Source organism: Mya arenaria, chromosome 13, assembly GCF_026914265.1.
Source record: "Mya arenaria isolate MELC-2E11 chromosome 13, ASM2691426v1".
NCBI classification, from domain to species: domain Eukaryota; kingdom Metazoa; phylum Mollusca; class Bivalvia; order Myida; family Myidae; genus Mya; species Mya arenaria.
The window spans coordinates 34,674,854-34,907,918 of record NC_069134.1 but is presented as its reverse complement, the minus strand read 5'-3'; the positions used below and the strand labels follow the sequence as shown (position 1 = coordinate 34,907,918).

At 33.7% G+C, this 233,065-nt stretch overlaps 4 protein-coding genes across 4 annotated transcripts; 3 read left to right on the top strand and 1 right to left on the bottom strand.

The window, feature by feature from the left end:
• The first annotated feature begins 4,325 nt into the window (after positions 1–4,325).
• LOC128215215 (complement C3-like) lies at positions 4,326–39,060 on the top strand. The gene is made up of 35 exons (XM_052921922.1): positions 4,326–4,351; positions 4,861–4,963; positions 6,012–6,245; positions 6,605–6,778; positions 7,209–7,301; positions 8,805–8,876; positions 9,383–9,580; positions 10,737–10,886; positions 11,081–11,155; positions 11,713–11,827; positions 12,044–12,274; positions 12,516–12,660; positions 13,491–13,558; positions 14,232–14,389; positions 15,368–15,451; positions 15,541–15,678; positions 16,854–16,950; positions 17,366–17,467; positions 18,549–18,737; positions 20,279–20,357; positions 20,996–21,158; positions 22,168–22,257; positions 22,994–23,168; positions 23,436–23,599; positions 27,791–27,943; positions 28,070–28,269; positions 30,141–30,296; positions 30,674–30,761; positions 31,479–31,556; positions 32,034–32,142; positions 33,137–33,235; positions 33,837–33,980; positions 36,915–37,004; positions 37,811–37,952; positions 38,493–39,060. Exons 1-35 carry the CDS (start codon positions 4,326–4,328, stop codon positions 38,611–38,613), a joined length of 4,503 nt encoding a protein of 1,500 aa, XP_052777882.1. The 3' UTR covers positions 38,614–39,060.
• Positions 39,061–44,073: 5,013 nt separating this feature from the next.
• Positions 44,074–89,244, bottom strand: LOC128213155 (complement C3-like). Its single transcript, XM_052918706.1, has 43 exons — positions 89,146–89,244; positions 88,768–89,030; positions 86,837–86,933; positions 86,107–86,167; positions 85,725–85,940; positions 85,332–85,405; positions 84,701–84,856; positions 82,716–82,758; positions 79,760–79,847; positions 77,756–77,858; positions 75,418–75,651; positions 73,878–74,048; positions 73,380–73,472; positions 73,017–73,088; positions 72,668–72,865; positions 71,985–72,134; positions 71,732–71,806; positions 69,827–69,935; positions 69,331–69,561; positions 68,945–69,086; positions 68,237–68,304; positions 67,565–67,722; positions 66,262–66,345; positions 65,011–65,148; positions 63,605–63,701; positions 63,047–63,148; positions 62,666–62,854; positions 61,448–61,526; positions 60,599–60,761; positions 59,498–59,587; positions 58,804–58,975; positions 58,297–58,469; positions 53,120–53,272; positions 52,809–53,008; positions 50,990–51,118; positions 50,524–50,611; positions 49,610–49,684; positions 49,118–49,226; positions 48,750–48,851; positions 48,303–48,446; positions 47,026–47,115; positions 46,422–46,569; positions 44,074–45,907 (listed from the first exon to the last, which is right to left on the bottom strand). The coding sequence occupies exons 2-43, from the start codon at positions 88,845–88,847 to the stop codon at positions 45,787–45,789; spliced, it is 5,265 nt and encodes a 1,754-aa protein (XP_052774666.1). The 5' UTR covers positions 88,848–89,030; positions 89,146–89,244; the 3' UTR covers positions 44,074–45,786.
• Positions 89,245–90,446: 1,202 nt separating this feature from the next.
• LOC128215214 (complement C3-like) lies at positions 90,447–136,173 on the top strand. The gene is made up of 42 exons (XM_052921921.1): positions 90,447–90,514; positions 93,012–93,108; positions 93,560–93,620; positions 93,785–94,003; positions 94,313–94,386; positions 94,768–94,923; positions 95,817–95,859; positions 97,758–97,845; positions 99,300–99,402; positions 101,064–101,297; positions 101,705–101,878; positions 102,227–102,319; positions 103,513–103,584; positions 104,008–104,205; positions 105,886–106,035; positions 106,227–106,301; positions 107,054–107,168; positions 107,468–107,698; positions 107,943–108,084; positions 108,528–108,595; positions 109,141–109,298; positions 113,296–113,406; positions 114,738–114,875; positions 116,412–116,508; positions 116,880–116,984; positions 117,182–117,370; positions 118,672–118,750; positions 119,444–119,606; positions 123,350–123,447; positions 124,449–124,546; positions 124,861–125,033; positions 126,110–126,262; positions 126,391–126,590; positions 128,693–128,830; positions 129,248–129,338; positions 130,751–130,828; positions 131,328–131,436; positions 131,874–131,972; positions 132,343–132,486; positions 133,655–133,744; positions 134,122–134,263; positions 135,008–136,173. Exons 1-42 carry the CDS (start codon positions 90,453–90,455, stop codon positions 135,126–135,128), a joined length of 5,229 nt encoding a protein of 1,742 aa, XP_052777881.1. The 5' UTR covers positions 90,447–90,452; the 3' UTR covers positions 135,129–136,173.
• A 29,447-nt stretch (positions 136,174–165,620) lies between these two features.
• Positions 165,621–212,401, top strand: LOC128213154 (complement C5-like). The gene is made up of 42 exons (XM_052918705.1): positions 165,621–165,752; positions 169,506–169,605; positions 170,242–170,302; positions 170,550–170,768; positions 170,926–170,999; positions 171,723–171,878; positions 172,245–172,287; positions 174,181–174,268; positions 175,609–175,711; positions 176,228–176,461; positions 176,879–177,052; positions 177,268–177,360; positions 178,690–178,761; positions 179,198–179,395; positions 181,258–181,407; positions 181,663–181,737; positions 182,943–183,057; positions 183,298–183,528; positions 183,760–183,904; positions 184,739–184,806; positions 185,126–185,283; positions 186,648–186,731; positions 187,178–187,315; positions 188,895–188,991; positions 189,469–189,570; positions 189,736–189,924; positions 190,633–190,711; positions 190,861–191,023; positions 191,991–192,080; positions 192,566–192,737; positions 192,942–193,114; positions 202,272–202,424; positions 202,553–202,752; positions 206,512–206,667; positions 207,110–207,197; positions 207,968–208,045; positions 208,590–208,698; positions 209,205–209,303; positions 209,565–209,708; positions 210,740–210,829; positions 211,206–211,347; positions 211,809–212,401. Exons 1-42 carry the CDS (start codon positions 165,691–165,693, stop codon positions 211,927–211,929), a joined length of 5,286 nt encoding a protein of 1,761 aa, XP_052774665.1. The 5' UTR covers positions 165,621–165,690; the 3' UTR covers positions 211,930–212,401.
• Positions 212,402–233,065: the final 20,664 nt, after the last annotated feature.

Below are 233,065 nucleotides of genomic sequence, written 5' to 3'. Positions count from 1 at the left end.
ACAATAATTCCTGTAAAATCGTTTTGCTTCAATATCTTGAATTTGAGTTATCGTTTATGTATTTTCTCCGAATGCATTTTTAACAAAATTGATTGACAAAGGAAGCATTCTTTAAATGGGGCAACCTATTCTAAACGGAACGGAAATATATAAGGATCCTTATAAAAATATTATATATATAATATAATAATATCTTGTGCGTGAAAAGATAAATTGTGACGTAGCATCTTCATCTCGTTTTTTTCTTTACTTTTACTTCAATTCAATTCAATTTAATATTCTTTATTTCCACCAAATGTTGATTATGAAACACAGTAGGAGTACCACAATATTACAAAAAAAAACAACATATATACAAAATATTTTTATGCGGTCAAACAATTGAGATCAAAGTAAAGATATGAAGAGTTTTTCTGATATTTGGGCTTAATTTGCTGCACGTGAGCGTTTTACTATATCAACACGTTTTCTAAGTTTAACTTGAACGATCTTGAACGCGGTTTTAGTTATGACCGATGTGTGAGCTTTTTGCAATTCGATAATACCAATGAAATTAGATCAAAATGAATATATATTACATGATAAGACGGTCAGATACTTTTGTCTTTGCTTATACACGTAAATGTCAGGCGCTAATATCACAAAAATATTTTTTTTTTAATCTCAGTATAATAATAAAATGCTTTTTCACTTATCGTATTAAAGTGCTATTAAAATATGTTGCCATGGTTAAAATTTTCGCTAAGATTCATGAAAAACATTATTCGTTACCCTAAAATAATTTTTCTTTGAAATCATGTTAAAGTGTATTATAAACATTCCATCTCGTACACTGTTATATAGACAATCAGCACATACCCATTTGTTATTTACAACATATATATGTGTTCTTTCTTAACTAATATTTACACATACAACACAAACCAACGACATAAGTTAATGATATTAATCTTTTTCAAACTTGCGGATTGTAACTTATTGTTCTTTATGTGATTATACATCTTTGTAGCCCATACATTTCATTGCAAACCGTTATGATATGTTCAAATTGGCTGAATGCATGTCTTTCAAATAACTCCTTGGAGAACCAAGTACAGTTAGGTAGAAGGTTTCGGCCTCTGCGTGCAATAAGTTTTCGGTTATGTAGATGTCCAGCTCGGTGACTTCACAAAGGAATTTCCATCTTAGTCGTTCTGTACTCGTGCAAAGATGAACTTATTCGCCTAATAAACACATTTGCGAGCAGGCAGAACATTCGATCACAGTGTCTGTTTTATACGAACGAGTCCACAGTTTAGATGTGAATAGTTTTATCTCCTTTTCAGCACTTTTTGAATACCTGTTTATAATAGCAGGTATCTGGGGTGTAGTATCCGGAAAAATAAAAGTCCTCATCCGACAAAGTTCTGTATGACCACAGCTCTGTTTCTCTTGTGATGACAAGTTGTTTTACTCGTTTTTTTTCCATTCGTAACTACTAGGGATCGACCTTGGATTAACAAGTAATAAAGCTATGGAGACCGAATGTACATAGTATGTTGCATATATCGGGAACAAAGCCAAGAGTTACCTTAGTGCTTCCTGTTATAAAATCAAAATAGCGTTTAATAAATATATTTCTGCTGGTACTTTTACTATCTAGTGACAAGAGCTTATACAGGAATAGCAGTTTTCTAATTATGACGTAAGAAAATAGGGTTGCATACACCCAGCATCGACTCGCACATATCCGATCTTGTTCTGAAATGGAAACCTTGTATCTTTTTAACAATAAAATGTTGTTGTTTGTTGATAGTTATAATGTCGTATTTAGTGATATTGTTCCACAGATAACTACCATATAAGACTATTATAAAGTTTAAGGATGTAAACCTTGTGCGGATATAGAGAAAAACACATTTTTTGCTTTTTGGCAGCGTTCCTCAATGCGAATTTTGCACTTTGCAAGTTTGAGTCTTGAGTGTTATTCCCAGATGGTTTGCGCTGTTTGCATGTTCAAGGAACTTATCCCCGTATAACATGCCAACGGGCGGTACATTTGCTTCTTGGTAAACACTAAGACAAGAGATTTCATGACATTTATAGCTATCTTCCATTCGGTGCAGTAGTGATATACTATGTCCAGCATACGTTGAAGACTGAAGGGAGATAACGCAATTAAGGATATGTCGTCAGCAAATGTCGGATTACTGCTCTTGGTAGAAACACTGGGCATCCATTGTTGCTTTTTTCAAGTATACTGAACTACTAAGCGAGGTAGGAAAACGTTAATAAGACACATTGCCTTACAGATTTCATAATGTTGATCTCTTCAGACATGTAACCGTTTAGTCTTATAACACACTTCAGGTCTTTATACGAAGATAATAGTATACGCAGAAGTTTGCCTCTAATACTGGCCTCGACCAAGTATCAGGAAGATTCCTTGGTGTCATACCGAGTCGAAGTTTGCTTTCTGGTCCAGCATGCCGACGTATACGTTGCTATTCCTTTCAACTTGGTGATATACGTCTCTTGTAGGTTGAAGGCTGCTGTGATGCAGCTTAGTTTCTTCTAGAAGCCCTGTTGTTAAAGCGATGGGAACTTTGTCTGCGTGAGTTGAAGTAATTGTCTAGTCTACTTAGCACATTTTTTTTCGAAGAGTTTGTTGACGCACGGCATAAGGGATACAGGTGTGTAGCTATTAGGATCTGTTTTCAATTTTCCTTTGCCCTTATATAGTGAAATCAGTATGCTCGTTTTCCAGCGTGCTGTGCATACTTCGCTGAAGAGTATGTTGTTAATTAGGGTCGTTGGTATATATTGTAGGGCGTCGCCTCCGTGTATCACGTTCTCGTTTAGTACATGATCTATACCCGGGCTTTTTCTTGTTTTCAATAGTTTTATCGCTCTTTTGACATCTTCTTGGGTAAATCTTTCTGGTAAATTGTTTGGGAGTTCTGTTGGACCTGCAGAATTTAGGTGATTTTCTAACTCGTCGAGTTTACTCGAATCTCTGCATGACTGATTTTCAACGGCTTTGAAGATATTTTGAAAGTAGCCTAGAAACCCTTAAATTACATTTTCATTTGAATATAATGTATTATCAACGACGAGTTCACTTCATACTTCCGGTGACTTCCTATTTCCTTTGCAAAGCAGCTTCCAGAAGAGTCTTTAATCAAGTTTCAGCCGCTGTATTAAGATCGTCGATCACTTAATGTTCGTATTCCATTTGCTTGGTGCGTTGTAACCTTCTTAACTCTTGTTTTGCTGCTTTATAGTCACGGAAGGGCACATTATGGCTTCCTCTAGGGCGTCCTCTGCCATCCACTGTATGCGCGTTTTCGCGCTTTAGTATGAGCGGCTTTCACGTCCTGGTTCCAGTATGGTTTGGTATATCTGTTGAATTTGCTATGTGGAAGGTGTTTTCAGCAGCTTTTATAACTCCTGTGATAATATCATTTAGAGTGTCTGGTGTCATCTCATGAAAGTTATTATTTCTTGATATATGTGCTAGCCGCCCCTATATTTCTTCTGAGTAACGTTGAATGTCTTCCTTGTTACACTTAAACCATGCTTCATTGTTCCGTGGGTGCGGAGCTGGCCTGCAAATGACTGTCGCCAAGATAAAATATTGCAAAGTCACGTGATCAGATGTTATTACACCGGCTGATGCCCCAAATCGAAAGTTAGTCACATTGCTGATAAACGATTTTCAACGACATGGTCGATTATTTTGCCCGTCGGTATGAATGTGTCTCCCCGAACCTTCACTTTATGTTGAACAAAGATCAAGTTGTTTTTGTTGATAAATGTCGTAAATATAGCTGACTGCAGACGGACATTTGATGGTGTTGTCGATATATTGGATATTAAAGTCTCCTGATGCAATTACGCTCCCCATCCGAGAATAGACAGGGATCAAAGATTGTAGGTCACTTAAAACATATTTAAAGTATTCTACATCATGGTTAGCAGGCATATTTACGCAGAAAATTTACAATGGTGCTCTATTTATGCATTACACCTCAATGCCAAATATACGATAAAAATCATTATTTTCGATACAGTAATACATGTAATGTTTTTTATACAGAATTCCTGTGCCCGTTTTACCACAGCGTAAAGGGCCGTATTGGTCAATATTAAAATCAACGTTAACAAAGCTGCCATAATTTTCATAAATTGAATTACAGAAACCTATTGATCATTGTAACAGGTTATGTTCACTGATATATGCGATATCATCTCGTTCACTATCGAGTAATTGAGCTAACGGGTATGCTGACGACATTATTCCCTGGCAGTTCCAGCTAAAAAAGTTTAAAGTCATAATTACTGAGATGAAGAGTAGCGTACTGGTTCGATGGTAGCTATTCATAAATTGTTTCGTTTTAGAACCGTTAGACGTAATGATCAGACTATGTTTTAAAGTTAACAACACAAGTACTCGTGATCAATCCCCAATGATCAAAACACAAGCCCGTCACAAGTTTTAGCTATCATTTAGTTATCCTTTACCAGATCATTAAATTGAATTCATTTATAAAGGAATAATGAATGACAACTATCTCAATAATTGGTGCGAATTTCTCGATACTAGTTAACAAGCATGCGCAAATCGCTAAATGAACCCATAATAAATACCACATGGATAATCGGCGGTCGTTTTCGTTTAAGATTTTCTAAACGATGTAATCATTATCCGATCCCATAGGTGTAGATGTTAGCTTTTACCTCTAGCCATTCTTACGTTACTGAAAGGGATTTAGGTCACGATCATTAAGAAAGTCAAACGTGATTGATCTTGTTACAAAATACTTCTTTGTCGTTAATCAATTTAACATATTTATTTCAAAGATATAGTTATTGTTCCAGGTATGTGTACGGGGAGAAGGTGCAAGGGTCTGCGGGATTACAATTCAGAATTGTAGAATATAACGGAATCGAAAATGAAGTGTTCACTACAAGTCGAAAAGATGTAAGTTCCCACTTATCTTTGAATACTCAAACTATGGAGGAGTTTATTTTTGCTTGTATTTAATATTCAACCTTTTCGAGTTTAAAACATGTTTACTATGGAGAAACAATGTTGCATGCCATTTTTGCGTCTTGAAACCAGGAACAAAAAAGAACCAGTTGTCTTTAGTTCTTCAGTATTAAGGTCCGAACGATAAAAAATGTTTCCATTAGCCGCATCTGTCTTAATGTTCGTTATCCCTTGGCACTTATATTCAGTAATCATTTTTTCTGAATTTTACTATCTTTTGACTTCAACATATTAGACACTGGCAGAAAGCCACTAATACAACCCTTTTTTAATACACATCATTATACAAATAAGCAAGAACAACTAATGAATCCAAGTCACAAACAAATGAAGTCCTACTTGAGTGTTGTCAGCTTTATAAAAACAATATACTGTTTGATTCCAAGTGATGAAATTTGTTGAGTGTTCTTTACTTCATTTAATAATGTATGACTCTCCGTTACACAATTTAATATCACTACGTATTATTTAAAACATAAAAATGATTTGCCTAACAATCGCCATGAAATATATGTTATTGGTTAATCACTTTATCTGCCATTTATAATAATATGAGTAAAAAAACGGAGTTTGAGTTTGACTAATTACGTGTTATTGTTGGTACAAACATATAAATATAGTGAATACATTTTGATATATTGTATTTAAATAATTGTAAAGAGTAATAACCGTCTTCGGCAGATAACATCCATTATAAACTCATGATATAACATGATTCAAAATTAAACATGTTCGGTTATGATTAAATCAATGCACTTAAATCACAATCGCGACAGGTTTTAATACAAGAGAACTGTATACAACTAATTCGTCAGCAATATACTTTTTTCTTAAAATAAGATACTTCCAGCTTTAAAAACTGCATTTTATCAATATGTGATGTTTATTAATAATATACATGAATGTTTGAACAGATGAGTAAACATTCCTTCTGCTAACAATATACTTCTTACTTTAGTTCTTTATATATTTTTTATAGCTTATCAATGGCTTGACAGAGTTTACTATCAACGTCCGTGACTTACAAAATGCACGTGGAAGGGGTTTTCCCGAAAATGCACGTTTGCTTCTTGAGGCTGACGTCATTGAGGATGCCACTGGGAAAGAAGAGAAATCGTCAGAGGACTTCCTTGTATTCACAAAGAGTCCCTTCCGCATTGATCTTTCAAGGTCAAAGAACACGTATAGACCTGGCATGAGTTATTATTTAAAGGTATTGTGTTTGCCATATCGCATGCATGTGGTCGAGACATTTTGAAATATATAACTTTTTAATAATTTTATCTTAATATATCTTATTTGTTCTCAAACAAAATAGTTGGTATAAATATCTTATATCTTCATTTTAGAAATAATTATTTGAGGCAGTGTGTTTATCGAATATAAACAGCGCATTCTTTTGGGCATGATGCAAATTAAAAAGAAACACCTTCACCTGTGGAACAAGGAACAATTACAATCATAACTTTAATAAGCATACTTTATCTTTATCAAGCATTGGAGTATCATATGTGGTGTTTTTGGAATGAAAAGATGACTTTGTATTGTATTGTAGATTTATATCTTTTTCAGATTGACATGTCCTACGTAAATGGGCGAAAAGCAGCCTATCAGAAAATAAAGATTCTTTGTTCGGATGGAAACGATGAACGGAAAATGGCTAAAGATGAGTTTACCACAAATGACAGAGGACAGCTTATGGAACCTTTTACAACAGGAATTACACACCAACATTTGAAATTTAAGGTAAAATACGACTTCCTTGAGCCTAATTCAATACACATTCGAGCGGACTAAACTGACTTATCTTAGGTCACACATCAGTGTTTTAATTTAATTATCAAATCACTTGACCAATACGGATGCACTATCTATACAAAATTTAGATACAAAGGAATGAATTATTTTAACTATTGTTCTTGCCAAAGAACTTAGTTTACATTTCATAAATTATTTTTGTAAATTTATCTTAAAACGTTGCAGTAAGAGAAAGCCCGGAAGCATTATTTTCTTTCTTTATACCTTAAATATGAACACGGATCTTTTCAAATTGACGATATAAGGTTATAAGATGTGTTTTGATGGTCAGTTTTAAGGTTGTCACTAGCTTTATTTCACATTTAACTGAGTAGTGCTAAATTGGTTATTTTAAATATTTTATGTTCTTCACTCGCAGGTATTCCACATAGATTACTCTGGAGAAAAAGCCATTCATATAGTCAAACCATACATCGGCAACAATCAAATGATCGTGGAAAAAGTGGAGATGGTAATGAATTGATATATTTATGCGTCAGTGTGGACATACCACGTGGTTTGTGATGTCAAATTTGGTTAATACAGTTAGCAAAACACATCTTTGCTGTTCGCTATAACCAGATAGTGTTTGCTTTTCGAAATATCAAAGTACAAACATTAATATGAACATGCATTCCGAGACTTCTGTTTAAAGGCACACATGATAAATATATGTACAAACATACTTTTTGGACAGGAAACGTAATTTGCTTTTCAAAATAACAAACAATATTTCATACATTCTGAGCATTCGTTCACGATTTTTGAAAAAAAACACAAAAACAATTGATCAACATATCGCTCAGTAACCGAGTATGGTGTATACTTTTCCCCTTAGCCTCGACTAAGAAGTAAGAATTGATATAAATGTTTTCCATGCAACATTCATCACGCTGGAGCGATTGTTTTTAGGTAGCTAGACGCTGAGGCAGCTAGACCGTTAGGCCTCTAACTATACGCCGCTAGGCCCTAGCCTTATGTACACGGTTTTATGTTTATGTTTATCTCAAAGAAATGATATGTATTTTCAAGCCTAATTTCAGTTGCATCATCATCATCATCATCATCATCATCATCATCATCATCATCTCCACCACTACCATCATCACCAACAATAACATTATTATTATTATTATTATTATTATTATTATTATTATTATTATTATTATTATTATTATTATTATCATCGTCATCTTCATCCATTTTCCCTACATTTCTCAAGTTGTTTTTTCACTCCGAGGTGTAATTTCCCCATAAGATGTAGATTCATTCGTAATTGTATGCATGTGCTATTTTTAATAAAGTGTTTTCAACTTTCATTTTTTTTTCAAAAATCAAAGACCGCTTTATGCAGTGTACAAGGGCGAGCTTGTATGCCAATACATATTTAAATCATGTGATACAATGGAACGGCTACATATTTAAAACAACACCAAAAATACATGCTTTTAAACGTATTTTGCAACAGTTGTTTGCTATTTAAAACGTTTATTTTAATTAACCAAATATTTTAAAATGTTAAATTTACTTATAACAATTATTGTCATTTGTTTGTCGCCATATCTCCCGATAAGGTACTCAAAACGCAAATAAAGATATGTTTACTGTAAACATCATCATAGTCAAACAGATTATCCGCTATGATCATGAAAACATACATGTATGTGTACTGTATTGGTCACTTGATGTAGTGGAGTTAGCGAGGCGTGTGAATACGAACAGATCACTTGAGTGTCACTCCCCTTATTTCACTCAAGTGATCACTTGAGTGTCCCTTACGGGAATATGGTTGGAGTGTGAGTGAGAGTGGATGTTCTGATTTCGGCCCAATGTGCAAATTGTCAAGTGAAAGCAAAGCGCATTACACTAGCAATAATATGTGTTAAGCTATGGCCCAATTTCGACTAAGTACTGAATATTGTAAGCGTTCACGCCACGGTACCCATGTTATATCATAATAATATTTTTGTTTCAGGAAAATGAACAGTTTATTCGAGCATCCACAAACATGAATGCTTTCAGTCGATTTTCTGGAATTATAATGATGGTAGGTGAAGACATTCTCGTAATTATTTGGTAGTGTTGGAATCCGGGTCGATTTTCGTTGTTGTTATTAGACTTTTACCATTAATAATATTGAACATTAACCTATAAAAAGTCCACACTTGCAATAATCAGTTTGACAAACATTATTATTACATAATTGGGTTGGGGCACAAGTTATCACAATGTTAGAATATAGTCATACCAGCAATGTGTCAGCCTATCATTAAGATAATTAAAAGTAATTACAGGCATCGTTCCTGAACTTCTATTGCATTAAAATTAAAAGTATATATAATCTACTGGGGTCACTTTCAACAAATGGCGTGTTGTTAGTGTGGTTCTCTCGAAAGTACATATCTCAATAAAATCGATATGTTAAATCATTTAACACTTCAACAGATTTTTTTCTCGTAGGCAATGTTTTCAAACAGTTTTAAATTATGATACAGAATCATTTAACTTAACCTCTAAGTCATACACATTGGTTATTGTATAGTATTTTTTAAGATAACGTCACGTGGAGAAATTGTAGACACCTCATTCAATAAACCAACGAATGAAATCAACATGCGACTGGAAAATAGTATTTATAAGAAGGTTTCTCCTGGGGCCCGATTGCTCGCCTTTTATGTTGACAAAGATGACAATAGAATTGTGGCTGACTCGACAAAGTTTGCTGTCGACCCTGTGTGCAGAGGTACACCGGTATGTATGTAGAACAAGACAATAACATATGTAAAATATATTGTTGTTTTAAATTCCCCAAACCTTTAGGAGTGTTAAAAAAGTACATGTTTTTAAACGACTACCCTAGTTTTAAGGTAACCAGCGAGTGCAATACAATTATATAACCTTAAAAGACAGTATAAATAGAAGTGTCTATACTTCTGAATGGTGATATTCTCCTCTGTCTAGGAGAACGGTTATTAGGTAGGAACTGAGACCCAAACCTACAGTTAACATTATGAGATAGAGAGGAGTTTCTACGTTCAAGAGTAGAATAGTAGAGCTGTATCAATTTGATATGTTTTACTATTCTAAACCTTTAGCCCATTCAGCTATTCACATCAAACATCAGCGTGTATAGTGACACAATATCAACGACGTCATTTCCGAATTGCAATTTAGTTTTGTTATTACAACCTTATATATATATATTCATCCTCTATGTTATATTAAACACCGAACGTCTAGACCATTCCTTATCAACACTCTTGGTCAAAGTGAAAGTTTAAACGTTAATTCAATCCATATATGTTTAAAGTGTAATACATGTGCATAAAGGCCCTTAAGCATACTTCTATGAGTGTCCTATATCATTATATAATGTATATTTACATTAATATATAAACACATACCTATATATATATATGTCTTATTCAAAACCATTATAACCTTACATCGGTAGTTTTAAGAAGTGGCTTTAAGGTACATGCACAAAGTGCTACAAACTTAGGCGCATTTGTTCTATTCCAAAAATATTATCTTATGCATTATATGTATAACAATTGTTATATATGCACACAAGTTGTTTAAAACAGAAATAACATCAAATGTTTTAAAAAGATATGCCTTTTGTTAAATGCACCACGAACACGAGCATGTGTGTTTTCTCCAGGTTCTCCGGTTTACCCCATTAAAACAAGACCACACGCTCACTCAACATCGTGCAAACAAGAGTTGAAAAGTATAGTTTTAAAACCTACAATCGTAGCTATATAAATGTAATTTAGTTTGTATTATTAAAAACTTAATATTATGAGGTAAGTGCGCAAATACCTAAAACCGATACGAGTCAACGTTACTTAGTACGTTGTTGTAGTTCCTGCACGATAAGTATGCTGTTTTTTATTTGTTCTAGCTTGAGTTGAAAACAAAGAAAAGCGAAATATATCCCGGCGACAGAACTGAACTGACGGTGACTGGACCGAATGGAATGTGGGTCGGATTTAACATCATGGACAAAGCGTTGCTTTTGCTCAACAGTGACAACGTCCTCAAGCACGATACGGTACTATTGTTAGAGAACAAGTCCTCACAATACGCTTCCCTTACTTAATACTGAAAGTTAATAGTCGTAATTAAGAAAAAGGTAATTTGATTGATAAGGATTCGCTCATTGCTCCGAAAATAACCAATGACTAAACTTATTATTGTACTTAATTGTTCCAAATAAATGATTTATTGTTGTCCTTGTTTCTGTAGATATTCCAAGCAATGGACTCTCATGACCTTGGTTGTGGAGCTGGGAGTGGAGAGACTAGCGAAGAAATTTTTAAGGTCCTTTAAATATAAATAACGTTTTATTTCATTTCATTACTAAATGAACGGGTGATTTTAATTTTTCACTGCAGTTAATGTATTAAAATGGACATTTGATCGTCTTCCCATCCCCTTTTCATATGAATTAATAGTTTTTCGCTGATTGAACTGTATGACAAATTGTTAAACGTATTGCACAAATATTTCTAAACTAAACGGATGGCAAAACTTAAGATTTTCACTTAAAAGTTTTGTTTTTTTTTATAAATGGTGCAAAAGGATATTTTAAGTGAAAAGTATTTGTCTTTTACTTAAAGGAAACCGTGATGTTATTGCAATGATTTTTTTTTTTCAAATATGCACACGTTCTTATGAAACTTTTGCGTTGAATACAACTAAAATGATAATTTGCCTGATTTTATTTATTATAGTATAAATATTATACTTTGTCATTTTAAAATTCGGGCGTACCGATAATAACCAATTATTTAGCCCTGATCATATCTTATATTTATAATACAGACTAGCCTTTATTGACCATTGATTTTGCCCTAACCTATACATTTTCATTATAGAATGCAGGATTAACGATATTGACAAATGCTAGAGTCACCCAGACAGATTTGACACGAACCAGTGAACACTGTAATAAAATGAACAGAAGACGTCGAAGGAGCGCTTCTTCACTAGGTCAGCAATTGTTTAAATATTGTTTTGTTTGGAAACCTCAAATTTATAAAATTAATTATATATAGAACAATTGTGATTGTATTGATTACTTATTTTGAAATATTAAGTTAAATACTTATAAAAATGATGAATTCCTCTAAATATGTTTAATAATTGATAATTTCTCGAAGTTTAAAATACCATGACTTAGATTTTCATGGCTCTTTATTGTTTCAGAATGCCATCCCGAGATGCATAACTGCTGTGAGATCGGCGAGTTGCTTGCTGATGGTCTGCTTGAGTTGAAGGATAATCAACTTGATCATAGGAATATCGAGGTCGATCTTAACCCTCGGAACGATTGTATGGCCAATGCATTGGATATCCGCAGAAAAAAACATATCACACATGCTTGCATCATCTCTATATACAAGTTTTGTTTTGAAAAACTCTCTTCAGAGCTTAAAGGTATGCTTGACGTTTCAGTTTCAACTATTTTGTTAATAACATGCCATTGTAAGTCGACGAATGAAACATATAACTTGTCATAATAGACATATAGATGCAAATTTACTCAAACAAAACAAAATATTATAGTTGTATTGGATTCATCAGAGATTGAATTGAAAAGGAAATATTGTATGTCAATTTATACAATCAGTGATATGATATATGAACATAAGCTCATATCACATTCAAATACTTCTAGACCAAGGCTTGGAGGCAAGATCCATTTTTGCTGATGATGAGCAGTACAAAAAGGACCTGAACACAATTATTGAGTTATTCAACCACGTGCCAGCAATAAGATCACGTTTTGAGACTTCGTTTTTCTTTGAAGAACACGAACTAAAGTAAGTTTCAGCTACTTGTCATCCTAACCAAAGTTTGTGATCCTTTGTAAAAGAATCAGGTCAATTACTACTCTTATACTTGTATTAAATCACAAATACAACCTGTAAAAATAACGTCATTGGAACATACCTCTTTGAAATGAATGATCCTATAGGTGGATTTTAAATAGTTATCGCGAGTCATTGAATACTTTTGTATTTTTTTATGTAAGACCATTATCGATATTTGAAATGAAAAAAGTAAACAATGCAACATTGATTATAAATATTGCTTCAATTACTCTCCTAGAACCATGTATTAACTTTTGTAATAGTTATTTTGCTTTTCAGAAAGAAGGCAAGATGTTGTTTTTTTGTTTTATTGAACATTCAAGGGTTATTTTCTACGGATAACTTCTATGTTTCAAACAATCGGAGTATAGTTTTACTGTTTCCTCGTATGAGCCAATATCTTATGTAAATAATAGCGAAAACGCAAACGTAGCTGGGAAGATAAAAAAAATATGACTCCTTTATCGGTATGATGTCATTTTAGTGTAAATCTGAAGCGATGGTCTATTTAAAGTAATTATTGATTGGGATGAATAATTATAATAAATAAATTATATTGTTACTGTATTATATTGCAATATATATCACCCCGTGAACACCACAATAAAATATTTCTATCGTAGTAGAACTTCTATATTATGTTTAGTGATCACTCTTAAACATATTGCTATCTTAGTATAAAAACATTGATCCCCAATATGTAAATCAAATTAAAAAATAAACACAACAATACAAGTTTAATATTGATTTAAAATTAATTTTGGAGCATTGTATTCCAGGAATGGACTTTTTAAAAATGATGTCAAATACAGAGATTCCATAACGGAATGGAGTGTTCAAGCCATCGGTAAATTTAAATACTTCGGTTTATCGGTTTTAAGTGTATGAAACTTAGTGTAAGCAATACATATAGAATGTACAATTCCCTTGCGGACAAAAGATTTGATACTGAGCAAACTGGGATGACATTGGTTTGGAGTCAGTTGTTTGTTCATGTACAACATTTCTGGTAAATATAGAGGTACCAGGGAAATGTAGATTCCATAACGGAATGGAGTGTTCAAGCCATCGGTAAATTTTAATACTTCGGTTTATCGGTTTTAAGTGTATGCAACTTAGTGTAAGCAATACATATAGAGTGTACAATTCCTTTGCGGACAAAAGATTTGATACTGAGCAAACTGGGATGACATTGGTTTGGAGTCAGTTGTTTGTTCATGTACAACATTTCTGGTAAATATAGAGGTACCAGGGAAAATGTAGGCTACGAATAATGATTATTAAATTAAAAACGTAATTAAACAAAACACATATTCAAGACCAAATTGCAAAAAAAAAAAATAATCAGCTCGACAAATGTTATTTAATTGGATTTCATAACATATAATTTAGATTATCAGGTTTTTGAATGCAACTTTTGTTTAAGTTGAAGGTACACCCAAAAGTGTGATATTTCTCGTGTAAATTGAAAAGGCTTTAGAATATCATGGTTTGGTAGCAACCTTATCTTTCAATTCTAGGTATATCCGAATCTGAAGGGGCTTGTATCGCAGAATCAATCGACGTGAAGACTTTCAAGCCGTTCTTTATCCAACTTGATCTACCTTACAAAGCTACTCGATTTGAAAGTTTCAATATTAAAGCGACCATATTCAACTATGAAAACAAAAAGCAAAGTGTAAGTTTATTGTCATAGTTTCCTTTTTTCTTTATTCAGGATTGTTGGGATAAGAGTGAGGTTTGTGCACGTAAATTGGTTTAAACCCCCAGTAAATTTACAATTTCCAGTGCGGTACCTAACATTCCTTGATAAACATAACTAGTTCTTTCATAAAGTATATATGCACTGGAGTTTTGTGCTGTTGTTCCATGTTTCTTGTTTGTGATTTTGTTTTTGTTCTATGTCTACCCTTTACCATTAAATGGGGTTTATGTTTAAATATTTGGCTACTGAGCTTCTTTCTGTAGTTTTTCACTTAAGTATTTTAATGGCAGATATGTCCCAGATATGCACCTACGTACGCAGTTAATCACTGCTTTATCGATGAAAGTAAGTTAGTTTCGGGTTCCGTTCAGGAACAATTAAAACAACAACATACCAATAATAATTTATTTAATGACTGATGACAGATTTGGTTTCCGTGTACAATGTCCAAACTTATAAATATAATCAAAATACATGTTTATTATATTGTTTCTTCCAAAAGAAAGATTTATTAAAAATTGACAACGATAAACATATTCACAATTCACAACACACTGTCCTACATAAAAGAAAAAATATAATCAATAGATGCTTATGAAATACCATAAATATATGTTCAACAGCAGACAATATGCATAGCTAGAGACAATTTGGAGGTTAAAGAACACTTATACTTTTACATATATATATTACTTTTAATAATAACGACTTTTCATCACTTACTTATTACTGACATGCGTTTTTGCTGGAAATGATATTCGACTTTGATATATAATCTCCCTTTGACTGGCGGCGTTTCTCTTGTGGCGGTTTTGGCCGCCAGATGAATCATTGTTTTTGAGAAAAAGCGTCCTCTACATTCGGGATTTTATCTTTCAAACATAGGTATGTTTAACTTCTATTGATCAATGGGAGAACTGTATTTTATTCATGCCAATTTTCTCTTTTCAGGCCAGTGTGTATCTAAAAGGAGCTACCGGACTTTGCTATGGCACTTCTCCTGGAAAGAACTCACCACGAAGACGGATTGAACTGGTATTTAGATTAAACACTTATGCCATTTCCAATATCAATTACATTGATAGGTACATTTTTCATAAAAAATATACATTCTTGCCTAACAGGAGCCCAACAGCGCCCACACCGTGTCATTCTCGGTCATACCTTTGGTAGCTGGGGAAATTCCTGTTACGGTTTCAGCGTTTGTTAGCTCCAACATATCAGGAAAGGCCGATGTCATCGAAAAGAAGCTTCATGTTGTTGTGAGTGTTATTATTTATTATGCAGTGGAAAACACAGATCCAAGCCTGAAAACCAATTATTTAATTACAACCCTGTTTAAAGACACTTGTAATTCAACAAAGACTGGTAGCATATTCATCAAATTATCTTTGTTCATGAATGACATTTTAAGGAATACATCACATGTAACGCCGTCCACAATCCGTAATCCCAAAAATCAATTCTAACACATTTTGAATATTTGCGTGCGTCTGAGGATTTAAACATGTATGTAAAACTGCATTTAATTTCATATTTGATAAATGCAAATTGAACGTTATATACATCTATATGTGATGGCCATACTTATGTTAACGGTTGCATATATATATGTACATGTATTTGGTCGGGCTTAACCCTTATTGCATTTATCTTTAGTTACAATGTTCATTGACTCAATAAGCAGATATCTTTTTTATATAATTATTTGCAATTTTATTTTATGGGCCGTTGCAATTCTTGTTTATCAACAGTGCTTTGATAAGGATGGACTATCTTATACTTTATGTCAATCAGTATATGAAATCTTATGATCAATACCCGATTGGTAAAATCCGGAAAACTTAAACAGTTTAAATGTGTTGATCAAATGATTCAATACTGTAACAGCAACATCAATTCTAATATTCGGTAAGTTTTTTCGAAAGTTCAACGCTCCAAATAATAGTTTAATCCTTTCAATTAGGTCGTGTGAAAATGCAATAGCGTTATTGTTCCATCGACAACATCCCTTTCATTTCAACTCACTAACAGACTATTTAATCTATCAATTGTATTCCGAAGATGTCGTAATTGAAATAATAATGCGTTCATCTACATGTACGAGTACGAACGCGTGTAACCATCTTGTTTTAACAATAAATAAGCAATGGGATCAGCCGAAAAATGCAATGTATGCTAAATTCACCATCCTTAAATGTAACAATTCAACTGTTCTTCAAATATCCCTGTTAGTATAATTATGACACCATAAATCATACGATTTCATTCCAGCATTTGTTAGAATAACATGTTTCAACTAAATCTATTAAGACATTTAAATACATTATATTTAAGAATATACCATAGTGTGCAAGTTCAACTTGAATATATGTATTAATATTATGGATTATGTATGGATTACCATATTAACATTTGACATGAACTTCTTAAATAGAATGAGGGTATCATGGAAACGACACAAATCCACGCTTGTTTGGACCCTAACAATCAAATGGAGGATTGTAGGAACTCGCCACAAGTGACTTCAAATGGTAAGGAAAAATTCTTAGTTATCACAAAATTTACATACAATATAACATTTTCATTTAGAATACTTATAGAATGCTAATATTCAGCTGAAATATTACAATAATAACTTTTAGACTATATCTTTTCATAAAGTCTGTGCACTTTGTGCTTCCAAATGCTTGCGTTAACGGACCAACTTCAATGAAGCAGTAATTTACAATAGAGGCCTTTTTACTTTAAAATGGCTGGAGAGCGCCCTTCCGCAGCATTTTGTCGCAAAAATGAACTGCAAAACCATGTTTTCTTGCTGCGAATGGGGCTTAATCTTTCCCAAACCTGAACTTTTGATCAACTAGTTCTGACCTTGTCAAAACACATAATGTCCTGCCTACGCATCTCTCATATGGAAACAACACATGTTTTTAATAATAATTTCAGATCCGCTGTACGAAGACCAACCATTTCGAATTTACGAATTTGATCTGACGTTACCAGCACAAGCTTTGACTGGAACAGGCTCGGCAACAGCCTATATTGAAAGTACATACATTATAAATTATTTTGTTACGGGCCGATTTAAGGTAAAATTCATTATAATCATTTAAAGAAAAGAAATTTAAAGAATAAAAAAAATTATAATGTGTGTTTTGTGAATATGGGGCTTCTAAGTGAAATAACAGTAGTGAAAATAGAAAAAAGTGAAAATATAAACTTTGTAAACTACTTTTAAAATTAAGAATAGTTACTTCCCTTTGATCAAAACCGGGTACATCACTTTTAAACAGGTAAATTATGTCAAAGAATGATAATTTGAAACTGCCAAAAGGTTGCATAGTTCAAATAAGCCTTTTCATGGCAATAAACATAACTTTCCGTTTATTACGGAAATGGTTATTTCATTCTTAAACACTTTATTTTAAGGGTTAATCTTTGATGTCTACAAAACATAAGATGAAAGCAAATGCTTGAAACTGGTTGTGATGTTAAAACATTAATTTAATGTCACTAAACTGTCTGATTTTGTTATAAAAATTGTGAATCCCTGGAAATCCACATAACAATTCGTTTATAAAATTAAAAACCCTTCATTACGTCAACTGTCAACGACAAAGGTAGGTCTTCACTCTTCATCTTGGAAACGACTCTACAGGCGAACCAGACTTATCTCTGTCAGCGGGTTGAATGAATATTCATATAAACTTCTCATGAAACAAATATAAATCTTGTAATAATGTTTTAATACAATGATATTCGTTGACACTTTCGACCTTGAAAGCTTTCGATCAGTAATCGGCGACCATAAAATAGAAAAATCTTGTTAAAAAAACTAGAGGCTACTTTTTCAGTCCAAATATTCTGGAAATTTGTCAGACAGGTCATTTCGTTGATTTCTAGATCAAATTTAATATGGGTCATCTGGGGTCAAAAACTAGGTCACAGATCCCAAATATGGAAAAACGTTGATAACACACTAGAGTTAACATTTTCAGTCCAAATATCCCGGTATTTTGTCAGAAAGGTTGTTTTGATGATATCTACCTCGTTACCTGGCAACGCAGGTGCCCTCGGGTCGGATTTTTTTATCCGGAACGAAAACACATGACAGATATTATTATTCTAGGTAATATTATGGACGCCGTAGTCGCAGCTTTACTTGACGGGGTTGATACGATTTTCAAAGAGCCAAGCGGATGTGGCGAACAAAATATGATTAAAACAGCACCAATCGTTTACGGGATGAATTACCTCAAACAGACAGGACAAGAAACCGCTAAAAATGAAGAAACCGGAACAAATTGGATTAAAAAGGGTAACATAAGTGATTGGAATCTTGTTGATCAAAATATGATGTATTGTTCTGAATGTCGTCATGGTCGTGTGTTTTTGTGTGTATATATATTAAAGTATTGTTTAATTAAATTAACAAATAAATTGATGACAGCGAATGCAACCAAGAAACCCAAGATTGAAGATCGCATAAATTTCCACTAACTGACTACGAGCTTTCATATTCAATGACGACATTTGTGTCTGTCGAATTTACACTTATAGATACTTGTTATCAAGTAATTAAAAATAAATAAGGCAAGAAGTTTGTTTTCGTTGTTTTACATCCGTGATAAATATTGACGGATATTTAAAATTGTTTTATTATTGGGTAAATGATGCCAAGCCTTTAAAGCGACTCAGTTCCAATGAATTAAACAATGTCAGCTGGTGATTATAAACATCCAAAATAATTTCCTAACATCTGTCGATTTCTTGATTTGAAAGGAATGATAAAGAAAATAAACGATTGTTTCAGTGTAAGATCGATATATATATATATATATATATATATATATATATATATATATATATATATATATATATATATATATATATATATATTTTCACGAATTACCATCAAAAGATCTTGTAACGATTGGTGTAGCGATGAGTGAAATATTACTTTTGACGTTCACGAGTAGGAATTTATAAACATTAATGAAAGGCTTTCAGAAACCGCTTGAAAACGTCATTCCAATAATGTGCGTGTTGCGCGTCTGTGTGTGTGTCGTTGTTTGTGTGTGTGTGTGGGTGCCGTTGTGTGTGCGTGCGTGCGAAATTTTCGTTGCGTTAACTTCAAACTTAATTTACAGGTAGATCTTATTCAGGAGAAGTGTAATGCACAAAAACATTAAGTTTGGTTGCTGTTTTTCCTTGGGCATTGCCATTTGTTTATTTTTGTATTTATTTTTGTGCGGATTTTAATCTACCAAATTGTTATGGTATTGACCTTAAATACTGATAGTTCATATTGAAAAACGTGAAGTGTACAGGAACCATAGCTTATGTGCATGTTTTAGTTAAAGCCCGTTTCTAAATATGTTTTTTTGTAATTTGTATGGAGCATGACTTAAAAAGCCTTTAAGGTATTGACCTCAAACTTTAAATACAGATGAATATCATTAAAGAGAAGTGCAATGCATAAAAACCATACAGCTTGGTTCAGTATCAGTTTAACTTATTGCCCTGTTATTGTTCACTAATTTTGTGCAGTAATAAGATATCTATAAGAGCTTGGTTCCTCCCGAAACCATCCATATCCGCCCAAGTAGGACTTGATTTTGGCCCTTAAAAAGCAAAATATTGTACTAAGGGAGAAAACTCTCACCCTTTAAAACAAATGCTTACATGCTCTGAATTGAAAGTGGCCAAAAGCCATAGGAAACAACTTTGTTCTGAAAGTTTTGTATAATTGTAGTGTTTTCTCCTTTTGAAAAATATGGCTACAAGTTTTAAATAGAGAAATGTCAGTTGAGTATATACCCTCATTAACCTCTTGTATTAATGATTCTTTTCGTGTAGGTATTTTTTTAGAAATTTCGGGTTACCAGAAAGCCGACGGATCTTACGCAATATGGAAAAGAAGTCCAGCGAGTTTGTGGTATGTTTATATTGGTGTTTATTTATTTTCCTCCAACACTAACAGATGTACCTTATATATTGTAATAAGTAGGTTAGGTATCCTATCGCTTTCATTTAACATGTTTTATTACAAGCGTTTTACACAATTTAACACAATATGTATACATTTTTCATATTGTTCGTGGAATCAAGTAATGGTTATTTCTACTTTTCTTTATTTCGATTGAATTGATTGTATAAAGTTTACAAAATAAAGAAAAAAACACATTGGGATTTTCTAAAAAATAAAACATTTTTGAACATAATACATATATGTCTATGCGTTGTTACACAAAAAGAGGATTGTTTGAAAAGACAGATAATATGATATGAACTATAGAAACTGATTCTGTAATGATAACTTTGTAAAGTTCAAACTACATTTTCGTAAGAAAATAGCAGTTTGACAAAGAATATTCATTAACAGTAGTGCAATGAGGAAAACTTGTTAACATCTCCTTGTGTCAGTGCTTATGTGCCGTTAAGCTGTTGCCCATTATATTGATTGTATTGGACTGTCTCAATTGATTCAAGACAACGATGTTTATATTGTGTTTGAACCAAGTGTTGACAAAAAAATCAAGTATCTTTACATTTGAACAATTTTAATTGTTAAAGGTTGACGGCATTTGTTGCAAAAGTATTCTGCCAAGCCGAGAAGGTAGTAGATGGAATTACAATCAAGGATAGCTTATTAGAGACTCTGGAATATATCGCTAAAAACCAAAAAGGTGCAGGACACTTTGTGGATAACAACCCTGTTTCGGATAATAAAATGCAGGTGTGTTTGAATGTAAATGTCTGTCCCATATAAATTCATTTTCGCTGTGGATTGTAAATTGTAGATAAATGATAAATAAATATATTCCTAAATCAGCAAAACAAGTACGAAGTATAACAATATATTGATTGTATAGTCTAGCAAACAATTATATTACACATGCTGGATGGAACGGTAAGAAATTGAAAAATACGTACGTATTGGAATTTTGAAATTAAATTTAGTTTTAACTTTATTTTTACATCGACTGTGAAACAAGTTATAACAACATTTTTTTTAACACTCTCGTTGACAAGATGCTATGCGAGAGTGTGGTCTTGTGTTGTGTTATCTGGTAAAAAGGAGAGCTTAAAGGAAACCCACTTGTCCGGCTTACTGACAACAAACTAAAGTCCAAACAAAATAAATGCATGTGAAAAATAAGGCTCCTCAATTAACACCGGACATGAAAAATGAGACGATGCCTTTTTAAACACCAATGCCTTTACATACGAGATATTACTCGTCGTCTTTGAATTTACAACACGAACAGACAGGCAGATCTTATTGCTTCCTTTAATTGTTTTAAAATTGTTCGAATAAATGAACGCGGGTCACTATATTTATATATTTATCAATAGTCAATATTCAAACTGAACATTCTTCAACTTGTATATCTTATATATCATGTTGCAAGGTACTGTGAAAAAAGCAGTACAACATATCATTTTGAAATAAGTTTAACTATGTACTTTCAAGAATGATACAAATTATCGTAAATCAGCGCAATCATATGATCGTTATACGTGTAAACGTTGCGTCAATGCAAGATGATTTAAGAAGAGCGTATAATTGAACTTATAATGCGATGTCGTTGCTAAATGTTCATGAAGTTTGATCTAATACGTTATTCAAGATTGATCAATTTTATAGTATATCGTCCATTAGTAATTCATTTTATATAATTTATAAGTACATTGCGGCTTTTGAGCTGCATACCATTGAACTTTGAAGGATATTTTTGTTTTAGGGCGTCCTTGGCAAAGGTGATAGAAAGGTAGATCCCTCTTTGACATCATTTGTGTTGATAGCATTACAAGAGTGCTCGGGAAGGACAAAGGTAGACATTTGCTATTTGATCGGAAATGTTTTTGAGAATGTATTGTTGTAATGTTAGGTGTTGTTCGAAAATCGTGTTGCCATTCTAAAGTAAGCAATGTCAGGAAATATAAATATATTTATACACAAAGACATGATTATACCCCCTCAAACTTCGTTTCGATATTGGGGCTGGTGGGGCCAAGGTCAAGGTCACTGTTACTAAAAATAGAAAAACGGTTTCCGGACAATAACTCATGAAAGACTAGACGGTTTTGAACAATTTTGGTACACAGGTGTAACATCAGAAGATATAGATCAAGTTCGAAATTTGGGCTGGTGGGGTCAAGGTCACTTTTACTAAAAATAGAAAAATGGTTTCCGGACGATAACTCATGAAAGGCTTGACAGATTTGAACATTTGTGGCAGTAACCTTGAAGTTATGGCCTCTTTTCAAAGGAATGATTTGCAATTCCTGTATCCAGGCGGCATTTGGGGGTATTCGTCACTCCTGCGACAGCTCTAGTTTTTTTGTTTATGGCTTGCAATAAACATTTTACCCTACGTTCAAATCATTTGGCAATAGATAGGTTAAACAATTTCGGATTCAGCACTCTTATTTAAATGAGTGACAAAATAATATCATTTTCGAAAACATTTATTGATTTTTTTTTTCCATTCCCGATTCCAACCACTAAATAATGGGATGGTTTTCAACAGTGCGCTGAGAGTTTTTATGTTGATCAATCTGTTGTAGGACGTTGAAGGGGTTGTTGCAAAAGCCATTAATTATCTGGAGAATTTGCCACTAGATATTCAGCAACATAATAAATACTTGCTTGCCATCACAACTTATGCTCTTGCCCTGAGTAACAGTAAAAAGAGAGGAGAACTGATGAACCGTTTGTTAAATGCCGCAACAAACAGTGACGGTAAGAGCAAACTTTTCGCTGGCTTTCATTAGACAATATCTACATGGCCCAGGAAATGTATCACAAGTGATACAAGATTATAAATATTTCAGATAACATTAACTCTCGACTTTGTTTTCAAGAAATTTCTGATTTTCATCGACATTGTGTGGGCATTGTCTGCTTGTTTGTGATCTACATATTAGTTTTCTTGAAAAACAAATGCGAGGTATAATTAAAACAGTTGGGCCCAAATAAATACAAATACATATTATCTATATAATGCAGGTATGATATATTGGTCCGACCATAATGGAAATGCAGCTGATGTTGAAACTACTGCTTATGCTTTGCTAGCTTTTCTTAAGTTTGATGATATTCGAACAAGTGGGAAAATTGTGACATGGTTAACGAGTCAAAGGAAAGCCATTGGTAGTTTTTCCTCGACACAGGTAAGGAAACTAATTATAAACTTTTACCCATCCATTTCATTTTGTGCATTGCATGTTGATTGTATTGATGGAACAATTTTATTGAACACGTAAAAAAATAATAAAAAAAAATAATGAGGACGTATCTTTTTGAAGTTTTCAAAATGCTTCAGCTTGTTTGAATGACATTTCATTTTATTAATGTGATGAAAAAAAGAATTATGCCATTAAGAAACTTATGAAAATGGCATATATTTGTATTGATATATAATACAATGCTTCAAATTCATTCTAGGACTCATCTTATTTTTACCATTCGTTCCCTTGCTTTAAAATGTATTATGATTGTTTACTATTTTCTTTGTTCCTTTCTAGAAAAATCTTATGTAGTGCTTTATCTTTTAGAAATTTGAAAGTCAGTTACTTTATTCGTATATAGGGCTTAATTTGTGTTTGAATGATATATTCTTATCGTAAGTAGTGCTTAGTTTCATGGACATATGTTAGTCAAATGAAGTATGTAGTTTATCCTTGTTTAAGGGCATTAGATATAGTGCTTTATCTTGGTTTAAAGGTCTTATGCTAATCTTATGCATTGGATTATGTTATTACTTAAAATGTATCCAAGTAAGTAGAACAAGGCACGAAATGTCGAGGCTGTTTTTTTCTTAGAAATAGTGGACACTCGAAAACCTGTAATTACAGCGTTAAGAGTAATATTTTTTATAGAAATGAACAATTTTAAATGATTCTCATTTTTAAAGGGTCAGCTTTAAAACATCGAGTATTCGAAACAGCTGTTAATAGTTTTATTGTATGAATAAATGATAACAATAACTCAATTTGATAATTTATTTCATTATTGGACAGAAACATGTAAGAATGTCAATTCATGTATATTTTGTACATATTTTTTTTTATATCTACTTGCTTTCAATATGTGTTGTGTTTTTTTTTTTCTCTTTTTTCATACCGATTTCACTCGTAAACTCGAAAAATTACATTTATGTAAATTTAAACATACTTGTAAGGTAGTTTAACATTGAATTGTTTTACAAATAAACTTACTTCCTCTTATTTTTACTTACAATGCTAATGGATTATTGGGACATTGCATTAAATTAACTTTGACTTTTGATTTGCATAGATTTGTAAAGCCATTTCGTCACTAGATAAAGTGAATGAGTATCCAGCCAAGTAAATATGCTCAAGCTCTATGGCCCATATGATTGCTAGAGATTCCATTCTTTTTGCAAATACCGTGCTGTATAAATAAGTTAATGATTTGCTTGCACAATATACAACTATCGTTGAGCTCCAACGAGCTTTGTGAACGTTACGTTGCGCGATTACACGGACAATTCCTGCTGATGGTATGTATACCTGATTAAAATCCATCAATTGTCGGTAGGATATGCTGTGTTTTCTTTATGACTTGACTTGGCTGGCGCATATCAACGCAAAATCTTATGTTATTTGCCTTGGTATTGGAGAAGGTGTGACCACTATCGGCGGCACCAAATCCGTAAGGCCGTCTACTCGTTCTGTGAGTAACTCATTGTGCAACTGGATGACAATAGGATGTACATTGGAAGGATCAAGGTACAAGTCTATCTGCTTATCCTTCAATCGCCAGTACAGTAACAATTGGTTTGTATATCGGCCTTGCTTGTAACATGTATGTAACCTGTGGGTATTGCTTGTATTACTTGTAAATTGACAGATGTAGCATATTACAGCAAATTGTTACTATTGCTTGCAATTAAAAGTATTTGGGCTGGAGTATATTTCTCTTTTATTACAATGACAATTTCAAGCTTCACCAAAAGTTTCACTTGTGATTAAGTACCATAAGCGTTTACATTCCAGCTTGACTAATGCATTTTTGGTTTTGGTTTCGAAATGTTGTAAGTTTATTCGTCTAAACATTCACTGATGATCCAGAGTCTATCAAACGTTTGATCAGACGTCCATTGATTGTCATATTAGTGTGCGGTCTTGGTTTTTTTAAGGTAATGTTAGGTCCAAATGCATAATTTGTGTCACTTTGGTCACTGTCATCACGTTCAAAAAAGTCATTTTAAAGTGTGTGTTTTTTTAGGGGTTATCAGTTTTGAGCGACAAAACTTCTCCAAAAGATTGTTCGTGTGATAATGATTACAATCATTTTCAAACGCTGAATACTTGAATGTGTGGGGTAGTTAAATCAACGATTTCGCCATTTATTCGTTTTCTGAATGTCCGGTTTTTCCACACGTATTATCTTTGATTTTAATTTAAGTTTTGTTATTTCATTGGCTATCTCACCTGCACCAAGTTTGAGTTTGTAAGCATCTTTGTCTGAAAGATCAATTGCTCGTACGTATTTGATAAGTTATTCGACATCTAAATTACCTGTTTAAGCGACAAAATATTGTAGAAGAGAAAGAATTCGTGACTTTAATGCATTGTCTTTGTCCGCAAATTTACAATTTTCATACAGTTTTAAGAGTCGAGTGTGATGTATATCAATCAGTTCATTGGCATCTTGTTTTGCCTGTTGAAATTGTTAGACTTTAAATTCCGTGCACTTTTTTGGTGCAAAGTAATCGTTCACTTTTGTTAGCCTTGTCTTGTAGTCTTTACATGTGTCCGGCAGAATATCAACAAAAATGTGTTGACGGCAAAGTAAAGGAGTATTGCTCTCTTCCGTTTTTATCCTTAAAATCCTTACCCAATAGCAGGTTTCAAGTCTACTTCACCATTTTTTACACCTGGTGTCTCCCACCAGTTTATTCACAACAAAGATCGAAAACACTTGACTAAATGTTCCATTCTAACAAACGCCCGCTTAAACGTATCATTTTCAATAAGATAAAGTAAGCAAGAATCATCAAAACTCACTTAGCGACGCCATTGGAACACATTCGTATCGTTTAATGCCTTTTGAAACATGTATGTTACGCCAACTATTGTTCTTTTTGTACTTAAAGTATTATGTAGCATTTATTCAGCTGACTGTCCATTAGCTAAACAAAAACTGTCTATTCTTAGAGTATTTGACGATCCATCCTTTAAATAATTGATAGTTTGTAGAATAAAATAATTTTCCAAATTCCGATATTCTATATAGAGTTAAAAAGGAACAATTGGTAACGTCACAAATATGTTTTAAATTTTCTAACTATGTCTCATTTATATAATATGGATTCAAACGAATGTTTGAATTTTCGATCAAACCTTTGGTATTTGAATTATCAAAATCGATAATTTCAATTATTTAAATGACCATGCCAATTGAGGGTTTAAGGACCAAAGTCTTGACTGCCTAGTTGTGTAATATTGCTTAAATTGCCTTGATGATATGAATGGCATATGCTAGTGATGTGCTTTAAACTGTTTTCCATGTTTCGACATAACGTTCGTGCTTTGAAATGTAACTGTGTGAATATATGTATACTAAAGGTGAGTAAATCCACGTTTGTGTTTGTTTCCCATAGTTATATTTAGTAAAGGTTAATCCCAGAACGTTGCTGCAAGTCCGACTGAACGAACCTCCGTTTGCGCATAACGTCATTTAACTAGGAATTTACGTACTTCGCCGAAAATTTATGCAGTGTTTACAAATATGAAAGCAGTGGAAATAAAATAATTCAGTTTTGTGTTTTGTTTTTCAAAATGTATTGCATTTTGTATGGATATATTCTTAAAATGGAGAATTTCAGAGACTAATTTTGGGAAAAATTAAGGTCCGTAGCGGGTACCGGCTACGGCATAGAAGGGGAGAAAGGTCTCTGCTGTTATTATAACCAATACTTATAGTTAACTACAACTTCTACAATATGCGATTATTATTTTGGTAATTTAATATTCGTATATTCAATCGAAAGATTAACAAATTATTCGAATACGACGTTTTCCATTTGTTTGACTCCCTAGAAGACAAAATATACCATTCTTTGAGTGTTGAGTGAATGGGATACCGTTTTCTAAAATAGTGTGTCTTCTTTTTTATAAGGACATACCATTACTATATTGCTTTAATAGTATTTAGATTTTGCTATGGGTTTATCCTATTCATATCTAGTTTTTGGTATTTGTTTAAAGGACATATTCTTATCGTATGTTGTGCTTGATCGTTGTTTAAGGGATATATATGTATATGTTATAGTGTTCGACCTTTTTTTAAAAGTCATTTCTTAATCTTACATGACTCTTTGCTATTGCTTAAAGGACACCGTAGTTGCCCTACAAGCACTAGCTGAGTACAGCGTACGAACCTACAAACCAGAAGTGGACTTGAACATTGTAATCCGAAATGGACCAACATCAACGATGGTTTCCATAACAAATGACAATGCTTTGCTTCAAAAAGTCATACCTGAGGTAAATTCACTTAGGGTGTTGTAATTTAACAACTTTGAAATCGGAGATATATCAACGATAGTGTTACTTGGTTTGTTTTCCTGGTTAATTATTTATATTATAATTTAAGATTGATATTTCTTCCAGCTCCTGGTTAAGGGTCAAAACAATAAATTCACGGTCACTGTTAGTGGCAGTGGGACGGCTAGAATGAACATTGAGCTTCGCTGGAACAGGAAAGCGCTGTTAAATGAGAAATGTTATTTTAACGTCTCGTCAATTAAAATCAACGCGGTGAATCCGACATTTTCTGGATCTTCTCAAGACAGGTTCCGAATTATTAATGAGTAAGTACATGTTTAGCTAATTTCTTTTTATCATATGAAAAACTTGTCAAAACTATTTCAAGGTATTCAAAGTAAACTGGGTATACATGATGTTTGTTTAAGATACAACTAGCAAGGTCCATAACTCTGGCTTGAACAATTGTTGAAATATGCCACTCTTTTGACTTACAAAAATCACGTTTTAGTTTTTCTTATAAATCGGTGTTATTATATTACTTGTGCCATTTTAACTCGACATATTACAGCTGGCCACCACGTATTGTTTTATTAAGTTCTCTGAATGGGGAACATATTGTCGCCGCCTCGTCTATCATTTCTTCCGTCCAATACATATTGATGCGGAGAATAACTAATTTAAAACAACTGAATAGATATCAATGAATACTAGACAGATAACAATAGAAACTAGAACAGTGACTGAAGACCCTAATCCTACCGTTATCCATTGCTCATCATCTCCCCATTTGACATTTACTGGATGCATTAATGAAAGCAGTAACTTGTTCAGACTTTAATCTCAAACAGTACTGAGGGTTTTAAATAAACCTGGAATATATAAAACAATGAGAAGGAGAGAAGTGTGCAAAAGCATTAATCCATAAGTCTAGCCTCAGCCATTACTGATTGAACGCCGCTTTACCATAAGTTTGGCTTTTTTGTGAGGAATTCACCTCAAAATGAATTTCAGGCATTTAGTTCAAACGTTTTCAACAGATAGAGCCAGTTGAGGTATACAATGCATATTCAACACGACTACAACTTTGGTTAACTATTTACAAGAAGTTGCTCTTTTCTCATTTAATATATATATATTTGCCTGTAGCACAACTTGAAAAGTCTTTGACTTTAAACTTCTCATCCGGAATATCTTAAAGATAAATGCAATGCAAAAGAACCATAACTCTGTTTTTAGTATCATGTGTCTACATATTTTTGTCCGAAGCATAGCTAGGGGAAGGTATGTCAAACCCCATACATAGAAATATCTTAATAATGATGAGGTAAGTGACCAAAAAACATAACTCTGTTTTCTTAACAGTTGTAGCCCTTTGTTCATTTTTTCAAAAGTTATATTTTCTCATTTGCACTTTTTTTCCGAAAGAGTATCCTTTTGATTACCAAACATTGTTTCAAACAAAAACCATGCAAAATGTAGTTAAAAACCCTTGTTAAACAGTTTGAACTAACCTCAAAGTGCATGTCCAATTTATTGTCGAACATATAACGAGCATGCAATAATGTATTATACTGCAGATTTTATTATGAATAGTACATATGCACCAATACAGAAACTTGCTTTGTGTAAATGGAGTACATGTCATGCTTACACCGATGTTGCTCGTATATATTTAGACAATGTGAAGTTGTTTTTTTCTATTATACATTGTAACTAGACTATGTCATGTATGATATCATATTTGACTTTATGTTCTTTGACTGTTTCCTATCCGTGCAACGCATTTGTTTTATAATATTTTGAACAAATTACGTATGCTTTTTGATGATTATATCTTATCAAATCGATTAACGCATTTTTACTTTCTATATGTCATGGTCACGTTATTTAGGTTATTTTACCTTTATTACGTGTGACTCGTGTTCTTAGAATTTTAGGTAAATGAAAATCACAGGAACAAGCCCAGTAGTAAATACAACCCTTTTAATATTTAAGGAGTTATGGACCTTAAGACATTGAATGAGATAACCAAGCACTAGAAACACAACAATACCTCAAACAGACCATACATGCTTATTTAATAAATAAAAGGACATGTCACGTATGTTATTTAAACATTTTAGTCATGCTACCATTTGTATGTATTAAGACTGTGAAACAACTGCTCTAAAAGCAGCCATTTTAATATTTCTAGGTCGTGCGATGTGTGTGGACGATGCCCTGGTGACGACAGAGAAAATGAAAACGACAGGATAGACTATGAGGACGTCGATGAAGCAGTGCACAATGAGCGCAGTAAACGAGAGGCAGGCAAAGAAACACCTCAAAAATGTGTTACATTTGATGTCAAGTATGTATGATATTCTGCCAAAACAATTTGTAAAAAGAAATATGTTTATTTGAGACGTGTATCCTTATATACAGGTTGAATAACCTACCAGTACAAGATGTGAATACGTTTTAAAAAAAACAACTATGTACACAGTTTTTTCTAAGTGCATGAGGTGTTCTTAAAGTTTCGTAGACATATCCTTTATGACAACTATTTAGATTTTCCTTTATGACTATCGTTCCGTTTTCTTGGAAATTAAAAACGAATCAATAGTTTGAATATTTTATGTGCCCGCATTTGTGCTAATATGCAATGACCTACATATATTTCGCACTTTCTTCTATACGTTATTTGTACTAGTATGTAGTGAATCAACTATTGCTAATTGTCTACAGGACCATCAATGGTGTTATGTCGCTAATGTCGATCGTGAGAGTAAACCTTGAAACTGGTGTGAAAGCAATAGAAGACGACTTTAAAGAGGTGGGTTAGAGCTATCCGAGCGAACTCAATGGAAAGGTGTACTTTGCGTCCATGATCAACAAAATATATATAACAAACATGTCCCTAAGGGAATAATTCATGTTAATACGGTAAACATGTATGCGAAAATTTAACCGAAATACTCCACTTACGACTAAAATAAGGCTAACGTTTTATTGGGGAGGATCATGTTTAGAGCCTATCTTACGGTTCACTGGGAAGGGGTTGCAAAACCTTAATTGCGCCCTCTAACGTCAAATTGTGTATCCATCACTCTTACTTATATTTAAACTTTTACGGGGTCATTACAGTATTGTGTACAGGAGTTGTACCGAGTATAAGCAGGATCGTGAACCTGGTAACCGATCCAAGAAGTCACTTCTCATGCATATTTTTTTAAGAATTTAGTACGGTATAGTTATATGGCCATTCATTTTCTTAAACATTAATGTTATATATAACAGCAGAACAAGTTGGTGTTTATACGTACATCTACTTCTCTTATTCAATGCCATTAATATATAGTAATTCTTTGCAATTATGACTGCATTGGCATCTTTGGTACAGACACAAATTTCAAGTTTTAGAACGTAAACTTTGTAGAGCATGGAACCTATTGAATGATGAGAGCTTGACTTCGTATGTTAAATTTATCACCTTTTTTCATCTTGAAAAAATGGCTACACAATAAAAAGGGTGTTTCTACTTTTATTGCAGCTAATATCGAATGGAGTCATCGACAGATATGAGATGCCGGAAAACGGCAAGAGTTTCGTGATTTTCTACGTTGATAAGGTAAAGAAACGTAAACCTGGTACCAAGGATTCTTTCTGAAAATAGGGTTTTATGAGCTTGACTGTGTTTTCGAAAATGTTATCTCTTTGGCATCGTTGTCGTTCGTTCACAGAAACTATAATTTGTCCACAAGTAAAAAACATTTCTAGATACGCTATTGAAACTTGGTAAATATGTGGCCAGAAACGATACTAACATGTAAATAAACCAAGGTCACTTAATTCTGGCTTTAAAAGTTGTGTAGTTACGTATCTGTTTGACAGAAAAAAAACAAGAGAAAAGCATTAGCGTGCTCTCTGCGGCGCTCTCGTCTAATAACTGTTTTGAACGTTAAATATTGGATCAAAAATGTATATCTAAACATATATTTTACAGAATGGTGTTATAACTACATGCTACAAGCCGGAGTATTTACTATATAACTTATAAACCGTATGAACAGTCATTTCTATTATGAAAGCATAAATTTACATTTAGATCAGTCTAGACCCGAAAAAGTTCATATTTAGACTGGAAGATCATTTCAATGGTAGTACAGCGTCCCGACAGCCTGCGACAATCGTTGTCTACGATTATTACCAACCAGGTAAAGTCTTTTCGACTATAACAAAGAACGTGAAAGCCATTTTTACGACTTTATTACAAACCAGATAAAACTATTTAACCACTCTCACAAACCTAGTGGAATACTTTTTACGATTTTTACAAATCATGTAAATGCCGTTCTTGTTTATAACAATTCAGTTCTAAACAAAGCAAACTATTTTTATATTTATTTTATATTAAATGAAATAGGACTGACAAGTCTTCAATCTAGCTGAAACAAGTAATAAATGCTCTCAGAAAACGTGACCTTTTTAAAAAATATAGAAACATTTCAGCTGGGTTAGAATTTGATATCCGTTTTATGTTTGACGAATAGTTAATTTTATTCAAACAAAAAGTAATATCATTATAAGCTTTTTAGCACAACTGCAAGTCATTTCAGATCAGTGTGTTTCTGAAATAGCAAACATCTGGGCTGGTATTCAATATTGTTCTAATTGGATTTAAGAACGATGTAGCTAATCGGATTACTTTTATATATAACTACCCAATACAGTGAAGGAATTAAATACTGAAAGACCCTATGATTAACTGAAGTTGCATATTGAATACTACCCCAGATTTTAAATTGAGTATCATTCACAAAATAGAAAGTAGTTTTAAACGTTATCATTGTGTTCGGCTATTTGTGGTAATATTTTATTTTTCAGATCTGCAAGATGTCATCACATATTCATAATCATAAGAACATTTCAGCCTTTCAGTCAACGATTGTTTCAATATCACTGTCAAAACTAATAATATATATCATTTGTTTAGAAATGTGTTCACACGCAGATATAAATAAATATGACTTATCACTGCTGATTCGACGTTCGTATTTATATCCTGAAAACAATATAATTAGTACATGAACAATCGTTGCTGCTTATCTTTATTCACAATAAATTGCATTGTTATTATTGAATAAAAACAGACACCATTTTGGCTAAAAACTGAATAGTTATTGATATGTATGTGTTTCTCTACTTTAGAAAAGAAATGCATAAAACCCTATGGCATCGGTTATATTTATGGACAGGAGGTTGCCTTCAGGTGTAACGAAAATAATGAACAGTGCGAATGTCTGCAAAGTAAGTCTGTACTAGTATCAAATTTAGATTGCATATATTAATACAAATGCCCACTCTATGCGCTTGTCCTGACATACTTTGTTAACATGTAAGTTAACGAATTTTTGAGTTCATCGCTTTAAACAGGGTGTATCAGAGCCAATTAGATTCAGATATTTCATGCACGATTTTACAGTAATTGATGTACGTCACTGAGTCGATTATTCTTCCGTCGTGACATCATACGTAATGATCTACTTACCCGAGTTTCAACGATAAAAATCAATGTCGGTTAAAGTTCATGTATAACAAATTAAATAACTTCACACCCTCTGCACTCACCCACCCGAATGCACTCAGCCATTGAAATGTCTACAAGGTGTGTAAAGTGCTTTCAAAGTAACAAGAGGCATTAAGTTAATGATGTACAATAAGGGGCCATTATTCTTTTTGATAAAAGATATTAGCACACTTGTTAGATTTAGATAAGAAACATTATATGAGAGAATTTTGCTCCATTTTCTGTAGAACGCCACTATAAAAAGCAACCATATACTTAGAAATCAGTAAAGACACACGGGCATTCTACGACTATTTTGTATATATGTAATCTCTCTTTCAGGTCTGTGTTCATCTCCTGTTGAGAAGGAACTGTTCGATTACACTGTCGAGTTTAGCAAACTTTCTAAAGATAAAAAGGCGCAAAAGACGAAACCAATTGACATGATCAAAAATTATGCATGCAACATGGAAAAGGCGAATTTCGGTATATGTCTTTCATTAAATATTATGTATTAAATGTTTAGTTTAAATATATCGTAATTCCAGATGTCCAACTCAAAATTGAAACAGTTGTTCCATGAGCTATAACCGAAATGGTCGCAATTGGAATTATCTAAATTAATGAAATCAAATATGAAATGGGACATACCGTTAAACCGTCCCAAAAAAAGCTTTTAAAATGCCATGCTTTCCTTAACTATGCATATCAACCAAAAACCGGCTCTTCTGCAGTCCAGGAAAAAAAATAAAAAAATGGGAGAACAAAACAAAAAAAGAAATTGAGTACGCATACGATTTTTGATAAGACGTTATTTAGTGGTCGGTAAAAGGGAATTGACACCAATGACAGGCTTCTAGCATACATAATGCTTTCCGACAAGGTCACTTCCGGTTTATTTCCGCAGTTTATTTCCTATCTATCGTAACTTGTTAAAAGCACTGGATTACAGGCAAAATATATTAATTGGTGAGTAAAACTTGTATGGAACATATTTTATCCATTCTTATATATATTTACCACTTTTTGTGAATGTCAATAAAGTTTTCCACGTTCATATTAGACTTCAGTACACATACAAGTGGGTTGGTAAAATAGCAAAACAAATTGTTAAACATAAATTCTTAGTCGGATTTAAAGACTTCAAATACATTTTATTTTTATAAATTACGTATTAGATTATACTTTGTTGAGTTTGTTTTTTGATTTGATAAATGATATGTTGCTATTTGTGTGTGATAAAACTTTTAAACAGTGATGTAAACGAAAATTGAAGTATAATGTGATTAAGAATGGTATTTAAATACTGACTGGTGTACTGTATATAACAAACCTGCAAGTCTGCAGGAAATGAGTTGTTAGAACAATATTTAAACTTTAATATTGTTAGTTAGAGATTTCGTTTTTTGTTTCCAATAAAACACTTATTACACTTAAGATCCATCTCACATGCCATTACTGTAGCAGCTTAAATCCTCGTCATTTTCACAAAAGTTTATTATATTATTCTCTTTCCATGTACTTTCAATGTGCAATTACAATTAAAAACTGACTCGCTGACCTCTGAATATGTTGATATTATGTTGACATATGTTGTTAACATGTATGTAGAGTATATAAACAGCCGCTTTAGATCTTTGACATTTTTTTTGTTTCTTCAACCCTACATTATTGGGGACAAAATTAATGTCCAAATGTTATAAAAAGTTGTCTGAACTCGCATAATTCTGTTGTAACATCCATGATGAAACATGTATTTGATTAATTTCAGACATGACCATCACCATTCTGGATGTTTGAGTCCTCTGAGTCGAAGCTCAACAGGAGAAGGCAGTTGATACAAATGATCTGGTTACAAACTATACTATATCAGTGGTTTTACAAGAGGCCTTTGTTGTGAAAAACACGAGAGACAGATTTCATTCAAGAACAGACATAAAATAAATGAAGTGTCAATATGAATAAATAATATTTCTGACTGCAAGGACAAAAGAAATACACACAAGTGCCATACAAACATTCATTTGGAACAAAGGTCAAATGTCGAGATACACCTGAAACTTGATCTGATTTAATGTCATGTAAAACTTCTGTATGATATTAAAAAGAGTCACATATTTGCTGATCTTATGTTTTATTACTCAATTTCGAAGAGCTTATTGTATCACCTGTCATCCATAATTCTTAAATATCCAATTTATGTGTTTATATAATATTTTTATTATGTCGAAGTCATAGGTATTGCTGTTTAACGACGTACCTTCATTAAACATGGTACGACGTTGACGTCACTTCCTTTCTATGAATGTTTATTTATCTACTGATTAAGGCATTCGGTTAAAACAACATAACGTGTTAATGTTGTGATTTATATTTTATTTGAGTTTTGGCAAATTCCAGAAATATCGGCTTTTGTTTATATTTTCTAATATATATATGTTACCCTTAAATCATCAATATTTCTTTACTTAAGAAATTTCATATTGCAATATACATTTGATATCAGTGCATTAAACTATAAGATACAGTTATTCTGATATCTTAATACTGAACTTAATAATAGTGTTTGGCGAAATCAAGAAATTCTCACTTTCATTTAGAGTTTAACACTTTTAAACAATTATTCCCTTGTCATTGTAAGACATTCTGAATATGTGGTTTTTGGTAACTCAAGAAATACCGACATTAATTTGTTCATTTTTTCTTTCAACATTTTACCCGTAATCCCATTTTACAAAAGATAATGTGCCGATATATAAGGTATATCATAGTGCTGTAAAATGTTTATCAAATACAGTTATTCTTTTTATTCTAATTGCTTAAGCAAATTTTGATACAGAGACATTCCGGAAATTCATACTTTTGTTTCCAATTTTCAACATAGTACCCCAAAATTTTGCACCGTTGGATGTTTGTATACACACACATATGCAAAAATATTTAATGTGCATTTTTCTCCTTTATTAGCAATTTAAACCACAGGGGCTTCTGTGTTTAAGCACATGTTTCAAGTGCAACAGACATACTTGCTTATTGTTGATACCCAGAGTTAATCAATATGCATTATGTGCACGTTGTGTAGGGTAATTGCGTATCTGACAGATTTAATCTGGGTCGATTAGCTCAATGAAGTTGCTTTGAGGGCTGTCAATCGCGAGCCATGCAAGGTAAAAAAGTCGACTACGCCCATCACTGCACCGAACATGAGGATGTAAAAATGCGGCAAACGTATGACTTTGCTATGACTACAGCTATAATCGTTGATGAATTGGTTGATACAAATGCCAGTGATATTCTAGTATCATGAATACCAATACCTTAATCAGGCTGATCACCTAAGTATGTCAATGGATGAAGTAAGTTACTGAAGAAGAGTTATCTTTCAAACTAAATACAATACTGTTTCTGTTCACGCTTCAGTATACAAAGTCACGATTAGCGCAGCACATTTCGAATCAGAAATAGGGATAAAGTATGCGACGGCAGTGATCGACAAGGTCATTTCTCCAGGTAAGTGAGAGAGAGAGAGAGAGAGAGAGAGAGAGAGAGAGAGAGAGAGAGAGAGAGAGGCGTGAGAGAGGTAGAGAAAGAGAGAGAGAGAGAGAGAGAGAGAGAGAGAGAGAGAGAGGGAGAGCGGGAGAGAGAGAGAGAGGGGGAGGGAGGGAGGGAGAGGGAGAGAGAGAGAGAGAGATTGATGTGCATTCAAATAATTTAAACATTGACAATGCTAGTCGTTCTACATTGAAATCTTACGGGCAGTATATGCTTTACATAATTATATAACAACTGTTTCGCGTCAAATTATGAAAATAGGGCCACTTTTACATACAGCAATAAATCCTTTTATGATAAAATAAAATGAAATAGTATATATCAGACCGTCGGTAATGAATTAAAATGAAATGTAATGTTCACCTGTTTGTTTCCTGACTGTATCCTTTTTTAAGCATTTTTAGTAAATTGGCTACAACTATTCATCGTCGAATAAAACAAGCTTTGCATAGTTCTTCTAATTTCAGTCGTTATAAAAGTATTTTGTAATGGTTAAATTTCCTATTTTGCTATAATCCTAGTTTTATAGGCTGCACTCTAACAGTTTGACAGTTTGATCTCAATTGTTTAGAAAACAGCTGAAATAAAATGGGCCCATTCCAAGACAAAAAAGTGTCAACACAATCTTTCTGTGAGAGTGCATCTTTAAATCTTTAGTTCTTGATGTCATTGTCAACGAACTAGTATAGGGTTTGTTCTCATGTCACTAATAGTTATTGTATAAAAAGTAGGAAAACAGACAAAAGAGTCACGTTCCATTACAGGAAAAGTGGCCCAAGTGCCAGGTGACGAAATTACACTCGAGTGGAAATTCATGTGCAGACACCCAGCGCTGAAGGAAGGTAAAACGTATTATGTCATCGGAAAGGATCCTACAATCTTCAACGGGGACGGTGACAATACAGAGTAAGTGACAATACAGAGTAAGCGTATTAAAGCAATCAGTAGTACGTCTTATAGTCAATATGATGTAAGCAGAGTAAATCACGTCACAATTTCCTGGGACGAAAAAATCATTTTGATGCCATTAATGTTATATGTTTGAAGCTAATTTGTACTTTAAACATAATTCTTTTTTCTACAAGACGTATGCAAAAGATATTTTATCAGATGCCAAAACACCTGAAGTTAAAAAGAACTAACTATTGAACATAGTGTTGGTGTCTTTTTTACACTGTCGCTTATTTTAACTGATACATTTCTTCATTGTAATCTCATGGTCTTTTGTTAAATTTCAGTTTATTTTCCACAAATTATAAATTTCAAATTGTGTGAAAAGTGAGATCAATATATTAATAACGGCCAGAAATCCATAACCTAGTTTCCATTTCTTAACACGAATAAGTAGAAAACGAAGTTTTTTTTATTAGTATTAAGCTGTCTTCAAATACATACACATATACTCAACATTGACAGCACATGTCAGTTATTGCCATAACATTTCAGGGCTCGCTATGAACTGATGGGCACGACGTTGGTAATTGATCCAAATTACAAGCCGTTTGTGAAAATGGTGATGGACAGATTTGAAGAACAAATGCAGGAAAACAACGGATGTTCCCATTAGTGAATAGAACCGTGTTGCTTTTCTGTAATTGCAATCATCCAAAGTTATTCTTCATATGTTTTATAGCAACTGCAAAAAACCTTTAGTTATGTGACATTGAAATACGGCATTTAAAAAGTTAAACTGGTATAGAAGTGACATTGTGTCATGTTTTGTCAAACAACCGGGCAATGGGCTGTCATGCAACATCGATAACCTTATTGTTATGAATTATCATACAACTTGAAGCAGCGGCACGTGCCCTTATTATGCAATATGTTAAATAGAATTGTTAAACGCCTTTGACACTTTTGTGACTTTTACTGAAAATAGCTATATATGTTTAGTTAAAAGCCGTTTAGAACGCCATTGAAGAACTGTACATATTTTTTATGCATGTTTATTGATTTGTAAAGTAGCATTAGTTTAGACAGGAAACCTTATCTGCAATAAACTATACTCATTTTTCGTTCGTACTCGATGGAAGTTCGCAAGACAGTGAACTTTGTTTCTGTGTGGTATTTGTAGGAATAAAAATACTAAAAAAATGTAATGGACGATCATGACGATTTTTGAGTTTTTATTGAATTTTAAGTTTTGCAAAAATTCAGAAAGACACAATCTGTAATTACGTCGTCGATGAGTTAGCGTGCTCTGGCGCAAACAATTGAATATAGTACACACAACTCTCATTGATTAATGAACAGTTGCATCATTTGCTAACGTTGTAAAGTTACAATGCCTTGCTCAGGCTGCACTCTCACTTTTTGCACTATGCAAACACCATGATATATTTATATGGGTAGGTAGTCATATTACATCATAATGTCCTTACAAATAATGCTCTTATTGAAAACAATCGTTTCAGTACGGCATGCCTTTCGCGGGCTTTTAAAACATTCTGACAGGCGCAAACTTAGATATATTTAAATGGCATGATAGACAACGGCACAGATACACTATCAACAATTTTCATTCCGGTCAGGAAAAAACTTTAAACGTGCAAACGAAAGTGATATTTTAAACACATTTTTGTCACGATTACAGATCAACGGCGTCTTTCCTTATAACTATTCTGTTAAATTCAGTGACAGGTTCACCTCTAACTCGATTGACATAACAAAATCAGTGACACAGTTTCAACGAGTTGATTTGATTTTCATTTTATATGTTTGTGTAAAATAGAAACTCCATGAAGATTTGGTCCAGGGGTGATATTCAATATGCGATTAAAGTCAATCTTATGGTCATACATTTTTGATTGTATTCACTCTACAAGTCAGTTATTAATAAGAATCAATCCGATTAGCCATATCGTTCTTAGGTCAAATTAAAACCGATATTGAGTATCAGCCCTGATGTTATTCATCACAGGCATTTTTAAGATTTATTTTCGGTGTAACACAAAGCTTGTGTTCTATTTATCCCAAAATGATCCGTTTTTTAGCTTATGTGTGTGTGTGTGTGTGTTTCAATAAAGGGAATATCTTGAAAGACAACACCTGTTTGTCTTCTTTTACTTCCAATTACAAAATAATACTATAAATATTAATAATCGTTTGAATAGCCTTTATTTAGATGAATGGTAACTTTTGAAATAAAGTTGAATGCGTTTGTGTTCTGCATAAAATATTTTACAAAATATGAAATTAAACAAAATTGTAAGCAAGCTAGCGTTTTATGGAATATAAACAGGCACAAATTCGAATACTATTTACCAAGCATAGGTCCAAGAAAAATTAAATGTTTACCCAAAGCATCAACTTCAAAAACTATTCAATAATCATTGGTCTACAAATAATTGTATGCATACACAAGGTATATTTATAGAAAATATTTGTATCTTAACGATAGGAGTACAAGTGGAAATTTCGTTTCTATTTAATTTAAACATATGCAATATATAATGTTAATCTACTGTCATCAATTAGAGAAGAAAAAAATAGCTCATAGTTTTTAATCAGATTTATTTATTATTCACTTTTGCCTCAGATATAATGAATGTTGTAATGTGTCCGTGAATATGGCAGCCTGGCGGCATTAATAAGCAGCATGACATCCTAGCAGCAAAGGTTGGCAGCATGTCAGCCAGTAAAATTGGCATTGGACGAATTATATTGACGGCGTGGCAGTCTGGCAGTGCGATGCTTACATCTTGAAAGCCTAGTAACCTGAAGCGTAAACTGAGCAGGAGGACAGTCCGGCAGCCTGGCAGCTTGAATATAGCAGCATGGTTGCCTGGCAGCGTATCATCGTGGAAGCATTTTGAACTAAGAACACTCAAAGCGTGGCTGTCCTGCAGCGTGAAGTTAGCAGCATGGCAGCATGGCAGAGTGAACTAAGCAGCCCGACAGCTTGACAGTCAGGCAGCGTTAAATTGAAGGTCTTACAGCATGACAGCCATTCATCACGAACTAAGCAGCTTAGAAGCCAGGCAGTATTAAGTTGGCAGTCTTACAGCATGAAAGCTTAACAGCGTGTAGACAGCAGCCTAAAATCGTGGCTGTCTGGCCTCTTAAACAAAGCACCATGAACGTTCATGGGTCTGAAATCGTGAAATTAGTACTCTTGCAATCTGGCCGACTTAGGTTGGTAGCGTAACAGTCTCACATACAGGCACAGTGAAGTCAGCAACATACCACTAATCGAGATATTCAAGTTTTTTTAAACCAAAAATGTTTCTTTCATTAAATTGGAAATAATCATGTTGACGATTTTAGGGAATGGAAAGACCATTTGTTATCACGGCAAATAGTGCTAAATATTGTCCTAACATGCATCCAAGCGTGTACATATACAATGAGATAAATCTTTAAAACAATGATTCTAGACGTAAACTGTTTGGCAAACCTTCCCATTTTATCAGCATATTAATACTCACAGTGCCGAAAATATTGGAAGTACCATTTATGACTTTTCATGTCGTATTAAGGACGTTGCCGATCAGTTCTGCAATAAAAAATATATGGGATTGTAAGGACAAGCGGTCGTCAGTAAGTCATTTTAAAAATGGATGGTTTGATTGATTTTTTTTATATTTTTAACCACGCTAGCAGTTGTAGCAGCCTCAAAGACTCCAAATTTAGGCGGTTGGATAAGGAGAAAGTGCAGGTTTGTCTCATTCTTCGGAGCCGCAGCCCTCAAGTCAACATTCCATTATGCAAAAGAAAAAACATTCTGTGTTTCTTTCCATAGATCGCATGCAAGATTGTTTTGAACAATCACGTTATAACAATTTTTTATAATATGCATACCTTGTGCTATAATTGACATTCAACTTTTTCAACGCAAACTAGAGTATTTTCCTGTAGCCGAAAGATCTTCCTTTTTCTTACTTATGTTCTTGACTTTCCATGTGTAGTTTCGAATCAGACTTGCAACCGATCTCATTTATTTAGGTTTCCCTATTTTTCTACAAATATTGATATCAAACATTAAATTATTTGTGTGTGCCGGTAACTGTTAACATATTCATTTCCAATTTTATGAAAATTAATTTTTGGTATCAAATCATGAAATAGTCCCTTTAAAAGCAGTTTGGTTATTGCAAAGAAATGGGGATGAAAGTGTTATTTCGGTAGCTATGCATCAACCAACCATTCAAACAGAAAATCGCACTTTTAACTTTTAACAGTGATGGGCCTTTTTGTAGAGAAATTCAAAAATTGCATTTGAAACAAATAGTATTATCATTGGAATCCGAAAGTCATCCATATTAATGGGCTTGTTCCTTCAATCGTACCTTAACTTCAAAAACGTGAGTCCCTGTGTGAGAAATCCTATGGAAGAAACAATACTGATAAGTTGAGAAACATCGACTGGAAAAGGGATAATGATTTAAACAACAGTATTTGGCTGTTTGATAAAACAGCAGAAGCTGTATATATGGTTTATATACACCTCCATTTTTAAAAAACACTATTAGGCGTTAAACTTTCAACGCAAAACAACATTATATATGGAGAATTAGGTAGAACTCCATTGTATGTCCATATATTGACATCAATCATCCGCTTTTGGTTGAAAATAACAATGACGGATGAAAGAAAATTGATCAGACTTACATATAACTCGATGATAACTGACATACAATACAACGCAATGGAAATAAAACTGGCAATTAAAGTTAAAAATGTGTTTGAATCTATGGGATTCGCAGAAGTTTGGCTTTACCAAGGGGTTGTAAATACAAAATATTTTATACACATCTTTAAGGTGAGAGCTAGAGATTGTTTCATGCAAAAATGGAATGAAAAATTACGAGAATCATCAAAGGAGTCAACATACATACTATATACAAATTTTAAGTATCAGTCATATTTAGACACGATACATAACAATAAATTCAGAACAGCTTAAAAAAGCTAAGTCTATGAGTAGCTTCACATAGATTAGAAATAGAAATGGGCAGATGACACAAGCCCAAAATAATACCAAGAAATGAACGAAAATGCCAACTTTGTAATACACTTGAAGATGATTTCCATTTTCTCTTAGAATGTCCATTATACCATGAATTAAGACTCTTATACATTAAGCGATATTATTGGCGCAATCCAAATATTCCTAAATTCATCGAACTGATTTCGAGCGAAAATGTAACTACTATCAGAAAACTATGTTGTTTTGTCTATAAGGGCTTTAAAATGCGTCAGTATAGACAGTAGACACTTTTATCCACTAATTCTATTTTTCAGTGTTTAAAGCAAATGTGTTATAACTTTACTTTGTTTATACATTATGATTGATTTTGAAAGTTGTTCTATCGGAAATGTTTATATACTGAACATGTTTATATTATATGTAACTCATGGGCTGAGAGTTAATAGTTCATTAAATCTTCTTCTTCTATAACTAAATATCATATTTTATATTTTCTTCATCAAAAAGAAGTATTCGCAGTAGTGAAGGTGCAGCCTGAATGAGGCCATCTATTGTATGTAGAATGTTATAAGATGATGTAACTATTCATAGATCAATTAGAATTGAAAAGTAAAAGATGTTCTGTGACAGAGCTCGCTTACAGATCGATGATGTCATTTTCTTTCATGGAACTTCACTCTTGAAATCAGTGGCAGTTACTCTTAGCTCGTATTGGGCATCAGTAAGGTCATAATAGCATATCCAATACATCGATGTATATTGTAAATTTCATCCTAAAATAATTAATAAAAACCGATTGTAAATTATCGTATCGTTCAAATCTTATTCTGAATCTTTATTGCTTAAGATGTCATTTTTTTGGTAATGTCTAAATTACTAATCATGTTGTCAACATTAATTACAGATGTTTTCTATGTGTTTCAGTTAAAGACGATATATTTTGTTCTCTAAGTCTTTGTTATAATCGAAAGATAATAAATATAAATTGTGAACGAACGTTTAATGCGCTTGTTCTACCGCAGTTCAGATATACAAAATATAGAATTATTCAAATTAGTTAGCAAGCGATCCTTCTATGGGATATAAAGAGTCAAAGTCTCAAAGAATATTAAATTCTCATTGTTACATTAATAAGTGCATGCAAATACAAAAGTTAGTTACATCTTCTAGATTTAAATGATAGTGTAAGAATCGTATGTTTCAATGACATATCACTGTGTTACACAAAGCAGTACGAATCAACAATCATAACTAGTTCAACGAAAAAAAAATGTTGTTGTTTTTTACTAACTCACTACAAACCCAGCATGCTTAAACGCATGAAATTACAGAGATAAATGAAGGTGTGCAGTCGGTGACCACATCTACTTCGATATGGTAGACGATACTTTCCGACTTTTGAATAAGTCAAGATTGAATCGAAAGTTGTCAACATTTGAATAATGTCTATTGCTGCTGCTGTACTGGCTTATACCCTATACAGAATTGATTCACGGTTTAAATAGTACGGCTATCAGAGACCATAGTGACTGATTCTCCCTATTTTATCTGATCCTTAACGTATTACTGTATGTGTTTTATTCATGGCTTTACTTCTTTGACTATCAGAGGACGTACTAGCTGATCCTTTATACACAATCCGATTATGAAGATATGGCTAACTATAACCTATTCATTGTATAACTATTTCGAGCATCAGAGACCGTTCTAGCTGAGTCGTCTCTACATTTATTGTGTTCATGATGGTATGACCGAATGTAAATGATTGATTGTTTAAGTGGTTTTGCTATCAGAGACCGTACTAGCTGATTCTGTATATTTTTGTAATGTAAGGTATGGCTTAATGTTATTGCTTAAGGTTAAACTACATTGGCTATCAGATAATGTATTGAAAGAATCGCTATATATGTTCTGAGACTTGGCTGTATGTAGCTGGTTCATGGTTTAATTACATTTGGCAATCAATCAGAAACCGTCCTGACTGATATTTTAGATAAGTTCTGGTCATTAAACCATGGCTGCATGCTTGGTTTATGGTTTGACTAATTAGCTTGTAGAGAATATGATAACGGATTCGCTATACAAATTCTGATTATTTTGAGGTATACAGTACAAAAGAAGGCAATCACATTCATGAAACCTGAACAGTCGTTTGAAATCAATGATAACTTGCCTTTTTATAACATAAGTTTCTGAACTTATGCAATCATGTTAAATTCAACAAAATCTCTATGTAACGAAAATAACACAAGTTTTTCTTGAAGTATAATCATTCATACCAATAAATCAACGAGTCCGATACAGAAAAAAGTACGCTTTCTTGTCAATTGTCATTGATACGAATGATTTATATGTTATAGACAAAGTATCATGCCTTTAACAAATGTACATATCAATGAATATGCATAACCAATCTTAGCAGTTCTTTCAAATGTTTAAGGTATTCAAAGGCGTTCCAAATGGCATACAACCAAGCAATATGTAATTGGTTCAAAGTGGTCGATGCCGATCGTCTCCAATGCTACATAATACCATACAAAACGAAGTCACATACAGCTGCTTTAAGCAATATATAGCCAAGAACGTGACAATAGGGTTTTCGGTGTTACCTAAACTATTGTTAAATATAGTATGACAAAAACGATGTAAAAACATTTTGCAATGTCACATTCAAACCAATAATACGTGTTTCATGTTTCGTCTTTTTCGTCTTATGGCGTCTTGCAATGGCTTATTACTATGTGTTATTGCAGTTTTCACAAGTCATAATGATGTTTAACTGTTAAAGAAAAAACAGCACGCTTCTACCCATTAATATAAACAGCCATTGTCTTTCTTCATTTTTCTTTCAAATGCGTTCATCAACCTCTTCAGGACTTGCGTGTAGCTTGGATCAATAACTAACGTCGTGCCCATAAGTTCATAGAGAGCCCTGAAATAGTTTTCATATTATTGCGTGTAACAGTTGAATAATGAAAATATCGTAGCTGGGTATGTATTTAATGGCATTTCCAAACTAAAATCAATCCTTTAACTCCTAATATATTCGTTTTAATAAATGGAAAAGAGGTAATGAATCTATTTTTGTTGTAAATGAATAAGTCTCACGTTTCTGACTGATTAAAATCATAGATATATATTGTAAACAATGACAATTTTGACAAATGAACACGGTTCAAACGAAGAGACGTGTTGTTAATAACTAAAGTGACATAAAAAAATATGTCATTTAGCTTTTTTATGAGCTGTTATTTTTGAAATCTTATAAAATATGTCTTGTTCACTTTTTAAGAGTCGTTAATTACATTCCAAAGAGCATAAACCGAGTCACACTATTGGCGCCGAAGTTTATTTTTGCCTTAGAGAATAATGTGACGCCATTTATCCTACTTGCATCATATTGACTATAAGACATAGTTTTATGTCTTCTGAACAGAAAAGCTTACTCTCTATTGCCTCCGTAGTCATAATCATTGTAGATTGTAGGATCTTTTCCGATGATATAATAAGTTTTCCCCCTCTTCAGGTCTGGGTGTCTGCACATCAGCTTCCACTTGAATTTAATTTCATCACCTGGAAATTGGGTCTCTTTTCCTGTAATAAAATGTAATTGTTATGCCTGGTTTTCTGCTTACGATACCATAATACATATACGTGACAGGAGAAGGGAATTCAGACTAGTTTTCTTGAACTATACGTTTACAGTCACGGCCTTACCGATAAAGGCAGGGTAACATGACGTATTGTGACGAATGGTACCGAACTTTGCAGAGCAATATCAAACTTATTTCGATGATGAATATAAATAATATTTGTAGCAAATTTCTTAAGAGATTCTTTAAAAACGCTACAGAGTTAGCATTCACATTCGCGTCGGTTTGATACCAATTTTATTTTTTACCGATGTAATTTTATCTTATATACAAAAACATAAATTAACTTGGATATCAAATGCAGATACGTAAGGGTTCTTGTTTTCCCTCTCTCTCTCTCTCCCTCCCTCCCTTCCAACCCTCCCTCCCTCCCTCTTTCTCTCTCTCTCTCTCTCACCTGCAAGGATGACACTGTCTATGACTGCTGTAGCATATCTCATCTGTGCAATTGCATCCAAAGAAGTCTCTTCAATCGTGACCTTGTATACTGAAGCGAGAGCACAAACGATATTATTGTCATTTAGTTTGAAAGAACTTCCTCAGAACTTCCTTTTCATTTGCTTATTGCACCTATGGATATAATATGGTGGACAACCGTATGAAGGAATTTCAATTATAGCGCAATACTAGTACTACAATATGACTTGTATTTATATCAACAAAATTTACAACGTTTATATCTTTAACCAAATCCAACGCCTGTCGCATTTTGCAGTAAAAGTGCCCTTGTCATTCGATGATCGACACTTTTACCTTAAATGGTATATTTTGGTTCACGATTAACTATCTTCAAACCAACTGCATTTCCACTTAAACGATCAGATACGCAATTTACTATAAACAGCGTGCACGTTATTCAAATTTAATTACTTTTAAATTTTATATTCACCCTTCCCCTAAGCATTTTTTTATATAAATATAAACATTAAAATTGAGCTCAGCAATTCAATATCTTACATGGTAAGGCCTGACAAGAAATACGCTTATTTAACATAGATGAAACATTAAGTCATATGAACGCCGTCGCATATCTCATCATCTCCTCAAAACCCGTTTCTTCAATCGTGACTTTGTATACTAAAGAGAGAACAGAAGCAGTATTATTGTCATTATCTATACACCTACAGATAGGTAGATAACATGCTTATGGAAATAGAACTCTAGCATGATACTAGAATAACTTGCATTTGGCATTTGTAGTTACAAAAATTCCACGATAATAGCTGTAACCACTGCAACATTTACCGCATTTTGCTTTAAATTAAGCCTCGTTATTCAGTGTGTAATCGACACCTTCACCTTGCATGGTTTGCGATTTACATAACCCAATGCAACTTCTTGCAACCTCATTGACAAGAGTGAATTTGTCCGAGACGCAGTAACCATAAAAAAATCTGTACGCAATGTCCATTTATAACCATCTGTCTAGATACATGTTTCAGTCAGTTTGTGGACACATAGCATGTGTTCAAACACAAAAGAACTCTGTTTAGACAGATTTATACAGAGCATAAACAGTTTTTTTTAAAGAAAGTCAACAGTTTAAGGTTGAATTTGTGACAATGGAAGTTATATTTCATATGACAACTGGTTTAATGTTGAATTTGGTATTTTGTTATACTTACTTATTTAAACAAAACATTTCATAGATAATTTTAAAGCAAGTACATGTACCGAAATTCGCCTTTTCCATATTGCAAGCATAATTTAAGATCTTATCAGTTGGGTTCGTCATGTGCACCCTGTTAGCCCTATAACGATTTCTAAACTTGACCATGTAATCGACCAGTTCCTCTTCAACAGGGGATACACACTGAGCTGAAAGAAAGTGCATTTTAGTTTAGTTTAAAACATGAACTTTAACCGACTTTGTTTTGAATCGTTTATACAAGGCGAGTTGTTTATTAAGTGAATATCACGACCCAATTGAGATATCGATTCAGTTACGTACTACACCGATTACTAAAATTGTGTGCATGAAATACTTGGAAAAGGGGTAGGCTCTGCTGTTTAAGGCGAGGAAGTATAAGTTAATGTGCACCAAAAACTTAATTTAGAACAAGCACATAGAGTGGGATTATGCATTGTAGCAACATTCATTTAATTAAAGTATTGACGTACTCTGCAGACATTCACACTGGTCATTATTTCTGTCACATCTGAAGGCCACTGACTCATGTCCATGATTATCGCCAATGCTATAGGATTTTATACATTTCTTTTCTAAAATAAAAACAATACAACTATATAAACACTTAATCAGAAAAAGATCTCGTTTTTGCCTCTTATGTTCTGACGCTTGATGCAAAAAAATGTGTTTTTGATTTGCTGTCTATGTAAAGCAATGTCTTATTAATTGTCAATAAATTAAGCTGCAACGGCTGTATATGTATTACAACAACGACTAATAATTATCGTTAACAACGTCATTTACCTGGCTTGTGGTAATGGTAAAAAAACACCTTTTTCATGGTAAAAACGACTTTTACCTTGTTTGTGATAGTCGTAAACAACAATAGTCGCAAGCTGTTGTGAATCGGTTTTACCATGGAAAGTATCTTCCAGTCTGAATATTAACTTCTTAGGTACCAGACTAATCTAAATGTAAAATATACTTGTTCTTTGAGTTAAACAAACGAATATGAATACATTTTATAAGCAGTACTAGTTTCTGATTTCTTTGCCTTTCTAAAACGAGTACAATATTAGTTTCCCCAAAACAGTAAGCTGTACATGTATACATTATGTTTATTATACATTGTTTAGCCTATTGATAACGTTTTAAATAATATTAAACAAGCCGTGAAGCGCACGCCAACTTTTGTCTGCAGTTTAAAGTCGAAAAAGAGTCATAATAAAACAATTGCGCGAAAGAAACAAGGCAGAGGTGTTGCCATACCTCGAATATTTCATCGAAAAAAAGTCGAGCTTTAAAAGAACATTCTTAAGAAATCGTTGGTACAAGGTTTACGTTATCATACCGAAACATAGAAATTTACAAAACTCTTGCCATCTTCCGGCATCTCATATCTGTCGATGACTCCATTTGTCACCATCTTAAAAAGAAAATAAGAACAACATCTCAATGACATAACTGTTTTCACAGACCACACTTGACAAAGGTGATAAGTTAATAACTATACTTGGTCGCTCGATTAAAATGGAGTTTGCAATGTATTTTTCAGCATAATTACTACCTGAAACGATGCCTTTGATAGGTTTCGGGAAACGGGAATGTTACGAAGCATGATTTAAATTAGATAAGAAGTCCAGCGCCCATCGATTAATATACTTAAGGAGTATAATGCACAGTATTTAGATTTCGTGCTCTACGTTCCTAAGCTAAAACTCAGTATTCGTGCCCAAACTATCACTGCTTTATTAATTGAATAAAAGTACTAAAAAAATATATATGCAAAAGATAAACGAAATCCCCTTTGCCCCCCCCCCCCACCAACAATGGTTTGTTCCTATTTGTATAACCTAATGACGTAAAAGAAAATCTTTGATGATAATTATATATGACTTGTCAATTATTTAGTTAATATTCGTTGATAGTGACACAAAATTCACAAACTCAAAGCTCATACGTGACAGAACCAGGATTTATTGTAAGTGTGGCGTACTAAAGGCGAGCAACTTGGGGTGTGCGTCCCCTTCCCCAGGAATCCTCTATAAAGGGCTCTAAACAGGGTCCTTTCCCATGCTAATGTTAGTCTTAAAATATTGTTTTTTTTTGGTGTTTTCCCTGCCATATTAAAATGAATTGTTCACGTTGACAGACTTGTATTTAATTCTGTTTATTTATTTTATTTCATTTTTGTTATGGGGGACGCAATGTACCCTTCCCCATTTTAAATCCGCTTATTATAAATATTGGATAATTGTAACCCACCTCTTTAAAGTCTTCTTCTATTGCTTTCACACCAGTTTCAAGGTTTACATGCACGACGGAGAGACGTGCCTTATCACCATCGAATGTCCTGAAAAGAATCAGGCAAATGCAGGCAAATCTATATTATTAAAGCTATTGTTCGGTTATAAATTGCAATAAAAAAACGAAATGATCCTTTAATTGCTCAATATATTCAGTAGCGACCACAAAAATGCAAAAGGAAACATAAAAGAACTACAAAAATAAATCTTAATAATATGTTCATGAATCGTACAGACAACATTATAGGTGAACACAAAACAAACATAACATATAACATACTGTAATCATTTTAAACATTTCCATATTTTTATACTAGTAGGTTTAACATATTTTTTTTGTATTATGGATTAACATCTCATTAAAACGCATGTTTATTTTACACAGCCGCTTAATATTTTTACAATCATTATGAAAAACCACATACTTGACATCAAAGGCAACACATTTTTGAGGTGTATTGTTATCTGCCTCTCGTTTTCCTATGTCATTAAAGTCGATCCCGTATTCATATTCTACGTCGTCACCAGGGCATCGTCCACACACATCGCATGGCCTAGAAATATTCAAAATGGTCTAGAAATATTCATAGAACAAAGTGACATAGCCTAAATATATTCAAAAGAAAAATGTGACATGACTAGAAACACTGTAACAGAACAAACGTGGCATGGCCTATCAGTGTATTTGGGCAATTACCTCGTGTCGTTTAACAAGGTATATACTAGAATGTATTACTTCTTGGCTAGTTCCTTTCTGAATATATTCGAAGAACGTAGGAGTCTTGACCCAAATTTGGTCAAAGAATGTCAATGAATTGATCTATCAATGCTAAAGAACGTACATTACCTATTTTTAATAAATTGGAATACTGCATAGAAATAACCGAGATCATACGTCACGTGACATTATTTGTTTACAGGCATGGAGTAGAAATAGACGAATAATATATTAAGCTGAACAGCATACTAACTTTTCATACGTGACATTTGTTCTAAAATGTCCTAAATATATTTGGAGAAGATACGTTGTATGGCCTTAATGTATCCAATGAACTCATAAATCACGGCATGAACATATTCAAAAATAAACGTGACATGTACTTGATCAATACAAAGCAATAACAGTTTTCGCTATGCATATTCACTATTTAATATTGATGTCCGCAGTTTAAAAAAAATACTGATAGATCGTATTAATTGTTTATTTTGAACTAGACCTGTACTTTGAAGCTAGATCGAAACATACAGTACGAGTCTTGAAAACATGCAATTCAAAAGGCTATCATAGAAAATGATGTATGCTCCGCGACAGGGTACAGATTCAAAAAAAAGCATATATTGGAAACTGTAAGGTTTTAAATTTTATTTTTAACAACCAGTTATTAAAATGACAAGGAATTGAATGTGGACACGTCAGTTCAATACTGAGATAATTTGTGCAAAATGAGTTTGAAATCATTCATATTATTTACGGAATGAAAGAGCAAACAAAAACAATTTGAAAGAGAAGTGCAAACTCGACAAAAAGCAGTCATCAACTGCCCTACCCCCATAGAAATAAGTACAAAAGAAAATGAAGTGTTTGTTACAATAGTAGAGTAAGTCACGTATCACCTCATACCAATGGACAAGGGCTTAAATTGATAAAAGGCTTCAAACAGAATTATGGCTCGTGTGACTGCACTCTTAACCAGTAAGATATATCGATGTATATGGCTTGAAAACCTTCAATCCCTTCAGATATTCTTGAGATTTGGGTACCATTCTTATCTATGCATCGTTTAAAAGTAAAATCGGAAGACAATTCAGAAATTACTTTAGAAATGATTAATATTTTTGCGCACTGTACTTATGCAAAAAGCTATTTGTGTAATTTCAATCATGACATATGTAAATGACAGAAGAAGGACAGACGGACGGACAGCGCATGACTTTATTCTTTCCCTTACGGGAGCCAAACAATATGTAATAGCCAACTGTTACAATCAGGTTAAGCTTTAATGGCACCACCCATAGTATCATACCGATGAAATATATTAATAATATTTTGTTTTCATTTAAAAAAGAGGCATAATTGTACAATATATAAGGCCAGAGTTATGGACCATGCTTTCGGTCTGATAGACTTCAAACACGAGGACTAAGTTTATAATTAATATCTTGAAAGAAGTTATTGTACATAGGTATTCTCAAAGTTTACGTGTGTCTTTGTTTAAGAATGAGCTAAGAAGGTTAATTACTTACTCATCTGTAACTCGGAACGTCCCTCTGGAGGATTCAGAAAATTCCCGATTCACCTCGGTGATTTCTATCGGCGATACGTCAAAATAACATGTCTCATTTAACAGTGCTCTCCTGTTCCAGCGAAGCTCAATGTTCATTTTAGCCGTCCCGCTGCCACTAACAAGGACCAAGATCCTGTTGTTTTCACCCTTAACTAGAAGCTGGAATGAATATTAATGTTTAATTATTATGTACATATGTATCAATGAAGACAAGCCAACTAACATTCGATTTAAGGTCGTTTATCATCTCATCTTCCTAAGTGAATTTACCTCAGGGATGACTTTTTGAATCAAAGCATTGTCACTTGTTACAGAAACCTTCTGTAAAGATTGTCCAATCCGGATTTCAATGTCCAAGTTCACTTTTCGGTTGAAGGTTCGTGCGCTGTACTCAGCAAGTGCTTGCATGGCAACTACGGTGTCCTTTAAGAAAAAAATATAGCACCATGTTAGCAAAGGAGATATCCTTTAAATAAAGATCATCACTATACTATAGGTAACATAATGTAATCAACGAATAATCCCTTTTTTAGAGAAAGATATGCCTTTTAAACAAAGATCAAACACTTCATGAGATAAGGATTTGGCCATTAATTAAATTTCAAACGTTTGATAAGAAAATAATGTGTCCCTAACAAAGAAGACACGCTATAAATAATATGGGAATAGTCCATTCAAACAAAGAGGAGTGTTATTCATCCTTCAAACAAAAATTAAACACTAAATAAGATTAGGATGTGTTAGTAAAACAAAGTTTAAGCACATCTTTAAAAAATATTAAATATGTCTGTGACGTCACCAATTGATCTTTATTTACTCTAGGATATTTGACAATATTACGTTCTTTAATTCTACTAGCTTCCATAAGTGGAGTGAACTGTCCAATATTTAAGAATGGACAGCTTTTGTTGATGAACAGTCCGTTTAAATGAGGTTACACAATACTATAACTATATATAGAGTACAGCAAGTACAATGGATAGCCATATCAACTATCGTGATTCGAAGACAAATGAGTTGCAAGGACGAAGCGCAGCAAGTTTTGATGACACATGCTTTATCAATTTATCTATTTAAATCGATGTATTCCAAACGCAGCCTTTCGAGAGTTTTAGATTTGGAAGAAATGTTAAACATTTAGTTTACATAACAATGCGTAAGATTTCATTTACAGTTTAATATTCAAAGAAAAGTGTTATATTGATTGTATTTTCAAAGTAGTAGCTATAGTTTTAGCTAATGTAAGTGCATCCATAGCCGTGTTGTTAAAATAAATAAGGTTAAAGCAGACCTACATTGACATGAAACTGTATGAATTACTACAAATATAGCACATATTATACAGGAATAGCTATTAATTGACAACTGTAACTTTATTAAGCCTGATTTTTTTCAAGTGGATCTATTTGGAGTTATACTGTTCGTACATGGTGACCGGTAGCATCAATCTAAGTTCCGCATACATAAAAAGTGAAACGAAAATGGACGATAGCGGCCACGGTAGTTTTAGGAACCTTTCTAAAGCGCAAATGTAAGATTTAACATTAGAAGTAAAATAGTTAAACGTAAGACGATGAATATCAACTAACCAGCTATTTACATTGTATTCCAGTTTAAAATACTAGGTAAACGGTGATTTCTGACAAAGCGCGAAATAAACCAGGCGCTGGGTTGAATTTTCTTTGACATAGTTGGCGCCGAAAGGGTATATGTTGGTATTGATGTTAAAAATACAATTTTAAATTTGTACTCTTATTCAAAATCAATACATACACATGTATTACAAACATAAATTTTGTCTGATTGACCTTAAACTACTTACTGAATAAAGCATTTATGGCAAATATCAATATATGATAACAAGACTGTTACCTTGAATTTTATAGCAGAAAGCGCAAACATATTAAATGATTGATGAATGCTAAAATATTTACTGTGATCTTCTTGGGTCTAATAAGGTATAAATACCGTGTTTTACGCTTATTTCTTTCAAATTAAACTCAGAAACCTTCATAAGAACCATTGTTTGGTTCGACTATGAAAAGAAAGGAAAACACAATATCATTAAAGGGTATTTACACCGAAAAATAACAATCTTAAATAAACAGAAAATACATATTCAAAACATATATTAAGGGCTCTGTTACATATTTAATGCCGACTACAGACGTTTATACACATTCAAGTTTTCAAAGTGTTATTGTTATCATTTATTTGTACAAACAACACTCAGCAAATGTTATGCGTACATACTGAAATAGACGACGTTCTAAATGTTGACCCTTTAAAAAAATAGAATCCCATAAATGGCTGATTTCGCTACCAAATATTGCTGACATCTGTAAAAAGTAATAATTTCTTAACATGCCTCTTAAAAATAAATGATTTTTGCTTTTTTCTTTCGGTCAGTGTCAAAAACGTCAACAATGGAACCGTGACATTCATAACCTAAACGATGTCTTTACCGGTCAAAGTAAGCTAAATGTCTCAAACGTTTCTCTATGTCTGATCAAAAACATCCTAAATATCATTTGCCTCATTTTCTGACATAATGGAATAACAGTTTGAGTCAGTCAGACGCAATATAAGACACTATTGTATTCGGATATGTCCTTTTAACGAGATGAAACACTATATACGATTAGAATGTGTCCTTAAACAAATGAACATAAGATAATGAAGTGCCCGCTAAAAAGAATAAACCACTACATACGATTAGAATATTTCCTTTAATAAAGACAAAGCACAGCAAACGATTAGAACAAATATTTGTATTGTGCGGGTATCTATGAAAGGGATTATCCGCCAGTTAATTCATGCTGCATTATGACATTTCTCATAACTTGGCCGATTTATAGGTGGAAGGGGGAGGGGCGTACATATTTTCTTGCGATTGATAGCACTATGCTCATACTTGGATTTTGTTTGATTGCCTCAGAAATTTCAAAACATGTTATCCATCGAAAATTGGTCAAAATCTCACCGCTCACAGACAACACATTTCAATTACAGGCCGAAAAGCAGATTATAATTTGAATATGTGTCTAACTCAGTACCGAATAAAACATCCAGGAAAAAAAAATAATCAGCAGAAAATAGCATCTAGCAGTGTTACATTTTTAGGTCCATATAATGTCAGACATGACCTCTTCTAGATATAATTCTGACAGCTCCTGCACGAAAACTGTTGACTGCTACCATCGCAAAAGTCGCGAGAGTGCTCTCCCGTGGATAAGAAGGGTACCAGTCTTTGGTTTCCATTCCCTTTTAATATTGCTGTCGCAGGATACCAAAATTTACTGGTTCCCTTCTAATTCCATTCGTTTAGTTGCATTCGTCTAAATGCATTCGTCTATCGTCTATATGCTTATTGGTAAATGCATACTGCTATGTTTTATTGGTGTGTAATTAAGTTAGCTTTTAATGGTCTTTTTACATTACATAAATATTATTAGTAATACTATTAGTTTAATTGTACTCTTGTATTTTAATTAGTACACAATAGTCAATTAAAAGTAAAAACTTGACATCTGTCATTTATCGTTTAGACGTAGACACTAAGCAATAACATGAAGGAAACTAAAAGTTGTAAACATAGACACATGCGGTAGTCCATTACAAACACGAACGAAGCAATTGCATGAAGGCACTTACGATTAAAAAGAATGCACTAGCAATTTAAAAAGAGAAATGTCATAATGCAGCATTCATTAACTGGCGGATAATTCCTTCCATAGGTATCTGCTGTACTTATTTAGGCGGCCATTAAAACGTTATAAAAATCTGAAGCGAACGCGCATATTCCCAGCGCATGTGATATTATTTTGTCAGTCAACATTACAGGGCAGTACCAAAACATATTGACCACTCGATTATAGGGAAATTAACACAGAGTATATTAACGAAGTATTATTAATACGATAAAGATATAGAGGTTTTTGGTTTATTTCAGTGTAAGATTATATTTTATTTCACGAGTTGAAATAAATATGTTCTTTCACTGAAATAAACCAATTTTCTGTTTCTTTTATGCCTTTTTCCGAGCTTTATAGTATTTCAATTTATTTTCTTAATAAGCCCCTTTTTGAAAAGGGTGTTATTTACGCCGCTACCTGTGGGACGCCCCTCACACAAAATTATACTATTATTAGCTGGTGACCTGGCTGTCAATTTTCTATATTCGGTATTCGGTGAAACAAAATATTGGGTTGAATATAGCACCCTTTCATAACTAAACTTTCAGTGCTTTGCTTTTTTAAGAAGAATTTGCTATTTCGTGTTATCTTTAAAACCGTTTTTGGCGGACACGTGTTGACTGACTCCGAGTGTTTTGGCTGTGACTTAAATTTCTTCAAATATTTTACGTTTTCAAATCATTTGGAAGGAGAGAATAGCATATACTAGTCGACTTTATTTTTAATAATGTTTTTCTTTATTTGTTCACACTTTTAGTACAATGCTTTTAGTGATGCTTTTTATTATGAAACTCCATGATCACACAGTTTTAAACCTTTTAAGGCAGACTGTGTGTGATGATTTTGGTTTCTAACGATGACTGCATCGTATCTTTGAAAAGTACTTGCATTAGGTGCTCTGAATTGTTTCCCTCCGTCTGCAGATAGGGTTTGGATCTCTAATCATTGAAGAACTTAGGGTTTACCTTTTAGTTTATTATTATTATTTGTTTTATTGATAGATAAGTTTCCTCAAGTTAATGCATACTTTGATAAGATTTATCTATTGCGTTTTATCTTTATTAAGTATTGTTGGGATAAGAGTGAGGTTTGTACATATAAACTGGTTTAAACCCCCAGTAAATTTACATTTTACTGACCGTTCCAAGGCGGTACCTAACAATTCTTGATAAACATAACAATTATATATATATATATATATATATATATATATATATATATATATATATATATATATATATATATATATATATATGCACTGTGCTATTTGTAGAGTTGTGTGCTGTTCTATGTTTCTTGTCTGTGACTTTGTGTTCTATGTCTTTGGCGTTGCCTGTTGCCACTAAACCGGGTTTATGTTTAAACTGTTTGCTACTGAGCATGTTTCTGTAGCTTTTTGCATATATATAGCTTTTTGCATATATATTGTTGAGAACAAATTCTCTGATAGTATTTCTTATAGGTTATTATTCGCTCGATTTTTTAGTGCAAATATTTTATGAACAGTTATCAATGAAGTTTTATTAGTGCATCTATGTTTCAAAAAATAACAAAAATGTTTTTAATGTTAAGCGGGGCATGAATTCATAACCAACTTTCTACGCCGCAGCGTGGGTGGGGAAAATGTCAGTTAATCTGTAAATTGTTGTGCGAATTTTCCAGAAAGATCATAGTTCGTATTACAACGCCAAACAGTTCAAATCACGTTTGTAAACAGTAAAAATTGTCGGAAGAATTTGATATATTCCTTACCTGAGTCGTGTACCAAACACCAATGATTTTCCTCTGACCCGTTAACCATGTCACAATTTTCTCACTTGTTCTAATGTCACTAAACTTGAGGAAAGCTAACAAAGCATATGCAGTAGTTTCAACATCAGCGGCCGTAGCTTCGTTACGATTATGGTCGGACCAATACATCATATCTGCATCAGATATATATAATTTAATAAAACAACAACAACTACATTATCCTCAATCAAACTGTTAGGCAAGAACAAGCGTTAAGTTTACAGTTTTAATAAGCTGATTATTTTTTGATAGTGATGCACTTAACTATTTTGAAAATATCATCAAACTTTAAACGTTTATACGGAACAAATATAAGAAATGGAAACATTCAGACAATGCCCTCACAAACCCGATGAATATTAGTCTTGTTTGAAACATCTTTTAACAAGCGTTTCAATCGTGATACAATCCTAACGTTTTGCCTTAAGACACCGTCTGCTGCAAACAACCGACAACTCGTGTAATTACCGTCTGTTTCTGTTGCAGATTTCAACAAAAGATTCTTCAGTTTCCATTTGTGTTCACTGTTACTAAGAGAAAGGGCATACGCAGTGATGGCTAACAAGTATTTGTTCTGAAGGTTTCTCTCTGGCAAACCTTCCAAATAGCCAATGGCCTTTGAAACAGCATCCTCCACCACCTACACAAAAATATATTAAAGTAAATCTTGCACAGCGCTTGGTTAAAACCCTTCAACAATAAAGATATCGAAAAATGGTATATTGTCATTCTTGAATAAGAGGCGGAAACAAAACGAAGAAATCAGAGCATGGGTAAACCTACTGATTGCCATTTGATAATAATGTGAGGTAAAAAGTAAAAATTACATTAAGTCGCAAAATTGCAATGGTATAATGTATATATATAAAAACGAAGTCTAGTAAGACATAGAGTATGTAATATCAATTTGAGTCCAACATATTGCAATCCAAATTCAGCGTCAAAGGATGAATCGTGTTACTTGACAGTCAATTGACTTTTATTTTTTACATACGAGATCATGAGAAAACAAATTTTAGCTAAGTTCTGTTGTTTGTCATAAAAAATTAAATACCAATCATTTCCTTTTTAAGCTGGTTTTAGAAACGAAACTAAAACTACAAAACAACACAATATATCCTTAAAGCACGTTAAAGACTGTTCGAACAATTTATATATCTACCTCTGTGCTTTCTCTGCACTCTTGTAATGCGATCAATACAAATGATGTCAAAGAGGGATCTTCCTTTGAGTCACCACGACCAAGGACGCCCTGGAACAAAAATAACATTCAAATGCAACTGCTACGCCGCTGAGGGAAGATTTTCTTATTACATCAATTAAATGAATTGTTGATAAAAGATTTAGAAAATACATAGTCAAGCTGGAATAATGAATAAGGTAAACTTCCATGAACACATTAAAACGACACTGCATCAATGGTTCATTGATACGTTTTTCTTTATCAGTGTTAACTAAGATGCCACGTTTACAGATCTTATAATTCCGTATTCGACACGCTGATTTACGATAATTTGTATCGTTCCATTGGTTACATTTTTAAAATTATCTCATAATAAACATTTTGTACTGCTTTATTTTTAATTAATAAAAACTCCTGACGTAACAACAAAATGTGTACTAGAGGTTAACACGAATGACCGATTTTGTATTTTTTCAAAATCGTTATTGCATTTAAATGTATACTATACGGGTAATAGAATGTTCAAATTGAATACTGACTATCGTGATATACCAAATGTTATGCAAACCGACAAATGAAGGAAACATAGAGATCTGCCTGTCTATACGTGTAGTAAATGATTCATGACTCGAATGTACAGGCTATGGTGTATAGAAAGTCATAATTCCGTTTTGCATGTCCCGTATAAATTTGGGAGCCTTAGTTTTCCTACGCATATTCACGTTTCGATCTTAAAGAATCGAATAAAAACATGAACCTAAATTTCAAACCATTTCTAATATGTAACCCTTCCATCACTCATAATGAGTGTAATATTTTTGCTAGCCTAAACCATGTGGATCATGGTTCCTGGTTATTAATATGTTTGCTGATTAAAGAATCATTAAATACATGTGATATGTACGTTCGAAATTAATAAGGTTAAATCCATGCTAATGACCGTTTAACATTTCTTGGAAAGCATTATCGAATAGACAAACTCTTATTACCAGCCTTATCATTTGTTCTAATTACAATGATATTCAAATCCACGGCGACGATAAATTACTCCAGGTCAAACATAAATATAGTCAAATTTACCTGCATTGCTGTATGGATCACTGGGTTTTCATCCACCATTTTTCCTGTTTGTTTTTGCTTGTTAGCAATATATTTCAGAGTCATTTGCAAACTTTCCTTCTCCACAATTCCATCTAATACCTTTTCGGCTTGGCAGAAAACCTTTGAAACAAATGCCGTCAACCTTTCAAATAGAGATCGTGCAATTTGATTTGATTGTATACACAGAATTTAAGAACATTTTACAAGTGAGATTCTTTAGAACCACACATCACAAATATGGAAACACAGAATGAAAATCGAACACTCAAATTGCTTAAGACTCTAGAATGAGAGCCGTTTATCCCACACACGCACTGGCGCTTGGAGTTGTTAAGTTCGTCTTATTATTTATGTCAATGAACATTTTTTGTCATTTTCAGTGATACTGCTTTTCCAAATGTACTTCCGAAGAATCGATCATTAAGAATGTTTTGCCTATATGAAGTTTCATCTACTATCTCGTCTTTCCACTTTTTGTGAAAAAAGAAACGATATATTTCCGTTTTTGTGTTTGCATATACAGTTTCCAGACAACAAGCCAACATGATTCAACCTCTTACGTCGTGTATACTAATATTTTAAAGAAGGTATCATCAAATATATACGATCAAAGACAATATCATTATCAAAATATAGAACAGACGAAACCCATTACTTCATTCTATCATCGGTATGTACATTATATACTGTAAAACGTTGTGCACAACTCATAAAATTAGAATATCAATTCAAACACATAATAATTCACTACTTCTTTCTTTCATTATATTTAGATGGTAACGTATGTTAGTGTTTGAGAAAAATGATTAAAGCCCAATAACAACATACCACAGACTCGTTGGGCGACTTTTCCATGCTGCATAAGACTTATCGGCCTTCTGGTATTTCGAAACTTCTCTCAATACTCCTACAAGCGGTAGTCTCAATGTAACAATGAATGACTGTTGACATTACACTATAAATTAATTAAGAAAGCTAATCGAGCTTAGAGAGCTTGGTGTATTAAAAATTTGAATATATCCTTACGTTATTAGGTAACGAAGCGAACATAGGGATAGGTCACAGTTTAAACTACGCTATTTTTTTAAATGACGCCTTCGAATACAATTCAGGCTTTTTTCTGAAAACATTTTTTTTATTATTTGTCATAGATTTAACCTCGTGAAAATTAAAAGTAAAACATTACTCTTGGCTACCAACACTCGTGAAACATTGCGATCTTATACCAAAAAAGTCAATTAATGTCTATATCATTTTAAGACATTACTTAAGATTTTTAAAAGCTCTGGTATTCTGTTCTATAGAGCAAAAGAAACATTCATATTGCATAGCAGGGCTTGGTTAGTGACGTTTTGAATATTACGTATATTTCGACCCACATGTTAAATGACGAAACAAATTATTCCCTTAATATTACCTGAATTCTTGCTGACAAGAATAATGAAAAATGTCTAGGATTGAACAGGTAGATTGAAATTTATTTCAGGGATAAACATTCGAACTTTAATGTGCTTCTTGGCAATTGCAGTTTGACAAGGGCAATCAGATCGATTACCTTTTTTTAAAAGGGTAGTCTAGACCTAGATTGAAATATAATGAGTTCACTATCATACAACGGGGCTCTGTGGATTGTTTGACATTCGAGACGAGACGTTGTGAGTCTGAATATATTACTTGGGGCTTGAGACCAACGGAATACTATTGGTCAGTTAAATTTGGCGATGGTGTAATAGTCGCCGATGTTTTGATGAATCAATCAGGCTGCGAGTCAAAAACCTAGATTTTTAGCGTCATGAATTAGCTCAAAAGGAACGCGCGTAAATAAAACAATAAACAGTACATATGCTGTGGTCTTGTCATTTTGTTTGTGCTAAGATAGGGTTTGTGCTGCTTGTAGTTCTAATAGTTCTTTTAATCTTATTTAACAACACTTCACGTTTTTAGAAAAATCAATCAATATGTAAACAACATAACACACAGCCTTGACGTCATATTCAAAACAATACATGATGTTTTGATCCTTAGGATTTAAGTCTATTATAATACCTTGTTTTATCCAGTTTGTTCCCTGTTCTACATTTGCAGTGGTTTCCAGTCCTGTTGTTCTGAGATACCTCATCCCGTAAACGATTGGTGCTGTTTGCATCATAGTAACTTCTCCATCTCCGGTTGGCTCCGTAAACATATTATCCACGCCGTCAAGTAAAGGTGCTACTGATGCGCCCATAATATCAGCTAGAAATAGCAAAGTAACATGCATATCCAAGTCACTCATAAAAACAATGATGGTGTCAACAAACAAGACTTTGTGAAACCCAATCGTCGTTATTCTTGTAATTCTTTTATTTAAAAAAGCAATAACATATAATGGGTTACACTTTAAAACGACCCATCCGTCATATAACTAAATGATTAAGGATAACCTACTTTCAATATAGGCTGAAGCCGAGCCAGTTCCAGGCAAAGCTGTTGCAGGTAACGTCAGATCTAATTCATATGTTCGAACTGCTCTGTCCCCATGCAGCTGATCTGAAAATATGATAAAACAACAATCTGGCCGAATTTCTCAGACAGGGCGCTATATGATATGACTACGGAAGAACACGTTTATGAACAGAAAAAGGAACAGTCAAGGCATGCGGTTTTTTATGCAGACTTGCTATGCAACGAAATACTGCCGAAGAGCGCTCTTTATCGTGATGTACGACAGCCTCTCTCGTAAGGTATCGTTTTATGACAATTGTGCATATAGCGCTATAAGTGCAATGCACCAATGCGGAAACTTTAAGTATAGACATGTATGTAAACAAATGGAATTCCATTGCATATTTCAATAAAGAAGCATCTAATAACTACCTTTTGTGTTTCTTCCGCTAGATTGTATACTGAGGATTTCATTAACGTTGTACAAATAACAAATTGTGAAAAGTTATGTTGTTGCTGTTTTAGTATTATTTGAACAAAATATGTCATTATAATCCATACCGTTTGCAGTCACTTGTGGCGAGTTCCTGCAAGCCTCCATTTGATTGTGAGGATCCAAACAAACGTGGATTTGAGTCGTTTCCATGATGCCCTCATTCTATTTAAGAAGACCAATAAAGCGTTTATGGAAATCCTTGCAGTAATTTGTAAATAGTATTAGAATACAACCTACATTTTCAGCCAAATGCGATTGCAGACAGGGGACAATAAAGAAGAAGACTCAATCATTAAGAAGTTCAACTTTTGGCGTGTTTAAAGGTGCGCATGCTGTCAATCATCCGATACACATTACCTGTTTCTGATTTTGACTCGATAATGTATCAGTAAATGAGGTTGTATTTTAAGTCAGTCAGATGACATGAAGTGAATTCTTAATGATAAAGAAGGACTTGTTCGCTACGCTCACTCCGCCCATTTTTAATCATTAATAATTCACTTCATGTCATCTGACTATTCCATTAAACTTCTTTGCTATATGTTGTGTTAATTTCTTAAATTATGCATACTTTATTCCTTATAATGCATAATATTATGCGAATGATACTACCAAACTACACCTGTGATTAGTCAAATAACCGTGTATTGAGGCGCAATGATTGTGTTAAGGTCGATGAAACTAGTGACGCCATTGCCGGCGACCGAAATTATTCTTTAAGAAGTATTTTCAGAGTTGTTGCAGTATTGCTTCGGAGAAAACTTGCGGATTATGAGTGTTCATAAATAATTGAATAGTTTGAAATTGATGTTGTTTGAGATGAAATTATTTGACCAATGCATTCAACTAGTTATATGAAGTACTTCGTATTTCACCAATCGTGTATTGACCTAATGTGCTCATACAACAATTGGCTTAAGTAATAGAATATTGCTGATGATCAAAAATTGCAACGTTAACACTTAAGCGAACCTGTCCTGCGTGGTGTCAATGTAAAATTATCCTATATGGTAAATAATCATTGATTACTCATAAAATACTTTTATTTTGACATGTAACATACTTTAAATGGTCACACGGTAGGCTGCATCATCAAGATGAAAAAAGTATTAAGAAAAACCATTGGTGACTATCCAAAATAAGTGCATTATATTTTGACACCCTTCGTATTTGTTGCAATTCGTCTTGATCAACAAATGATATAATGTATAATTTTGTCTTTGCACGACATTATTCAAAACGTGAAACACATATTTTTCGATAATAGATTAAGGACGGGGCGACATTTGACGTCACTCTTAAAATATCGTTTATTAATAAATATATTTTGATGTGTATGCTATCTGTCTTAGTTGAATGTTATGTGTCGTTCGTTATGGCATTGCAATTTTGCCAATAAACAGGGTTATCGTTAAATATTTTATATTAATATATTATAGTAACTGGTAATACCTGAGTTTCAGTTACTCACCTCAACATGAAGCTTCTTACTGACGATATCGGCCTTCCCAGGTGCGTTGGAATCTACAAACGACGAAACTGTGATAGGAATGTCCCCAGCTACCAACGGTATGGCCGAGAATGACACGGTCTTGGCGTTGTTGGGCTCCTGTATGGTAAGGATTTATTAATATTCAAAATGAACCTTCTGGGTGGCAGGCGTTGGGGGGATACAGACACAGGGAATTTAAACAAACTGCACATGCTCTTTTCTAAATCAATCACTTGGATGTTGACAATTTGAAACAATGCATTGGTTCGGAGAGGCTCGATGAATCATTATTTATTTGGGTACAAATTCAGCCGAATCCGTTTTACGGGTTACAAGACATTCATCATACTATCAAAGCAATAGTTACATGTAGATTATCAATACCAATGCCACTATTGTTTATTCGACACGCACATTACAAACTGCCGTAGAATGATGTTTGTTTGTCTATTATGATTAAATTTGCAAAACATGTTATTCATATTATTGGACTTCGATGATATTTAGACCATGCTGTCTTACGCATAAATAATATAAGACAATTGTTGCTGAAGAAGGATCCTTTTCCATTGCGTTAAAGAATTATATTATCTTTTCTGTTATTATTTTAGGTACAAATATAATAAATTCTGAAGTAATAAGAGTACAAATCTGATTTAAGTCAGAACAAATTAACTCCCCTTGTCATGATAATTCCGTTGCTCTGATTAACACGTTTTTGATCGTTTTTGAGAATGATGTTATGCTTTTAAAATATAGGCTCTAAGAGCTATGTTTTACGAACAGTTTATGGTTTTATGCAACCCATATGTTCTGAATCTATATGTTGTAATATAAAGTATTCAACAGAGTAAACAATAATCGCAGATATTTATTATAAACCTGGCAAGTCAGATTTTGTAAAGAAGTTTGATTACTTGTTATGCCAATGAATAGGTTTAGTTTGTAACTAATGATACATTTGCAACTTAATATTGTCTTTTTCATTCTAAACGTACATTATAAAACGAAGGTTTTGCGAAATACATGTGCATTATAAACCGCGAGCGTCCTCTGATTGGATAATCTGCGCCTTTATGTATCTGCGCTTTCATAGTAATAACTAAAACTGATGAATTTTCATACCTATCTTTTCAAAAATAAGAATAAACTAAATTAAGATAAGGACGATACAGCTCAAAGAAAACTTTTCGAAAATAATATTTAAGTTCTTGCTAGATCCAAAGGTACCAGTTCAACAAGTGTCCGCGGTAAATTTTGTCCAGGTGAAGTGCCATAGCAAAGTCCGTCAACTCCTTTTAGAAACACACTAACCTGAAAAGAGAAAAAAAATGCTTGACTATAAAAAATGCAGGCAAAGCAGCCTGTAATTAATGTAAATACCAGAATTTGCCTTTATCTCATTAAAAAAAATATTTGGTTTCTTTTGATGTAAGGATTTCAATGCTGTACTTGAATAATCAACTGAAGCTCCGGGAAAATTATTTTTATTTAAAGCAGTGTGATCATGTGTATTTTTTATGCTGAACGTCTCTATAGAAACGCTTTTTTACTTTAAAAATTGAGTAAAAAATGGGGGTTTTGCTAAATAAATCATCCTGATAATGGCCAAACAAAATTGATCTATCAAGTGTAAAAAGGGGTGGCAGGCTGCCATATGATATTCTCAACTGACAAAAATGTTACAAGAAAAAAGAAGTTGTGAAAGAAATAGAGGAATACTAATATTACCCTTATTAGAGGATTGATGATAGGTACCTCACCTTACAACAGATCAGAATAAAATAAAGCATATTTGTTTATGTCTAAATTAAGTACAATATGTACATTCGAAATCGATTATATTTAAGGATTTATTGTTATCATTCGTGATTTTATGAAATCTGATCGCACGGCCGCGATTTATCTGGGATATGCATATGTAAAACACCAATTAAAAAATATCATGAATTTTCTTGATAAAAGCGAACACAATTACAACCCAACTCAATATTACGACAAAACAAAATGAAAAAAACAAACACGAAAAACGTATATTAAGAATCACTTCTTAAAAACACACATTTGGGTTCATGCAAATGCCGGTATTCTGACTCCCTCAAAACCCTCATTGAAATGTATTTCTTGATATACTTTGTTTATGAAAAACTTAAAACCTTCCTACAATTCGCTTTGAAATATATCTCATTAGGAGACTATATAATTCGAATAAAGGAACATCCCTTGCAATGTTCACTCCAGAAGCAAAACATTAATACAACATAAAATCAAAAGTTTGCCTTTTTTATTGAGCTTTACTAAAATAATGTATTTGTGTTAAATAAAGTACGTATAAGCCAATTAGTATTTATAGCAATCTTTATAGTCAGTTAACACAATTCTTGGGCTAAATACAGGATGGCTGTAATTCAATGTAAAAAAAGAAAGTGATATTTCAGTAATGCGCTAAATTAACGAATTTCGTTATATTTCAAAATAATAGAAAGTTTGCAAATAAATTTCGCATTTTCCAAATGTTCTATTTTTTACATACATTTTGCGTCTGGTCGTAATTGTTGAAAACAGTCACTTTAATGATGAAACGTTCAAATCGAGTAGCTTTGTAAGGTAGATCCAATTGGATAAAGAACGGCCTGTAGGTCTTCACGTCGACTGATTCAGCAATGCAGGCCCCTTCAGTTGCCGATATACCTGTGTGTAAATCAAAGAGTTGTTACCCAACCAAGGTATAATAAATTCAAATAGATATAACCCGGGTTTCGGACATATTGTAAATATTAGACATAAAAGGTATATACCAGAATTCAGATATTCTGAATTAATTAAATGTCACACCAAACTCGGACATACCTATATTTTTTACAAAAGGTTGCTTCCAAACCCCTAATATTATAAATTCTGTTTTAAGTTATAAAGTTTTAACGCAGGCCAATCAAATTTAAAAAAAAAAATGAAATGATTGAACGTTTATCTTATATCACAGTTTGATTAATATCTTGATACATGACCAACTTTCGGCTACATGGTGAAGGTCTTTTTCCTGGATATTCTTTGTCGTTATGCAATGTTAAACACGCAGTAACAACTAACTTCCATCGCCATCCCAGTTTGGTCAGTTTCAAGCTTTTGTCCACTAGTATATTACACATTCTTTATGTATTGTTTACTCTAATTTGAATATTTTAAAAAATATGATAAAATTTACCGACGGCTTGAACACTCCACTCCGTTATGGAATCTCTGAATTTAACTCCTTTTTCCAAAAATCCATTCCTGAAAAACAGTGCTCTAAAAATAATTCCAGTAGAAAAATTCATCTGTTCTTCTATTTCTTTTCATGTTTAGGGTAATTGTACGTTTCAGAGTAAGATGAGAGAAATATTGATTTGTTGTGTTTACGATGTGAAATATATTGCAAAATTATACAGAAACATCATTTTAATATTTTTGCTTATGGTGGTTCATCACAATCAATACGATTGCGCCAAATTTAAGCCAAATAATAATAATAATAATAATAATAATAATAATAATACCAAAAAAGACATCATTGATTTTTCTCCTAGCACAGTAAGCGTTCGCATTCTTTTTTATAGAGAAAACGGGCTAAATAAGTAAAACAGTGCAATAATACTTCGATAAACTCACTAATACGATGAAGTTATCAGGATATTGACCACTGTTTTTATTTCAATACATCATCGAAAATATGAACTAATATATAAATGTTGGTTTATACTATTTAAATGCCACAAAGGATGATGCATAAAGAAGGTGTATGTTACAATGATGACACATAAATTAGTATATATTGTGTTTTTATTATTGATAACAATGTGGCCACTAACTGACCGAATTATTTTACGATATATTTCAAATACCCTTTTTAAAAATACTAGTATCTTTAACTTACCGTAGTTGGTATTCTTCAAAGAAAAACGAAGTCTCGAAGTTCGATCTTCTCGTTAAGGAGTTGGCTAGCTGAAGTAGTGTATAACAATCTTTTCTGTACTGATCATCATCAGCGAAAATGGATCTTCTCTCCCGGCCTTGGTCTATAATATATATATTTGTATGCGCTTATTTTCTATTAATCTTTTTAGCATTACGGGATTATTTTGCATACACTATTTTCTTTGCAGTTTCATCTTTGAGCATTAAAATATTGTTTATTGTTAACTGTATAAAATTAATTTGGATATATTTATGTCTTTTGAGACATGCTACATATTTCATTCGTCGCCTTGCAATTATATGTTATAAACCACTTATTTGTAAACATCAAAACGTCAATCATACCTTTAAGCTCTGAACTGAGTCGTTCCAGACAATATTGATATACAGAGATGATGCATGAATGTGATATATATTTTTCTCTGCGTATAGCCATTGCCTTGGCCATACAATCGTCGCGAGGTTTAAGATCGACCACAATTTTGTTATACTCAAGTTGATTATCCTTCCACTCAAGCAGACGATCAGCAATCACTTCCCCGAGATGACAACAGTTTTGCATCCCGGGATGGCATTCTGAAACAAGAATTACAACACCCTCTGAAACAAGAATTACAACACCCAGCAAAAAAACACTCTCTAAAATGGATTAGGTCTTGGTTTTCTCAACTGCGAGTAGTTATCAAAACTTAAACCTGCAAATGTATATAACATGACAATGAAGTCCGCATTCTGTTTCGCGAAAAAATATATTACATTACAAAAATAAGTGTTTAAAATCAACTTCGTTAATAAGGGGATATAATATAATATATAAAACAATACTATAAAAAGTGCTTACTAAGTTTCGACCTTCGACCTCTCTGTTTCGCTATGTCACAGTATTTACTAGTTCGTGTAAGAGCGGCGTGATCGGCGTTTGCATTTGTCAATATTGTTAATCCTGCATTCTACAATATAAATGTTTGTTTAAGTTCTAATCACTGCAAAGCATTTGGTCAATATCGCTAATGCTGCATTCTAAAATTGCAATGTGTGTTAGTTGTAATCAAAGCAAATGAATTGATCAACATAGTTAATCATGCAATTTGAAATGTCAGTGTGTTAGTCTCAATGAAGGAGAGTTAATTGGTCAATATCGGTCAGCCTGCATTTTAAAATGACCAAGTGTGTTATTTGTATGTAGGGCTAATTGATTGCTTGATATCCTTTATCCAGCATTCTATAACAAAGTGTGCATTATCAGGGCATGCGTTTTAAACTTAACGTTTGTCTTTTCAGGGCAATTTAATTGGTCAATATTGTTAATAATGCCTTCAAAATTGACAATGAAATTAAGAAAATCTACTTTGGAACTATAACAAGTTCTTAAATTTACTGAAATAATTAAGTATAAATGGTTTATAACATGACTGGCTCATTAATATGTGTGTGTGTTTTTGTTTGTGTCTTTTTTGTCTTTTTTTGTATTATGCTATCTTCTGTACTACTTAATCTTTGTGTATTTAAATTTGTTTATATTATCACCATGACCATGTTTAATGGCCATAGGCATTTGTATGACGATTTCTACTAATAAACTTTGGACTTTGACAATGTGTGTGTAAGTTGTCATCAAGGCAAGTTAATTGGTCGATACGGTTAAACTGTAATCTTAAATGACAAAGTGTGTTTGTTGTAATCATTGCAAATCGATAGACCATATCCTTTCATCTGTACTCTAAATAGAAAAGTCCTATTTTAGTTGAACTAAGGGCAATGCTAGTATAGTTGACACACTCATTTTGATAATACAAATGAATTGCGTTTCCCTTCATTTTAGTACAGAAACTTTCACTTTAAAACAGTTACTTTTGCATTCATTTACAAATAACTTGTCAAAATATTGTTCCTTACCATCCGTTCATTGTAGAAAAACACTGTAATATAAGCTAAACATTCTGTCATACACTTATTTAAACGGAACTATCGATGAAAATAACAGTTAATGACACACTCCATGGTGTAGTAATAAGTGCTACCAGGATCCGTTTTTTACACATTCACACAAAGTTTACATCCAATGAAGGTTACAATTGATGACAAGAAAGTGTTTTGTCGAAACAATTGTGTTTATCTTATTGCGTTGGGAAATGTTAACTATTCCAGCGAAATGGATTGAGACATTTAAGCATAGTATCTTAAAAAACTGTTTATAGGGTTTATCGACCTAAACTGAGATCACATATTGAATTGAAGGTCAAAATCATCTGAGGTAAATAAGAAATATTAGTGGAATGGAAAGTATTGGTGTTAAAATACGAATAAATGCGAAAGGACGAACAACGTTTTGAAATTTATTTCTTATTAGTCAGTAATTTAATGGAATTTCAGCTTATAATATTTGCAACCAATTAAATGTTACACAAATTATCACTTTCTAGACTTTCTACGCGTTTTCTAAAGCCGGTTCAAATGGCAAAACATATGTATCATACAGGGTAATATGTGGTTCAGCACGGCTTTAACCTTCGGGCAATTATTCTTCTCACTGGGGCAATTATCAACCAAAAGCCATGGTGAACAAAATATTATTTTATATTTATTAAAACGGTTAAGGCAGCGATAAACCGTTCATATTCAGGTGTGAAATGAGGTCTTAAGACGAGGCAAATGTGCTTGTTGATACGATGATATCGAAAGTTACGCGGTTTATTTCAAAAATGCCAAATAAATAAAACATGAATTTTAAAATCAATTCAGTGACCTTGAACATTTCTTCGCTAGTATTCCCACTCCCAGCTCCACAGCCGAGGTCATGTGAGTCCAAGGCTTGGAATATCTACAAAAGCAATAAAGAAAGATATTTATCCAGAAGATTCTAATAGTTTAACGGCTAAAGTAAAATAAATGCGTTTTGAGGAATTGTTCGTGATCAGTTTTAGAAGTTTGATGTCAGAATATCAAAAGTTATAACACTTTGAATATGTAAGGAACACGTAAACTATATTTAGAAATACCGTGTCCTGCTTGAGAATGTTGCCGCTTTTAATCAAAAGCAAGGCTTTGTCTATGACGTTGAACCCGACCCACATATCACTCGGTCCGGTCACCGTTAGATTACAACTTGCACCGGGGTCTAACGTTGCAGTATCGGTTTTCACCTTAAGCTAGAACACATGAAAAACAGCGTACATATCTTGGAGATATCTTGGAGGTTTAGGCACCTTCCAGCATTAACCCAAAAATAGTTGATTAAGCTTTCATAAACGAAAACTACACGGGCAATCCTAGTGGTATTTTTTTAACAATAAACGAGCCAAGCAAACGTTTAGTCTGAACTTTATTCTTTAACAGTTTAAAACTTTGAAGCAGTGACGCAGTGAAAAGCATTTCTGTACCACTGATAAATCTCCTTTTATCACTAGAAAAGTATAACAAGACTATTTAGTAGCTTGGATACAGTATAACAAGTCTACAATGAAAAGAAGATTCTTCGCTCTTTACGGATATAATATAACAACCTTTGTCCTTTCACACGGGTGTATAGCCGTTCATAAAAAGGTACTAAATGTTTCTTTAAACTAAACCCTTTTGATTATTTAAATACCCGTTGCTCTAATTCCAAACAACATACCTTAAGGTTATTACGACTTTTTGCACAAATAACTGGGTTAAAGTCTAATCTGCCCAACATACATACCGGTTCACCTCTGCACATAGGGTCTACTGCAAACTTTGTCGAGTCAGCCACTATTCCATCTCCTTGTTTGTCAACATAAAAGGCGAGCAATCGGGCCCCAGGAGAAACCTTCTTAAGAATGTGGTTCTCCATTCGAATGTTGATTTCATTCGTCGGTTGATGGAATGAGGTGTACACAATTTCTCCACGTGAAACAATCTTAAAGACTACTATAGAATAAGCAATCTAAATAAATACTATGTAATAAACATTGTGTTTGTTCATTCTTAGATGTCAAAATCATGTCAGATACCCGGCTCATGTTTTTATTTTTAACATCACCAAATTACAACGAGAATTCTTTACATACCATCATCATAATTCCAGTAAATCGACTGACAGGATTCATGTTTGTGTAAGCTTGAATAAACTGTTCATTGTCCTAGAAAGAAAATTCTATAATGACATAACAGGAGTGCCGAGGTGTGAACGCAAACGCTCGTCTTAAATCGAAAAATGGACATACCATAACAAGTTTTTAAGCTCGTGAAATGAGCGTTGCTAAACATTTGCAAATTGTTCTTTGCAATATGTGTATCACGGTCTATTAAAATATCTTAAACTGTTTCGTGTTATGTAAAGAAATAACGATGAGGCTTAGTTAAATCAGAATCAGACTTCTAAATATAGGTTCAATTCTACTTTCTACGAAATGAATGCGTGTATTAATTACCCTTTCAACTTTTTCCACGACCATTTGATTGTTGCCGATGTAAGGTTTGACGTAAAAATTGGCGATCTCCCCAGGGTAATCTATGGGATGTACCTGCGAATGAAGAAAAAAGAATGTGAAAAAGAAACAATTCAACACTAATTTCTCTAGTGAAATGAAACTAGTGAATGGCTTAAAAGTGACTATGAAAAACATTTAAAATAGGTAGAAATAAATTGATAATAATATTGATTTCTGTGACTGCTTAGTCATAAGATAATTAAAAAAAACTAAATATTTAAAAATGCAAATATTAAAGCTATGAATAAACAATTGTAAAAAAAAACACCTTTAAACTTAATCAGTTATTTTCGATAATTTATTTCTAAAGACAGTGACTGCATTCAGTGTATTGGTCGAGTGATTTATTGGTATAATTAGAACAATCATATGTTTGCTCTAAGACTAGTAGCACTCTAAGAGGTGCATTTAATAAAATTAAAGACTATCATTATTTACCTGGAAAAGCAACTGTTGTTGCTCAACTGCTAACACAGGTGCCACTAGCTGTCCTCTATCATTTGTGGTATATTCATATTTAGGCATATTTCTTTGTTCCGTTCCCTCGTAATAACGAATGTTTATTCGCTGATTGGCTGCGTTTCGCCCATTTACGTAGGTCATGTCAATCTGAACGAAAAGGGTATAAAGATATAGGATAAAAAGTATGTAATTTGTTCTTTTTTAAAAACCACAATGTATACTACCGCATTGATGAAAGACCAGTACGATGAGTTTTTAGGTGTTAATAGTAACTGCTCTTAACATACCAAATTTATAATTTCTAATTTGAATCATGACGAAACAAATGCGCTGTTTAAATTTCTAACTTAATCGCACCAAGATTTGTTCCATCTGAAATGAGGATATGGAGAAAACACCCAGTTAATTGCCTAGACGAGCCTGATAACCTATCTCCATCAATGGCACTAACCTAGAATTCTATTTCTGAACTTTTTTATTAAAACACAACAGACTACCTTTAAATTGGCATTATTTTTTTTCAAACAAAGGGGGAAAACTGTTTTTTCTTCAATTGACATCTGCAGACTACCCATGTAGTGCTTAAATGTGTCAAATGAATGTTCCTAAAACTGTTCAAATTTACTCAATACGTGTACTAGAGTAAAAATGCATTTTAACAGATCAATATCAATTCAAACCATAAAAGATTTCAAAAGTTCATCAACGTGAAAGAGTCACCAAACAATTATCCAGTCATGTAACAATCATTCCGCAAGTCATGATCATGGTTCAACTTAAAGATCACGAGTGTGATAACAAACACTCGCCACATGTTCAATGGATTAAAGTCATATTGATATTAAAGAATCAAGTGCTCGATGTTTAGAACTGCACCGGCAAAGATATTGCTCATTTCTGTTGTAATTGCGATGATGCCAATAACTACAGAAATGGAATTAACTGTTTTTGAATACCGCACATTATTCAGCATTTGCGTGTGGGGTAAGTTTACATTATATTGTTCTGGCCGATTTTCTCTGCCAGTGTCATAATTAGCCTTTCTGGGCAAGTGACTGTCAAGGTCGGTTAGTACGATCCTTGATTTTTTGGGGGATAAACTTTTACTTCGGTATCATGCATAACATACATTTTACAGTATCATATATTTGATAAGATATCAATAAAAATAATTTTAGAGGTGCCCTTGATTTCATGCTTTACCCCTGACATACCAGAATAGAAAAGAAGTCCGTTTTCGCGGCCACATAAACAATTGACTGTAGATAAACATCACGTGGTCAACTATCCTAATAAAATAACACTTACAGGGCACCTTGCTATTGAATCGATCTGTATGCAAGTGATTTGATAAACCATGTTAACACCGACAACTTGGATTATCCTCTCAATTTAGGAGACAAACAAATATATTGAAATCATCTGGATAAGAGAAGTTATACGTGTTCACATTTTTTTAAACTGAATTAGTCACATGGAAGCAAAACCATTTTTACTTGATTGCAAACACATTTACCTTTAAATGATAAATCATGCCTGTCCTAAACGTCTTCTTCGACCTTGAGAAATCAAAGCGGAAAGGAGTTTTTGTGAATACAAGGAAATCCTCTGATGCTATTTCTTCTTTGCCAGTAGCGTCCTCGATGACGTCAGCCTCAAGAAGCAAGCGAGCATTTTCAGGAAAATACATTCCTCGTGCATTTTTTAGAGCCCGTACGTTGATAGTAAACTCAGTCAAGCCGTTGATGAGCTATATAAAATGGAAACATTCCTCAAGTCAGTCGCAAGCAATCAGATTTTAAGCAAAATGTAGAAAGCCTATCTATAAATCGTATATCAACATAACATATTAATCACATGCAATGATTAAAACTGTCAGTATCTTATTTCAGTAAGTAGGATATTACTGAAGGACTATTAGAGTGTAGACTGCACTTTTTATTCAACCGGTTGCGTTTGTGCCTTTGTGTGCTTTGATTTTATCAAAGTACGAAATATACTTTATGTTCTAAGAACCGTATTGCTTTACGATACTGATAATATAATTAAAGTAATTTTACTTTTCTTGGTTAAACGAAACAGTCATAAAAATATTACTTCACCAAACAACCTCTTTTGATAATATAAATAATGATGACGTTATGTGGAAAAGTTTTTATTTGCCAAGTTTTGAAATCTGTCGAATTTATTGACCGTAATATGTCCATCAGTAGGACCATTTCTCTTTAACCAGGGAAATATTATGATTTATAAATTCAACAGAAATGGCACCAACTGCTGAGTGAACTCTTCTAAATCCCAATAGTGCATCACTCATTTTCAGCCCTGTCAGTGATGTGTTTCTCAAAGGATACCTGTAAAGGCGAAAGAGGCACAACAAAAAAGCGGTATTCCTGGTTTTACGAGAAGAGGTCGCTCAGCAATTGGTGCCATTTTTTTACTAAACGCTGAATGTTTTTGAATGAAAATGAACGATAAGTTTATGTATGAATATATTTAAGAAAGCCTTTGATAATATCTAGTCACGGTTTGTTCGTAAAGTTTAAACAATGTCGTGGTAAAACATTTAGAATTGTACGTGCTATGTATTACAAAGGTAAAGCACTTGTTAGAAATTGTAATTCATTTTCTGATTTCTTTGAATATTCTTTAGCCTTGAAGCAAGGGGTAGTAAAGTTCTAATCTTTTTTCGTCATTGTAAGAAGATCTCGAGTTGAATTTGATGGAAAGTGTTAATTCGGGCATCACTGAGTCTCTTAAATAAAGTATACTTATGTTATTTGATGATACTATGGTAATAATGTGTCATTCATCCGAAGGCTTAAAATTAATTTAATTTGTTCGATTCGTACTGCAAAATTTAGGGATAACAAGTGAGCTCTAAACAATTAAAATTTTCGCGTTTAGCAAACAAGGTCCTGTAAAAGTGTAGAAAATCTGATTTACGCTTGATGTTATCTAGAAGCTGTTGATAATTTCAATTACATTCCTGCTGTGCAAAAATGTACTGATAGCTTTATATTAAAGGGACTGTACACCAGATTGGCACCATTTTTTTCTGTAACGAATCTCAGGACAATTATTTAAAATGTTTTACTCTTTGATATCATAATTGTTAAAAAAAAATACCAAAATGTAAATAAATGGAGTCGGAGACCGGGTTCGAACCGGTGTCGCCAAAATTGCAGTCCATTGTCGTATCCACTGTGCTACGAAGGATTACCCTTAAAAGGTTAGAATATTTAAGCTATATACCTAACTTTGTAATATCACATGATAACACCGACTAGCCAATCACGCATAAGGAATTAATTATACTAGGTTGACATACCTAGTAATCTTTTTTTCATGGAAAAATACGAAAAAACTGCGAAAATCAAATTAATTGTAAATTATGTGGTACTTCAGTTATTAAGTTTCAATGCATTGTACACACCAATACCAAGTTTATGTCAGTTTTCGACAATTTTCTTTTTTTTTTCGCTTTTTCATCATACGGAGTACAGCCCCTTAAATCAGTCAACGCTAGCTGGTAAAGGCTTAACGGCTCTAATTTTGTTACTTGCAATTATTGCGTGAGGGGCGTCCCACGGGTAGCGGCGTAGATAATACCCTTCAAAAAAGGGGGTTATTAAGAAAATAAATAAAAAATACTATAAAACTCCAAAAATAAGCATAAAAGAAACAGAAAATACGTTTATTTCAGTGTAAGATCGTATTTTCTCGTGATCAGTCGTGATCATAGAAAAACTATATTGTGAAAATTTGGTTTTTCTATATCACTTGTGAAATGAAATACGATCTTACACTGAAATGAACAAATATCATCTATTTAACAGTAAATTAGAACTGACATTTTTTCGACTTTTGGAGAACATGTCATTCTGGGCTCCATTATCTTCCACGATTCTGAACTGCAGTCCCGCAGACCCCTGTACCATCTTTCCGTGTACATACCTGCAAAAAAATAATAAAATAATTGAAATATGTCAGATTATATATAGATTAAATGCAACAAATTGTATACCATTTGAATTATGTTTGACTTGATTAATGATCATGACTGAGGTAACAATGGCTAGTGTTTACGCTTTTATCTGCTCCAATAGGTTTGTCGTACGCATTCTGATAAAATAGTGAGGTGCCATCTCACTCCCAAATAAGATCTACCACAATAAATACTATTGTTTTGATTTACCGAAAAGTATGGACAAATATCGAAAACAATGGATTTTATGAAGGATATCGTGTTGAAAAAGATGTGTAGAAAACACGGTTTTTCTTACCTTATGAGACGATAGTTGATCAATGTTACAGTAAATCTTTTTATTCTTAATGTCTGGTTAAACGTTACCATTACACATTATATGTCATTTATATTTCGGCTAGGAATTTATCTCTCTTGGCAAGTAGGGACATAGAAAGTTTTGAAAAACTAACATCTTATCAATGATCGTATCGATTGATCGCTTTTATCAATCGTTTTGTTGTTGTTGTTTTTGTTGTTGTTGTTTTATTTGGAGGGGGGGTATGTGATACACTTTGGAACAAAAGGTTTGACTGGAAATATTTTTTAGGCCTGTTTGGATTTAAAAGTTGAAACTTTAATTTCATTTCTCACACTCGCTTTGATTAAATTGAAATCTGAAATCGTACGACATTTTGTCGTACGCTAGCTGATTAGATGAACCTTTTATGCCTAATTGTTCGTTTTACAATGTTATTCATAGAATAAATTCAAGCTGTTTCATAATGAAGTATACTCGTTTTATTTCATTCCTTTTATTGTTAACAAAACAAACAAGACAGGTAAAAGATCCAAAACACATGTTAAAACACATCTATTTACGGTGATCAATAATTTGATGAGTTAGAGCAATAAAGACTCTTGCCTTAGCAACACTTGTGGAAGTTTCATATTCTTGCAATGATTATTTTACTAAAATATTAATAGAGATAAAGTTAGCATAACCATATTTAGACTTTAATTTTCATAAAATATTTCAATTGGAAGCTAAATTTAATCGAATTGAAGCAAAGAGAGGTAAAAGTCATTACAGTATTATCAACAAATAACATTACATATTTACTCTACCTCGATGGTACACTTAATGGTCTTCTTAGTAAACAACTTTTTCCAATTCATGTTCATAAATTGAAATGATTGTGGCTGTGCAAGCAACATACTGGATTCTGTACAATTATGTACACTGGGCTAGTCCAATGGAAATTTTAAATCATACATTGAGTATAACAATGCAATTCTACGAACTTCGGAAATATACAAATTAATTTATAGGTCGAGTCGCCTTGTTGTATTTTTGTAGATGATCACCGAACAAGGATTCTAGTAAAGTTTCAATAAAACTTGACTCATAATAGTTTCAGAGAAGATGGGGGGGGGGGGGGGGTTAATTGCAAAACAGAAAGTCGGCTATTTTGATGTTAATGCTAAAACGTTTTGTTGTATTTTTGTAGAAGGAAGCTCCCTGCGACCGGACGAAGATCGATCTAAGTGTTAACCTTGTGCACGTCATGCTTAGGTGAGCGAAAACATGCAATTTAGTTCTATCAAATGGCCAGACTAAGATATTCCGGATGTTCTAAAACATATTGTTAGTCCGGTTTCATGATGTCTCGTTATCATTAATGGAGTCTGGATCAACATTGGGGATTCGATATATTTTAGTATAGTTAAGTTTTCTTGTGTTTTTTTTGTTTACAATCTACTTAAAATCTGTATATATATGAATCTCGAGAAGGTTTAACACAATTTATTCATTTTTGATATCTTGTTTCCGTTCCAATAGTGGAGTTCATGTACAGACGAAACTCAAACATGGTACAAGTGTGCTTACCTAGCGGCAACCGTCACTTTAATATCCTCTTTGTTCTCCAAGATGTATGCTTCTTTACTCGTTATTTTCACTTCAAACGTCGGCAGAACTGGAATATATATATAAATGATATTTTACGATTTCAGTTTATGATCTTATTTCGTTGCACGAGTGATCATAGAATTATATTTTATGACACGAGTTAAAACTATCAAGGGTAATATATCATCAGTTGTGAAAGCCAGGCCCCAATATCACAAACTACTAGGGTCAAGTCTCAATCAAAATCATAAAACACAGAGCAGAACATTCATTTCAAAAAATGGTAATAGACCCATTTTGCAAAACAAGTACATATACACTTGCGACAAAAAGCAGCAATAACACAATAAACACAATTCATTTAAAAACATATTATATAATTTGCGACAAATCAGAAACACAAAATTCGCTGTGCTGAAAAAGCAGTATCCTTTAACTACACGATTGTAATGTATCTAGTGTTTCTAGGTGCGATACGTTTTGCATAAATGCATATTTTTATCATAATCCAAGAGTGAAATAGCTTTGTTGAATAACAAAGAAAATAAAAGAGCACCGTGATAAGAGTGTATATTTGGTGAATCAATTAAAAAAACTAGATACATGCTTTTATTAATGTTGTGTTGTCAAATAATAGCCACTAACACTTGACACGCCACTTCCAACGTGAGTAAAATTTCTCTCCTTTTCTCTATCAATGCGACCATTTGAAATACGTAATCCGGTTTCTTTACATAAAGCTAGTATCATTAATACGTAATGAATTAGCCTTCTTTATTTTTTTACTTCGTGCTACATAATTCTTGGATAGCAACTCATGCGTATAACTAACGTCTGTGACGAAATTTGGCTTATCTGAAGTATGAGCATTTAAATCATCACAAAGCACAAAATAAAAACAGTTGATATTTTTTGGATTCAAGATCAGTTGTATGTGAAAGTAATCTGTCGAATGTGTATTTCCCTGCATAACACTCAAATATGTCAATATGTAAATCAAAAACAGATCACATAGGTCACTTATAATAAAATAATCAGATTGAAAAAATATTCATGAACTCAGGAGAGGCTGATCACGTTCTGGTGGGAGATCTACGATGTCAAAACCAGGTGTTTTCGTAGCAGTGGGTTTAACCTTGCTCATGTCATTATCTGGAGTTGTAATAATTTATATGGTTTTATGACTGTTTCTCGGACCTATCTACATCGCGAGGGGTTCAAAATCTGCTTGTATAGGGATGTTTTAATCACTCATCAATTAATGATTTCCTTCGTCACTATATACAGTATTCAATTAAGTTTCTCTCGTGGACTTCCAAACCGATATTGAAACCTTTGGTGCGACCAGGCCCTGAATGACGGGCTGTGGGACAACGAACTTGGCAGGTTTGATGAAGGTCTCATTTGGCGAACAAAGCGACGAAATGTTTTTCCTAGACATTGTTTCTAGGTCGATGGGTTTGTAGGCTAACGTTTTTAGAACCGTTTGTGAATTTGTAACACGAATTACTTGATTAGGTTAACCATTTACACAAATAACGTATTTGGAAGAAATGAAGTGTTAAACAATACAAGTATTAACTTGCTGTTTTATTGGCCCATGAACACAATCTTCACTTGAAGTGCTTTAACAAAGTTATGCCTCTTTGTTAGAAAATTTCCGCGAATCCATTTATATTTCAAACCGTTTCTGAGGTACACCACTTAATAATCCAAAAGAAATAAAGGTATTTCAAAGCTGCAGTAACTTATGTGAAAAACTACAGAAACAAGCTCAGTAGCAAACAGTTTAAACATAAACCCGGTTTAATGGCACAGGGTAAACGCCAAAGACATAGAACACAAAAACAAAATATCACAAACAAGAAACATGGAACAACAGCACAAAACTCCACACACAACACAGTGCAAATATACTATATAAAAGATGTGTTTATCAAGGATTGTTAGGTATCGCCTTGGAACGGTCAGTAAAATGTAAAACTCCCTTTTCTCAACTAATAATGAGCAAAATGTTAAAAATATCGCAAGAAATTACAGTCCTTCAGAGCAGGTAAAAGCATTCTGACCACCTGCCACCATTTTTAATCCGATCATATCAATGTTGCTACACTTATTGTATAAAAGCACATTTTTCTCATAACATATGAAGATTAAACACTTTGTCAAGATTCTATGTGAGTAATGTTGACAGTACAAATATGTACTGAAATAACTTGTTTTTCAAAGATGATTGTAAGATTGGAGCCATGAGCGTTTTGGCTCAGGCCACATGTTCACTCGATAACACTTGAATATCTAAATCGGGGTTTGAGTTATAGCCGATGTTTGAATTTTTTATAATACTATACCAACAACAACAAAAAAGACGCCATGGCTATTATTATACCCCGTCTTATTCTTCAAAAAATAGTCTAAATAGAAAAAAGGGCTTCTAGAAGTTAAGGCGATGAATTTGGTTTTCTATTTCCATATCAAACAGCAGCCTAGTGCGAATGCGCAAAACACAACTCTGTGTGAGTCGGTTGGGATTGTATATTTTTTTGTTACGTTCGCAAAGATACATCGCAGTCGAATATATTCCATACTTATCTTATGACCACGACTTACTAACTGATTCCCATGATGTTATCGTGGCTACGAATCAATGCCTCGTTTCTACGACTAAGTTCTCTTTTAGTCATGGGAACGAGTGAGTAAGGCGTGGTTACTCGATTAAACATCGCACGTGTCGCCCCCTTGTCACCGTAAACTTGTAGCGGCTATAAGAAGCTATGCAGACTATTTCACGCAATCTATTTATACGCAACTTATTGGTTAAATATTAATATCATACATATATGCTTCAATTTAGTTTAGACCCTAAAATTGGCCTTGTTCTTGATTATAACTACTCAAGCATCATTAATTGAAACGAGCACAGACTATTCCTTACCGAATTCTTTCACCTCGAATGGAACAATTGTTTCGGTATCGTACTGAAAATAATAAAACAAAAAACAGCATGAAAATCACAAAAATGAAATAGTTTCGATTTTTCGAATTGTTCTAGATAAACTATTAAACTGAGGAAGATTACTTAAATTTGTGTTTTGGGACATAAGCTTTCTTTTAAAAGGAACAGCCAGTTTTGTTTGCAAATTCTAGAACTAATCAAAACGATATTTTACTTCACTTTGTTCAAATCAGAGAGGCATGAACGAACCAAATTAATTTACAGCTGAGGGTTACTGGTTTAAATAAAAATACTCAAGTTGCTATGTAAACTTGTGATATACTAGAAACTGCTGAATTGTTACCTTAAATTCTACAACTATTCATAACAAATACGCTTTCGTTTTCTCCACTAACGTAAGCTGTATAATATACAGCTCATATGCAATATAATGCAAGTTTGTATACTTTACAGCTTATATTATATATATATAAAACCTTTATACTAAACAGCGATAATGCTGATATGTATACATCATATAATATATTTTTGCAAAGATTGTATACTCTACAGGTCGTATACTATATACTTATATAAATCTTGTAAAACTTATTTTCTGTATAGCTCATACAATATATCTATCACTCTAACCGAATGTATCGTATTGGTAACGTGTAACCAACATTGTAATCTTTTCGACTAAGTATTTCACGTCATCTTTAATTCGTGAACGCTGTCATTTTCTGAAAATTGTTAATTCGAAATATCGCTAAACAATATTTTGGTCCCGATTTTGGATTAACTGTGTTCAACGTTTTTATACTATACGACTCAAATAATCAAGATTATGGTTTTTTGTAACCTCTGTAGCATGTCACATGACAACTTGTTGGTTGAGACCTACGCATGATATCCCAAAAGAAATGACCACGTCACTTAGTTTAATGTGAAATTATTTCAAAGGGTTAAACATTTTTCCTCCTCACACAAATCAACCACAAATCAACCAATCCGTCAAATGCCCATACCGTTAGTCTTTTATACCCACCAAATATATGCAGTTTTATACCCAAGCTTGCAAGCAATGTATTATTATACTTGGTCATGGGTTGCTATAATCAATATCATAAGAAAATTCTTACTTATCGGATGGTTAAGTGTATTGGAAGAAACTGATTGACTCATTATTTGTTGGTTTGAAATCAGCGCTGGCTGTTATGGTGTTCATTTCCAGTGTGACTATGGGCACGAAACATTGCCAGTCGTGTCGTACTGCTTTCATCTACTTGTGTCAGGGAAAAATCAGGACAGCGCCAATCCGCCCTACATTGGTCAGACCGCTGAGGAATTCGGGGACGGAGCTCATATGACACAATTAGAAGAAAACGCTTAACCTATTTCCGTAACCCCGTTTGGCTGCAGAAGGTGCCTTTGTGAACGGTGTGTGTACTTTGTGACCATTTGTGACTTAGTGAACATTTGTGATTGGGATGACATGTATGGTCACGTTACAACCCTGTCACCCGCTGTCATTAAAACACGGGCATTCTTCTGCATAACTAAACTAATTAAATAACGATAATATATTCATTGACAATTTGTGAAGAGAATAATTACCTGTGGCCTTTTAGTACTAAACCGGTAAAATATTGTGATTTGTGACATTGTGGTACGTGAACAGTTCTGATTACTACAGTGTTCATATTAAGCTTCTATAAACCTTATTTGAAGCCATTAGTCTAGCCATATAACCATGACTATTAACAAAAGATTCAAGATTTCCGTAGTTTACTAGTCGGAACAGGGTTAAATATCTGAACTTCCATACTATACATCTTATAAACTAATTATATATATCATGCTTGTAAAACTTTCAGCACCAATCTGTATACGTTTTATTCGTCTCCTTGACAAAAGTTCTGATTGTTTAACACATAGAAATGTAATATGCATCACTACATTATGTGTTCTTAGAACGTAAATACCATTCCTGCCAAATACGCTTTCACGGTCCATTCACCGATATGTGGGTACGGGGGGAGTGGGAACTTGTGACGATAAAAGCCGTTCATGCTGCCAGAAAACGTCTTCCGATCCAAGGCAATTACCTCTTCATAACTGGCGATATCAGACGATGGTGTCTTGAAAAGAGGTAAAATATTTACATAACGTGATTGCATTCTCTGTATATAAACGTTGAGTTTCAACTTTCTGGGTCATGGATTTCCGACGATCTGATACATTTTATACATTTGAACATTAAATAAAGGCGAGGACACGTGAACATTGAGCAGGCTTCAAGTAAGTGAAAATTATGTTTATTTAATCCTATTTCAATATTTTGGATAAGATATTGTGGTTAATAAATCTAATTCGAACTTCTGCCAAGTAAATTCTATCGATTTAAATATCTGTTCCAGATTTATTTCGAGAAATACCTTGTTTCTTGGAATGTACAAATAATAAACTGACTTTCTCGCGTAACTGCACTTCGTCAATATATGTGTTAATTAATTTTCTTTCATTTCATAAACATTTCAGAGGTATTGGAAAATGTACCAGGCCGCCTTATTATATACTATTTTAGCACTTTGATCTACTTCATATTTTACTTACTCGAATATCTATGTATAAATTTTGATCTCGTATTGGCTTCAAAGATTCATCCATTGCAAGAACACGAACATTCACTGCAAACAAATTAATACAGTCATATAATTTATATATTTTGTTTGACGACCTTTTCATGGTCTTTTCTTGATATACAACGTGATGTTAGCTAGTTTTCTGTCATTTACAAAAATGGTTTAATGATATGTGTAGACTTTCGTTTCCTCTGCTTGTTACAAAAAAGAAGATTACCTGGAATGATTGAAAATTAAAATTATTGAGAACATATCAAAGAGGTGTTGTGTCATTTGTTTAATATAATATATGGTATAACAGGTAGTAGACTTCACAACTGTTTGTCAAAATGAGCCCTTTCATTTATCAATGATAACAACATACCATCTTCCTTGGGAGTATACAGTGGTTTGTCTGTCTGTACGATTAGGTAACCAGACTTGTAACCAATGAAAATCTCTCTTGTAGAATGGCTTCCATCCGGGAAATACGCCAACATTTTAACATGGGTCGGTTTCTGCTCTTTTTTCTTTGATCCGGCGTCAAGATACTGATTAATGTGTTCTGCCGTCACCTTCATTTTAAACATATCGCTGTTATCTGTGGAATAATGTATTGATGTTAAATTTAAGAGACGAATAAATTTCATGAAAAGAATCTTTGAATTTGCTTAAATTCAATATTCATATTATATTAGTATTACGCGCATAGATTAAAAAGACGAATGGACAGAAAAAATCACCTTTTCAATGTTACTATTAATTACCTTGACTCATAACTACTGCTTGCTGCTGAGATATTTCAACGTTATCCAGAAGTAGCTTTATCTGCAATGGATAAAAGGCTCATGTTACAAAAGATCATTCAATATAAGATTATATGGGTTTAGAAGTGATGAGCCAAACCTGGCTTGTATTTAGTATTTGTCTCGGTTGAGACTAGGAGCAATCATGCTAGTCCGGCTATATAGCATCGTTTTATGTCCGAAGACAGATTATGGTGAACACTTAATATATAATTCTGTGATCAAAGATGTTTAATTATCTGTAGCTTTTAAAACGTCTTCACTATGGCAAATAAGTCCTTATGATTAGGATCCTACATATAGCGTCGTCCGAGATACATTATATGCTTATGTTATATAACATTTTATATTTTAGCTGCAAATCTAGGGCTATCACTAAGCAGAGACGAACTGAATGGACTATGAAAATATACTTGACATCAGAGTGATATTGAATACCACGCTAGTTCTTGATATATGAAGCATGTTATCGCAGATATACAACCTACCCCTGGCGCTAAACATGACTTTTCAAGATTGGTAAGGGATAATCGGATCAACCAAGCAGTGATTTATCTAATGTGTTTTGTCATGAATCTCACAATGTTCCAACTAACTCTCAGATTATATGCGCAGTTTATGCAACATCAATATCATTGCTATGTTTGCCTGATGAATTCATTAAAACATCGTTAAATACTAAACCTCTCACCTGAACACTACCGTTGCCTGTTCCTAGGACTCCCGCCACGAGCGTTTCCTCGTGATTGAGGCGGAACATATTGGGAGCCACCACATACCAGTAATTCCTGCAAGGAGTATCTAGGTTAATTAAGTGAAGTGTAAACATTGGGTTCTACTACCACTAGTCTATAAAGTGTTTGGTACTCAACGTATTGTAAACATTGGGTTCTACCACTAGTCAAATAGTGTTTGGCGTTAAACTTATTGTAAACATTTGGTTCAACTACATACCAGTAGTTTTACTTAATGTTCAGTAAAAACAATTAGTTCTACCACATAGAGAAATCTATTAAAGTGTGAGAAGTCTTGTATTATAGGAATATAGGATTTGTATCCAACCATATCAAATAGTTAAAACAGTTGTGTGGGCCTGATGTGATTTAATTTAGTCTAATAACGCACCAGTTGCTTTATAGCGCTCGTTTAAAAGCCGTGCTATTTTTAAAGTGCACACTTATTTGCATAAAGTTCCTATATTAACGCAAAAAGTCTGTAAGCGCGAAACTGGTTCCGGCATAAAATGGCAGGTCAATCGCAAAAATATAAAAAAGTGTGGAGGTAAAAATAGATCTGACAAAATATCATTGCGCCTTATCATTTGGATTCCATATCCTTCTTTGTAATTGTTTCTTGATACTATGCAGTAATAACAGGAATTAAAGCAAGGTTCGAAGGAAAACATTTAAAAGTCATGCTAATGTTATTATTATCAGAAAAGAAAACCTATATTAATGACTTGGCACCATGAAGGTACATGAACGCTGTACGGTGGGCTAGGTCGTTTATAACTTGATTACCGTTCAGAAAGTAAATATCAAAAACTTCCTGTTGTGTCAATTCGAACGTGGTCGTTTACTTTTGTAATCACATGATTGTTTGGAACCCTTGGAAGTGTAAGTGTCGGGTAGAGTGACATTATACAGAGCTTCGTGTATGTAACGTCGAACGAGATTGGACTTTTTGGTAAATTCGTTTTCATAAAAGGGATTTTATTTAAATCGCACTTGTAACACTAAAACTTTACAAACAATTTTCATTTTTAAGTTATCATAAACCAACATATTTACAAGGAATGTATATAATTCAGATGCATGTTAAGACAATCTCCTGAGCAACGACCACTGCAATCAAGTCTGCAGAAGGGGTTATTTGAAACATTAACTGGAAAATCACTGTAACAATACCTAATTTCTTATAGTATTTGGATTGTCGGCCGATTTTAGTGAAATTAGCCTGTGCATTTTTATGTTAAATAAATTACTTTGTATAACGATATTGCAATTTAAACATTACAAAACACAGGTGACATTTTAAAATAAAGTTTAATTTTTCCCAATAATCATTGTATGTCTTACAATGTATTTCACGACATGTGTGAAATAGAAAAATATCATCATAAACATAAAATCAGTTTCCAGTATGACAATTATCTCGCTCCTCTTTTGACATGAAATTGCCAATTTCTAAAAGGTTATGTTATTACCTAGTAAAGATAATTCAATTTGAAATGTAAGGTTAATTGTTTTACAATAAATTTAAAATATTCTATTGCAACCATAAAAAAAACTTGAACCTATTTGAGAAATATTGAGATATAAACAAGAGATATAAATGAGCTGTTTAAAAAAATATGCAGTTTTTTTTATTCGGGACATTGAGCATTTTACATTTCAATTTAGTATTAACTATGTTGGTTTAAATACGAAAATGTCATCCGTTTTTCATTCCATGTGTCGTAGCCAAATATTAAACACTTCATGTTGAAATCAAAGCTTTTCTTAATTACTTTCTGTGCCTATTTCGTGCTAACACATAACTAAATAGAAAATCAAATATCACTTCACTAAAACAATTGCAGTGCAAATGAATTGGATAATGATTGATAAAACATGGTCTTACTTTGCAAAGCAGGCTGGAATCAGGAATCCACACAAAATAATAATAAGAAGTTGAACAACAACCATCTTCACTCTTGGCATGTTAAATTTTAAGTGTGGTAAAATCGCTTGAGAAACTGCTTTTTTGTCTCCGAATTTCCAAGAATCAGTGCTAGTTCAGCTGATAAGCCATCACAGTTTGTAAACATTTCTAGGAAAGTAAAGTGTTTTTCGCATTTAATGATTTGTAAACAACGCAAAACCTTCAGGAACAAACTGGCCTATCTGCAATAGAAATAAATGCGTAAATAAAGTATAGTGATTTATAATACCGGTCGCTTTGCAAATTCAATACTTATGTGAAAAGCTCATTAAATGCATGTTAATGAAGTCATGATACTTCAAATTCATGTTATTTTTCAATAATTCCATAAGCTTGTCAGATCTCTTTTTGCATAATTAGAACTACTAGTAGTGTTTAAGCTTTTGTATTAAGGCTTGTAATACGGATGTTGATAACAGAGCCGCTAACCTCCTTATTGCGATAATTCTCGGCATCTATAAAAATATGCGCATGCGCGAGCCGCTGAATTACTTATTCAATATCCGCAATATATGACGCTGAGTGGAATTTTGGCAGTCGTTTTTGACCTTCCAACCTGATTAGATGAATATCCCATTTACTGCATGGTTATTATAATTATTCGGAATGCAAGGGGTGTATTTAGGAAATCATTCTTAAAATAAAATTGTTTAGGTTGGTTTTTAATAAACATGAAGCCGATATCAGACTACTTATGAGGCCTTTTGTACGGTTACTCAATGAAAAAAGGACGTTTCATAGACGAGTTATTATCTATAGCTGTCATGTACATGATAATATAATCCGAGCCCAATTACGGAGATGGTTCGTTACACATACATTTGTCTAAATTGTCAGTACCTTATTTGATTTTTTAAATGGTTACTTTGCAATAATTGTTCTGATTATTAACGTTTATAATTTATTATAAAGATGATAAAAATAACTTTTGATCTTACTGAAATAAGTATATTGAAACATCTCTCCTATCTATTTTGATAAATTACAGCATGTGGTTTTGATCCATGTCGAAATTTCTGAAGATACATGCACCTGCTGGTGCTATATAGGCACAACAAGACTGATACGGCAAAAGTCGAAAAAAAATAACTAAAAATCATAATGCCCATAAATATTTTGGTCGGCGTATACAACAGCGATATGACGTTCTTTATGTTTCAAATTTCAAGGATACATATCCTCAAATCTGACAAGCTCATGGAATTATTGAAAAAAATGTATCCGCAATTCAAATATCATGAAACTAGTTCTGAGTTGTACAGATCATGTAGATGATCACTTTTCTTTTTGGTGTCGTCAGATTAACTTTGTAGTTTATATTGTGACCATGAGGGTGAATCAGCTCACGATTTATTTCAACAGAATTTGAAACGTTTAGAATTCAGTATCTGAGAACTGATACGGTTTTGGCACCTGGAATTTGAAATGCGCCTGGTATTATAAATTAAAATACTTTATGTATGCAATACCTTCGCTTGATGATAAGCCAGTTCGGTCCATGAAAAACTGACGTGTCTTATCAGTTGAACAAGGTCGATTCATGGAAAATTGCAGTTTATTTAGCGAGTTTACCCCACATAAAATTTAACAGGCTATTATTGAAGATGGTTGTTTTTCAACTAAGTGTTATTTTGTGTGGATTCCTTATTCCAGTTTGCTATGCAAAGTAAGATCACATGTTATCAGTCTTTATCTTATTCATGTGCACTGCAGTTGCTTTCGTGAATTGATACTTCATCTTTTTATTGTTTTTATTTATATAAATTTGTTGATGGAATTGGCAGTAATTAGGATCTATTTTGATTCATACATATAGAGTTCAAAATTTGGCTGTGGCACGAGGTATGAAAAACGGGTGAAATGTTTCTACTCGAACAAATGTAGTTTATACTTACTTGAAATGTAGAATGCTTAAGATCCGAAATATAAAAATGCATTAGAATTGAATTTTTGAACAACGCGTTTATATTTCTGTAAAAGTATTTTAGAGGGTTGAAATATTAATATACCAATTTTTAAATTTATTGTTAAACAATCGGCCTAATGTTTTATAAATGACCTACACGAGGTTATTACAAAACCTTTAAAAATTGGAAATTATTTATCAGTGGTGCTGCGAGATTATTGGCATAATGAAAACTGACAACATTGTAGCTGATACATATATTGCCATGTTACACATGGTTTGAAAAGTAATGTAAGGCATGAAATGATTACAGTGGTTACCTTTTATATCGAAATAAAAATACAGCATTATTTTCAAAATATAACGTTTTATTTTGTTATCTTTGAATGGCAAGTTCTGTATACACATTTAACGTCCACATGCCAATTTCACTAAAGTTTGCCGAATGTCCATATATTATAGGAATATATGTTCAATGATTCTACAGGTGATTTTCAAATCACTTCTTCTGCGGACTTGACTGCAATCGTCGTTAATTTTCAGGAGATTGTTTTAGGATGCATATGAATTATATACAGTTCTTGTAATATGCTAGTTTACGGAAACCTAATAACGAAAGTATTGCATGGAAAATTCAAGTGTTACAAGTCGTATGATTTAAATAAAAGCCCTAGTATAAATAGAACTTGACTGATTCTAACAACGTCACATCCATGAAACCATGTTAAATATCAAATTACCCATCAATCATACTCAAAGGGAGCCAAAACTTTTGACCACACATGTGGACGAACACGTTGACACAACACCAAGTTCTTGGCATTTTCAATCTGAACGATAATCTTATAGAATAAAAAAGACCTAGAACTTACTTTGAATTTCTCTCAGTATTGCATAGCATAAAAATTACAAAAGAATGTTTGTGTTTCAAAATGATTCATTTCATGTAAATCGGCTATTTTTGCGGGAACCAGTTTCGCGCTTTCAGACCTGTTTGCGTTAAAAATTAGAACTTTTCGACAATAAGTCCTTTTCATCTTCGTTATTGGATGCTTATAAAAGGAGTATGCGTTATAAAGCGTGGTATTATATCAGGGCAAATCGTGTTCGGAAAAAATGGTAAAAAGAATCGAAATTAATGCTGCTAACAACAAAAATCTGTCTTATCTATTGGATATGTGTTTTTTCTACATCATTGTTAGTTTGACGCTGTAGAATAAACATCTCATGAAAACTTCCTTATTTTAAGACAGGAGAATGAATATTAGAGAAAACCTCACGTGATTTTTCATGCCTTTCTGCCTGCTGAAATGTTTTATTTAGTTTGACTTTGCTATAAGAATATATTACGGATATATTACGGATGGGAAAACTCGTCAAACAACTTTCAATGTGAGTATTTTACAACTTTTTAACGCAGGCAGTTAAATATTGTTTGCCTTTCTATGAGCGTGTTTGTGCTTTTTCAAGTCGAAAACAAGAAGTTTATTGAAAATCGACACAAAACTCCCAAATCATGCGCAAGTATGCTTTCAACGAATTTGCAATATTTTAGTCGACGGAAGCTTTATCAGCTGCCCCTTCTAGGCATTTTAAATATATTTTTCGTAAACAGCACTTTGTAAATATTGCTTTACAGATACAGGAAAAGCGGTGGTCTTCATTGCCGATTCCTAATTCGTTCAATTTACACTTTTGTCGACTACTGGAATTCGGTAGACGATTAATATTTACACCTCACTTAGTAAAACCACGCACAACGTTCGAAAATAAGTGGTTTGTGGTAGGATAAAACTTTCAGACTGCAATGAGTAAAACTGTACACACTTTTCGAAAATATGTGAAAACTGGTAGAACCCAATGTTAATACTACACTAAATAAAACTACACTCTTTCAGGGTTTACTGGTGGGATAAAAACAGTATTTACATTGCATTACGTAAAACTAATCACACTTTGATATAGATCTTGCATGTGATATGAATCAACTGACACTGTAAACACTTAAATGGATTTCTGATATGCGGAATATTTAAATTTATATTGAAGACTAGTAAAACTACGGATAACTGGTATGTGTTCAACCCCATTAGTTATACTACACTGGATAGAGCTACGCACACATTTCAAGATTTTTCTGGTAAGTCGTTATATACATTTTTTACAATAAGTAAAACACCAAACACTATATCGACTAGTGGTACTGGTAGAACATAATGTTTACACTTCACTAAATAAACTTACATACTCCTTCCAGGGATTACTGGTATGTGGTGGCACCCAATGTGTTCCGCCTCAACCACGAGGAAACGCTCGTGGCGGGAATCCTTGGAAACGGAAGCGGTAGTGTTCAGGTTAGATGTTTAGTATTTAACTATGCTTTAAGGAATATATCTGGCAAACATGGCAATGCTATTGTTGTCGCCTTTAGCAACGTCACAAATGTCATCGTTTATAAATAATTATTGATGACGCATATAATCTGGAAACAATAATAAACAAACGGCTTTTCTATCCAAGAACCATTACCCAAGATTGAAGAATCATGCTTAGCGCCTCAGGGATTGGATGCAAATCTGCAATATCATTCTGATATCAAGTCAAGAACCATATGTCATTTAGTTCGTTCACTGTTTAGCGTTAGCTCTGGAATTGCAGCCAATATATAAACAGTTATGATAAGCATTTACCCGCTTTTTACGACTGTGTTACGAATTATTGAATACCTTGTTTAAAAGAATTATGCATTTAGTGCTCATCATAATCTTTCTTCGGTTATAAAACAAAGCTAAATATCCATTTCAGATTAAGTTACTTCTGAATGATGTTAAAATATCTCAGCATCAAGCTGCAGTAAGAAGTCAAGGTAATGAATGTTAACATTAAAGGATGAACTATTTTGTCAATTTGCCTTTTATCATCTTTGCCCGTTAACTTTAAACATGAATATTCGATTTCAAGCAAATTCAACGATGTTTTACGTGTTATTTAGTCGTGTCTTATATTAAACATCAAGACATTATTCCACAGATAACAGCGATAAGTTTACCATGAAGGTGACAGCAGAAAACGTATTTCAGTATCAAGAATTAGCCGGACCAAGAAAGAAGGACCAGAAACCGACCCACGTTAGTTTGGTGGCCGATTTCCCGGATGGCAGCCGGTCTACAAGAGAAGTTGTCATTGGTTACAAGTCTGGCTACCTGATTGTACAGACGGACAAACCACTGTATACGCCTAGGGAAGGTGGTATGTCATCTTCGAACATTGAAATTGCTCATTTGACAAACAGTTTTAAAGTCTACTACCTGTTGTATAGCATTTTATATCAAATAACTGTGACAGCTCCTCTTTGGTAATATTCTCAATGATTTTATTTTGCAATCACTCTAGATAGGTTGTAACAAGCAGTTGAAAATAAAGTAAACATATGCCTTTAAAACGAGTTTTGTTTATGACATCTGTCTGGCTAATAGAACGTCGTATATTTAAACAATACAACTGTCATGGACCATGACAGAGCCTTTAAACAAAATATATGTATTATTATGGTTGCAGTGAATGTTCGTGTTCTTGCAATGGATGAATCTTTGAAGCCAATACGAGATCAAAAAGTCTACATAGATATTCGAGTAAGTAACATATGAATTAGATCAAATTTCTGATTTTTATGATATAAAATAAACTTAATAAACACGGGCATTAACGAACTTGCCGGCAATCTTTGTGTTGTATATTCAGGGAACTAATTCTAGGAATAATTCTGAAACAGATGTTTTAAATGATAGCCCCATTAACCTTGCAGAGAAACGGAAAGATAATTCCGACAACCTCTCCTCTAAAGTATCACGTTCTGTGTGCATGCTCAATTTCTAGATGTGTTTTTGTCTGGATTTTATTTTCAAAAACATTCAGTTATACGTCGTCGGAAATCCATGATGTAGAAATTTGAAAATATTTTTGGATATGTAGAGAAGGCAAAACGTCATGTAAATAGTTTACCTCATTTCAAGACACCATCGTCTGATCTCGCCGGTGATACAAAGATAATGGCCGTTGACCGAAAGACGTTTTTTGGCAGCAAGAACGGCTTTTACCGACACAAGTTCACCCTTCCCCCTTACCCACAGATCGGTGAATGGACCGTCAAAGCGTTTTTGGCAGGAAAGGTATTCACCTGCTTAAATAAGTTAATGTACACATGCATTTTACACTTTTCCTGTGTTAAACAGTCAGCAATCGTGGCTAGGAAACGGATAACAAGTATACAGATTTGTTTCGTGTGTTATGTTTTACAAGCGTTATATTTATATGTTGTATGAGCGTTTATATGCAGGCTTTAAAGATATATTGTATGAGTATGAACTTTCGAGTAAACAAGTTTTAGATATGCATATTATCGACAGACATCATACACCTTAGATTTTTAACCCGAGAACTGAACCCACTAGTAAACTGTGGCCATCTTCTATGTATTATCAATGGTCACGGTTTAACGGTTTGACCAACAGCTTCAAATAAGGTTTGTAGAAGCTATGTATGAACACTTATTACGTTACACGTCACACATTACAATATCACACCAGTTAAGTTATTTAAAGGATTCACATATTTATTCTTTAAACAAATCGAACATGTCCAAATACTATTGTCAGTAAATATTTAGTTCTGGAGGATAATACCCACTTGTTTTAAGGACAGGAAGTGACGGGTCGTAAATTGCCAAACATGTCATACCTATCACTAACGGAACGGGGATTGGGCGGGTGGGTAGATTTTGAAGGTAGAAAAATGTTTTACCTTTTGAAAGATTTAAGACACGAAAAATAGGTGATGTCTTCATTTCGTTTGGGAAAGTATGCGTAGTTTATCAAGTTACTCGATTGTTTTATTCAAATAGTTTTAGAATTCGCTAAAAACCTTGTTTTCCTTACAAATATCTTACTTCCTAAAACAAATAAAATATTCTTCCTCGTTTCACGTGTTACTCTATTACAATCAAACAATAAATCTAAACGTATATAGCCCTGTTAATACAATGCGTTTTTATTGTTAATTTCAGTACGATACCGAAACAATTGTTCCATTCGAGGTGAAAGAATTCGGTAAGGAATAGTCTGTGCTCGTTTTATTTAATAATGCTTGAACATCGAGTACGATGTGTTCTTAAGCAAGTGACGAAAGGTTAAATAAAAATTGTTAAATTTCATAACATTGAATAATTTTTAACATTATTTATATAAACTATAAACAGTTGTTCATTTTTGAAACATTTAAAGTTGACGAAAAACGTTTTATTTTCGTATTGCGAAAGAGATTTGTACATTCGCGCTAGGCTATTGGTTTATTATTATTATGAGAATGTTAAGTTAAATGCTCTGTTCGAATATTGCAAAAATTGAGAATTAGTGATTTGTTAATACAAATAACAACAATACGATATTTAGGAATGGAGAAATGATTTCAAGTTGTGTAACAATAATTCGGAATTATGAATCAAAAATAGGTTTTCATATTTTTAAGTAGTGTTGAGAGAAGAATGATAAATTTTGAAGTCTAAACAACATTAGCAGGCCAAACACTGAAAGCCATTTTTAAATAAATATGTATCATTATAAACTGAATTGCCTTCAAGTAAAGCATAGACATAATCTATTCGACAAACTCATTGCTCCGATTTGGAATAATGCAGGGGAGCATTTTCTTTGGGAGAAGATGGGGAGGTGGTGTTCAAAGTAATGCAGTTGAAAAAGTTCATCTATAATTCTGCAAACGTCTACTCGGTTTTAAAATGATTGATTGTGTGTTCGAATAATTAGTAAGATTAGGTTTAAAACAATTAGATACGAGTGAAATGAAATTTAATACGGGGTAGAACTGCTATATAGAGATAAATGCAAGTTCATTTAAGAAATAAATGTTGTATGCTTAAAAATGATACGTAGCGAAATCCAAACAAACCGAGTGTATACTTACGACCTTCTTTGTAGTTTAGGTTTATTTTATGCATGGTTTTATAAAACAAAGTGGGAACTGTTGAACTATTTTCGTGAAAACTAAAACAGCAACTGAAAAATAATTTCATCTAAGATTGGCATGGCAGACGTTATGCGTATGCGTCGATTCGAACTAGATTTTGTGTCAGTGTGCCGTGTTTTAGACGTTCGCTCTGCCCTTAGTACTTATTATTTGTATTACAAATTTTCGAAAGCTGTGTCTAAATTGATTTTATCCAAATAAAACTTAAGTATAGGAACAGGTAGATTGAACAGACCGCAATCAACAACATTTCAACGAACGAATACATGTATGTACTATTTGTAATTTATTTGGAGACGATTATCATTTTGATTAGTGCATATTGTATGATTAACAAAAAGTTGGATATGTTCCTAGGTATTTTGTACAAGCCCCTAGTATAAATCAATAAGTGGAACTGTTAAAAAGATGTAGCTATTTTGAAAAAAAGTAAACGATTTCTTTATTTTAAAAGTATGCGAATTCAAACACACTACGCGATACTCGATGCAAGCTGTAAGGGTAAGATTTGACTTTCATTATTTTGTTTGTTTACAGTTGCACAACAACTCTAAGTGAATCAAGCACGTTTATGAAGCCATAGATAACTATCAACTTGTAGTTCACCTTTTTATGTCTGCATCAATGTAACTTTTTTTTAAACTGCATCATTTTCACAGTTTTTTTTTATTTAAACAAATTGTGTTTATTTAGTTCTTGCTGTTTATTGTCGCCATTGTATAAGTACATGTTTTGCCAGATGGGTCTATGACCTTCTTGGAAACCATTGTTCTGTTCTGGGTTTCATAATTGTGATTAAGATTTGACTTTAGTATGGTTTACTATGATATTGGGGCCTGGCTATCAAACTTTTTGAGATATATAGTTTGAATTTGTGTCATAAAAATATATGTTTCTTTGATCACTCGTGTAAAGAACACGATCCTACACTGAAATCGACAAATATTCTTTATATATTTTCCAGTTTTGCCGACGTTTGAAGTGAAAATAACAAGTCAGGAAGCATTTATATTGGAGAATACAGAGCAAATTAAAGTGAAGGTTGACGCCAGGTAAGTACACTTGTACCATTTATAAAGCTCTATAAGATTTAAAAAACATTTTTTAACGTATATCGAAAACTCAATTTGAATCCAAACTACATAATGGATAATAAAACATCTTTAAACTAAGTGTTTTGATAATAGGATATCTGAGTTTGGACATCTGCTCATACTTAATTGCATTTTCACTTAAAACATCTAAAGCTCACCTTAGCATACAGTGCTCAAGGTGAACTATAATAATCGGTCTTCGTTTAACAGTTGTTTGAAAGACATCTTCTCTAAAACCATCGGGCTAAATTCGATATAAAACCTCACAGCAAGCTTGCTCGAGGGACCTCCTACAATACAAAGAAAAGACGTTCGATTAACTTGCCACAAAAACATCAAAATGCCCGACTTCCTGTTTTGCTTTAAAAATATATCCTCTGAAACTACTTAGAGTCAAATTTATTGTAATAGCTTCGTTTGGTGACAATTCACAAAAGTGCAACATCTCGATTGACCGACAACAACAGCACAAAATTGCCGTCGCGTTACCTTATCTTAAAATATATCTGAAATATCATTTTAATTTAGCTGATTAGAAGATACAGCAAAATCATTACTGTATTCTTACACTTTAATATATTCAGAGTAGCTTTTCAGCAATATGTTCATGGCTAAATTTTAAAATTAGAAGGTATTATGCTAAATAAATAATTCCTTATTGTTAAAATAATCGGATAATTATGTAAAGTTTACTCTAGAAGCTAGGGCAGTAATTCATGCTTCGTTTTCTCTCTTGCATTTGTAGATATCTATTGGATTTTTGTCTACTTAGAGTAACGAGGGAATATATGTTATACTATATGAACTCCTCAAATTAGTCACATCTAAAGAGTTCTTTGTATAAACTAAAAGGTTAAGAATTGCATTTGATATATCCAATATTGGATGTAACAATCAAACGTTTCCATTTCACCAGGCCAGTGAACTTAATTAATACACATTTCAATATTTCACTCGCATAGTCACTATTATCTGAAAAAAACAACAACATTTTTTTGCGGAGCATGTCATATTCCCTTTTTCTTAACTTATACTTACAACACCACCTGTCTCAGGGAAGCGTGGTCATTTTTGCTTTACTAAATGATTAAATTTATTTTTAAGTAAAACATAATACATTACAACGATCTAATTGCTTGGCTCGACTGTTACAATACAAGCCAACGCGCATGCGTGAATCGCTGAATGAACTTCTTTATAAAAACAAAAATCAATACTGACCTTGAGCGGTCATTTTCCTCGGAAGCTTTTTGAAAGATCCAAACAAATTCAGTATGGCAAACCCATTGGCGGCGATATTTGCGTAAACACTAGCCATTTTTACGTCAGTAAAAAGGATCGAATGGTACATAATATTTCATTTATGTCTGTAAATAAAATCTGAAATATTTCACTTGTATTATCATGACCAGGTATGTATACGGAAAGAATGTACAGGGCTCAGCGGGACTGAAGTTCAGAATTGTGGAAGATAACGGAGCTGAGAATGACATGTTCAATATAAGTCGCAAAGAGGTAAGTTGTAATAACATTTGCGTGGATTTCGTTTTTGCTTGTATTTGCGATCTCTGTTATAAAAATTAAACGATTTCGCTATACCAAAGGGTGCACGAAATTCGGACGTCTCGAAACAGGGCCTAGTGATTCAAAAATATGAACAAATTTTAGCATTATCAAGTGAATTGTATGTAAGTCCAAAACTATAAATACATCTTTCTTTGACCGCCTGTCTGTGTTAACGTTTTACATTTGTTTTGCTGTATCGTTTTTTTGTTGGTACACACGTTGTTGTTTTTTTTAATATTGACAACACTTATCAATACATTTATCACAACATGCCTAGTAACTTTTTTCTTTTTAAAAGTTCAACGTAGGTCTCAATTCACATTTCTATAGCAGAGTAAGAGAGAGAGAGAGAGAAAGCACTAGGTTCTCTATCAATTTTACATTTAATATTGACATTGTCTAGTATGTGAATTTATAGACAACCATTTTTTAGCCTTATTGTCACTTTTTCAAACAATCTGTATTTCATAGTTGTGAACACATATGACAAATGCATCAAACAATTGGCATTTAGTACTTGCAGTACAGTCGAAACTCGTTTGCTCGATATCACATTGCTCGATTTTCTCGTTTTCTCGAGCCAGATTAAAAGGAGCATTTTTTTTACTCTATGTTCATATAAAATTCGATCGGATGGTTTGATATCTTGAGGGTCCATATTCCTCCACGCTCGATGTTAGTTTCGTAAGCATTCTGTAAGCAATTCCGCTTGGCTCGATATTCTCGAGGCTCGAAGTATTTTGCCGGTCCCTAGAACATCGAGCCATCGAGTTTCGACTGTACTTAGTTTTAGAGGCTCATTTTAAACATGTGTAAGTAACAAATGTTCGGCTGTTTTACAGTATGAAACAGATTATAACAATTTTCAAACCTTTGGATAAATACACCAAAAACAACTGGATCATGAAATAACATAAGTATAAAAAAATAAAAGTGATACCCGAATTAACACTATTCATCATATAACTCGCGATCTTCTAACAATAACGACACATATCGAGTACTTATCTTCATCTTCCTTCGAGCCTAAATCACATGCAAGGAAATCAGAACATTTACTTCAATTTCAAGCAAATGCTTTAACTTTGTAAAACATTTCAAGAACGATTTAAAATGTTTTACCACGACATCATAAGTTAACTAGTAGTTGACTTTAAAAACAGACCGTTTCTATAGACCACTTTTAAAACTCATGTTCAGCCCCCCTGTCAGTGATGCGTTTATTAAGTATACATTAAAGGCTTTGGTTAAACATCTAACACGTGTACTTTCTCTTTAATTATAAACATCAATGAGATCATTTCTCTTAAACAAAGGAAACTTTATGGTCTACAAATTTGACAGGCCAACACGTTTAAAACTTTAGAAATAAAAATATTTCGTCATTACGTAAACACTTTTTGAATTATCAAAAGAGGTCGTGAGTAAAGCAATAGTTTGCAATGACTTATTCGTTTAACAAAGAGAAGTATTAACTTACCTACTGAAAAAGATAATAATTTTAGATATTGCATGTAATCAATACGTTATGTTAAGTACTATGATATAAAATTGTTAAGCTAGGCTTCCTTCGTTTTGCTAAAACTCTGTATCCTAATAATTTTATATAGCTGACCAACGGCTTGACTGAGTTTACAATCAACGTACGTGACCTAATAAAAGCACGTGGAAGAGGTTTTCCCGATAATGCACGCCTGTTCCTTGAGGCTGACGTCATTGAAGATGCTACAGGAAAAGAGGAGAAATCATCAGAGGATTTTCTTGTATTCACAAAAAGTCCTTTCCGCTTTGATTTTTCAAGGTCTAAGAATACGTATAGGACTGGCATGATATACCATTTACAGGTATGTGGTTGAAATGATTTAGAAATAGGTTTTGCGTTAATGTAACTAATTCATTTTAAACAAAAAATGAAGAAATATCACTCCTCTTCTCCTTTTGTTTTCAACATAGTTTTTTTCGTATCCCGAATTTGTAAGATCATCAAAACAATCGGTGTAAACATGGTTTATCTTTATTTTAGATGATTTTTTTTGGCGCGGTTATATTAAAGGTTTTTTAACAGCACATTTGCTCTGGTGTGATTCAATTTTGAATTAAAAACACATTCCTGGATATAGTTACTGTTAAGCTTAAATGTGGATACTTCAGCGTACTGGCCTTCAAGCAATCTGGAATTATATATTGTTTTCTCTGGAAAGAAAATATGAAATGACGTTGTATTATATAGCTTTATTCTTTTGTAATGTAGATTGAAATGACATACGTAAATGGGCGAAAAGCAGCCAACCAGACAATAAAGATTCGTTATTACGATAGAAACGAAGAAAGAAAAATGACAAGAGATGAATATACCACAGATGACAGAGGACAGTTAGTGGCACCTGTATCAACAGGAGATCAGCAACAAACACTGCAGTTTCATGTAAATAATGAGCATCTTCAATGCACACCTTATTTTGCGAATAATCTAAGAACCAAAACCTGAGTTTCTTAATTGGTCATGAAAATCACTCGACCTATACACGGAATGGAGTCATTGTGTTAATATATAAATTGAGGAAAAAGAACATTCATTGGGGTTTCCTTGACAATTGTTTATAAATAGCTTATTTCTATATATTTTTTAAATATCATATGACTAAACAGTAACTGAAATCAATACCAACTTCATTTAATATATGGTTGATAATCAGTTCCTCAAATGTTGTTGTTTCTCATTATCATTGTTTAGTCTTTCAATAGTTTAATTTTACATTTTCTTCACTCGCAGGTACATCCCATAGATTACCCTGGGGAGACCGCCGATTATTACGTCAAACCTTATATCGGCAACAATCAAATGGTCTTGGAAAACGTGAAGAGGGTAATCAATCGATACAATAATTCTGAAGAAAAGGGACTGATTGTATTTTCAGAATCTGATTCATTTTCTTTATGCATATTTATCGACATCAGGTTATCCTAAAGCATATGTGAACGCTTTATGATTTCATATATTGAACGATATTATTGGAAGCATATTGACCAATCAATAAACAATTAAGCTATCCCTGACTAGGCCAAAGATTTATCCAGCTGTATAAAATTAGAAGCTTATAAACAATTACGATAGGAACACTTTGTGTGAATTAAGGGCCGCATCAGTGCAAAAAATGGGTGGGGAAGGTTAAAAATTAAAGGTTTCAAAAGTTCATATTTATTAGTTTTGGGGAAATGTCTTTTTTGGGAGTATTACATTTATTCTTAATAAAATGTTTTGGGGTAATAAGTAGCTAAGTAAAGTCAACAAAAGAAGAATTTTGATAATAAAACATTCACATTCTTTCAGAAAAGTCTGTCGACATTAATACTTCAATAGGTCAAAATGCCCCAAACTATCTTACCAACAGTGTCTTGGGATATATTTTCAAATAAGCAACTTTTTCAAAACATAATGGAAACTGTTGGAAGATATTTATTTCCTGGTTACAAAAATGCAAATATCTTTTTTTGAAATAGCTGCAATCGCCACAAAGCCTGACAATATTGATTGGGTAGTTCTAATAAATTTGACTTATAAACGTATTCATTTTGTATTAAGACATTTCCGGGAATACGTAAATGTTATTTGATTGGAAATCTGACATAAACGTCTTTTGTTAAAATTTCTCAACTCCTTATTACAACTTCACATGTTCCAACAAATATATGATTTGAACCTTAAAAATAAATAAAAAATTGGTTATTTCAAACATTTTGAATTTTGGTCCTTAAAACGACGTTTGCATTCTGGCCGGCCCTTAATGTCAGCTCATTTGTGTTTTGAAAACAATCGTTTTATACAATGTAGTCAAAGTCTTGATATCGTTTTCATCAGCGTTAGGAGGCATCGTGATTGTGATGTTTTTATAAGACACCGTTAAAGATATTTAAGAACAAGGTGGTACATATTTCAGAGATAATGTTCAGATGTATAGCTAAGCTCATTACTCCAGCTTACTAACTGTTGTGTCATGTCCATTTTCACGATGGCGTTCACATTGTGGAACTTATGTCATTATCGTGCTTTTATTTCAGTACAATGAACATTTTGCCTTAGCTTTCACAAACATGAATCCAGTCAGCCAATTTACGGGAATTATGATAATGGTATGTAAAGTCTCGAAGTGATTTGGTAAGGTTGAAAATGGAAACATGAGTTTGGTATCCAAAATGCTTTTATTGTATTGTTAACTATATTAATATGATCATTCAGATGTCGCACAAATAGAATAATCTGGTATTTGTCTAATTTAATAAACTTTACTTAGCTAAATAAATATATAAATTCTACTTGTTCAATTCAGGTAATGCTTTGTTGTCAGTGTTGTTTTTTCATGTTACGCACAAATCACCAAACTCATAGAAAGTGCATTCCTACTTTTACAGATGTTTTCTAGTATGCAATGATTTTATTCACTGACAATCTTATCTCAATATTAAAAACATAAATTACGGAATCTTAGAACAAAAACACGTCAATAAACTTTTAGAAAATACAAACACATTACTTATTTCACAGTTTTGTTTTAGATTATTTCACGTGGAGAAATTGTGAACACCTTATTCTACAATCCAACGAATATTATCATCATGCGAATGGATAATCACATTCTTAAGAAGGTTTTCCCGGGGGCCAGATTGCTCGCCTTTTATGTTGACAAACAAGGACATGAAATAGTGGCTGACTCGACAAAGTTTGCAGTAGACCCTATGTGCAGGGGTGAACTGGTATGTATGAATGGCAGGTTTTAATAAAACCCAGATACTCTTGGCTGTTTGCAGCTGGTTATTTAAGTATGTAAGTGAAGGGTTGAAGAAACATACATTTAGTACCTTTTTACACTTCACATGGAAAACAAAGATTGTAATACTATATTCGCGATGAGCTGGTTATCTTTTCGTTTCATTGTAGAAAAGTAATATCATATCCATGTTACTAAAACATCTCGTGGTGTAAAAAGATTTATCAGTGAAACATAAATTACATATCACTAAATGTTGTAGCTCGTTTTGTTATCCCAATCAAAAAATAGCGCGCTCAGGGCAGTTACACAATAATATTATATCAGCGACAACATTTCGGAATGCTGTAACATATGGACACACTGTTTGCGCGTTTCGGTAAAATATGTGATTGACTGATTTAGTATCACTCAAAGGCATACAGTAAAATTACATATTGTTTGTACAGGATTAATTTATACTTCACTTCGCGAACAGTTAAAGTTAAAGGTTTCGCTTTGCTACTCGTGTTATATTTATTTTGCTGCTCATTTTGTGTAATATATTTTGGCCTTATACTGAAAATAAATTGTAATATTAATCACCGGGTCGTCAGTGCCAGTCGTTTCAAAAAATTATGGTCAAATAATATAAACGACATTTCTTATCCAATCATCTCTTATTGTTTATTACAAATGCATTAAGATAACATCAATCGTTACTGGTAGAAATAATTAATTGAAAACAACAACCACACATAACAAAAACACCGGGTGGAAAAATGGTATCGATACAAGATATATTATCACAGTCAATAATTGCTTCTCAAAATCTTTGCCTTTGTCAATTCTAAACTCTTGAAACTAAGTTAGTGGTCTGAGATGTCAGTTGAGTCCTGGGTGCTGCAAACGAAGTAGCTATATACAATGAACCATCAAGCCAAAGGTATTTTAACAATTCCCTCAACTGCCACCTTTTTAATTATCCAAACAATTTAAACGCAATAAACAATATTTGTAGATCTCTTATTTACTAAAGTGTTCCTTTTGAACATTTTCATTGGCTTTATCTTCATCTATACTAGCGAAACGCTGTTGAGACGTCATTTTACAATAGCTCAACCAAAACAACCGGTTGTTACACTTAATCGATTGTTTGTGATGAGCAGAAAATAAAATTGCGAACATAAGTTAGCTACCCTATAGAGGTGGCACACAAACATCAAAAGAAACCACTTAGCGAGAATTTCGTTTAGTCGTCAATTTTTCGTTTTTCTCTCATTTGTGGTTTACATTTTAAGAGGTGTATGAATTATACAACCCTCCACGTGATCGCTCTAATCTGTCAGCGTCATTTATGTAGGAAGTGAGATATACACCATTATCTGCATATCCATTCATATGTATATGTATGTCGTGCCGACGATAGTGGCATAATTTAGTATAACGTTCGTCACACTTGTGGTTAGAAGAATGAAGTTTAGATTAAACGTTTGCGTGGTTGGTTTATATTTAAATATATCTTCTACTACAAGTATTGTACCTGTAGTTTGCATTATGTTTTTAAATGTTAATCAAATATTGTAGGGTTATTGCGTGAAGGTGCCTTAACTTATACTGTTCAACTTTCCTAAGTACGTTAACGCCGTATCTCCAAGATATGTACGCTGTTTTTCATGTGTTCTAGCTTAAGGTGAAAACCGATACTGCAACGTTAGACCCCGGTGCAAGTTGTAATCTCACGGTGACCGGACCGAGTGATATGTGGGTCGGGTTCAACGTCATGGACAAGGCCTCATTTTCGATTAACAGCGCCAGCATTCTAAAGCACGACACGGTGAAACTGAGTCTTAATATAGTTAACACATTTCTTACAAATTCAAAATACTATTTTAAATTTTGATATTTAAGTTCTTAACCTAAACATGAACAATTCCTCAAAACACATTTATTTCCTAGGTGTCTTAAAGTATTGAAATGTTATATAGAAATATCTTCATGTTGTGCTTTTCTTTATTGATTTTATAGATATTCCAAGCCTTGGACTCCCATGACCTAGGGTGTGGAGCTGGGAGTGGGCAGACGAGCGAAGAAATTTTCAAGGTATCTTAATTTATATTTACGTTTATGTTTCATAATGTGGCATAACTAAAATAAAAACCGCGTGATTTACTATATTTTTACTACAGTTTTCGTATCAACATGCACATTTGTTCGTGTTAGGCCATCGTTTTCCCTTTTATATAAACTAACAGTTCATCGCTGCCTAATTATAGAAAAATACTGTTCACCATGGCTTTTGGTTCACAAAGGCCCGAGTGAAAAGAATAAATGCTCGAGGATTATTGTTTTTCACTTGAACAATTACAAACAAAATTCATGCTCAACAGCATGTTATCGTGTATAATCGTGTGGAATACATATGTTTTGCCATTTGACCCAGTTTGAGAAATGCGAACACTAAGGAAGTGATATAATTTATTATTTTTATTCGCAAGAAACATATCTGGAAAGTCATAGTTTGCGTAATATCAATTGGCTGAAAATGACTAATCAGCTAAGGTTCAATTATATAAATGACTAGTAGGAAATCAATTACAACCTTTTTTTGCATTAAACCGTAAATTTACACAAATAATTTCCATTCCTCATACTTTTTTCTTTACATCAGATGATTATCATCTTCATTTCAATATGTAAGCACACATAGGGTCTATCAAGCCTACGAACTGTTTCATAATTTCGATTGAACAATTAACACTTCCGCTCACAATAAAATAAAGAATGAAAAAATTGAGGATGTTTACCAAACGCTGTGCCCTGATTACAACTTACCCACTAACTTCTCATTGTAGAATGCAGGATTAACAATATTAACAAATGCAAACGCCGACAACGCCGCTCTTACACGAAATAGTGATCACTGTGACAAAGCGAAACTGAGAGATCGAAGGAGTGTGTCTAAACTAAGTAGGTACTTGCTACATTTTTTTCATTTAGAACTCCAAATTATACGAAATTATTTTATTGAAAAAATAGTTTTTGTATATGTTATTTATTTGTAAATGAAGAAGCATAATGCGGACTTCATTCTTAATGTTTTATAAACTCATAAAATTAAAACGGGTTTTATGTTTAAACTTTTGGCTACAGATATTGTTTCTATAGTTTTTCACATAAATATTGATAAATACTCTTAATTAAGAATATTAAAACCTACTTTATTTTAGAGAGCGCTTCATGTTTTTGCATTGTTATTATTGTTTCAGAATGCCATCCCGAAATGCAAAATTGTTGTCATTACGGCGAAGTGCTTGCTGAACGTCTTCTTGAGTGGAAGGAAAATAAACTTGAGTATATGAATATCGAGGTCGATCTTAACCCTCGGGACGATTGTATGACCAAGGCAATGGCAATACGCAGAGAAACGTATATAACACATTCATGCATAAGCTCTATGTACAGGTTTTGTCTGGAGAGACTCACCACAGAACTTACAGGTATGATTGAAGTTTTGTTTTCGCAACATTTTGGTTAAAGACATGATATCGCAAGGCGACGAGTAAAACATGTAACATATCCTTATAGATATATTTATATCCTAAAATACTTTCGTACAACAAATAATAAAAAGTATATTAATGCTCAAAGATAAAACTGCAAAGAAAATAATGCAAATTGATCCCGTGAATGCAACAATAGATAAAAAAAATAATAAGCGCACCAAACTTTACTTAATTCGAGGCAAAGGCCGGGAGAGAAGATCCATTTTCCCAGATGACGAACAGTACAGAAAAGATTTAAACATGCTTCTTGAGCTAGGCCACTCATTAAGGGTGAGATCGAATTTTGAGGCTTCGTTTTTCTTTGAAGAACACCAACTACAGTAAGTATAAGATACTATTAATTCTAAAAAGGGTACGTGATCTTTCGTGAAAAAAGAAGGTAAATTACTAGCCAAAAGGTTAGCATTTACCATAAGTTATAAGTGACAGTATTGTTACATACATACTACTTCAAAATGAATTATTATACTGGTGGCTATTGATAAACATTGAAATAAAATTAACAAACAATTTTTGGTGCTTTAATATCTCTGATAGAAGTAGGTACTTTTACTGTCCTTGTGGTCAGTTCACGGCCTTGCAGAAACAAGGCAAGATGCACCGATTTATATATTAGTTCATATTTTTTATCATTTATTGAAAACAACGTTGGACTTGAACCTGAAAACTGCATCGTTTGAGTGAGCTGATCGAAATAGTATTGTACTGTTTAAAACAACTTAAATGTTTGCATCGGGATTCTTTTTGGAGTTCTGTATTTCAGGAATGGGATTTTTGAAAAAAGAGTCAAATTCAGAGATTCGATTACGGAGTGGAGTATTCAAGCGATCGGTAAATTTAAGTTCTTGCATCTGTTTGTGTGTGGAAAATAGTGTAAGCAGTACATATAGAATGTACAATCATTTGGCGGATAAGACCTTTGATTCTGAGCAAACTAAGATGGCCTCGGAAGTCTGTTGTTATTGCATTTTAAACATAACATGTAAACATAGAAGATACATGGAAAAAGCCATACGTAATGAGGCAGAAAGTCGGCCATGATTAATAATAAATATATCAAAATCATAAACACTCTAAACACGAAGAACTTTCAAAGGTTTCAATGTTATTTGATTGCGTTAAACTTCATAACTTTTGGATAAAAACATATTGGGGTTTGGAAGCAATCTTTAGTTAAATTTTAAATATGCTAAAATCTGAAGACATCCTTTGACTTTGAAATAATTCAGAATATCAGGGGATTTTGAAGCAACATTTTATCTAACTTTCAGGTCTGTTCAGAACGGAAAAAATCTCAATAACCCCGATATTCCCCATGAATATTTAAAGAAATTTAGATTACCGGGGTGTGGTAGTAATCTTTTGATTTAATCTAGGTTTATCCGCAACTGAAGGGGCCTGTATTGCTGAATCAGTCGACGTAAAGACCTACCAGCCGTTCTTTATCCAACTGGATCTACCTTACAAAGCTACTCGATTTGAACGTTTCATCATTAAAGCGACCGTATTCAACAATTACGACCAGACGCAAAGCGTAAGAAAACTTCATTCACATTTATTTGCAAATTGGGAATTATCTTGCAAAATTATTTGATTTCCACCCGATGGTGTTGTGTTTTTATGTATTATTTTATATGCTTTTGAAATGGGTTCAGTTATACATTTTGAACTAAGTTTTGGACTAGTGTAGTTGTATTTTAAATATGGTATTTTTACTTCTCCAATGGGATTCTAATGAGATCATCGCCCTTCCATTTGAGAAAGGCTTTCACTTAACGCACACAAACTGGATTAAACCCCCAGTAAATTTAGTTTACTGACCGCCTTAAGGCGGTCACTAGCAATCCTTGATTAACACACCTAGATCTTATATAGTATATATTTACTGAGTTGTTTGTGGATTTTTGTGCTGTTGTTCCGTGTTTCTTGTTTGTGATTTTTGTATTTGTGTTCTATGTCTTGGGCGTTTACCCTGTGCCATTAAACGGGGTTTATGTTAAAACATTTGGCTATAAAAGGGCTTGTAGTTTAAGAAAATGATTAATATTGCATTGAAAGTATGTTTTAAGTCATCTAAACACACATTAATTATAACTTTAATATATCTGCACATACTTTTTATTGTTATCTTTTAAAGCAGGTGGAATTTCAAAAAAAAAATTTGTCCGACAACAACTCAAAATGGAAAATCCAAATTCCAACTGGAGCGACTATCCAATTAGAATCCCACTGGAGAAGATGACTTTGTTTTCAAAATTGTCCTATTTCAAAATACATATTCAGTATGCAAAAATATGTTTTAATGTATTTTGGAACCCATTTCTTTCAATGGTTCAAAAATAAGCCATAGGGTTCCAACACTGAAACACGAGGAATGATTGAATAACGTGTTTGTATCAGGGAAGCCTTTAGATAGTGTCTCAGATTTTACCGAGTCCACAACAAACAATCATTATTGACTCTATCAAATTGTGAGAAAGAACGTACTTTTTTTAAAAAAAGACCATTCCTTAAAATACACATATTTAATGTCATGTATATATTTGCTTCATATCCTAATGTTGGCATTTTAATCTTGGCGGAAATCATGAAGATACTTCTCATTTCATCAATTGGATTTTTTGTGTAAAAATCATTAAAGTAAATATAGCTGTTCGCTAGTGTTTCTACGTTTCATGTCATAAGGTAAGGAATTATAATGGTTTGCAATGCTTACGTGTACACAATATAAGAAAAGTATTTCACTGGTGACCCTGTGTATGTCTTTGATGACACTATTAAATGACGGTCATTTATAAAAATGTCAGAGTTTATCTATGTCAACATATTATACTTCCAGGAAAGCAAAGTGCAAATCTTGTCTAATTCTTTTTTAAATCAACCCTAGAAAGTGTTTGCCATGTAGCTGTCACCCGCCGAAATCAATGTTATTTATGTAAAGATCACCAAGATATCTTTACTAAGTGTAAAACTAATACGGTTTTAGATCAATTAAAAATAAAATGAAAACAAACTAAATCTGCTTTTAACCCGATACCTTTTACCATTTTGCCAAATAAGTGAGGGAGTTTATTTTTTAAACTTTGCAATTATATTATACCGAAATATATCATACCACATAGAAGATGTATTCAATGGTCTCAAGCAAAGATGTTGATTTCTATAGTTTATACATTATACACATTTTAAACGTACATCATAAATGGGAGGAGTTCACTAAAATTTAACACATTATTTTTAATGCATGTCAATTTGTATCGCGTGTTAAGGCCAAAAAATTAGAGAATCCATCCATCCAACCCGGACTAGTCGGTCGTGTTTCTTTGGAACGATCGTCGATAATTACAACATGTGCTGACTTCTTTTTTGCTCCCCTTTGCGTTTCTTTTGTGATCCCTAGAATAATTAAGGAAACACATAACATATCATTTAACCTCAACCTCCATTGTCGTTACCCATTACAGAAATTACGATTGAATTTTTTTTATGTTTTTAAAATGTTTTTTTTTTTAAAAGCACATTATTTTAATCGATAAACATCATTGCTTAATAAAGAAAATTATTTTAGTTCAAGAAATATATTTGAGTATAAACACAAAACTAATGAATTAGACTCGAGTACAATTTTTGATAGATATCTTTATTTTCTATGAAATATTGAACAAATATTTGTATTAACATAATCTAAGAGACTTTGCGCTTTTTCAAGAGTTTATCATATAAGTTGTTGAATCATGCTGTGCGGATATGTAGTGCAATAAATTGAGATCTAAATTGAGAATTGACAGAAGTATTTTGTGAGACTGGGGCCTGACTGTTGGCTTTGTATTTGTCAGGAAACTTTTACAATTTTCGAGTATGAATACTGTTGCCATGTCATTATAAGATACTTTAATGACGACGTTTAAGTCATTAAGTTATTATTTGAAAAAATAGTTTTATCATAGACACTGTTTTAGAGGGTAAAGATGAACATCGATTTCGATCATTGATTATTCTATAAATATTATTCTATAATGTAAATGATTAAATCATTCAATAAGCTAGACAGGAATGTGTTATAATTTAAACTGTGTACTAATTGTTGTTGTTGTTGTTGTTGTTGTTGTGTTCGTCACTAGCATATATATACTTCTAGGTTAAACGATACCTCTGTGTACTCTATTAGAGACGATTCCTCGTAAAACAATATCTCCGAGTCTTCCATTCCAGTCTTGCAATATACCATGACCCTTTCGACAATGACGTGACAATAGATATATAATCGTCATACAAATCGAGTCAAGATAGTGAATAGTCTCTAGCAGTTTCATTTTTAAACAAAGAAAACAACAATCCATTATATAAGTGAACTAAACTATAATTGATATTCAAGGCAATATTGAAAAACGTTCGAATAGTATTGGGTTGTTTTCAGTATACAAACTAAATACAAGGGTCACCGCTACATTATTTTTATGGAGACAGTTAAATTCTTAATTATTTAATGACTATATCAATTGATTTAACGAAATCTACTAGCTATTTATATTCCTCTCATTTCCAAGATAACTTGAAGCAACTTCAAAAAACCTTGTTAATTTGCGTACTAACACTAAGAAAAAGGTTGCGAAATCTCAGTATTTGCAAACTTAATTTAGGTGCTGTTGATTTTGGCATAGTGATGATATCTTGCATTTCACTGTAGTGAGTTATTTGCATTTATTATAGAACTATTGAATTATGGCTACGATCTTAGAAGTCGATTGCACATATGTAAGGGCATAAGTATCGTGTATGCCATCCCTTCCAATCTGATCCCAGGAAATGGAAATAGTCAATGTTTGTAATGGCACATATGCACCTACGTGCATAGTGATTGTCGACTAATTGTGCAGACATAGTTGGGCGTAAAGTAGTTCTATGTTTCTTAAATAAAAAGAAAATGCAACAACTTTCTACTTTTCATCGGTACAATGCATCCTTTTACTTTATTTAATTGAACGGAAACACAAAGGTAGAATTCCACAATCGCACACCCCAGTTCGTATCGTAAAGGAGTTCATAAACTATTGAACATTTATACCTAAATTTTAAATATTTATGTTTGTGTATTGTATTTAAATTCATTCCATAACTAAATGTTCGAAATGCAAAATCATATATGTTTCCGTGTAATCTTTCCAATATTGATCCGAGTTACATATTCATTATAATTATTCCAAAAGTAAGAATATTAGTTATGTATTAGCAACGGGATGCGAGTTTCCAATTCCCAAACGCTATCCTACATAAAATGGCCAAAGTGGTACAGGTGAAATAGGCAGTCCGTATTTTAAAAACAATACTATTACTATTATAAGAAATTCTTTTCAACAGGTAATATTCTTATGTATATAATGCACTGGTAAACTTTTAAACAAAAGAACAGTATCGTATAAACAAAAAAAACGATTTCTAACCCACGGGTTAGTTTATCTTCCATGGCTCAAAATCAATATCTTGGGTGGGAGAAAAACCATTTTGTTCATGCAAACATTTCTCTGTTTCAGGCCAGTGTTTACCTCAAAGCAGCTGACGGACTTTGCTATGGCACTTCACCAGGACAAAACTCACCGCGGACACTTGTTGAATTGGTACCTTTGCAACATGCAAGAACTAAAATATAATTTTGGATAATATTCTTCGCATATATTTCCCTTATCTTATTTCAATCACTTTTTAAATTGTTTCTTTCAGATATCGTTTATTATACCTTCAATTCAGTCATATTTGATAATTCACAATAGAACAGATCTCAATTGTTTGGTAAATAACCAAAAGAATCATTTTACCTAAAGTGTTAGTAAGGTACGTTATAACTAAATGCCAAGAGTAGCCTGTTTGCGTTGGAATATATTGGGAAATTGATAAAGAGTGTATAACCAAGTAACGCTTTTAGACATAAAACATCAAATTTCGAACATAATTATGATGAACTGGGGTCTGATCATTTGTCAGCAGTCTTATATTATTGGTTTTCAGGCGTTTAAGCAAAAAATGGCTCTTTAAAAGACACAAAAAATGTCAAAACGATCAGTCTGTGAGGGTGCAGCTTTAATTTCATTATTATTGAAAAGAGTCAAGTATCAGAATCTTTAAGTCTAGTTATTATTTTATGCGCAAAGAAGTAAAAGCGAAGGTTGCCAAAAGAAAAGGATGTCTGCGGTTTACACAGCACATGTATTTCGCAATATGTACGTCGAAACTGAGAAATACTGAAAGACAACTTTATGTTACGTTGAATTATAAATTTATTTTTTAATAAAATGGCACAAGAAATAATCAATCTGCTTAACAAAATCTGACTTGCCAGGTTTATATTGAATATTGGTGATATTGGTGCAATATATTACTTTCTAAACATTATATTGATAAGGAAAAGGTCGGATGCATAAAAACAATTAAATGCTTCGTAAAATATTACCTCTTTGCGCCTATTTTTTATTTGCAAAACATGATTCTCACGAAGGGTGGTTATTTGTTATCAGTTAAATTAGAATCGTACCTTTATAATTCAAAAATTCGCATATTCGTACTTCTAGATATTCAATAAAGAACACTTGTTTATATGTGATGGAAAAGGAAACCTGATTCAGCTACAATTATCATAATATAATTTGCGAATGCCATCATGGCCCATATATCATTGAAGTCAAATAGTATAACGCATTTTGCAAATTGAAACGTTATGGAAAACATATATTATGACATTGCGATATGGAATGTGTTCCTAAAAATAAGCAATCAAATTATTACATTGGTATTGATGATTAACATCTTACTATTGATTCATAGTATGCACAATGATGTGCCACCTGGAAAACAGACTAATTATTTAAGTCCAGGGGTTTGATTGAGAAAATGTCATGTGCTGTTTGTTTATATCCCCCTAAACGCTTGCCCCCTTTCAAAACAAGAAAATAAAATGTTAATTTCGCATATTTACATACAGGAACCTAACAGCGCCAAGACCGTGTCATTCTCGGCCATTCCGTTGGTAGCTGGGGACATTCCTATCACAGTCTCGTTGTTTTATAGTTCAAACACATCAGGGAAGGCCGATTTCATCAGTAAGAAGCTTCATGTTGAGGTGAGTATTATTCTTAATAATTGATTTCAAACTTAGGGGATACCAGTTACTAAATCTTTAACGATATACCGTTTTGTCGGCACAAGGTTCAATGTCTAACAGGACACTGAACGAGAGACACACCACGTTCCAATACAACTAAGACAGATAGAGTATACATCAAAATATATTTAATAATCGCATGTCGCCCCGTCCGCAATCTGTAGTCCCAAAATATGTGTTCCACGTTTTGAATAATGTCGTGAAAAAGAGGAATTATACATATACATGTGATGTCACGCGAAAACTTTTTTATTAATTTTATATTTAATTATAAAAATATAACGCGATTAAAATGTATTTGTGACATCAGTGTCAAATTTGCGTTTAATGGTTTATGTAAGCGTCGTTAATATTGCAAATATTTGTACTGGCATTTTGTCAAATTTTACTCTTATTGTCACAGTGGTATAAGTGAGTATAACATTCCATTCATTTTTATTTACAATGTACATCATCCATGAAATAGCTGAAATGAAAAACATTAATCTTTTATTGACAATTAAAAGATGCAAGGTAAGTACAAATACAAACGTGTCCTGCTCGGTGTCAAGGTAAGATGCTCTTTTTTGGTAAGTAACCAGCGATAACTCTATATAAACTTTTCTTTTGAAATGTGATGAAGCCTATCGTGTTACCATTTAAATTATGTATTCACTGACCATTTACTCAATAGGACTGTTTGACATTGACACCCAGCAGGACAGGTTCGCATATGTGTAATGGTTGCAATTTTTGATTATCAACAATGATTTAATAAGGATGGAATATATTCTGTCAATATATGTATCTATGTATGAAAACATTTGGTCAAACAACGATCGGTGATCTTCGAAGAAGGACTTAACTAGTTTTGATGCACTGATCAAATAATTTCCTTCATCAATCAACCTCAATTTAGAAACATTAAATGTTTTATTTACACTAATATTTTACAAATTTTCTCCACAACAATAAGTTCACAACGCTAGAAGTTACTCTTAAAAAAACATTTTACGTTTTTGCTCAATTGAACAGTTACGCGAGCAATGGCGTCACTTGTGTCATCGGAATCATTGTACCTCAATAAACGGATATTTGACCAATCAAACACATCGTTGTTTCATTCGTATTCCGAAGCAATTGGAATAATAATAAGTATATTTTTATTTACAAGAAGCAAGCGCAGTAGGTGTGTAACTATTGCCAGTTGATATTGAAAAACGATTAAAATGGACCAGGAAATCCCTTGTAGTCTTAAGTTTACAAATCTTAAATTTTGACCATATAATTAGCCTTTCCTTTAAAACCTTTACGCATGAAATAATGACAAAGAAATCAATAAAACTTCATTTCAGCATGTGTTCCATTGACAAGCTTAAACCAAATGCATTTCAAGTAATTAAAAATGCATGATTTAAGAAATGTCTATAGTGTAAAGCAAATAATTTAAATTGATATTTATAAAAAATATTTAACATTTTGTAAGGATTACTCTTTTTTGTAATTCTTACATAGAATGAGGGCATTATGGAAACGATACAAATTCACGCTTGCTTGGACCCAAATAATCAAATGGAGGCGTGTATGAACTCACCGCAAGTGACCGCAGACGGTACGGATTATAACGACAGTTTCATAATAAGTGTTCACAAAATATCAACAACTATTCTTATCACAATATGTCATATACGCAGCGCTTATGGTAGCCCAAAGTGTAGTTATAGATTTAATATTTCAAGTGCATCCGCATGAGTGTGTTGCAGTTATAGCGCTCTTGGACTAACTCTCATAAAACGATACGTTACAAGAGATGCTCTCGTATATTGCTAGAGAGCGCTCTTTGGCAGCATCTCCCTACAAGGCAATACAAAATAACCTGTTCACCTTTCCAGTTTCATTTCTATTGATAAATGTATTCTCCCATAGTCGTATCGAATAGCGCCCTTTCTGATTTTTAGAAAAATTTTAATCACATGTTTTCAGATCCGCTACACTCAAATGACAGACCAGTTCGCACTTACAAATTACATTTGACGTTACCTACAAAAGCATTGATTGGAACTGGCACGGCAACAGCCTATATTGAAAGTAACATATTATTAACCAATTAGTTATATGACGGATGGGTCGTTTTAAAGTGTAACCCATTGTATGTTTTGTTGTGTTGTGTTTTTACGATGTAGAAGCTTCGGGAAGAAAGACGGTTTAGCATAAATTCTTGTTTATTGACACCATCATTGTTTTCATTAGCGGCTTAGATGTGCATGCTATATTGCTATTTCTAGCTGATGTTATGAACACCTTAAAAGCAACTTTACTTGACGGGGTGGATAAAATGTTTAGGTTGCCAAAGTACAATGGAGAAAATACTATGATATATACAGCACCAATCGTTTACGGGATGAATTATCTCAGAAAGACAGGACTTCAAACCACTGCAAATGCAGAACAAGGAACAACGTGGATAAAACACGGTAATCTAAGTGATTTAAACCATAATGTGCATGTATTGGTTTGAATATGTCGTGTTGTTTCAATATTTAATTAATATTTCAATACATGTATTATTAAATAAGATTAACAAGGTAAATTATAAAACCGCATGCAACACCAACCCATTTGACCACAAACAAAATTACAAGAACACAGCTTATGTAATGTTTATTGTGTAATAAACGCGAGGTCCTTTTTTGAGCCAATTGATGTCGTTTAAAATTCTAGGCTTTTGACTCGCGGCTGATTGATTCCCGAAAATTCGCGTTTATTAAACCGTTGCGATATTTAACTGACCAACGGTATATGGCATGTATTAAGCCCTATTTTATATATTCATACTCACAACTTTTCGACTCGAATAAATAACAGTTCACAACGCCCCGTTTAATGAAAGTGATTAATTCGATTTGAATGCCCTTGTCAAAATTGTACTTGCAATGAATCTTTAGCGCATTCAAGATCGAATAATTGTCCCGGGATGAATTTAAGTCTTCATATTCAATTACATTCATATTCATATTCAAAAATTTTCTTTTATTCTTAAGCTCTCTTTTAAACTTAAGTAAAATTAAGGAAAGAAGTTTGTTTTTGTCGTTTTACATGTGTGTCGAAGAATGGCTGATATCTAAAACACTCGTTACCATGCCATGCAATGTTACTTTTTATCTAAAGAAAAGACTGCCGAAGCTTGTGACTATAAATATTTAAAGTGATTTCCTAACTTCCGTATATGTTTTGAAACGTCTAGTTAAAAGAATACAAAATATTTTTATTCAAATTTATCGAAGGTTTTCAGAAAAAAAAATTGAAGTAGAAGGTAACGTCATTGTGGCATTCCACAAATAGCGTAGTTTAAACTGTGACCTGAAGACCTTCAGTTTTCGACGGTAAAAAAATCATCTTTATAACCGTTTTCTGAATAAAATCATGTTTGGGTTTTTATGAAAGTAAATGAAAATGAAGACCTTTCGAAAATACCTAGATATTGTATTGAATGACCTGCATGATACTCATTTATGGAAATTACTTTAAATAGGAAATTACTAAAGTTGCTCCTTACAGGGATCAATTAGTTCTGTTTTCACCTTAACAACATCTAATTACGTGAGAATATATTCAAACGAAGCGCTAAACAAACCACTTAAACTTCACTTAGCTACGCGGAAATCACATGGTTTAATATAGTGATTCAGGTTTTGTGCAGTATGATTACAATGTAGAATAGTGTAAATTAACTAGGATTAGGTGTTTCATTTTTCAATGATTCTGCCGATTGTAGGTGTTTTGAGAGAAGTTTCGGAATACCAGAAGACCGACGGATCTTACGCAGCATGGATATCTTATCCAACAAGTTTATGGTATAGTTTAATTGGGGTTTACTTTTATTTTGTTCAAACACAAACAGAGGTACAATTTAATACCTCAACGTAGTAAGACGGAGTCAATTAAATAATCTCTTGGATTTATCATTTAATTTCAAGAGTTGTACACAATGCAATACATATGTTAATAATGTATATATAACTGGACCAATAAAGTAATGGGTATTATTTGGTTCTTTATTACGATCGTATTAATCGTATAAATTTGATAAAACCTTCTTTCAAAATTTGGTAAACACAATGTATAAGATTGAATCATATTGAGCTATTTTTCTGAAATTAGAAATAATTTCGAATAAAATGGAAACATGTATTTTTTTTATAAAAAGAGAAACGTCGGGGTGAATTGGATTAGCCTACATATAGATACAAATTCATGAACAATTCTTTGAAAGAACAAGCTAGATCAAACGCATAAAAACATTCGTTTGACTTAGAACGTTCATTGGTAATATTGAAATAAAGATCACTTTTTAAACATTACAAAGCGTCATTACTAGTGGGCGTTAAAAGTGTTGCCCCTTCCATAGCTTGCACTAAACAGTCTCAATCATGCTGAGAACGCGGGTTTCATACTGTGTTTGTATTTTTTGTGTTATGTGCTTCTGACAAGTCACAATCAAATCAATAGACAAGTATATTTCCAATTGCACAATCTATTTTTAAAAGGTTGACGGCATTTGTCGCAAAGGTTTTCTGCCAAGCCGAGAGGGTAGTAGATGGATTTGTGGTGAAAGAAAGTTTACAGAGGACTCTGGAATATATCGCTAATAAGCAAAAAGGAACAGGATACTTTGTGGATGACAAGCCAGTACTTTATACACATATGCAGGTAAATATGGGTGAAAATGTATGTCCCTTATTTATTCACAGTATCCAAGGATTTTAGCATCATTTGCGATACAAATAATGGTTAGTGTGTTCATAGGTGTGTCCGATACACTTCATATCGATTAAGCTTTCCAATAAACATTTAACGGTCAAAAACATGGCATTTACTTCATTTATAGTCATCATTAAAATCATATGTTGATAGTACTTCAGCAAAAAGGGATAATTAACAGGTATTATTTTGATATGGTATAGGCTAGCAAGCAATTCTATCACACATTATGACAGAAGGAGCGGTTAGAAGTTCAAGTGCGTGTATGCTTCGGAATCCTTTAAATGGTAGCAAGAACAAATCGAATGTATTTGAAAATGAACGCTCCAACGTTTATATTTGAAAAAAAAGGAAACGGTGCCTTTTTTAAACACGATAGCCTGTAAATACGAGACAAGCGTATAAACAGGCAGTTCCATGGTTTCATTGATTCGTTGGACAAGATTTACAGAGAAATGAACGTCATCTTGCATAACATTCGTTATGTAATGCTAGTCAGTACTCGAATTAAGCATTCGTTTGATATAAAGTATAATCATTTTATTATTCACATACTCATCCATTTTCATTTTTGAAGAGGCAACATGACTATACAAGTACAAAATTGCTGTAAGAGACAGCAAAAAAGGCTGGCTCTAAATCGATCCATAGCAAAGTACAGTAAGTGTTTTGTTAGGGTGCGAAATGGGCAGTTTCAGTACTGACACATGGAAATTTTAATCAAGGCAGACATACATACATACAGACAGACATATATGTATATAGACAGACAGGCATATTTACTTTAACCATTATATATTTTACAACGATTGTGAAGGAAGCCATGATAGCTTATACTAAGTCACTCTCGTTGGCACGATGTTACGCGAGAGTATGGTCTTGTGTTGTGGGGTCAACCGGAGAAACCGGAGAAAACCCACTTGTCCGGCTTGGTGACCACTAACCAAACTCACATTCGTCCAGGCCGGGGATCGAACCCGGGTCGCCTTGGTGAGAAGCGAGTGCGCTAACCACTGCGCTAACCGGACAACCAAGGCATACTTACAGGCGCATAGAGAGCCCGACACGTACAGGTAACTTACAGACGCACATACAGTCATACATAAAGACAGACGAACAAACAGACGCACAGACAGACATAATAAAATATTTTTTATAATGGATTCAATATCTATAAAACATAGCAATGCGTATTTAAATTTGGTCAGGTCCGGCCAGTCTTTTTATACAAACACAAACTTAGGAAAATTCCGAACGATATCCTTAACAGTTCGGAGTTACCGTAGGCCCGGATTTGGTCTGGTCCGGCTAGTCTTTTATGCCCAACCATTCTTTGCGCATGCTCAAAAATTGAAAGGAGTTTTTGACCTACGGGCCTTTGTTTATACGCCTCGAAATCGACAAATTACATTATTTCTTAACACCTTTGCCAATTAGGTAAAAGAAAAACATTTTTAAAAAAGCTAATTCGAAATCACTCTTACAGTCTTCAAAATAACTCTTTAATTTTACACAACACTTTTCTATGCATTCACTTACAATCGAAAGGCTTAAATCAATCATTTCCGTCTCCAGTGCGATATTATAAACCAATCAGTAAAAAAGGCTCGTTCTGTTGAGCCAGCCTAATAAACCTCCAGGTGGCGTTTGGGCAAGCTTTTGTATAATTGTATACATGTTTCACATCAGGGACACATTTTTCAAAATTAAGAAATACCTACAAACAGTACATGAAACTTTGCAGGCATGTCGAATAAAGGCTACACAAATATAAAATCCTTCATTTGGTTTTAAAACACCACTAGAAACATGACTTTGAGAAAAAATCCAACTGTCAGATTGAAAATTTAAATATGCCGGGGGAGTGGCTAACTGGTGTATTGGGGGTTATGAACTATCTGTTGTAAAGAATACCAAGTGTTGGTGTTTACATTCCTAGCAGCTTGCTTGTAGCAGACGACCTGCCTCACTAACACATACTGTAGTAACAAACGTGAACAAACTTAATAAGTTTTTATTCCACATGTTTAAGTATGTCGAGAAATTATTGATAGATATCATCAGCTTCATATGTTACACTTTGAATCTCATTGTTTTATATGATATTTACCCTTTTTCCTTTTGAAGCGTTAATTGATAATTTCTGTGAATCTTTTCCCAGGTTTACATATGTTACACTGTTTTCCTATTTGTCTTTTAAATCTTTTTTATGAACCTCATTGCGTCACTGTTATTTGCTCCTTCACTTCTCTATCAAAACTTTTGTCATTATTACAAATGTATATATCCAAGTCAAGTAAAGTGAATATCTCCTTTTGTTCTTCTGTCATGTAAACTATATATCTCTCTTTGTTCTGATTATTTTGTGCCATATTTTGAGTCTTTTTATTCTGCCCAATGTAATTATTTTAACAGAAGGCAGTACCTAGTTTCATGAATTGCATATGTTCACGTATAACTGTGTTTGAGTTCCCTCCTTTTTGACTCAAATGTGCATTTGTTTTCCAGTTATCAATACACAAACCAGATTCCAGCCAGTGACATTTAATTATCAATTAAAGGTGTCAACACTTTCTCAATTATGTTATGGCAGACTAAACTGTTATCTGGCGGAACTGTTCATTTGTACTAGGGTTGTGGATGCATTCAATAAATCATTATTATATAATGTTGACAAAATAATAAAAAGACTCCTGACTAAATGCAAATTTAATATAGTTCATTAATTTATTCAATACAATCAATACTCGTTCCTGTGACACATTCAATAAAGCAATATTATATTATGTTGACAAAATAATTAGTCTTAGATTCTAAATTAAGAATAAACCTTGATATTTTGGACTGGAATAAGAATCTAGATTCTTAACATTTGAGAGGCAAGTCCCATACAGAAAAAAAGATCTAGTCAAAATAACAAAATGACAGTCTGAAAAAGGAAAGCAATAATTTCAAAGGAAAAGTTGTCTTGGTCATTTTTATTTCATATAGTAGATAGTAGTGTGGGGAAATACATCGTTTCGCGCAGAACAGGCCTGTTTGTTAACATTTCTCTAGTCCGTGCTAAAGAAAGAACACTGAGTTTAACAGACATGTACAATGCAGAGGGATTTTACAATAAGTTACTCCATTTACTTGCTGCCGATGAGAATTCAGTACCTCTAGTGCACAAATTGTCGTGACGTCATGGTTGTCTTTATTTATTCAGGGGTCTTCTCAAAGGAATCAATGTTAAACAAAGCAGTAGAAAATATTTATTATGCAATAATGAAATAGGTTTAACCATTGAACTTCAGTAACTATTCAATATATTGTAAAACAGCGTGTTTAATACAGAGTCACAAGCGAATCCAGGTGGGGGAGGCGCAACCGTAGCGCCCCCTTAAATCGTCCGAGTTTACTTTTTAGTTCAATATTGGAGAAAAAGGTAAAATGAATACGCCCAAAATGCACCATTTCGAAACAAAATTGATGAAACATTCCTGAATGAGTACACCCCCCTCGCCATCATTTCGAACCTTACAAATTTCGGTTCTGACACAGGGGCGCAAGTAAAAATGTTACGGCCCTTAGTTACGCCCCCTCTAACATCAAATCGTTGGCCGCCCCTGGGAATCGCTGATATGTATACCCTCACTTTTACGGCAATTGCGATCCATATATTAGACGTTTATTGTATGATGTTGTTTTAGGGCGTCCTTGGCCAAGGTGACCGAAAGGAAGATCCCTCGTTGACATCATTTGTCTTGATCGCATTACAAGAGTGCCCAGAAAGGACTGAGGTAGACATGTATAAAATGTTCGGATAGTTTTTTTAATGTGCTGTTTGGATGTTTTGTTTTTTAGTTTTTGGTTTCCTTTCCAAAACTAACTAAAAGTAGAAATGACAAAAATAAGTACAAAGGCAAATATTTAATTGTTGATTGCATACAATATAGAATTTGGCTAACTTTTGTTTTCGCGCGTACTCTTTCCTAAATGTAATAAACATATACAAAAAAATCGGACATTTCTTTAATGTGCTGTTAGATGTTGTTTTGTTGTTTCTGTTTTCTTTGAATGGTAGCAATGAAAATATATGAAAGTTTGTAATATTGTTCATGGCATACAATAAAATAAATAGCTTACTTTTCTGACTTGTTCTTTGTTTGATGTAATTAACAATAGGTTAATTCATTGTCACGTGACACAATTCATTTATTTATGCTCAATGTAATTGCTTTACCCAAAGGATCAATTTATATCACATAATATTCTTCCGTTTAAAACGTATTTCGTTTGTCATTATAGAATATAACAGAAAAGGAACAGAACAGACATAACATAGATTTTATAAGACTTAAGCATAAAAAGCTCATCGTCATGAAATTATGAATAGAAACAAAAGCATGACTGGCATGTGGCAATTAAAACAACAGTTACATTAATAGATTATTATTTGTTTCTAACATTAGATCGTTTGTATGTGTAAAGTAATCAAGAATATTGTCAATATATGTTGGTATAATATGTTAAATGAGTAATAATTCTGGTAATAAAGAGATATGTATTTCAACATGTTATATATTAACATAAAATGCTATGATATTTTTGCAATCTAAAGGATTTAACGTTTCACCTTACATTTCAAATAAATTTAAAATCAGTAGGTTTAAGCATTTCCGAATTCCTCACCTTTTTGTCTGCACTCTTATTCAAGTATTTTATATTTTTCTTTTTCGCTTCTAATCACTGAAAATGTATGAAATTGTACAGTACTCTCCAAGTTTCCTTTTGATCAATCTGTTGTAGGCAGTTGATGAGGCTGTTTCAAACGCCATTGGCTATCTTGAGGATCTGCCACTCTGGAAACTACAGCAGAACAAATACAAGCTGTTCAGTGGCATTCAGTAAGCGATACCTCAATGGCTCAGCGCAATACATTTTTAAATGTATCACGATTGAAGCATTTTGATAAAGATTTTTTACCAAAAGATGAATTGATGAGGTTGTGAGGTCATTTTCTGAATTTATGTGTGTTATTAAAGTACTCAAAACACGTTTCAGTTTGTAGACATTATCAAAATTTTAAGCACACCTAAAGAAACAATCATTTCTTAATAGAAATGTTAACCAAATTTTTGCACTTGCAAAGCAAGCTAGAGGAAAATACAGTTTAACTTTGATATGAGATTATATATTTATATATATTTATATAATGCAGCTATGATGTATTGGTCCGACCATAATGGTAACGAAGCTACGGCTGCTGATGTTGAAACTACTGCATATGCTTTGTTAGCTTTCCTAAAGTTTGATGATATTCGAACAAGTGGGAAAATTGTGTCATGGTTATCGGGTCAAGGAAAAGCCATTGCTAGTTGGTACACGACTCAGGTAAGAAAGAATAAACCCACACTTTCCATGTTTTCATTGTATGTTGATCGTATTAATGAAACATTTGTATTAAAACGTAAATAAAATACACTTAGGTTGCAAACGATTCAATCCAGTTATTGTAACTATCTTAATGTTCTAGTGCTGGAATTTGTGATACTTTGTAATAAAAGTACATGATTTATGTAAAGCGTGGCCATACTAACGGTAAGCATTTTTATGTATAAAAGTGTTTTATTTTTTATTTTAATTGGCATTAAATGCTTTGGACTTGTGTAAATGACATTTCATTTCATTATATTTTTGAAATTAATTTTTAAGATCGTTTTATAATTTAAAAAAAGGCCCCATCTTTTTGTTTTTAAAATGCTTAGAATTTCACTCAAGGACATATCATTCTCTTTGTTTTATATAACTCTTAAGAAAAGTCTTATATACTGCTTTTTGTTAATATCTCTAGCGCTTTTTCTATAGTAAACGGACATATTTTAATCGTATTTAGTGCTTCAGCTTGTTTAAATGACATATTCTAATTGTTTGTAGTGCTTGTTAAAGGAAATATTCTCATGGTTTCGAGCTTTATATTTGTTTGAAATATCCATATATTGTGTAGTCCATTATCTTTGTTGAATTAGTAGTCATAATCTTCTTAGTTAATAGGGAATATCCCATTTTTTAGTGTTTTTTTTGGTTTGTCTTTAGTTACAGGACATATCATAATCTGATATTGTGTTTGATCTTTGTTTAACGGACGTAGCATAATCTTTTTTCAGTGTTTGTTTAAAGAACATATATTTTAAGGTATATTTTGCTTGATATGTATTTGAAGGACGTAACCTTGTCTTGTAAAGATCTTGATATTTATTTAAAAGGATATATATTCTTCTCTTATGTAGTGCTTGAATATTAAGGCCATAAATTTAACTAAAATAGTGATTGATCTATGTTAAAAGGACATACCATTATTTTATACATTGTTTGATATTTGTTTAATTGGCATATGGTGCTTAACCTTTAACTAATGTTTGATCTTTGTTGAAAGGAAGGATCCTTATATTGTATGTTTTTGCTTTAAGGACACCGTTGTTGCCTTGCAAGCACTTGCAGAGTACAGCGTGCGAACTTTCAACTTAGAAGTGAAATTGGACATTGAAATCCAGAACGGACAAACGTTGCATAGTGTTTCTGTAACAAATGACAATGCTTTGCTTCAAAAAGTCATCCCAGAGGTTAGTTTCCATTTAATGGCGTGATGAAAACAACCTTAACATCAGAGATACATCAATATTTTTGTTACTTGAATTTTATTCCTGACTAGAAAATGCATATTATAGGTTTAAAATCATATTATTTTCAGCTTCTGGTGAAGGGTCAAAACAACATTTTAAAAGTCACTGCTAGTGGCAACGGGACGGCTAGAATGAACATCGAGCTTCGCTGGAACAGGAATGCACTATCAACTGAAAAATGTCATCTACACGTTTCTTCGATAGAAATCGACCTGGTGAATCCGCTATTTGCTGGATCTTTGAAGGAGAGGTTCAATAATAAAGATGCGTAAGAATTTTACAAGTTTACTGTGCCCAAGTTATGTTTTGATTGTGATCGCAAGTCGAGCGTCGATATCCACAACAGCGAATACGAAAACTCGTCAATGCATACCATTTCTCCCGCAGCTGTCCACTATACCATGCTTAAAGATATCATATGTTACCCAGTACCATGCTATTAACTCTCCAAATATTATTATTTGGATTGGAGGAAGCCACAGGTCGGACTAAAGTGATGCTATTCGGACAGGTTTAGCCATATAGTCGATGATCTCAATGTTTCAGATCTCCTACACAAATTAGACCAAACTTGAATCCACTATTAGCCAGACCTGTCCACATCCCTTAATCCCACCGTTTCTCTCATCTCATACTTTTTTTATTATTTCCATAATATAACTTACTCTACTTTACCATTCTGTTGCCTCATAGCGTACCATCTTATTCAGCAGATTTCATTTGTTCAATATTTGATTAAACATAAAACAAAAACAAAACAGCCACTTAACAGGATTACAGAAGCGAGACATAGTAAGCTTGTTAGCTATCTTCTTAATTCCATTGTGTTGAGCATTTATCACGTGTCAACTTTCAAGTAATGCAACCAATGTTTTGAGTTTTTAGTAAACTTGAGTACAGTTATGATATCTTAATAAATATCGTTTGAACTACTGGTGAGATTTTAATGAAACTTGAAACATAGAAAGAGACTAGCAATATGCACAAGTGCAGTGCGCAAAAACCAATGTTCTAACTTCAGTCATTGGTATCTCCTACTTTGACTTTCATATGATGCATTTATAAGTAAACTGATTGTTCGTACCAAACCTCCAAAAGTACTTAAGAAATTCAAATGAAACTAAGCGGCAGGGAAAAAGTAGTATCCAAATTGAACATTCAGAATGCATTGATGTGGTTGGTTTGGCCTCCTTTATCGTTTGTGGAGCGTCAAATGCGAACAGTGATTGTTGGCAATAAAAATGGCAATCTGCTTTTTATTCTGTAAGAATTTCGACATGTTCATCTCGTATTTTACTTTCAAAAGTCAACGACAAAATATTTCACAATACACGCGCAGTATTGGCTGAATTGGCGCTGACCTTTAACAAAAACGATGATAGTACTTAGTACAATACTATAATATGAAAAACAATTAACATGGAATATATTCATATTGATAGCAATGAGAGGAAGTGAAATTTGCAAGAGTTTGAATCCATATACATAGCTTAAGTCATTGCTTAATTATCTCCCTTTAAAATATTGAATTCTGTACTTAATGTTGTTCGGCACTTACCCCAAAAGGCATTGGTATATTAAATTTAAACTTTATATACAGATATACTTAGTTTAGGAATCCAATGCATAGGACTCATTACTCTACTATTTGTATCATTTTTATAATTCATTTTTGTCGGGTGCATAACTGCAAAGTCTTTGCAGTAAGAAGTTGAAACCTAATACAGATCTAATTGAGAAGAATTGTAGTGCACAAGAACGATATCACTGTAATTTTAGCAGTCAGTGACCTTTCTTTTATTGGTATTCTATAAATTGTCTTGACTATATTCATATGACGTCTGCTTTTGAATCAAACGCTTCAAATACTTCTTAATTTATTTCGATCAGTCATACGGTTGTCGGTGACTGATTCCGGTCCAATGTGCTTCTTAATATTTGTCTGATATTTTATTCCTAAACTAATTTTCAAAATCACTTTACACACATTTCCGCAGCATTAAAATGACGAGTTGATGTTGCCCTATGATGTATAGTACGTCATGCTGATGTGTCTTTGTCACGTCTTTTACGTTCTTCGAAATAACTTTGTGAATGATGTTTCCATGTGTTTAGTACAAGGTCTTATCTGTAAGGCAAGGTCCGTGTATGATACCGATCTTAACTGGTATGTTTTATTGTCAGAGAACGTTACAATATCTAACATATATGATGGGACCTAGTTATTCATATATGATTCAACATTGTCTCTTCAAGAAATTAATGGCCATTTAATTTTATTTTAATATTTCTAGTCATGTCAACTCACATCGAATATATTTGGGCTGTATCAGGGGTTGTTTTTCTTTTAATATTCCGTGTTACATATAGTCCATGCGATGTGTGTGGACGATGTACTGGTGGCGACATAGAATTATTGGACGACAGGATTGACGTTGATGATATTAATGATAAGACACGGGAGGCAGACGACGATTCGCCCCAAAAATGTATTATCTTTCATGTAAGGTATGTGGTATTTTATTTTAAATTGTGTGATTTCTTTCCATTGATAAATCAATTTCGAAAAAGAAACACGCGTTATAACGATTCCATAAAAAATAAATTTCTTGAAATACCAGTACAAATATATGGATACGTTAAACATTGAGTGAGAAAAAAAACAATAGCTATGGTATGAATAGTGTATGTTTGTTGTCAACACATGTAAGCTTGTTTTTCTATCTCGTAGACATTTCATTATGAATATTGCTTAGATTTGGAAAGTTTCTATTTGTTTCCTCTTGTAACTTGTCTTCGCCTTGGTTTCAGTACAAATGAGAATATAAGAAGACATTGAAATATTTACAAAACCGTTTCATTTTTCTATGGAGTTTTTACGAAACAATATCTTAAAAAGTTTAGATTTTACTTCTTTTCGTTCAGTACCGTTGATGGTGATGTGTCACATAATATGTCAATCGTCAAAGTAAACCTTGAAACTGATGTGAGAGCCATTGAAGAGGACTTTAAGGAGGTGTGTAACAATTATTTCTATTTCACTAATGCCCTCACACAAGACAACAAGAATATAATAAATATATAGATAAAACAAGGATAATAATAAACTATCCAAGTGTCATGTCAATATGGTTGATACATTATGCATAAATTACACCGAAATCAGACGTAGATTAGCCAAACCAACCTAACCATGTTTAAAGCCTTTTTTGGATTATATTCAGAATGGATGCACGTTCCACGGTGTGCATCGAAAGTACGCCGCCTCTTATGTAATATTATGGGGCCCGCTACTGTCACTCAATCTTTAACGCTTTACTTTAACTTTACTTCTTCACTTTTTCGGAGTAAATGCTATTAATATGCAATACTATTGCTAAACCGTTCGGGCAGACTTCAAGTTTTGGAACGAAAATTGGATGAAGCGCAGAGGGATATTTCTTTCATGCTTTTCGATGAAATATGGAATTTATCAGACAAATATCAACAGTAAAAATATCAATATGATATTTTTATTGCAAAAAAAGAAGTAAAAAAACATCAACTTTTAAAACTACTTAATGCCATTGAAGTTACTTTTCTTTGATGAAAACCAAACACTTGAACCAGAAAATGTTGGCAAATCAATATTTGAAATTTAAAAACAGGTTACATAAGTTAACAAAAAATATGTTTGGAAATAAACAATATTGATAATCCGCAATTGCAATTGCTAACACGATCGACCTTTCAAATGTTCATTCAATAAATGGCGGTGTAGTAATTTGGTTACACAATCATGCCCTGTCTTGTGCTTTCGTTATTTCTTGGAACATAGTTGCACTTATAAAACTTCATAGAATAATGTTTATAAAATCTATGCAATAAAAACGAGCGAATAATAAAATATAAAAAAAAGAATATAAGAGATTTTTTTTCAACAAACCGGAAATAGAAAATTGATAGCTACGTCATCAGCTATCATTTTGCGTGAGGGGCGTCCAACGGGTAGCGGTGTAAATAACCCTTTTTCTTAAAAAAAGAAAGGTTTAATAAGTAAACCCTAATAAACCTCCGAAATAAAGCTTAAAAGAAACAGAAAGTTTGATTATTTCGGTTTAAGATCGTATTTAATGTCACTCGTGATCATAGAGTGAATTGTTTGGTAGAAAAGTAAATACGTTTTTCTATTACACTTTTAAAATAAAATACGATCCTACACTGAAATAAAGAAACAAATATTCTGTATATATTGACCATTTTGTGATAAACGGTTGGTGTCGAGCGCATCACTATTTAACTTGTCTATAAAAGTGAGTCTTCAATTTCCAAATAAACCGACCATGATAATAAATGTTCTCACTACAGCTATTGAACTTTTAATATAATCTGTAAATAATTAGTTTCAGTCTTACTTTTAAAAGGAGTGTTCTTGTTTTTCTTTTTCAGCTGATGAGGAATGGAGTTATTGACAGATATGAGATGCCGAAGGATGGCGAGAGTTTCGTTATGTTCTATATAAATAAGGTATAGTAACTTAAAAAAACTATATATCTTGAAAATGACTTTATCTGAAATTCCGTTTGTTTTTTTGGTTTACTTATATTACGGCTGCTTTTCAAAGAAGAAAAGCTATGGAATGTCATCAACTTCGTGTCGATTTTCGCGTACAAACACTTTCTGACTTATATTTAAACTTGTTCAATATTTGCAAATAAAAGGATGTTTCCCCAGCCAATACACACATGTTGATAAAGGCTCTTTTACTTTGTTTTTAATAATTGCTTAGACATGTCTTTTTTTACTGGAAACCAACAGACACGCGTTGGCGAGCGCTCCGTGGGGCTCTTGTCTAAGTGTCTAAAGGTTGTCCATTGGCAGACAAATGCATAACTTAAACTAAATTGAGCAGACAGGTGTTTCAAATCTGTGATAACTGATTGAAACTGGGAGTGTACTCGTATTTGAAAAGCCTTATACAGTCCATGAACAGTCATTTCTATCAGCATTTGCATGTTACATTTAGATCGGTCAGGTCCCAAGGAAGTTCATATTTAGATTGGAAGATCATTTTCGAGGTAGAACCGCATCACGACAGCCTGCGACAGTCGTTGTTTACGACTACTACAAACCAGGTAAGTATCGTTTTAACGACTAAAGCAAACCAGGTAAAGGTCGTTCTTACGACTATAGCAAACCAGGTAAAGGTCGTTCTATCGATTATAGCAAACCAGGTAAATGTCGTGCGTACGACTATAGCAAACCAGGTAAAGGTCGTGCGTACGACTATAGAAAATCAGATAAACATTGTTTATAACACTTTATTACAAACCAGATAAACATCGTTCATAACCACTTTATTACAAACCAGATAAATACATACAACTAGTTAAGCGTCGTTGTTAACGAGAATACCAAACCAGGATAAAGTCGTTGTTTTTACAATTTGAAATAAGAAGCAAATTACAATCTTTGATATTTATTTTATGTTGAACTAAAAGGAACATACCTGCTTTAATCTAGTTGAATGCAAGCCATAAATACTAATATATATTAAGTTTTCTCAACTTAGAACAGAAATGCATAAGATCCTACAGCATAGGTGAATATCATGGACAGGAGGTTGGCTATAGATGTAACGAAGATAATGACCAGTGCAAATGCCTGCAAAGTAAGTCTATATTTGTATCTAATAAAGGCTGCGAACCTCTGTGGACCGTTGCCATCTATTTATTTGACCGTGATATCATACTTAATCATTAACTTACCTTAGTGTCAACGATTAAAACAAAGTCTGTTCAATTCCATGTATAACAAGTTATACGAACTCATTCTCCTCATAAAAACGTTTTAATACGTACTATTTGTATTAACTTTATTTAACACAACCATGTATTATGTTCTGTAGGTGGATAAAATTCCAAGTTAAACACAAAATGTTTACTTAGAAATAAATATAAATATCGTAAAGTGATCCTATAATAAGCTATGAACTAATAAATCGGCATCAAAAGTATTTCATTTCTTTCACTCGTTTTCAGGTCAGTGTTCATCTCCTGTTGAGGAGGAACTGGTCGATTACATTGTCATGTTTAAGAGCCTTTCTTATGTTAAAAAGGCGCGAATGACCAAACCATCTGACATAATCGCACAATATGCTTGCAACTTTGGAAAGGCAAATTTTGGTATATGTATATACTAACTTCAATATGTTTTGATTAAATTAAATAAAAATAACCACAATGTCCAATACAACTCTCAAAAAGTTGTAAAATAAACTATAGCCGACATGGTCACAATTGTTTAAAATAATGAAACCAAATGTGAATCTGAAGTATTATTCGTTTGATAACTTATCTCTGGACGGAAAAAACCCTTTAAGTGTCGCTAAAATTTTGTTTTTTTAAACACACCGAAACATTACTCTATGCAATACAAACAGGTTATTTTGCTTTTAAACACATGTTCTCTGTGCAGCTAAAATACTCGCTACACGTTGCTACACATATGTTATTGATTTGGAGTAAGTGCACGTTGTTTATGGGAATTAGGTATCTAACTGTTTAACTTTGGATCTTACTGTTTAACTTTGGTTCGATAAGCTTGAATGCATTTGCATTGAGGCTTGTCAATCGCGAATACATTCGGAACTCATCGGCTATTTTTTCAAAAACAACCTCGGATGTATTTGGACGGTTTACATACTCAAAAAGTGGTACGGTTAAGTCCGCTTCAAGTAGATCGCGTAGTAATTTTATTTAGCAGTTAAACTTTGTGACTTTACTCTTGGGATTCTTATTATGTTTGCAATAATACAATTCAATGGCAATCAATTTAAACAAAGATCAATAAATACAACTCTAAAACACTATATTTAATTAATGATAAAATTCAAAATTTTACGAACTACTTCAACAGATGTACCGGCATACATCCGAGGTTGTTTTCGATAAAATGGCCGAGGAGCTCCGAATGTCGCCAATAAATACCAATTAAGGTAAAGTATCAACATCACCGAATGACGTGAATATTTTTACTGCAAAATTCGTCGGGCTTTTAGGCTTGTTTATAGCTCTACACGTTGAATATTTGATTCATATTTCACTAGTATCAAGCTAGAATTACATTTGCTTATTCAGCGGTCCCACCTTTTATATAGGTGTTATATTTTTTTCTATTCTTAATGGCAACATTTATTGACTTTTGGTTATACCAAATGCCAGCGATAGATAGCATTACACTTAAAAAACAACATTGTAATCAGGTTGTTACATATCTATATCTGTACGTGTAATGGGTAAGATGATTTTTCTTTCAAAAGTGACGAGATAATTGTTTCCGTTCTCGCTTCAGTATACAACGTCACAATTAAAGCTATATCTGTTGATGAAGTTAAATGGATGAAATATGCGACGGCAGTCATCAACGAAGTCATCCTTGCAGGTACGAAAAGAGTACAGTGTATGTACATTTTATTTTTGATAATTTGAAGAAAACGATATATATAAAGAATAATCAGAACCGATACGGCATAAAAGTGAAATTTGATTTCTTTTACAAAAAGCTACAAGTAGTAATCGTCGAATTACGATTTTTTTATATACATGTAGTTCTGCCAATTGAGATATCAATCGTTTCTACTTAACATGGCAATATTTATTATTAGCTATGACCCTATGGGTTTATCGGTTATGCATAGTTTTGCGAAGCGAGTGTAAACGTATGGTTTACTTCAATAATATTTTTGTTTTGGAGTTTCGTCTCCCATAAAATGTAAAAAGCTGGCAGGACACCAGACAAATAATCACGTGATATTATAGGAAAAGAGCATCAACATCCAGATGACGAAATTTCACTCGAGTGGAAACGTATGTGCAAGCACCCAGAGCTGAAAGAAGGAAAAACGTATTACATCGTTGGAAAAGATCCTACAATTTACTATATCGACGAATACGAACACATGTACGCGTTTATTGGCAAGCAAAAGTAGTTATTGTAGATATGACGTAAGCAGGGTGTATGATGGTATCACTTCCTGTGACTAAATTTTGGCGCCAATGGTGTGACATGTTCTAACCTCATTGGAAAACATTTTATAAGATTAAAAACAACTGAAAGTCTTTTTAAACATATTTTCGTTTGTCGATTTTGTTTATTAACCAATTCAGTTGTTCTTTTTTTAAAAACGGTTATTTGTCAAATTTGTTATTGTCCACGGATTATCCATTTTAAACTGTGTGAAAGGTGCCATTTATATATTTCATTATTTAACAACGAACAGATATACATGACCCTTTTTCCATTGCTTAAAGCTGCTCTTTCACAGATTAAATGTTTTAACAACTTTTTTTTATTTTTTTTTTATCTTTGAACGAGCCAATTTTTGCGAAAATCCATTGAAACCAGTTATATAAGATTGCTGACAAAAATTAAGATCGCAGATTTTTATATTTATGTTCAAAACTTGATTTTTTATGCATTTTTCTTAAACCGTTAGTAACGGTTTAAGCCATAAGCCATAAAACATTAATTTTCAAACGGAAATATGAAAATCTACGATCTAATTTTTTGTCAGCAATCTTATATAACTGGAAAACGTGAGGTATTAAAGTATTGCTTTTAATTTGGAAATTTCACCAAATGCAAAGTCATAACACAGTCACCTATATTTAACCGTAAGACGCATTAATTACCATTACATTTCAGAGCTCGCTATGAACTAATGGGCACGACGTTAGTAATTGATCCAAGCTACAATCCGATGCTGAGAACAGTGATGAACAGATTTGAATCACAAATGATGAAAACCTACGGCTGTTTCCATTAGTGAATATAGCCGTGTTGGTGTTTTCAAATATAGTTTAGTTCTTCTTATGACTTGTGACAACTGTAATATATTTATATGCGAAACATGAAACACGTATTTCTGGTTTAGATTTGACATCGTGAAATGTATTTTGATAATGACAACTTTCATTTCAATGTTGACGAATTCTAATGTTAATACAAATTGGGCGTTTATATTTCCTAAATCTTTCGAAAAGTATTGTCTTTACCATGGTATAGTGGATATGGTTCCTAACTGCAGACCTTCGTTCACCTCTGTAGCTTGATTGAGTTTAAGCATGTTGGGTTCGGATTTACCTCGTTAAAAACAACAACATTAAAATTATTTCCCTGTACTGGTTATAATGCTTGCTTCGTACTGCTTGGAGTAACACATTAATTTGTCCATGGAGAATACCGGAATGTTACACTATCGTGTTTATCTATAAGATGTAAATATCATTTGTGCGTAAACGACCTTTTTGTATATCTCTGAAACTGGAATATAATTCGAGATTTTGACAGTCAATATTCAATAGAACGAGAACTGCGATAATACGAGCGCGTTTAACGTTTGTTCACACATTTATATTTCATATTTTTATGTTATAACCAAGGAAGAAAACAAAACAGGTTGTCTTTTACTGAAACCCACACAAAACATCTTTAATTTTCAACAACATGCATTGATAAAATAAACATTAGCAAGTACTGCTATGGTTTTAGCAATTACAATTAAGAATAAATTAGGAACGATACATCGCAAAGCGTTATCTTCAAATCGCTTGAGATGATTTATTTCAGGATCAAAATTAGTATTTACAACAATGTATTGGAATTGTTTTACTGATATTTTCGATACCCAATACGAGCTCGAAATGTAACCGCCACTGAATTTAAGAGTATAGTTGCAATGAAAATATGACGTCGGCGATATGTAAGCGTGCTGTGACACAAACAAACATTTACTTCTCAATTCTAATTGATCTATGACTAGTTGCATCCTTTTTAACAGTCGTGTAAAAATATGCATCTTTCTTCCTGCACCCTCACTTTGGGATCCTCTATTGTATGAAGACTTATACAGTATAATATTATCTAATGAATACAATATAGTGACCTTATATCTTTTATTTTGATTGGTTAGCCTTTACGGGCCTATCAAAGAGCGTTTAAAACGAACCAGACTATAAGTATCTTCCATGGCCGAGAGTGTAAGATAGGTTCATTCCGACCCGAGCGTAGGGTGTTTTGCGGAAACAAGGCTTACCGAGTTCCCGCAAAACACCCGGCGCGAGGGTCGGGATGAACCTATCTTACACGAGCGGCTATGGTACATGCTTTTTCTCCCATCTCAGTAAAACAAAATTAAGTAAAAAAAAAAATGTTGCTGGAAATCTTTTAAGCTTAGTGAACATAATTGCGTACGGATAATTCGTGGTTGTCATTGATATTCGCGCAGTGTTTCAGAGTATGTAAATGGTCTGATCGGTCTTTAAATAGTTCTAAGAAGAGTGAAGCATTATTTCTTGAAAGGTGCGTGAAAAATGTTTTCTGGTGACATTTGAAGTGAGAAATAATTAACTAGCGTTCTAAATATTGCCACAAGACAAGGTTTCCATGATGCGCTACAGACAACAGTCTTCAACAAGGGAGGTAATTACAATGTGGTGACCATTAAAAGAAGTTCCATAAGGGCATGGGCAAGATAAGAATTTCTAGCATGGTTAAATTAATGGATCTACTTATCTGAGGTGGGAGAAAGGCACATACTTTAACAGAGTTGTGTTCGTAACATTGATAGAAAACAAGACCATAGCCATAGCACAAGCGCATTCGATTATTTTAACATATTTCATTTTGGTCAGAAAATCACAATGGACGTATAAATGATAATAAGTGTATTTTAAACGTTTAAGAATATTAATGTTATATAAATATCATTAATTTATCTTGCCTATCCTTGCCCAATCATCGGTGCTTAAAAATCTAGTCAAAATAAAACATGGACGTACAATTGATAAAAAGTTATTTTCAGAGAGTTTTAAAATATTATAAGTTTATCTTGCCCCGTTTCGCGCAATCATCGGGGCTTAAAAAGCTTTGGTAGATTGTTAACGATCGCAATAAACTTTACACTATACTTCCGAAGGGGTGTAAACAAACATTGAAATCTGGTTTTAGAGAAAAAATATAACAACATATACTTGATACGTGGTAAGTATGAATGAGCTTCATCGCATATTTTTAGATAATCAGGTTTCAGTAGATGTCAAAATGTTTGCACATGTATAAAGAAATTTGTCAATAACCTTTAAAGTATATCTGACCTTCTAAACAATAAGCTCCGCCATTGTATTTGTAATAGCCGTTACCAATGTTTTCATATTCCTAATTCATGTATTATTTACTAAAATGCCCATTTCTGCCAGTCACTCTTCATTTATGATACGTTAGAATGGGGGATTAATAACGGACGTACGTGTGATGTTTGCGACCAAAAGAGTGGGTCATTTTCCTGAGATATTGTGCTACCTACACCATAAGACAAGGATACCGCTCGGTGCGCTCATCATCAATTCATTTGATTCAATCAGTATGCTTATTCCAGCCGATGCTTTATCAACCTCGTCGGTTTCATTGGATTTCTCACACAGGGACTCACTATCATTTCGTTTCTCAAGTTAAGATACGATCAAAGGAACAAAGCCGTTAATAAGGACGAATTTCGGATTATAATCGTAATACCAATTATTGCGTGGTTATTTTGTTTACTTTTGGTTGTATCGCCGGTTGTTTCAAATCCAATAATTCAATTCCAGGGGTGAATGCGAAAAGGTTCTAAGTGACATAATATATAGAAGAAGAGAGAACCTTTTCGCTTTCACCCCTCGGATTTCTTTACGGAGCAAGAGTTATTAGTTCTAGCGTTATCAGGTAACTTTGATTAAACAATGCCGGATTGGGATCGTTAGAGATGAGTCGACTCCACTAGATGCTGACTTGGATATTTAGATGAAAATACACATTGGAGAATTTTTAGATTTATTTTACATTTAACTCATTTTCAGCAACATGAATTTATATTTCATTATCATTAAATTAGTGCTTATGTTTTGTATAATTTAAATATAAACTATCGAACCTGAAAAAGTTCATATTACACACTGTTTTCTGATTCCATATACTCGTCCTGTGTTTTTTATTTGTATGTGTATGTAAACACATTGCTAGACACCATTTGGTCACATTTCTTAAGTACAATTATTACTACTATTTAACTATATTTAAACTGTGTTCATCATTGACATTCAATATAAGATAAATATCAAAACTGAAATTTTAGTATATTAAGAATTTAATATTCATAAATAACCACGTTTACCTAGTTTGTGGTAGTGGTGGAATAAACATTCACCTGGTCAATTATAAAGCAGTAAGAACTACTTTATTTTGTTTGCAATAACTCCTTGCCTTATATTTGGGACGTTACAATCGTTAGACTTCTAACTTAAAAATCATCCAGACTAAAATTGAATATGGAATGCATTTTTTCGGAATTAGGCTGTTCAAATTGTAAAGCTTGATTGTGCTTTACTTAAAGGAAATGACTGTTCATACAGTTTTAACCTATTTAAGTTGATCGCACGTAAGCACTTGTCTGCTGTTTTTCAGTCGAAAAGGGGGCTTAATCATACATTTATAAAAGCCATAGTAAAGAGTCCTTGTTAAAGATGTGTGCATCATCTCTACAAATATAGAACCTGTTTTACTTGTGGCCGAGTGTTTGCACGGAAACGGCAACGACGCCAAAGTAATGAATTACCACTCCTACTGTTATTTGATAAAAACAGTCGAGCTTAAAAGAGGCATTATGAAGGAATCGTTGGTACAAGGTTTACGTTGCTTTACCTTATTTGCAAAGAACATAACGAAACTCTTGCGGTCTTCCGGAATCTCATATTTGTCGATGAAAATAAAACCAGCCTTTTCAATGTCTAGATTATTGAAGTTTTATTTTTTACAGATCAAATCTGACTAATGTTTTGGCTTACCAACTCTACTGAGTAAACACATAGTTTCCCCCTTAATTCTCTTTGAGTACACCATGTATTTGTTTTGTTCAGCACTCCGATTTTTCCTTCCTCAAAAAATACTCTTAAAAACTTTCGAGAAACGGGTATAGTACGGTACGAACGCTATATGTTAGATAAGAAGTAAAGCGCTCATCACTCTATATATCTAGTATGATGCCCAAGATATCGGATTCAGTCAGTTGCTACGTTCCAAAACTAGAAATTGGTATATGTCCAAACGATACCAATGCAATACTAATTAACCAGAATTTATAAAAAGTGATTACTTTGATAAGTGAAGAATATATAAATTACCCCCTCGTCCAACAGAAAAGTAGAATTTAGATGTTGATATGTGTACAACCAAAATGATGTATATGAAAATGAACTACCATAACTACTTCGTATCAATCATTCAGTTCGATGTGTGCTTGTATTTGTCATTTTACATAAGTTTGTAGTTTCACAAACTTGCTCAGAGTAGAAACAGCTCATGTACATAATAATTAAAAGTTCTACTCTTAGACTAGTATATATATATATATATATATATATATATATATATATATATATATATATATATATATATATATATATATATATATATATATATATATATATATATATATAGTATTAGTGGTAGATCAAGGATGTGACGTAAGAAGAAGGGGAACACTTAAGGGTCATTCCTTCGGGTGTGCGACCCTTTCACCAGGAACCCTACAAAAAGGCTCAAACATTGTCCTCCCTCCGTTTTGCTAAATTTAGTTTTAAATGGTGCATTTTGTGTAATGTATGCATACTTTCGCAATCGTATTGACATGAAATGCTCACTTGAATAGTTATTATTTCTTGTATCTGTTTTTGTTTGGGGCGCAAGGCACGCCCCCTTAGTCCGCTAGTATTGAAGGAACTTTGAGGTATAATAGTTGTAGCTCACCTCTTTAAAGACGTCTTCCATTGCTTTCACATCAGTTTCACAATGACCATAAGTTACTCATTACCATAGATGGTCCTGAAGATTTCATCAATGTTAAGGTCACTTTATAACAGAACAAATTACACCCTGAGGAAAATCAGAGATGTGTATGTCATAACATCTTAGCACAAGGGCAGAAAAATCTAAACTATGCAAACAATTATTTCCTTGTAAATTGTTCGGACACTAAACGTTAATTTAATTGTTTAATGTCTACTATTTATTTGTACTAAAATATAAGCGAACACCAATATTCATACATACATACAAGATGAAAAATACGAAATTCAAATATGTTCGTGTAGCCATAAATTACATATCAACATAAATACATACTGCATTAAAGTTTTTATAAGTCAATCGTATCCATATCTTTGTAGTAGTATTAATCAACTTATATATTAAGGATTAACATCTCGACAAAGCGCAGATTCTTTCTATCATGAGTGACAAAATACTAGACATCAAAGGTATAATTAATGTGGCGTTTCGCTGTCTGTCTCTCGTATAATCGTCGGCTTCTTATTGCATCATTGATATCATAATCGTCGATCCCGTCGTTGTCATTTTCTTTTCGTCGCCAGGACATGGTTCCCAAACATCGCATGGCCTAGAACTATTCAAGGTTAAGTTTATTATTTTAAATCTACATGTTATACGCATGGCAAAGGAATTGGTTGTGGAAGGAAGCAAAATCATCAAAACGTCAGTTCAATGTTGAGAGAATGTGTGTGAATTGAATTTGAAATCATTCATATAGTTTGTGAAATAAAATAACAAACACATCGCAAGCAAAGGGCTATGACTGTGAAAATACTTTAAACAGTTTTGGTTTTTGTACAATGCACTTCTCATAAATAATGTTTATATGCGTATGGGTCTTTAAGTCCTTTCCTTTAAGACATTTGAGTAATGCTCCTGGCAAACTGAAGTATGAAATGGGCAATGACTCTTCAGATACTAAAGTTAAAATTATGTTTCTTATGCACTGCAATCCTTGATTAGATAATATGTTTGAAGTCAATACCTCAAAAACATTTGGAGTCTATGCTCCGGGCAAATTTAAGTACAAAATGAAAAATGGCAAATACTCTTAAAATACCAAAGATAAAGGCATGTGTCGTATGCACAGCAATCCTTAGTTAGATATATTTGTATAAGAGGTTTGTCGTGAATTACTCAAATACTTTAAAGGTATGCTCAGGACAAAAATCAAGAATACAAATATGGTAGTGGGGAGATAATTAAGAAATGACTGAAGTTGTGATAATAGATTAAAGCTTCTGCATACTTTATTTCCTCTTATTTGTGCAGGGGACTTTAAAGTCCCTTTTGTATTTTTTTACATCACATCCGGAAAAGCATCTACAGTTTAAAGTTTACTTTAAAAATAAAATTTGGAGATTACCAAGCAAAAGCTGAAGCTAGGAGTATAATTTATACTCAATGTACTTGCTGTGTATATTGCTCCCTGTCTATGGTTCGATCTTCATTGAAATCCCATCAATTGTTTTTAATAATGGACGAAATACAGAACACACGGACTGACTTACCGGCTACTATAAAACGTATACCTATAAACTATTTACCAATATATTGATTTGCTGTTCTCTGTTAACACGTTGGTTAACACCCATCATGTATATACATGTTGTACATAATATATATACTATGCATTGAACTATGTATGTAATGTACTGAGTCATAATATTCGTGATTTCTTCATTGATTGCTGGTTATTTAATGCTTGTGTCTGTTTTGCTGTATTGCTGTATTGCTTTCATTATCTTCTAATTCATTATTGTACAACGCCATTGAACATGTATTTATATGTAGAAATAGGCGTTTATGCAGGCAAATAAACAAGTTTCAATCGATATACCCTTCAAAATTGCAACTTAATAAATCTAATACATCCGATTTAAAGCATCCTATTTAGATCTGCAAGTAAATGAAGATATATTGAGTATCAATCTTTATGATCAACGTGATGATTTGAATTTTAAAATAATTAATTTCCTTTTTTTAGATGGAGATGTTCCTAGTTCACCATAATATGGTATTTTTATTGCACAGTTGATAAGATATGCTAGAATATCAACAGATGCCCAAAAAATCAGCTCTCGTAGTAAACATATGACGGAAAAACTTCTAAAACAGGGTTTCAGATATTATAAATTAAGGAAAACTTTCTCAAAATTTGTAAATGGTCATTATAGTCTTATATCCAAGTACAAGTAGTCGCTGTTTGCTAAAAGTATTGCTCATCCCGATTTTATGATGATGTTTCAAAGAAAATTCGTAAAATTAAAATGTTTCCAGCAGGTAGTTGGGCAGATAGACTCAATGAAATACTTGGATTGTATTTAAACCGTGGATATAAAGGCAATATTTTGCAGAGTACTTGCCTTCTTGTTTTTAAAGATGAACTCCTAAAACAAAATGTTGGGTTGAATATAGCATCTTGACATAACTAAACTTTCAGTCCTTTGATTTTATGAAAATTTTGCTAGCTCATGTTATCTTTAAAACCTTTTTTGGCTGATTCGGAGTGTTTTGGCATGTGAAGTCATTTTCTTCAAATATTTTACATAGGTAATCATTTGGAAGAAAAGATTAGCTAATATATGTCGCTTTTAGTTTTAATAAAGTTTTCTTTAATTGTTCCCAGTTTTAGTACAATGATGCTTTTTAATATTAAACTCTATGATCACACAGTTTTAAACCTTTAATTTAATAAGGTGTGTGATGCTCATAGTTTCAAACAATGACTGCATTGTATCTTTGAAAAGTTTTTGCATTCGGTGCTCTGAATTGTATTCCTCCATCTGCAGATAGAGTTGAGATCTCTAATCATATAAATTCTTGGGGTTAACCTATCAGTTTATTATTATTTGTTTTATTGTTAAGTTTCCTCAAGTTAATGCATACTTTAACAAGATTTACCTTTTGGGTTTTATCTTTATTTAGGATTTTGGGGATAAGAGTGAGGTTTGTGCACTTAAACTGGTTTAAACCCCAGTAAATTTACATTTTACTGACCGTTCCAAGACCGTACCTAACAATCCTTGTGTTTTATATAAAGTATGTATGCAATGTTCTGTTTGTGGAGTTTTGTGCTGTTATTCCATGTTTCTTGTTTGTGATTTTTTGTTTTTATGTTCTATGTCTTTGGCGTTTACCCAGTGCCATTAAACCGGGTATATGTTTAAACTCTTTGCTACTGAGCTTGTTTCTGTAGTTTTTCGCGTAAATATCAAGTTTCAAGTCACTATAGACTAACCCTTTAGGGACAAAATAATGTTAAATTTGATGACCAAATACACAAGTCTATCTTTAACGTCACCGGACATAAATTAATTAAATTTCTTTCACTCTTTTAAGCAATCACAATTTGGTGTTGTTAAATTTTAGAAAGTAACATTATACATTGCACTCTAAAAATTGACAGTTTTGACATTTTTTTTGTCTGAGAACCGGCCTTCAATTAAATCACTTAAGATAGAACAATATCACATATCTCAATTGTTTAAAAAACTGCTGAAAATTTCAATTTTCTTTAGGCGTAAGTAACACTTTAGCCAAAAAGATCAATTTTTAAATGTGTAAATTTAAAAAATACATCTAATCCTTTGTCAGTAGTCTTTTAACACTGGTTTCCCGACATTGACGCAAACAATGCCTCATTCCAAGACAAAAATGGATGTATATAAATGTCAAAATGTTCAATCCTTGAGAGAGCTTCTTTAAACAGAGACTACCGGGTATATGATATATTATGTCTCAGAGACAAAATTTTTGGTTTAATACATAATACATTTACATGTTATGTAATCCTGTAGAACCTATAAAATGTTTTGTTAACCTTGTTATGGATTTAAAACAAAACTGACTTGAAGGTTGATGTTGATAGAGAATAATGTGATTTGGAAAACAACCAAAAAACTATGGAAATAACTATTTCTTTGAATTTTACCAAGAACAGACACGGAAACGTGACATTTGCCAACATTTTGGCATATGCTGATGGATAAAAAGATATATCTTGAATAAAATGTTATATAATATGAGAACACAGCTATCATACAATACTGCGGCGATTTGATGAATTGATTGATTGACTGATTGATGAATTGATTGATTGATTAATTGATTGATTGATCTAGTAAAGAAACACATGTGCTCATCAAATCTGCGAAAGGAATTAATGACCGAGAAAAGGTTGCAACTGACAGAATGACAAAGTAAGAGGAGTTGTGGTGTGTGTGTGTTATTCTTAGTTAAGCATTTAATAATGCTGACAAGAATACTGAATCTTCAGGGTTCCAGAATATATAATTTACAAAATGTTGGTCAATTCTTCTTAGTCAAGTTAGTGATTTGTAATTCAATAGTGGTCAGAAGGCATCCCAGAAGATGTTATTTGCTTGTTTCATGAGCTCCCTGTTCTTTTAATAACAAACACCACACTGACCTCCACGTAAGACATTTTTGGGGAAAGCTTAAGATGTGGTACATAACGAATAGAATAAATAGTTCGATAACAATTTTTGCTGACATCGGTAAGATTTTGTATATTTTTGATTTGCCGTTTTACAAGGAATGTATTCTTGGACGGTTTTTATTTCGGAAGAGTGACAAAAAACATGACATTCACAACCTTAACACTGTGTATATACACACCCTGTCGGGGTGACCGGAGTTTGACGGGTAGGTGTGTCCTGTCACGGCCTTTTAATATTTCATTTACCAATGGTCCACCTTTTACGTTTATTTCACAAACGTTTAAATTGGACTCAAAATGATAAAAAAACACAATGAATGTCAAGTAAATACAATGTAGTGACATATAAAAATATTTTCCACACCTTGTTACAATAAGTCACCGTAAGAACATTAGTAAACGCATGACCACGTTATTTTAAAGTTCACATGTTACACAAAAAGTATGATGCCTACCGCGTCACGCTTACGTCACTGTCGATCTATTCCACGTGAGCGCTTTCCATTAGGAGAGCGTTCATGACATCAACATCTAAACGACCTGAATCTTCAGATTTTTGTTTTGACGTTTTGAAGACGAATGGCCAGTCTTAGGAAGCATCGAATCTTGCTATTTTTTATTTACATGATTTTCTTTTAATTTTATATCAAAATGGGAAAAAAAACTTTAATAAATGTTCAGTCGGCAAACTTCTTAAATGTACAAAATTTGATTTAAATTACTTGACAGCCTTATCGCTAAATTCAGATCGGGGTCAGAAAATTAATATGTTTAAACTCAAGTGTTAGATTGTGAATTCTTGTAAAAACTAATGATTTAAAACGGATTTAACCAAATAAATCAAGTTCATTTTCTTCTAGTGAAATTAACAGTTAAGGAAATTGTTGAATAAAACAAAATGTTATATTATAACTTAAGATGCTTCTGTACAATATATGCAGTTTGCAGTTTGTTGTATATTTTTATGACATGTCGCGTGCCTGAATTAGGCATGTCGTGTCACGTAACAGAATAGAATGTGACGTAATACGTTATATTTAAGATATAATTAAGATTTAATTAAATGGATATGTGTCTACATACTGTATGTTTAGTAATGTAGGGCATATTTGATTGACATTTGAATATGAAAATGGTTGACAGCCGACCTGGTACAAATGTACAAAATGGTCATGTTAATTACAAAAACGTGTATTCCTGTGGTTGTAAAGCTGTCATATGTAGACAACAAATTAGTATAAAAGAGATGACTTGGGATGTGAAAACACAGTTGGCTTATGCCAGGCAAGCAACGCGGCCTTGGGTCCTTAATGGACGGCAGTTAGGATGTGGGATTACCTTAAATGTCATGCTGTATTATATACTGATTATTATACTTAGAAAGAACGTTGAACAATAAAGACTTAGAACACTTGAACAGTTGTTGGTTCGTTACTGAACTATCACGAAAGTTAAGTGAGCGTTGGCGTTACGTGACACGTAAAAGTTTGGCGTCTGCTGACCGAGGATATTCAAGAACAGGGTTGACGTGGAACACAACGGCGAAGTACTGAAAACTATTGGATCACATTTGAAACGTAAAAGAAAAACGTACATGATGACAACTGCGGTTCGAGTGACTATGGACATTGCAGCGCGACCAGGCCACGGGACAAAAGTTAGTGACATTTTATTACTTTGTATTTCTTGCCTAGATATGACATGTGTTGCTATAATTTTGGGATATTTAACGGGGCAAAATTTTAAAGTTTTGGATAATAAATGCAATCAGAGCAAAGCTGTTTTTTTGAAAGAACCCCTAAGTAATCTAATTTCTGACTTAACAACGTTCCACATTATTAAGTACAATAAAACCATTTGATTTAAATAAGAATAAACTAAAGAATGAGTATTTAAGGTAACAAAGATAAAAATATTGAGAAATTCGATAAAAAAAAGTAAAACAGGTGTGAAAAAAACGTTGTTAAATGCAAACGAAGAATCATTTAAGTACATTATTGAATAACTAGATGAAAAAGAAAACTAAGTCATTTAAGGACATTAATTGAATAATTAACATGGAAAGAAATGTAATTAAAAGAATTTGAGTAAACTTATTTAGCAGGTCTAACATTAATGAAAGTTGCATAAATACAAAAAAATAATGACTTATACTCAGGGTTTAGTGCAAACACTGAAGATAATACAAAATGAAATATTTTTTATGTCGAAGAAGGAGACAAATGGCAGGTTTCATTACTTCAGTTGTCATGTAACTATAAATAATTGTCAAACACATCAGATAGGTAAATGAATGCAATGTTACCTGTAATTAACTTGACATTAATGATATGAAATCATTAAAATTAAGTAAGTTTATAGTCGTGTAAATAATTGTAGTATTTTGTCAATATATCATTTTATATAATTTTGAGTAAATTGGTGATGGTTTTAAAGTTTTAAAAATCATATAAATAAATCATTGTTTGGATCATAGTAAGGTCTGAGAGAGAAAGCATGCAAAATAAAAAGTATTTTTTTTAGATGTCATTATATAAGTGTATCGCCTGAATACGGCAAGTAATTTTCAATTTCGAAATCACTAATTAAATTGTTTGTTAGGTAATAAGTAATCTAATTAAATTATTTAAGTAACTCACAGATTAGTTTGGTAAAACTAAGGAATCAATTATAAAGTTGTAAGTTATCCGATGATAAGCATGATGGTAACATGTTAAACTAGAGTTTAGCTTTCTTATAACTATGAAGATGTACAAAGTTGTACAAAGATAAACAAAGATAGTGGTCAAGAAAGACCAGGTTTCTTAAAAGTGATTGGAGATGATACGTTCAAGATATTGAATTTCAACAAAATTGTTGGACTCCTGTGAAGTCACATTAGGGTGTGAGTTATTTAATAAATTAATTGAATCACTTATGTATTAGTTTTCTTAAAATAATGGACTAATTATGAGATTAAAAGTTGTCAGATGATAAACATAACGGATCATCAATCATGTTCTAAATATCTGTGTTAGTTATCGGCTGATAAGCATGCAGGACAGAACGAAATTAATGCACATGTTGAATAAATGGGTGTTTTAGTGTGGTAAAGGTAACATATAAGCTTTGTAAAATATTGCATAAAAAAGGTTCTTAATAAAATAAAATGTTGTTCATGAAAACAAAACGTTTCACAAAAAAAACTAAAATCAAACATACGAACACTTACGCGCAGATACAGTAATTAATTATAAATGGGGCCACTTTCAAAATATAAGCCTGCTTGAAAATATCAACATAAAATTTCATGGTAATAGCAACACCTATGTCAATGAAAGGTTTTTAGAAGTACAGGTAATATGTCACGTGATACGAACAGTCAATGTCAACATACTTCTTCAGCGAATATCGAGATACTATACCTAGTGGCGATATTGTGTTAAGTGGTCATCGGTGTTTCATAAAGGATCGAACTATATTCTGGTATTGCGTATGTGATGTGCTAACCAATTGGTTACACTTCGGAATATCCAGAGGAGCTAAGCACACATTCTCGTATGACCTGTGCTCGGCTTGACGTCACATGATCAAGTCTTTAGGACCGTGATGATTCCTGTGTGATGAACAACACCAACTTGAGATCGTTAGTATCTTCAATAACATGAACACTTGCACACATCTATCTAAGTACACTTCAAGAATTAGCAGTCGAATAATGACAGAACATTTCGAGTCGGTGGGGACATTCTACAATCAAACAACCCCTTGGCTATAAACTCTACAGCTACAACAACACGGCAGCAGCAACAACAACAACGATGATTCCCTGCCTTCAGAATGATAACATGAAAAGCAGCGCTACATAAAACATTGTCTAAATACCAAATTTGACAACAGTACTGTCAGTGTTAATTACTTGTACTCAATCTGCAGTGTTATTTTCTAATTGTTAACTATGTTTATTAATTACCTGAGGGCTAATTACCAATTAGTCTATATTATGTCAGACATTTTGACAAATAACGTGTCAGTTTACTTTCTATTGCTTACGAAAAGAAAATCTTGCATTAAAAAGGGACGGTATCTATACGTATCTATACAATTTGATATCATTGTTTGGGATTTAGGCACAGATTTTCTTTTGCGTATTTTTTGTCGGAAATACAACTTGATCATCATTGTTTGGGATTTAGGCACAGATTTTCTTTTGCGTATTTTTTTTTGTCGGAATTACTTTTTTATTTTTATTTTTGCGTATCTTTTTTTTGTCGGAATTACTTTTTTATTTTTCTATTATTTACCTGTTTGGGGTTGAGAAACATATTTACTTACGATTTTATTTATCTATTCAATTATAACCATTGTTTGGGGTTGACGCAAAGATTTTCTTAAAAAATCTTGATAAAAAAGGACGAATGTCACGTAACAGAATAGAATGTGACGTAATACGTTATATTTAAGATATAATTAAGATTTAATTAAATGGATATGTGTCTACATACTGTATGTTTAGTAATGTAGGGCATATTTGATTGACATTTGAATATGAAAATGGTTGACAGCCGACCTGGTACAAATGTACAAAATGGTCATGTTAATTACAAAAACGTGTATTCCTGTGGTTGTAAAGCTGTCATATGTAGACAACAAATTAGTATAAAAGAGATGACTTGGGATGTGAAAACACAGTTGGCTTAGGCCAGGCAAGCAACGCGGCCTTGGGTCCTTAATGGACGGCAGTTAGGATGTGGGATTACCTTAAATGTCATGCTGTATTATATACTGATTATTATACTTAGAAAGAACGTTGAACAATAAAGACTTAGAACACTTGAACAGTTGTTGGTTCGTTACTGAACTATCACGAAAGTTAAGTGAGCGTTGGCGTTACGTGACAGTCGGATCAACTATTAAGGCATGGTGGGAATCCACCTCTGCCTGTTCAGTAAGCGAAATGCCAAAAACTGTCAATTCACTCTAAAATTAGGCCCAGAAATGTGCTCAGTGCTGAGGAAGCCATTATCCTATCTCCGAAATCTACCGTGATTTAGTCAATTATATATAAATCATTTTACCAAATAGACAGCATGGAGTCAATTAATTTATTATCATCGTCTGATAAGCACTAAATTGAAAAAGTTTCTGTTTCCTGGATTTTTCGATATTGTCTGTTCTGGCAAAACTGCAGATTAACATATATATCGGTACCTAACAGACCATGTTTTAATGTGTACCATAATTGATCAAAATAATTGATAAGAAATAAAATCGCAAAATTGAAAGAATATCATAATCCATAAATGAAAGAAAAAACAGCAGTTATTTTGCCTGGCATAAACAATAATAATTCTTTAAATGAAAAGCACAGTTTCATTTTTTTAAGAAATTGCGTTGCATACATAATGGCATTGGTTTTTTCCTTGCTTATATTTTAGCAGTTTTAACCATATTCTTTTCTCAATATAAATAAGTAAATTATAAGTTCAATGATGATTATTTTTTACAATTATTTTTTTATCCAAATCAAACAAAATAACCAGCTGTTTAATTTATGATATTTCCCCTCCGTCCACTCTGCCCCGGTTACTACCCACTAGCCATCAGTAATGATTCTTATCTGATAAGGGCAATGTCAGTAACAAGCTGTGGAGAAATTCATGTTTATCAGGGTCACACTAGGGTTACAATCACAACCCCCCACATAGCAATCGGGTTGCTTATTTTCTTGGAATTCTTGGTCAATGTGGGCTACGTGATTACGTTTGAACATTCTTACTTATGTGTTTCATTAATCCAAATTAAATTAAATTTAAATGCAGTGACCAGCTGAAAACCTGATTCTACTCAAGAGAGTCCAAAAAAGAGACAGGGGAAAAATACTGCAAATTAGTAATTGCTTATGGGGTATTTAAGACATCCTTCAGTAAAACAAAGTGCAATTGCACAATTTACCATTTTTAAGCGGCATGCAGAGACATATTCAAATTAAATACATACACTATAACAAAACACAAGAATGTATTTAGTAGTGTATTTTAATATCTGTATTGACAACACATCGATGTATATATATATTTATTTGTACTATGTGTATACCACACTTTTCTGTATAAATCATGACATTGTGGACTATTTTTCATTGATTCATTTAAAGTTCAACTGGCATAATCCGTCATCAATTTGCATTATGATGACCTTGTCCTCCCTAGCTTTAATACAGACACTGCATCTAAAAAAAATGCAATTAATTTCTTAATCATAAAACATTGAAACCTATTTTATACATTTTGTATCTGGTTAGATGTCATCTATTCACAAATACACATTAGGACACACAGTCAAGATCAGCCGTATGATAATACAGAGAAAGTGTACCTGTTTCTGACCAACTGATATATCCTTTCCATATGAATTTTACTTCAATTCTGGGCTAGAAACAATATTACAATATATTAAAGAATTCCAATGCAGCTGTTAGACTAAATATAATATGTTAAATCTTAAGCATACCATATCACCACAATATTATACGTTTTCTTAAATGTAAACATATATACATGGATTGCAAAATTTGCTTACCTGTTAATTAGTATTGGTCTTTTCCCAGATGAAGTTAAACCTCAGCAGCACTGTGTCCATTACTTATCGCAACAACTGAATTCTGAGAGAAACTTTGCACCAGGAAGATTATTTCCAGTGAATGTTACTGCAAAGACCTTATCAGAAGTAGCCATTGCTTACATTTCTTTGTAATACCTTCCTACCTACCACGTGGTACACATAGCAGAAAGCAATGATGTAGTTGTAAATCCCTCCTATACCATAGAGTGCATTATATCTCATAAAAAAACAGCCTCGGCATTGCGTGCTTCGGACTGTCCATTTTCTGATATTATGGACCATTCACATGTGTATGACAAACTACATGATATATTGAGATGTTCGTTTAACAATGATAACGCTCTACATACAATAAACAAAGAATATGCACGAAAAAAACCAATAGTATTAAGCCTATAAACAAAGATAATGCACTACAAACAATAATATTAACCCTTTATACAAAGAAAAAGCACTACAAAAGATAAGGATATGGCCTTTATACAATAAAAGAGCCCTAGATAATACTTTCATTTACAGTGACAATAAATAAAATACATAATTTCAATACGTTCTTAAAACAAGGAAACAAATAGAAGAACTCCGATATGTCCCTGGATGAAATTTAATTGTATGAAATAATAACACAAATATCTGCATTAATAAGCTTAACGATGTCATGATACCGTACTCAACATGCTGATTTATGCAAACTTATTATGGTCCTGGAGGTACATAGTTACATATATTTCATAACAGCATGATTAAGAAAGCATGACGTCAATGCATTATGTGTATATGGGGTAAATATAAATGACAGATGTTTTTGTTTCATACGTAAATATAATGTTCAATTTGAGAACTGAATATCAATACATATACAATGTTTTGCAAGCTTAACCCCAACTACCCATCAATATTTCGATGTAAATGAGCTTTAAAAAGGGCTGGCTTATCAGCTCAAAACGAAAATAAACATAACCCATATCTGCGCGAGAAGCTAATTTGTTGAATTCCCAGATGTATAACTGATGTATATGGGCTCAATTTCGCATGCAGTGTACTAAAGAGCAACGCGTTAACAACTATGGCCTAGAAATGTTCAAAAGAACGAAGTCTTTTGCCCGAACCAACTGATCCATATTCGATCAGGTAACCCTATGTTATTGAACATTTTCAAAGAATGGTAAACTTAATAGACATTTTGTTTTCATTTTAACCCTAATTACTCACATATGTATGAGCACCCTGCCCTATTAAATTCCATTGAAAACGAATAATTTTGGCGCAAAGAATTTGGCTCCATTTTATTTCACTATCAACAATTCAAGGCATTTGAATAACATCATATTGAATATGGATGAAAATTAGCAGTTATTATGTCAATTTTAGTAAACGAGGGGCAAACTTTACCCATCGCAGAATTATTCTATCTCAATAATGGGGCTTTGTTGAAATTGGCAAACAAATAGTTTTGCATGAACAGTTATCTCGAGGTGTTTAACATGATAATGTAAAAAATAAACATGAATCGGAAAATACATTGCCTTCGACAACACGGAGTAACATTTTGTATCATGTGACAACACATGAACAGGCATGGCTCGGTGAAAAGGCAATGTCATGTGAACAAAAAAATACTGGAATATCTCGCAGAGTGTGATATAAAAGGTTCTGGTCAATGTAAGATCGCACAAATGCGATCCATAATAGTCTGCGATTAAGCGATTATAAATATCCCAGCCGATTTTCCATCACTTGTAATGCATATACATGTATATAAAAAATCACAATTAATTAGTGCTATGCAATTCTTTATTCAATAATAGTCACTGCACCCACAAGGTACGAGTAATAATGTTTCTTATGTATTCCTTAATAATTATATAGGTCCAAAATACATGTGTAAGGTCACACCAATTTAATATTTTATTTCATGGATTTTGGACAAAACTATTGAAGCAAGCGAACGATTTTTTTCACATTTTTGGAAATTTTCATTCAACCCGAAGCTAGCGATGAGCGAAGAAGTGCTGTTGTCTTTCCTATAATCAATATTAAGAAGAAAGATTATTCAATATAATTGCCTTTTCATCTATTTGAACATTATCTTGAATCTAATCTTCATTACTTTAGACATGTGGAAATGTGGATCTCTAATGGAAAAATGTTTCAATATATACTAATTATTCATCTATTTTAAGTAGGAACAGATATGGACAAGAAAAAAATATTAATGCATAGCATCAAGTCGGCGCAATAAAAACAAACATGTAGATAACCAAAAAAGGTTTTTATATATTTCAATGATAACATATCAGGCATACATTTGTTCGAAAGACATTGCCCCAGTTGTTGGTACAATCGCTTAATTTTGACGATTCGCTATTTTAACGGTCGCTAAATATCTGATTTACCGTTACATGACGAGTCGCTAAATTTTCAGTTGTTGGTATCAATTTAGCGACCATCGCTACATAACGAAATCGTTAAAATATATAACGAAATCGCTAAATTGACATAACTTCCTGTACCTGTTGGGTTGTGGTTTTACTGGTTACTTCCTGTTCATCAAAGATGACGTCTGCTGATGTGTGCCTGAAAATTGAGAGTAAAAAGAAGGTAAAAAGTCTGAATTTTACACCTGGGGAGATTGATCTGTTGTTGACTCTGTATGAAGAGAATAAAGACAAGCTGCGGTCGAATAAAACTAGCCTGGAGGCTAAAGGAATGATATGGGACAGGATTGCAGAGCAGCTGTCTGTGTTAGGAGTTTGTAGAAGAACGGGAAATGATGTAAAAAACAAATGGGACAACCTACAAAGGCATGGGAAAATGGAGGAGGCAATGAGGAAAGCACACAAGAAAGGGACAGGAGGAGGAGAAAGACTGCCTGTGAAGGAAAAGAAAGAAGAAGCTCTGCATCAGAGGGTGGTGGACTTGTGCGCAGATGACCTATCATTCTGTGGGATAACTGGTGGATACCAAACTAAGATCTGCTTGGGTAAGCCAAGTAGTGAATGATGAACTTTATATCTTGAGTTAAGCAGTTATAAGTAGTTTCATATGTACAAATGAAGATAATTGAGATAGATCGTCTGCAAGCATTGCTGTAAAACTGGAATTCTAAACTAAGTTATTGTTTCTTTAAATAGATTTTAGATTCATGTACCGGTTATTTAAGTTTGTTTCGGTCATTTTCATAATATATACTAGTTAGAAATGCAAAACATGTTTACATCATTTACCCTAATTCAAAACACTCGCCATGTATATCACATTCCAACTTGAATCAATTGAAACAATCAATCAATTGAAACAGCGTTATTCAATTTCAAAATGCGCCATTTTATCCAGGGGAGTTAACTACAATGTTAGGTCGTTTCAACCCATAGACGTTGCAAACCCCGATACACCAGCCCTGGTGTGATAAATAATTTAAATCCTCTGTCATTTTAACACTATTAACGTGAACCATTCAGCCCCATTACAAATGAGTCATTCAACCTATTCCTTCTTGACACGTTCGAAAATAATATCAGGGGTGGTATTCAATATGTAACTTAAGTCAATCTTATGGTCATACATGATTGACTTCATTCACTCTATTGGTCAGTTATAAATAACAAGCAATCAGATTAGCTACATCGTTCTTAGATCCAGTTAAGACCAGTATAGAATACCAGCCCAGGTCAGGAAATGAAACAATAAAAGGGCAATTAAGAATGTCGACCAGGTGTGTTTAATCATTGAATTGAGGAACCAACATCCATCACATCGGAAAAAGTGTGCATAGATAATACTAGTATTGAAACAACTATGGCAAGAGATTGCTTCATATATTGGCAAACCAACATATATTCCCGTCGGCACCAATCATAACAGTTCCGTGTTTGTTACAAGTACACCTGTACACACGAATAAAAATCAGCTCTCTATATGCTTCCGCTCTCCATATGCTTATCAAATATTGTTCTTCAACTGTGCCCATGATTATGTTATAATACACTTTTCATTAATTCAAAACGGATTGTCATTGAAATCAAGGGTCATCAAGAATTTCACAGTGAAGGGGCGGGGGGGGGGGGGTCAGTTTGATGCCAATACTTGCATGAACATAGTAAGCATTAAGGTAACATTTTTGTACAATATGAATGCAAGCCAGTGAAGGTTTTAATTAAATAAGTGTTGTAAAGTTAAACTAAGCCATTCGGTTGATGACGTCAAAGCTGAGGTTTTATGTTGTAATTGATTATTTATTGTCATATTTATTTATTTACCTTAAGCGACTCGATGCAGAAAAACATATATATTTCAGGACAGTGAACAAGTAAACAAGAAGCAATGCAGCTCTAGCCAATCTTCCAAGAAGCGAAAGTGAGTTCTAATCGTATAGTTGCTATATGTATGCGGTCACATTTAAAATACTACTTATGTTATTGATATTTAACGTTGGATATATTATATTTTCGATCTATTGTTTAATATTCACCGCACTGCCGAATGAAGTGTGTTGTTAATATTTAAAAGAAATCCCTGAACACATGGTAAATATATACTTGCTATCTATTTGACCAAGGGGTTAGAGAGGATAACTTGCTTGCCGGGAAATGTTGAAGGACGGACGGACGACTACGAAGATCATTCACACAATAATTATTAGCTTACGCTGAACACACTGTGCTCAGGTGACATGAAAGTGATAAAACAATTTGGTAAAAGATATGTTTTTTGCAGGTCTATTTCTGAAGAGCTCCAAGATACACAACTTAACTATTTCAAAGAACAAACTGAAAAGGTGAAACTGCAAAAGCAACTCATACTAGAAGAGATTGCAACATCAAAAGCAAAGCGACGCTTTTTTGATAGGGTTACCAAAGACTTGGAACAAACAGAAGCCAGTAGCTTCCTGCAAATACTCAGTGATGAGTGAGGTAAGTGGTTTAACCCTTAATAATGTCTCATATTTCCAACATTTAATAGTATTGTTGCACAATGTATTCTCTGGTGTGAAAGCCAGTCTCTCGTCCGATGAACTGTTGTCCAACATTTCCATCCAGCCCAACTCCATCTCCTTCTACCTCAGGTTCCCCAAGAATAATCGCGATGTTGTGCAGAACAGCGCATGCCATGATAATCTTTGATGCCTTTTCAGGGACTAGTCGTACCTGAGAATACAAACATACATCAACATTGCGTTTACAATGCCATGTGGTTCGAGCACCCAAAATATCAATGTGTAAGCAGTTTCTTAAAAAACAACTAATAAAAACTGTTTTGGGTGTCACTAGGTTCACACAGTCGGTTTGGAGCTCACTGTATTTTAAAACACAACGCATATAGTAAGTAACGATAAGGAGCTGTCAAAGTGACGAATAAGGGACTCCAACCTCTGTTATATTGAAATATATACTTCAGTCTCAAGTGCATATTTTCTGTATTTCAGAATGATTAGCCACATAAGATATCATCGTTGTCGCCGTGGTCGCTGTCGTAGCTGTCGTCGATGTCTTCATCATTCTCAACACCGCCATCATCATCATCATCATCATCATCATCAGATTAATTGTTATACTTATACATCATCTTGGTTATGACATTACTGCTAATAAACCTTAATATAGAGGTATATTATTATAAACGATTTCAGTTATTTGTCTTTTGTTCACCCAATTATAAAAAAATGGAAACAACAAACCTCGCCATGTAGTAAGCTGAAGCGCCTTTTCAATCTCCCGAATGTGGATTCCACAATGACACGAGTTCAACAGTGTGCTCTGTTATAGGCAGCTTTTCTATCTATGTCCGCTGTCCTGAATTGCATCAAAAGATATCTGGCACATGCATACCTGCAAAATTATTCAGAGGTGTAAAATACGTATTTTACAAACTCTGCAAAACAGAGTATTTTCCCTGATGAGCATTTACTCAACCGGACATATTATATGATCCAGGGGCGAAGAAAGGCCTTAAGGAACTTGGAGGTCCGATGTTCTCCACACACACACACACACAAATAAAACATTCTAAATAAGAATCAAAATGGTGCAATTTCGGAGCATTCCATGGGAAAAGGGCACAATTACATCCATGTTATATCCACACTTTTATATATGCAATGAATACAGGCATTGCAGTGCGTCTACAAACGTTGATCCAATGAAGGTGTGCTTCCATATAAAACTTTACTTTGTTTGCCTATAAAAGGGTTTCGGTGGTACAATGTAAAAATTTAACCTTTGTCTTGTATATGCACTTCCTAAATGCAAACGAGTAAGTATGTTCTTTGAAACGACGTAAATTGAATACACACCCACTATCTCCGAGAAGGATACCATCTTCAAGGCCGCGATGCTGTGTCTCCAGGTGTACCGCCAAGGCAGATGACTTAAATACAAAGCTGTCATGAGCAGACCATGGGCAGATGGCATTGATGGACATAAACTTCCCTGAAATAAATCAGGTTTCATTTGAATACACATTTGTATCAGTTCTGTAAGTTCTCATCAAACCTGATGTATGCATCATTATAAAGAACTTATATCGATTACAAAATTTTGTTAGGTCGTTTCAACCCTAGACGTTGCAAACCCGATACACCAGCCCTGGTGTGATAAATAATTTAAATCCTCTGTCATTTTAACACTATTAACGTGAACCATTCAGCCCCATTACAAATGAGTCATTCAACCTATTCCTTCTTGACACGTTCGAAAATAATATCAGGTCAGGAAATGAAACAATAAAAGGGCAATTAAGAATGTCGACCAGGTGTGTTTAATCATTGAATTGTGGAACCAACATCCATCACATCGGAAAAAGTGTTGATAGATAATATTGAAACAACTATGGCAAGAGATTGCTTCATATATTGGCAAACCAACATATATTCCCGTCGGCACCAATCATAACAGTTCCGTGTTTGTAACAAGTACACCTGTACACACGAATAAAAATCAGCTCTCTATATGCTTTCGCTCTCCATATGCTTATCAAATATTGTTCTCCAACTGTGCCCATGATTATGTTATAATACACTTTCATTAATTCAAAACGGATTGTCATTGAAGTCAAGGGTCATCAAGAATTTCACAGTGAAGTGGCGGGGGGGTCACTTTGATGCCAGTACTTGCATGAACATAGTAAGCATTAAGGTAACATTTGTGTACAATATGAATGCAAGCCAGTGAAGGTTTTAATTAAATAAGTGTTGTAAAGTTAAACTAAGCCATTCGGTTGATGACGTCGAAAGCTGAGGTTTTATGTTGTAATTGATTATTTATTGTCATATTTATTTATTTACCTTAAGCGACTCGATGCAGAAAAACATATATATTTCAGGACAGTGAACAAGTAAACAAGAAGCAATGCAGCTCTAGCCAATCTTCCAAGAAGCGAAAGTGAGTTCTAATCGTATAGTTGCTATATGTATGCGGTCACATTTAAAATACTACTTATGTTATTGATATTTTACGTTGGATATATTATATTTTCGATCTATTGTTTAATATTCACCGCACTGCCGAATGAAGTGTGTTGTTAATATTTAAAAGAAATCCCTGAACACATGGTAAATATATACTTGCTATCTATTTGACCAAGGGGTTAGAGAGGATAACTTGCTTGCCGGGAAATGTTGACGGACGGACGGACGACTACGAAGATCATTCACACAATAATTATTAGCTTACGCTGAACACACTGTGCTCAGGTGACATGAAAGTGATAAAACAATTTGGTATAAAGATATGTTTTTTGCAGGTCTATTTCTGAAGAGCTCCAAGATACACAACTTAACTATTTCAAAGAACAAACTGAAAAGGTGAAACTGCAAAAGCAACTCATACTAGAAGAGATTGCAACATCAAAAGCAAAGCGACGCTTTTTTGATAGGGTTACCAAAGACTTTGAACAAAAAGAAGCCAGTAGCTTCCTGCAAATCCTCAGTGATGAGTGAGGTAAGTGTTTTACCTCTTAATAATGTCTCATATTTCCAACATTTAAAAGTATTGATTCACAATGTATTCTCTGGTGTGAAAGCCAGTCTCTCGTCCGATGAACTGTTGTCCAACATTTCCATCCAGCCCAACTCCATCTCCTTCTACCTCAGGTTCCCCAAGAATAATCGCGATGTTGTGCAGAACAGCGCATGCCATGATAATCTTTGATTCCTTTTCAGGGACTAGTCGTACCTGAGAATACAAACATACATCAACATTGCGTTTACAATTCCATGTGGTGCGAGCACTCAAAATATAAATGAGTAAGCAGTTTCTTAAAAAAACAACTAATAAAAACTGTTTTGGGTGTCACTAGGTTCACACAGTCGGTTTGGAGCTCACTGTATTTTAAAACACAACGCATATAGTAAGTAACAATAAGGAGCTGTCAAAGTGACGAATAAGGTACTCCAACCTCTGTTATATTGAAATATATACTTCAGTCTCAAGTGCATATTTTCTGTATTTCAGAATGATTAGCCACATAAGATATCATCGTTGTCGCCGTGGTCGCTGTCGTAGCTGTCGTCGATGACTTCATCATTCTCAACACCACCACCATCATCATCATCATCATCATCATCATCATCATCATCATCAGATTAATTGTTATACTTATACATCATCTTGGTTATGACATTACTGCTAATAAACCTTAATATAGAGGTATATTATTATAAACGATTTCAGTTATTTGTCTTTTGTTCACCCAATTATAAAAAAATGGAAACAACAAACCTCGCCATGTAGTAAGCTGAAGCGCCTTTTCCATCTCCCGAATGTGGATTCCACAATGACACGAGTTCAACAGTGTGCTCTGTTATAGGCAGCTTTTCTGTCTGTGTCCGCTGTCCTGAATTGCATCAAAAGATATCTGGCACATGCATACCTGCAAAATTATTCAGAGGTGTAAAATACGTCTTTTACAAACTCTGCAAAACATAGTATTTTCCCTGATGAGCATTTACTCAACCGGACATATTATATGATCCAGGGGCGAAGAAAGGCCTTAAGAAACTTGGAGGTCCGATGTTCTCCACACACACACACACACACACACAAATAAAACATTTCTTTCTAAATAAGAATCAAAATGGTGCAATTTCGGAGCATTCCATGAGAAAAGGGCACAATTACATCCATGTTATATCCACACTTTTATATATGCAATGAATACAGGCATTGCAGTGCGTCTACAAACGTTGATCCAATGAAGGTGTGCTTCCATATAAAACTTTACTTTGTTTGCCTATAAAAGGGTTTCGGTGGTACAATGTAAAAATTTAACCTTTGTCTTGTATATGCACTTCCTAAATGCAAACGAGTAAGTATGTTCTTTGAAACGACGTATATTGAATACACACCCACTATCTCCGAGAAGGATACCATCTTCAAGGCCGCGATGCTGTGTCTCCAGGTGTACCCCCAAGGCAGATGACTTTAATACAAAGCTGTCATGAAATGAAACAATAGGTTCTAATCCAGTTGGCAATTGATTCCCGATTAAGCACCAAAAATGCATCCATAGAAGTTACCAGTAAACTATTATACACCGTTACCCATGTCGCCGTTTTGTCTTAATAACCATGGTAACCTTGACCTTCGTTAAAGAAACAAAATTATATTTCCGGATAACAAAATGCATTGGTGAGTGCTTTTCCACACATTTATCGGGTGTAAAAAGTTCTAACTGATGAAATTCAACTTTGGAACATGTGTTAAATTGGACATACCAGCATTGGTAAGCATTACTGCATAATTAATCTTTACATTTTGAGTACAGGAAATCACGAGTTTATCTGATAAATCAAGTGTCATATTTTGAATAAAACTTAAAAGATATCAGTTTTACAAAAGTAACAACTATTGTGATATTTTTTTAAAAACTAACAGTACCTGTTTCATCACAAACTGCCATCACATTGATCGATGGAAACCCCTTACGGTTGATAAATCCCCTCTCCTGCTCTTTACTGGGTTTCATCACTCTTACATGGGTTCCATCAATGAGTCCGATGACATAAGAAAATCCAGCGACATCCCTTAACGCCGCTTTCGTCCTATCCTGCTCAGCTTGGTCAGGCCATAGAATAAACATTTCTGACTTGCTGGCGATGAGGTCAGCCACGCAAGGTATGACACGGCACACAGTTGCCTTGTCCCGTCCAAAAGTAACGCCTACAACTTGCATAAATGCACCGGAGGTAAGGTATCGCAGTTTTATACACACTTGCTTCTCAACAGACATACTGCAATTCCTGGAGGTTGTTCTGCAAATGTCTTCGCCCAATAATTCACATAAAAATCTAATCCCATCCATGCCAAAGCGGTACCTTTCTGAGTTCATCTGTGAAACTGAGATGTAAATTGTGCGCCCTGGAATCTTTTTCTTTTCGTACTCTGTTTAATGCAGCAACAACGGCAGCCATTTTTTTATTCGCTATGTGTGTTTAGCGAAGCCCTTATGCACCGCTATATTTTTTCGTTAAACATGCCATAATATAGCGATATCGTTATCGCTATATGTACCAACAACCCTTAAATAATTTAGCGAGTGTCTTAGCGAAATATTTAGCGAAACGCGTCAAAATAGCGATAATCGTCATCGCTATATGTTTCGCGATTGTATCAACAACTGGGCCAATATTGTTCATAATATTGTTGCAATTGTATTTGTTTGTGTGAACACACTTAACTGTTATGAGTAAATAGAACGGGGGTAAAAAGCCTATACATTATGAGGGAATAATCTGGAATTCACTCTTGCGAATGACATTTTGAAAACAAACAATAAAGCTCAATGTTAGTTTTTCAAATCTCCCCTTTTAGCTGCTCGCCAAGGATGATTACTGCGTAAGAAGTTTAGAAACATATAGGATATTTATAGTATTGTGTAACCTTGATCTATTCGGGGAAGTTGGTATTTAAAATTGAAAAAATTCAAAAAACAATTATCAGGGCCGTTATAATTTAAGATTTTATTATCAATTAAAGTGTAGATTTTATTTTAAAAAAACGTACTTCACATTTTATCGTGCAAAGTGGAAAATATCGAAAGCATCGTTCTGCAATTTATGAACTGGTCCCTAAGTTGGAGCAATTTCTTGGACAATATCAAATATAGCCGGCGCCCTTGTGGGCGCCGACTAATAAACTAAATTATAAAGGTCACTGTTTTTATTCCACAGAATGATATAAATAAACCTCGTGTATCCAGTGTTGCGTTTGCATATTTCTTGAGAGTATGATATGAGCATTAAAAAAACTGATTTTAAGAAAATGTTTGAAACAACTGATCTGCCTGAATCACTTTAAAATCATTTTCAACTGAATTAACTATGATTTGTTTTAGAAATATACAAAAATGAACGGTTTGCATGTTTTACACAGACCCAATCAAAACATTTAGGTGTCCTTATACATTTCAATTTCTTGATTTTTTTAAATATAACTGTAAATGCAAGAGCATGTGCTGACTGAAATGTACAGTATTAGGGCACATTCAGTCAGGTATTTGTTTTATTCATTACAGAAACTATGGTATAAGAAAACAGATTTCAAAATAGGCTTTGGCCTATCCTAACCAGGGCTCATTTCTATGCAAATTGCTTTTTGTGACCAGATATTTGTTCGCAATGATTGTTTTGTCAGTATTGGGCCAAAAAAATTACATTAAAGGAACATTTCAGACTACACATTCTAGCACACCGGATAGGCATTTCCGGTGATTTCAGCCGTGCTGGAAAACTCCATCTGGCATCCCCCATGCCAGATGAGTCACGCGCTGTGACGTAATACTTTCAATTTAGTTTAGTAAACACTTAATGTAACCATAGTTATGAGATTTTAACAGATATGTTCCATTAACATTAAATTTACAAAAATATTCCTAAAAAACAAAACAATATAACCCTTAAAAGACGTGATAGCGAAGGAACTTATTGACGTATGCAGGGAATACAAATTACTGCGCGTCATGACGTCAGTAAATATCATCGCACTCGCTTTTTGGTGAAATGTACAAAAACGAGCTTTCTAATGTATTTTCTTCACAAAAAATGTAATTTAAGGTATGATCGAAAAAAATATCTATCATATGCGTCCGTTCCGGATAGAAAAAAAATCCGACCCTCGGGCACGCTGCGTAGCCGGTAGCTCGGCAAGCCTCGTTACCTGGCAACGCAGGTGCCCTCGGGTCGGAGTTTTCTATCTGGAACGGGAAAAAATGACAGATTTTTTTAATAAAACATATTCCTATGGGGATAAACTTTTTTTTACATTATCGATGTCTTCAGGTCAAATTTAAGTCATGAGTATCATGACTTGAATCAGATAATAGCATTTGAGCAAATGAACTCTATAAATAGAGAAAGTGCTTTTATCATCATTACAAAAAAGAAAAGTAAAATGATTTGCATTTGTTGAGTTAAATTTATGTTTCATTAAGAAAATAGATTTCACCTTAGTTTAAAAATATATTACAAAACATGTTAATCGGAGACCGTCATCTTATTTGAATTTGTTGACACCAATGCTAAACCGGTTTAAATGCAGTATAGAACTCCAATCATCGGTTACTGCCCTTAAACAAAGCACTATGAAACTGCGTAGGATTATTATAATCGATTATATTGCAGCTTTCAAATAAGCTACTCACGACAAAAAGTCTGGTTTGAGATGAAAATATATAAGTGCGGTCGCACAAAACAAATCATTAGAATAAAAGGTGCGGTAAATCCGGGTATTGTTACATCAATTTGGTATGGACTGAGGGTTAATAAAAAACATGTACAAAGAGCTTTTTTTAGTGATAAAAGTTGTATTTCGTTGAGTGATTATTTTGGTCGTTTAAACCGTAAACACGTGTGTTATGTTTGTTTCATAATGTTAATTTTAACTGACTTAAGATAATTATTTTCAGGTTTAAGTTTCTAGCCGAAATGTATGAACCAGTGTTACGTTGATTAATCTTTTCTTGAAATCTGTCAATTATGTAGAGCTATTTTTTATGTCCTTTAGACGTTTAATATGGGCGGGTTTTATTATGTTATATAATGAATCACTTCCAACGAAGCATTTTTTATTATTGTTTGTATGCATGGAATCATATGCCGCTGATAATTGTATCCTTGAAATATGAAACATTAAAAACTACTATCGCTGTTGTTTACGCATTAGATAAACATGTTTTAGCAGGGTGGTTTTTATTTAGTTTATATTTCTGGAATTCGGCCGTGCTGGAAACTTCGGTCTGGTATAGCCGATGTAAGATGAGTCACGCGTAACAACGCACTTTTCTTATTTACATAAAGGTTTAGTTTATAAAAACTTTTTCATCTCTTCCATTAACTCTCGAATAATCGTGTACAAAACATCTATCTAAAATAATTTATCTATGAACCGTCTTGTAACTATTGAGCAACCGTGCAAGAGACGTCATTATTTTTTAAGTATACAGCATTGCGCGAGCGTACTTTTGCAATGATGACGTGATTGAATGTCGGTGTAACGCGCTCTACATGCCGATAATTACCGCGTTAAGGAGGTCGGCGTCAATGCTATTAAAGCAGTACTCTCACAGTTTTCCCTTTTTGACAATTTTTTTGTCTTGGAACGAGCAAATTAATGCAAAAGTGCATGGAAACCAGTGATTTAAGACTGCTGACAAAAAAATAATGTTCATATATAAGTTCAAAAATTGATGATTTATGCATTCTTCTTAAACCGTTAGTAACGCTTTCAGCCATAAGATAATAGTTTTAGAACGTTAATATGAAAATCTGCAATCTGGTCTTTTATCAGCCGTCTTATATCACTGGTTTGCAGATATGTGCGCATACATTGGCTCATTTCGAGACAAAAAATTAAAAAAAGTTGTCAAATGGTAAATGTTAGGGAGTGCAGCTTTAACATCCATATTACAGACACTCAAATATCTTTACCGTAACCTTTCTTTCAAATATTACAAATACATGTTCAAACGCCAAGTACTGCAGTAGTAACTTCGCAACATAACTTGTAGTCTTTAAAATTAACATGCTTTTTAGTTTAACCTCGTTTCAGTTTTCTTGAAAATCATTCGGTTTTGACGACTGAACTTTGAACAGCGCCTGGTCTAAGAAATCAAAAAGATTTATATGTGCAATATCTTCGCTTGCAGATAAGCCAGTTTGGAACTCAAGCCTTTGCTTTGTTTACAAACGATTTCAAGCGAAAGTAATCTCACTTTCCTAGAAAACTAATGTTGATAAACTGACATGGCTTATCAGTCGACCTTGCTCTGATTCTTGGAAATCCTAACGCACCACGATCATTTGCTGTCCGGTCGACCAATAGAATTGCGGTATTACCTCGCGAACAAAGAAGCGCAGTTTCTCTAGCGAGTTTACAATCATTAACAGTTTTACACGCGAAATGTAAAGATGGTTGTTGTTCAACTAAGTTTAATTTTGTGTGGAGTCCTGATACCAGCTTGCTACGCAAAGTAAGATCATGTTTTATCAATCTTTATCTTTTCCACTGCAGTTAAAACTGTAAATTGCTATCTTTGTGTACGGAAAAAATGTAGTTCATAAAAATGCGTTTTTAAAGGGAACGATAAAGGTCTCAAATAAAAATACTTCGTAAGGAATCAAGTCCATTTAATTTAGCATCTCCTGTTCATATCTTTTTTCTGTAAGATTGAGCAAAAATTATTTAGGAGCTTTAATATAAATTTATTTCTACTTTAGATTCATTGTTAAAAATGGCATTAAGTTGTATTACTTATTATTTATTGCTTGTATTATGTAGCACGAACTGATAACTGGAACATATTTAATTATTTTACATATGAAGTTTAAAATATGCAATACACATGTATATGAAAAGACTTGAGAGAATCATACACGTTGTATAAAATGAAAAAAAATACAGCATTTTTAAAAAACATGTGAAGCCCAGTGGTTATATAACCAAACATTTAATCTGTAATGTTTGAATGACAATTTTTTTTTTTCAAACTCAAATATATATTATTAAAAGTACATTGGCCATGTTCAGCAAACTCGGCCAATAATACGATACTACATCATAATAATATAACTAATCAGCCCTTCTGCGAATAATACTGTAGTTGTAATCATTTTCACAAGATTGTTTTAAATTGTATGAAGTATAAGTCTGCTGCAAGTAGATCGCGTCGTTATTTTAATTAGCAGTTCATCTTTATGACTTAACTTTTGGGAATCTTAATCATGTTTGCAATAATTTACTTCACTGACAATCAATTTAAACTTTGATCAATAAATACAACTCTAAAACAATACAGTTCATTAATGATATAACTACTTCAACTGATGTACCGGCGTACATCCGATGTGGTTTCCGATAAAAATGGCCAAAGAGCTCCGAATGCTATCTCGCACGACGTCACATACATGCCAATATGTATAATGTCAAACTAACCGATACTTACACTGAGATGCAGTCAAATATCACGTGACCACGTTTGAACGCCCAAGGTGAGATTGGAACATCAAAACGCAAATATTTGATAAAAAGGGTCATCTGATTAAAACCGACCTTTTCCAACGTGCAAAGCTCATGTCCATCTGTGAAGTCAATTTATAAGCTATTAAAGGTAAATTTAATTGATAAAAGTAGAAGCATGAACCTTTGAAGATTGCAAACCATTCGCAACTACTCGCCATTTTTATCGAAAACAACTTCGGATGTATTTGGACGGTTTACATACTCATAGAGTGGTACGTTTAAGTCCGCTGCAAGTAGATCGCGTAGTAATTTTATCTAGCAGTTAAACTTATTGACTTAACTCTTGGGAATCAATGATGTTTGCAATAATTTACTTCCCTGGCAATCAGTTTAAACTTAGATCAATGAATACAACTCTAAAACACTAAATTTAATTAATGATATGATTTAAAAATTTACGAACTACTTCAACTGATGTATTGGCATACATCCGAGGTTGTTTTCGATAAAAGCCGAGGAGTTCCGAATGGAATGCAAACGCCCTAACTTTTATTTATTATTACATAATATCAAGAATTAATTAGAACGAAATAATAGTTAATCAACATGAATCTGTTTATGATAAATAATAAGGCGAACTAATATTTTAACAAGCCTATTTTTCCTCAATACCTTATACCTTTTGGTGATTGATCGGGTATTTTTTTCGGGAGCCATTGTTGTGCTTTAAGAAAATTAGAACTTTCCGCCAATAAGTGATTTGCATCTTCGTTATTTGACGCGTATGAACCAGTACGCTGAATAAAGCACCTTGTGAGGTATTATATTCAACAAAATGGCGATAGGGATCGAAATAAATGCTGCTATCAACAATTAATGTACACGAACAACTGTATAAACTATTGCGTCTCTACAGTATTTTAGTTTAACGCTGTAGAATAGATATATTCATGAACAAAATTTCATTGTGTGACAGCAGAATGAACTTTGGAGAGAACGTTACTTGATGTTGTACATGTCTTTCTGCCTGCTGGAATGCTTTCTTTAGTTTCACTATTATCTAAGCCAATATTTCGGAAGAGAAACCCCGTCAAATAGCTTTCAATGTAAATGATTTTATAACCCAATAACACAGGATTTTAAATGCATGTCAGTAATTGATTAATTTCTTCTTTTCTGGTTAGCTGACACAAACAATTAAATATTGTTGCCCTTACCGTTGACGTCTAATGCCTTTTAAGTCAGACACAGTTCCCTAATAATACAGTGAAAATACAGGAAAAAGCCATGCGTATGCAGTGGGTCGAACATAAATTATCTTTGCATAATTTTAAGTGAGTGGCATGTTCAGTGCGGAACAAAATGGCTCCTCTCGGTGTTTTACCCTATATTTTAGAGGCCGTAACGAAAATGTTATGGAATTCATAAGCTGCCAGACTTTTTGTTTACCAAATGAAAATAGAAAGTTGCCTGAATTCAAAATTAATTAAAAACATGCGGTCTTTCGACGTGTTAGATCTTTCCATAAATTAATTGTTTACAACTTCCGTTATATCATTGTTAAGTTAAACAAACAGTGTGATCGGCTTCGTAGCCGATTCCAAATCTGTTCTTGAATATTCTCCTAAAATAAACATTATGAATGTCAGACATCATATCAAATTAAATCCGAAATCAAAAAGAAAACGTCGGGCTAAGCCTTTTTTAAATACGATTCCCGTTAAAAAAAAGTAAAAATAAATCCGTTTCGTTGGGCCAACTTCATCGTGGTCTTTCTTATTTTTTAGTCACGTGATTTGTTTGCTCTCTTATAGTGAGTGACATGTTTATGGATATACGGGTATGTGGTGTAACCTAATGAATACATAAGACTAAGCACAGGTTGGATTCCCGGGTACTCCGGTTGCCCCCACACCACAAGACCACACTCTCGCGCAACATCGTGCCAACGAGAGTGACTTAGTATAAGCTATCATAGCTTTCTTCACAATCGTTGTAAAATATATAGCGTTTAAATTAAGCACAACTACACAAACTTTCAGGGATCTCTGGTTTGTGGAGTGGAACTCAATGTTAACACCTCAATAGGTGAATATACATACAAGTGCATGGGTTACTGGTATGTGGTATAGATATGTTTAAACTGCACTTAGTAAAACTATAATTACTTCCATGGATTACTGATATGTTGTTTAGAATATAACGTGTACACTACACGAAGCAAAACTAGTTACACTTCCAAGAACTACTGGATTGTGGTGTGAAACCCAAAGTTTACACTTCACTAAGCAAAACTTCATACACTGTTATATGGTAAAGATCCCAATGTTTAAACTACATAAGTAAGATTCATCAGTGGATCACTGGTATGTTGTATTATAGAATCAACCGTTGGGAGTAAAATTCCGCTACACTTCTTGAAACTACTAACACTTTCGTCGACTACTGGTATGTGGTAGAACCGAATATTTACACTGTATTAAATAAAACTATGCACACCCTTCAAGTCGCATGTGGTAGAATCCAATGTTAACACTACACCAAGTTAAACTACACACACTTTTCGAAGATAAATGGTATGTGGTAGTTCCCGATGTTTACACTAAATTATGTCAAACTTCACACTTTAAGGTTTAACTGGAGAAGAAAACAACAATAGTTAAACCGCACTGAGTAAAACTACTAACACTTTACTGGATTTCTTGTGTGTGGTTCAAATCAACGTTTACAGTTAATACTTACTAAAACTATGCACACTTTACAGGGATTACTGGTATGCGGTGACACCCAATGTGTTCCGCCTCAATCACGAGGAAACGGTCGTAGTGGGAGTCCTTGGAAACACGGAAAATAAAAATGTTCAGGTTGGAGGCTTTTTTACCTACGTTTTAAAGAATATATCAGGCAAACATATTCCATCTTCCTTATATTGCTTTGGTGGTTAGCAACGTAACAAGTGTCATCGTTTGCAAACAATCAGGGATATGCTCTGAAAAAGATTGTCATTTGATGAGATGATGACAAAAAACAATATTTCATACAACATGCTTGATTAATGCGAATACCATTTACCAAGATTGAAGTAGGTGTTTAGCGCTTCTGGGATACTTCGTATAGTTCCAATAACATGTTTCATTAATCAATATCTAGCGTGGTATTCAATGTCACTTTGATGTCAAATTTTGTTCACTCTTATATAAACCATTAAAATTTGTATATGATTTATCTTTGACGACTATATGTAGGATCTTAATCATAAGGACACTTTCGTCATGGTAAATTAATTAATACGGTTTATTGAATATCTTAAGTCAAAGACAAACTTATTTAGTTTCATCGTTTTCGGAAAAGAACGATGCTTTATAACCGGTTCGCCAGATTGCTCCTAATTTCAACTGAGACAAATACTGAAAACCAGCCAAACATGGCTCGGAACGTCCTTACCTGTATGGTCTTATTTTGAACGATATTTTGTAACATGAGCTTATTGTCCATTTCAGATCAAGTTACTTCTAGGTGACGTTATAATTGCTCAGGGGCAAGCTTATGTTAAGGGTCAAGGTAATAAATGCTCATGATTTTGTGAGCTGTTTGTATTGAGCCAATTGCTAAGAACTAAGTCAAATTTACCAACGTTGTTAAAAGTATTGCTTTTAATTTTAAAGGGTGAATTATTTTGTCCATTTGTCTTTTTCATCTTTGCCCATAGTACTTTAAAATATGAACATTTGAGTTCAAGCAAATTCAAAGATGCTTTTCGTGTAATGTATTCGTCTCTAATATTAAACCTCAAGACATTGTTCCACAGATAACAGCGATACGATTACCATGAAGGTGACGGCAGAAAACGTCATTCAGTATCAAGAATTAGCCGGACCAAAGAAGAAGGACCAGAAACCAACCCATGTTACAATGGTGGCCGATTTCCCGGATGGCAGCCAGTCTTCAAGAGAAATTGTCATAGGTTACAAGTCTGGCTACCTGATCGTACAGACGGACAAACCACTGTATACGCCTAGGGAAGATGGTATGTCATTATCGATGCAGACAAACAGATTTGCTATAAGTTGCCTGTTTTACAGCATACCACATTAAAGCAAATTCCAAAACGCTTCTTTGCTCACATTCGTGTTAAATTGCCTTCAAACAAAATAACTTACTTAAATTTATTATTATAATTACAGTGAATGTTCGTGTGCTTGCAATGGATGAATCGTTAAAGCCAATTCTAGATCAAAATGTCTACATAGATATTCGAGTAAGTATCATTTGAAATAGATCAGTATCATCTCAGTAAAATTTAAAAAAAAAAACATACATAGATGTTCAAGTAAGTTTCATCTCAAGACGATCAAAATGCTTCGATATAGATGTTTGAGTAAGAATCAACTGAAGTGTTAATACACGCATATAAGTAGCAGAATTAATACGGTGCCAAAAAAATGTTTTATATGTTTATAAATATGACATAATGAGAAGGTCTGATACATTTTCTAATCAACTTAAAATGGTCATGAGATAAATAAATAATTTTATATAATAATCACATATCTGCACTTGCATTGGCGAGCTTGCAGTTACGCACGAACGCTTTCGCGAAAACTTTTTAACGACTCTGCACATTTTGTATCACAAACAATAATCGCACAATTTATTTCTTGGCTCTACTATTTAATTTGTTTTTGTGTATTCACAGAACCAAACTATTTCTTGGAATAGTTTTGAAAACAGATGTTTAAAAAGATAACCCAATTTACTTGGAAAGAAATCTGATATTTTTTTTTTCTACAAGATAAACATGTGCCTAGATACATAGAGTTATCACGTTGTTTGTGCATGCTTCATTGTCAGAAAATGAGTTCATGTCTAGAATTAAAGTGCAAATAAACATCGTCGGAAAACCATGATCTATATGTTTCATAATTGATTATTATATACAGAGAAGGTAAAATGCCATGTTGATAGTTCACCTCTTTTCAAGACACCATCGTCTGATGTCGCCGGTGGTGCAGAGGTGATGACCGTGGACCGGAAGACCTTTACTGGCAGCAAGACCGGCTTTTACCGACACAAGTTCTCACTCCCCCCGTACCCACAAATCGGTGAATGGACCATTAGAGCGTATTTGCCAGGAAAGGTATTTACTCCTTAAGACATTTAAAATCACACATGCACATTACATATTTTAAGCAATCGTAAATCTTGTCCAAGACACTGTGAAAAAGTTAAAAGATTGGTTTCGCTTTCTCAAACAACGTGACCTATATAGAATTCAAGCTTATATAATACATGATCTAAATACATGCTTATATCATCTTAGCAAGCTCTTGATGGAGAAGTTGCCAAAAGAAACTGTCTAGAACAATCCTTAGAAACCAGCTTATTTCATAAAACACAACATTTTAATTTTAATATCCTTCCTCAGTTAACAAATTCTTCACAATTAAACCATTAATAGAACAAATTTGCTGATATATTGATTATTCTTGATTTTTTTTTTCAGTACGATACAGAAACAATTGTTCCATTCGAAGTGAAAGAATTCGGTAAGGAATACTTGTTGTCCGTTTCACTTAATGATGTTCGTGTTCTTACTATTACAAATTAGACAACTTCTTATGTATAAGCTATTAAAATGAAAATATATTGTGTATTTTTCCATATACTTCTATTTAACCATTCCGCTACGTTTTAATTTTTCATGATACGAATAGTATGTATAGTATTATATCAGGAAGAAGATTCGAGCCGTAGTACTCACTTATAAAGTAGAGCAAGTGCGCTTAATTTCGAGGATAGAATAAGTGCATTTTAATTAAAAAAAATCTAAACACCTTGAAATGCACGGAATTTACATTAATTACACATTTTTATCGGTATCTTTTGTGTTGCTAAGAATAGCGTCGCCAAGTTCTCAAAGTCAAAAAGCTGTTTAGACATTGACGAAGAGAAGACATACAATTCATCAACCGATCCGCTATAAACTTCTTCGTTTTCAGTACCTAATGACAACAGCAGATCATGAAAGTAAAAACACGTCCGAATACGCACTTTACAGCAGGTCATCAAAGTCAAAGAGGTGTCTTATAATTGACAAATTGAAGTTATACAATTCAAATGCCTACGGTCATGAAACTGTTTCAAGTTTCAAGACCTAAATACAGTATTAAGCAAAAAGATACAGATTTAGAGCGTTAAGTAATGCGCTTTCCATTCACAACACATGTGTTAAGAAAATAAATTAATATCTGAAGAAAACAGATTTTTCTTGTCAAATTTGAACGCATCTGCTGCAATTTATTCGTGAATATTATGGTACTCGATTCTCATTCGTGATATAAAGATGATTCGTAATGAGCAAGAGTGTACGGTAGCAAAGGGGTGACACGTGTAAATACAATTATCTCGTGATCACGACTTAGAAATAACTAAGTCATGGGATCAAGATAGATTGTCGTGGGGTCGATTCTCCTTCGTGCATATGGTAATCTAGATGAACCGAAACACTCATAAATGTACGGTGGCATAGCGGTGATACGTTTGTTGTTGTTTTTATCTCTTGGCAACGACTAACTTACTCATTCCAATGACTTACTATGTTGAAACCACGACTTAGGGGTAAGTCACGACATACTTAAAACGTGGGAACGAATTGGCAAGTCGTGGCCACCAGATAAAAAAAGATCCCACATGTCACCTCTTGACATGTGTGTTACTGCGTGTGTTTTTAATTATCAAAGTTTTCAAAAAATAGTGTAGATAGTCTTCTTTGTCAGTGCGGGGAAATTGAAGACACTTTCCACAACCTATACCGATGTCCACTTTATAGTGACATAAGACTTACACATTTGATTAATTATCTTTATTAAGACCACTGTCTCTCCAAAACCTTCTGTCTGTCTGGTTCGACGGTATTGACCAGCCGAATTTTACTTTCTTTAAACATGCCCATGCCTATATCTGTCAGTCCAACAGATTATGAGCATGTTCTACTAAATACGAACAGAACTCCGGTATCTACCTCAATTCTGTTTGTCAAACCTACCATCTGTATGCATCTTGTTTGTCTATTTTGTATTGTCTAACCGCTTGTATTCCATGTACACTCGAAGAAAACAGACGGGGTATTTCGATATCATTGGTGTCGTTGAGAACATTGTTAACCGTAAACCTAAATCCTTAAACCTCGTTCATAATTCAAACACCGTTCAAAATATTCAAGTATTATTCAATCTCAGTCTCAGCTCAATTTACACACACATATATATATACCATTGTTTTATAACCGTATTTTTGTATAGAATTGTATATTTTACAATATTTCTGAGACAGGTAATTCTAGAGCAAGATCTGTACTTGATAAATTGATGTAGAACTGTTGTTTTTTTTGGAATATTGGCCTAATTTTAATCAACAAAGTTGTATATAATATTTTGCAGTTTTGCCAACGTTTGGAGTGAAAATAACGAGTAGCGACGAATACATTCTGGAGGACATGGAAGAGGTTAAAGTGAAGATTGACGCTACGTAAGTACACATGTACCATGGTAGAGTTTCACCTTAACATTTATTCCAATATTGAAACGGCAACAGATATGAGCAATTAGTAGCGTGGATATAAATTACATCTCTGTTCATTTATAATCACGCGAGGTATGGAACGCTGGCCTTACAACAGTATACAAAGCAGTGATCTCACACTAGTTTCTTACTTTGAAGTTATACAACCTGCTTTTCGCTCTCGTTTATATTTTCAATGACTCAGTAACTCGTGTAGTGTGAACAGAACCACCATCTTTATTGTGATCAACTTTTTTAACTAGTACTTACCTAAATAGGTATTAGACGATATAGGTATTATACCTTTTCTATGTACATTTCAAAACACAAACTGTCGATAAATGGCGATGTCGAATGAATAGTCATATAACGATGCTTGTGTTAGAAGAAAGAGAGACAAATGCGTTGCACTTGTTCCGCCCCTTTAAAAAGGAACTGAAACAATTTAGACCTTTTTAATTGATTTGAAAGGCCTTTAATCATGTTTTGTCATCATTATATAGTGTCATTGCTAGCAGTCTGAATTAGAGAGCTCTTCAAATCAATTGAAGGCAGCAATAATTCATTTAATAAGTGATACTACGGCGAGGGTGCATTGAAATACGCGACGAAAAAAAGACAATACCTGTTTGACGAAGTTCTTAAGAGGTAATATTAATCTAATGATATTATCGGTCCGCTTGCACTTCGATGAGGATGGGAAATGATGCGGAACAACCCGGTAGGCCCGTTGTAACGAGTTGAAAGATGGGTAGAACACGAACTGGAGAGAATAAGATATTCGCCTAAAATAAGCCCTGGTTATCATGAACTAAAAATGATATCTATATAGAATAGTTTGCTTAACACATTTCATTTCACGGTGAATCTGCATTATACATTATAGATGAGTCATTTACGTTTTTTGTTGTTTGTTTGTTGTTGTTTTTGTCTTCTTCATGTTTTGGGTGGGTGGGATGATGGATGATCTTGAAATTATGCGTATAAATCTCACTCTTTTACTACTAAAACACATCTTTTATTTTGCCCGAATGTTTCAATACTTATAACTGCGTATGCGTTTAACGCTGGATGACCCTCTTAATAAAACCAATGTTAATGGTTCACAGGAAAGTAGATGGTCGTTTTCGTTAAATAAGAATCTGACAAGCGCATCCATGCGCGGATACATTAGCGTAATCACTATTTATTCTTACGTCAATGAAAATGATCAAGACCATTAAACAGGTGAATAATGGACTAATCGTAAGAAATTTGATTTCATTTTAATATGTCTGTAAACTATCTAAAAATTATTATGTTTCCAGATATGTGTACGGTAAGAAGGTACAGGGATCTGCGGGACTGCAGTTCAGCATTGTGGAAGATAACGGAGCCAAGAATGAAGTCTTCACTAAAACTCGAAATGATGTAAGTTCTTATTGACTGCTGAATACTTAATTTTACAAGGATTTTATTTCGCTTGTAATTTCTATTCTATTTTATAGAAAATGAAAGGATTTCGTCATCCACTTGTCTTTAAAACAGGGCCTAGTGGTGAATAAAACACAAACCAATAAAAGCATTGATGGATCTTTAGTACATTGGTATTTAGAAGAAGAAAACATGTTTCCCTGAGTCGCCTGTCTGTCTTATCGATTTTCATTATTCTTGTGTTACCGTTTTTTTGTTGGTACACACGAATATTTTTACAATACTTTAGTATAGTGTATGCATTGATTTATTGGTGCATTGTAGATCATTATAAACAATTAGATAGATTATGAATTTGCTATTTTTTATCCGTTTTCGATACGTTAACCCATGAAAAAACGTATTATATTACAAGGTTCAACATATTTTTTCATCATGATAACACTCTTTGTATTTTTAAAATAACTTTAGGATAATGATTAGGGATTTAAGTAACTTATACATTTTTGATAGCTAATCAACGGCTTGACTGAATTTACTATCGACGTGGGTGACCTAATAGATGCACGCGGAGGAGGTTTTCCAGAAAATGCACGCCTGCTCCTTGAGGCTGACGTCATTGAGGATGCTACTGGGAAAGAAGAGAAATCATCAGAGGATTTCCTTGTATTCACAAAGAGTCCCTTCCGCTTTGATCTTTCAAGGTCAAAGAACACGTATAGACCTGGCATGAGTTATTATTTAAAGGTAATGTGTTTGCCATATTAATTAAGTAGGTCTTGCCTTCACTTGACCTATACATCTCAAAACAAAATTTCGACAAAAATATAACTTCTCTTATCTTCCTGATGTCAACGTATCATTTTTATCCTGAATTTAAAAGATTATCAGAAAAGTCAGTATAAATATCTTATATCTTGATTTTAGAAAGAATTACAGTACTGGCATAGGTTTATTTATAGATTATTAACAGCACATTTGTCTTGATATGATACAAATTCGAAAGAATGTTACCCGTGGTCTTTGGAACAGATAATATTAAAACTTAAATAAACATACTTCATCGTACTTGTCTTAAAGCAAAACGGTATTATGCCTTGTGTTTTTGGAAAGAAAAGATGAGATGACTTTGTACTTTATGGCTTTATACCTTTTTTCGTTTAGATTGACATGACCTTCGTTAATGGGCGAACAGCAGCCAAACAGAGAATAAAGATTCGTTATTACGAGGAAAACGAAGAAAAACAAATGGCTAAAGATGAGTATATCACAAATGACAAAGGACAACTTATGGAACCTGTTTCAACAGGAAATCACCAACAACAATTGCACTTTCATGTAAATAACAAGTACATTGAACTTAATGTTGTTGTTTTTATTGAAGTATGAAATCATTCGACAAATACACTGAATGGAGACACTGTCTTTAAAGATAAATCATAGAAAAGAATATATCAATTGAAAACTTTTTTTGACAATTTATTATAAATAAATATTTTCATTTTTCCAAATTATCTTATGACTTTTCCGCATTGTATTTTCTCCTCTCGTAGGTACACCCCATAGATTACCCTGGAGAGGCTACCGATTTTCACGTCAAACCTTACAACGGCAACAACCAAATGGTCGTTGAAAAAGTGGAAAGGGTAATTAATTAGTTCATTCAAGTTGTTTTAGATACACAACAGACAAGTTTATTGTCGTAAACATATTGATAACATTTTCTTTAAAAGGATACATAAAAATTGTTTCAGAATATAAATACTACGGTCACAATGAAACATGGCATATTTAAAGGACAACACAATGTAGACACTCACAAAATAGAAAGAAAAGTAACAGTTTCAAAATACAAATGAAGACTATCTAAATCAAAACGTAAATGGTACATACCTGAATAAACAGAATAATGGTGATTTAGAAGGATTGCTATATAAATTTACTTATATTTCTTTTTATGACGATGGTTGAGATTTCATTACTTCAATAAGCTTGTACATACTCGGGCTTCTAATATGAAATAGTTTCACCAAGTCCTTTCTGGAATTGTTGAACGCTGCCAAGTCTTATTGTTTGGTAAAAATTACCCACATAAAGTTCAATTTCAAAGTGTTCCTTAAGGTAATAATATGCACATAAATTATTATTATTGCTAATGTGTTCAATACATCAAACACCCTTTGTTTAAACACAATATGCAACTTCTTCATGTCTGCTCCTAAAATTGCTCTTTATTTTTAGTCAATATGATGTTTTGCGATCTTATTAATTCAGTAAACTTGAATATTATTGTTTGTCTAATATAAAATAGTTTGATCAACTTCTTTCTAATATTGTTATACACGGACTGTTAAATGTCAATGTGGTATTCATCTTCTTTATCGTTAGAATTACACAACTTATAATGCCGGTCAGCTGTAAAGATTCTATTACGGTCATATCGGGATGATTCAACATGTTATTTATGTGATGACAATCTTAGCAATTTTTAATTTCTTTGGTAAAAAGTCTAGATAATATTCAATTTCAAACGGTTTGTTAAGGTATGTATTTAAGATTTACTATTGACAAAAAATGGGCTTTTCTTTTGTAACAAGACTGCAAACGTTTTTTATACTAAGTCTGTTGATATACATCTAGCACTCTACTTTAAACAAACTATTGAAATTATCTGATTGTATACAATATGCAGCTGACGATAAGCCAAATATCGTTTGTGTTTCATGAAACAATCGTTTTATTGGTTTTGTTTTCATCGCCGTCTTCGCCTTGTTAAATCTTGACCCTTACCCCATAGCAGTTAAAGATAAGTGAAACGGGGTACACATGTTGATAAAGACAATAGGCAAATGTATTGCAAAGCTCATTAAACTAGCGTTTATAACTTTTTAGTTATGCACCCTTTTGACTAAAGACGAGAGAAGCTGTTCGAACCACGGCACTCATGTAATATCATTATTTTATTTTCGTTCCAGGACAATGCGCCGTTTATCCGAGCTTACACAAACATGAATCCTGTCAATCAATTTACAGGAATTATGATGATGGTAGGTAAACAAGTTCTCGCAGTTATTTGGAACAATTTAAAACAAAATACTGAGCTAGGCATCAACCATGCGGTTGCTTTATTGTTAACGATAATTCACCATTCAGCCGACAATTTGCTTGAGCTCAAATAGTATTTATCTTGTTTGGCGCTAGTTTAACAACGCCTACATAGACACGGTGTAACATTAAATCTAGGGTTGATAATATCGCAATTTAACAAATTATGTGTTGTAAGTGTTGTTTTATCATGAAACGTTCATATCACTAAACTTACGAAATGTTCATTCCCTAAGTACGTCGCCAGAGTTTTCCTCTTCTACGATGTGCCCATAAAACTTAGTTTAAATGTTATACACGTGAAATTTGGTATGTCAGAACAAAAACATTTGAAAGAAATCAGTAAAATCCCATTGGTTATTCTATAGAATATTTTAGATTGTTTCACGTGGAGAAATTGTGTACAACAAATTCAATGTACCAACGAATGAAATCAACATGCGAATGGAAAATGACATTCCTCAGAAGATTTCTCCTGGGGCCAGATTGCTCGCCTTTTATGTTGACACAAATGGAGATGCAATAGTTGCTGACTCGACAAAGTTTGCAGTTGACCCTATGTGCAGGGGTGAACCGGTATGTATGTAGGACAGGTGAAGAACTTAAGCAGATATTCTTTTTTTTTAATTCTCTGAACCATTAGGTGTGTTGCTTGAAGGTTAGTCCAACTTGTTAAAAAAGACTGCCGTGGTGTTTATCTAATAAGAAGGATTTATCTAATTATAAAAATGTAAAGAAACATACATTTAGTAAATGTCAATACTTTGAAATAGCGATACTCCCTTCAGACTAGGTCAATGGTTATAATATTGGAACTTGGTCCCAATAATGAGCGGATTATCTCCGTTCTATTGTAAAATAGTTATAGTGTCTCATGTCAAGTCACATAACAGTTTAATCATATGCTTTCCAGTGGTTTAAAGAGACTAATCAGTGAAATATAAATGATACTACGTGGTGAAAACAATGAAAATATAAATTTGATATTAATTACTGTATTAAACTTTAAGGCTTGTGTACTATCCAAATCAAACATCCATGCTCATGGCAATGACACAATATTAACGACGTCATCTCCAAATGACGTTACATGCGCATTCATTTTGGTGTTTAAATAATGAAATGCAATTGAATGTCTTTAATTACCACCTTAAAGCTGTACTCTCACAGATTGAACGTTTTGACACCTGTTTTATGTTTTGTCTTGGAGCGAGTCTATTTTTGCGATAATCAATGGAAACCACTTATATAAGACTGCTGGCAAAATTAGATCACAGATGTTTATATTTAACTTCGAAAATTGATGTTTTATGCATTTATCTTAAACCGTTAGTAACGATTTAATCCATAAAACATTAATTTCCAACGGAAATTTAATATCAATTTTAAATTTAGCAATCACATATCATTGGTTTGCAGATATTTACGTATACATTTGCTCTTTCCAAGCCAAAAAATATACAAGTTGTAAATATGGTATATCTGTGAGAGTGAACCTTTAAGGCATAAAACAAAGCTATAGACTGTTTACTTAAGTGCAAGAGTGCAAAACATCAACTTTTTGACTTTTATATAAAAATCTGCGATCTAATTTTTGGTCAGCAGTCTTTTATAACTGGTTTTCATGGGTTTTCGCAAAAATTGGCTTGTTCCGAAAAAAAAAAGTTGTCAAAACGTCCAACTGTGAGAGTGCAGCTTTAATATGTACTATACGTATTACATTTCATTTAGATACAAAGAAGTTTGCTGTTATTAGTTTAGTTTAGTTTAAACATATTTATTTTACAACGATTGTGAAACAAGTTATTACAACATTATATTAATCACTCTCGTTGGCACGATTTTACGCGAGAGTGTGGTCTTGTGTTGTGGGGGAAACCGGAGAACCCGGAGAAAACGCACTTGTCCGGCTTGGTGACCACGAACCAAACTCACATGCGCCCGAGCCGGGAATCGAACCCGGGTCGCCTAGGTGAGAAGCGAGTGCGCTAACCACTGCGCTAACCAGACAACCTATGTTGATATTAATTTGGGTGCTAAAAACGTGAACACACATGTTCTAAAAGGCTGTGCCCTTTGTATAACGCCAAACCGAACAAGTGGGTTTACACTGGGTAATCCGGTTTCACCAACAAAACAAGACCTCACACTCGTGCAACATAGGAAAAAATGCAATGACAAAGCATAAGTTTAAAACTTTCTTCACAATCGTTGTAAAATACATGTTGTTATAACTAAATGTTTGATTTATTTGTTTTAGTTTTTTGTGTGTTTTGACTACTAGGTATGTCCCTGTAGTTGGCATTTTATTATTGAAAACGTAGTCTAATATTGTTGGGTAAGTGTGGATAGGTTATTATTCCTGACACGATTCAATGTTGGCTAGTTCGTTATTATAATACATCCACGATATGTATGTTGTCTTCCATGTGTTCTAGCTTACGTTGAAAACTGAAGAAACAACGTTAGATCCCGGCGCAACTGGTAAACTAACGGTGACCGGACCGAGTGACATGTGGGTCGGGTTTAACATTATGGACAAAGCTTTGTTATTGCTTAACAGCGACAACATTCTCAAGCACGATACGGTATTACTAAAGAAAATTATTGTTTTCTGTACAAATTTCATTATAAATTATATATATTTCAGAAAACTGACAATAGCGATTTAATAGAAAACTATACCTCACAACAAATTTCCCTTACGTTAGAGTATTAATTAAATAAAAAGTAAGATTAATTATTACTGGCTCAGTGCTTCTGAAAACCTTATGACTAAAATAATTATTGTCTATGATTGTTTTTAATAAATGTTGCATGTTTTTCTGTGTTTGTTTTTGTAGATATTCCAAGCCTTGGATTCCCATGACCTTGGCTGTGGAGCTGGGAGCGGCATGAACGCCGAAGAAATTTTCAAGGTCATTTAATTGCGTTTTACGTTTATGCTTTATTAAATTCCGTATCTGATATAAACGGCGTTATTTAACATATTTTCACTTCAATAAAAATCGACATCTGCTCTTCTTCAGTGGTCGTTTTTCTCCTTTTGTATGAACAAATAGGTTATCGCTGGGGGTTTTCCGAGGTAAACGGATTGCAAACCAAAAACAACAACATTATTTTCATTTAGAAGTCATTTAAAAATGGATGAAAAGGTGTGTGTTTTATAGTTAAATTTTATTGTTCCCAAACTGAAGAGAAAACGCGATGTTATTAAAATGCGTGTTTCAACTATGCACACGTTCTTATCGTACAATACGTGTCGAAACGCGACGTTTGTTTGGAGTAGGTTTCAATGTTGTCACATGGACGGGCGCGTGATCAAAATGGACCAGCTAACATGATTGTAAAATAAAACTATAAAATATGTTGGGTTTTTTTAAAACATTCTTTATGAAAATCAATTGTTTAAACTAATAAAGAAAAAAGAAACATCAAGATACAAAGAAAAATGTATGTCTAATAGAGTTATTACAAACCTTTTGGACACATTAAATGGTTATTTGTTAACTTGCCCGCAAACTCATAGGCTACAGGTTGTTTAATAGAAGGGTTTACCAACCTTAGGACCCGATTCATCAAAACGCAGTAAACAGTTTCGGAGGACGCTTTGCTTATTTATAATAATCTGATTGTTAACCTTATAAATGATATAATGTAGGAACATTCTGTAACTCAACTTTGCAATAAGTACGGCAGTATCATTGACTTATTACCTCCCTTTCTTCGTTTAAATATAATTTAGCTTTCAATTGAATCATTTTATGAAAACAACAGTGTAAGTATAATTATTTCGTTTTAAAAGATATTTAAACGAATTACTTCTAAGTTAAAATATGAAATTTATTAGTTTATAAAGCAACATGGTATTTATTGCATTAAATTAGTGGAACAACTTTAAATGTCTGTAATCGCCAGTCTCGTAAATTGTCCTTTGCTGAATATTGACTTATCAATTTACCCTGTTTAAAACACAAACTTTGTCAATTTAGAATACATGCTTAGCAATACTGACCAATCAGTCCAAATTTAACATATACATGTTCAATTTATAGTTTATGCGCACCTATATTGACCAATCAAATCTCCCTGATAAGAACCATCAAAACCTTTTTCATTGTAGAATGCAGGATTAACGATATTGACAAATGCAAATGCAGATCAAGCAGCTCTGAGACGAACTAGTGAACACTGTGACAAAGCGAAAAGAAGACGTCGAAGGAGTGCTTCTCCTTTAAGTAAGCACTTGTTGAATAACTGTCTTATTTAGAAACCCCCCCTCTCCCCCTCCCCCCCCCCCGATTTACAAAATAAATTGTATCTAGAACAATTGTGATTGTATTTGTGATTAATTTTTAAACGAAGATACAGAACGCGGACTTAAGTTGGCATGTTCTATAGACTTATTTAAGTGACAAATACCTCTAAAATATAATTATAGATTATTACTCGTAGCTAAGAAGACTAATATTTTTCAGAATGCCATCCCAAGATGCACAACTGTTGCGAGATCGGCGAGTTGCTTGCTGATGGTTTGCTTGAGTGGAAGGATAATCAACTTGATCATAGGAATATCGTGGTCGATCTAAACCCTCGGGAGGACTGTATGGCCAAGGCAATGGCTATACGCAGAAAAAAACACATAACACATGAATGCATTACTTCGATATACAAGTTTTGTTTGGAAAAACTCGCTTCAGAGCTTAGAGGTATGATTTCAGTTTTGCAATTATTTGGTTGAAACATGTTATTGCGAGGCGACGAAACATGTATCATGTTCCAATACATATACAGATGCAAATTTACTTACATAATACAAACAATGAAACTGTATTTTAATGCTCAGAGATAAAACTGCAAAGGAAATATTTTATGATAATTCATCAAATGAATGATATTATTGATGAAAATAAGCTCACTTTAAAATGACATAATTCCAGACCAAGGCCTGGAGGGCAGATCTATATTCGCTGATGATGAGCAGTACAAAAAAGATGTTAACGCACTCATTGAACTAGGCAGCTTTTTAACGAAAAGATCGAATTTTGAGACTTCCTTTTTCTTTGAGGAACACCAACTATCACAGTAAGTTTAAGATACTTGTAATTCTAAAAAGAGTGTGATCCTTCATGAAATAATCAGGTCAATTACAAGCAACATTATTAAATCACAAATAAAATCTTTTAAAATAGTATTTGTCATCATTGAAACATACCTTTTCGAAATGAATGATCCTACAGGTGGCCTTTAAATAGTAAACCCATTCATTTAAAAGCATTTTTATTATTAAATTAGATTGATATTGAGATTTGAAATAATAAAAATGTAAAATAATCAAATATCATGATGGTCAATATAGCTTTAAGTTCTCTCAAATTGCCAGTCATTTCTACTGCCTTTATAGTCATTTTAAGGCTTTGCAAAACGAAGGCGAGATGTTTTTCGGTGGTTTATTAAACAATAACAGCGGATTCTATACTGATAACCTTATCGTTTAAGACAGAAAGTTTATCGTGTTTCATCCATTTAGCCCGTTTTATTTGTAAAAAAGAAACGCAAACCCACACAGTACTGGGAGAAAAATCAATGACGTCATTTGGTTTTAATTTGGCGCGATTTTCAATTTAAAGTATTTGTAAAAATTAGTAATTTATTTTGATGAATAATAAGCATAACATCTACATATAATGTTTGTTTCAGTGTAAACTTGCAATATAGTTCATTTCATGAAAACTACAAGTTAATATTTCTCTCGTGGCAGAACTCGTAAAATATCTGTCTTAGTGCTAACTCTGTGAAAAAATATTATTATCTTACTCTGAAACAAACATATATTCCCCATAGGTGGTGAAAAAAGAACACAGAAATGATACAACGATACAGTTGATATGAGATTTATCTTTGAGATATATATTTCAGGGGCGGACCTTTGAAAAGGAGTGTCAAATTCAGAGATTCCATCACGGAATGGAGTGTTCAAGCCATCGGTAAATATTTGTACTTGTATCTGTTTTAAGTGTATGAAAATTAGTGTAAGCAATACATATGATATAGGATGTACAATGGCCTGACGGACAAAAGCGTGATTAAGAAAAAAAAACGGGCTTGGTAACGATCTTTTGTTTAGATTTTAAGTAGGTCAAAATCTGACGGGGCGTGTTACTGTAAAATAATCTTAAATATCAGGTTTTTGGTAGCAGCCGTTTGTTTACATTATATGTATGTCTAAAAGACGGATATTCCCTGTGTTACTTTAATACAATTTAGAATATCGGGTTTGGTAGTAATCTTTTGTTTCAAATCTAGGTTTATCCGCAACTGAAGGGGCCTGCATTGCTGAATCAGTCGACGTGAAGACCTTCAAAAAATTCTTCATCCAACTTGATCTACCCTACAAAGCTACTCGATTTGAACGTTTCAACATTAAAGCGACCGTATTCAACTATAACGACCAGAGGCAAAGAGTAAGTTTATTGTCATAGTGATAGAATTGTATATGCGGTGGTTAGTTGTTTATATATATGATGAAATCTTGGAATGTCGCATGGATCTAAGAGGTCAATACCGCAAACGTTTGTTACAGAAAAAATAATTTAGAACATAAGTATCGTAAATTGGTTTGAGTGGAAGATGTATTTATCCCAACGCAAGTGCCGCAAAGAGGGTTGGGTAGCGTCTACCTTTTACGACGATCTATTGTTTTGCCTTTTTCTCCCACCCGTTAACATGTAAAAGTTTTTGATGACACAAATGCACGTGCGTAAAAAAATACTTCACTTCACTATTCCGATGAACGGAAAATAGCTTCAGACAAATAATAATTAACGTATTTAAAATCGGAAAAATAAAGCCTTTAAATCAATCGGCACTTTCGTACCGTTCTTAAGTAAATGATTTCGTAAACTATTGAAATATTATACGTACTTAAATAAAAGGTTGGTTTTTATCCATTGTATTCAATCCGATTTCATTAATATTAGTTTGAATTAAAAAAACAGATATATCTTCCCTGTAAAAGTTCGAACTTGAAAGTATATCCGAAATACATATTCATTATAACTCTTCCAAAAGTAAGATTAATACTTATAGCTAAGGATAAGCAACCGGAAGCAAGTTCTCAATTGAAATCCTTCATGAAATATCCAAACTAGAGATAGATGAGAAAACCGTCCCCTACATCCGGGTATTTTATATTTAAACCACCATGGCTCAAGTTACCGGATATTCTTTTCTCCCACCTCAGATAAGTAGATCCAAACATTTAAAAATGCTAGAAATTCTTATTTTGCCCATGGGCAAAGATAAAACAAGAACCCGTATGAAACTCCTTTTTAATTGTCATCACATTGTAATTACCTCCCTTGTTGAATACTGTCGTCAGTAGCATCATAGAAACCTTGCCTTGCGGCAATATTTAGAATGCTAATTAATTATTTCTCGCTTCAAATGTCACCATAAAAAAGTTTTCACGCACCTTTTAAGAAATAATACTTCACTCACCTCAGAAGTATTTACAAACCGATTTGACTATTAACATAATCTGAATCACTGCGCGCATATCCATGACAACCACGAATTATCACATATCTATTCGCACACTATTTTCACTACGCACAAAAGAGTTCCAGTTTTAAATATATATATATTACTTAATTTTGTGCTACTGAGGTAGGAGAAAAAGCATCTACCATAGCCGTTCGGTAAACCTCGTTTCCGTAAAACACCCTACGCTCGGGTCGGAATGAACCTATGTTACACTCTCGGCCATGGAAGATACTTATAGTCTGAGATAGGAGAAAAAAAGTAATGTAAATATTCTCTATTTCAGGCCAGTGTGTATCTTAAAGGAGCTGACGGCCTCTGCTATGGCACTTCTCCTGGGAAAAACTCACCGCGAACACTTGTTGAACTGGTACTTATGAAAATACGCAAAACTAATATCAATTTCCGATAATTTTCTTCAGCGTGTATGTTGCTAATTATTATTTTATTTTTATTTTTGAAAACAACCTTTTACCTTTATAGGTCTAGTTAAAATTAATTTTTGAAATGTCAATGTTATCCTGGCCGATATATCACCGAATGTCAATAATATTTATAACATTATATTCGGCAAATAAAAATTAAATTCTGAAAGCATGACATGGCGTGAAAGAGTGTGTCCATATACTTTACAATCAAATTATGATGTTGGTTTTGATAATGTACATGTATAATGCACTTATAAATGTGTGGCCCCAACGCGGAAAATAGACTTGGCCAGATTGTTTTCCAAGCAATATCTATACCTGGAAGCTCCTTCAATGTCTTTTATATTAATTGGTACATTCACTATAACAATACATTATTACCGAACAGGAGCCCAACAGCGCCAAGACCTTGTCATTTTCGGTCATACCGTTGGTAGCTGGGGACATTCCTGTTACGGTTTCAGCGTTTGTAAGCTCAAACACATCAGGAAAGGCCGATGTTATCGAAAAGAAGCTTCATGTTGTGGTGAGTATTATTCCTAATAATGCAAAGGAAACTAAAGGGACAAGCAAAATTTTAAAGACAACCTTATTTATAGGGAAAGGGCCAATCAACGCCTGACAGACACTTAACGAGAGACACACCACGTCCTAATAAAATGAAAGACAGATAGTTCATACATCAAAATTGCTTTATTTATAAATCGGTTGAGAGTGACGTCACATGTAAACCCGTCCAAAATCCCTAATTCATAAACATGTAATTTCATATTTTGAATAACATCGAACGCATGAGGAAATATTCACGTTCGCTTGACCTCGCGCTTAAACTACTTATAATTTCATATTTAATAATTGCATTGTTTACGCCATTTACTTGTATACGTACTGTTAAGCAATTCATAGATAATCTTAGCTACGAGAATATTGATATTAACGGTTTCATATACATGTACAGCTATTTAGTTTAGATTTACTCTTACTAGTAATTTCGTCATTTGAACAGTTACGCAGGCAATGGTGTCATTTGTTTTAACGACCATATTCATATTTCTTCAAATAATGTAAATTTAACCAATCATTGGAGGCATTTTATAGTAAAATTTGTATTCCGAAGGTGTGCAATTGAACAGATAATTAGTTCATTTACGTGTACGAGTTAGAACGCGCAGAACGTGTGTAACTATTTTGATATTGAAAAACATTAAAACATCGAAACTGACAAAAATGCCATGTAAGCTAAAATTTAACCATCCCAAGTCGTAACTATTAAAATTGTCGTTTAACATCCCTGTTAGTGTAATCATGACAAAGAAATCATTACAACTTCACTTCAGGCAGTGTTCGGTTGACAAGCTTAAACTATATCCATGAAATAATAAATGATATATTATTTGCGGAATTACCACAGCGTATAGAAAATGAGTTGAATTAATCTTTGTATGACATTTACGACATAATATTAACACCTCAACTTCAATTCCTTAAATGACCTGCCTTTCGGCAATTGCGTTTATCAATCGATGAACGCAACATCTTTGGATATGTTCGGATCGCAATTCATCGCATAACAATATAAATGAAATATATTGATCTTGTTATTGCTTGTATTGTGTCAGCAGGTCCCGTAAATATAAATCAACATTTTAAAAAGTATTAATTTATTACATTTTATATGTATTGTTGCCATAAGTATTTCATTTTTACATTTAAAAAAGTGACTTCAAGTTGTTGATTTTTTCCCGCGTTATTGTGACGTCATTTGAAAAAATGTTTCCGGTTACAGTCGGGTCGTTTTATTTTCAGAATGGGTAAGAAGGGATAATATAAGGTTTTCTTAAATGAAATGAAGTATTTCTTTAATAATTCTTGAATAAAATAATGTACTATTGGTGTAAATATAAGGAATGGATTGCGGGGTCGATGTCATTATCGGGAATATGAACGCAATTGGGTTGGTCAAAATACGCGTGGAGTCCTTCGGACTCCACACACTTTGACCAGCCCAATTGCGTTCATACCCCGATACTGACATCAACCCCGTAATTCATTCCTTAATTGAATGCATTACCAACTTACTTTTTTGACATCAACTTCTTACATAGAATGAGGGCATCATGGAAACGAAACAAATCCACGTTTGTTTGGACCCTAACAACCAAATGGAGGCTTGTAGGAACTCGCCACAAGTGACTGCAAACGGTAAGGAATATTATGGCTCATTTATAACTCGGTAATCACAAGATAACATCAAGAAAACATTTTACAATATGACCTTTTCATGTACGTTAAAGAAACCATAAAGTAGCCTCAAGTTTAGTTATCTGGTTTTTATTATCCTTTTCGATGATGGAATCTTAAAAACACAATTCAACTTGTTTTCATAACTTGTATCTACCCCGTGCTTAAGATGCAAATACTTTCAAAATCCTTACCTTAGTGTGCGTCGCTTAATCGGTTAACGATCGAGCGTTCTTTGGCCAACTCTTATGTAACGGTACGTTACATTAGTTTTCTAACTTCACCAACGCTAGAGAGCGCCTCGTTGCAAATAAACCACTAGAATTGTTTTGAGACGGGGCTTAAACTTTGCCATCCCATCATTCTTGTTTTCTTCCGTATTCATTAAAATTGCATGGCCTACGCAACTCGCACAGAATGTATTCAATCTTTTTACAGATCCGGTGCACGGCGACAGACCAGCACGCACCTACAATTTGGATCTGGCATTACCAAAAACTGCTTTGACTGGAACAGGCTCGGCAACGGCCTATGTTGAAAGTAAATATATTATGAACCATTAAAAAAAATATATATGAGTCATTTTAATGTGTTATCTATTTTTTTTTAAATAAAGTAGTAATAGAAATAAAAACAGTAGCACTTTGACACCATCTTTTCTTTTCATTAGCGGTTTCGTTATGTATGTTTTATTGCTATATGTAGGTAATATTATGGACGCTGTAGTCGCAACATTACTTGACGGTGTGGATAAAATGTTCACGGAGCCAAAATATTGTGGAGAACAAACAATGATAATGACAGCACCAATCGTTTACGGGATGCATTATCTCAAACAGACAGGACAAGAAACCGCTGAAAATGAACAACAGGGAACAGCATGGATAAAAATAGGTAATTTTAGTGGTAACATTATTATCGAAACATCATGTATTGTCGACGTGGCCTTGTGTTTTTGTTGTCTTTTGATTTATGCATTGTACTGTATAAATATCAAGTATTTTTAGATATTAAGCTTTAAAATAACCAATTAATGAAAATGAATGCAACGAAATCCATTGGACCATGAAAGAAATGGTCAGACGATTACATACTTTATATTAAAAAAAATTGCGAGGTCCATTTTTCAGCCGATTCATAAGGCTTAAACTTCGTGAATATCGTTTTCGATTCGCGAACTGATTGACTCCGAAAATTCGCATATATTAAACCCTCACGAAAATTTATCAATGAACAATATTTAAAAGATCTAAAGCCGGAAGTTGTATATTCAGACCATTGTCTGAAATTGTCATAGGCAAAATAATATTAATGCTAAAGATTACTTTTTGTTTCAGTGTAAGATCGCAACATATTAAACCGAATGAGCACGAACAATTATTTTTCAAGAGTCGCGAGTAAAATGTATTTTTTGTGTTCACGAGGTTAACTCTATGACAATTTACGGTTTCAAAAGAAAGCGCGTAGAATGTATGAACATGGTTAATGCGAAAATAAGTAAACATTTTGCAATGAGACTCTGTGCAGTACAGTTAATTTATTTTAAAGTGTAATATAAAAATAATAAGTTTTTCATTTGTTTAATGATTTTACCTCTTGTAGGTATATCTCGAGAAATATCGGAATTCCAGAAGATCGACGGATCTTACGGGGCATGGCAACACTGGCCAACAAGTTTGTGGTATGTTTAAATTGGGGTTTATTCATATATTTTTTGTTTGTATTTTTGTGTTAAATGCGTCTGAAAAGTCGCTCTTAATGACTGTTTTTGAATCAAGTGTTTACAATCAAATCTATTTTCTATCAAACTGCAAAAGTTCTATTTGAAAGGTTGACGGCATTTGTTGCCAAAGTTTTCTGCCAAGCCGAAAAGGTAGTTGATGGGGTCGTGGTTAAGGAAAGTTTACAAAGAACCCTGAACTATATCGCCAATAACCAAAAAGGAACAGGATACTTTGTGGATAACAACCCAGTTATTCATAAAGAAATGCAGGTAAATTTGTGTTAAAATGTATGTCCCTTATTAATTTATGAATTTTAACAGCATATGCGATTAAAATTGATGGGCAGTATGTTAATACATGTTTGTCCATTCCATACATTTTATCGCGATTATGCTTTCCAAGAAATATTTGACGAAAATAATCATGTAATTGACTTCATTAATTTACATTATGCAAAGCATGTGTAACTTATATTTCCTAAATCAATAAACATAGCAATAACAAAGTATATTTACCAATATGTCAGGCTAGCAAACAATTATATTACATATTATGATGGATGGAGCGGTAAAAATTTCAAGTTCATGTATGTATTGGATTCTTTTAAACTACAACAAGAACGAAAACTATGTGAAAACTTACCCCAAAATATGCTAGGGACATAAAAACAAAACAATGCCTTTTATTATACACCTTAACCTCTCTATAAATTTCCTTATGCGTTTTACAAATAACTGTACTGATAAATGGAAGTCGGCTATAGTCGACTATATTAAATTCTGTATTCATCAATAGTCAGAAAACCCGTATATAATAAATAAATGTTTGCGTAAACTCATCCAATAAAGAGATCCCAATCGGTCATTCTAGTACACATACTGTTGTGACGTCATGATTTTCTATTTTTATCCAGAGGTCGACACGAAGGGATTAATGTGGAACAGAGCAGTAGCAAATTATTTATATGTAGCCGCATAACAATACAAATTGTCATAATTAAGCCTGTTGAATATGGAATAATAGGTTTGTTATGTGTGTTAACGTATGGGTCTTATTAAAAATCCATTTACAAAAAGGTTTATTGGTGTTCATGAAAGTTAATCTAATACATTATTCCACCTTGGTTATGTAATTTGTTAAAATTCCATCAGCAATTCATATTATTTGAGTAATAAGAAATAGGTCCCATGCAGATGAGTTGCAAACGTTAACCTTTGAAGGATATTGTTGTTTTAGGGCGTCCTTGGCCAAGGTGACCGAAAGGAAGATCCCTCGTTGACATCATTTGTGTTGATTGCACTACAAGAGTGTCCAGAAAGGACTGAGGTAGACATGTATAAAATGTTCGGGGTTTTTTATGTGCTGTTTGGATGCAATGTGTTGTTTTGTAGTTTTTTTGTTTCCTTTCCAAAACTTGCTAAAAGAAGAAATGACAAAAATAGTTACGAACGCAAATATTTTATTGTTCATGGCATACAGTATTGAATTAGAACTTTTGTTTTCGCACGTACTCTTTCCTTAATGTCATAATTAAAAGTCAATTCATTGTCAAATGACAAAATAAATTTATTGACGTTCAATGTGGATTGCTATACACATGAATCAAATTGACTCAACATACTCTGGGCCCTACTTGACTCAGTATTTATATATATATATTATACCATGGTATTTTTGCAATCTAATGTATTTTAACTTTCATCTTACATTTCAAATCATATGGCAAAGAGTAGGTTTACACCTTCCCTGATTCCTTTCTTTTTGCACACTTATTTAAGAATGATTTCAAGCAGTAAATCAATCTGTTGTAGCCGGTTCAGGATGCTGTTTCAAATGCCCAGAGCTATCTGGAGGTTTTGCCAGCCGGAAACTTTCAGAACAAATACTTGCTAGCCATCACAACGTATGCCCTTGCTCTAAGTAACAGTAAACACAAAGGAACTTTCAAGAACTTATTGTTGGAAGCTGTCACAGAAAGAGAAAGTAAGTGCACGATTCGTCGGTGGCTTGCAACAGACGGTGTCTCAATGGCTCAAGGCATAACTTTGTGGAGAGATTCATTTCAAGCATTTAAAAAATTATGTTTCAAATAAGACTATTTCCCTATCATTTTTTTATCAAAGGAATTGCTATTCTTCTGGAATTTTATTTGAGGTTATATTTATAATATATATATATATGATGCAGATATGATGTACTGGTCCGACCATGACGGTAACGAAGCTACGGCCGCTGATGTTGAAACTACTGCATATGCTTTGCTAGCTTTCCTCAAGTTTGATGATATTCGAACAAGTGGGAAAATTGTGACATGGTTAACGGGGCAGAGGAAAGCCATTGGTGTTTGGTACACGACTCAGGTAAGGAAGTTATCAAATTGTATCAACATTTTCTTGTGTGCGTTGTATGTTGATTGTATTGTTGAGAACGTAAGTAAAATACACTTGCTAACGATTAAATCCAGTCGTGAATACACGATATATATATATGCATTATAGTTGATCTATTTATTGGCAGATAAATTTATCAAAATTATTTGTTTTGTTATGAGGACGTATGTATTTTGACTTTATAAAATGCTTTTGCTATGTTTAAATTCCTTTTATTCGATTATTTTATGAAAATTATTTTTTATGACGTTTAATTACTTTTGAAAAATGACCTGTCTTTATGTTATTATACCAAACAATATCCTTGATATATCATAGCCCAACTATTTGTTTCGTTGTGTTTAGAACGTCTTATAATTATAGACCATATGTGTCACTGTTTAAAAATGTAGTGTTCTATCATTGTTGAAAAGACATATTTTTATATTTTTTAGTTTTTTATCTGTGTTTAAATGATATATTCAACTCGTGTTTCGTGCAGTATCTTTGTTTATTGGACATAGTCAACTCTGATAGTGTTTTATTCTTGTTTAAGGGCATTTCCTTGTGTTTGTAGTGCTTCATCTTTGTTTTAAGGACATATTCTACTCGTATGTAGTACTTTATCTTTGTTTAAACCGACATTTCCTACTCTTATGTAGTGTGCTAGGTTACGTTTAACTTATCGAAAACTGTACATTATGTCAGAGAAAGGACAGTCCGGGGCACGTATTGGCGAAGTTGTTTTTCTACACATAATGGACAGTTCGAGGCATTTCGCCTATCTAAAACATGTTAACACAGCGTTTATGTCGCGAATGTCATTCCTATTGAACACTGACCGAAAGAAAGAAGGCCAAGATATAATCCTTTGTTTATTAAAGGGCATATTAAGACTAAAGAGCATATAGTTTGTTTCGATGTCAGCAATAATCATTATATAAAGAAATGGTGAAAATGGTCAGATTTAATATATCGTTAATTTGTATATTTAGCATTTTGCTTAATATTGTTTGTACAAATAAATGAAAACAAAACCTCAATTTGAAAACAAATTTGAACAGTTGTCGCTAGCTTTAAATATGTAAGAGAGTCTTATTTTCACTGAAAGTCGTAACGTATAAAAATCCATTTTGCAACTTCAAGAACTCGAAAATTTCTGTTTATGTTTAAATGAACAAGTAGTTAAATTACGAAACAGAATAGAACAGAAACAGCGTATTGATAAAATAACAAGCGCATTGACATACAAACAAAATTATTGTACAAACAAAACATGGCATGTGACATGTTGAAAAATACAATGGTATAAACTATATTCCCTTAAAAACATAAATGAGAGAATCTGATTGGTGAGAGTAAATTTAGATGATCTTGACTAGAATTATGTCTCGCGGACTATAAACGGATGCAACCGGACACCATATAAGATCAGTATAACTCCTTGTTCCGTTGGAATTACTTAAACGGTGAGGCCTAATAAAGTTTTAGCTTCCATTTTAAAGATATGTCTGTATTTTCTGTGATTTGTTTGTACACATTTATATAGCTACATAAACGAATCGTAGATGCATTATAATTGTAACCTTAATTCGAAACATACAGAACTATCTAGCTACAGCTTCGAAAATTAAACCAATATGATCATTTGACCTATGTGATTACCTAAAATTTCACCGTTGTTCAGTATGTTGTTAGAGAACATTTTGTTGTCTTTTAAACTATAATTGAAATCACACACATTGTTTTGTAAACTGAATGTTCAATTCTACCACATGGTCGCATTTTCGGTTATATCGATTTCAATAAACAAAAATGAAAGTGCTGAAAGCGTTGAAAGACTGTAGGCGCAACAAGTTATACAGTTCTGTTCACAGACAATAAAAACCGAATCCAAAAAATATTTTGAAAGGCCCCAAATTGTAACCGATATGTGCCTGTCTATAACAGTAACTGATAAGCCTATTTGTACAAGGATATATGAACATTGCTTTCATCTGGCAAGTGTATTGTAAGTGTCAAGTGTATTAAAACAAACCCGATATTGGCTGAGGACGTTTTGACTATGTGTAGTAGATACATTTAGCCAGGGTCGTTTAGTCAACACATTTCAATTTTCCATTTATTATCTGTAATTATATATTCCCTTGGTTATCCACCAATATTTATGTAAGATTCCTTAGCTTGCTTTGAAATTCACTTTTCACTTTTATGAACGTATTCAAATAAAGTGGTCTTTTAGTCTGCACTATTTTAAACCGCTAAACTCAATACGTGTCATTTTGTAACTATGATGCATTAATTCTTTTAACATGTCATGTCAAAAAGAAGATCTCACGATACCTGATTTGCGGTACCAAAGTATGTAGGTCTTCGGCCTAACATGTATATCAAATCTCAACTTGCTACACACTTCCAACCCATTCGTTCCTTTTCAAGATATTTGAAACATCGATTGCCTATTTTGTACTCTATGTTGTTATAGTATTGTGTAACATTGTTTCAACGGTCCATTATTTAAACAAAAACCGGCAATTCTTAAAATATTGGATAGTTCTTCGATTAATGGAGAGTTAGTTGAATAAAGAACGTTTTACAAAAAAAAACAATGGGTGACGAAACAGATTTGTTTCAAGTTGGCTAAATGAGTGCTTAAACGTAGTCTTATGAACATATCAGTATCGTATGTAGTGTTTCATTTGTGCTCGAAGGATAAATTATAATATTTTTGGTATAAGCACATATCCTTATCTTATATAGTGTTTGAAGGTTGTTAAGGGGCATTGCTTTATTATATAGTGTTTGAAGGTTGTTAAGGGGCATTCCTTATCTTATATAGTGTGTGAAGGTTGTTAAGGGGCATTCCCTTATTATAAAGTGTTTGAAGGTTGTTAAGGGGCATTCCCTTATTAAATAGTGTTTTTAGGATGTTAAGAGGTATTCCTTTATTATATAGTGTTTGAAGGTTGTTAAGGGGCATTCCTTTATTATATAGTGTTTGAAGGTTGTTAAGGGGCATTTCTTTATTATATAGTGTTTGAAGGTTGTTAAGAGGCATTCCCTAATTATATAGTGTTTGAAGGTTGTTAAGGGGCATTCCTTTATTATATAGTGTTTGAAGGATGTTAAGGGTCATTCATTTATTATATAGTGTTTGTAGGGTGGTTAAAGGGCATTCATTTATCATATAGTGTTTGAAGGTTGTTAAGGGGCATTCCTTTATTATATAGTGTTTGAAGGTTGTAAAAGGGCATTCCCTAATTATATAGTGTTTGAAGGTTGTTAAGGGGCATTCCTTTATTATATAGTGTTTGAAGGTTGTAAAGGGGCATTCCTTTATTATATAGTGTTTGAAGGTTGTTAAGGGGCATTCCCTTATTATATAGTGTTTAAGGGTTGTTAAGGGGTATTCCCTTATAATATAATGTTTGAAGGTTGTAAAGGGGCATTCCCTTATTATATAGTGTTTGAAGGTTGTAAAGGGGCATTCCCTAATTATATAGTGTTTGAAGGTAGTTTAGGGACATTCCTTTATTATAAAGTGTTTGAAGGTTGTTTAGGGGCATTCCTTTATTATATAGTGTTTGAAGGTTGTTTAGGGGCATTCCTTTATTATATAATGTTTGAAGGTTGTTAAGGGGCATTCCTTTATTATATAATGTTTGAAGGTTGTTTAGGGACATTCCTTTATTATATAGTATTTGAAGGTTGTTTAGGGGCATTCCTTTATTATATAGTGTTTGAAGGTTGTTAAGGGGCATTCCTTTATTATATAATGTTTGAAGGTTGTAAAGGGGCATTCCCTTATTATATAGTGTTTGAAGGATGTTAACGGGTATTCCCTTATTATATAGTGTTTGAAGGTTGTAAAGGGGCATGCCCTTATTATATAGTGTTTGAAGGTAGTTTAGGGACATTCCTATATTATAAAGTGTTTGAAGGTTGTTAAAGGGCATTCCTTTATTATAAAGTGTTTGAAGGTTGTTTAGGGGCATTCCTTTATTATTTAATGTTTGAAGGTTGTTAAGGGGCATTCCTTTATTATATAGTGTTTGAAGGTTGTTTAGGGGCATTCCTTTATTATATCGTGTTTGAAGGATGTTAAGGAGTATTCCTTATTATATAGTGTTTGAAGGTTGTTAAGGGGCATTCCTTATTATATAGTGTTTGAAGGTTGTGAAGGGGCATTCCTTTATTATATAGTGTTTGAAGGTTGTTAAGGGGCATTCCTTATTATATAGTGTTTGAAGGTTGTAAAGGGGCATTCCTTTATTATATAGTGTTTGAAGGTTGTTAAGGGGCATTCCTTTATTATATAGTGTTTGAAGGTTGTTAAGGGGCATTTCCTTATTATATAGTGTTTGAGGGTTGTTAAGGGGTATTCCCTTATAATATAATGTTTAAAGGTTGTAAAGGGGCATTCCCTTATTATATAGTGTTTGAAGGATGTTAACGGGCATTCCCTTATTATATAGTGTTTGAAGGTTGTAAAGGGGCATTCCCTAATTATATAGTGTTTGAAGGTTGTAAAGGGGCATTCCCTTATTATATAGTGTTTGAAGGTTGTAAAGGGGCATTCCCTAATTATATAGTGTTTGAAGGTTGTAAAGGGGCATTCCCTAATTATATAGTGTTTGAAGGTTGTTTAGGGGCATTCCTTTATTATATAATGTTTGAAGGTTGTAAAGGGGCATTCCTTTATTATAAAGTGTTTGAAGGTTGTTTAGGGGCATTCCTTTATTATATAATGTTTGAAGGTTGTAAAGGGGCATTCCTTTATTATAAAGTGTTTGAAGGTTGTTTAGGGGCATTCCTTTATTATATAATGTTTGAAGGTTGTAAAGGGGCATTCCTTTATTATAAAGTGTTTGAAGGTTGTTAAGGGGCATTCCTTTATTATATAGTGTTTGAAGGTTGTAAAGGGGCATTCCCTAATTATATAATGTTTGAAGGTTGTTAAGGGGCATTCCTTTATTATAAAGTGTTTGAAGGTAGTTTAGGGACATTCCTTTATTATAAAGTGTTTGAAGGTGGTTTAGGGACATTCCTTTATTATATAATGTTTGAAGGTTGTTAAGGGGCATTCCTTTATTATATAGTGTTTGAAGGTTGTTAAGGGGCATTCCTTTATTATATAGTGTTTGAAGGTAATTTAGGGACATTCCTTTATTATAAAGTGTTTGAAGGTTGTTTAGGGACATTCCTTTATTATATAGTGTTTGAAGGTTGTTAAGGGGCATTCCTTATTATATAATGTTTGAAGGTTGTTAAGGGGCATTCCTTTATTATATAGTGTTTGAAGGTTGTTTAGGAGCATTCCTTTATTATATCGTGTTTGAAGGATGTTAAGGAGTATTCCTTATTATATAGTGTTTGAAGGTTGTTAAGTGGCATTCCTCATCTTATATAGTGGTTGAAGGTTGTTAAGGGGCATTCCCTTACCTTATTTAGTGTTTGAAGGTTGTTAAGGGGCATTCCCTTATCTTATATAGTGGCTGAAGGTTGTTAAGGGGCATTCCTTTATTATATAATGTTTGAAGGTTGTTAAGGGGCATTCCTTATTATAAAATGTTTGAAGGTTGTTAAGGGGCATTCCTTTATTATATAGTGTTTGAAGGTTGTTTAGGAGCATTCCTTTATTATATCGTGTTTGAAGGATGTTAAGGAGTATTCCTTATTATATAGTGTTTGAAGGTTGTTAAGGGGCATTCCTTATCTTATATAGTGGTTGAAGGTTGTTAAGGGGCATTCCCTTATCTTATATAGTGGCTGAAGGTTGTTAAGGGGCATTCCTTTATTATATAATGTTTGAAGGTTGTTAAGGGGCATTCCTTTATTATATAGTGTTTGAAGGTTGTTTAGGAGCATTCCTTTATTATATCGTGTTTGAAGGATGTTAAGGAGTATTCCTTATTATATAGTGTTTGAAGGTTGTTAAGGGGCATTCCTTATCTTATATAGTGGTTAAAGGTTTTTAAGGGTCATTCCCTTACCTTATTTAGTGTTTGAAGGTTGTTAAGGGGCATTCCTTTATTATATAATGTTTGAAGGTTGTTAAGGGGCATTCCTTTATTATATAGTGTTTGAAGGTTGTTTAGGAGCATTCCTTTATTATATCGTGTTTGAAGGATGTTAAGGAGTATTCCTTATTATATAGTGTCTGAAGGTTGTTAAGGGGCATTCCTTATCTTATGTAGTGGTTAAAGGTTTTTAAGGGTCATTCCCTTACCTTATTTAGTGTTTGAAGGTTGTTAAGGGGCATTCCCTTATCTTATATAGTGGCTGAAGGTTGTTAAGGGGCATTCCCTTATTATATAGTGTTTGAAGGTTGTTAAGGGGCATTCCCTTATCTTATATATAGTGGTTGAAGGTTGTTATGGGGCATTCCCTTATCTTATATTTGTTAAGGGGCATTCCCTTATCTTGTATAGTGGTTGAAGGTTGTTAAGGGGCATTCCCTTATTATATAGTGTTTGAAGGTTGTTAACGGGCATTCCCTTACCTTATATAGTGTTTGAATTTGGTTAAGAGGCATTCCCTTATCTTATATAGTGGTTGATTGTTGTTAAGGGGCATTTCCTTATCTTATATAGTGGTTGAAGGTTGTTAAGGGGCATTCCCTTATTATATAGTGTTTGAAGGATGTTAAGGGGCACTCCCTTATCTTATTTAAGGATTAAAATTCGACATGTTGCATTTTATGGGGGTATGGTATGCAATGGGGGTGTGAATATATTTACATTCATTTAAATCTACATTTCTGCTAAAATAAATTGATTATTCAAGAGCATTTTCTCTTTTTTCTTTCTCTCGTTGTTCTCAACGGTGGGTAAATTAGAACAGCTATCGTAACCTAATTTTATACAACAATGAATGCACAGATAAAATAGTTCCTTATTTATATGTTTATTTTCTATCTTTTCAAGGTCAAGAATATTATAAATACGTATTATTGCATAAAATGTGTGTTTTCGGTCCGTAATCGTGGTGTATTAAAACGCAAAACCCCGGGCGTTATCGGTAGAAAACGTGCATTATCAGTAAATTCACGTGCCGTTAATGCCCGGGTTTTTGTTTTACATATGCGCTATCAGGGCCCGCATCATAACAATGAAGGCTGAGCGACCTGGTTTCTGACCTAAATTTGGTCAACGATGCAAACTTTTGCACAAAAACATATTTTAGCATATATAATGTAGCTGCATACAAATACCAAAACACACATATAACTTACATATTTTCTACTGAGTTGTCTTTTCCTGGCAAGCTGATGTGTTTACTAAATAGTGTTTTCTGCAATTGTTTTGACTATTTAAAGCACTAAATTATGTCTAAAACGACTAACTCCTCCGAACTTTAGTTATTTCTGTCGATTTTATTCAGAACATACGACTTATATGGGCATGATTCCATTACGTCGTATGCAATGAACAAAAAAAAAATCAAATATTTTTTCTCTGCTGCTGAAGATGCTGTACATTTTATCAAGACCATGTTTACAAAATGTTCAGGCTTATATTAGTTATCAAAACAAATAATGGTTAAAGTAGGACTGTATAAGTAATTAATAAATTACCCAATAGGTATTGTGTGTAAATAAGCCAAGTAATCCAGTCACTTTTCGAAAAAAACAACACTTTCAAAACGAATGAACACTGCAAAAAATGGCGTCGAAACATAATGCAGCTGCCGAGTTATGTTGCGGCCGGAATCGAGCTTAAAGTAAAACTTTTTCAATGACATCACACATAACGTCATACAAGCATCCGTTATAGATATTATTTTGAACTAACTGTTTTTGCATTTTCGTGACATTTAACAGCCTTTTTAAACACAAACGTTTCTTCAACTGTTCCATCCATCATGAAATCATCTACATTAAAATCAATCAAATTATCGTTGCTTATCTTGTTTTAACTGCTTTACTGCAGATTACAGTTTTGCATGTCGCCAATAATTTTACTACGATTTCATTGAAAAAATAGTTCCGTAGTAAATATGCCCCGCCCATTAGTATTATTGCGCCCAATGACAGGAGAGAAGTATTGAACAAACGCACGCGATTTCTATGGGAAATGCCATTGCACTTTATACAGATATAATATGAAATTGATAAACAACAACCATCGTTAAGGAATGAATTGTTATCTTATATAGTAGTTGAAGGTTGTTAAGGGGCATTCCCTTATCTTATATAGTGGTTGAAGGTTGTTATGGGGCATTCCCTTATTATATAGTGGTTGAAGGTTGTTAAGGGGCATTCCCTTATCTTATATAGTGGTTGAAGGTTGTTAAGGGGCATTCCCTTATCTTATATAGTGGTTGAAGGTTGTTAAGGGGCATTCCCTTATTATGTATATATAGTGTTTGAAGGTTGTTAAGGGGCATTCCTTTATTATATAGTGTTTGAAGGTTGTTAAGGGACATTCCTTTATTATATAGTGTTTGAAGGTTGTTAAGGGGCATTCCTTTATTTTATATTGTTTGAAGGTTGTTTAGGGACATTTTTTTATTATCTGGTTTTTGAAGGTTGTTAAAGGGCATTCCTTTATTATATAGTGTTTGAAGGTCGTAAAAGGGCATTCCTTTATTATATAGTGTTTGAAGGTTGTTAAGGGGCATTCCTTTATTATATAGTGTTTGGAGGTTGTTTAGGGACATTCCTTTATTATAATTATAATGTTTGAAGGTTGTTAAGGGGCATTCCTTTATTATATAGTGTTTGAAGGTTGTAAAAGGGCATTCCCTAATTATATAGTGTTTGAAGGTTGTTAAAGGGCATTCCTTTATTATATAGTGTTTGAAGGTTGTTAAAGGGCATTCCTTCATTATATAGTGTTTGAAGGTTGTAAAAGGCCATTCCCTAATTATATAGTGTTTGAGGGTTGTAAAGGGGCATTCCCTTATTATATAGTGTTTGAAGGTTGTTTAGGGACATTCCTTTATTATATAGTGCTTGATTTCTGTTTAAATGACATATCCTTAACTTATATGGTTATTTAACTTTATTACTAGACATATTCTTATTTTATACATAATCTTTTACAATGTTTGATCATTGTTTAATGGCATATTGGTATCGTGTATGGTGCTTTACCTTTGTCAATAGACATTTTCTGATCTTATATGGTGCTTTACTTTTTTAAAGGACACCGTTGTTGCCCTTCAAGCACTTGCGGAGTACAGCGTGCGAACCTACAACCGAGAAGTGAACTTGGACATTGAAATCCGGAATGATCAAACTTTACATAAGGTTTCTGTAACAAACGACAACGCTTTACTTCAAAAAGTCATCCCTGAGGTAAATTTACTTTGGATGGTGTTATGAAAAACAACCTAAAGATCGGAGATACATCAACGTTTGTGTTACTTGGCTTATCTTCCTGCTTAAATATGCATATTATAATTTAAGATTCATACTTCTTCCAGCTTCTGGTTAAGGGAACAAACAACCAATTCAAGGTCACTGTTAGTGGCAGCGGGACGGCTAGAATGAACATTGAGCTTCGCTGGAACAGGAAAGCGCTGCCAAATGAGAAATGTTATTTTGATGTATCGCCAATAGAAATCAACGAGGTGAATCCGGCATTTGCTGGATCTTCTAAAGATAGGTTCCTAATTAAAGATCAGTAAGTAGTTTACATGTTTAGCTCATCAAAATAATTTGACAATAGCTCAAAACCCTTTCAAGATATTCAATTTAAACTTGGTATACATGTTGCTTTTTTAAAAGACCGCAAGCAAGGTCTGTAATTCTGGCTTTAATATTTTTTTAAATGTGTCTCTTGTTTGACTGTGAGAAAAAAAAACAAGAGACTATATTATTATTCTATTTAATCTGTGTTATAATATAACCGGTGACATAAAGGTTAAAAATGTTACATTTAGCCATCACATATTGTTTTTATTATGCTTCCGGAAGGGAGGCAATATAACCGCTCCCACGTCCATCAGTCCATCCTTTCTTCCGTCAAATGCACTTGGTACGGAGAATAACTTAAAACTACTGACTGGATTTCAATGGAGATTGAAACAGCGACATATAGCAATCTGCAAAAGTGTCGTGCTTGAAAGTCATTATCCGAGAATCTTGTATAGTTTCATTGAATTTGGCCTAGTAGTTTCAGAGGAGATGTTTTTTAAAGCAAAACAGCAAGTCGGCCAGATTTTTGTTGTTGTTGATCAATCGCGACCCCTTGTTGTATTTTTGTAGAAGGTTACCCAAGGAAGCTTCATGTAAAGTTTCATTAACTTTGGACTGGTAGTTTCAGGGACGAAGTTTTAAAGCAAAAGAGGAAGTTGGCCATTTTGTTGTTGTTGTTGTTGTTGTTGATCAATCGTGACCCCTTGTTGTATTTTTGTAGAAAGTCGCCCAAGGAAGCTTCCTGTAAAGTTTCATTGAATTTGGACTGGTAGTTTCAGAAGAGATGTTTTTTTAAAGCAAATCAGGAAGCAATTTTGTTGTTGTTGCTGTTGTTTTTGTTGTTGATCAATCGTGACCCCTTGTTGTATTTTTGTAGAGGGTCACCCAAGGAAGCATCCTGTAAAGTTTAATTGAATTTGGACTGGTAGTTTCAGAGGAGATGTTTTTTTAAAGCAAAACAGGAAGTTGGCCATTTTGTTGTTGTTGTTTTTGTTGATCAATCGTGACCCCTTGTTGTATTTTTGTAGAGGGTCACCTAAGGAAGCTTCCTATAAATTTTCATTGAAATTGGACTGGTAGTTTCAGAGGAGATGTTTTTTAAAGCAAAACAGGAAGTCGGCCATTTTGTTGTTGTTCTTCTTCTTGTTGATCATCGTGACCCCTGGTTGTATTTTTGTAGAGGGTCACCCAAGGAAGCTTCCTGTAAAGTTCAATTGAATTTGGACTGGTAGTTTTAGAGATGGTTTTTTAAAGCAAAACATTTTGTTGTTGTTGTTTATGCTAAGTATATGATGTGCTCCAGGATGCCCTCTCTCTATATATACATATATTTAAGATTGAGAATGTTACAAAGCTTCAGACTGATATTTTGTCTAAGTCTAAATAATGCACATAATGTATATTGTTATACTTTAAAATCCGTCTAATACCTGCACTCAAAGAGAAAAAATTCCATAACCGTCTCATAGATTAAATATTTTATACCAGATACCAGAACTTTGCTGTTTTCCTTAAAACAATTAACGGTGCTAAACTTCAAAGTGAGCAAATTTTCTAAGGAGAAGTGCGACAGACCTTTGTTTTGTTTTAATCAGTTGGGTTTGAACTGAATCTTAAGGATTGGTTGTCATGAAACTCTATAACTGGCATTTTTTTCCAGTCTGAAGTGTTGCCTGTTTGCAATGAAATGTATAAGGAAATAAATAAGTAGTGTATACTATTTAGTCATTGCTGAATTATCATCGCTATTACTTTATTTGTTTATTCTCATTTTGTGTGTAAAAAGCATATCTTTAAGAGTATTTGAGACATTGACTTCATATACAGATAGATATAAATGAGGAGTGCAGTTAATTAGAGGAGTGCCCCTTGCTCATTTAATTATTATTTTTTTTAGGTCTTTGGGAAATTGACTTCAAACTTTACTTACAGATTTATCTTATTCAGACATGCAGTGCCATGAACCATTCCTCTGTTTTTAGTATCATGTGTCTACATTTTTTGTCCGGGGTATAGCTCCAAACGTTTTAGGGAAGAAGGTCACACCTTATACACAAATATATCTTATTGACGTGGAGTGCAGTACGCAAGAACTATAACTCTTTTTTAGTATTTTGTCAAGTTTGTCAAGTATACCTTTGCTAATTGGTTGGAACATTTGGATCATATTCTTCCCCAGCCTTTGTATCAAACACTTCTTCTGTACATATGTCGGTGGGGTGTAGCAGTCTGTGACTGCTTCTTCACCAATTTGCACTTTTCTTTTAAATTGTTTGTTTTTGATTTTTCATTCCGCAAATAATATGAATGATTTAATTCACTTTACACAAATTATCTTAATTTAACCGACATGTTGGTGATCGTGCTTCCCTTTGCCATGTGTATAACTGGGAGTTAGAAACAAATGGAAAAGTCATAATTTCCCATTTGCGCTTTCTTTTCCGAATGTGTACCCTGTCGGGGAGCGTACATCGTTTCCAACGATAGCCTTGTATATTGTAGTTTTTAACCATAGTACTATACGGTCCGGAATAACCTCAAAATAATAGTCCAGTTGATTACAAACTATTATGGTGAGCATGCAGGAATGTTTGATACTGCAAACAGCATATTGAATAGGACATGTGTACCCATAGTGTAACATTAATATTGCTTTGTGTATAATGAGTACATGTCACGGATTAATCTCTAAATATGTTAAGGCTGTGACACCTTTGTTTTTCGAAACAATTAATTAAGGCCATGTAAGTTATGTTCCTTAAATACATTAAAATAATATTTGAATATATATAGACAATGTTATGTATGATCTTTGAATATTTCTAGGCCGTTTGACGTATGTTTTTCTACTTTTTCTAGACCATGTAACGTATTTTTTCCAATAAATTTCGACCATGTGATGTATGATCTGTGATTATTTCTAAGCAACCTTTCAATATATTAATGAAATGTGACTTACGTTCCATTATTTTTTCTAGGTCAAGTCATTAACATTATTGGACTATAATTAGGTCATGTTACGTATGTTGTTTAAATATGTCTAGTTCATGTCACCTTCGTTTTCGAATATAATTTGATAATGCAATGATTATCACGGGAACAAGCACAGTTAAACATTGGAGGATTGAACGCATTTTTTGTGCGTTTATGCTGTATGAACACAGTAGGGCACGCGAGGATAATCCATGAAACGCACTAGCCTTAATGCGTTCACGCAGCAAGCATGAAAAAATGCGATCAATTCTGATATTTAGATTTTCAATAGTGTTTACTCGCAGTATCTTTTGCAATTAAGTTTTTGTTCTTAAAGAAATAAAACCGACATCATAAGTTTGTTAAAAAAAAACTGATATTTGTAACGTCATAAATCATTGGTTAAATGACGTCGCGCTTATCCAGTCGGAGAGCAATATTGATATAAACACTGAATTAATAGCTTCTTGCGTGTTATAAAACATGAATGTCAAGTTTCATCTATACAATGGACTAGACGAATGTAAGTATTTAAGCATGAATCAAGTTTAGATTCCCAAGGTAATGGCTCTAAAAGATATTAACGAGAGAATCGTACATACAAACGCCACACACAGACCAGACATATATTATATTTGCTTTTTCAAAAGATAAGCCATGTCACGTATATGCTTTGCATGTTTCTAGTCATGTTACCTATTTCTTTCAAATATATTTAGGCTATGCCACGCTTGTGTTTATAATATTTCTAGACCATTTTGAATACTTCTAGGCCATGCAATGTGTGTGGACGATGCCCTGGTGACGACATAGACAATGAAAACGAAGGTATCGACTATAATGACGTCGATGATGCAATACATAATCGGCGTAAGAAACGAGAGGCAGACGTAGAAACACCTCAAAAATGTGTTACATTTGAGGTCAAGTATGTTGTATTTTATTATAAAAACAATGATAAAAATAGTTGACATGTTCATTTGTTGAATATACCAGTACAGAGATATAAATACTTTTAATCTAGAAAAAAACATTAATACAGAATCTATATTATTATGGTTTGTCCTTTTTGTGTACACGTATGAGTATGTCTGAACAATTCGTGGATATATAGATAATGACTATTGTTTAGATGTTCGTATTATTTTAAATAAATATGTTTCCTCTTGTAACTTTGTTCGCTTATGTTTTAGTTCAAATACATAAAGAATTTAAAGTATCGCTTCGTTTTCTAAGAAATTAATAACGAAACAACAGTTTACATTTGCTGGCATTTGTGCTAAGCTGTAATGACCTACTCATCTCTGATTTTTCTCAGGGCGTTTTTTATACTAGGATAAACTGACCTACATATATCTAATTTGCTTCAGAACCGTCGATGATGATAAGTCGCTTATGTCCATCGTGAAAGTAAACCTAGAAACTGATGTTAAAGCAATTGAAGACGACTTTAAAGAGGTGGGTTAGAACTATCAGACCTCCAAATTTCTTAATCACTAGCGGATTCAGGGCTGGGGGTCGAATCTTGCGCCCCCGCCCCCCCCCCCCCCCCCCCTAACAAACAAATACGTAAAATAAAAATTAACTGTCGAAGTGAACATTTGATGTCAACACGTTAGAAAAAAATATGCATAAATGTAACCCCAAATGTATCATTTAAGACTTTAATTAGTTAAATTGTTTATGGGGAGCACCGTGTTCAGCGCTGTTTTGGGAGTTCTTTGGGAAGGGGTCGCACTCTCCAAGGTACGCATCTGAAATGCGCCCCTCATTACATTAAATCTTTGATCCCCAACTGCTACAATATATACAACTTTCATTACTGTCCATCAATGCTCGCTTAAGTAACTGAGCGGAAACCAATGTTTGACGCCTCGGAAACATTTTGTTCATGTTTAGTAAAATTCACCTTGACCTTGACCCCGACAACCCAAATAACTTATAATAAGTAATTGGACAGAAACTATTTGTCTACTTTAAGAAACAGTGACTTTGAACCCTTTTCCAAAAGCAATGTTTGACGCTTGCCCGCCCGTCCAACGACATACCAATTGTAATAATCTGGTTTTCGTTGAAAACGTGGTTAGAAAAGGAGTCCATGAAACACTTAATAAATCGAGCGACCAAGATATTAGTATACGTATAGTTGATGAAATGTCCACCTTTGTCGGATATGATCTGAGAAATGGTCTAGTTATTGAAAAGTTTATTCTGATTTTCTTTTTTAGCTGATGACGAATGGAGTCATCGATAGATATGAGATGCCGGAAGACGGAAAGAGTTTCGTTATTTTCTATATTAATGAGGTATAGCCAGGTTAATCAAGTTCCATGTCTCCTTTTTAGCATTGATTTTAACCTTGACCCCAGCCCCTCTTGTTAACTTAAGTTATTGAAACCATAAAGAACCGTTTGTCTATTAACAGAAACAGGTATGTCATCTTCTTGGCATCGTTGATGTTCGCGTGCAAAAACTTTTACCGTCGCCACAAGTTAAAACTCGTTCCAGATACGCAGATGAAACTTGGTAATCATGTCAGAGACAATGCGCACATGTTAAACAAGATCTTTTAACTCTGGCTTTAATATATGTCTGGTTATGCCCCTTTTTCGACTGAAATAAAACAAATAAGCATTAGCGTGCGCTTCGCGGCCGCGTTGCTTAATAATTGTTTTCAACATTAACAATTGGCATAAAAATATGTAACATATATTTAACAGCAGACTTGTGCTACATTTCTGTGATTTCTGATTGAAACTGGCATTGTACTTGTGTTTTCGCTTTTTAAAAAAACAACAACTTTGAACAGTCACTTCTACTACTGAAAGTACATGCATATTTTACATTCAGATCAGTCAGGTCCCAAGGAAGTTCATATTTAGACTGGAAGATAATTTTCAAGGTAGTACCGTATCACGACAGCCTGCGACAGTCGTTGTTTACGACTACTACAAACCAGGTAAAGGTCGTTCTTACGACTATAGCAAACCAGATTATAGTGAAACCAGGTAAAAGTCGTTCTAACTACTTTATAACCAAAAAGGTACAAGTTGTTTTTACTTCTGTTACAAAACAAGTAGAAGCCGTTGTTTACAATTATTACAAACCAGGAAAAAGTTGTTGTCTATAACAATGCAATATCAAAAAGAGCAAAAACAAAATTATTTCATATTAAAACTAAAAGGACAGACCGTTCTTTATTCTAGTTAAATGGAAGTCATAATTAATTGGTCATAAGAAATGTGCCCCATTTATAGACGTACATTAATATAAATTTATTTATTAACACATACTATATATATGTATGATATGTACTGTCGTTGCAGCTTACTTTTATCATCAATAAATTAAACATTGTTTTATTATTGAAGCAAATCAATAACACTGTTTTGGCTAAAGCATTTAAGAGAATAAAAGAGGTAAAAAATGAATATTTGTTAATGTGTATGTTTTGTTTGACTTTAGAAAAGAAGTGCATAAAACCCTATGGCATAGGTGATAATCACGGACAGGAGGTTGGCTTCAGGTGTGATGAAAACAATGACCAGTGCGAATGTCTGCAAAGTAAGTATCGTATTATACGAGTTTAATGAATGTAATTAACTTAAAATTAAGCCTCGATATCTTGCAACGCAGGTGACCTCGGGTTGATTTTTTCTATCCTGACCGGAAACACATGACATATATAATAAATCGATTTGTTTTATCGGTTGTGACGTCATACTCCACTAACCTGAGTCTCAACGATCAAAATTATAGTCGCTAAAAGTTATTCTGTTATAGAAGTAAAAAAAAACACTTTATTTTGTATGCACTCTTTTTCAGGCCAGTGTTCATCTCCTGTTGATGAGGAACTGTTCGATTACACTGTCAAGTTTAGCAAACTTTCTAGGGATAAAAAGGCGCAAACGACGAAACCAACTGACATGGTCGCAAATTATGCATGCAACTTGGAAAAGGCGAATTTCGGTAAATGTACTTTAATTATGTATTAACTGTTTTGTTTCACTTATTATTATAACAGAAATCCAGCTCCAACATTACAACAGTTGTATTATGAGCTATAACTTACATGGTCAAAATTGTAATTGTTAAAGCTAATGAAATCAAAACTGACCTCTTGATATATTATCTTTGAACGAACAAACCCTTTGAATGCCGCCAAGAAGCTTTTATAATACAAATGATACTTTCTTTACTCTATGCGTATCAAACAAAAACCGGTTCTCCTGTGTTTGAACACATGCTCTTTGTGCAACAAACACACTCGCTACATGTTGCTTCCAATATTATCAATGGTATCAATTTGCCTTACGTGTACGTTGCTTATTGTGATTGCTCATCGGAGTCGCTACACGTTGCAACATAAGGTTTTTTATTATTATTAATATGTATACAACAGAAATACCAATATAAAACACGGTACATCATATACAGAAGAAAAAACAGAACACACATGATATTTTCAATTATCATATGACTTAATGTTTCATCTATGTTAAATAAGCTTATTTCTTGTCACACCTTGCCATGTAAGATATTGAATTGCTGAGCTCAATTTTAATGTTTATATTTGTATAAAAATGCTTAGGGGAAGGGTGAATATAAAATTTAAAAGTAATTAAATTTGAATAACGTGCACGTTGTTTATGGTAAATTGCGTATCTGATTGTTCAATTGAAAATGCAGTTGGTTTGAAGATAGTAAATCGCGAACCAAAATATACCATTTAAGGTAAAAGTGTCGATCATCGAATGACGAGGGCACTTTTACTACAAAATGCAACATGCGTTGGATTTGGTTAAAGATATAAACGTGGTAAATTTTGTTGATACAAATACAAGTCATATTGTAGTAATAGTACTACGCTATAATTCAAATTCCTTCATACGGTTGTCCACCATAGTATATCCATAGGTGCAATAAGCAAATGAAAAGGAAGTTCTGAGGAAGTTCTTTCAAACTAAATGACAAGAATATTGTTTCTGCTCTCGCTTCAGTATACAAGGTCACGATTGAAGAGACTACTTTTGATGCAAAAGTAAATATGAGATATGCTACAGCAGTCATAGACAGTGTCATCCTTGCAGGTAAGGGAGAGGGGGGTAGAGGTAAAGCTAGAGAGAGAGAGAGAGAGAGAGAGAGAGAGAGAGAGAGAGAGAGAGAGAGAGAAAGAGAGAGAGACAGGGGGAGAAAAAGGGGGAATGATGTGGGAAGACAACATAATGGGACAATACCTATACATGTTCCAGGTAGATCTACCATTTAACACTTCGATCATGATGTTACACTATCCAATAGGACAGATTTAGAAATCTTCAATGATAACCCTGCTTTTATCGGTTAAGTTTATAGTTCCCGATGTGACGTAAAGGTATGATTAAGTTGAGCTAGTCTAGAGTTCCTTCTCCTGTCACGTTATATTGTACGCAGGGAACCAAGGAAAACAATCACATTATATTACAGGAAAAGAGAATCAAAATCCAGATGACGAAATTACACTCGAGTGGAAACTGATGTGCAAGCACCCAGATCTGAAAGTGGGGAAAACTTATTATATTGTCGGAAAAGACCCTACAATCTACAATGGGGACAACAACGCTAAAGAGTAAGCATTTACTAGAAAAATATGTATTATTAATATGATTTAAGCAGGTTATATGGCGGCGCCAATGGTTAAGCATGCTATAAGTTCATTGGTACGTTTTACACGGGTAATTAATGTTTTCTCTAAAAACTATTTCCAAGACATATAATATCAGATGCCAAAAACATATCTGTGTTTGTCCATTTTTTTTATTTACTAAGACATTTATGCATTGTCTCTTTTATTAACCAATACATTTCTTCAAAGTAATCACACGGTCATTTGCGAAATTTCAATTCACCTTCCAAGAGTTATTTATTTTTAAATTGGGTGAAAAAAGAGATAATTATATTCAAAACGATTAGAGATCAATAGCCTTGTTTTTAATTTCAAAATTACATCAAATACAAACACAGTTACGTCCTTAATATTTAACATTATCAACACATGTCAAATACGCAGTTATTGCCATTACTTTTCAGGCCTCGTTATGAACTAATGGGCACGACGTTAGTAATTGATCCCAGCTTCAAGCCGATACTGAGAACGGTGATGAACAGATTTGAAAATCAAATGGCGGACAACCAGGGCTGTCAAGATTAATGGATAGAACCGTTATGGTTTTCTGTAAAATTGCAAATACCAAATGTGTTTTAATGACTTGTAACTGCAATATGTGTATGACGTATATTGACGAAACATGAAATGCGTAATGCTGGTTTAAATGTGACATTGACAGGTATTTAACACCAGTTTTATTTTACACCATTCTGTCATGTTATGTCAAATAACTTGTCAATGGGTTGTCAGGTGACCCTTTTGTCACTTTTTTGTCACATCACTTAAGGCAACGGCGTGTGTCGTTGTTCTGTAGCATGTTATATAGCATTGGAAAACGTCCTCGACACTTCTGTGACATTTTACTCAAAGCAGCCACATACTGTTGGGTAAAACGCCAATGAAGATGTTTAACATTTAAACGAACTGTACAGATTTGTTATGCATGTTCATTGTTCAGTAACATACATTTATTTTTAGATTGGATACCTTATCCATAATAAACTATAATCCATTATTTGTTCGTAAACAAAGAAGTGGTCTGAGACTTTAAGAATGAAAATACCTGACGAAAAACAGTCTGATTATCCTGACATTTATTTTTGACATGTGGAGACCTTAAATTTTAATAAAGCAATAATTCAGAAACACACAATATTTCATACCTGTATAATGATCGGAAGAAAATATAGAGGATCAGATAATACGGTGTGTGATAGCTGATGTAGTCCAACTATGAAGCAATCACATTAGGGCATACCTTACTGATCAGATCAGCTAGTACGTTCTCAGATAGCCAAAGTAGTTCAACTATTAATCAGTTACATTCACCCATACCTTACTGATCAGAACGAATAAACAAAATCAGCTGGTAGAACGGCCTCAGATAGCCAAAGTAGTTCAACTATTAATCAGTTACATTCAACCATACCTTACTGATCAGAACGAACATATACAGAATCAGCTGGCAGAACGTTCTCAGATAGCCAAAGTAGTTCAACTATTAATCAGTTACATTCACCCATACCTTACTGATCAGAACGCACATATACAGAATCAGCTGGCAGAACGGTCTCAGATAGCCAAAGTAGTTCAACTATTAATCAGTTACATTCAACCATACCTTACTGATCAGAACGAATAAACAGAATCAGCTGGTAGAACGGCCTCAGATAGCCAAAGTATTTCAACTATAAATCAGTTACATTCACCCATACCTTACTGATCAGAACGAATATATACAGAATCAGCTGGCAGAACGGTCTCAGATAGCCAAAGTAGTTCAACTATTAATCAGTTACATTCACCCATACCTTACTGATCAGAACAAATAAACAGAATCAGCTGGCAGAACGGTCTCAGATAGCCAAAGTAGTTCAACTATTAATCAGTTACATTCACCCATACCTTACTGATCAGAACGAACATATACAGGATCAGCTGGCAGAACGGTCTCAGATAGCCAAAGTAGTTCAACTATTAATCAGTTACATTCACCCATACCTTACTGATCAGAACGAATATATACAGGATCAGCTGGCAGAACGGTCTCAGATAGCCAAAGTAGTTCAACTATTAATCAGTTACATTCACCCATACCTTACTGATCAGAACGAACATATACAAGATCAGCTGGCAGAACGGCCTCAGAGAGCCAAAGTAGTTCAACTATAAATCAGTTACATTCACCCATACCTTACTGATCAGAACGAATATATACAGGATCAGCTGGCAGAACGGTCTCAGATAGTCAAAGTAGTTCAACTATTAATCAGTTACATTCACCCATACCTTACTGATCAGAACGAACATATACAAGATCAGCTGGCAGAACGGTCTCAGATAGCCAAAGTAGTTCAACTATTAATCAGTTACATTCAACCATACCTTACTGATCAGAACGAATATACAGAATCAGCTGGTAGAACGGTCTCAGATAGCCAAAGTAGTTCAACTATTAATCAGTTACATTCACCCATACCTTACTGATCAGAACGAATAAACAGAATCAGCTGGCAGAACGGTCTCAGATAGCCAAAGTAGTTCAACTATTAATCAGTTACATTCACCCATACCTTACTGATCAGAACGAACATATACAGGATGAGCTGGCAGAACGGTCTCAGATAGCCAAAGTAGTTAAACTATTAATCAGTTACATTCACCCATACCTTACTGATCAGAACGAATATATACAAGATCAGCTGGCAGAACGGTCTCAGATAGCCAAAGTAGTTCAACTATAAATCAGTTACATTCACCCATACCTTACTGATCAGAACGAACATATACAAGATCAGCTGGCAGAACGGTCTCAGATAGCCAAAGTAGTTCAACTATTAATCACTTACATTCAACCATACCTTACTGATCAGAACGAATATATACAAGATCAGCTGGCAGAACGGTCTCAGATAGCCAAAGTAGTTCAACTATAAATCAGTTACATTCACCCATACCTTACTGATCAGAACAAATATACAGAATCAGCTGGCAGAACGGTCTCAGATAGCCAAAGTAGTTCAACTATTAATCAGTTACATTCAACCATACCTTACTGATCAGAACGAATATACAGAATCAGCTGGCAGAACAGTCTCAGATAGCCAAAGTAGTTCACCTATTAATCAGTTACATTCAACCATACCTTACTGATCAGAACGAATATACAGAATCAGCTGGTAGAACGGTCTCAGATAGCCAAAGTAGTTCAACTATTAATCAGTTACATTCACCCATACCTTACTGATCAGAACAAACATATACAAGATCAGCTGGCAGAACGGTCTCAGATAGCCAAAGTAGTTCAACTATAAATCAGTTACATTCACCCATACCTTACTGATCAGAACGAATATACAGAATCAGCTGGCAGAACGGTCTCAGATAGCCAAAGTAGTTCAACTATTAATCAGTTACATTCACCCATACCTTACTGATCAGAACGAACATATACAAGATCAGCTGGCAGAACGGTCTCAGATAGCCAAAGTAGTTCAACTATTAATCAGTTACATTCACCCATACCTTACTGATCAGAACGAATATATACAAGATCAGCTGGCAGAACGGTCTCAGATAGCCAAAGTAGTTCAACTATTAATCAGTTACATTCACCCATACCTTACTGATCAGAACGAATAAACAGAATCAGCTGGCAGAACGGTCTCAGATAGCCAAAGTAGTTCAACTATTAATCAGTTACATTCACCCATACCTTACTGATCAGAACGAATAAACAGAATCAGCTGGCAGAACGGTCTCAGATAGCCAAAGTAGTTCAACTATTAATCAGTTACATTCAACCATACCTTACTGATCAGAACGAATATACAGAATCAGCTGGTAGAACGGTCTCAGATAGCCAAAGTAGTTCAACTATTAATCAGTTACATTCACCCATACCTTACTGATCAGAACGAACATATACAAGATCAGCTGGCAGAACGGTCTCAGATAGCCAAAGTAGTTCAACTATTAATCAGTTACATTCAACCATACCTTACTGATTAGAACGAACATATACAGGATCAGCTGGCAGAGCGGTCTCAGATAGTCAAAGTAGTTCAACTATTAATCAGTTACATTCAACCATACCTTACTGATCAGAACGAACATATACAGAAACAGCTGGCAGAACGGTCTCAGATAGCCAAAGTAGTTCAACTATTAATCAGTTACATTCAACCATACCTTACTGATCAGAACGAATATATACAGGATCAGCTGGCAGAACGGTCTCAGATAGCCAAAGTAGTTCAACTATTAATCAGTTACATTCACCCATACCTTACTGATCAGAACAAATAAACAGAATCAGCTGGCAGAACGGTCTCAGATAGCCAAAGTAGTTCAACTATTAATCAGTTACATTCACCCATACCTTACTGATCAGAACGAACATATACAGGATCAGCTGGCAGAACGGTCTCAGATAGCCAAAGTAGTTCAACTATTAATCAGTTACATTCACCCATACCTTACTGATCAGAACGAATATATACAGGATCAGCTGGCAGAACGGTCTCAGATAGCCAAAGTAGTTCAACTATTAATCAGTTACATTCACCCATACCTTACTGATCAGAACGAACATATACAAGATCAGCTGGCAGAACGGCCTCAGAGAGCCAAAGTAGTTCAACTATAAATCAGTTACATTCACCCATACCTTACTGATCAGAACGAATATATACAGGATCAGCTGGCAGAACGGTCTCAGATAGTCAAAGTAGTTCAACTATTAATCAGTTACATTCACCCATACCTTACTGATCAGAACGAACATATACAAGATCAGCTGGCAGAACGGTCTCAGATAGCCAAAGTAGTTCAACTATTAATCAGTTACATTCAACCATACCTTACTGATCAGAACGAATATACAGAATCAGCTGGTAGAACGGTCTCAGATAGCCAAAGTAGTTCAACTATTAATCAGTTACATTCACCCATACCTTACTGATCAGAACGAATAAACAGAATCAGCTGGCAGAACGGTCTCAGATAGCCAAAGTAGTTCAACTATTAATCAGTTACATTCACCCATACCTTACTGATCAGAACGAACATATACAGGATGAGCTGGCAGAACGGTCTCAGATAGCCAAAGTAGTTAAACTATTAATCAGTTACATTCACCCATACCTTACTGATCAGAACGAATATATACAAGATCAGCTGGCAGAACGGTCTCAGATAGCCAAAGTAGTTCAACTATAAATCAGTTACATTCACCCATACCTTACTGATCAGAACGAACATATACAAGATCAGCTGGCAGAACGGTCTCAGATAGCCAAAGTAGTTCAACTATTAATCACTTACATTCAACCATACCTTACTGATCAGAACGAATATATACAAGATCAGCTGGCAGAACGGTCTCAGATAGCCAAAGTAGTTCAACTATAAATCAGTTACATTCACCCATACCTTACTGATCAGAACAAATATACAGAATCAGCTGGCAGAACGGTCTCAGATAGCCAAAGTAGTTCAACTATTAATCAGTTACATTCAACCATACCTTACTGATCAGAACGAATATACAGAATCAGCTGGCAGAACAGTCTCAGATAGCCAAAGTAGTTCACCTATTAATCAGTTACATTCAACCATACCTTACTGATCAGAACGAATATACAGAATCAGCTGGTAGAACGGTCTCAGATAGCCAAAGTAGTTCAACTATTAATCAGTTACATTCACCCATACCTTACTGATCAGAACAAACATATACAAGATCAGCTGGCAGAACGGTCTCAGATAGCCAAAGTAGTTCAACTATAAATCAGTTACATTCACCCATACCTTACTGATCAGAACGAATATACAGAATCAGCTGGCAGAACGGTCTCAGATAGCCAAAGTAGTTCAACTATTAATCAGTTACATTCACCCATACCTTACTGATCAGAACGAACATATACAAGATCAGCTGGCAGAACGGTCTCAGATAGCCAAAGTAGTTCAACTATTAATCAGTTACATTCACCCATACCTTACTGATCAGAACGAATATATACAGGATCAGCTGGCAGAACGGTCTCAGATAGCCAAAGTAGTTCAACTATTAATCAGTTACATTCACCCATACCTTACTGATCAGAACGAATAAACAGAATCAGCTGGCAGAACGGTCTCAGATAGCCAAAGTAGTTCAACTATTAATCAGTTACATTCACCCATACCTTACTGATCAGAACGAATAAACAGAATCAGCTGGCAGAACGGTCTCAGATAGCCAAAGTAGTTCAACTATTAATCAGTTACATTCAACCATACCTTACTGATCAGAACGAATATACAGAATCAGCTGGTAGAACGGTCTCAGATAGCCAAAGTAGTTCAACTATTAATCAGTTACATTCACCCATACCTTACTGATCAGAACGAACATATACAAGATCAGCTGGCAGAACGGTCTCAGATAGCCAAAGTAGTTCAACTATTAATCAGTTACATTCAACCATACCTTACTGATTAGAACGAACATATACAGGATCAGCTGGCAGAGCGGTCTCAGATAGTCAAAGTAGTTCAACTATTAATCAGTTACATTCAACCATACCTTACTGATCAGAACGAACATATACAGAAACAGCTGGCAGAACGGTCTCAGATAGCCAAAGTAGTTCAACTATTAATCAGTTACATTCAACCATACCTTACTGATCAGAACGAACATATACAGGATGAGCTGGCAGAACGGTCTCAGATAGCCAAAGTAGTTCAACAATAAATCAGTTACATTCACCCATACCTTACTGATCAGAACGAACATATACAGGATCAGCTGGCAAAACGGTCTCAGATAGCCAAAGTAGTTCAACTATTAATCAGTTACATTCACCCATACCTTACTGATCAGAACGAATATACAGAATCAGCTGGCAGAACGGTCTCAGAAAGCCAAAGTAGTTCGACTATAAATCAGTTACATTCACCCATACCTTACTGATCAGAACGAATATATACAGGATCAGCTGGCAGAACGGTCTCAGATAGCCAAAGTAGTTCAACTATTATTCAGTTACATTCACCCATACCTTTCTGATCAGAACGAACATATACAGAATCAGCTGGCAGAACGGTCTCAGATAGCCAAAATAGTTCAACTATTAATCAGTCACATTCACCCATACCTTACTGATCAGAACGAACATATACAGGATCAGCTGGTAGAACGGTCTCAGATAGACAAAGTAGTTCAACTATTAATCAGTTACATTCACCCATACCTTACTGATCAGAACGAATATACAGAATCAGCTGGCAGAACGGTCTCAGATAGCCAAAGTAGTTCAACTATTAATCAGTTACATTCACCCATACCTTACTGATCAGAACGAATATACAGGATCAGCTGGTAGAACGGTCTCAGATAGCCAAAGTAGTTCAACTATAAATCAGTTACATTCACCCATACCTTACTGATCAGAACGAATATATACAAGATCAGCTGGCAGAACGGTCTCAGATAGCCAAAGTAGTTCAACTATTAATCAGTTACATTCAACCATACCTTACTGATCAGAACGAATATAAAGAATCAGCTGGCAGAACGGTCTCAGATAGCCAAAGTAGTTCAACTATTAATCAGTTACATTCAACCATACCTTACTGATCAGAACGAACATATACAGGATCAGCTGGCAGAACGGTCTCAGATAGCCAAAGTAGTTCAACTATTAATCAGTTACATTCACCCATACCTTACTGATCAGAACGAATATACAGAATCAGCTGGCAGAACGGTCTCAGAAAGCCAAAGTAGTTCAACTATAAATCAGTTACATTCACCCATACCTTACTGATCAGAACGAATATATACAGAATCAGCTGGTAGAACGGTCTCAGATAGCCAAAGTAGTTCAACTATTAATCAGTTACATTCAACCATACCTTACTGATCAGAACGAATATACAGAATCAGCTGGCAGAACGGTCTCAGATAGCCAAAGTAGTTCAACTATAAATCAGTTACATTCACCCATACCTTACTGATCAGAACGAATATACAGAATCAGCTGGCAGAACGGTCTCAGATAGCCAAAGTAGTTCAACTATAAATCAGTTACATTCACCCATACCTTACTGATCAGAACGAATATACAGAATCAGCTGGCAGAACGGTCTCAGATAGCCAAAGTAGTTCAACTATTAATCAGTTACATTCAACCATACCTTACTGATCAGAACGAACATACAGAATCAGCTGGCAGAACGGTCTCAGATAGCCAAAGTAGTTCAACTTTTAATCAGTTACATTCAACCATACCTTACTGATCAGAACGAACATATACAGGATGAGCTGGCAGAACGGTCTCAGATAGCCAAAGTAGTTCAACTATTAATCACTTACATTCACCCATACCTTACTGATCAGAACGAATATACAGAATCAGCTGGTAGAACGGTCTCAGATAGCCAAAGTAGTTCAGCTATTAATCAGTTACATTCAACCATACGTTACTGATCAAAACGAATATACATAATCAGCTGGCAGAACGGTCTCAGATAGCCAAAGTAGTTCAACTATTAATCACTTACATTCAACCATACCTTACTGATCAGAACGAATATACAGAATCAGCTGGTAGAACGGTCTCAGATAGCCAAAGTAGTTCAACTATTAATCAGTTACATTCACCCATACCTTACTGATCAGAACAAATATATAGAATCAGCTGGCAGAACGGTCTCAGATAGCCAAAGTAGTTCAAATATTAATCACTTACATTCAACCATACCTTACTGATCAGAACGAACATATACAGGATCAGCTGGTAGAACGGTCTCAGATAGCCAAAGTAGTTCAACTATTAATCACTTACATTCATCCATACCTTACTGATCAGAACGAACATATACAGGATCAGCTGGTAGAACGGTCTCAGATAGCCAAAGTAGTTCAACTATTAATCAGTTACATTCACCCATACCTTACTGATCAGAACGAACATACAGAATCAGCTGGCAGAACGGTCTCAGATAGCCAATGTAGTTCAACTATAAATCAGTTACATTCACCCATACCTTACTGATCAGAACGAATATACAGAATCAGCTGGCAGAACGGTCTCAGATAGCCAAAGTAGTTCAACTATAAATCAGTTACATTCACCCATACCTTACTGATCAGAACGAACATATACAGAATCAGCTGGCAGAACGGTCTCAGATAGCCAAAGTAGTTCAACTATTAATCAGTTACATTCAGCCATACCTTACTGATCAGAACGAACATATACAGGATCAGCTGGCAGAACGGTCTCAGATAGCCAAAGTAGTTCAACTATAAATCAGTTACATTCACCCATACCTTACTGATCAGAACGAATATACAGAATCAGCTGGCAGAACGGTCTCAGATAGCCAAAGTAGTTCAACTATAAATCAGTTACATTCACCCATACCTTACTGATCAGAACGAACATATACAGAATCAGCTGGCAGAACGGTCTCAGATAGCCAAAGTAGTTCAACTATTAATCAGTTACATTCAACCATACCTTACTGATCAGAACGAATAAACAGAATCAGCTGGCAGAACGGTCTCAGATAGCCAAAGTAGTTCAACTATTAATCAGTTACATTCACCCATACCTTACTGATCAGAACGAACATACAGAATCAGCTGGCAGAACGGTCTCAGATAGCCAAAGTAGTTCAACTATTAATCAGTTACATTCACCCATACCTTACTGATCAGAACGAATATACAGAATCAGCTGGCAGAACGGTCTCAGATAGCCAAAGTAGTTCAACTATTAATCAGTTACATTCACCCATACCTTACTGTTCAGAACGAATATACAGAATCAGCTGGCAGAATGGTCTCAGATAGCCAAAGTAGTTCAACTATTAATCAGTTACATTCAACCATACCTTACTGATCAGAACGAATAAACAGAATCAGCTCGCAGAACGGTCTCAGATAGCCAAAGTAGTTCAATTATTAATCAGTTACATTCACCCATACCTTACTGATCAGAACGAATATACAGAATCAGCTGGCAGAACGGTCTCAGATAGCCAAAGTAGTTCAACTATTAATCAGTTACATTCACCCATACCTTACTGATCAGAACGAATATACAGAATCAGCTGGCAGAACGGTCTCAGATAGCCAAAGTAGTTCAACTATTAATCAGTTACATTCACCCATACCTTACTGATCAGAACAAATAAACAGAATCAGCTGGTAGAACGTTCTCAGATAGCCAAAGTAGTTCAACTATTAATCAGTTACATTCAACCATACCTTACTGATCAGAACGAACATATACAGAATCAGCTGGCAGAACGGTCTCAGATAGCCAAAGTAGTTCAACTATTAATCAGTTACATTCAACCATACCTTACTGATCAGAACGAACATATACAGGATCAGCTGGCAGAACGGTCTCAGATAGCCAAAGTAGTTCAACTATTAATCAGTTACATTCAACCATACCTTACTGATCAGAACGAACATATACAGGATCAGCTGGCAGAACGGTCTCAGATAGCCAAAGAAGTTCAACTATTAATCAGTTACATTCAACCATACCTTACTGATCAGAACGAACATATACAGGATCAGCTGGCAGAACGGTCTCAGATAGCCAAAGTAGTTCAACTATTAATCAGTTACATTCACCCATACCTTACTGATCAGAACGAATAAACAGGATCAGCTGGTAGAATGGTCTCAAATAGCTTAAGTAGTTCAACTATCGATCAGTTTCATTCAACCATACCTTACTGATCAGAACGAACATATACAAGATCAGCTGGCAGAACGGTCTCAGATAGCCAAAGTAGTTCAACTATTAATCAGTTACATTCACCCATACCTTACTGATCAGAACGAATATATACAAGATCAGCTGGCAGAACGGTCTCAGAAAGCCAAAGTAGTTCAACTATTAATCAGTTACATTCACCCATACCTTACTGATCAGAACGAATATACAAAATCAGCTGGCAGAACGGTCTCAGATAGCCAAAGTAGTTCAACTATTAATCAGTTACATTCACCCATACCTTACTGATCAGAACGAACATATACAGAATCAGCTGGCAGAAGGGTCTCAGATAGCCAAAGTAGTTCAACTATCGATCATAGACTATAAATATGTATCATGTGTTTCCGGTACGGAAAGAAAAATCCGACCCGAGGACACGCGCGTCGGCTTGCCGAATTACCGGCAACGCAGCGTGCCCGAAGGTCGGATTTTACTAACCGGGCCGGAAAGACATGATTGGTGTTTTTTCTTGCATATCTAAAATTATCAATTTGTGGAAAAAAAATGATGTAGTAAAAGAACTTTTGTACAATTTCATCGGAAATCGCGTGCGACGTTGTTTAATGACGTCATAAAGCTCAGAATTTTTAAATACTTAAATATCGCGTTTTTTTACGATTATTTATTTTCATTTTTAATTAATACGCATATATTTGATTGCGATTTATTGAAATGGCGTAAGATATTTTTCATAAACCATACAATAAAAGAATTAAGAAATGGCGCGTTGTTGCGCATGACTCATCTTACATAGGTGGTGTAAGATGTTTTTTTCCAGCACTGGTTACATGACCGGAACACACGTGCGGTATGCAAAAAAGTAGTTAAACCAAGTATCAATAACATTCCTCAATACCCAAATGATCCGAATAAATACAGAAAATCAGTTAGTACCGTCTCTGATAGCACAAAACGCTAAACCATGAATCGTTTTTATTCATCCATACCCATATAACTATGATTAAAAAAGAGAAACAGACAGTTCGGGTTTTTTAAAAGATATGATCCCCGACTGCAGACCAAGAGTTTGAATCCTGCTGCAGTCCGAATATATATTGTGAGCTTTATTTTATAAACAAAATTGTTCTAATTATAATCATACAATTATATTCATTTACCTTTTCACCTTCATAAATTGTTCGAAATTTCAGAAAGAATTAAGTATTTATTACATCAAAACTGCATCAAACGGACCTATAAACTTTGTCGACAGTTTCTCAGCATTAACAAAGAAAGATCTTTTTAAAGTAGTTGAATGTATGATCCTAAAAGGTCAGCCACCATTACATAAATTTATTATGTATTTCATAGTCAATTGACCAATTTGCACGCAAGATAACACTGATTTCTAGTCCTTCGTGATCCCAAATGTCATATATGGGGAAAAAGCTCCACTTGTGTACCAAACATTTAACAACGTTAAAAAGGTAACGTTTCTCATAAGAAAAATACAATTTGTTGTACGTAGCTTGAATTCGGTAAAATGACCATATCCGGTGTACGAGTACAAACATTGCGGTGAAAATGTAAAGAAAAAAGTAGATAAAGTAGATCCAGCATGCTCAGTCTGTTTTTGAAATCACAAACCATTCACCTTCAAACCCTATAAAAGTGGAAACAAGCCTGGGTCTGAGATGGTATAACCTTGCGTTGATTCACTGGCATGTGTCCATTTAAAGAAATAACAAGAAAACCCGCAATGCGACGAAACCAGGTTTTTAATGATTGACAGAAGAACTTCAGCCTGTGTCTGTTCTTCTGTTTTTAGTAACAATGACCTTGACCCTAGGGACCCCAAATGCAATCCTTTGAAGGGTATCCATAAACTCTTCCTTTATACCAAGTTGGGTAAAGATGTAAACCCTAACTAAAGTTATTCAGTTTCAACCATTTTTTCTATTTTTAGTAACAGTGACCTTGAATCTAGGGACCCTAAACACAATCCCATGAAAGGTATCCATCAAACTCTTCCTATAGACCAAGTTTGGTCAAGATATGTCAACCCTTACTTAAGTTATTCAGTTTCAACAGTTTTTCTAATTCTAGTAACAGTGACCTTGACCTTGACCCTTGGGACCCCAAATGCAATCCAATGAAAGGTATCTATAAACTCTTCCTATAGACCAAGTTTATCAAGATACGTCAACCATAACTAAAGTTATTCAGTTTCAACCGTTTTTCTGTTTTTTAGTGACCTTGACCTTGACCCTAGCGACCTTAAATGCAATCCAATGAAAGGTACCAATAAACTCTTCCTTTAGACCAAATATGGTCAAGATATGTCAACCCTGACTAATGTTATTTAGTTTCAACCGTTTTTCTATTTTTAGTAACTGTGACCTTGACCTTGACCCTAGGGACCCCAAACGCAATCCCGTGAAAGGTATCCATCAAACTCTTCCTATAGACCAAGTTTGGTCAAGATATGTCAATCCTAACTTTAGTTATTCAGTTTCAACAGTTTTTCTATTTTTAGTAATAGTGACCTTGACCTTGATCCTAGGGACCCCAAACGCAATCCAATGAAAGGTATCTATAAAATCAGATATTTCCTTTCCTACTCCTATTAAGACAAATGGTTGACTTAAATGACTGTATGTCTTTGATTAAAACGGACTTGCTCATGAATTGGCACCATTTTCACCGGTCATGCATCTGAAAATATTTATATTATGATTATTTTACTCTTTGATAACGAAATTGCAGAAAAGAATACTATGAAAGTTAAAAAAAACACCTAGTTTCAATGGGGAGCGAACCCACGCCAGTACAGTGAAGAGAAAAAGAGAAAACACATGTTTTATCCACTCGACTAAAGCGTCTCCTACTATTCAATCGCAAATTATATGTTTTTTTGAAAACATTGCTTTCATCACGTGTAAATGATAAACAACCAATCACGCTACAACTAACGCTTTTCAATATTGCCGAGTTATATCACCATTTGTTGAAGGGCTCATAGTTTTTACACTTAAATGATTTGCCACAATATTCCGTAACAAAATTACATTTTATAAACAATGAAAGAGTCAGTCTTAATAAAACAGTACAACTACTTCATCGAACTTATTCCGAATCTGTTATAATTTTAAGCAAGTTGGGTTCGTATCACAAAGCAAGGCGGTAATTTTTTATCAACTTAAGTAAAAAAAATCATTTTTTTTCTATAAAAACTTTCAATGGTTTTTAAAAAAATGGTTGACTCGTATAGCTTGGAGTGATACTGATTTTCCCTTGTACTTTACGAATTTTACACCATTTAATGCATCTTTAAGATGAAAATATTATCAAACCCTAACCCTTACCAATTCATATACACTTATTTTTTTACTAATGAAAATTGAATATCTTTTTTATTATTCGAATTTATGCCTATTTATATTCCATATAACGTTCGCTTGCTGATTTTTTTTTGTATAATTTTGTATGTTATGTGAACTAGGATATTTTATGGAAAGGTATGTAATACTTACGTGAAAAACTACAGAAACAAGCTCAATAGCCAAAAGTTTGAACACAAACCCCGTTAAATGGCACAGGGTAAACGCCAATGACATAAAACACACAAAAAAAAACTAGAGCTATCACTGAAGATGATTAATACCCCCGAACGCCGCCTCTCAAAATGATTTATCATTGTATGAAGTTTTATGAAATTTCATCTAGTAGTTTTCAAGTTACTGTCCGGACAAAAGTTTGACAAAAAAACATAGAAAAAGGCAAAAACTCTGTAATTTGCTAAAATAGTGTAATGATTCATGTACACTGAACTCCTTTTCATTGCGCTGTACCATTGTATAAAGTTTGATTACATTTCATCCGGTAGTTTTCAAGTTATGCTCCGGACAAGAAAAAAGTAACAAAGGGCAATAACTCTGTTATTGGCTGAAATAGAATTGCGGTTCCTGTACACTGTACTTCCTCTCATTATGATCTATCAATGTATGAAGTTTTATTAAATTCCATCCAATAGTTTTCAAGTTATGCTCCGGACAAGAAAATGTAACAAAGGGCAGTAACTCTGTAATCAGCTGAACTAGAATCGCGGTTCCTATACACTGCACTTCCTCTCATTATGATCTATCACTGTATGGAGTTTTATTAAGTTCCATCCAATTATTTTCAAGTCATGCTCCGGACAAGAAAATGTAACAAAGGGCAGTAACTCTGTAATTAGCTTAAATATAGTTATGGTTCTTGTGCACTGCACTTCCTCTCATTGTGCTTAACCATTTTATGAAGTTTCAATAAATTCCATCTAGTAGTTTGCAAGTTAATGTCTGGAGAAAAAATTGACAGCAAAAAAAAATAAAGGGCAATAACTCAGTAATTAGCTAGAGTTATGGTTCCTGAACACAGCACTTCCTCTCATTGTGCTTTACCATTGTATGAAGTTCCAATTAATTCCATTCAGTACTTTTCAAGTTATACCCCGGACAAAAAAGCAACAAAGGGCAATAACTCAGTAATAAGCAAGAATAGAGTTATGGTTATTGTACACTGCACATCCTCTCATTATGCTCTACCATTGTATGAAGTTTAATCCAATTCCATCCAGTAGTTATGCTCCGAACAAGGTAAATTGCAACGGACCGACCGACAAACCGACAAATCGACCGACCGACCGACCACAGGGTGACTCCAATACCCTTCAAACTTTGTTTGTCGGGGTATAAAAAGTCACAAACAAGAAACATGGAACAACATCCCAAAACTTCACATACAGCACTGTGCATATCAAATATATATAAAAAATAGGTATGTTTATCAATGAATGTTAACGCATTCTTCGGACTCCACACACTTAGACCAGCCCAATTGCGTTCATACCCCGATAATGACATCAACCCCGCAATTCATTCCTTATATTTACACCATTAGTTCATGATTTTATTCAAGAAACGTTAAAAAATACTTCATTTCATTTCGGATTACCTTTCAGTAATCCTTTCTTACCCATTCTGTAAATAGGACGACCCGACTGTTACCGGAAACATTTTTTCAAATGACGTCACAAAAACGCGGGAAAAGATCAACCACTTGAAATCACTTTTAAACGTAAAATTGAAACACTTTTGGTAACAAAACGTTTAAAATATAATAACTTAGCACTTTCTAAAATGTTGATTGATATTTTACAGGACCTGCTGACACAATACAAACAATAACAAGATCAATAGTTTTCATGTTTATTGTTATGCGTTGAATTGCGATCTGATCATATTCGAAGATGTTGCGTTCATCGATTGATGAACGCAACATCTGCCGAAAGGCAGTTCATTTAGGGAATGGAAGTTGAGGTGTAAATATTGGGGGTTTAAATCAGTTTACGTGCACAAACCTCACTCGTAAGCCAAATGTTCACAGTTCTAATTAAAGACTTGTCAACATATCATTTCATATTATTCCATTAACGCCAAAAGTAAGAAAACAACCAATGTTGTCTTTCAGGATATTACACTTTCTCAAATACACAAACTAAGTATTTCAAATACAACTTTAACAACCGGAGAATTATTTAAATAAATATTGCGCAAGATTTGCTTAGTTTTAAGCAATAGTGATTTGGAATAAATGATCAGAAAAATGGCGATATTTTGGCGAACTTGTGGCGACGTAGGTATTAATTGGAAAAAAATATATAGGCTTATATTTTTGTCTGTACACAAAATTATTCTTTGTCTTCTTTGGTTTGTTCATAAAAGTCAAATAAGTTGAATACAATAATAAATTGAAATTTAAAAAAAATCCCACGATCAACCTATATCATGCGCATTTTACGATAAGAATGCACAAACACTGAAATTCAGTCAGAGTGAATCGACTTTTTACATAACGAAATACAACGCCATTTGGCGAGTGCTCAAATAACATTACATTGTAAGTCATATTAGGTTTTTGGAGCTTTATAGTGCACATACAGAATGTAACCCTGGTTATAGCTACTCTGGTTCTTAAACGCGCACCAGTTTATAGTACTATCCCACGGGACACCATTTAACGTTCCTCCCGGCAGACGATTAGTATTTGTTTAACTGGTGCGGTAGGGAATCACCTGTGTGTTACCAATAGACCACTAATCCGCCACCGCAACCTATGTCTTCAGTATTGTCTGTTAATGTCATACTTCGTATAATGTCACTTTTCCTTTATGGTACGAGGGTAACTGTATCAATAGTCCAACGGAAACTACAGGGTCAATATTACCTAACGTCTTGAGCCAGAGTTTGCATCCTATGCCCTTTTAAATGTTTCAAAGTTTTATAGTAATTTGGCGAAATATGTGTCAGGATATAGCTTTTTCTCTACCCTTTTTATCTTGTTTTAGCTCTTTTTTTTCAACAAAAAATGTTTTTTGACGTTGTGAATATGGACCCAGAGTCTCCTGCAGCAAGCAAAATGCTTCTCTGATCTAATCAAATGGCCCAACAGCCAAAGTTAAACATACTCAAAACCATAATACAGTGGAAAATTTAGGGACAAATCCAGTCGCCAGCATTTAACGGTCTTGTTAAAGCACTGTGACAGTACTCAATAAGAGTCACACAACTGTGATCGAGATGAGCACAAGCCAGGATTTGTTTTTGAGCCGCAATTAGGGCACATACATATTTTGATTAGTTTTGCAATGCATCCATTTCTTGCATATTTTTGTTTCTGTAGTGTCGTCTGCTGCGGTAAAAACAAGTTTTGATAAACAGTAAATATAACAAGAGGCCCAAAAGGGCCTATGCTCTACTGGCATGGCTATTGTGGTCATTTTCAAACCAGAGCATGTACGTTTGAGTAATAGGCAACAAATATATAGTTCACTTTTAGTGTTTGGGTTAGCAGAAAACGCTGCACGTTCAACATCTTAGGACAGGAAGTGTTGTAAGCAGATTAGTTGCATGAACTATAATATGTGCCAAGTAACGGTAATCTGAGGGTAAAAAAATAATTGCTTTCAAAACTGTACTCATCGTCAAAATTTCATTTCTGTAGCTTTAAAAATAAAAGTCTGTCGAAGGTCAAAGTCAAGGACATCCGAGGACAACATTAATGCTTGTTTGCAAAACTGTTCACATGGTCAAAATTTCATTACTGTAGCTTTAAAAATTAATAAGTAAGTCAAAAGGGGTGGGGCCAGCTTTTGCCAAAGGGGCATTATTTCAAATGTTTTCAATTGCATCATATGATGCTCCACAACAAATATCAAAGGTATGGGCCTTGTGGTTTGAAACAAAAAGATTTTGAAAATATTTCTTAAATAAGTCTCCAGGAAAATAGTGACACCCAGGGCAGTGCCAGTTTTGACCCAAGGGGCATAATTTGAACAACCATGGTAGTGGACCACTAAATAAAGCCTGGATCAGAATAGCAAGGATTTGCATAGTGGTTTCAGACAAAAAGGTTTTTAACATTTCCCAATTTAAGGGGGGGGGGGAGTCCGTCCCCTACAAAGAAAAGAGAACTCTTCCCTGGGCCTCCGCCAACGTGGCCGAGGTCGTTTGCATTTGCCGCACTGGTCCCTTACGGGACAATCTCCGTGGGGGCAGTAATGACCCCAGGGGCATAATTTTAACAAACCTTCACAAGCAATTGTGACTTTACATGTAAACTTGGCTAAAAATAGACTTCGCTCATGTAGACTTGGCTAAAAATAGTCTTAGCTTAAAATAGTTTTAAACGGAACCGAGTTCTAATGGATATCTAAATACTGTACAAGTTTCATCGAGATACAATCAAAACTGAAGACTGTATCATGTTTACAAGCAATTGTACTGCCTTTGGCCAGTAGAGCTAATAAGTATAAAAAAATAACAACTTGATCTGCAAAGTGTAACTGATTAGATATTGTTTGACTAATGAAAACGAGGCTTACTTTTGCTGACACAGTATAAATTATAGGGAATAGTACGTTAGTCGGTTAAACTGTTGGGTTGTATCACTTTGAGGTGATTTCGTAAGTCCATATCTGGTGACGCGCGATGTATTGTTATGCCAGCAGCGACAAGTGATACAGTTCCACAGATAAACCGACTAACCTATAGTATTTATACTAAAAATTAAATTAAATGAAAACAATAATAGATTTCTTTACAAAAGCATTTAAAATCGACAAAAAGGGCATTTTACTCTCGAGTAGTATTGTTTAAGTAGATTTGCACATTCGCACTTGGCTTCTGTGTGCTGTGTGAAATTTAAATTCATGTCGCATCAAAATATGTGTATAAAATAGTTATAAAACGCTTCGATATGTATTTTCCTCTAATTATCCAAGTCAGTATCTAAAGCACAGTCGTAAACAACTGGAAGAACATGGCCACATTATCCCATCCGGACATTATCCAACCAAAATGGACGAATGGAAAGTACAAGATCAAGCCAGAAAAAAATAAATCCTGACCCGTTGAGAAATTTAATCTTTAGATTTGAAACAAACGGAGATACAAGCATGAATATACAAACAGGCAACGCAATAACTGGAATGATTATTGGAATCCGAAAGCCATCCTTATTAACGAGTGTGTTCCTTAGATCGTAGCTTAACTCCATAAACGAAATACCAGTGAGTCCATGTGTGAGAAATCCTATGAAACTGACGAGGTTGATTAGTTCCAAAACATCGGCGGGAATAAGCATAATGATTGAAACAACTGTATTGAAGATGAGCGCCCAGGGCGGTATCATTTTCTTATGGTGTAGGTAGCACAAGTGAAAAAATCCACCATTAGAAGCCCCGTATACGGAACACATGACGCTGAGAGGAATCAAGATAGCACCAGTTCGAAGAACTCGCTCGCACCAACTGAAGGCGACGGCATTTACAGAAAGTAGCACGTCTTTGACAATAGTGTGAAACATAGTTGAAATGTAAGTTCGAAGAGCTTTTACACGATATCATAACCATGTAACTTAGGTTTTGTTATTTAAGGTAAAAATAGCCATAGAACCAAATTTTATTTTCAAAACGTATTACATTTATCATTTAAGGTTAAAGGTTTAAGCATCAATCATCAAACGTTAAAGTCGCATCTGTCTTTGTCAATGGTCGATTCCATGGGCACATGTCAAATAGTTTGACAGTTTTAATAATTTCAGTTACATTATTCTTTAGCATGAACATCGTTGTAAAATGATAACATTTAGTCCATCTGTATCATAATTTAAAGTCAATGACCTTTTTAACTTCAGAAATGTACTGGAACTTTACTATTCAATTACTTGCCCGCTTTAGATGTTCTAAATCTGTTCTCAAAAAAATGTCAATGATTACAAGTGTTTTCCTTCTTTTGTCGTAAAGTGAAAATGTAGGTAGGAATTGCATGATTTATGCGTATATTGTTATGGGTTACTAATTATTATCAGTATGTTTGTGGGTTTGTTTTTTTCAAATGTAATCAAAGTGCTGTATTCTAGAATAATTTCAGTTTTATTATCTATTTACCATTATCTAATCTTAAATGCATTAAATTACCGTTAGTCAGAGGTATGCACTTAGTTTATGCCACACAGCATGGATGGTTGGGCACACTTATATATTTGAAAGGATGAAGAAGTTTGTTTGCATGTTCACCTCAATGTGAGTAATGAGCTTGCAAAATAGCAAAGGGGTTAAGGAACAAAAAATCTGCCAGGAATTGTCATTCCCCGTGATAGGTGGTATGAAGGTGACAATCGCAGCCAATGTTGTACTAAAACACGCTCATAGGTGGTGAACAAAAAAAGTCACTTGACCACAAATGCAAACGTCAGTAGTAGTTTTGCCCGATTGTCAATACATGGAAGTTTCTTATCAATAGTTTTGTTATAAGCGAGAGTTTATTTCAGTGACATAGCGAAAAAAAGAATGCATTGTTTAGTCTTTTGATCGGTGTATTAGACACCATTCATGTTGCATAGTTTCCGAAAACACTTCGAAACAAATATTGACCAGGAATGCAATCGCACGTAGATAGTATTAAAATGTCACATATTTAGATAAAATGCCATTTTTTTTCCAAATATATGCCTTCCGATTGTTCAGTAATGGTTTCCATTTGTTATACGAATATTTTGTCCGATGAAATTTGTATGCGCCTTTACTGTGTCTTGTATTAACATACCGACATAAATCCAGCCCCTAAGTACCTGTACCGTGCCTTGTCTATATAGTCCAGCACTGTTCCTGTTACTATTTGCCTGTATTGTGCCCTGTCTATACAGTCCGGCACAGTTCCTGTTCTTTTTCACCTCAACTTTTCCTTTTATTTACAGTCCGGCACAGTTCCTGTTCCTTTTTGCCTGATCTGTGGCCGGTCTATACACAGTATACAGTCATTGTTTTAGGACAATAGGTATAGCTGTCAATTTAAAGCGATCTCACAAAGTTTACTTCGACCAAATGTTTTCCTCTAAAAACATGTTAAAATATGGTATTTGATATATTAATACTCAAATAAACTCCAAACAGAAAATTCAAATATCCGTTTCTGCAGATTTAATATAAATTTTAACATTTTCAAAGCATGCAATTATAAAAGAGGTCTATATATATATATATATATATATATATATATATATATATATATATATATATATATATATATATATATATATAAAACAAGAAAAGATTGCTCCACTGTGGGAAAAGACCGTCACACCATTTTGCTGCAAGTAATAAGAAGAACCTCTGACGGTGATGATACAGTTTAAAGTCAATTGCACTTCAAATAAAAACAGTGCAGTGTTTGAAAAGTATCAAATGTTTCAACTTAATTTAAGTAAAATTAACCATACACTGAAAGACCTTTACTGAAGACAAAGAAAGCTGGTTTTATACTTTCCAAGAACTAGGATAAGTCGTGTCGAAACTTAATTAAAACTTATTAAAACTTCATAAAACAGTTTGCATGCAAAATATT

What these genes read in the sequence shown, in the direction of transcription:
- LOC128215215 (XM_052921922.1), top strand. Translation starts at nt 4,326, where the DNA reads ATGAAGAGTAGCGTACTGGTTCGATG. An exon ending in TTTGAAGAACACGAACTAAA is followed by an intron (nt 12,661 to 13,490) that starts GTAAGTTTCAGC and finishes ATTGTATTCCAG; the next exon opens with GAATGGACTTTTTAAAAATG. An exon ending in GCCACAAGTGACTTCAAATG is followed by an intron (nt 16,951 to 17,365) that starts GTAAGGAAAAAT and finishes TAATAATTTCAG; the next exon opens with ATCCGCTGTACGAAGACCAA.
- LOC128213154 (XM_052918705.1), top strand. Translation starts at nt 165,691, where the DNA reads ATGGTTGTTGTTCAACTAAGTTTAATTTTGTGTGGAGTCCTGATACCA. An exon ending in AAAGTGAAGATTGACGCTAC is followed by an intron (nt 174,269 to 175,608) that starts GTAAGTACACAT and finishes TTATGTTTCCAG; the next exon opens with ATATGTGTACGGTAAGAAGG. An exon ending in AGGTTCCTAATTAAAGATCA is followed by an intron (nt 202,753 to 206,511) that starts GTAAGTAGTTTA and finishes GAATACTTCTAG; the next exon opens with GCCATGCAATGTGTGTGGAC.
- LOC128213155 (XM_052918706.1), bottom strand. Translation starts at nt 88,847, where the DNA reads ATGCCAAGAGTGAAGATGGTTGTTGTTCAACTTCTTATTATTATTTTG. An exon ending in AGTCGCCCAACGAGTCTGTG is followed by an intron (nt 60,762 to 61,447) that starts GTATGTTGTTAT and finishes TCTATTTGAAAG; the next exon opens with GTTGACGGCATTTGTTTCAA. An exon ending in CCAGTGTGAATGTCTGCAGA is followed by an intron (nt 48,447 to 48,749) that starts GTACGTCAATAC and finishes ACTTTCTTTCAG; the next exon opens with CTCAGTGTGTATCCCCTGTT.
- LOC128215214 (XM_052921921.1), top strand. Translation starts at nt 90,453, where the DNA reads ATGGTTGTTTTTCAACTAAGTGTTATTTTGTGTGGATTCCTTATTCCA. An exon ending in AGCTGCAGTAAGAAGTCAAG is followed by an intron (nt 93,621 to 93,784) that starts GTAATGAATGTT and finishes ATTATTCCACAG; the next exon opens with ATAACAGCGATAAGTTTACC. An exon ending in AACAACGTGGATAAAACACG is followed by an intron (nt 117,371 to 118,671) that starts GTAATCTAAGTG and finishes TGCCGATTGTAG; the next exon opens with GTGTTTTGAGAGAAGTTTCG.